This window comes from Pteronotus mesoamericanus, unplaced genomic scaffold (genome assembly GCF_021234165.1).
Source record: "Pteronotus mesoamericanus isolate MK-2021 breed Mesoamerican mustached bat unplaced genomic scaffold, CSHL_Meso_final contig_221, whole genome shotgun sequence".
In the NCBI taxonomy this organism is placed as follows: domain Eukaryota; kingdom Metazoa; phylum Chordata; class Mammalia; order Chiroptera; family Mormoopidae; genus Pteronotus; species Pteronotus mesoamericanus.
In genome coordinates this window covers 2682435-2926227 of record NW_026555092.1, presented here as the reverse complement: position 1 = coordinate 2926227, position 243793 = coordinate 2682435, and the positions used below count along the sequence as shown (strand labels likewise).

General features: G+C 53.3%; 4 protein-coding genes across 9 annotated transcripts; all 4 read right to left on the bottom strand.

Annotated features, from left to right (window-relative positions):
• Positions 1–5523: 5523 nt before the first annotated feature.
• EPHB2 (EPH receptor B2) lies at positions 5524–175350 on the bottom strand. Its single transcript, XM_054571462.1, has 16 exons — positions 175299–175350; positions 114125–114189; positions 110449–111133; positions 41981–42136; positions 40527–40862; positions 28750–28874; positions 20940–21102; positions 18807–18915; positions 17819–17883; positions 12377–12499; positions 11563–11810; positions 10397–10612; positions 9349–9498; positions 7941–8134; positions 6428–6583; positions 5524–5903 (listed from the first exon to the last, which is right to left on the bottom strand). The coding sequence occupies exons 2-16, from the start codon at positions 114179–114181 to the stop codon at positions 5795–5797; spliced, it is 2892 nt and encodes a 963-aa protein (XP_054427437.1). The 5' UTR covers positions 114182–114189; positions 175299–175350; the 3' UTR covers positions 5524–5794.
• Positions 175351–214423: 39073 nt separating this feature from the next.
• C1QB (complement C1q B chain) lies at positions 214424–221039 on the bottom strand. Its single transcript, XM_054571699.1, has 3 exons — positions 220865–221039; positions 216320–216517; positions 214424–215145 (listed from the first exon to the last, which is right to left on the bottom strand). The coding sequence occupies exons 2-3, from the start codon at positions 216492–216494 to the stop codon at positions 214571–214573; spliced, it is 750 nt and encodes a 249-aa protein (XP_054427674.1). The 5' UTR covers positions 216495–216517; positions 220865–221039; the 3' UTR covers positions 214424–214570.
• A 3765-nt stretch (positions 221040–224804) lies between these two features.
• C1QC (complement C1q C chain) lies at positions 224805–229324 on the bottom strand. Of its 6 annotated transcripts, none has more exons than XM_054571456.1 (3): positions 229192–229324; positions 228683–228882; positions 224805–225649 (listed from the first exon to the last, which is right to left on the bottom strand). In XM_054571456.1, the coding sequence occupies exons 2-3, from the start codon at positions 228867–228869 to the stop codon at positions 225093–225095; spliced, it is 744 nt and encodes a 247-aa protein (XP_054427431.1). In that variant the 5' UTR covers positions 228870–228882; positions 229192–229324; the 3' UTR covers positions 224805–225092. The 6 variants fall into 6 exon arrangements, with proteins under 6 accessions (XP_054427431.1, XP_054427435.1, XP_054427433.1 ...); XM_054571460.1 differs by having other exon boundaries at positions 228683–228896; positions 229169–229302; XM_054571458.1 differs by having other exon boundaries at positions 228683–228870; positions 229192–229301.
• Positions 229325–232589: 3265 nt separating this feature from the next.
• Positions 232590–235413, bottom strand: C1QA (complement C1q A chain). Its single transcript, XM_054571455.1, has 3 exons — positions 235326–235413; positions 234358–234527; positions 232590–233363 (listed from the first exon to the last, which is right to left on the bottom strand). The coding sequence occupies exons 2-3, from the start codon at positions 234518–234520 to the stop codon at positions 232789–232791; spliced, it is 738 nt and encodes a 245-aa protein (XP_054427430.1). The 5' UTR covers positions 234521–234527; positions 235326–235413; the 3' UTR covers positions 232590–232788.
• Positions 235414–243793: the final 8380 nt, after the last annotated feature.

Sequence of the window (243793 nt, the reverse complement as noted above, 5' to 3'; positions counted from 1 at the left end):
TATCAGTTTTCCTGAGGCAGCCTTCATGCTGGGAAGCTACACTCAGACAGACTCAGGGTCTGGGGGTCTTTCTAATTTTCCTGAAAGCTTAGCTCCATCTGAACACATTCCTGACATTCAGCCCCACCCCTGCTTTGTGGTCCTAATCCATGTCTGAGTTTGGGCATCTTATCTGACGATGTCCTGCTTTTCCCTAATCCCTGTCTACACCAGCCCCTCTCTCTGCAGACATCAGGGCACAGGTCATCGTGGGGAAACTGAAGAGAGGATTTCAGTCTGGAGAAATCTCCTGGAAGAGCTTTTTAAAAACAGAGGCCCCTGGGCCTGACCTTGGGGACTCTGATTTAGGGGGCTGGGCAGGAGACTGCGAGTCTGGGGGCTGAACAAGAACAGGAGATTCTGCCACAGGTGGGCAATGGCAAAAATTCTGAGAAATCCCGGGAGGTGGGAAAGAGATTGGATCCCTCGGGCACCACCTCTGGGGCTCTGTTTCCTCCCCTGCAGAGCGGGGCAGGCAGCGTCCATAAGATCCCTACACATGGGGCCTGACACATGGTAAGTGTTCAGTGATTAGTGAGATCCCTACGGCCTTGGCCTCCTGCAACACGCCTCCAGTGGGGTGCCCCTGAGCTTTCCTGTGCCACAGAACAGAGGCCAAGTCACTTCCTGGGACCAGCAGTCAGACCTTGGTTTCTGTGAAGGGAAGACGGCCCGCTTTGAGGCTGTTGGCCGTGCTGTTTTATGGCACGACCGATTTCCTGGGAGGCTGGGTCAAGGCCGGCAGGTGGTGTGTGCGCGTGCGCAGAGCGGCTCCCTAGCTTCCCTCTGGGTTTCCCCAGCCGCACAGGCTGTTGTAAAAAAAAAAAACACCCCAAAAAACCCCCAACCCTTCCCAAGCTGGCTGGGTGATCCCACCAGGGCCAGGGTGACCAAGGCAGAGATGGCATTCCTAAGTGGCTTGTATGCCACCACCCAACCTCCAGCTCCTACTGGCACCAGCGCTCGGCTCGGTCCCCTGGGGACTCTGCCATGTCCGCTGCCTGCCTGCCCAGGCCAGTACTGCCACCCACATCTTACTCAGCTCTGGTCAGTGTCCGGCCGCTCTGAGAGGCCTGGAGGAATGGGGACGGTATCAGTCAAACACAGCCGAATTAAGAACCCGGTAGCACCAAATCCAACCCTGCTGTTCCGAGCAGCTGAAGTGACGCTTTGCATTATCTGCGTCAGTGAGTGAGGATGGATAACGGAACAGCAGGCCTGATTCTCCTGGAATACATGAGGATTTCTCCAGGGGGCTGTTCTTCCCCGGACAGGGGGAAGCTGTGAGGCATCCTGCCCCCACCCAGTGGCTGAACTGACTCCTAGCACCGGACGCTCACTCAGCTACTCTCCTGCTCAAGAACCTGCTGTGGCTGGACTGTGTGTCACGTCCAAACTGCCTCACCTTCTTAGTACATCAGCCTCACCCCACCCTACTCTCTCTGGCCCGTGCCCACCCAGCTCCTCACTTTGCGAGCATTCCAACCTCTGCATCTTTGGTTTTACTCTGCCTCCCACCTGGAATGACCTTGCTCTCAGCTGCTGTCATTTTCAAGACAGCCTCCCCGCTGAAGCCCTCCCTGACAACCCCAGCCCATTTGAGCTTTCCCTTCTCTTACCAGCCAGCATCAGACACCAAGTGCTGTATGTCCTCTGATTGAGTGTGTGGAGTGGGCACTGGAAGCAGATAAACATGACCTTGCTCCGTCCCTTCCTGGCTGGGTAATCCTGAGAGAGCTACTTCCCCTCTCTGAGCCTCAGTTTCTCCCCATCTATGGGAGGAAATAGTCGCTTTCACAGGACTGTGGTGTATAAAATACTTTTCACTCCCAGCTCACCCGGTCCAGTCCTCTCTTTTTACAGATGGGAGACTGAGGTTCAGTGAAATGCCCAGATCCATGTCTTCAGTTAATGACAAAAGCAAGGCTGCCACTCTGGAATCAGGGGCTCATCTGGTGGCAGGGTGCATCTTCCCTAGCAACAGGTGGCATCCTGTCCTTTGAATGCGGTTACATTACTTTCCCTGGCAAGAGTCTTCCATCCTTTGGTACCGTCTTGGAACTACAGGCGCCCAGGAGAGAGCCAGGAGTGGCCAAGGGCCCGGCACTGTCGGGGAGGGTTGAGGGGCAGGGTGGCCTGGGGCCCGGGCCCCTTCTGTGCCTCAGCCAGGTGTGAGGAAGAGCCGGGCAGAGGAGGGGGCTCCCGGTCTTCTGGAGATGAGCCCGATTCCAGAGGGGCGCAAGGCTAGTGACTGTACACCAGGGGGTGACAGAGAGCTCCCTGAGCAGCGGCAGTGTGGGGACCAACTAGAAAAGTGGGCAAAGTCCAGTTGATGCCATCTGAGCAGGAGGCACCACTGGTTAGTAAACAGCCACTGCCCCGAGTCCCTGAAGTGTTCCCTACGCTGCCATCATTTATTCTGATGGGCCTGACTACATCTTACCAGTTGATAGACAATATCGCCCCCCCAAAGGAGAAGGCTGCTGATTGTCAACAGTAGCTCATTTTGGGGGCTTCTGGAGCAGTTGGAGCGGAGGTGATGGCACGGCTCTGTCACCCAGCCTGGCCCTCTGAAGATCTGCTTGTCACACCCTCTTTAGAGCAGCTGGTCCCATTTCCACGGTGCCCTGGCCCGTGTTCACAAGGCAGCTTTCTCTCCTCAAGTACCAACTGTGTGCAGAGCAGCCGGAAACCTCTCTCACACTGCTGGGCAGGTGGGGCTGGCACTTGGGACGTTGGAGCCAGGAAAGGATTAGTAACCAGGCAGCGGGCGGTGGCTCAGAGCCGCCTGGGTGAGCAGCGAGGCCGGCCACTCCCTGCCGAGAAGCAAGCAAGAGGTGGTAGGGGGAGCTGCTCCAGCAGCAAGAGGCAGACGTCCACGTGCACCCCAAATGGTCACAGTGACATCTGTTGCCCTGAAATGGAGACCCACAGGGTCGGGGTAGCACCCTTACTGTTGAGAAGCGGGCACGTGGGCGCCCAGGACCACGGAGGACTCGGGGCCCTGGAGGGCGGATGGGCACACGTGCTGGCTAGCAGACACCAGCCTAGCGGCTTAGGACAGGAAGCCATCTGACAGGAAGCACTGAGTGCCAGATCCCTGTGGGGCCCCCAGAGCAGTTGTGGGGAGGGGTGCAGGTGGACGAGACAGAGTTAATCTGAAGAGCATCAGGGCAGCTCCCTCCAGAAGGTGACCTTGTGTACTCGGACAGCTGTCACCCGTGCTGGGCATCTTTGGGGCACAAAGGGCGGCCGGCTGGGCCAAGGCCGGTCAGTTCTGGGGAAACCGGCCAAGGCCTTCCCTGTGGCTTGCTCTGCTCCCCCACCCCCTTCCTGGGGAGGCATGCTCTCTCCTCTAATCCCTTCCCTTTGCATCTCAGGCTCTGGAGAACAGGTGAGTGATAGGCTGGCCCACGCTGGATGCTCTCTCAGACTACCGAGGAGCCTTAGCTGGCCACCTGCGACCCTCATCTTCCCCACTGGTCAGTCTCCCATGGACAAAGGGATAGGTCCTGAGATGAGATATCCCTGCTTTCCCCTCTTCAGATTCCCTGCCTCTTCCTTCTATATAAAGAATCCTGACTGGATGTGAGTAGGAGCCCATTTGCATGGAGATTAGTTGATCAGGATAAGGTCATCGTTCCTGAGGCTTTAACTGGGGGTCCATGAGCACTCCGGAACCCCCACACTCCCACTGTCACAGCCCACCGAATGCCCGGACCCCCTTCCCCTGGCCCAGGTGAGCTGAGTGCACCGGCCAAATCCCTGCTCCTGACGCCTCCTGCAGAGGCACCGAATGCCAAGTTCTGAGCCACTTCCAAATCACTTCTGTCATTGCCCGTGCTTCTGATAAGCCAGAGCTGGAAAGGCCACATGGACTTTAGTGTTCTCCATGTGTTTCCTTAGCTCTGGGCCTTCTATGACCCTGAAGGGGGTCCCTTAGAAGAGCATCACAGGTCACTTGACAAGTTCCAAGGGTGCCAATGTCTCTCTCTTGGAACTTACAGAGAACAAGGGTCATTTTATAACTAAAGTGTTTATTTCCATTCAATTCACTAACCAATTGGTCCACTCAGGTGCCTGCGTTTGCTCATAGGAGGGAGACTGGCCAGACCCCTTGGCGGATGGGTTTTCCTATGGCCAAGACCCTTCCAATCTGGGCAGCGGTCCGGAGGAGGGAAGCGGGTGGGAGAGCAACCACGCACTTTCTCCTTGGGAGGAAAGGCGCATGCCTGGACGTCTCTGAGGGTGATGCTCTGGAGGCTGGGATATCACAGTGAAAGAGCCTGGGCCTCCGATGCAGCCGGGTTTAGGCTCCCAGAGGGGTAACTGGGCTCTGGCCATCGGAGGGCATTCAGGAACCTCAAAGGGGCCTATTTGCCTGGAAAGTACTGGATATACTAGGGCAGGAGAGTGGACAAGTGGGTGGAGGATTCTGGCTCTGCAGCCTCAGAGCCTGTACTTCCTGCTCAAACTGTTGCTTTCAAAAACAGTCCTGGGGGAGGGGATGCTGCTCCACCTTGGCCCCCACCTCTGCCCAAATCTCAGTCTGTGAATGGCCCAGATGGCCCTGTGGCAGTTGGCTTTGGTGAGGCCTGGCAGCGGGTGGGAACTCTATTCAGGGAGAGGAGGGAAGGGTGTCAATGAAAACCATATAAAAATCCAGAAATGTGCATATAAAATCTCGCCCTTGGTGTATTGCCTAAGTCAGTAAGCAGAAAGCACCTTCTTCCTGGAGAAGGATCAAGTCCTCAAAAGGTAGGAAATGTCAAAGTGTCACTTCATTGTCATTAAAAAAAAAACCCCAACAAACAAACCCCCAAACCAAATTCACCCCTGACCAAAATACCCCCAGTCCACGGATCGCTGTAAACAAACCCAGATGCAGGATCCACCCTCCTCAGTGGCAGTCGTAGCTGATGGCAGTCACTGCAGCGTCAGTCCTCCAGGTGGGGGCTGTCGGGAGTGGGCACTCAGCGGGCCGGGCCACCGGCTGTGGGCGTGACGCGGACGTGGAGCCGCCGACCTGGGGGGTGGCCAGCCTCAGGAAGGCTGGCCTTTCTGGTGTCCCTGTGTGCTCCCTGACCCAGGAAGACAGGAGTCCCTTTTCAGCCCCATGAGCCAACAGGAGAAGCAAGTCTCTTTCACTGGAGTTTCTAAAATATTCTCCAAAGATGAGAAAATTCTTCTGTTTGCCCAGTGGCAGCAGGAGTGGATGTTCCCAGAGTGGTGCCCAGTGGCTGCCCGTCTGTCTGCCGGGCACATGGCTGTTGAGCAAAGCTTGAAGGAGCAGCCTGGGGACAGGAGAGGAGGGTGGCCCTGGTCTCTCCCCTTCACATTTATTTTCCTGAAAGTGTTCCTTGGCTCCGGCCAGGTCGCCTCCCCAGAGGGAGCTGGAGAGAAACTGCTTCTGGTCTCCAACTGGACAAATCGCACGACTCTCCCGAGCCCTTTTCCCCCCCCAAGAACAATGATCGCTTTCCTTAAGAGAATCCTCTTTAAAAAATATTCCTTGTATTTCCCCGCCCCCTCCCAGGATCTATTTTCTTTTGCCCCCATTCCCATTTTTTTTCCATCATCTGAGTTCCACGTGTTCTTGGTGACGTCTGGTGGCTGGCACGCTGCTTGGTTCTTCCTGTTGCTGTGGCCTCCTGGCAGGTGGCTGACCCTTCAGTGGTCAGAGAACCAGGGGGGCCAGCGTGTGGGGGGGAGGGGGCAGGGCCTGGAGGAAGAGGTGAGCCGAGGTTGGTGAACGTCAAACCTCCACAGACTGGATCTGGTTCATCTGTGCCCGCATCACTTGGATACTGTTCAGGATTTTTTTCTGGTGGCCAGCCAAGGTGACCCCAACCCGGAGAATGTCCCTTTGGGAGAGAAGCATGTGTGTTAGGGAAATGTGGGGGTGGAGGGGACTTCGGGCCAGGTGGAGAGCTGTCTGGGCCTCTCCTGGGGTTTCCTGCCAAAGAGGGTAAGGGAAGGGGGGAGGGGCGTGGGGGAGTGGGCAGGCTTCCCGAGCTGAAGTGAGGGACTATGTGAGGTAGAAGGGGCCCGTGGCTAGAGTCAGGGCACCTAGATGCGCTTGTCCCCTCTGCTTTGGGGAAGGGGAAGGGAACCTGCATTTACTCCTTTGGCCTGTATCTCCTCTGGTCTTCCTACAAACCCCCAGTTTTACAGAGGAAAAAACTGGGGCTGAGGGAGGTTCTGTGATTTGCCCAAGATCACACAGCCAGTAGGTGGAAGGCAGGCCTGGGTGTTGATGGGAATGTGACTCCAAAGTTGGCCGGTGTGATCACTCCTTGGTCCCCATATTCCTGCTGGGACTTTGTCTATTTTTCATTTTCTGGGGCCCCCCACTTGGTAGGGTGAGTGCAGGCAGCTAGGCACTTACTCCATCATCATCTGTGAGACGACATCGAAGGAGGTGAAGCCAGCGTTGGCGAAGCTCTCCTTGTACTGCCCCATCTTGATGGCCTCCAGCCACTCGTCCACTGTGTTAAAGCTGGTGTAGTCCGGGATCGTGCGGTCGAGCAGCGGCAGGTTGATCCTAGGGTGGGGTGGGCAACAGAGACGGTGGGTCAGGGCACATGCGGGGACGGGGGTAAGGAAAAGGATGGGCTGCCGCTGTACCTGCACGTGTGCATCCATCAGCGTGAACACAGGTGAGTGTGTATGCATGTACTTCTGTGTGGGTAGGTGTGCATTTGAACCCGTGCAAATGTGCACACATGTATGTGTATGAGAAAGCTGGGCGACCTGGAAAGTCTGGGGAAGTCTCTGTAGGGACTGCTGAGAGGCTGGCCCATGGGTGAGGCGGGACACCCCCTTTACACTTCTGGTTTCAGCAGGAGGGAGCTCAGCTGGACTAAGTGCTGGTTGTTCCCTGTCTCTGCCTCCAATGCCATTCTCCAACCTTGTGCACCCTGGTTGTGCCATAGGAAGCTGTCTTGTGGACCACATCTCCAAAGTTCAGACAAAGCTAGTCCATTAATGGGAACGACTTCCTGGCTGGCTCTGAGTGAAATGACCCTCATTAGACTAAAAGCTCACAGTACTTGTATCTGGAGAGTCCGGAGCCGCTGACTCAGGGTCAAGGTGAGAAGCGACAGGTAGAGGCGGACACAAAGATCTGTTGGCCACAAGAACTTGGCAGGTGAAGGGCTTGGGCCCAAAAAGTCTCTGGACACAGCCAGCCCTGGACCCTGAGGACATCTGACTGGACACCTGCCCCTCAGAATCCCTGTGTGAGTGAGGGACCCGGAAAGTGGAGGATCATGGGTGGGGCCTGTGGCAGCGCCCAAGCAAGGCAGTGGTGGCTACAGGCCAGTGTGGGGGGTGAGTACACACTGTGCGCTCAGGTCCCTATGGATGTGTGTAAGTGTGGGTCTGAGAATGGGTGTGTGTCCCTGTGTTAGAGTGTGTGTGTGTGTGTGTGTGTGTGTGTGTGAACATAAGCATGAGCATTTGGGCCCATGTTCATGGATATGATTAGAACTATGTTCTTGTGTGTGTGCATATGTGTAGGACTATGTTCTTGTGTGTGCGTGGCTGTGTCAAAGAGGACCCAAACGCAAGTCGGAGAGTACAGGTTTGAGTGTGTGGGTAGTTAGGGAGGAAACTTGGTGATGAGTAAACCTATTCACCAACGAAGATTCTGCTAATTTTATCAATGGTGTCCCATCTGACCATGCTTTAAAAGTGCTTCCCCGACCACCCAGCAGGCACTGTGTCCTGCACTCCTCTGCACTCAAGGGAGTATGGACGCCCAGCAAACTATCCTTCCCCGCCTCACTTAGGCAGAGCATCTGCCTGCAGCAGGGGGAGCTGGGGTGGGAGGGTATTTGCAGAGGCTAAGGGCCAGCTGCAGCAGGGCCATACAGAGAGAGGGCAGGGCCAGGCCATACCCGGAGGAGAGGGGCGCCATGGCTTTGAGGCTGTTGGGGTTGCGGATCATCTTGTCCAGCGTGTTGACGATCTGACCGAACTTGGGCCGGTGGTTGCGGTCCTTCTGCCAGCAGTCCAGCATGAGCTGGTGCAGGGCGCTTGGGCAGTCCATGGGCGGTGGCAGCCGGTAGTCCTGCTCTATGGCATTGATTACCTGGGGACAACACAAGCGCTGAGTGGGGCTGGGCGGGTGGGTAAGAGCATCTGCCCTCCGGCCTGGCCTATCTTGCCCCCAGTGCGCTTCAGAACACGCCTCTTTGGTTGCCCTCCACCTCTTCCAGGCAGCCCCAGGGATGCACCTCACCTGGGTGGCCACCAGGGATAGATAGCATCAATCTGACCCGGCGGCTGGGGGCTTGCCTCCCCCTGCCCCAATATTGGGACATGAGAGCTCCAGAACCCTGCACTAGCTTCCCAGGACCTACCCTCCCTCCTGCCTCTGAGCCCTCTCCTGGCTTTGATGGTACTGAGGACTCCTCCTGCTGACGCTTGACCCCAGAGTGACCACACTCTTGATTTTAGTGCCATTTACAACTCCAAGTGAGAGACACCTTCCTTGTCAGGCCTCATAGCACAGCCTTGTACCCCCTTCCCATTTCCCCCAACTGGCTCCTCTGTCAGGGAAAAAGGAGCTCCAACGCCCCCTCCGATCTGTCCCCCCATCAGGGCCAGACTCATCTTCCCAGCTTGACGGTGGGGGGGCAGGGGGTCACCCTCCCTATTCAAGAAGCTTCTTCAAGTACTCCTTACTCTGCATTGTTGTAAATTGGAATGCCTCAAGTTGACTTTCAAACACCCCATTGCTGAACCTCACCAACATTTCCAACCAGCTTTCCTCTCCACTGCTCCCCAACCCAACCCCCCCTCACCCCACTGCTGGGCCACGGCTCAGGCTGCTTCTTCCACTGGGATCCCTCACGCCTGCAAGTCCCGCACTGTGTGAGTGCCCTGTCCCATGAAGGCTTCCTGGCTGATCTTGCCCACGCTGCTCTTGCCTCTACACCTGCCTTCTCCAGTTTAGCACCTGATTATAACAGTTCCTGATAACTCCATCTGGTTCCTGGTATAATCATATTGCCCCCAAATTAAACACCTAAGTGGCAGACATAGTCTCATTCAGGGCTGGCCACGAGGTGAATACATCCTAAAGATCTGCTGATTTGTTGATGGACTTTTCCTACTCCTGACCCCTGGAAAGTCCTGTGCAGACAGGACCCGTGCAGGGCCTGAATCAGATCTGGGCCCTGCCCTGGCCTGGGATCTCAGAGCCCTTGCTCCCACTCTCCCGGAGATGACCGAAAGACCAGGAATGCTAGATCCTCCCCTCCATGATTGGCTGGTCAGAGAGGTGCTTTCTCGGTGACTTACATCCTGGTTGGTCATGTCCCAGTACGGCCGCTCCCCGTAGGACATCACCTCCCACATGACGATACCGTAGCTCCACACGTCGCTGGCTGAGGTGAACTTCCGGTACTGAATGGCTTCTGGGGCCGTCCAGCGGATGGGGATCTTCCCACCCTGTGCAACAGAACGAGGAGGGTTGAGAGGTGGGAGGCTGACCAGTCTGGCTTCTGCTCTCAATACACGTGCTTCTACCACGTTCCCTGCGCGGCACGACTCATGTGAAGCATCTCAGTTCCCCAAACTCTTCTCACTGCTTCCGACCTCCAGGCATTTGCATGTGCTATTCCTCTAAAAGCATGAAGGGCCTTTTCCCACTCTGCCTTCTGGAAACCTCCTTCTCATCTTTTAAGTCCCTCTGAAGTCTTTCCTTAAGTCCCAAAGAGGTGCTCGCTCTGTTTAATCCTACAGCTGGGCCCTATATCTCTCCATCAAGGAGGCGCTTCTCACGCAGAGCAGTGCTTGGGTCCTTTGCTCCTCGCCTTGCTCCGACTGCACTACCTCCGAGCTCTTTGAGGGCAGAGACTGCGTCCTATTCCTTTCTGTTTAAAACCCTTCAACACCTCTAACTGCTTTCAGGAGAGGGTTGTGAGCGTGGGCATTCAGGATCTCTGAGATCTGGCCCTGCCTATCCTCCCACGTTCTTGCTCACCACCTTTCCTCTCACAGCCTGTATTCCAGTGTCACTTTGCCATGAGAACATGACCTCTGACAAGCTTTTACTGGCCCTTCAGTTTTCAGCTTGGGCATCATCATCCCTTCTAGGAAGCCTTTCTCTGCCTCCAAAAGCTGGTGTCCTGGTCAACCACAGCCCTGCCACTTCATGTTGCTCTGTACATGTGTCCCCAGCACCCGGTGAGCTTCAAGAGGTCAGGAATCATGTTTATGTCCCTGTATCTGCAGGCCCAGCACAGCGTCAGCAGGAGCAGGTGTCCATGAAAACGCATGGCAGGGAGAGATGGATATGTACGCCCTTTTTCCTGACAGTTTCTAATGTTTCCCACCTCCATCTTACCAGGGCACTGGTGTAGGTGGGGTCCGAGGTATCATCCTCCAGAAAGCGCGAGAGGCCAAAGTCAGACACCTTGCAGACCAGGTTGCTGTTGACGAGGATGTTGCGGGCGGCCAGGTCGCGGTGGACGTAGTTCATGTCTGCCAGGTACTTCATGCCAGCTGCGATGCCCCGCAGCATGCCCACCAGCTGGATGACCGTGAACTGCCCATCGTTTTGCTTCAGGAAGGGTGGAGAAAGTGCAGAATAAATGGAAGGGCATGAATTGGACTCTGGATCACCTTCACAATGGTCAACGAGGACCCTGCCACCCTGGTCTAGGCTCCATGTGGGAAGGGCTCAGGTGCTTGGAGACCATGGGTACAGGAGAGAACAGACTCAGGGTGGTGGAGAGATCACAGACTGTGCAGCAGACACAGCTGGTTTCAATCTGCCTCTACCCCTTGCTAGCTATGCGACCTTGGACAAGTGACCTAGTCTCTCTGAGTCTCAGGTTCCTCATCTGTGTGTTAAATGGGGATAAGTGACATCCACCTCCCAGTGGAATCTGAGTTAAAAGAGAGGGTGCATGGAAGGGGCCTGGTACATACTAGGCGCTTGAAAAATATTTGCTAAACGGCAATGGGTCCAATGGCGTGCTTCTGACTCCTGGTCAGCGTTCTTAGTCTGTCTGGTTGACTGCGACCTCCTAGGGGGCCTGAAACATTCCTGTTGGCCCTGTGCTCTGAACTCCTCCCTCTGGCCTATACTGCTTTGGAGGAATTCAAAATCCAGTGAAAATTCTGGACCAGAGGTCAAGAGACCTGGCCCTCTGGACGACCCTGGGCAAACTCCTTCTTTGAACCTCATTTTTCTCTTGTGCATAATGAGAAGGCTGTCTGAGAGCAGAGATGGCAACAGCGTTCAGGTTCCATGCCAGCTCTGATCAACTGGTTGTGGTTTCCTGGATTGAGAAGGATTCTGAGATTTGCTTTGTGTGTGGTTGGAAAGACTTCTGGGGTTTATTAGCAATGCCTGCTGTGGGTAAGGGAATGGAAAGTGGCAACATGCCAGCCATTCCTGATCTAGATGTTTTCGCAGACCCTTTCAGGTTCTGACAGTATGAAGCTATGTCCACCACTCCTTTTCCTGCCCCAGTCATGGTCCCTGACACTCTTGGCTTCCCCTACCCGGAGGAAGGAGTCCAGAGAGCCATTCTCCATGAATTCAGTGATGATCATCACTGGTGTGCTCTTGGTGACAACACCCTCCAGGTGAATGACGTTGGGGTGGTCGAACTGGCCCATGATGGAGGCCTCACTCAGGAAGTCCCGGCGCTGCTTCTCAGTATAGCCCGACTTGAGCGTCTTGATGGCTACAAAGATCTCTCTCTTGCCTGGCAGTTTCAGGTGGCCACTGCATACCTCACCAAACTCCCCTGGACAGACACACCAAGAGAAGCAAAATGTCACTTGCCAGGTGAAATGTCACCCCCCTGTTCCCTGTAAGTTCCACTCCTATGGCCTATTTAATGGCCAACTCATCCTCTTGCACACAGAACCCCTTTGTAGAATATGGGGGCCCAAGAAAGTCCCAGCCATCTTAAAGAGTGAGAGTAAAGTCTTCATGGCTGTCCATGGTATTTGGGTGGGCATCGGGCGAGGGGGCAGGGGAGCCTGGAGAGAGGGAGGGAGGGACAGGGGATGAATGGTGTGAAGGACAAAGCACTGGACTGACTGAGTCTGGAGACCTGGTTCCAGGCTCAGCTCAGTCTCTGATGTGATGTGCAAGCTCCTCCCCAGTCCCGTGCCTCAGTTTCCCTATCTGTTGATGGGGTACTTTTACTGGATGACTGTTGAGGACCTTTTCCACCTTAGGCATTCTGAACTTCCAGGCCCTGGAGTGTTCTCTGCGGCTCCTGCCCCACATCTACCCTCTGTCCGAGAAGCACACATTGGGGTGTTCACCCTGCCCATGGCTGAGGCCACAGCACCAGCCGCCTACCTGCTCCGATCACCTGCTCAATTTTGACACAGGAGATGTCAATTTCCTTGGCAAACTCCCGCACCGCGTCATTGGGGTCCTCGTAGGTGAAAGGGTCGATGTAGATCTTCATGCCTGGGGTCACTGGGGGATAAGACCAGGCCTGGTCACATGCACAGACTCAAGATGTAGACAAATGGAAAGGCAAGAGCCAGTCCATCCCCCTATATATAGAGGGAAATATACTCCCATGTGGCCCCCCTAAGCACTGGGCAACCCCATGCAGGTCACTCGACCTCTCTGGGCCTTAGTGAGCAGATGGACACTGAGAAGAAGGGTGAGGGGAACAGATTGCTCAGCAAGGATAGCAATTAGGTTCTAGCTCTTGTTCGAACTCTGACTGACTTGTAATGAATTCCTGGAGCTGCTGAAAGACTATTAGGATTGATTAGCAATGTCTGTGGGCATAAAAGGAAGAAAAGGATGGAAAAGTTTGTCACTCTCCTGACAGAGAAGCAGGGGGTCCAGAGTAAAGGAAAAGGAAATCAAGAAGGAAGGGAGAGAACTGTAACAAAAGAGCAGGCAACAGACCACGTTCTTGGGCTTCTGCCAAGGAGGTCTCCCTATATTTCAAGGCCTAATTCAAGCCTCCGCTCCCCTCAGGAGACTTTGGCTACCTCAGCCCTCCTCAGCAGCCCCAGAGCCTGGAGGGCTGCCTCACCAGGGTCTGAGTACCCATGGCTCCTGGGACCACCTCCTGGGTCCCCCCAATTAGTCAAGTCTTAAGCCTTCCTGGATCTCCAGTTCCCCGATGATCAGCTTTAGGCAGGACATGGATATATGAATTCTTGATCTGCTGTGAATTTTTATTTTTTGAGGCAGAGGAAGGAAGGAGGTGACTTGGATATTAAAGACTCAATTTTGACCTCAGCGCGGAGTCCACAAAAGCTTTGAAAGAAGGGAAAGAGGATCCATCCTTCATGCGCCTCCGAGATAACTGGCCTTCTGCCGCCCAGGCCATCTGGCCCTCCCCCAGCCCAGACCTCCCTCTGGTTTCCCCAGCTCCCTGCCCACACTCTCCTGCTGCTCCCGGAGCTGTGACTTTTTGACAGCAGCTCTAGGAGTTGGGAGCCAGAGTCCTTGGGGCATAGTAAAGCTTGGCTGGTTGGTGAGTGGGGCCATCAACCCTGTTCAGCTGTGTGACCTTGGACATATTAGTTGACCACTCTCAGCCTCTGTTTCAGTCATTCCAGGAATTTAGGAGGCAGAACCTCTAAAGGGGGATTGACAAACTGGCCCATTATCTGTTTCGTAATAAGGTTTTATAAATAAAGTTTTATTGGGACACAGCCAGACACATCCCTTTGCCTGTGGCTGCTTTCATATTACAGTGACTGAGTTAAGTAGTTAAAACAGAGACCATATGGCTTGAAAACCTGAAGTATTTACTATCTGGCCCTTTATGGAAAAGTTTGCCAACTGCTGCTTTTACACACGCGAGCTTTATTTTGGATTATTTGTCTGTCTAGCCCTTTAAATCAGGGTTTCTTAATTTGAGTCTGTGAACTACCTGGAAGTCCCAGGGTAGGTTTTGGGATGGGACAGGGGTTAGAGTCTGGTAACCTCTTAAAACAGAATGCATTTATTATTATTGCCTTTTTGAATTAGAAAAGTAATTAATATTCCTGATAGCCCGAACACTCTGGAAATAAATATTGCTGAGAGTAAAAGTTTTCCAAAATCTATCCCTGAGTATAGATTTTTCTAGATTTTCCTATCTTGTAATTTTATATATACACATACCCCAACTTTTGATTCTCTGGCCATAGTATCCAAAACATTTAGCAGCCTCAGAGGAGCCTAAGACCACACCACCTCAAAGAGGTTAAGAACCACCATCCTAGACCGTGGGAGCCTGGGAGGAGGGGTGGGCATGTGATCTTTCCCCATGCCTCCCTCCCCTGGCGCACCGCAAAAAGCTGTGCACACAATAGACACACAATGTCTGTAGCGCTGAGCAGACTCCAGATGACAGAGATAGAATAGCAGCTGCCACTTACTGAGCCCTTTGTCTGTGCCCAACACTGTGCCAGCCTCTTGATATGCATTATCCCATCTCCTCTGCCCGACAACTCTGGGAGGAAGGGATCATTATTCTCATTACACGCATGAGGAAACTGCAGCTCTGAGAGGCAAGTTGTATGCCCAAGGCCACAGAGCTAGCAAAGGGCACAGCCAGGATTTGAACCCAGGTCTGCCAGACTTGAGCCAAGGGCTTGTACTCTTAATCACCATGCTCTCTGCCTTCTGGTGGAAATCCAACTCAATCTGCTCCACGCGTCCTCCTCCTGGAGTATTCCGCCATGACTCTTCCTTCCCCGAGTCAGCCCCGCTCAGAGCAGGGACACGAGCTCTCTGGAGGTGCTGCTTTTTTCTTTTTTCTTTTTGCTTGCTCAGACTCAGTGACCAGCCTGTGGGTCTTGGGGACTAACTTTTAGCCTCCTTCCTACCAGAACTGGGGGAAGCCTTTTCTGCCAGGGCAGCTCAGGAAGCTAAGGAGAAGCACAGTAGGAGCTGCCAACCGATCAGACGCTCTCCCCAAGCCTTGGCCGGGAGTGTTGATAAGGAGGGCTCTCTAGTGCTCATAGGACAGAGGCCAGTGCCTTCACCTGGCATTCCAAGCCCTCAGTGATGGGCCTCACCAACAGCTCCTGGTCTCCTACATGCCAGCAAAAAGGAATCATTCACCCAGAGGCCCCGGACACACCTCATAATTCCTTGCCTCCATGCTTTTGTTCAGGTAGTTCCCTTCACCTGGAACACCCTTCTCTTCCTCTGTGTCCAGATCAAACGCCGCCTCCTCTGTGAAGCCTGCCTGCATCCCTCCAGAGGAGACTCATACTTTCTCCTCAGGCTCCCGCAGCTCTGCCTCCATACCTACTCCTACGGTCCTGATGTCTGTATGGTTTTTTTTTTTGTTTTTTTTTTTTACCTCGTATCAGGGCTTCCAGATATGCATGCCCAGAACCCACACCCCCTTCTGTTCCAGTGCTTTGAAAAAAAAAACAGAGTCCTGCTCAGATGCAGGGAGTGAGCTTGAGCTTTAGAATGTGTTGCTCTATGGACAAATCCTGGGGTCTATTTTTAAAACAAGTCCCTGCTGTCATCTTTTTTCTTGTTACGACTCAAGCTCTAAATAGTGATGCTCCCAAATGGCTCCAGGTGACAGCGTGTGCGAGCCTATCTAATTCTAGCTCAGTCAGGTGTAGACAGCGCAGTGTGGCTACGAGTGGGCCCTCTGGGGTTAGACACCCTGGGTTCACACCCCAGCTCCCGCCCTGAGCAGCTGGGTGATCTCTATGTGCCTGTCTACTCATACTCACAGTGGGAAGCTACAAGGATTAAATGAGTCAATACATGAAAAGCATTAAAATAATTCTCGGCTCATAGAGCACAGTCAATATGTTTAGCCACATCTACGATCATGATTTTGTTACTTGGGGAATAGGAGGGCGTAATGTCATTTATGACTTTTAATGTACAGGTGATTTTTATTTCTGTGTAGTTAAATTTTTCTGCCTTTTCCATGTGATCCTTCCATTGCTTTTATGCCTAGAAGGCCCTTTTCCATCCACGTATCAGTTTAAATAGTTACCTAAATTGTCTTCTGGAAATTTTAACGGTTTAATCATTTTTATATTTATGTCTACAGCGATTGTGAAGCCCAGGAATTTAACTTCAAACTGAGTTTTGCCCAGAGGCTTAATATCTAGAATCCCTTGACTCTGCCCTTTCTTGTACACCCCACATCGAACCCTGCGGCAAAGTCAGGGGCTCTACCTTCAAAATAGGTCAAATCCAACCACTTCCCATCTTCTCCCCGCTGCCACCCTGGTCTAGCCACTGCCGTGTCATCCCTGGGTTATACTATCGGCCGCCTCCTGGGTCTCCCTGCTTCTGTCCTTGCCTGGAACACCTCAGCCTCTCCAGAGCATTTTCTTCATGGCAGCCAGGGAAGTCCTGTTGAAACTGTAACTCAGAGCTGGCAGTCTTTTGCTCAGACCCTTCTAGAAGCTTCTCATTTCACCCTGAATAAAAACCCTACTATAACTGACAAGAATCTGCCTGCTGTGGCCTCTCATACTTCCCCCTCCTGCCCCCTCACTCTGCTCCAGTGACACCGGCCCCATGGCTGTTCTGGAACCTTCCAGACACCCCAGCTTCAGGGGCTTTGCACTGGCTGTGCCCTCTGCCTGGGACGCTCTTTCCTGTGTCATTGCTACACAGCTTACTCCCCCGCCACCTGCTCCTTACGCAACACTGACTCCACCCCTCTCAATCCTGTTACCCTGTTTGCCTTTTTTTCAACAGCACTTTCATCTTCTAATGTACCATATGCTTTACACATTAATTACATGTACTTTTTTGTCCTCTGTCTCTGATACAGGGATATAATTTCCATGAAGAATTCACAGCATTTGCTGTGTGTCCCCGGCACCTATAACAGTGCCTGGCGTACATAGCAGGCCACAACAAATACGTGACAAATGAGTGGATATGCTGATGGTCCCCCTTACCCAGTGGCCATTGAAGGAAGCGTAGGGTCCCCCACTGAGTACAGTTTGAAAAACTATATTAGACCCACTTGGAATTCCTGTTCGCTGAGTGAGGTCTTAAGACACACCTTCTCCCCACCTCCACACCACCCTCCACACAGACTGCCTGTTCTGTCAGGGTCAAATGGGGAGGTATCTACACTCTGCTTTTGTCTCTGCTGGGCCTCTTGGGAGGGGCCATAGCTCTGGGTGTCTGAGGCCCGTGTGCTCTCAACCCTGGCCAAAGGTAGGATGGGGTAGCGGGGGAATGGAGGCACTGGGTGGGGATGAGTAGTCACCAGAGGAGTTACCAGGAAGGAATGATAGGGGGCCTCCCACCTCTCTTCTCTCTTACCTCCCAGGCCAGAGGCTAGGGTCCTCATCAGCTCACTCGGGTCCTGTGCTTATTCTACAAACATGTGTCTAGTGACTGCTATGTGTGGGAAGCGTGCTGGGGCTGGGAGGCCATAGTGAGTGTCAGACACGATTCCAGGTCTCCGGCACCCCCATTATAATGTCGGAGAGACAAGGGAATGGCCACGGCAGTGCGGCCAGGCAAGGGGCGCTGTGCAAACACAGACCCCGGCTCTAAGGCCCGGGTGGGTGGGGGTCAGGGAAGCCTTCTCAGAGGGGTTTGTATGTGATGAGGCCTGAGAGAGAGTAAGAGACACTCAGGTAAAAAGAAGCAGGGAGAATGCTCAGAGAGAGGGAACAGCATGTGCAAAGGCTGAGAGGTGACAGCGAGCTTGGCATGTTCAGGGGATAGCTTGACATTTGGTCTGATTGCAGCAAGGAAGAAGGCTGGAGGCGTTGCCAGGGAACTGACAGTGAAGGGCCCGAGGGTGCCAGCGCCGCTGGGAATACATACTGTGGCCACTGGTGTAGTGCTGCAGCTTGTCCGTGTACTCCGAGTCGGCACGCTCAAACCCCCGTCTTCTGGAACAAGAGCAAAGGGCTGGAGCCACCTGGAGGCGCCCGGGGAGCTGGCAGCCACGGTAGGTGACAGGGAGAGGGTGGGCAGGCCCTTGAAACCACATCCCTGTCTGAGGCCTCCCTGCCTGCCCCTCGCCTAGCAGCCTCACCTGTCCCGGCCCTGCCCACCCCTTTCCACCTGTCCCACTTCAAGTCCAGGCTCACTATTTCCCCTGATCCCTCTCCAGCCAAGCCCCTTTCAAAGAGCAAAGCCATCTCTGGCTGTGGCCCCTGGCCCCAGAAACCTTGGGGCTTCTGTGCATCTGACCTTATGACCCAGTCCATTCTAAAGTGCGGAACTCTAAGGAAGAAGGGAGTCTCTCTCTGCATGTGCCCAGCAGAAGTCAGGGACCCAGGCCCACCTCCTGCCTTTGCACAGGCTGTGCCAGCCACATGGGGTGCTCTTCCCCCATCTCCTCCTGTCTGCGTCCCCTCCATCTTTCCAGCCGCCTCAGTCAGGGGGCCTTACCTGAGCTCCACAAGCTCCCATCTGACACTCTGCTTATGGCCCTATTCATGAAGGCGCCTCAACTCGTGCAACAGTAGGGCGACCTGCACTTCCTCTCCACCGCCCCCTCAGCTCCTAGCTTCCTGCAGCCCTCCTGCCCACCGTTCTGAGACATTCCTTACACTGAAGTGTTAGTGTCTCAGTGTGTCACCTCCTTGGATAGGGGACTTGTCAAGGGCAACGCCTAACCCAAAGGGATGGGCTGCTAGTGCTGGCCACTTAGGTGGTGGGAGGCCACTTGAGGGTACCCAGGCTGACCTGAGCCTCTCCTGCCCCTGTACGGATGGAAATGCCTCCTCCATCCACAAACACTGTTCAGGAGAGGCTGAACAGACGTGCAGCCAGGCCTGGAGCGGTGGGGGGGACGCCGACCCACCTGTTACACACAATGGCGATGACAACCACGGCAATGAGAAAGACCAGGGCAGCCGCCGAGGAGCCGATGATGAGAGGCAGCTTCTCCTGGATGCTTGTCTGGTACTCGGCTGGGGAGAAAGCACAGCACGGTGTTCTTGCCTGGCCCTGGGAGTCGTACCATTCCATCACCCTGCGGGGCCTCCTGGGATTCCAGGTTCTATTTCTGTTGCTCAGAGTACCTGTCACATGCTCAGGTGGGTAACTGGCTGTCATTTGCTCACAAGTAACCTTGAACAAGTCTATGAACTGCTCCAGCCCTCAATTTCTCATCTATAAAATGAACGTAATACCTGCATCTCAACATTGATATGGAAATCAACAACATATCAATTCTGTCAATAAACATATGGAGAGGCAGCTATAAGCACAGATTCTGTGGCCAGACTCCCTGGGTTTGAGTCCCAACAGCGCCATTTACTGTCTGTGTGATCTCTGGTAAAGCGGCTTACCAGTACTTCTCTGTGGCTCAGTTTTCTCATCTGTAAAGTGGGGAGAATCATACTGTCCATTTCACAGGGCTGTTGTATAAAGCACTTAGAACAACACGTGGCAGAAGTAAGCACTCAGTACTATTGTCACTGAGTGTTTTAAGGGTCGGTCACTGTGCTAAGTATGTTACGCACCTTGTTTGATTCCCAGTGATGCACTGCTTATATTACCCCATCTTACAGATGGGAAAGCTGAGACTTAGTGAGGTCACGATTTGCTTGAGGACACATAGTTAGAAAGTGCCCAAAGCCAGCACTTGAACACAGGCCTGTGCGACCCAAGGCTGTGGGTTTAAATGAGATAATGAGTAAAATGCACTCGGCCTCGTCCTGCCTCTTGGAAACCACTTAGAACATTCTCAGTGCCACCAATACCATCGTTGTATTTCATTTTATTATTATTCTCAGTTGTGTTCGAGACCAGACAGGGGATTGGCGAAGTCAGGGACAAGGTCAGTTCTGGGTCCTTAGTGCCGGCACACACTGGTTGAACCACTACAGAAAGGATGCTGGGGCAGTCCTCCAGCACCCACGGCACTAACACTCATCCGGCATGCAAGAGGGCTTAGCGAGGTGAAGACGCTGGCCGTGAGGAAGGGGGATTTTACAGAGAGGGTGATGCTGGAAGAGAGGGTGGCGTTGTGAGGGAGTGAAGCTGAAGCCAAGAAGGCACGCTGGAGCCTGGTCATAAGTGAAGCTGTCCTAGAGCTTGGCTGGTTGGTGGAAGGACCCCAGTCCCACAGAAATGACAACTCTAACTTTACCTGCTCTTTGGTGAGCACTGTGCATGCAGGGGACCTAGGGCCAACCCTGTGCCAGGTTCTGTACACTTAGCCCCATACTTATACTAGTTTGATGGTGATGACGACAAGGGGATCGTTGTTATCATCCCTATGTATAGATGAGAAAACAGTCTCAGGGAGGTAAAGTAAGTTGCTCAATTAGGGCTGAATCTCCACTGTAATTTCATTCTGTCAGGCATCAGAGCACACGCTCTTTAACTATGTTGCTCCTCAAAGATTATTAGAGCAGGAAGGGTACTTAGAAACCATGTGGTCCCAGGCTGAGAGGCACACGACACATGGGCTGCAACCTCCCATTCTCCTGCCCAAGGTGTACATGACTAATCCATCCCAGCACTTCTTCCTGTTGAACTCAGATGTGGCTTCAGAATTCTTCTCAGTCCAACTGCAAGTCATTGAAGTTGTGTATGGAAAGAATAGTTTTGCACTCTCAGGTTGAATACTATGCTTTCATTTTATAGATGAGAAAAATCTGGACCAGGGAATGGGTGTGATTTGCTTAGGCAACTCTGCAAGCGAGGGCTGAGCTCCCAGCAGTCATGGGGAAGGAAGTGCCCTGGCTGACGTGATGGTAACAGAGCATCATAATCCTTCCCAGCCCCAGAAACAGTGCCTCTATACATGGCTGTGCAGTTTGTCCAGGGCACAAAGGTTCCCAGCCAGGGGGAAAGGAGGGTGGACATTAAGTAGCAGGGGTGCATCTTCTAATTCACACAAAGGCACTTTGTAAGAATGGTGGCCCTAGAGTCTATTCTGTCTGTGGAGTCAGTGCCCTCCTCCTGCCCTCTAGACGCTTCTTACCTTCTGTCATGGTCTGGAAGTACATCTTGCCGCTGTAGCGCCCGTAGCCCGCCACGGTGCGTGCCCGCACCTGGAAGACATAGATGGCGCCGGCTTTGAGGCCCTGCACTGTGACCGTGTTGGTGGGGCTTTTTATGGCTGTGGCGTTGTACTCACTGAGCTCCTGCCGAGGAACAGAGAAGACAGTTAGCGAGATTGTTGCCCACTGTGGGTCCAGAGCCCACTGACCACTTCTGCCACACGAGGTGAGTCTGGCCACCCCAATCCTTCACTCCCTCCCTCCCAGTAACAGATTCACACAACCGCAGCTTTTGCATGTGATTTTGCAATGCTTCCCACAAAAGAAGGCAGAGTATATTTCTCCTCATGGATGCTGAGTTTGTCCACATGGCTTGCTTTGGCCATTGGAATATTCTAGAAGAGATGATGCACGCAGGGGTTTTACATGTGTCTGTTATTTTGCCTTGGCCTCTTTCATTCTGCCATCTGCCATGAGGGGGGCTTAACCTGGGTAACAGTTGGTTCCAGAGTAAGAAACGTAGAAAAGGCCTTGACCTAACTCCTAGAATGAAACAGGGCCACCTTGGCTGAGCCACAGACACAAACCTATGAAGAAGAACACCCACTTGTAGGTCACTGGGTTTTGGGGGCTGCATCACCTTAACAACAGTAATACACATACACTGAGTGGTCCCTGTGTGCAGTCCCTGGGGTCTAGACTGCGAGTTCTTGCCGACTGCAGGGAGGAGGCCCACATCATTCACTTCTGCATCCCTCTCGCTGCCCTGTGCTTTGCAGGATTAAGTGGAAGGACCCCGTCCAGCCGTAGCACGCTTGAGTCAGGCAAGAAAAGGGAAAATTATGCTCAAGGTCAGCTGAGCTCTTTAGGACTCAAAATCGTGCAGGAGCCGCCTCTCATGTTCATGTATTTGGGTGCCCAGGGCCTAATGTTCCCTCCTTTCAGAGATGCAGAACGTGGGTTCTGACTTCCTGAGCCCTGCCGGGGTGACCTGAGGAGCCTGGGACAGGACAAAGAGCCAGCTGCTGCAGTGGGGGTGGAGATGTGGCTGAACTGGATGCAAATGATTACCAGCCTAGTTGATGTTTGTTCAGGCATCTGTCAGCTGCCCAGCTAACCTTCCCCAGATATCCTCTCTGCATTAGGCTCCGGTCTGGGCACTGGGGACCAACAGAGGCTAAGCACAGGTCCTGGGAGAACCCAGTGCAGAAAAGCAAACAGTGTGGAGATCTTAACTCTTTGAGGATCCAGAGCCCCTCTGAGAAGCTAATGAAAAGCTATGAACCTTTAAGCAGAAAAACGCACACCTGATTGTACATGCCAATCATGTACATGTCAGGGATGCATAGAGCCCTTGAACACTCTCCTGAAACAATGAAATTCAATGTAAGCAATGTGATTACAGACAGTGATTGTAACTACTGTGCTATTATAGTGTGGAGGCTAAGATCAGGAACTGGAGCCAGACTTCCTGGGTTCAGATCCTCATTCTACTGCTTATTACCTTTGTGACCTTGGGTTAAGTTCCTTAATTTCTCTAGGCCCCCTTTTCTTCCTCTGCAAAATGGGGATAATAATAATAATAGCTACCTTGAGTTGTTTAGGGGATGGAATGAATTAATATGTATAGAATGTTCCCAGGGGTAGGGCAAGCACAATGAGGTGAGCGGGGCGTGTGACCTGGCCTGGGTGGGGGACATCAGGTGAGGTCAAGGAATGTTCCCCGGACAGTGGGGACAAATGGAGCGGAATTTTAGGCAACAAACAGAAGCCCCCCAGGCAAAGAAGGGGATGGGCATTCTGGGCAAGGAGCAGCAGGTGCAAAGGTCAGGAAGTGAGGAAGAGCCCGGGATGTGGGGGCTGGGGGGAGCTGACCTGTGAGTGCTCCCTCCCCTGCCCCATACCTGGAGGCGGCAGGCAGGGAGCCTCTTCTCCTTTGCCAGGTCCCCTGCCCCCTCCTCCAGGAAGCCTCCTTGACCTCCAAGCCAGATATGTCCCCTCCCTCTGAGCCCTGGAGCACTTGCTGTGGGTGCAGGGCGGTGGGGGGATCTGCTACGTCCCCTTGCCCTGGCCCCAGGCTCCTCTCATTCCCTTGACTGTCAGCTCCTGAGGGATGGCGTTGCGTTTTGTTCCCCTGCCCCAAGCACAGTGTCCGGCATGCAGGGGCCTTCCGTAACACCCACGGGATGGAGGCTGTCCTCCTCGGCCTGGCATGCCAGACCCTCCCTGACCCGCCCTCTGTCCGTCTCTCCTGCCACATCCCCAGTGTCCTCTGGGCTCTGGTTATGTGCAACCTTTACTTCCCCTTTCCCTGGTAGAGTCACCAGAGTTAGCCAATAAGAGTATAGGATGCTCAGTTAAATTTGAGTTTCAGATGAATAATTTTTAGTATAAGTATGTCCTATGCAATCTTTGATATACACTTAGAGTAAAACTTACTAAAAAAAATTCAAATGTAACCCTGATGTCCTATATTTTATTTTGCAACCCTACCTTCCCTGGATGCTCTGAGCCTTTGCAAGTGCTGCTGCCCTGTCTTTCCTCCTCTCCCTGGCAGCTCCCCGCTCATTGCTCTGGCTGGGGCAGACTTCCCAGCTACCCCAGCCAGAGGTTGCAGGTCTACTGTCTCCTCTCCCACCTATTGTGCTGAGATAAGGAATGAGAGTTCCTGAGGGCAGAGACCTTATCTCATTCATCTCTGGGACCCCCAGGCTCCCCACACTGTAGGTCATTGCTCATGTAGGTGCTCGCTAACTACTTGACCTAACGAATGAGGTAAGACTTTTCACAATCTATGAACCCAGGATGCACTACCAAGCTTGGCCACTAAGTGCCGCCGTCTAACATGGGATCTGCTCCAGCTTGGGAAAGGGATGGATTCTGCAGACTGGGTGGGTGCCCACTTAGGCTGCAAGTTTTAAGTTCCTTATTATACAAGGGAGATGGGAGATAGCTGCCAGAGGCATAGGTGCCTTGGGAGAAAGAAGAACAATCTGAGTGGATCCCTTCTCCAATGTGGGCCAAAGGACCCAGCAGGGGATTGGAAGTTATTTCAAAGGCCGGTTCTTCCACTGGCTTGCATTGTGACTTGGGGAAGATTCTTCATTTCCTTGAGCCCTGTTTTCTATTCCAGAAAATGAAACCATAAATTCCAACTGCTCAGGGCTGTTGTGAAAATAAAATGTGATCAGTTAGTCCCTGGCACAAAGGAGCTGATGTAGAGCCATCAATTTCCTTCTCGCCCCACCCTCCAAACCCCTCACTCCCACCAAGAGTACCCTTATGTGACTAAGGATTAAGCACCAAGGGGCTAGAGGAAGGAATTTAGTATGAAATTCTAATCCTTTGCTAATCTTTCGTTTGAGTCCTTACCCAGACACTAAGGGCCAAAGAAACAGTGGGTGCGTTGCTTAAGCCTGATGAGCCTCAGTTTTCTCATCTCTAAAGTGGGATAACACCACCATATACCACACACAGTGGTTGTAGAGATTTAGTAGGAAATAACGGGTAAAGCTTTTAGCACAGTTCCTAGCCCTAATAACTTTTGGCTGTCACCATTGTTGTTATCACCAACGTTCCTTACATGGATGAATGAATGCAAGAGTGAATGAATGAGTGAACAAACCTCCCTGTGTAGATACTGCTCCCTGTACACCGAGCCACACCCGGAGTGCAGCCTGGATGTTCGTTCAACAACCCCTCCCCCCAGCCCCCACCGCCCTGCTGAAGCTTTGCTCCCTCTGCCTGGAATGTCCTTTCCATTCACTTCTGCCAAGTAGAAATGTCTGTTGAATAAATGCATAAATTGAGGTGGCCTACAAGGGCCTATCTGCCATAGGTGGCCACACAAATGACTCTTCTTCTTGAGCTCTTAGGGAGCCAAAGGGGACATGAACCCATGCTTGGAGCAGCTGCCAAAGGAGGCCACCTCCTCCAGGCTGCTGGAACCGGTGGAAAAGGCCAGCCCTGGTCTAGCTGACACCGTTCATCAGCAGCCTCTTGAAGACTTCCAGCAAAGTGGCTGTCAGCTCTGGGCTCCGGCAAGGCTGGGAAATCCCAGTGAAGCTGGGGAGAGGCCAAATGGAGAGCCCGCTCCAAAAGAGCCCTTTCTAAAGAAGGAAAGGCAAAGTAGGAAAGGAGGTAGGGGTGGGGCCCACACGGGGCTGCAGTGCTCAGCAGCTAACTTCCCTACTTGCGAAGATCTAGAGCATTCATTAAATAAATCAATTGCAGGCACCAGGGGGATTCTGAAGTGTTAGGTGAGAGGGCTGCGGACTTGTGGGAAATAAATCTCGCCACTTGCAGCCTGGCTGTCCCTCCCTGAAGGTTGGGGCTGACTCAGGAACACAGAGGTGGTGGCTGGGATGTCAGAGCCTCACCTGAGAGGTCAGGGACAGAAACTACTCCTGCTTCTCCTCCTACCCCTTTGCTGGCATCTCCTCTGACACTTTGACCAACTCTTTTTCTTCCGCGCCTTAAATCTTGCCATTCTCCTGGATCCTGTCCTTCCACCCTGTTCTTTCTCCACACACTCTCCTGTCTGTTCTTGGCTACATTTCCCCACTCCTGGCAAGCACCACACCTACACCTGCAAATCACAGTCCCGTATCTGCCCCGGGAAAAGACATCACCATCTACTGGGAGTTGGCTACCACCTTTCCCTGGTCCTCTGAGTTTCAGAATAATTGTCTGAATCTGTCAGTTTCTCACCATCTCTGCTGCCAACTTTGCCACTCCATGCCACCATTATTTCTCACTTGGTGCCCCATGAGAGCCCTGCCCAGGGTCTACCTGTGTTCCTGGGATCCCTTGTAGTCTACTCTCCACAAAGCAAGCCACAGGAATCTTTAAAGTAATCTGAGTCAGATCGCATCATTCCAAAACCTTCTGATGGCTTCCTATGGTACTTTAAATTGAATCCAGACTCCAAAGGCCTAGAAGGTCCACTACAACCAGCCTGGCCTCCCTCTCCAAACTCCACCCCTACCGATCTCTCCCTTGTTCATGTTGTCCCTGCCACACTTGCCTTCTCTGTTCCCCAAGTGCAGCCAGCACATTCATGCCCCCGGGCTTTTGTACATGCTGTCCTTGCCACTTGGAATGACCCTGTTCCCATCACCTGTCTGTCTGGTGAACTCCTAGAATCTTTCAAGGCTCAGCACAAATATCATCTGAACGAAGATTTCCTTTCACTTACGCCAGGATTATGGGCTCCTCCTTAGTGCCCCCATGGGACCTCTGCTGGCCTTTCTGTGGCTTGTATCACATCTTGTCTAATGGTTATTTGTGTCTGAATCTGATTTTTCCCCTGGACTGTGAAGGGAAGGCCTCCAGGCATGTCTGATTACTCCTGGTATTCCAGGTACCCAGTCCAAAGTTGGCGACAGTGAATGTTGAATCAACCAGTGTCCATCTCCCCACTGGCAGGCACCAGGCTGCCTCTTTCTGCACCCAGGCCCTGGGAGGAGGGACTGATAGAAGCAGAGCCATATCTCTCACAGCCATATCTCAGGCCTGTCCATCTCTCGTCATTTATGCTGAAAATACTTCATCAGAGCCTGGTCCTATCCATCTCTTAAAGGTTATCCAGAAGCATCTCTGGGAGAAAACTGGGAGGCAGGAGAGCCAAATGAAGAGTAAGAACAAGGGTCCAAATCCCTGCTCTGCCACTTAGCAGCTGGGTGCTCTTGGACAAGTTACACAGTTGCTCTGTGCCTCGATTAACCTTCCTGCCCAATGGGGTGAATAGCAACGCTAAGAGAATGAATGAGATAATGGAAGCGATGTGCTTCGCACATAGTGAGCACTGAGGAAACGTGAGCAGGTGACAACTGTAGCTGCTGCAAGGCCCGCTGGTCCTCCACTTCTGGCATGGGCCTGGGGATGCCCAGGCAGTGGCTGAAAGTAGGGCAGAGCTGCCTCCTGGTTCACACCTCCATCAGCCACCCCACTCCCTCCCGTCTCCGTAGGAAATGGGTCGTGGGCAGGACCTGGGCCGGGATTCCTCATTTCCGATCCTGTCTTTGGGGACAAACACTTTCGGTTTCATTTAATCATAAAGCTTCTTAATTAGCTTTTTTTTTCCTTTTTGAATTCTGAGCTGCTAAGCTATCCCCGCCAGAGGAAGTGGACATGATTGCTCCTGCAGGGCGTGGGACTTCCTGGGCCTGGCCGCTGCTGGTCCCGCTACCTGGGATGCCCGGCCCCTTCAAGGCCCTCCTCGGCCCAGCAAGGGGTGGATCAGCGTCCCTCACATCATCCCCTGGGGACACAGCAGACAAAAGGCAAGGTCTCCACCCTTGAGGAACACGCCAGGGAAGGGATTCATCACTTACTCATTCAACCAACATTTATCAAGTTTCTCCTCGGTGCCAGGCCCAGGGTGCTGGGAGAGTGTGGTGAAAGGGATAGATGTGGTCCCTGGCTGCTAGGAATGCATTCCCAAGAGAAGGGAAGGAGCAAGGAAACAATCATAAACCAGCTGAGTGAGGCTGAAGAGGCATGTAATGGACCCCTGAGACTTGCCAGGGTTTGGGCGATGCAGCAGCTACTGGGGGTGGGGTGGGGTGGAGGAAGGGCCTGGCTGGGCCACAGAAGGCAGAGCTCCAGCGGGGCTGGCTGGTCCTATCTCCACCTCATTTCCTCTCAGCCTTAGGGAGAGCCTTTCCATCCCTTTCCAGTTCCTGGTGGACTTGGCTTCAACTAAAGCACTTTTTATAGTCATTTACACCTTAGTCTGAAAGGGATTTCAGGGGCCCCTGCAGCCTCTGTGGCTGTTTGTGCTCAGGGAGCAGGTAAGAAAAGCCACCAGTCAAAGGAGAGACTTCTGGGCCTCCGATGTCCAGCTGCTCTGTCCTGGCCCCCGTGCTGTGCAGGCCTCACATTCAGGTGTGCTCAGCTCCCCGGGCCTCGTGTTGTGTAGCCCCTGGCCACTGTGTGGCAGGCAGGGCAGAAGAGGGAGGGAGGGAAAGCACGCTCCACTTTGTTGAGGGCCAGGTGTCCTACTGGACACTATTCCTGCTTTTTCTCTTTGACCCGCACAGCCCCCTTGTAAGAGAGGTGGTCTCATTGACCCTTGACACAGGAGGAAACTGAGGTTCAGAGAAGAAAGATGCCTGCCCAAGGTCACAGAGCTCGCTATGGATGGAGCTAGAATTTGCCCCTTTGGCTTCTCACTTCCAGTCCAGGGCCCCTTCTACTATACCAGCGGCTTCCAGCGTTGTGCCCCTGGCTCCTAGAGGTTCTTGCAGGGAGTCACGAGGGTCTGTTTTAAAAGCTCAGAGGGAAAGCACTCTGTGTCCATATGAAGAACACTCAGGCAAATGGAAACAAGGGTTTTCAGCTGGAATCAGAGCAACACCGGAGGATGCGCCACTCTCTGAGCAGAAACTCTCTTGAGCAGTTTCAACTCTCTGCTTTGGAATGGGTGAATGGCCAAATATTGCTTAGTAGATGCAGCTTTTTGGAAATCCAGTTCTTTTAGAACTTCAGGACACCTGAAGTCAAGATGCAGGGATCCTGGTGGGGAAAGGGCGGTGGCCACTGCATTTTAGAGATTGCTGGCCTGGTCCCCCAGACCGGAAACGCAAGACTCAGAGAGGTCAAGGCTCCCGCCTGAGGTCTCACAGCCACGGAGGAGTGAAGCTAGAATTAGGAGGCCTTACTCTGAGGCCAGTGCTCTTTCTGCTTCACGGGTGTGTCTCGTCTTGCAGGAGAGTAGGACCCTAGGCCCCAGCCTGGGAGGGGCCATCAGAGAGGTGGGGGTGGGGAGAGCTCCAGGAGCCTAGGTACCTTCTCATAGTACTGCAGCTCATAGTCCAGGATGACGCCGTTGGGCTGGTCGGGCTGGGACCACGACAGGGTGATGCTGTCCACTGTGCGGCTCACCTGGTGCATGATGGACACAGCCGATGGAGCTAGAAGAGAGGTCAGAGGTCAGGGTTTGGGGCGGGCATGACAGGGTGCCCAGAGGGAGCTGTGGGGCCAGGCAGAGGAAACACCTAGTGGGGGCCACACACCCTGGGGAGCCGACAGGGTGCAGACGGACCCATGCAGGGCCACAGGTGTGTTCACTGTGGGACTCGGCCAAGGCGATCCAGTCCCAAGAAGGGACGCTGTTCCTTCGCCCCTTTCCCTGTGATTTCACCTTCCAACAATGAAGAAAAGTGGTCGGATGTATCCCCAAAGATTACTGCCCTTTTCAAACTTGAGGGACATAAGCAGATTTGTGGAAACACACACTGCTGGGCACCACCCCCTGCCCAGAGATTCTGACTCCACAGGTCTGTGGTGGGGCCTGAGAGCCTGCAGTTGCAACAAGCCCCAGGTGCTGCTCATGTTGCTGGCCGGTGGACCCCACTGGGAACAGCAGATTAAGAGCCAGAGAAGGGAAGCGACTTTTCCAAGGTCACCTAGCAGGTAGTGATGGGGCCAGGGCCAGAGCCCAGAGCAGCTAGTCTCGTCTGTTTTCTACCCACTATGCTGCCTCTCACAGCCTGGCCTTGGCCCTGAGATTGCCCCTCTAACTGCTCAGCCTAACCTGTTCCTGGGGCTCTGAGGCTCAGGTAGCCTTGAAAGAGGGGTTCAAGTAGTTCCAAGAGGCTCAGGGCTGAGGCGGCCGAGCAGGTGGCCCAGGCCTCCAGGCCGAGGAGCTCGCCTGGTTGGGAGGCACCGGAGAGCCACGGAAGGACGGCGGTAGGGATGGAAACCTCTCCTCCAAAACACAAGCTGTCGTCAAGCTTGTCATCTTGACAACCCCGGTTGTCCGGTGATGCTCAGCATACACGTGCGTGCGTGCGCACACAAGCACATGAAGCCCCCACAGCTAACACCTAACACTTCCTTGTTCACTCTACGCCGGGTTCTTTTCCAAATGTTTTATGTTAGTTAACTCATTTAACCATTACATCAACCCCATGAGGCTGCTGTTATTATTATACCCATTTTATGGACGAGGAAAGGGAGGCACTGAAGTATGAACTACTTTGACCAAAGCCACCCTCTTAGAAAGCAATGGAGCTGGGATTTGAGTCCAGGGCCACCTGGGTCCCACATATCCTTTCCCGCCAGCAGCTGTGGCTGATGCTGGCTGACCGGGGAGGTCTGTGAAGCAGTGGACCCCAGAGGGCTCCGAGGACACCCTGGTCCACATCCCATCCTGTTGCTGCAAAGCTAACTTCAACAGGCTCCTGCTGACTCACCTCACCCACCACCCACCCGGCCCCGGCCCTGGCTCCAGCTCAGCTGTTTGCGGGGGCAGGCCCCACGCGGCCATGGGGGTCTGGGCCCGGTGGGCTTAGCTGACAGACTTGGGTTACAGGCAGCTAACCCGGCTCTGATCCTGTAAGCTCCGTGTCCCTGGGTGTGGCAAGGAGGCGGCATTACTGGGAAGATGATCAAGGCGGGCGTAGGGTGGCCAAGCAGGGCTGGTCTTTCTCCCGGAATCCAGGAGGATTAAGAGCAGAGAAAAGGGAACAGCTGGATGTTCTCCTGTCCCTCCTGCCGCCTGCTGCCCACCCTGGGGTGTCGGGTTTCCCTGTAAGTTGGTCTTCAGGGAATTCTGGTATTTTCAATTACCAGCCGGGCATGCCGGCAGGGCGATGGGGTCAGCGATGTCCTGTGACCCCTGCGAGGAGATGGAGCCCCAGGGAGCAAGCACAAAAGAGGCTTGTGGCGAGAGGGGAAGGGGGAGGCCAGCCAGGCGGGGCCTGCTTGGTTGGAGCAGGTGGTCAGGGGCCCTGCTGCCTCCAGCGAGCCCTGGGGGAGCATCCTGTCCCTTCATTAGCTGAGACTTCTGAGGGTGCCTCCGTTTCCCCCTCAGGGCATGGTCTCTAAGGGCCTTCTGGGATCAGGATCCCTTCACAGGCAGGAAGTCTGAATGCCTATGACCTTCACCCTGCTCAGCTTTGCCTTCAAAGCCCGAGAGCCCTGGGCTCTGAGGAATGAAGGAGACCCCTACACTCAGCCTTTACTCTTTCACCAGTCAGAAGACCCCATGAGCTTAGAGAGAGCAGGAGGTCGCTGGGCATTGGGCAGTCTGGGACTTCAGACTCTCAGATCCTGCAGCCTCTCTGTCATCTTCACTCCCGCTGAGAGTCCTCAGCGGCTTCCTGCTGCACCTGGGTAACACACAGCTGCTCCACATGGCCCACAAGGCCCACCTGCCTGGGGCCTGTCACCTCCTGCCACGCACCCCCTCGCTCCCAAGCATCATCCACAGTGGCCGCCTTTCTGTTCCGAATCATACCAAAGGCATTCCTTTCTCAGGGTCTTGGCCTCAAGGTGATTCTACTTGGTAACCTCTTCCCCTGAATCTTCCAGGGCCAGCTCCTCCTCTTCATTCAGCTCTCAGCTAAACCGCTGCCTCCCCCAGGAGGCCCTCCCTGACTTCCCCTCCACCTGACTACCTGCCACAGTCACTCACCACCTCACACCTTCTTTCTTTTCTTTGTAGTGCTAACATTATGTGAGGGGAGGGACCTGGTCTTTTATTCAGTCCTTTATTCCTAGGCCTGGAACAGTGTGTGGTTTAGAGTAGGTGCGTGGTGGTTGATATTTACTGAAGGAAGGAAGGAAAAGCAGGCTCTCACCTTTTTTAGTACCTTGAGGTTTAGTACCATTGACCTTGGAGCCAGACCCTGGAGCAAAGGCTTCTGGTCATAGCCAGGGGAAGAGTGTGTGGCTTGTATGACAGTCACTAACAATTCGCTCCCCCTCAGACCCTTGTGTCTACCTGAGACCTGACCCGCTGCCGTGACATGGGGCTTCTTGCGGACCAGCCATCCTGCAATACCACATCCCACGTCCATCACTGTCCAGGGTCTGCAGCAGGAATACTTGGCCCCGCACAGGACTCCTAGAGCTTCTGGTTGGTAACAGGATAGCTGTTTGGAGTGTTTGTCTCTTAAACCTGGAGCAATGCTGTTAACTCTCAATGATCTGACTGCAGTTCTGGGTGACGGGACCATAATTTACACAAATGAAACTTTCAAAAATGGGCCTCGGCTTCTTTCTGATTGGACCAAAGTTCTTGGAGAGTTGTATGGGACACAATAAAGGAAAAGCTGAGAACTAGTGTGAGGGTGGCGCTTTTCTGTGAAGAAAAGATGTTCTGTGGCCAAGAAAGTGTGAGATACACAGAGTTCCGGACCCCAGCTTGTGAGTCTCACGCTGCACACTCTCTCGTAAAGGCGCTGAGACGTCCTGCAGGGGAGAGAGCTGGCTTAACCTGGAGGCCTAAGTGCCATTTGGCTTCAAAACCCTTTTTTCACATCCTAGTTATGAATGTCTTTTAGAACCAGTGATCTGTGGAACACATTTTGGGAGAAAAAACAAAACAAAATCAACAACAAAAATGGGTCCAGGAGATTTTGTATTTCTTTCTTGAACCTGGGCAAAGCTCCTGTCTAAGGTGGCAATCGGCTATTCCTCCACTTGTTCATTCTTCCCTTAATTCGGTGTAGATTTACCGGCGGCCACAAAAGCAGATGGAGGAGGGGTCAACCACCTCATTTTACAGATGAGGAAACGAGAGTCGGATCGAGTCCCTTGCCCAGAGTGCCTCAGCTCACAGGCGGCAGTGCTGCGGTCGGGACCAGGTGGGGACTGGGCTGGCTTTTCCTCCCCCTGATTGCCTGGCCCTGCCTGCAGGTGGGACTTGAGCGGGCAGACGCCCGGCCCTGGGCTGGGTGCTGTGGACACATCTAATCGCCCACCTTCTGGTGGGCTGCTGAACGGCCTCAATCCCACCTGTGGCTGCCGGGGGAACCCAGTCCCACTCAGCACTGGGATTAGCAAGATGGCAAGAGCCTGGGCCTCAAATCAGGATGCCCAGACAACCTACCTCACCCTTTGTGCCTCAGTTTCTCCTCTGTAGAATGAGGACATTGGCAGGGATGTTGGGAGGTTAAATGAAGACCTGAATATAATGAACTTGGCCCAGAGCAAGGGGTCAGGGGATGTCAGCCACAGGTAGCTGTCTGGGCCACCAGACCCTCAAAGAGCAGTGTGAGCGGCTGAATGTTCAGCGGAGGCTCTTGAGAGGGGGTGGTAATGGTGGTGCTGGGGAGAGGAGGCAGCATTCAGGGTTTGGATCCCATGTCTCTTATGGACAGGTGATTGTGCGGCCTCAGGCACGTTACTTCTCTCTTTGAGCCCAAGTTCCTCAGCTGTAAAATGGGATATGGCAGAGACTACTCACTGCCGATCAAATACCCATTCTGTCTTTCTCAAATTAACAAAACCCTGGTAGGCACCTTGTGCCCAAATAAAAAACTACATTTTCCCCAAACTCTGGCAGCTAGAAGTGGGAGTATTACAAGCTAGAAGTGCTTGTCTATAATATAAGCTGAAGTGTGTGACTTCTAGGAAGTCTTCTTCAAAGGGAGGAGTCCTACCCTTCTCACTCTCCTTCCATTCTGCTGCCCAGGACATTGGAAGTGATAGCTGGAGCTCTTGCAGCCATTTTGGCCCACAAGGATAAAAAAAGCTGTGCACTGAGAAGCCTGGATTCCTGATGACTCCATGGAGTTGCCCCAACTCCTATCTCGTGACATCCTTTACACATAAGAAAAACTAACCTCCATTTTGTCTAAGCCACTAGGGTAGATTGGTTGTGTTAGTTACCTCCCTATATCTACGCCCTTTGCTCTGTAACTCGTGTAGTCCCTAGTGGCTCTGCTCTGGGCCTGGCCATGTGACTTGCTTTGGCCAATGGGATATAAGCAAATACGCTATAAGCAGAGGCTTGAGAAAGCCCTTTGCATGTATCTGCCACTGTCTTGGTTTCCTGTGATTGCCCAAGCAAGAACATGCCCAGGCTGAGCTGCTGGAGGCCGAGACACATGGAGCAGAGTTGTTGTCCCAGTTGTCTCGGCCAGGGCCACTCCTAACCAGCTGACAGCAGTCAACCCCAAACATGCAATAAAGCCCGAACAGAATGCAAACATGTGAATGCTCCCTGCCAAGACCCATCCAGCCCACCCAGAGACTCTTGAGCTAAATAAGTGCTTCTTGTTTTTACACCATTGGTTTTATGGTTGATTGTTAAACAACATTACTGTGGCAGCGGCTATCTGTTATTCTTCTTCCTGTTACACGCAGCCAAACCCAATCTTAACTGACACTCTAGGTCGGCAATGCCTTCCCTGCAGAACGCTTGGGAGGATCAAAGAGGACGACGCCTTCAGAGGGCTCGGCCCAGGGAGGGAGGTGCTCTCTCCCTCTCTCTTCCCTTCCCCAGGCATGGGTCTCGCCAGGGGCTTTTTTGGCCCCATTCTCTCTGATCCCTCGCCCCCAGGGAGAGAAGTAAGTGAGTACATGCTCATGCCAGTTCCAGAGACTGAGCCACTGTGTGCCCGCCCCCCAGGAGGGCGGGAGGATCAGAGGAGAACACGGTTGGCACACAGGGCTTTGGAAAGTTGAAAGTCTTTCAACGAGAAAGCCATGTGGAGCGGTGTTACCTGGCCAGGCTGCTGGAGGCCAGCGCTGCCAAGGAGCTTCTGTGGGGTCTTGGGCAGCCACGTATAGGAACCTCTCTGGGCATCAGTTTCCCCCTCTATAAAAGAAGGTGTTTGCACTGGCTGAACTGCAAAGCCCCTGCCAATGCTGATGGGACAGGCAGAATAACGGCCCCCAAACATGTCCACGTCCTAATTCTGGAATCTGTGGATATGTTACCTTACATGGCAAAAAGGACTCTGCAGATGTGATTAAGGTTACGGCTCTGGAGATGGAAGATTATCCTGGATTACCTAGGTGGACGCAGTCTAATCACTGGAGTCTTTCGAAGAGGGGAAACTTTCCCAGCTATGGGTCAGAGAGCAGAGGGCTGAAGTGTAAGGAGCGCTTGATGCCCTGCTGCCGCTTCTGAGAGGCAGGGGGTCATGGGCAAGGACCGGAGAGAGGTCAGCTTTCAGCTGACAGTCAGGAAATGGAGACCTCCCTCCTACAACCACATGGAACTGAATTCTGCTACCACCAAAACGAGCCAGGAAATGGGTCCTTCCATGAGTCTCAGAAAGGAACCCAGCCTGCTGACACCTTGCTTTTAAGCCCGATGAGATCTGGACTGGATTCCAGACCTACGGAACTCTAGGATAACAACTGTGTGTCATTTTAAGTTGCTAAATTTGCAGGATTTTGTTACAGCAGCAATAGGAAATTAACACACCATCTGATTTCATTTTAAGCCTAGCTGTCACATAATTGTTCACCCACTACGTCCTAGGGGCTTCATGGCGTTATTGCTAATCCGGAAGCCATCTGGCAAAGCTGGAAGGATAGAGAAGTGCCCATTTTGAAGGCGAGGGCACCGAGGCTCAGAGAAGTGGGGTCTCTTGGTAGAGACTGGCCACACAGCTTGGAAGGGGCTGTGCTGGACGAGGGCCGAGTGTGCCAAGCCCAGAACTGATGCCTCTTCTCCCACATGACCCGCTAGCACATGACAACAGGGGGGTTTCCTAACTGGTCGATCTACTGTTCAGTACAAGTGGCCCCAAAGGCTGCAGCCCCCCAGCCAGGCTGCGGTGGGGACGGGCCCTTCCGCACAGCCTGCCTGACCTCCGCAGAGCGCTTGCGTCTGGCTAACACTGAACCCTGAGGAGGCAATGGCATAATTATTTAGGCTCTGTCGCTGACTGCCTGGCGACCACAGGCAAGTCCCTTCACTCTCCATGCCTTGTTTTCCTTACCTAAAAGAAAGGATAATGACAGGACCTACCTCATAACATTGTTGTGAAGGGTCATCATTGAGGACATGGAATGGTGTCTGGCACATAGTAAGCCCTTGGTAAACGTGAGCTGTCATTATAACGAGAGTGACTGTAGGACGCTCTCTGCTTTTTGAGAGCCTGCCTGTACCCAGCAGCCTACGAGGCACCTTGGGAACAGGGGCTCAAAGCCTCACAGCAGTCCTGCAAGGCGGGGTGCCGAAACCCACGGGGAAGATGCAGGCTAAGTAACGTGTCCACGGCTACGTGCTGGTGGGCAGCCAGGCTTGATTCAAAGCCAGGTTGGCTGGCCTCATGCCAGCGCCCAGACTCTTCCCACCCGCTCTGAAACCGGGGCCGAGGTGCGGCTGCTCAGAGCTTGCTGAGGGGAAAATCGTGTCCCGTGCAGCCCTGGAGGGCAGCCAAGGACAGGATGCAGCCTCGAGGACGAGCCCCACGTGACTGACATGCTGTACACACCCAGTCTGCACGGTGGTCTCTGCTTTCTCCTTCAGCTCTCAGCTTACATGCCACCTCCGCAGAGAGTCTCCTCTGACACCCGCCCTGAGGCTCGTCCTCCCTTCCCGTCCCTTTCTGGTCTTGGCCGTGTGAGTCGAGGAGCCACAGACCCTGGAGAGCCAGGCTGAATTCTGGGTCTGCCCCTTCCCAGCTGAGTGAACCTGGGAATCTGTTCGACTTCTCCAAAGCTCTGGCCCGAGTCTCCTTCCTCGGGGGGCCCCTGAGAAGACCCGTGAATATGGGGCAGAAAGGCCTTCGGGAATGGCAGGGTACGGTTCAGAGACGGTATGACAGCTTCGTGAAGTCAGAAGGTAGCTCTGACCCTGGTGAAGGTCAGGGATTGCAAGCAAGGCCCAGTCATTTGCCCCAAAGAAATAACTTTTTCCTTTTAAGGCAATGAGCAAGGTATTTATATATTGAATTTTAGGGTCTGACTAAATCCTACCACTGAATGCATTTGTCTGGAATCGAGTCCCCAGTCTTGCTTCCCAGCCTTATCGTACTTCTCCCCACCCCACCTCACTCCATGCTTCCCTGGGCCCTGCTGCCGATGGCCACTGAACATTCACTGGAGTGCACCCCTGTCTAAGTGCCAGGAAAACCATGGTGGGGAAAAGCAGACCCACCGTGTACTACTGAGTGGTGACGGTGAGGGAGACAGACAGGAAGGAAATGACCGAAGACATAAGGCAAAAACTCAGCCACAGGAACTTGAGGGCCATGGTGCTGGGGCATGTGATCAGGTCAGGAAGGTCCATGAAGATGAATTAGGTCTGAAGGAAGGTTTGAGGTTGGCACGGAGCCATCCAGGCAGAGGGAACAGCATGTGCAAAGGCCCTGTGGCAGAGGAGTCTGATGCTTAGGAGGAACAGAAAGGAGAACTCTCCCTCCCTCCTCCCTCCCGTACTTCCCCTTCCTGGGACGTATCCTTCCCTGCTTGTTAGTAGCCTCTTCCTTCTTCAAAATCAAGCTCAAATGCCTCCTCCTCCCAGAAGTCTTCCATGGCTTGCCTTTCTCCTCTTCCCCAGGAAGACATGATTTCTCCTGCCTGTGATCTCCCTCACCTCCCTGACCCCTCCTTGGGCCTTTACTCATGCCAACTTGTATGCAGACTTGGTCTATGTCTCATCTTCCCAACCAGGACATAAATCTGCAAGGACAGGAACTGTGTCTTCTCCAGTGTAGACTTAGAGTTACATGATCCTGGGTTTAAATCCTAGTTGAGGCCATTTAGTACTGGGACTTAGTATAAATGACTCTGCTTCCCTGGGAAGGGCTTGCACTTCCTCATCTGGCAACGGGGGATCATGTGGCGAGGACACGTGTGGCTGCACAGTCCCCCGTGGGCTCTGTGCATCCATGAGAGTGGGGCTTGTCAAGGGGCATGAAGGGCTTACAGGGGCTTAGAATCCCTTAGACCTGAGTTTCCCAAATTTGTCCGATGGTAAGAAACACTTGCGGCACTTGGTAAAAATGCAGATTCTTAGCTTACTCCTGGGGCTCTGATTCAGCAGGTCTGGGGCAGAGCCTATAACCTGTATCCTGAAAAGCTCTTGTATAGTGCTGATGCACAATTTGGTGGGGAAAGTGAGGCCCAGGGAGAGGGAGTGATTTTCAGGAGAGGGATGGGCTGGATCAGTTATCTTAGTTCTTTCTCCCTGTGACAGGATTATGCACCCACGCCCTTTGCGGAGTAACTCTGCAGGGCTCATTTACTGTGGGTGACTGCACCACAAGCAGAGACAGGCGTCTCTGTGGCATGGCTTCGCCTGGCCACTTGTGTTCCCACCGTTTACCATGGGGGGTGGGGGGGAATAAGACTGAGCGGCTGCTGGTCCAACGAGAACGAGGGGACACATGGAAGACTGAATTCAGTCCACGTTCTGGAGTCCTGCCCAGCATATCCTGTGCAGATTAGCTAAACCCTAGTCAACCCACAGACCAGTGAGTGAGAAAAATAAATGTTTATTGTTGTAAACCACTGAGTTTTGGGGTGGCTTTGTTATGCAGCGTTATGGCAGCAATAACTGACTAATACACTGAGATCATCCAGTAAATGAATGGCAAAGCTGGGATTCAGACGCAGGCCCCCTGTTCCTAACCCAGTGCTTGTTTCTCATGGCTTCTGCCCCTCAATCCTGGGGGCTACCCTGGCACCTCCTCTCTGAAAGCCCCTCATATCCACTCAGCGCCATCGCTTTTCTCTGGGAGCCTCCAGCTGCAGACAAGAAGGCTCCATGCCACAGCCCAGACCCCATCCTTGCTGCTGATGTGCTGCGGCTTCTGGAGCAGGCAGCCCCACCCCAGGGCTCTCAAGCGGATGCTGGGAAGGGCCCCCCCGCCCCCAGCCAGGGAAAGAAACTCAGGGGCTCTGGGGAATTCTAGCTTCTCCCCATTGAAAAGAGTTCCCACCCCTCCACTCCCGTTGGGAGCCCGACTTCCTTACCTCAGGGCTTTGTCAATCTGAGAGGCTCGCAGCTGCGGCTCCACAGTCTGTTAGGTGCCTCTGCCAACAGCTGCTGTCTTTTGAGGTTCTCTCAGATTGCCCACCTTGAGTCAGCTCCATCCGCACCCCAATCTGAGCGGGACTTAAGTGCATCCATGGTGCCTTTAAGAACTGCAGGCACACGCTCAAAAACATGCCCTCTCAGCCACAGCAACACCACAAACATTCACAAACAAAACCACACTCCTCCTCAGACACAAACACACAGACAGGCAGACCACATTCAGGCAAACAAACTCATGCTCATGAATGCATGTATCAGTGAGAAGCCACACACCAAGGTCATATACAATCACAAACACATGGTCACCGAAACAACGACATAGCCACACGTTCCCCAAATATACTCACTCACACGCACAGTCAGGCCCACAGTCACACTCACGGTCCCTTGGACGTGCCCTGGATTTAGCCCAAGCACTGGAGTCTGTCAGACCTAGGGAATCCCTGCCTCTTCTCCTTCCTGCTTTATGACTCCGCTTTTCTGAGCACCGTCTGTGAAATGGGGACAGAGAGGCCTCCTTCTCAAGGACACCAGGGGATGCAGCGAAGTCAAGCGCGCAGAGCACCCCTCGGCCACGCCCCACCTGGTGGCCCTCTCTCCTGTGCACGCCCTCCCCGCCTCTTGAATTCCATGTCTTCCCCTCACTCCCTTCGCATTTCTGCTGGGCCTTTACACTTGCGTCCTCCAGCAAGCCTCCCTGCACCCGGACACTCCGTCCGTTTCCTGGAGCCCGGCCTCCCTTGGCCCCTCCTTGGACAGGGTCACGTCACAGCCGGGGCTGGGCAAGGATTGCTGCGTGAGTAACTGAGGGGCATATCCACAGGGCCAGCCGCGAAGGTTTCTACCCATGGGTACCATGAGGTCCTTGAAAATCTCCCATGGCCCTGGTTTGGGGGATGAGGCTGCCATTGTCTCCCGGACCAGGCCACACAGAGGTCTCAGGTGACCCTGAGGACAGTGGTCTTTGAGGGGAAAAGGGGCTGGACACCTATGTGAAATGGACTGAAGAAGGGCTAGGGGATGGAGGTGAAACTGCATTCTTTGGCAACTTTCTTTGCTGTGGAGAAAAGCAGGGCGGAAGGTGGAGGGCGACGCGGGGTCGCAGGAAGGATGAGGAAAGGTGAGCGCAGGGAGAGGAGTTTTGGTGGAGTTAGACTGGAGTGGCTGAACGTTCAAAGAGAGCACCTGTGGGAACTGCTAGATGTCCACTGGAGTCTGTCTCCCCCCTTTCACCGTGACGGATTTAAGTCAGGCTGCGAGAGATTACACTTCCCAGCCTCCTATGAGGCTCGGTGACACCCCAGGGCCAAGTTCCTTCCGGTGGAAGGTGCACAGAAGTGATGGGGGCCACGTTCAGCTTTCGTGCTTAACACACTGTCACTGCCCGGGTCTTCTCTCCCTGCCCTTCCTGCAGGCTGGGGCACAGTCATGTCTGCGACCCTGCCTTGGCCACGAGGGCGCAGAGACCACAAGACGGAAGAAGCCCACCTGGAGAATAGGTCAGAGCCACACTGCTACCCTGGGCTGCTCACCCCTGGACTCCTACGTGAGAGAGAAATGCAGTTCTGTGTTCTCTAAGCCCCCCAACACCGCGCCATTTTGTTACAGCAGCTTCACTTTCGCCTTCAATAATACACGTTCAACAAGTGACAGCAATTATGATAAATACCACTACAATGCTAACACTCTCCCAGGTGGCTGGATCACACGCACAGCCTTTGAAAAGAGGAAACCACAGGTGTGAGGGCGTCTTTAACGAGGGCTGGCAGGAAACCCATTTGGCACAGCGCGGCGCAGCGCTGCCCCCGGAGCCTGCCTTGAAAGCGCTTACCTGCTTGGTTGGTGGTGATGTTCACAGAGGCGAACTGAGGCGAGAAGGGGCTCTGGTCGGTGACGCCATTCACGGCCTGGATCTCGAAGGTGTACTGGGTGTGGGCCAGCAGGTCACTGATGTAGATGCGTGGCTCAGTCAGGCCCAGCTGGCGGGGCGCATACTGCACGTTGTCCCCGCAGCGGGTGCAGGCGCCCCGGCCCGAGCCGCAGCTCTTACAGATGATGTTGTAGACGAGATCCTCACGGCCTCCCAAGTCGCGGGGCGGGGTCCACTCGAGCATGAGTGAGGTCTCGTTGACGCTGGAGATCACGGCCTGGGGTGCAGAGGGGATGGCTGGGGAGGGGGAGGGGCGCCAGTCAATGGGGGCTGTGGGGCTTTGCTTCTGCCCTGGTTCCAGCCCACACCTCCCAAAAGGCTTCCCCAACATACTTTCTCCTCTCCACCCACCAGAGAGACGTCTCTAAAATATAACTCTCATTCTGCTGCACATGTGCTTAAACCTTTCTCCCTGGATGCCAACCTCCTTGGTGTTTGTTACTAGGGACAGTCTTTTTGCAATGAGGGTTATACCCACCCAATAGCTATTTTCTTTGCTTCCTTAGAGCAGAAGCTGATTTCATTTGGGTGGCAATAAGTCCAACTAAGAGACTATATTTCCTAGCCTCCTGCAATGAACTGCTGGCTACTGATTATAGCGGAAGTTATAGGTTAGGATTTTTTATTAAAAGGAGACAGCTATAGAGCATCCCTTTATCCCTCTCCTTTCTGCTGCCTAGGACATGTGCGATGGCTGGAGCTTCACAGCAATGTTGGACTATGAAGTGACCTGACAGATAGAAACCATATGCCATGAGTGGCAGAGCAGAGAGAAAAAGCAGGTTCCAGAGAGCTTCATGGATCTATTGTACTATCCCAGGACTGCTATCTTTGGGCTTCTGTTCCGTGAGAGAGTTACGTCCCTATGGTTCATGCCACTGGAGTCGGCTCTCTGGTACTTGCGACTGAATGCCATTCCTGTCTGATACAGCAGCTGTGACAATGCCCTCGTAGTCACCCTTTCTTAGAGGACCTTGGCCTGTGACTCGGGCAGCCGCTGCCAGGTCAGAACACTGGGCAGCCTTTTCTGCCACAGACACCACCTGCGTAGGTTCTTCCTCTGCCAATCCTGCCATTCTCTGTTCCTTTGCGAATCAAGACCTTGACTTCATCCTCCATGTGACTTAGCAGAAGGAGGTAGGGAACCGGACGCCAGCTCTGTGATATCTGCACGTTGGCAGCACAACCGCCCCGGGGACAACCCCAGGATGGTTCTTTCGCAAGAAATGTTCCATTTCTCCCCCCAGATACTGGCTACTCCTCGCTCAGGAAAGACAGCAGCCCAGCCTTCGCTCTGGGCTTTTCTGCAGGTGACTATGGACTCAAACATCGCCTTTGAGGGGCCCCCGACATACTTGTACAGGGCATGTCCAGCGGGTCCAGGTCTGCTCGGTAGTACCCAATGCGGCAGACGCAGTTGGTGGCCCCTTCGGAAGTGGTCCGGCTGTTGATGGGACAATGGGTGCAGGCCTCGTCCCCTTGGTTAGCCTTAAAGGTTCCCGATGGACAAGCTAGGAGAGAAGACAGAGAAAGTCACTGAGTAAGCCAGGAGGCACAGAGAGGACCATGCAGTCTCACAGAGGGGACACGCAGCATCACGGGAGGCCACGTAGCCTCGTGGAAGGCCACACAGCATCACTGCTGAGAAACACCACCTCCTGAAGTTCTTGGGGAGCCTCCACTCTCCAATGAGGCAATCCTAGCTGTCCCCAGGAGGTTCCAGGCTACCTGCTTTCTTGTCTCTAACGCTGTCTATGCATTCAGCAGGGGCCCCTGGCAGGCCTTCCTTCCTTACTCCGGGGGACGCTGTACTGCAGCTTCTAGGACCAACCCTGACTTAGTCTGAGCACTCTGAAGAGGTTTGCCGCAGGGCCTGTGGCCCAGCCTTGCTTACCGATGGCTGGTTGGGCCCTGACTCCTGGAACTGGAGTCCTGGGTTCTAGACGGTTGAGATGAGGACGTTATAGTAGAAAAGCCCTAGCACAGTGCAGGGCATGTAGAGAGGCGATGTGGCAGAGCAGGCAAGAACTCTGCCTTTGGAAGCAGACAGGCCTGGGTTTGAGTCCTGGCTTGGCTTTTTACTAGTTGTGCGACCCTAGACAAGCAGCTTAACCATACTGAGACTGTTTCCTTATTTGTAAATTAGGATTTTAAAGCCCATTTCTGCAGGCCATGGTGAGCATTTGGCATAAGTGTGTAAAGCACATGACATGGAGCTTTGCACAGTATAGATGCACAATGAATAGTAGCTAGTGTAACAGTAGGTGTTTGATCAATTTAAAATAAAGGGGTATGCAGTACTAGGGACCGCCGGAGGAGGGCAGTGTTTACGCTTGGTGGGCAGTCAGCCATCTGCGCTCTCCCAGGGTCTTTGGCTTTCTTTCTTGCTCTGGGGGATGCTCAGGATTTGGGTTCAGGCCCTGCAGCTCAGGGCTTAGGTTCTACAAGAGGTGGCCACTCCTGTGTGGGCCCATGTGCCAATCCACCCTACTCTTCCTCCTGGCCCTGGGCTGGGAATCAGGGGGCCTGGACTCTAGGCCCCGCCCCTGTCCTGGCTTGTTTCTTCTTCACTTACTGGGTTCCTAATCCCAGCTCTGCTGTGGTGCCTCGGGGGAGATCATAGAAGGTGTAAGTGAGAAGGTGGACAAGGGAAGAGCTTTGCAAGGGGTAAGTTCCTCTTCGGGACGAGGTGTGGCTACGCTGTCCATGGGCCAGGGGCTGTCACGTGGACCACAGCCTGTGCCAGGGTACTGCGCGACCTTTGGTAAGCAACCCCACCTCTCGGGGCGTCACTTTCCTCATGTATAAATGGCTCACGTACAAATCGTTTTTCCAGTCCCAGGCATCAAGCTTATCTTTCAAGTCCCAGTCTTAGCAACACCCCTCCCCAGCCCTTCAACAGCTCCAGCTCGGAGAACCCATTCTCCTTGGTACCAAGATATTTTGAGTTCAGAGAGCTTTACTCCCTGGCCACAATCATTCACCAAGGGGTCTCCTGTCCATCCTCTCGGCTCCCTGAGGACTGGGGCCGTGTCTAAGTCACAGTGTGTTCCCCGGTGCCTAGCTCAGAGCCCAGCCCTCAGCAGACACTCCATAGAAACACTTCTAGAAACTGCCTGCTACTTGCGAAGAGCTTGGGCTTTGGAGGTCATGCAGTGAAGAGTGGCGGTGAGCCTGCAGGCTGCCTGGCAAATGCCAGCACCACCTGGGCCAGCAGGGTTGACCTTGGGCAAGCCACCTAAGCTGTTCCCTCATCTATAAAATGGGAACAATAATCTCTATCTCCTGCAGTCATGGTGAGGATGATATTTGGTTAATTTAGGGAAAAATGCCTAGAACAATTCCAGCATTATTAAACTGTTGGGCTCAACTACCAAATCTGCTGTTTCGCCTCCTGCTGTTTTCTTACTGGTAAGAGGAGCTACCTCCTAAAGTGGCCATGGGGATTGCAACCGATGACCAGTACTGGCCTAGGGTTGGGAGGGGACAGGGGCTGCTGTTACAATCTTAAGGCCTGTCGCTAGAAAAATGGCACCCCCACCCTGGGGGCCCTACTTTGCCAGCCTTTGGAGGAAGCTTCCAGAAGGTGGAAACCATCCTAATCAACAACCACTTACCGATGCCACCCTGACTAGGCCCTGTGGGGATCTGGGAGGAGAACCGGCTCCAGCCTAGCCCTTAAGGAGCTGTCACGTGAGGGGAAGACAGGACTTCAACACACTCACCAGGCCAGTGACACCGGCAAGGATGGCGGTGAGTGCCTCCAGGGAGTTACTAGGGCTTCCACGCACCGACGGGGAGACAGCGCTCCAGCGCATAAATAGGAAACGGCCGACATTTATTGAGTACTTAGGAAATGCTGGCACTGTTCTAAGGACTTAACTCGTAATAACTCATCCAAGCCTCACCCAGGGCGGTGACGGAGGTGATGTTATCGCCCCCATTTTCAGATGGGGGAACGAAAGCTCCAAGGTGAAGCAACTTTCCGAGGATGTGGGCTTACAGGGCAGAGCCAGGATTCGATCCCAGGTGGTCCGACTCCAGGGGCCACTTCCCTAACCACCACACTACACCACCTTTATGGTTTTTGCATTGCGTCAACGGCCCATGAGTGCTGACCAGGGATTGGCAGCCTCTGCTCTGGGCACCTGTCCAGGGCTTTCTCCACTTTGCTGCACTGCCTCTGGGGCCCCTGAGCCTCTTGCCCTCCCCGGTCTCGCCTCTCCCCTCTCCCTGTCAGCTGGATAAAGGGATAGCCCTGGCTCTAGCCGGGCAGTTGACTGCTCTGAGCCTCAGTTTTCTCTGCTGTAGAATGGGGCACAGGGCTCCGGTGAGGGTCTAGGACCATCCTGAGAGATGCCAAAGGGCTTTGGCTCCAAGGCCAGGATCCCCCTGGCTCCCCCTCAGGTGAGAGCCTGCCCGGCTTAGCATGCCTCTTCCATCTGTTGGCGATTCCTGGGCCCGGCTGGTGGGCGGCTGCCCACTCTCCCTGTGTGCTGTGCCAGCCCCTCCATCTGGACCGCTTTCCCGGCTGTCCTCTCCCATCACCGTGTCCTGGCCCCCTCTGAGACTCCCTAGGCTGCCTCCTCCAGGAGCTTCCCCTTGTTGGGTGTGCTACCCAGCCACCCCTTGGCCCTCCCCTGGGCTTTCTGTATCTGTTGGCGACCTGAAACCCTTTCTTCTGTCGTCCCGCCCTCTCCTTCCTGCAGCCAATCAATCACTGCGTCTTCCCTCCTCAGCAGTGTCCTGTCCTGGCTCTTCTTTGCTGCCCTCCTGCCCACTCCTTAGCTTCTTCTGGCCATCTGGCCACCTCCTGCCCACCCTCCACGCCAGCTTTCCAAAGCGCAAACCTTGCTGTGTCGCGTAAAAATCCACAATGGCTTACAATGGAATATTATTTGGCCGTAAAAAGGAACGAAGGACTGATCCATGTTACAACACGCCGAACCTTGAAAACATTGTGCTTTGTGAAAGAAGGCAGCCACAATGGGCCACATCTGGACTTACATGAAATTATCCCGAATAAGCACATCCATAGAGACAGAAAGTAGATTAGTGGTTGCCAGGAGCTGCGGAGAGCAGAGAATGGGGAGCAACGCTTGTGGGTAATGGGGTATCTTTTCGAGGTGATGAGAATGTTCTCAAATTGACTGTGGTGAGAATTGCACACTTATGAATACACTAAAAATCACTGAATTGTACCATTTAAATAGGGGAATTGTATGGTATGTGAATTATATCACAATAAAACTGCTATTTAAAATAAATTCACAATAGTCCCCCCCCCCAAACTCCTCAAGATCCCCCAGGACACCAGGACTGGCACATGCCCGTCTCTCAGTGCCAACCACCCCAAGCTTTGTGCCTGATGGTCTACACGTTAACGGCATACGGTGCCCACCCCCAGACCCCCCCATACCTCTGGCCTTTGGCGATCCTGCCCTCGTTACCTGGAACGCCCTCCCTTTATCATAAGGCAAAAAAGACTCAGTGCAGGTATCACCTCTTCTGGGAAGTCTGCCTTAAGGCCGCATGCAGGTTTGAGGTGACTGTTTTAATTACTTACTTAATGAACTTATAACTACCTGGCTGGACAGTAACCTTCCGATATGAAGCCAGGTACTCCGTGGGTGATGGCTGGATGAAGTGATGGCTGGAAAAGCATCCGGCTCAACCACCTCATTTGATATTTGAGGAAACCGAGGCCCAGAGAGGGGCAGAAACACATGGCTCTTTCCTGGTCTCAGCTGTACCGCGTGACTGCGGGCTGTGCTGGGGCCTCAGCTTCCACCAGCCACTTCCCCTCTCACAGAGGCCTGGGGCGGCGGCCATCCACAGAGCCTGGTGCCCTACGGGCCACGCTGCTCCTAGCTTCTCCGCTGGGAAGGCGCCCATCCTGCCAACATCTGAGTCTCGCACAGAAGTGGGAAGAGAACAATGAGACCCGAAGACACAGACCTGGGCAGCCGCACCTCCGACAGGTGTGTGGGCTCGGGCAGGTGCCTGCTGTCTCTGGGACTCAATCTACTCCAGAAAGGGAGCTGATGGTACCTGGATGGTACGGACGCAGTGAGAGCCTCTGAATGGATCTCCCCGCACACCGATCCTCCGTGATCCGATGAGAATGAGTCAGACCCTCCACACCCCGCTTACACTCAGCAGCAGCTCCCCACAAGGCACCAGAATTATCTACACACCTAGTCCTGGCCCATAAGACCTGCCAGGTCAGCTCTGCTGTCTTCCTGCCACTTCCTGCCACTCCCCTCACTGCGCCCCAGCCCACCGGTCATCGAGAGTGTTCTCACCCTCTGCTTGGACTGCTGTTCCTGCTCTTCCCATGGCTGATGCTTTTCATCCTTCAGGGCCCAGCTAAATGTCACCTCCAGGAGAGGCCCTCCCTGACCACCTGGACTAAAGCAATTCTTTCACTATAATGCCTGTCTTTGTTTGTTTCCTTCATTGCCCCTCATCACAATTTGTAATTATGGGTGACCATTGAACAACATGGGTTTGAACTGCACGAGTTCACTTATACTTGGATTTAAAAAAATAAACACAGGAGGCCTTTCATATCCGCGGGTCTCATTCATATTTGTGAATTCAACCAACCATGGATTAAGAACAGTTTTTCACATTCTCAATGCGATCAAAAATCCATCAGAGATTGGTTGAATCCACAGAACTCAAGGGATGTCTGTAGGGTCAAAAGGCATAGGCAGGTTATCGACTGCGTGAGGGGTTGGTGCCCCTAATCCTTGCACCTTGAAGGGTCAACTGTATACTAGAAAACAGCCTGTAGACGTGTGTGCTGTCTTCTCCCTGCGCTGAAGGACGTGGAAAGCAGCAGAGGGAACCAGGTTTGTCTGGTCTTATTGCACCCCTAGCTTGTGACAGAATGGTAGGAAGACAGTACATGCTCAATATGTTTTTGTTGAATGAACAAACACACCCCTTATAGGATGTTGTGCGACTCGGATAAGAAAGTGGATGAGGAAGTACTTAGCCGAGTAAATGCCAGGTTTGCTGCCACCATTATCATCTCAACCTCATCAGGCCGCATGGATGCTCAGATCCCCCCCGACATCTCCTGTGTTCTCCCCATGGGTCTTCCCAGGGGCCTGTCCACTGCGGTGACCCACTCATCCTGGTTTTCAAACTGGAAGCCCCATCTCCTGGAAACACCCTTAGTCGCAGGCAACCGTCCTGTACACCTCTCCAGCCCCATCTGTCACCTCTCTCATCTGTTTGCAGGTTCCTGGCTGCCCTGGCTGCACACACACGGGTCCCTTTGCCTGAATGCCCTTCCGCCTGGTCATCCTGTCCCCTGGGATTGGTGAACCTTGACATGTGCACCTCTGGGAGGCCTGCCCCCAACTCTGTGCAGCAGATAGCTCAGACCTCTGCTGCAGCAGCCCAGACGCACGCTCCATGGGCTGCGGTGTGCCGGTAAATGGCCGACGCGGGGCACGGGGTGCGGGGAGCCCTGTTTTGTTGTGTCTGCTGTTTTCTGTGGTGTAAGTGCTCCCAACTACCAACTTCAGATAACTGAGTTGGGAAGAAATGCCCACAGTTGGCTCCTGTAAGCCAGGCTGGCGCACACCAGCTCCATCCTGCCACTGGACCTAACCCTGTGTGACTTCTCTGTGTTCTGCCCACTGGACGGTGAACTGTGGTTGGTGTAGGGGCTGGGTCCTTAATCTCCACACGTCTATCACCTAATATAGGATCTAGCAAATAGTAGATGCTTGGTTAATTCAGCTTTCTGAACGAAGGCAGGTCTGTCTCACCAACTGGACAGTGAGCGACTTGAGGGCAGGGGCTGTGGGTTTTAGGTGCACATACCTCAAGCACTTAGAACACCTAGCAAGTTTCTTTATAAATATTAGCTATGATTACTCATCCAGAATGCAAGGACCATAATAATTCCCATTTATGTGCCTTCCAGGTGTTGGGCCCAGTACAAGTAATTTACATGGATTTTCTTACTAAATTCACATGACCATCCACTGAAGTAACATGATCACCCCTCCCTCCATTTTACAGATGAGGAAACTGAGGCTCAGAGGGGGTGAGGGACCACGCCAAGGTGCCATAGCTTCTAAAATGGCAGAGCTGAAGTCGGACTGCAGGTTATTGTGTTTCCAAAGACCTTGTGCCCAGGTGCTGCCAGACACAGAAATTATCGAGTGGCTGAATGTCAGGACTGGAGGCCACCTTGTCAGCCTCCTGAAGGGATGGGGCCTGAGGGGGTCACTTAGAAAGGGAGAAGCAAAGCCTGGGCCCCAAACACAGCACTTGCGGCCAAAGGAGCCGGCCAGCACCCGCCTCCTGCTGATGCTCAGAGCCCTTGGCCAGGCAACCCCAGGCAGGGACGGATGGCAGCCGGCCGCGGAGGGGGAGGAGGATTACAGGGAAACAGATTTTCTCCAGCCTGCCCCCTGGGCTCTGGGGATAGGTGATAATTGACCGAATGAGCCCTGAGTCAGGCCAAGGCAGGGCTCCATCTGGGCCTGGCACGGAGGGGCTGCTAATTGGCACTGGGTGATCCTCAGAGCGTCCCTGGTTGGTTTGCTGCTCGGCTCCCTCCTCTCCTCCCAGAGATTCTGGCTTACTCCCCAAAATGACTGACGCTACAATGAACTCAAAAGCTTGCCGGCCCAAGGCGGTAGGCCTAGGGGCAGGGCGGGGAAGAGCTTCTCTGTCTTCTGGGTGTCCAGTGGTCCTAGCCGAGGAGGGCTCACCCCAGTTTAGCTCCAGCTACTGAGAACCTGAGCAGGAGGTCTGATGACATTGAACCTGGGCCTGAACTGTGGAGCCGGCTGCCAATACTAAGTCCCAGGCCCGCCTCCTGCTAACTGTGTGCCCACAGACAAGTTACTTAACTGTGTGCCTCAGTTTCCTTGTCTGTATAATGATAACACTGACCTTGTATTTGTTGCAGAGATTACATGAAATAGTATAGTGAGAGCATTTGTCACAGTGCCTGCCTGGTTCACATTAAATGCTATACGCGTTTGCTGTTGTTATCGTCATTTGTTCTTGGCCCGCCACTTGCCAAGAATGAGACAAAGATGTAGCCCTCAGGACTGCTGGTCCAACTGGGGAGATGGTGAGTGATGAGTTTATGCAATAGGCATTTAATAAGCCCCTCTTATGTGCCAAGCACTGGGCCATTGAGACAAAGGGCCCAGGCTCTGCCTGCAAGAGGGGGCTGGATGGTACCCCCTGGAGGGCTGGAACACCCTCCCTTAACCAGGCCTGAGAGCTGGCCACTGGGCGGGGCGGGGGCGGGGGCGGGGGTAGTGGCGGCCACAGACCGAGTTCTGGGCTCTGCAGTGCCAGGTATGAAGGGCAGATGACATACGTTCCTGCCTTGGGACCTCCAAGAGGTTCTGGGTTTGGGTCAGGAGAAGAATGTTGACTGAACAGAGCGAAGAGTCCTGGCCCTGGAGCAGGGAGGCCCGGGCTCAGCTGCTGTGGTGGCCCCTTGCACTGTGAGCCCACTCCGCGCTTGGGCAGGACCATCTCTATGGCCCTTTGAATGGTGGGACTCTGGCTGTGGACAGGCGCAGTCAGAGACTATGTCCCTGGGCCCTGCGTTGCCCTGAACTGTGCAAAAGCAGATCTGTGTATTTTCTGGGGCTTGTGCTGTGCGTATGTCAGGGCTGAACTTGTGTTGTTCTTGTGGTTGTGTGGGTGGGGTTTGGGGGTCTCCCACATGCAAAGTGGCTTTTGCATTTTGCATGCTTCTGGTTTTTGCTGCTGAGGTTGGGCCAGCGGAGTCAGCCCCCCTGGGCTGGGCTGGGCAGGGTGCCCAATCCTCTGTGCCATGGGCAAAGCCACACTGGAAGCAGGCGGCAAGCTCCTGGGAGAGAAGGAGCTGCTAATCCCTGTGGCCACCATGCGCCTGCTGGGGCCGGGCCTGGAGCTTCCCCAGCCCATACCTTGTCCCAAGTCACTCAGGGAGTAAGGGGCAGGGCCTGTGCCCCCATAGTCCGTGTGCTTTCTAAGACCTCCAAAGCCTCTCAGGGTTCGAGCCTGATGAAAGTACTTCTCCCGGCCCTTGCCCTGCCCTCCCCTCCCCTGGAAAGGGGGGCCCTGCCTGGCCAGGTTATGCCCAAGGAGCACCTCAGGGTCATTCCCCTGTGGTGGTAGCTCCTACTGGGACCACCCAGGGGGTGTCAGTCATCTTGCCCCCCCCGCCACATGCCCAGGTACCCCTGGCCTGCCCCTGCTGGGACCCGGGCTCTGTGGTTCCCTGCCAGTGGCTGGCAGGACTACAGAAGTCAGAAGGCAGCGGCAGGAACTGTGTTAACATGCCTCCCCTTTGCCTGAAGGGGGAAATCCAGGGCCTCCCCAGGCTGGCCTCTACACCGGCCATCTACCCAGTCCCTCTTCTGCTCAAGGACCTTCAGTGGCCCCCCTGTGCTTGTGGAGAGTCCAGCCTCAGCTCCCAACAGCTTCTGGCTGCGCCCTGAGATCCTGTCACAGAAGGCGGTGTCCAGCTCCTCAACACTCTGTGCTCAGTCTCACCTCTGGGCCATAGCTCAGACAGTTCCCTCTGTCCCAGCTCCAGCCAGGCTAGCTCCTTTTTATCGTTCAAATCTCAGCTCCAGCCCAAATCACCGTTCGGTCCTTCTCCTAGGACCAGGGTTTGGGGCCCCTCTCCTGGGCTCCTGAGGCCGCGCCACTTCGCGTCGGGCACTGCGTGATCATACGGCCGTGATTCTCCGCCTCCCACACCAGGCTGTAAGCCCGGTGAGAGCAGGAACCCACAATGGCTGTGGGAGGCTGGACAGGAGGTCTCTGGAAGTGCTGTTGACTGACTGAGGCTCATAAAGGTGGGGTCTTGTGCTTAAGGTCACTCAGCTTGCGTGTGGATGGAGATTTTGTTCTAGGTCTCTGGGGCCCCCCAGATCATGTCAGAGCCCCAGAGCTCCTCCCTGGGCCCCCAGGAAGGGCTCTCAGTGTCTTCCACCTTTGTCCTTCTTGGCATTTGGTTAACATTCATCCCTCTATGTCCCCCCTCCCCACCCGCCCAACCGTGAGCTCCATGAGGACAGACACCACGCCGGCCCTGTTCACTGCCTGGCACAGAGGAGGCCTGTAGGTCCTTTGGCCCCAAGGCCGGAGTTACCAGAACTTTCATGACCACTGTGTCTCTTGGCAGCTCCTCCCCTGCTGTAGGTGGCTGTGTGGGGGTGGTAGAGCTCAGTTTCCTGGAGGAGTCAGACCCTGCACCCGACAACCTGCAAAGGCAGGTGAGAGTGTTTCACGCCCAGCCCTTCCAGCCCTGGGTCCTGCGTTAGGCCCCGGGCCGGCTCTGGCCTGCCTCCCTTCATGCTACCCCCACAGAGGGGCTGGGAGCTCCCGCCCGCCCAGCAGGCAGCCCCATTCCTCCAATTTCCTCCCAATTAATCAAGCTCTGAACTTTTTAATTATCTGCCTGCAGGGTGACTCCCCACTCTGGTGAAGCAATTAAGGACATTTCCAAGTGCTGTGTGGCTGCCGGCAGGCAGCTTTGACCAGGTCTTGATGGAAGAGGTGAGCAGAGGGAGGGGCTGGTGACAAGACGGGTGGACAGGAATCCCCCTGGGCCACGGTGCTGCTGGGAGGTTGTCCTGGGGTCCTGGCCAGGGCCACTCAAGTGATCTGGGGCCACATTGTTCACTCAACCCTTTCTCTGCAGCTAGAATCTGGCTTCACAGATCCCAGATAGTTACCCAGCCGCTGGGTTAGGTGCTTTACAAGCTTACCGCACCATGACCTTGACCCTGGGAGCAGGGAAGAGAATTATCTCTATTTTACAGATGAGGAAACAGAGGCTCAGAAACATTGGGCAACTCCAGAGATGCCGCTGGGATTTGAAGCCAGCTCCGAGTCGCCACATCCACTTCATTCTATTGTCTCTTAAAGATCAATGGGGACTGTCCACGTGTCCAGGAGCACTGAGGAAGGGCATGGGTCAGGGAAGCCTCTGGAGGAGAGGCCACCCAGACCCGATGGAAGATCACAGGCTCTCCACGTGCAGGGCCACGGGAGGGCAAGGGTGTCGCAGGCATGGGGACAGCCTGTGCAAAGGCACAGAGGCGTGGAAAGCACAGTGTGCGCCTGGGGAACTACAAACAGTTCAGTGTCACTGAAGCTTGAAGTTCGAGGCTGAAAGAGCGGGAGATGAGGTTAGAGGAGCAGGTGGGGTCTGGGTCATTGGAAGTTGAGAATATTCATGATCTTCGGGTTGAAGCTTCTCATTTTACGACCACAGAATAGATGAGCCACACACAGACAGTGACTTGTACAAGGTCACACAGCCCATTAGAGCTGGGGCTGTAGCCCGGGAGTCCTGATGCCCAGCCTGGCAGGGGAGGCAGAGGGGAAGAGAAGTGGAAGCTGTCATATCACGGCAGTGGCCTCCGACTGGCGTCTTGGCTTTTGCCCCAGCCCCCCAACCTCCCACTTTCCTCTGGTGGCAGCCTGCTCTCAAGGTATCAGCCAGAGGGGTCCTGCAGGTACTGCAGGATAAGCTGAGCTGTGGGTTGATCCTCTGCTCAAAGCCCTCCAATAGCTCCCATCTCACTTGGAATACAAACACCCCTTTTACTTCTCTGGGTAAATTCACTGGTAGGCATTTTGTTCTTTTTTTGTAATCGTATCTCCTTTGCCTCTCTGAACTTACCTGCTACTATTCCCTCCCTTTTGTCTACTCCATTGCAGCCACACTGGCCTCCTGGCTGTCCTGGGGCACAGCACACCACCTCTAGCCCCAGGGACTTTGCATGGCAATTTCCTTTGCCTGGTTCAAGCCCCAGCTCAGCTACTTCTTCACTATGTCCCTTTCTGAGCCTCTCTTCTACAATTGAGGTTAATGCCGCACACTCTGTCTTCCTCCCCAGGCTAACATGGGATCCTAGTAAGAAAATGGGGAACAAATAGGGCTTCACAAAAGCCCTCCTCCCAGTTCGAGGTTATCACTGCAACAGGGCTTATAAAGGTCCTTCAGGGGGATGGAGCCTCCCAGCCTGTAATCCTTTGGCCTCACAGATGCTGGAAAAGCGAGTGTTAAATAATAATCACAATGTGCCTGAGGGGAAGCCGGATGTGTTGAGAAAGCTCAACACATCTGGCAGGGCCAGACCAAGTCCCCTAGCACATCTGGCTCCTGTATTGACAGGTGGTGCAGTGGGTCACTGAGGAAGGGCCTGGAGGGTCCAGTCCTGGTGCCATAAGGGGGTGGTGGCCGGATGGAGCTGGGGAGCATCTCCCAAGCTGCCACGGGCCACTGCCCCGCTGTGGGTCCTCCCCACAGGCCATCCATCGGACTTTGGTGGCTGTGTTCTGAGAGATCAACGGAGGACCCAGAACCTGGGCTGCCAGATTCCCAAATCCCTGCCTGATTTTATCAGCACCAGCCACTCCTGCTGAGGCTTGGGGAGCCTGGGAAAGCCCCTCCTCCTCTCTCCAGCTGGGGGGTACATTTTTGGGGTCACCTCATGTAGCACTTCCCCTTCTATGGGATCCAGAAATGTGGTCATCAGCTCCACCTGAGGGAGGCCCCTAGGCTGAGACTGGCCCCCTCCCTCCTCCCACCTGCCCCAAGAAAGCCATGGCCATTAATAAAGGACACAATTAGCTGTCAGCAGAGAACATGTCTGGAATTTTTTACCTGCTCATGAGCTCGGTTAAGGCAACAAACCCCCGGACCCCCCGGGGAAGCAGCTGCCACACACCTTTCAGGCGCCCCGACGCGCGGCCCAGGGCAGGAGGGGTCTGTGACTTTTTCAGTGTGGGTTACGCAGGCCCAGGCCTGCGCGGGGCAGTTTTTTCCAGGCCAGTGGAGAAAGTGACAGAGTAAGAGAGATTTCCTGGCAGAAGTTGTTTTTTTCAACTCAACAGGCAATACAAATTCAATACAATTTTCTCCCCCTCCCTGTGCCGACTTAGAGTGTTTTAGAGCCAGAAGGACTTCAGAGAAGAGTTTGTTCAGTCTCTCACTTTACACCTCATTTTACAGCTGGGAACCTTGAGGGCCAGGGTGGGGGAGTGGCCTTGTTTGTGGCAGAGGGAACTAAATAGGCTTCTCTTTTTGCTCCTCTGTGGATCTCTAGCTCACCTAAAACAATTAGAATTTGTAGCCCAAGTCCGAAGGACTGGTGATGTAGTCCCTAATGGTCGTTCTGCACACAGTGCTGAGTTCTGGCTCTGCGCTGGGTCTGGGCAGGGTGGGTGGTAGGGGACAGTGGCGAACGGGGAAACATGGTCCCTGCCCTCATGGAGCTAAGGGTTTAGTGAAAGTGACAAGATGGAAAGAAGCAATGGACCACACAAATACTTCAACACAATCTGGGATTGCCTTTACGGAGTGTGGTGAGGGAAGGCCTTTCTGAAAAGGTTGCATTAAAAATCCAATCCCTGGGGAGAAGAATGTTTGGATGAGCAGCAACAATATTTGCAAAGGTGGTACAAGCCTTTGCCCTAACAATGCCATGAGGTTGGGATTTGTCACCTCTATTCTGCAGACGAGAAACTGAGGCTCACGGCAATGAAGTGCCTTCCCCAGGGCACATGGACACCAGGCCCAGGAGCCTGGGCCTCCAGTACCTGCCTGTCTCTCCTTGTCCTTCTGGGCCACTTCCAGAAGCTCTGCTTCCCCCGGGAACCTGAAAGGTTGGTCTGCTTTGGCCCTGGTAACCTGTGACTTGAATGCTAATGAAAATCTCATTCAAGAGGTCCTGGCATTTGGCGCCTCAAAGAGAAGGGACTAGGAAACACACACACAGAGAAGGGGAGCTTGCCCACATTCTCTCTGAGGCTTGGGGGGCCTGCAATCACTCTTCCTCCTAGGGGTACAGAAACCGTTGCCCTCCTCCAGTTGGCTTCTGGGGAGCAGGCACAGGCCTCAGCGAACCCGAGCCATAAATCAAACGTGCAAGATGTGGCTTTGGCAGACATCCCAGTGAAAAAGATCTGGGGGTTTGAGTTGACCACAAGCCAAAAGCTGCTGAAAAAGCCAATGTGGTCTCAGACCGTCAGAGTGGAAGTGGAGTGACAGCCCAGCATCCTCCCTGCTGCTCAGGCAAGGTCAGTTTGAGCTCCACATTAACAGAAGGTGCGAGGAGTGAGAGCGGGCAGCGCACCTCAGGCCCCCAGCCTGCTTCCCATCTGCAGCCATCTCCGGGGGGTGATGGGGGGGGGCTTGGAGTGCACTCTCAGGTACGAATTGTCCCAGGGAGCCCTTTCAGGACACACAGCGGAGTTCCGGAGCCCCCCTTCCCCTGGGGCATCCTTTCGTCCGGATCTATGGGATGGACCAGTTCTCTCCTTAAAATGTGGAGCTTCTGCCTCCACAGCCCGGCCCTTCTAGACACTGTGGATTTGAGACCATGTGTGTGGTCTCACTTGGGCCTGCCCTTCATTCGAGGACAGGCTTACTGAACACACAAACAAATAAACAAAAAAGCCCAACAAGGTTTTCCTAAGGAATAGCGTTATGCCCAGCTCTGTGCTGGGCAATTGGGCAGAGAGTGGATGAGAGCACAGTCCCTGGCCTTGAGGACCACAGCTTAGAAGGGTCCTCAAAGAAGGTTTTCCAGAGGATCCACTTGAACTGGGTATTGAAGGATGAGTAGGAGTCTGTCAGAGCCACTGGAGACGAAGGACCTTTCAGGGAGATGAACAGTGTGTACAAAGGAGGGTTGAAGGGCGTGGCAGGTGCTGGGGCACAGGATGTGGGAGGGAAAGAGTAGGACACAAGAAAAGACCAGGGACCTGAGGTTCCGTCACAATGGGCTTTGTGTGCTCAGTGGCGGAGTCTGGGGTTTTATTCTCTAACTGCAGGGGAGCCAGTGGTGGTCCTAGGCTGGTGTTCAGACGGCCGCCCCGGTGCCCCCGACTCTTTCTCCCGAGTAGCCTGCCCAGGACCTGGCCTCCTCACGCGGCAGCCCCCTATTCTGGCCTCTGCTGGCCCACGCGCGGTGACCAGGGTAAGGGATGACTGAGGGAGGAGATGCCTGGCCTCCGAGCCCAGAGAAAGGGGCCAAAACATTGCTCTTTCTAGAGCTGATAACACTCAAGCTGTTTTGAAAGACAAAGGAAGACAAGACAAAAGAATGAAAGGAGGGGCGTTCTGGGCAGAGGAAGAGCCTGGGTAGAGGTGTGGAGAGTTGAAGCTGCACAGCAAGGCCCAGGACCTGCAGCTGGAGCCCCGAGTCTGTGAGTGCGGGGGTGCAGGACGTGAGGCTGGACAGGCAGACAGGGCTAGGGGTGGACAACAACAAGCCTCCCGCCCAGCACTGGACGATGCGTTGATGCCTCTCTGCCTGCTGCCGGCAGATGACGTAGCTCTGCCAATGGCATGAGGGTTTGTGAATCCACAGAGAATTGGAATGAGCCTGCCCCGCCCCTGGACCGGAATATTCTTGGGTCATAGAGTCCCCCATGGCAGCGCAGGGACCTGGGGATCGCAGCCTCCTCTGCAGGGTCCTCTGGGTCTCACTGACATGAAACATCCCCAGGGATAGAGGGCTTCTTAAAAAGTTACTTTAAAAATACTTGGATCCCCAAATCTCACAAAAATCCCACACCTTCTCAGTTTGAAAGGGCCAAAAGTTGAAAACCATGAGCTGACAGCAAGATCTGCAGAACAAGGGATCTTTGGCCAACAGCTGGGATACTTCATGACAAATTGCCCAGACACGGTCATTTTAGAGCAATCACCTTTAAATGGTGCTTCAACCTGGCCCTAAATGTCTCCTTTATTTGAACAGTGTGTTTGTGGGGCCTAGGCTGCTGTTCCCAGTTTGAGCATTGGTTTTATAAAAAGAGGAAGTGAGAGAGAGAGAGGGAGAGGGATGGAGGGAGAGAGAGAGAGAGAGAGAGAGAGAAAGATCAAAGCAGAGGCTGCTGACAAACCTCTAATCTCATAAACTCTTTCCTTATCTCTGTCTTTATAAAAATGGGGAGGCCTGGTTGTCGCGGAAAGTGGCTCTGAAAGCTCATAAACTTGACAAACACTTAGCTCTAGCACCCACAGGGAAGGGCTCTGATCCCGGAGAAAAACAGAAAAACGAAGATGAAGAGGGGAGGGAGGCAGCTTCTGGTGAGGGGCTGCCTGCCGAGAAAGCCCACGCTGTCACCAAGTGAGGGCTTGAGAGCACAGCTTCCTGGTTTACATTCTCTGACCTCATGGCAACCTTGTTTGAGAGAGTCTTCCCAGTTGCAAGAGAGGCCAAAACTAATATTTTAACATTTGTAATCTTCTGATAAATAACAGCTCACATTTAGGGCTTACTCTGGGCTAGGTACTGTTTTAAGTGCCTTATGTGGATTAATTACTGTAATCTCAAATTATACTATAATTATCCTCCTTTACACAGGATGCAGGCACACAGAGGTAAGTCATTTGCCCAACATCGCCAGTTCCCCGAGTGGCAGAGCAGGGGTTTGTGCTGAGATGGCAGTGTGTGCTCTCTGTCATTCACTGCAGCTCATCGTGCAAGGGGTGGGGCGTCTCTCAGCGCCATCTGCCCCCCCTCTTCTCACTACAGCCTCCCGATGAACTCCTGGCCCTGTTTCACAGCCGAGGACACTGAGGCTCAGTGCGAATGGCCTGGCCGAGAGCATACAGTGCGGGGTGGCAAAGCTGGGACCTACCCCGGTCACCTGGTGGCACCAGCCTCTACATCTGACCACACTGAGAGTCCCCAAGGGGCTGGGATCAGTTAGCATCCCGAGGGTCAGACTCTGGTGGCCCTGGGCGGCAGGTTTTGTTTACTCTTCTGGACTCAGAGTCCTTTTCTGAACCTGAGAGCTCTCAGCCGAGTTGCCTCAGAGCAGCAGTCCAGTTAGTGCTTGCGGTTAGTGCTTGGGCTTAGTCCAGCCTCATCGCTTCCTAGCTGGGCGACCTTGCATAAGTCATATAAACTCTCTGTGCCTTAGTTCTGCCATCTGCAAAATGAGGATAGTACTGCTGTCTCCCTCCTAAAGTTGTCGAAAAGATGGTTAATACACATGAAGCACTTAGAACAGCGGTCCCCAACCTTTTTGGCACCAGGGACGGGTTTCGTGGAAAACAATTTTTCCACGGACTGGGTTGGGGGGATGGTTTTAGAATGATTCAAGCGCATTACATTTGAGCTCACCTCCTGCTGTGTGGCCCGGTTCCTAACAGGCCAGGGACGGTCTGTGGCCTGGGGGTTGGGGACCCTGGACTCAGAACACTGCAAAATGTGCAGCGATAAATGTTAGATGTTAATATGACTGTGGTCTCCTGCCGTTGCGTCTGCCCTGTACCCTGGACCAGGCAGCCAAACCGGACAGCCTCCTGACTGGCTCTAAAGCCCCTCACTTTACAGATGGCTGCCTGGCCGGGCCAGCCTCTTAGATGCCTGGCCTCCTACATCTCAAAGAGAACGCAGCACTCTGGGTTCAAATGCCAGCCCCAGCTCTTCCTGGCTGAGGCCTTTAGACCATTGGACGCACGTCTTTGTGACTCTGTTCTCTTGTCTGTAAAACAAGGATGCTATACCTGTGTTAATAACACAGGAGTGAGAGTGGGGACTAGGCTCAGACAGACCGGGTCTCTGCTTCTTGCTCTCTGTGTGACCTTGGGGCAGTTGCCTGAACCCCTGGGGCCTCGGTTTCCTCAGCTGTAAAATGGGGACAGTTCCTTGTAGGGTTTTATACTGAGGACCAAATGAAGTTATAGCTCCATGATGCCATGTCCTGCCCTTTAGAGGCTCATTAAGTGGCTGTTAGGATCACCCATTTCTCCTGGTAGAGATCATTCATTCAACAGACATGAAGCCTTGCTACATGCCAGGTGCTGTTCTAGCTGCTGGGGACACAGCAGCAAATAAGACAAGTGAGGAAGATGAACAATAGACAGATAGCAAATAAATACAAAGTGAGGTGCCAGAGGGGCCTGAGGGAGAGGGGGAGCTACTCTAACGGGGGTGGGTAGGGAGGCCTTTTCTGGGGAGGTGGAGAAGGAGCTAATTGTGGGGGGAGCATGGGAAAGAGGATTCCAGGTGGAGGGAGCAACTTATGCAAAGAAAGACCCTTCCTCAGGAGGAAATAAACATGCCCAGAGTGTTCGAGGAGCGGCAAAGGGGTCCGAGTGGCTGGAAATGGGCGGACAGGTCAGGAGAGTGGCAGACGGGGCAGAGCAGGTGGAAGGGGTCCGAGCCAGGCCTCGAGGGCCCAGGGAGGAGATGCAGACGGGCTCCAAGCTGATGGGAGCCGCTGGTGCGTTCTGGGCAGGGCTGTTCAGAGACCTGATGTTTGACCAGGTCCCCCTGTCTGCTGAGTGAGGCGCGGACTAGAGGGGAGGCTGTGCTGTGGTCCAGGCAGAAATGACAGTGGATGGACAGGGTGGTGACAGTGAGGGTGGGGAGAGGTGGTCGGATTTAATGAGGACCCACGAGTGGCTTCTTCTGCCCACGGTAACACCCCACTCGAACGTGGGGGTTGAGAGGTGGCATCCCACCTCTCACCTCTTCTGCTTGTGTGAAGGAGTAAAAGTGTTCCCTTCAGAGCATTTCATGATTTCAGCAGTGCCTTCTCCCCAAGGACTCTCAATCAGCGAGCCGACTGCCCACTGAGAGCTGGTAATTAGGCTTCTGGGATAGGTGCCCGGGGGCTGGCAGAGTCTCCCCTCTGGGCTGTGCGGAGCCTGTGGCCACGCTGCTCGTTGGCAGAAAGTTCAAAGGGAAGAAAGCTGCTCCAGGCAGCTCTCTGCTTCATTTTTAGGGTCCTCCTGTTGCTCCTCACCCAATCCCAGGCATGTGGCTTCCCGAACTGCCCTGAGGCCCCATGGGACGTCTGCCCAAGGTCTTGGCTGTTGCGCAGCTCCTGGTGTGTGTCCGCCCTCCGTCCCCAGGCATGTCTCATGCCCTCTGAACTAAGCTCATGCTGGCAGAGGCCAAGGACACGTCTTTGCCAGGGACTCAAATGTCACACTGTCCGTACCTTGCGTGCATTAAAACAGGATCCTTCCCAAGACACCAAGCCTTCATGCCGGGAATTAATCATATGGTGGACATTTCAGGCATTGTGACAGGTAGGGGAGAAGTGACTTTGGGGCTGACAGGGCACAGGGCTGCCATTCATATTTCTTATGGCCTCCTGCTGTTCCCACCTCCATGACTGAGCCATCTGCTCCTGGAACCAGCCTGTAAATCACAACTTTCCAGAACAACCACACCTCCTGCTTCTGTTTCCTGAGCAGTAAGTTTCCTGGTCATGAGTGCACCTCACAACAGGAAGGTATTACTATTATTCCCCTCATGCTGATGGGAACAGTGGGGCTCAGAGAAGGAAGTGACTGCCCCAGGACACGTGGGTGTCGGTGGCAGGAGGGGGCCACAATCGCCACACCTCCAGCTTTGAGTTGAACGCGGTCTCCTTGGCACCAGGTCCACGTGCTGCCCAGTTCCCTCCTGCTCTACAAGGACCAGAATGACAGCAGGAGGCTCTGGTTAAGATCAGGGAGATAACTGACCGGGCCACTTGTGGGTAGTGACAGCAGGAATGGACAGCAAAGCAGGTGTCCTAAGAGACTGACCGTGGCACTCCCTTGGATATGACACAGTCATCCTGGATGATTTAGGCACTAACCCCTGCCCTTTGTCTCCTAAGATCATTATCAAAGCCTGTCACCCTGCTCAAAGGGTTGCTGGGGTGCAGATTCACTCCCTCATTTGTTTGTTCATTTGTTTATTCTATAGGCACTGATTGAGAGCCTGCTATGTGGCAGGTACCTTGCTAGGGACAGAAAGACATCCGATGCAATCCCTGCCCTTGGTAGGACTGCTCTGTCTCTGTGAGCTTCTCACATGGTGAAGAGAGCGGCCTTGGGAGTCAGGTCACATCCTGGCTGTAAGACCTTGGGCGACTTACTTCACCTCTCCATGCCTCAGTTTCCCCATATAAGCAATGGGGCTAATAACAATGCATGCTATATAAGGTCATTGTGGGGGTTAAATGAGTTAACATGTGTAAAGTGCTTAGAACAGTGGTTCCGCACAAAGTAAGTGCTTAGCTCTGTCCCTTGTTCTGAAGAACTTACAGGATTTCCCAACCAAGGTCTTACTGTCTTACTGGCTACTGCTGGGTTTTATTTCTAACAATTGTGTCCCAGGCTCCCTCCTCTTTTAAGCATGCTGGCAGAGAATATGCAAAATTCATTTGTCAGGATCTATCTATCAAGAGTGCCTTTACACTTGTGCTTAAACAGTCATCATTTCTCCTTCAATAAATATTTTTTTGAACGCTAGGCACTATTCTAGGGGCTTTAGCCACATCTTCATATTTAATCCTTACAATGCCCTTGGGAGGTTGCTATTATTTCCCCCATTTTGCACAGGAGAATGTAGGCTTAAAGAGGCTGCATGACCATCCACCCATCCACCCATCCATCCAGGATTTACTAAGTCCTTATAAGCCAGGAGGCACTGTGCCAGGGCCAGGTCCAAGTCCAGCTAGTAACAAAGAGACCCAGCACCGGCTCAGCCAGGGCTTCCAGTCGAGCCAGGAAAGACCGGCCTACATTTAATACCACGCAGGACGATGAGGGCCACAAATGAAGAGGTGCAGTACACGACGGGTGAGCTCAATAGGGCCAGACAGAGTATGTCACTGGGCTTCAGCCCAACTAAAAAGCCACCCTAGAAACTTCTCCTTCTACTCCCAAGCTACTCCTTTCAAATCCCATCTTCGCTCCTTGTCAACATGGCCAACTTCTGTTTACGAGGGTTGGTGGCCCCCCTCCTGTGACATGTCTCGTCGTCTCACAGGCTGCAGATGCCACTCATTGCCAGAGAAGACCGGTGTATTTGCATCCTGTACTGGACCTCATGTTTGACATTTGTTTGTTGGCTGAGTGCTGACCGCAACGTTCCCCTGCTTTAGGAAGTCTTCCTTAACAGCCTCCCAGCCCCCCAACCCTGCGTGTGAGCAGTCAGTCCTGAACTCTTCTCTGAGTTCCCGCAGGCACCTGGGTACATCTCCAATAAACCCCCATATCGTTTTCCCTTTGACTCTCTTCCCCACCAGCCGTGAGCCTGTAAGCAGCTCTTACTCGGCTCTGAACCTCATTTGAAGATGAACACGTGGTAGGTACTCACTGAAAGTTAGTTTCAGGAGTAAGTGGAGAGGCAGAATAGCTGAGAAAACCAAGGTTTGTGTCCCATCACTGATAATTCTGGCCAAATGATCTTGAACAAGTCTAAGGTTAGGATTTTGGGTTGGTAGGCAAATAGTTCCATCTTACTGTCCACTTTTAATCAGTTGGTAGCTACCTGGAATGTTGTGTTGAGAAGGATCCTGAAGTACCACTGGGTTTAGTGGGAAGAGGGTTGTAGTCAATTAATAACGTCTGCCTTGGATTCGGGAGGAGTGGCAACGGGTGCTGCTCATTTCCCGTACCCTGGGAAAGCCATTTTCCTTTGCTTTTTCCCATCTGCAAAACGAGGAAACTAGGCTCAATTATATCTGACACTCTAGGATTCTGAGCCCCACATCCTCCTCTAATATAATTTCTCTTTGGGGACAAGAGCCACATGCCAGCCTAGCCCAGGGCCTCGTGCACAGCAGGTGCTCAGTAAATGCTGGAAGGATGAATAATCTTCCTTGGTCATCATGAGGCTCTGTGGAAAGAACAGGATTTATTACCCTGGTTTAATATGAGGAAAGTGGGGCTATGGAGAAATGAAGATTTGTGCCCAGAGGCACACAGAGCCGACACCCAGAGCTGTCCCCAGGTCTTCTGACTCCTCGGCCAGTGCTCCTGCCCCTGGTTAGTCGGATGTACCTATCTGAACCAGTATTTCCTCTTACATCAATCAAATAGTGGTCCCAATTTCCATCCATTTGCATTTGATTTCACAAAGCATTTTTACACTTATTATTGTACTTGAGTTTCACAAAGACTCTGGCGGGAGAGGGGCGACCACTGCCCTCAGTCAGCAGATTGGCACACGGATGCTCGGAGTAGGCATGTGGTTTGCTATAGGGTCCCACAGAGCTGGGACTTCTGGTTCCAAACACCATGCTCCATCCACCTGCCCTTACCAGCTTCTGTGTCCCTTGGCCCTTCCTCTTTCCTTACAGCCACCTCTGCTTTTTCAGGAAAGATGAAAGACCAGAGACATAAAGGGATGTAACAGGAGCCAACCTCCCCTCTCCCAAGAGGTCAAGCCCCACCTTGGGCCACCTCTTTGAGGGAGGGGCCTCCAAGGGGAGAGAAGGGGTCATAAGACCTGAGCAGTGGGGCGCCAGCTGGACGACAGGCTTCAAGGTCTTCCCTGCGACCCTGGCCTGGGCTCATAGCAGCTGGGTAAACAGGAGCCTGCCCCATCCAAGGGCGGGGGGTGGGGCATTCCTGCCCCTGTCAGACTCCCTGTCTGTTGCTAAGGACCCTGGGAAGGAGGTGGGGAAAGTCAAGGTGAGAAGCTAACCTAAGCAGCTACACAGAAGGACTGGTCTGGGACTGTCTCCGGGAAGACCGGGATGACCGGAAACAGACGGGAAAGTGGCTGGACCTGGTCTGGCATCCATCCGCCCCTGTCTCCCCAGCTCCACACAGGCCTGGTTTCATCTCATTCAAAACACTCTGCAGCTCTGGGTATGTTACTTGGTCTCCTGTGTCTCAACTATACCACCTATACAATGAGCGTAGGGACAAATGCTTCAGGACCAAAGAAACTCTTTTTTTCTCCTATCTGGAGGGACCAGAGACCCCGTCCCTCCACAAGGAGCAGCTCCTAAAGACGTGGCTCTGTAAACATCACATCGTCCCCACCCCACACCACAGAGCAGGGAAAGCAGGTGCCTGTGTAGGATGGGTGAGTTCGAGAGGGGCCAGACAGTGTACATCACTGGGCTTCAGCCCGACTCGGAAAGCCAACCTAGAAACTTCCCCTTCTACTCCCAAGCTACTCCTTTCAAATCCCATCTTTGGCCTTGTCAACACTGCCAGCTTCTGTTCACCAGGGTTGGCGGCCCGCTCCTCACACCTGTCTGGGGAAGTGGTCGTGGGCAGGGATGCGGGGCACAGGGGCCGCTGCGACAGTGGGAAATCCACTTCCTCTCTTCAGGCCTTGGTTGCTTTCTTCGCAACACTTGGCAGTTGAGGATAATTCACCCCTTCTGGCTGGGACATCTTTCAAATGACTCTGTGCTTCCCTACCCTCTGGGCCTTTGCGTACCCAGTGTCCTCCATCTCTGCACGTTCAAATCGAGCTCAGAGGTGCCCTCCTTGTAATTCTTCCCTTGGTCTTACCGCAGCCCTCCAGAACTGCCAGGTCTTACTTCCCACTTTCTGTACCCCCACAGGACTTTGTCTGCATCTTTCTGCTTTTCTTTCTTTCTTTTTAAAAAGATTTTATTTTTAGAGAGAGGAGAAGGGAGGGCCAGAAACATCCATGTGTGGTTGCCTCTTGCACATCCCCAACTGGGGGCCTGGCCTGCAATCCAGGCACGTGCCCTGACTGGGAATCAAACTGGCGATGCTTTGGTTAACAGGGCGGCACTCAATCCACTGAGCCCCACCAGTTAGGGCATCTTTCTGCCTTTCTTATCAACACCCTAGTTGCTCACCTCTTGGGACTGCTGGCTCTTAAAGGCAGGACTCTCTCTTGTCCTTCTCAGACTCCTTAGGGGCCAGCACAGGACCTAGAGTACAGCAGGCACCCATATAGGTTTGTCCCCTGGACAGAAGACATAAGCAAGAGGGCCAGCCTCACCCTGCGCTGGCCCTGGGTGCAGGCTACAGAAGGCCAGTGGGCCCTGCAGCTCTGGAACCACGCTTTTTCTTCATACATACAGAAAAGGTGAGACAAAGTGTGAGCCCAGGCGGAGAGGGCTCAGATTTACAACCATCGATGGGATCTGATGCTGCAGGGTGCACGAGGGCCCCCAGAAGGTCAAGTTGGATTAACAGCTGGTTGTAAGACCTTGGCTGGTTTGATCCCTGACCCAGCAGCAGCCATCCTGCATTCCTTCCTGTTTGCAAGGATTAAAAACTTGCAATGCAGAATATTCCACGGATCAATGTACCATGGAGGCACCTCTCGTAAAACCACAATAGCGTTCTTCCTCTGTGGTGTTTTCAAATAAGGGGAAAATCGGGACAAGCAAGGTCCCCTTGTCTGGGTCATCTTTGCACCCGGAGTGCCTAGTGCAGGGCAGGACTCAGCTGAGCCTGGGGAATGAGTGGCTGACATCACCCCCACACACGAGCTGAGCTCTCAGCACACCTCCCCTCAGACACACATGCTCTATGGAGTGTAGACATCAGAAGGCTTCGGGGAAATCAAAAGCAACTACTCAGGAAAGGCCGGGGCCCTGCTGGAGAGGCGGCTCTGCGGGGCTGCTGGGCCCCTGGGCCGGTGATTCATGTCTCGCTTGCTCAGGGTGGGAGCTCAGGCCGAGTATGAGCTGAATTCATAAGACCTTCTCTGTTTTATCTCACAGATGTTTCTGGGATGGATGTGTCAAGGAAAAAAAAAAAAGGCTGAAGTTGAAAAATTCCAACTCAACACATGTCCTCCAGCCCTAGGAGACGTGACAAGGGATTAAAACGCCTTTTCTTCTCATTTGCCCAGCATCTCAGGAGAAAGCTAAATTGCATCCCTGTCAGGGCTATTCCGGGCACCTGCTGGCTACGAAGATGACCTCCTCATTAGCCCGGCTTTCCTTGGGAACAAGCTCACAGAAATCGCATTATGGGTACATGTGTGAATGTGTGTGGTGTCTTATACCCCTCGCTGTGTCTCCAGAAGCTGTCCCCACATATAAGGAAAGCTAAGTGTGCCTACTGTGTGCTAGGCAGTGCACCAAGCATTATCTCACCTAATCCTCAACTCAATGAGGTTCATGCTCTTCTTATTCCATTTTATACATTGTTTACATGCATGAACACATGCTCATACATGTGCAAGTCTCCTTGTGTGCATAAAATTTCCCTATATGTGCACCTAAATCTTTCTCTGTATAAACATAGGCAAACAGATCTACATGTCTGCATGCCTTTGTACATCCATGTACATTTATATGTATACATGCCCTCATGCTACGTTCTTATTCACAATAGGGACCATTTATCAAGCTAATTCTGTGTAACATGCTTTATTTAGATTACTATTCTTTATGCTACCACTAATCCTGACAAGGAAAATAGTACTGTCTATATCATGGTCGGCAAACTATGGTCAATGGGCCAAATTCAGTCTGTCACCTGTTTTTGAAAATACAGCTTTATTGGAACACAGCCATGCCTGTTTGGTAATGTATTGTCTATGGATGCTTTTATGCTACAATGGCAGATTTGAGTTGTATATTAATTCTTTGGATCTTTACAGTTTGCTGACTGTTAATCTACAATTTTCTCATGTGGAAACTAAGACTTAGATAGGGTCTGTGATTGTCCAAGGTCAGGCACTAGGTGTGCTAAGTTAGTTCATTGATATCCCCATCTACCTCCCAATCTTAGCATGTTTTAATTCCAATCTTCCTATTTTCCATTTTATGGTTATATTTTTGTTTCACGTAATATTTGAAAAAAATTTCCTAAATTAAAAAAAGTCACATGCAAAAAAATGAAACCAGACTACTATCTTACACCATACATAAAAATTCACTCAAAATGGGCCAAATTTGGCTTGCCACCTGTTTTTGTAAGAGGCTGTTTTATACAAAGACTTGAATGACTTACATAAAGCTCCTAGAAGAAAACATTAGCAGTAAGCTCCTTGACATTGATCTTAACAATGATTTTTTGGATTTGACACCAAAAGCAAAAATAAACAAGTGGGATTGCATCAAGCTAAAAAGTTTCTGCACAGCAAAGAAAACCATCAACAAAATGAAAAGGAAACCTACTGAATGGGAGAGAATATTAGAATATTTGCAGTTCATATACCTGATAAGCGGTTAATATCCAAAATATATAAAAAACTCATACAACTCAATACCCAAAAAACAAATAATCTAATTAAAAAATGGGCAGAGGACCTAAATGGATAATTCTCCAAGGAAGATATAAGGTAGGTGGCCAACAGATATATTAAAAGATGCTCAATATCACTAGCTACAAGGGAAATGCAAAGCAAGACCATGATAAGCTATCACCTCACAGCTGTTAGAATGGATATTATCAAAAAGACAAGAAATAACTGTTGAGAATGCATAGAAAAGAGAGTCCTTGTACACTCTTGATAGAAACATAAATTGGTACAGCCACTACGGAAAACAATACAGAGGTGTCTCAAAAAATTAAATTACCATATAATCCAGCAATTCTACTTCTGGTATTTATTTGCCCAAAGGAAGTGGAAATGCTAACTTGAAAAGATATATGTACCCCTACGTTCATCACACCATTATTTACAATATCCAAGATATGAAGACGATCTTAAGTGTCCATTGATAGATGAATGGGTAAAGAAAATGTGAGAGAGAGATATATAAAACGGAATATTATTCAATCATAAAAAGAATGAAATCTTGCCATTTGTGACAATATGAATGGACTTCAAGGGCATTACGCTAAGTAAATTAAGTCACAGAAAGACAAATGCTGTGTGATCTCACTTAACATGTAGAATCTTAAAATAAAAAAAAGGCAAAAACAGGAAACCAAGCTCATAGATACAGAGAACAGATTGGTGGTTGCCAGAGGCAGGGGGTGGGGGCGGGAGAAATGGATGAAGGGAGTCAAAAGGTACAAACTCCCTGTTACAAAATAGCTCAGTCAAGGGGATGTAACATGAAGCACGGGGACTATGGTGAATAATGCTGCCCTGCATTTTGAAAGTTGACAAAAGAGGAGATCTTAAAATTTCTCAACCCAAGACAAAAATATTTTTGGGGGGTAACTACGTAGGGTGATGGATGTTAACCAGACTTACTGTGATAATCATTTCACAATGTATACAAATATCAAACCATGTTGTACACCTGACACTAATATAATGCTGTATGTCAAATACACCACAATAAAAAAAGAAGTCACCCATGGATTTTCCTTTCTTCCAAGCTTGTGTCAGCATCGTCTCTAGTATTTTTGTGTGTTTGCATGGGTGTGGGGAGGTGGGGCATCCATGTCACCTCAATCTGCCATGTTCCCCAAAGTACACCCTCTTATCTGTGTACATGTGTACTCACCCACCCACATGTGCACACCCATGTACATGCATGACTGTGGACTCCTATGTGAGTCTGTGTGCACCTGCACGCCACCCTGTGTGGGAGCAGCTGCGGTAATTAACAAACACTTACTGTGCCCCCTCCCTTCCTATAGAAAGCACAGGCTGGGCCCTCAGAGTCTTGGGCAGGGATACCTAATAACTGTGACAATCTCTGATAAATGCACTGACAGAGGAAGTTCAGCAGGCTATGAGAAAACAGAGGAAGACTCCTTCACCAGGCTGTGTGGTCAAGGAAGGCTTCCTGGAGGAAGGGCACCTCATCTGAACCCTGACTGAGGAGGAGACTGAAGAGGAGTGGCCTGGCTGGGGTGGCCCACTGAGGGAGGAAGGGTGGGGGGGATGGAAGAAATGGATGTGAACGTGTCCAGCAATCTGAGAAGGGTCCAGATTTTGCCATCATCGCGATGGTAACAGCCTCCAGTTCTTGAGGACCTACTGTGTGTCTGGCACAGTATTGCTAACCTGCCCAGCAACAAGAAGAGGCAGCACTGGTTTGCTCTTCCTCCTGAGGAGGACCCTAAAAATCAAAGGTGATGTGACTTATCCAAGGTCACACAAGGGTGGGACAGGCACAGTGACTCACGGCTCTGTGTTCTGATGCCTCCTACCCTGCTCCTGCTGCTGCCCCCAGCCTGGATTCTCTTGTCCGTACTTTCTGGCTCTCCATCCATCTCCCCACTCGCTGCCTGAAGAGCCAGGGGCCTCAAAAGGAAACTGTACCATTGACTGCTCCATTGGGGGCCTGGGGAAGCCCAACTCTTCCCTCCCCAGCCTCCCTCCCTCCCGGGGCCCCCTCTGCAGGCTTATGTGGGGCAGATAATCAGGTTAATGGAATCCTGGCTGCCTCTGGCTAGGGGGTGGGTAGCCCCCCTCTGGAAACCATCATGGTCAGCCTCCTGTCTCCAGTCCAGCCTCACGCAGCTCCTCCTGAGCCTGGGGGGCAGGGAGGAATGCCAACATTCACACCTTCCTGAGGGAGCCCCAGGTCAGCATCTCTCCCCAAGAGCCACGATGGGATTTGATTTCAGTATTCATTTTGGACTTTCCCTTTTAAATATCTCAGTCAGCAACTCTTGGTATCTATGGAGCGTGGTGTGGTATAGGGTTTAAGTTCTGGATTTGAAAAGCCCTGAATTCTTGTTCTGCTCTGTCGGACCTTAGGCAAAACACTCCCTGAGCCTCAGTTTCTTCATCTGTAAAATGGAAATAATAGTGGACTTGCTCGTAAAGGGTGTTGGGTTAAAATGAGTTGTTTAATGCAAAGAGCCTTGCAGGTTGCCTGGCACATAGTAGGAACACAATAAATATTTGTTGAATTGATAAATGTTATTCTAAGGAGGGTGCATAGTGCTTACAGCAGAGTTTTTGTGCAAAATGGAGTCACTTTGTGGGCGTAGGTCAGCCGGGATGGGTCATTCCCGTCCCGGTTTTGGGTTTGTATCCAGTACTCACTCACCCTGATCATAATCTCTCGCTGGGCCTGAACACCTACTATGTGCAAGACACTCTGCAAGGCACTTTACAGAGGCCTCTTTGAATACCCATCCCCAGGCCTGCAGCCTCTCCTCACCCTCGGTAGCACTATTTCTCTGCCCCTCGACAAAGTGGCCAGGCTGCCAGTGTGGACATGCACGGTGAGCACCTGCTGAACTTAATTGGAAGCCCTTGGGTTAACGGCCCAGCCAGTCATCCCAGATTCAGACTTGGGGCTTCACATTCTGCAGGCAGCACTGAGCTCTACCCCTCTTCCCTCACCCAGCTCCCAGCCTGCCGGCAACCATATGATTGGCCCTTGTCTCTGAGATGCCTGCTGTCGCTTTCAGGCCTCTGTTTGCCTAGCTCTGAAATGGGGAGGTTAGACTAAACGTTTCTTGTTCACTCTAAAAGTGTTGTCATAAAGGGAACAAGCATGACCTGCAAGCCTCTTGGGGCCAGGCATCCATTCCCTCCTGGATGCAGGAGGCAGCCCTGAGGAAAGGGAGGCTCTGCTATTCGCCACATGTTACAGATGGGGAAACGGAGGCTTGGGGAGATAATGTCACTTGCTCAACTAACTCAGCAATACCAGGCCAGTCCAGGGTTTGCGCGCAGGCCTGTCTGACCCTCTTTCTGGTGTGATGTCCTGCTCTGTGTGCACAACCACAGAGACTGCGCAGCCCTGGAAGGAATCCTGTGGTCCGCTGGGGGCTGTTCAGTGCCTGGGCGCCTCCCCCGCCCCTCCCCTCAGAGCGCGTCTGCTGCCAGCCTCTGGGACAGGGGCTAACTAAGCAGCCAGCACTCCTGAGCCCAGCCCTGGAATTCCCGCTAAAGCCCTTTCTTTATGTTTCTGGAGCCCAGCCCAGGGTTGGCCCACCAGTCCTGGGAAGGAATTTGCAGTTTCTCTTTTCTAAAAGAAGGAGAGCGAACTGTAAGCTCGAGCCCTCCTTTCCCACCAGTCACCCTCAAGCATTGTCATGCATTTGCACAGCCATTTACCACTTATGAACCCAACCACCTCAGCCTGGCACTCAAACCTGCTTCTCCTGCCCCATTTCTATCACTTGGCGCCGTTCACGCAGCCCAAGCAGAAGCTCTCTGATGACTGCTGAACCATCCCACACACAGCTGTCTCTGGGCTTTGCTCCTTCTGCTCCCTTTGCCTGGAATGCCCTCACTGCCATCCCTATATAATATATCCAAATTCTGCCTACTTCTAAGACCCATCCCCTCTTCCGGGAAGGCTTCCATGATGCCCTGACCATTTCTACTCCCTCTGACCCCAGAGCCCTCTCTCTATTTCCCCAAATAGCTTCACTGTGTTATTGAGGGCAGGGGAATATCTGGATTTATATCCATCCCCCCAGTGCCCAGAAAAGGGCCCAGCCCTCGGAAGGTGATCTGAAAACGAAGGCTGACTGAATGCATGACTAATTGATGGGGGAAGGGTGTTCAGCGAAAATCAGGGCGGCCATCTGTGCGCCAGACAGGCAGGTGAGGGTCAGGGCAGGTGGGGGAAGGCCTTTGGGAATCACACACCCATGGCCCCTCACACCCTGGCTCGGAATCTGGGCGGGGCCAGACCCCGTGAGGCTGTAGGTTTCCAGCCCACACACAGGAAGCTGATCCAGCAGAGCCCAAGGCACAAGTTAACAAGAAGAGAAACACTGCCCTGTGCTTCTCTCCTCTGGGAATGTGCTGGGGGTGGGGAGGGGCCAAGTACAGGCCCAGACAACTGCTCCCACTCTCCCTGCCAGGACTTCAGGGCCTGAGGGTCTTGTGTGTGGTTCCTGCCTCCCAGCCCTCCCCAACTCTCCCCAGCCCGTCTGGGGAAGAGTAATGAGTTAGTTGAGGACAAGGGATCTGGCACAATGCATGTGAGATGCTCTCCCAGCTCTCACTTTCTGTAATTCTTGAGGGGGATGTAACATCTGAAGACTGAAATATCCTGCAATTCTTGACGATGACACTCTGCTACTAAAGCATTCTAGGATTCCTGCTTCCAAGTCCACCAGTGAACATTCTATGTGTATGTGTGTGTTTACTGTAACAGGCAACGCTCCATGCTGTAACATTCTAAAATCCCTGCTTGGAAACCTAAAATTTTAATATTCTACGGTTGTAAAAGTCTGTGATTTTATGATTATGACCTTTTCATGCCTGCGACATTCTAAAACTCGTGTGTCTTAGTCTTCTTAGTGCTTCTATGATTACACGATTGCAACACTCTATAATTCCATGATTATAACCTTTCTGGGCCTGTAACATTCTAAAATTCTTGCTTGACTGCGATTTTAACACTGCCCAGTCCTGCAACTGTAACAGGCGGTGACCGTAACATGAGGGTTGCCTGACCTCACTACAGTCCCCACTGCCAGCCCCTGGCTGTTGGACAGTAGACAGGGACTCACAGTTCCCTCAGAGAGGTCTCCTGCTCTCTTCCATGGTCTGGGCCCTCCGACCTCTCCCTGCCAGAATAAGGACTGGGTCAACTAAATGTCTTCAGTGCAGATGGAGAAGGGGCCCCGGGAGCTCCCAGGGTGGGGCGGATCATGAGGCAGCCCAGGCTCTGCTGCTGCTCTGACCCACCAGGGTCCACGGAGAGACATGCGCACTCTCTCCTGAGCCCCCACATCAGAAACAGCCGATTCACCATGCAGCCTCCCAGATCTCTGGGCAGCTGAGACCCTGGGGGTCTCTTTGTTCTGGGTGCTGCCATGGACCTAAAACAGCCATAACCTCAGGGATCTGCCTCAGCCCAGGTGGAATTGAGCAGGTGTGGGAACCCACCCAGAGAGCGGGCTGAGGGAAGCAGAGACAGGAGTTCTCTGCCCTCCCCGCTCCTGATCCCGCTGAGGAATGTCTGCCATTGCCTGGGACTCACCAACGGCGGCCTCCTCTCCCTACGTGGAGGGTGTGTGTGCATGTACATGGCCCTGCACACACTCAAGGGTGCCCGTGGGTGCCCGTGTCTGCAGCTCTGGTTTGTCTCTGAGGGTGTAGGCCTCATCACCTCTGGCTGGTTATCTTGCCATTGCCTGAGCCCCGGCCCAGCTGTCTGCTGGCGTGGGTGAGGGGGAAGAGGAGGGTTAGTAGGTCTAACATGGAGCCAGCCCCCCACGCTGGATCTGCATAAACCACTCTGTCCCTAGAGGCGGGAGTGCTAGGGCTCTGGCTTGGGGCTCTAGCGCTTCATCACCACCATCACCATCACTTCATCATCACCGACTATTTATTGAGCGCTTCCCATGCCCTGGGCACTTCCTACGGATTCCCTCAATTAAGTCCTCACAGAGACCCTACGAGGTAAATGCTGTCATTACTCATTTTCCAGATGAGAAAAGTGACTTCAAGGGATTCAGCCCCGTCACCAGCCCACTGGGGTGGAGCTGCAGCCGAAACCCAGGCTTGATGGACGGCGAAGACACCGCTGTGACTACTGGCCAGGCTGGCATCTGTGGGCCCCTCTGCCGAGGACACAGCTCAGGAACGTGTCCACCCAGCAGCCTGAGGAGGGGTAAGGCGCTTCTGCTTGTTTCTGCAGCCCCTGCTGTGAGCCAGAGAGTGTGGGGACGAGTTGGGGGCACAGATGCCCGCGATCCGGGTTCCTGTCGTGAACATGGACTACACCGATCAAGTGAGGGCTTGGGCCCAGGTAGGGGCTCCAGGGACCCCAAGGTCCAACTGACACACTCACCTGGGGACACCGAGGAAGGCTCTCTGGAGGTGGCACAGTCTGAACAGGGAGCCATGAGGCATGGGACAGGAGGGGTAGAAAAGGTGAGGTGTTTTTTTTTTCCCCTCTCTCTTCACATGAGCTCAGAGGCAGGAGCTCTGAATTCCATACTAATTTACTGCGAATTTCAGGAAAAACTGGTTTGACTCTGCTGGACTGAAAACAAGGATCAACTGGAGGTCAAAGGCAGGGGGAGGGGGTCTGTGGGGCATCCAGGGAGAGGATCCACCTCAACTTCCGAACCCTCCCTGGGTTCGGACCAGTGTCAGGCCGCGGGGACACCGAGAGGAGCCAGGAATGGACTCAGTGTTGGAAGAGCTCGCCGTCCTGGGGGAAGGCGGGCCTGATGGCGTTTCTCGGAGCGGGACAAGGCTCGGGCCCTTTGGAAAAAGAAACGTTCCCCGGAGACCTGCCTCTCCAGACCCCGGATGGCAGGCTGGGAAACCGGCAGGCCTTGCCGCGGTGAGAGGCCACTGCGGAAATTGGTGTTGCTGTAGACACGGTCGAAACAATTGTGGTTTTTTGTTTTGGATTGCGTTAAATCGAAACACAGAAATTCTAAATTCTCTTGGAATTCCTGGGCCCCTGGAAATACCTCTAGGATTTTCCCACCATGAGGTTTGCAGGCCCAGTTGGAAAGAGTGTGAGATGCAGCCTCAGAGCTGTTGCCACAAAGAAACGCTAAGGCCAAGGCCACGGGAGAAGGAGGGGCACCATGTCTTCTCTAAAGGGCACTCACTTTCCGTGCATTAGCTCACTGCTTCTGGAAGTCTCCCTCAGCCTGCTCCACCTCTGCAAGACTTCCCTGCCTTGACTAAGGCGGCAGCGCTGTCACAGCTGTTCCTGCTTCCTGTCTCCTCTCTCCACTTCACTCCCCACCCCCTGCCAGTGGCTGATCACCGGACCATGCCACACTTCTGCTCGAACCCTGCCACAGCTCCCCCGGCCCTCAGGTTACAGAGCGAGCCTCCTCTGTCCACGAGCCTCAGCCCTTGTCCCATGCTCGGAACGCCTAGCTCCCAGGTAAAACCAGGTGGACAAAGGGTCCTGGGGGCTCTCCCTACACCCCCACCTTCTGTCACCAGGCAGCTTCTCCTCAGGCGACCCTCCTAACTCTCTCGGAGGATGCTTCTCTGGCTCCTGCCATGGGGCAAGCCTATACATTTGTTTTCTACAAGGTCCTGCAGCAGAACCTTGTCTTCAAGGCAGCTACCTCCTCCCAGGTGGCACCTGCTTTGCCTGGCAAAATGCGGAGGCCTCACATGATCCCCAGGGTGGCCCTTGGGCACAGTTCCCGCTTAGACCTCCTTTTCTAGATCTGGGGTTCTCTGAGCCAGCTGCACGCTCGTTCTCTGGCTCCAGCTGGAGCATGAAGGGGCGCGAAGAGCATCCTCCCCTGCCTCTTACCCTCCCCGCCCCTCCCCTGCATCTTCCAACGTATGGATGGGAGTGGGCAGAAGCCACAGAGGTTGAGAGACTTGGGGGCAGTAGCAGAGCTGACACTGGGGCCTGGACGTCCTGACCCCCGAGTCCAGTGCTCTTCTCATTCTGATACCGGCTCCCTCCCAGTCCTCTCCACTCCTGACTGATGGGTGACTGTCGCAGTCTTTGCTCTGCCCGGACCATGAGGGAGCTGGGTGTGTAGATCACTCCTGAAAACTGCATCCTTGGTGAGAGCAGGCTGCCACACCTCGATGATCAGCCCCGTTTCGCAGGGGCTCAGAGAAGTCCAGTGCTTTTCCTAAGGACACATAGCTAGAAAGTGCCAGAACTAGGACATGAATCCAGGTCTTTCAGAACCCAGAGCTCACGTCCAGAGAGTGTGGTCAGTTTATGGGGCCTGCTTGAGACCGAGGCGTGGTCATAGGCTGTGCTCCTGACTGATGAATGTTCTGGGAGCAACTGGTGACCTGAGAACACTCCCTTGAGAGAGGGAGGAAAGTGTCCCATCCCAGGGTTTTCTGTCCCCAGGGCCCAGGAGGAACCAGGCTCTGTTACCCGCTGGGCCCAACCCCGGGATGCCTGGCAATACCCCCAGGAGCCGGGCTTTGGCCGGGCCACCGTGCCCTGGCCGCAGGCTCCCTGGGACAGAATGCTCAGAGGGCTGCCATCCTGGGCTGGAGCTGAAAATTAAATTAAAACCACGACAGGGACAGTTAATTAAAGCAGATTAGCGCGAGACTAATTAGGGACACTGACACTGGAACCATCGCACTCCAAGATGTTAATTAGCTGTTCATTAATGTCAGCTCCCTGTTCAAGAGAGAAATATGAACAGTCCTTCTCCCAGGCTTCATTCCGGAGCTGAGTAAACAGGGGTGGCTGCCCAATGGCAGTCCCAGCCCCCACCCATCTTCCCTCCCTCCTTCCCTCCCTCTGGCCCCAGTATCTGCCCACTGCCTTTGTTTTCCTCCTCCATCAGTTTCTGAGAATTGACACTGCCACTGAGACCCTGGACTCAGGGGAAGGGAGAGCTCAGCTGGGGCCCAACACATGGAGTCTTTGGAAGAAAGGTGTGGCTTCTCTGCTCTACAAGCCAGCTTTGCACACAGGGAACCCCTGCCCCTGCATCATCGCTCTCTGGCCGGGGTTAGATGGAGGCCATTTTTCTTCCCTCCCTTCCTTTCTTCCTTCTTTCGATTCATCTACCAGATGATAGATCTATGGATCCATCATATCCATCCATCCGTCTTTTAGTCCCTCCAACCAAACATCCTATATTTCCCATATGCACAAATGCACACACACGTGTTGTATACAATTTCTATCTATCCATCCAATAGTTCATCCGATCTTTAATCTATCCATCCACCTGTCCATTAGTTCATCCATCCAAATATCTGATAATCCCCTATATACACATATAAAAATTTGGCGTACAATTTTCATCCGCCCATCTACCCACACCCCCACCCTTCTTCCACCCATCCATCCATTCATCCATTCAACCATCTATCCATTCACAAATCCATCTGCGATTCATCATCATATATTCATCCTTTTTACCTACCTACTGAATCTTTTTATCAAAAACCTACCTACTTATCCACCCCCTCCCAAATATCTATCCTTTCCTTTGCTGATCCATTCATCTAGTCATTCATCCAGACACTCATCCATCTATTCACTCTATTAACCCATCCATCAACCAATCTTCCTATCCACTTATTCATCTAGTTATCCAATGAACCTACCAATACATCTATTGAATCTTCACATGCAGCAGCCACTCATCCATTCACCCACTCACCATCATTCATTTACCTGAACACTGGTTTTTCTTTCACCCACCTACCAAATCACCTGTCCATTCATTCCTCTCATAAATATCTACTGAATATGTGCTATGTGTCAGGCACTACGCTAGGAACTAGAGTAGAGGAGGAAATGAGGAAAAGCTTAGACAGTGGGATCCCTATCTCACCTCCACTTTACAAATGAGAAAACCAAGATCGAAAGAGGTGAAGTTGCTTGCCTAAGGTCATCCATCAAATTATTCATCCGACATTCATTCAATTAGCATTTATTGTATTGCCTGTCTATTACGTATCACTTGAGGATACAGTGACAGACACAGTTCCTAAGCGTAAGAGCATCACAGTCTACAGCAGTGGTTCTCAAGAGAGTCTGATGAAAGCTATTACTGCTGCTTCCCCACAATGTACATATGCACATGGAGAAACCATTTTGCAGATAATTTTAGTGAGTTTGTAAACCTCCTTAAAGCCCATCCACACTCCTCAGGTCAAGGTCCATGTGCTAGGTGGGAAGACATACAAGTAAATAGACCGCCAAACCCAGTGTTCTACACATTATAATACAGAAGGAGGAGGGGGTCAGTGAAGGCTTCCTGGAGGAGGTGATGCCCAAGTTGAGTTGTGAGGGATGGGACAGATTAGCTGAATAAAGGTTAGCTAAACTCTTTGTCTGCATGTTCTGTTGTGTGCACAAAGCTTAGAGGAATGAGGCAGCTGAGGCTGCTTTCCAGGAACTGTGTGTGTGCGTGTGCGCGTGTGTGTGCATATGTGGGGGTGGGGAGGTAGGATCTGTCTGCCCGGGGTGGGACTACATCCTACTTTGTGCAGAGCATATGGCAGAGTTTAAGACCTGGACCCAGGTCCCCTTCCCAGTTCTTCCTAGGAAACAGTGAAGACCTCTGGTCCCGCTTTTGCCCTTGCTCTGGGACTGGCTGGGGTACTCATAGGCCTCAGAGGCTTCCAGCTTGGGACTGTGTCCTGGCCACTGCCAGACTGTCCCCGGGAGGCTCCAGGCCTGCTGTCCTCTGCCAGACAGAAGGAGCTGCCTTCCAAGCATGAACTCAGCCATGTGGCTCACCCTAGCCTCCATCGCAGGGTGCGAACTGGGAAGAAGGGGTAGAGGCCTTTGTGGTTGCTGGCCTTGGAGTTCTGCTGGAACCAGCTGGCCAGAGTAGGGCCTGGCAGGCACTCTGGGAGTCGGTCTCGGCTCCAGCCCAGAGGCTGGTGCATGCCTGGCCCAGTCCCGGTCCTGGTGGGCCAACTCAGCCTGCCTTTCACCTCCACCCTCTCCAGCCTTGCTGGGTAATGGCACGCGCCTGGCCCCAGATCAGTACCCCATCAAGTCAATGTTATGACCCCGGTCAGCTTTACTGGAGGCAACTAGACATTCCCAGAGGAGCTCAAATTTAGGAGACAGAAAGACCTGGGTTCAAACCACACTTCTGCCAGTTAGGGGTGACATGACCTTAAGTGAGTCACCTGTCTGTTCTGAGCCTCAGCTGTGAAATAGGGATGGTAATAATAGTGCCACTTCTGCTTTCTTTTCCTGCCTTTATTTTTAAATTTCTTTTTAGCATTGCTCAGTAGGCCTTTTTCTATTCCTTCATTTTAGACTTCATCGTTTTGCTTTAGATGTGTCTTTTTTAAAGAGCAGGAGACTGGATTAATTTTATTTTTAATCCTATCTAAGAGTCATTGCCTATTAATAAGGAGGTATAACCTAGTCATAGTTATTGTAGTACTATAATTGGTACATAGTAAATGCCTAACAAAAATTATTCATTCCTCCCAGCATCACCCCAAGGCCTTATCCACTGCCCCTCCCACAAGCACTGCCTCTGAGCCTCAGATACAGAGGAATATACAGCTCCATTGGCACTAGGGTTACATTTACTAAGCAAAAGTTACTCTTAACTTCTGAGTATCTTGTAAATAGACTGTCAGAGTGGGAAAGACCAAGATTCTCATATGAAAATACCAAGGACCAAGATCAGACATCTACAGATGTATAGATGTACAGATGTTGGGAACAGATTCAGGTTCTCTGTTACTCAATCCAGGGACTAAAAGAAGCCCCAAAGTGCCACTAACCTGAGTCCTGGGAAAGGGAGAGGGGACAATGGGAAAGTGTGAGGAACAATCCAAGAACCAGAAGAAAGGTCCCAGATTGTTGGAGGGACAGAGGGTGTTGAGCCAATCAATAGCTGGGGTTTTATGACTAAGACAGACTTTTGAACTTGGGTCTGCCCCAATTTTTTTTTTCAACCCTGGGCAAGTTCCTTCCCTTCTCGGGCCTCAGGCTCCTCTTTGGGATACTAGGAAGCTGGGTTTGATGACTTACCAGACTACACTGTAAAATTCAGTCTAAACATAGAGTGATGCTAACGGAAGTCACTGATGGTTGTCCCGATACCTGGCCTCCTCTCATTCCTTAATAGCCGCCGATTTTTAGTTGGGCATATGGACTCCTGGAATCAAGTCTCCGTTTCCTGCCTATTTTGCAGATGGATATCATCATGTGACTTAGTTCTGGCCAATGAGAGATTAGCAAAAATGGTAGGTGTAATTTCTGGGAAGTATACTTAAAAGAAATGAGCACATCTGTCTTTATCCTTTTCTCTTCTTTGATGGCTGGAATGTTGATGGGATGGCTGGAGCTCTAGCAGCAAACTTAGATCATGAGACCAGGAAAGGAGCATCCTGGGACCTTTGTGATCATGAAGTAGCCATATCAGTCTTGGATACTTACCTGGACTTTGTGTAGTTGAGAGAGCAATAAACTCCTACCTTATTTAAGTCAATATTACTTGGTTTTCTGTCAGACACCATTCAAATGGAAAAGTCAGTTCAAAGCGCATGCCGTGGACTCAAACAAACTTAGTTTGAATTCTACTTCTACCGCTAACAATCAGAATGATCTTACACAAGTCACTTAAGCTTTCAGTCTCAGTTTCCCTATTTGTGGAATGGTTATAATAATGCATACTATCCAGCACAGTTCTAAGGAGGAAATGAAATGCAGACTGTTTCATAAATAAGGGCTCAGTAAATACAAGCTGCAATTGTTGCCATTATCATCATCCGCTAACCTTCTCACTGGGAGCTGCATGAAAACTAACTCCTGTCGCTCTCTGGCTTTTAGGGGGATCAGCATCACTTTATAGGTGCCGCTTCGGGGAGGCCCATGTAAGGCTGGGAGGGCCAAGGCCTGGATGCCAGAAAGAGCCGTGTAACTGTAGCCAAGGTTTGCCACCTTTTTGAGCCTGCCTCGTGGTTTCTCACCTTTCCTGAGGATGGCGATACAAATCACATTGTGGTTGTGGGGTTGCAACCTGGTAACCTTGAGAAGCCCTGGGGCGGGGTTACTGCCAGAGAAATGGGAGCGGTGGCTGTGGCTTCAGGACGTGTCTGCTGAATGGGGGATACGCGAGCGGTGTGGGTACGGCCAGCTCCGGTCTCAGAGCTTCCGGAGAGTAAAGCCATGCTATCCCTCATCTTTTGGCCCAACTGTCCCTGAGGGGGTAGTTAGGATGCAAGGAGGAAAACCAAAGCTCCATTTAAAAAAAAAAAAAACCCAATCAATTTGCAGCAATCCAAATAAAAGCCATTAGACGTAGCTTCCCCAATGGAGACACCCAGGGGCCTCCTCTCCACCAGGATCCCAGGAAATTGATTGGCAATTACTGACACTAATGGGGGCCAGAGAGGCCTGGTGATTTACCCATTACTCTCTGGGGACAGTGATGACACGTCAAGATCTGTCAGGCTGAGTTCGTCCTGGGACAGTTGAGACCCCAGGTCTGGCCAGAGACTGTTGGCCAGCTGGGGTCGAGCCCCCTCAGAGCCCTCACCCCTTTACTTATTTATAGCTTCATTTGACTCATGGGGAGTTAATGGCCCTACTGAGGCTGTGCAGATGGCGGGTCCCATGACAGGAGGATGGGTAGAGGGACCAGGGATGCTTCGAGGCCTGCCCTTCGACCTGGATCTAAAGATGCATAAAGGAGGCCTCAGTCCTCACAGGAAGTCTGGGGGCAGCAAAGGAGAAAAAGTGTTGCCTGAGAGGCCCAAACAGAGGTTGTGAGAGGTGGTGGGTGGAGACGGAGCCTTATGCAGAATGAAAGGGCGCTAAGGCCAGCTGCGAGTGGGACATCCACTGTGCCCCCGAGCTGTGGAAATGTAGACCTGGTAGGGCCCTGAGAAGTTGTCTAGTTCAGCCTCGCTTTCTTGTAGCTCCTTGGCAGCTAAGGCACAGGGAGGGGAAGGCACTGGCCTGAAGTCTCACAGCGCGGCCCTGGGAAAGCTGGGACTAGCTGTCCAGTGAGCTAGGGAGTAAGAGTCACCCTGGGACAGAGGGCCTGGGGTAGGGTGGGGACCCCTTTCTAGTGGGCAGGGAGAGAATGTAAAAAGACGATGACATTTCAGAGGGACAGCTGTTATGACAGCGGGTAGGGGAGCTCAGGATGGCCCACTATCCAGCCTTGGGGAGCAGGGGTGAAGGAAGGATTCCTGGAGGAGTGATGCCAAAACTGCGACTGGACGGATAAACGGGTGCTGGATGAATGCTGAGGGAGAGGGCAAAAGGGAGGAAATTCTAGGCCAGGAGAACAGCGTGCGCGGGGGCTTCGAGGTAGGACCCGGCACATCGGAGCTGTACGGTGTGTCTGGAGGCAGAGTGGTGGGAAGAGGTGGCTGGGGCCAGGTGGTGAGCCGCCTGCCTTGTAGCACGGGAACGAGCTGGAGGTTTTCCTGTGTGCAATCAGCACGTGTCACGTGTCTTAGGTAGATACTTAACATGACCAGATTTCCATGTTAGAAATATGGTTCTGGAACTGGGGACAATGAACGGATGGGGAAGGGGGAAGGCGGGAAGCAGTGAGGAGGCTGCTGCACGAATCCAGGGACAAGATGACAAGGCCTGGACCAGGGTAGGGAGGAAGTGGGGCCTGAAGGGGAGGCGACTACTCAGATCTTTAGAGGGGAAAATAGACAGAATTTGGCGTCTGACTGCATGACAGACGCAAAGGGGACGAAGGGCTGGAGGATGGCTTGGGGGTGGCCTGAGGGGGGAAGTAATGGGGGGCTGGCCAGGGGTACTGGACTCAAGGGATGGAAAGGATGAGCGCGATGACCCTGAATGCGGACAGATCACCTGATTCAGGGAAAAGTGAAAGGGAGGCGACAGACTGAGACTCAGAGACATTAAGTGTATTATCGAAGGTCACACAGCCAGGAAGGGTCCAACTGCATTGAACACCAAAGCCCACACATTTCCTATCACTTGAGCTGCCCTTTAGGGAGATGATCAAAGGGCCAGGCCCTTGACACTCAGCAGCTCCATATCTTGTGTCCTGATCACCCGTCCCACCTCCCAGCCTAACCCCAGGAAGCTTGAGAGTGGGTTTTTCCTGCTTCTCCTGTGAGGTATGGGGGTAGCAAACCCCAGGCCGGCCCACCCGTGGCTATGGGTATACTGTGGCTTTGACAGATGGGCAGTGAGGCTGACACCATTCCAGTCCAGGGCTTGGGCCCCTGAGGATTCATGCCAGCCAGGAGTGGGGAGGTGTCCCACGCCCGGAGTGGCTGTGGGGGCCAGGCCCACCTTTACCCTGCCCGCTCTGAGCTCTAGCAGGACAAGGATGAGCAGGGGCATGTGCTAGGGAGTTGCCTCCCCCTCCTCTCACGGAGCACATGGCCAAACCACATTCTCTGCCCTGAAGAGGCAGCCCAGGGGCCAAGGGACAGAGAGGGCTGGAGACGAGGCCCGCGGGGGCACCCTGAGCAGGAAGGCACCCATGGCTGTGTGAGAGTGGGTGGCCACAGAGTCTTCTGCGTGAAAAAAAAGCGGCAGAATATTCTGCAAGAGCAACAGCATGGGCTTTGAGCCAGGCAGGTGTATGTTCTGATCCTAGCTGGGACACTTTCTAGCTTTGTGACCCTGGGTGAGTCACTACACCTCTGTGTTACATTTCACCTGTAAAATAGGGGCTATATCAATACCTGCCTCCCAGGGCGGTTGTGAGGATCCAATGTGTTAACATATGTTAAAAACAAATGAACGACAAACTGAGAACAGCGTGTGGCACAGTAACATTCCTTGGTACGACGATAATGATGGTGATGCCACAGGTGGCCACATCAAATCCATATCATTCCAGCCTGGCCTGGACTGACCCTGAGTGGGGAGCAGGCCCGGCTGTATTTATTCTTGGCTCATTCTCACCCTTGGGGGCTGGCTGTGGCATCAAGCGAAGCTGCCCGCCCTCCACCATATCGATCTTCCTGTCTCCCGGGAAGGCGTGATGCATTTAGCGCATCAGTCAGCTGCTGGCGGGTCGCCCCGGCTGGGAGCCTGCCTGCCTGCCTGCAGCCCTGCAAGTGGGTCAGGGAGTTGCAGGAAAGTAAAACTTCTCAGGGGCCCCAGGATGGGCTAGGTCTCCATGGGCAGAAGCCTTCATCAATGCCCTTGTGGAAGCCCTGGACTCAGGTGCTGGTTTGGCACCAACTCCCCAGGATGACCTTAGGCAAATCACTCAACCACCATCAGCCTCATCACTTTGGAGTTTATACACCTTGCGCCTATCCATCCTCTCATTTGACCCTCATAACAATCTGAAAATTGGGCAGAGTATGACATCATTCCCACCTTATATAAAGAGGGGGAAGCTGCGACTAAGTGGAGGCTTAACCATGAGCCTGCTCAAGGTCACACAGCAGGTAAGAGTCTGTCTGACTCCACACCCAGGCCCATCCCATATAGGTGCTCTGGAAGTCACTGGGCAGCAAGGGTTTTACCCCAGGAGCTCACAGACCTGGAGAGTGGACTATACCATCCCAGTCGGCCCAGGAGAGAGGCATGGGGGCTGGAGGCGGAGGGCGCCCAGGAGGGCCACAGTGTGTGTGCACGCACATGCGCATCGTGCACATGCGCATGTGCACAAGTGTCAGAGTGGGAACAGGCATTTTGGCAGATGGAGTGGTGAATTCGAGCCAAAAGGCACGGGTTGGTGTGGATAGGGTAGCTGGGCCAAGGATAAGGTTGCAGGGAGGAATACTGGAGATGGCAGTGGGGAGTGGAGAGGGCAAAAGGCAGGACTGGGACTTGGACCACAGAGAACCTTCCATGGGGGCAGGGACAGCTACGGCCTTCCTGGCCAACCAGGGCCTTCAGCCCAGCCTATGGCTCCTCCTCCATGACAGGACATGGCAGGGCCGGGCCTCAGGGTCAGGCTGAGGGCTGGCAGACCAGATTCTGCAGGTCAGCTTCCACCCTGGATAGGGACCCCCAAATTCACACCTAGGAGCAGTTGGAAAGTGCTAACCAGCCGTGGAGGGGGGTGTTTTCTATTTTCTAACTAATCCCACAAACGCCTGAGATGAGGTGGGAGGCGGACAGTCAGATCGGCAGAAATCGTGGTACCGCCTCCATTTTACATGTGGGGAAGCGGAGCCCAAGGAGGGTAAGTGATTGGCCTCAGGTCGCACAGCCTGGACGTGGAAAAGCTGAGTTTCAGAGTCTGTCCTCCTGCCGCCAACACCCACACGCCTCCTGCTCCTCGGAACAGCAGGTGCCCTCCCTGCTGGGCTCGAGCTCCCAGGCTGAGTCCCGGGAGAGAAAGCGGGGCGCTCTTGCTGCCAGGAGCCCCACCTCCAGTGTCACCTGGGGCTGTCAGCGCGCTCTGGCCCCAGACCCTCACACCTCCCTGGGGATCTCTGCCCAGGACCTCAAGCTACTCTGGAAACCATGAACAACAGCCTTTGCAAATGCAACAGATTCTGGAACATTTATATCGTTTTTGGAGCCTCCAAACAGCTTCCAGGACTGACAAATTGCTTCCAAAGTGTTCATATGCCTCTGGAATCTTTGAACAGCCCCTGAGACCTGGACCAAAATTGAGAGCCAAGGAGGGCTGGGGGCCAACGTGGGGCTCAGGCCATCTTCCCAGCCAGCAAGCCCTCCTCCAAATATGGGCTGCCTGCCCCCCGGTCATGGCCTGAAGGGGGGCCCAGCCACACCTCGGGTCTGACTGAGCAGCTTCATGGTGACCAGAACAAGCCCTGGACTCAGAGTAGGAGGCAACAGGCTTTATGTGGCTTCCACTTTGAAGGGTGGCCTTGGGCAAATCACTTCTCCCTAGGCCTTGGCTTCCCCATTTACAAAATGGGATTTCAGGGCAAGAGTAATAGGATGGGTGGGTGTGCAGCCAACATCCAGGATTCAAACCCAGCCCCCCCGCTGCACAGCTTTAGCCTGTCCAGGTCCACGGGCGGCGGGCTGGGGGAAGACATAGCTGCCAGCAAAGAGGGCTCTACCTTTTCACTTTTCGTGAAAGCTGGATTTAATCCCTCACCTCCTGGCCCTCAACAAGTGTCTCAGGAAAGGCCTCTGTGGCTGCCCCTCCCAGCATGGCATTGGCCCCAGCACCTGGCAGCCTTCACGCGTGGCCACAGAGGGCGGTCGGTTTCAGCCACCCAGAGCCGTCTCCATGGTGACGGGCACGGAGCCGAGCTAGGCTTTTGAAGAACACTCATAAAGGCGCAAACTCACCCCAGATGAGCCGGCGTGCATTTGTGAAGCAAAACATCTCAGGCCAGCCCTGAGCCTTGTAAACCCAGCTGCCAGTGGCCTCAGCTGGCCTGGTGACGACTTGGTTTCTGGGCTGCCAGGCTTGGAGTGTCTGCTTCCTTCCACTCTCCTTGAGCTCTACCTCGGCCCACCTGCCCCACCTTGGTAGCTTTGAAAGTAGATGCACCTCAGCTGGACTTGGCTTCTGGGCTGTATGGCTTTGAGCAAGTTTGTTCACCTCTCTGAGCCTCAGTGTCCACATCTGTAAAGTGGGCATGAGGCCACAATAACACATGGCAAGAAGTGCCTGACAGAGAAATGGACAGGAAGGACAGCATGGCACAAAGGAGGTGCTGGTTCCTCTCCATTTACCCTCCTTTACAGCATCACCCCTGCAGGGGTGCACAGAGCCGCCACCTCCTGGCAGCGTCAGGGGCCCTTTCTCCTGCTCCCACTGTGCCCGGGCTGTCTACCTGCACTAGAGCACTCAGCGCATTGAACTGTGATAATCTATTTACTTGTTTCCCAGGTAAGTGTGAGTAATTGACACAGTGCCCAACTATGTTCATTAAGCCAAGCTCAAGGTTAGCACTCCATAGGTCCTCAGTAAATAAACAAGAGCAAACAAATAAGCATGACGACTATTGTTTCTGAACCTCAGATCTGGGGGGATGGTCTGGGCAGTGCCAGTGGGTGTATTTCGGGGGAAGGGGGCAGGCAGTGCAAGTGGAATAGAATACTGGTAACTGACAAGGAGCCCAGCCACGGGACCTGAGTGCTTCTGTGCCAAGGGCTCCGGAGGTGAAGGCTCCCTGACTTGTTCTACTGCAGCTTCCATTTTGCAGAGGAAGAAACCAAGTTTCAGAGAAGTGAAGCCACTTGCTGTGTTCACGTGGCTGGTGGACCGTGAGGCCAGCACCCATGCACTTCATCCAGGAACATCGGGCCATGGCCACCCACATCCTGAGGCCTGTGGTGCCTGCCGCTGACCCAGCCTTCTAGGCAACCCTCGTACCACCAGCCCTTGACTCAGACACCAGTCTCAAGGTCAAGGTCAACCTCCTGTGGCACAAGCTCCTCACGTCCCCACAAGGAGCTAGACCGCACCCTTGGATAGGCATTGAGCTGCCCCCATCCTCAGCCTCTGATCTCTGATGCCCACTTTTCTTGCTCCCACCCCCAATGTCTCCCTCCTTTCCTTTATACCTTCATGTCAGGCTCCACTTTTCCAGAAATGTTCCACCCAGAAGGACCCAATCCAGTGGGCAGTGTCCCACAAAGACAGTAGACCCAGGGTTTGAATTCTGGCCCTGCCACTTTTGAGCTGTGTGACCCCTGACAAGTTACTAAACCTCTCTGAGTCTGGATTGCCTCACCTGGAAAATAGGAGGATAAGAGGACCTGCCTGACAAGTTGTGAGGATGAGGCAAGTTGGTGGGTATGGATGTGCTTTGTAAACAGGAAAGTACTAGGTGGGTGGTGGACTTTAAAGAACTATAACAGATACAATATTGTACCATAAGTACATAATACATTGAGGATAATATGCCTAATTATAATAAATCACAAATAATCAATTAAAAAAGGTACTAGATGTCAGCTGCTGGCTTATGGGTAACAGAAGAAAATCATACAAAGCAGATTTAAGCGCTTGTGCCCAGGACGTGTGGTCTGTTGTCATTCATTCATCCCTTTGTCGATCTAGTCTATCCATCCACCTGTGTGCCCATCCAACAAGCCATCAATGTGGCCATTCTACCAACATTCAGCAAATTCCTGCTGGTGCACGCCCATTTCACAGATGAGGACACTGAGGCCCAGAGAGGCTGAGGCCAGGATGCAGGGCGGGGTTTGGAAGCCCCTTTCTAACCGGTGCCACACCCCCCACCCCTGCTGGCTGGTGGCCCTGGAGTCCCCCACTCCCTTGGCAGTCATCTCCCTCTCCACGGTCCCACTGCCAACTTCCTTTGTTCTAAAAGATCCCTCCCCCAACTCAATCAGGTGGGTCTGGCACCTCCGAGTACCAACCCTGCAACCCTCCCTCTCTGGTTTCCAAGGGCTCATAATTTCCATCTCAATCCGTTCCTTATTAATTTTCTAACAAAATGTGTTCCATGATTTCTCTGACATCACTGCTGCCCACTATAAATGGAAACCTAGTGGAAAATCCCCAGGTGGCCCCAAGAGGCTCTGGGCACCCCCCCTCCCCCCTCCCCCAGCAGGACTGCGGATTCGCAACCTTCTCTCCCGGGCCAGGCAGGACATCTGGGCCAAGGTGGCACTGATTGGTGGCGCCTGAATTCACTATTATTTTGTACTCCTCCAATGTCCGGAGAGGTTGATGCCACGTCTACATTTTACAACAAATGTCCAGGGCCACAGAGAAGTTAACCGACTTGCCTGGGGCCACACAGCTAAGCGGGGTTGAGGCTGAGATTTTAGGTCCAGCTCACCGAGCAGGCTCATTCCCCTTGGACTCCTGTACCTGGTCGTTGCCTGCCATTCCCAGTGCCCAGGCGGGGTTATTTTTAGCCCCTCATCTCACCCAGGCCACCCACGAGGACAGACTGGCTCAGGGAAAGCCACACTGACAGTGAAAGTGGCGGTGGGGGTGGGGGGTGACATTTTGGCCTGGACATTCCAAGTGTGGCGGGCTGACGGGGCCGATGCTGAAGGGCTCTGTGGTCCTGCTCATCAGGGCGTGAGGGGTCAAACCGGGGTCAAAGGAGAAGTGGTGTTCACAAGTGTTGGAGCTGAACATGGCCCTCGGGGATCTCCTAGGTGAGCAGTGCTCCAGGCACAGGATGGCTGGGCTCTTACTCAGACCAACAGCATGTGGGCCTGTGATTCTCAGACACACACTTGGGGCCAAAAACCATTCATTTATTTAACCTCTCTCATTGTACAGATGAGAAAATTGGAGACTCAGAGAGGGTAAGGAGCTTACCCAGAGTCACACAGCAAGTTGGTTGTCAAGTCGAGACCAGACCCTATTTCTTCTGACAACCCTTCCCACCTCACCTGAAAAGCAGGGAATAGGGCATTTTAACAAGGGGCCACTCTGAGGCTGCCCATGGGCTGGGTGGGGTTGGGGAGTGGGACTTGGAGTGTGCACACCTCTGCACCCTAGCTTGCACAAATATGGACCCTCCTCAGTGTGTCAGGATGTCTGAAAGCCCCCCATGGGAGCTTTCCCAGCCACGGGGTGGAATGACAGGCACCAAGTGACACCTCAGGGGAGATTCGGTGACAGGGAATAAGATGAGGTCTGGATGCGGGTGGGACGAGGAGGCAGAAAGGTTGAAAAATAAACTTCCTGCCTTGACATCTCTGCTGGAGGTGGTTGCCACGGGAAGTCCCCCAGCTCCCCGCTCCCATCTCTACCCGCTGGGAAACTCCCGAGGGGCAGAGCTTCCTCGCTCACTTTCTCAGAGAACCCTGGGAGGCACCGGCTAAAGGCCAAGGGAGACCTCTAGTTGAGTTCCTGCTTTGACTTTTGGGGAGACTGAGAGTCAGAGAGAAGTGACTTGCCCCAGGTCACCGAGTAAGTTAGTAATGGCCCAATTTGGTTGGGGGAAGACAGGTGGATCTAATGGCCCTGGAAGGCAGCCAGAAGGAGGTGGCTCAATGGCCAAGCAACCAGCTTGCTCCCCTCCCTTCCCTCCTTACTACCAGGAGGCCCCGGGGACAGGAGAAAGGGCCAGAGGCTAGGGAAGCCCTGCTGTGTGACACTGAGCTGGGTGGCCTCCTGCTGCAGGATGGCCTTGGCAGCACCTGGCTCCCTCTCCCATCTCCTATGTCTCTTCCTTTGGCTAGTGCCCAGGTCTCTGGCCTAAGAGCCACCCAGTCCAACCTGCTTAGCCAGGCCTTCAAGGCCCCTTTCCATCTGTCCCAACTCTGCTCTGCCCTCTCTGCGTCTCCTATCCCACCCCCATGATCTCACCGAGCACCATACTAAATGCTGGGCTGCTTTCCTAGCACACAGATCACTGTAGTGTCCGTGCTGAATTTCCCCCCTGGAATGCCCTTTGGCCTATCTTCACCTGGCAGACTCCTATTCAGCCTTCAAAGCCCCAAACAAGGTTTGTTTCCTCCACCTTCAGAACTGACTCGAGCGAGCCAGACCTTCTTGGGATCAACGCATGGCCCAGCATATACCTCTCATTTGGCACTTTCTAGGGCAGGAAGGGGGTCTCATTCTCTTATTCTTCTCTGCCTGGCGTAGAGTAGGTGCGCAACTCTCTTGCTACTGGCTCAGCCTTGGTGTTTAATGCAGTGTTATATACCCTCAAAGACCAGGAGGGAAACTTGTTCTATGGCAAGAAGCAGAAGATTGGAGTCAAAGAGACCTGCAAGCAAATCCCGGCTCCCTTGTGTGATCTAAGAGACATCGCCTAACCTTGCTGGGCCTCAGTTTACTCATCTATAAAATGGGAATAACTATGTAAACCTTGCAGAGAAAAGGTAAGAAGTCAATGAGATAACCCAGGTAAGGAGCCTGGCACATAGTAAATGCTAAATAAAAGAATATACATATATGTTACATGTATTAATGTGTCATATATTAAGAAGGATGACTAAAGACCACGGTTCCCTGGAAACTTGTTCACAGGCACTGATCCCTTGGAAAAACATCTTTGGAGGGTTTCCGTCTGACCTGTAGCCATCTCTGCACCCTAGCCTAAGCTCAACTTCATTGTCTTGCTCTGAGGGTGCCGAGTAAATACTCCAGGCCAGCTGGTGCCTGGAAACCGCCAATTGCCAGGGAGCAGCTCGTTAATTTTCCCGTCTCCGCACACAGACCCTGCAGCTTCTGCAACTCATCTTGAGAAATTGAGTGGAGCGGGTCAGACCCGGGCCAGGGGTCGCAGGAAGTGGGGCTGGGAGTGCCAGGGGACTTGAAAGGGCCTGCAGAGGCACCACTGGGAAGCTGTCCAGGCTGAAGGAAGTGGGCCTGGAGCTGCCGAAAGGCAGATGGATCCCAGGCCCAGCTTGGCCCTGCCGGATCTAACTCAGCTTTCAGGTCTCCACTGTGGGGAGGAAGCCCAGTGCTGTATAGCAAGGCTGGGTGCACACCCATCCTTAGGGTGGCCAGCTCTGGGGGCCAAGGGGTCCCACACCAATGGAGGAGAGATGGTGTGACATAGTGGTCAACAGCATGACGCTAGAGCAAGGCTCCTTGGGTTTGAACCCTGGCCCCACAAGCTAGTGATGCGTATGCCTCAGCTTACCCTTCTGTAAAACGAGAAGAATACCCATGTCATAGGGGAGATGGGGGAATTAAATATCCTTAGACGTGTGCCTGGTACATGGAAATCACTCAGTGAATGTTAAGCTGTTGTTATCATTATCCCTTCCTCCTCATTTGGAAGCATTCTACTTGGAAGTCCTCATTTGCAAACTGTGTCCCTGGGCTTGATTCTGCAGGGACATACATTTCGCCACACATGCCAGCTCCAGGCAGTCTGCCTGTGGCCCTTGTGGACTGGGCGGAAGAGTGTGGTGATGGATTTGTGGTGTCTGTCTGGGCCCAAGAGGCAGCTGACAGACCTATCACATGCCTTCACTGGGACATTTCATTCACTCGGCAGATCCTTACTCAGCTCCCCCTCCGTGCCAGAACAGGGCTGGGCGCTGGGATACAAAGGTGAACAAAACCAGACGTGGTTTCCCTCTGGCGTCAAGAGTCCAGGGGGAAAGGCCCTCATCAACCGATTGCAGGCGATGCCAATTCAGAACCGTGCTGAGGTGGCGCGGTGGGCGCAGTGTTGCAGTCAGAGGACAGCCAGGCTCCCCTTCCCGGGCTCTTTGCTGTGTGACCTTAGATAGTCACTCAGCCCACCTGGGCCTCTGTCCCCTCACCCCCAATGGGCACAGCGACACCCTTCCTGCCTGAACTGCTCACCTTTCGTGGAATTTGCTTTTCTTTCATGCCCCGGGCCTTCATCTAGAATGCTCTTACCCACTTCCTCTTTTGGGGGAATAACTATTCATCCCTGGGCACCAGCTCAAATGTGCCAGCTTCTCCCTGCCTCTCACATCGCTCCTGCCTCTGTGCTGCCAGAGACTTCTCCAGAGCACTCCGCTATTGCAGGGTGCTGTCCCTTCAGCAGGAGTTCCTGAGGGCACGGCTATACCTGTGCCCTCGTCAACACCCAGAGGTACCAGACACTGCCCGGCCCAGGTCACAGACTCAGTCCACGGGGGCCGAGGCAGGCAGGGAGCTGGCGCAGATGGCCTTTTGACCTCTGAGAGGTTGGGCTCTTACTGTGCTTAGCTCCAACTAGCATGCTCACGTCTGAAGGGCGGGCTTTGCACGCTGTTCCGGCTCCTTCCTATTCATGCTAGACCAAGGTGCTGAGCCATCCTGAGCCTTGGTGTCTCTGTCTGTGAAATGGCAATGCCTCAGAACCAAGCCGTGCAGAGCCAGAGTCCTAGCAAACAACAGGTGGTCAGTGAAAGCCATTTCTTCCCTTCCCTTCCTTCTTAAGGTGACACTCGAGGCCGGCATCTATGCCCTGCACTGCCCAGATCAGGCAGAAGGTTCTTGAAGAAAATACACAGGCAGCTCAAATCCTAAGCAGGGCCCAGATGATCAAGGCTGGGGGAAGTAAGGAAGGTGGCAGGTCTCCCCAGGCTGCCCTGGCTGGACATGGTGCCCGCAGGCTGTTCTGTGAAGACGGGGAACCATGGCTCATGCGTGTCAGGCCACCCAGGGTCCCTGGCTCCTGGCGCTCCCCCGCCTCACTGGGAAGCACTCCCTTGAGCTGAGGCGCCCGCCTCTTGGTGCTGCAGCCTGAGTGCTGATAATAAAGGCACCTCTGTGTGTCTCTGGGGAAGCGGGGCTGGGGGCGGCGGTGAGGGGGGGCCCACAAAGCTCCCGCAGCTGTGTGTTTGCAAACAGGAGAGCTGAGCTGTGCAGAGGGGCTGAAAGCACTAATTGTCTTTAATTAAAGGAGGTTGGAGGCAGCGCAGGCTTTGACAAAAGAGATTTCCAGCCTGTTAGCAGCTTCAGCCTGCACTGGGGCTGGGCCGCCCAGGCGCGGCCCTGGCTTTGTCCCCGTGGAGCCTGGCCCCGTGGAGGGCATGGCCAACACCTGCCTGGTGGGGGTGGGGACGGGGGCCAAGCGCTAACAGTAGGACTGTACTGAGAGAGCCGGACTCCCGGAGCCTGGGAAGACGTCCTCTGGTGGAGCCCCTCTCTCCCTCATTCATTCATACGCTCACTCAGCAAGCGTCGCTGAGCACTTGCTATGTGTCAGTGCTCAGAACCAGAGGAACAGAGATGTGACAGTCCCTGAGAACTTCGCGTTCTAAGAGGCTGCATGGTACAGTGACTGTGAGTGCTGACCAGCACCAGCTGGCCTGGGTTTGAATGCTGTCTCTGCCTCTGACTAGCTGTATAACCTTGAGCAAGTTGCTTCACCTCTCTGTGCCTCACTTTTCCCGCCTACAAATGAGGAATGATAAAAAAGGCACATACTTGTAGGTTGCATGAGGATTTCCAAGCTATCATACAATGTCTGCCTCGAGCACTTTGCAAACATCCAGCGGTCATTCCTTCCTTCCCTCCTTTACCCAACTCTCCCCCTGGTTGGAGTCCCGGAGGGACTTCAGTGGTGGGAAGAACCTGGGTCTATAGGGCCGGCTGGGTTCCAGTGCCAGCTCTGCCATGCACTGGCTGGGTGGCTTCGCAGCCTCAATTTCCCCACTTGTACAATGAGGGCTGGGCAGCGTGGTATGAGGGAGGGCTCTGCAGGCATGGCGTCCAAGCGCTCCCTCCAGTGCCCTGGGAAAGGAGCCGCCTCTGAAGAGCCCCTTGCTGGGCTCCTGCTCCTTCTGCATACAAATGGGCTCAGCCCCCCACCCGCGGCTTCTTCAGCTCACTCCCTTCTTTTGTCTCTCTCTCTCTCACCAGGCTCACCCTCCCAGATCCTCAGACACATCTGCAGCCCCCTAGCAGGGACATACGCACTGACGATCTCTCCCTCTCACACACACGCAAACACCTGCCTCATTCTCGCCCTGCACCCATCCCCCCCTCCCCGCCCCGCAACAGAATCTCAGTCTCTGTCTCCCTCCCACGCTGGAAGGCTTGCTGACCCCTGGGCCCAGGGTGGGCGGGAGGGAGACTGCTGCTCACAGCTGGCTGGGCTGGGTGGTCGCAGGACGGTGGAGGGAGGGGGCAGAGGGCGAAAGCATCCTGGGGCCAGACTTCTCAGGCAGTGGGAGGGGAGGTCAGCTCCTGAAACAGAGGGCCCAAGTAGTTGGGCCACGGGGGGAGGGGCAGGTCTGGAATTCCCACTGTGGGGGGCATCGCAGGAGGTTTGGGGACGTTTACCCAATGCTCACTCTGGGCTACAGCCCCTCTTGTTTAATCTATTCGAGGCACCTACTGAGGAAACTGAGGCTCAGAGACCATGCGTGTGGCTCAAGGTCACAGAAATGGGTCATGCCAAACCGGGGGACCACTCTGGCCCTTCAGAACTCATATTCTGAAGTCCCCTCAGAATTAACAGACTAGGTCCCCTGTGGCCAGCACAGGACAGAGATGACAGGAGAATAATGCGGACTCCAGGGGCGGGGGTAGCTCATCCTATACCTGCAGGGGGCGCCGATTCAAACCTGATGCTTCTATCCTTGGCGGAAAGGAGGGTGGTTGACCATGAGCGCTCGAGACTGTCAAGACTGACAGACAAACTCTAAACCAACCAGGCCTTAGGCTGAATCCCCAGCTATGGCTCCCGCTGAGGCCTAGCCCCCGCTCAGGCCCTCCAAAGCTCCCCTAGGCTGACCTCTTTCCCGTGACCCCTGACCCCCAGCCCTTTCGTCTGCCCTCACTCACTGACCTCAGTGGTAAGTGCGCTCTGATCCTGGCTCTACCAGCTCCCCAGAGGCTGAGTGGGTGAATTCCTCCCATCGATGTGCCTTCCACTGGGCTGTGAGTCCTCTGAGGGCGAGCCCGGATCTTCTGTCTCCCGCAGCCACCTCTGAGCACCTACTGCGTGTCAGGCAGAGCACGGGTACTCCTCCTGCGTTAGATCATCTGAGCCTCACGTGGCCCTTGCAAGCTATCTCTCCTGTCCCCATTTCACAGATGAGAAAATGGAGACTCAGAGGTGGCGGCACCTGCTCAGGGCACGGCGGGAATCTGAACTAGGGCTCTGGGAACCCGGCACCCATGCCGGCCTTGAGCCAGGCCTCACCTGGGCTGGGCGGGGAGACGGGCTGCTCAGTAAATGTGTGCACAGCAAATACACGGACAACTAAGGAGACTGTCTCAGCCTGGGTGATGATTCCGCAGGCTGGACAGTGAGGAGGCTGAGGCAGTCGCCGCAGAGTGTGTGCTCCCGTGCCCCTCCCTCAGGAGGGCGTGGGGGCTGCTTTCGAACTCCAGCTTGACCCCTGGGTATCTGGGTTGAGGGGCCCACAGCTCATTCAGGGCTCCTGATGTGCCCAGGTACCAGCCAGTTGTCCCTTAGGGCCTGAGAGAAGAAGGTGGTGGGGAAGGGGGCAGGTAAGGGGTAAGAGGGAGAGAGAAACGCAGAGAGAACTCAGGGCGGAGGGCCTGAGACAGTCAGCTGGCGCAGCGCGGAGGGCAACAGAGAGGAGGAGACTGGAAGCCGATTAAGGTAGAGACACGAAGAGACAGGAAGAAAAAGAGAACACAGGAGGAGGAGGGGAGGGAGACAAAAGGAAGGAGGAGGGGAGAGGAAGGCGGGAAGGCGAGGAGGAGTCAAGTTCAGAGGGAGCAGAGGGGCAGGAAGGGCTGTGCATGCAGGGGTGGGGAGAGCAGGCAGGGCCGGGGCTGAGCCCAGAGAGGCCTCCACCTACAAGGGGCCAACTGGGAGTAGGGGGAGCCGAGGTGGGGGGGGGGGCAAATGGGGGGGTAGGGTGGGGGTGATGGCAAGGTCCCTACAGAGGGCTGTCACATGAACTCTGGCCTAGCCTGAGGCACCAGCTGTGAGGGAGGGTGTGAGCGTGAGTGGGTCTGTTTGATTGTGTGTGTTTGTGTGTATGTGTGTGTCAGAGTGTGAATATGTGTTTTTGGGCCCAGGCAGACGTGGGAAGCAAACTGGGGTGTCTTTTCTTGCTCTCTTGGGTACACACACCCTTCCCATTTGTATGCCAAGAACTGAGCTGAAAGATTAATTCATATGTAATGTGGCCTTCACTGGCAGAATGGGGGTTGGTGATGATTTGCTTTAAAAAAAAAATATTATTTATTTATTTTTAGAGAGAGGGGAAGGGAGGGAGGGAGAGAGGGAGAGAAAGCTCGATGGGAGAGACAAACACTGATCAGTTACCTCTTGTTTGCATCCCGACTGGGGACCAAACCCAAAACACAGGCATGTGCCCTGACTGGGACTTGAACCAGTGACCCCTTGCTTTGCAGGACGATGCCCAAAAAACTGACTGGTCAGGGCAGGTTTTTTTTAAAGGAACGAGGTAAGGAAGCGTAGGTCAATTGGTTGGTTTTCTCCATCCACTCACCCACCCATCCACTCACCACTCACCCACTGAGCACCTACTGTGTGCCAGGCAGCCTGCTAGGACAGGAGTACCAAACAAACACACATCAGGCACTGGCTGTGGTAGCCCGGAGTGGTGGCCAAGGTCTATGGGCTCCTGCGTTTAAATGCTGGTTCCAGAAATGAATGTTCTCTGTGAGTCCGGGTAAGCCCCTTTGCCTCTCTAAGTTAAATGGGGTAGCAGGTCCTGTTCCCCAGGCTTGATGCAGGATTGAAGGAGGCAGTGTACATGCCAGAGAAATGCTGGGTCTCCAGTGTGCATGCTCGGGTGCTGTGGCTTCCTAACCACCATGATTGGCCAGGGACAGCCAGGGACTCCCATGGCTCTCCAATCCCGCCCTGTGGTGATTTTTACAGCAGATGCTGAGCCTCCAAAGGCTGTCAGCTCCGCCAGGCCTGGGAGGTGGCCACGGCCGCGCAGCCGTGCTGAGGCTCCGCGGTGGGAGGTGGGTCAGCCCTGCCCAGCCCAGGCAGCTCTGGAATGAGGATGGGGTTGGGGGGCAGGTGCCCTACGCCTAGAAGCCCCATACTACCCTGCCTCTCAGGCCTGAATATCTGGGGCTTTCTCAAGCTCTTTCTGCTTGTCTTCCAGGTCTCAGCCCAGGTGAGCCTTTCTCCAGAAGTCCTTTCGGACTCCCAGGCTGGGTGTGGTGCCCTCCCTACCTCCCAGTCCCCCTTGTGGGTCCTCACAGTCAGTCTTCAGCTCGCTCTTCACACTCCCTGCCTCTGTGCATCAGGGTCTCCTTGTCTCTCTCCACTGTGAGCTTCCAGAGGCAGAGGACACTTCGGATCTGCCCCTGGCTCACGCCCAGCCAGAGGCCCTAGAGCAGGCTCCAGCTACGTGCAGAGGGCCTGGGGTATTTGCTGGTCCATGGACTGAGAGTCAGACCCTGTTCTACCTTGTGCTCCTGGGAATGGGAAGAGGCTGCTGCTCTTTCCTAGGGGGCCCGAAATCCACTTCCTCAGCTCCTGTACCCCACCTTGGGGAGGGGGCTTCAGGGTGTCTCCTCACTTAAGCGGTCAGGAGTAGGATCAGGGTGATCTGGGGGTAGGGGAAGGCCGTGAGCCATCCCAGCTCTGCTGGAAACCGTTTTTGGGAGCCTCAGTTTCCTGAGCTGTAAACCTCCGTGGTGGTGGGTGAGGGAGGGCGTGGTCTTGGTCTTAGTGTGCTGGCCATGCCAAGGAGTGGCTAGTGGTGGCTGGTTCTTTGGACACTCTCTTAGGGGCTGCCCCCTCCCCATTCTTTAGTGTCCCTAGCCCACCATATGTAAAGCGTTTTGCAAATGAAGTTTCAAGACAATAGCCCAAGCCTGCAATCAGCTCAACCCCTTGGAGCCCCTGCTCAGTGGAAATCCTGGTACTCTCCCCACAGCAGGCAGACAATAGTCTGGCTGTGACCTCTACTTCAGTCTAGCTTTGGGCCTTGACCCTCCAAGCCTCAAATGGGGAACCAAATCACACAACTGGGCCGCCATTTCCCAAGCACCCTTAGGAGGCCAGGGTGAGGCCCAGTACTTGCCGAAGGCAGTGTGTCTCCCTCCCTCCTTCCCTTTTCCCCAAACAGGGTTCTGGGGGGGGGTGCAGGGTTCTACTCTCTCCTGGGATGTGACATTCTCACCAGCATCACTTCTGGTCCCATCTGCAGCGTGCCTCCCCACCCCCCATCCCAGGCAGCTAATCCCCATAAAGCCCAGCGCAGGGCCCGGCATGACAAGCAGGCCCGTGCTGCCTGCAGCTCCGCCAGGCGTGCTTGGAGGGGCTGAGGCGGGATTCAGAGCGCCTGTCATTCTCTCTGTCCGCTCCTCTAATTGGATTCCCAACACGCAGGGGTCAGCAGAAACGCTGGGGAGAGGAGAATCAAAGGGAAGGGGCATCCAGTAGATAAAGAGAGGCATTCTTCCTGGGCCACAAAGACTGCAGCGTGAGGGGTGGGAGGGGACCCTGCCGAGGGGCTGCCCATCTGGAGGGGGAAGGGGCAGGGAGAGCCCGAGCAGGCAGCAGAGGCTGAAGGGCCTGCTTTCCTCAGGCCTGGTGCTTCCCCGTCTCTGCCCACACAGTGCCTTGGGCTTGTATGCCATCCTGCCCCCTGTGGGGCCCGGGCACCCCTCAAGGCCTGGCCTCTCCCTCCTGCCTGCTCCAGGAAGCATTCTTGAAAGGGGCAGGAAGGCTCAGCAGTCAGCCGGGCCTGGGTCCGGATCCTGGCTTGCCACTGGCTGCCCCCTGTGAGGTTCAGGCACGTCCCCGCAGTACTCTGGCCTCAGTTTCCTCATCTGTGGGATGAGGACAATATCAGCCGCTACAGAGGGCAATGGCTGGGATGAAATGGGGTGACGTTAGCCACGTGCTTGGAGCACAGGCCCGGCGCACAGTAGGGATGCACAGCCCATGTGTGCCCCATCCCTTCCTTCTAGAAACACCGCGGCCCTTCTGCGGGCCTGTCGAGGCCACCTGGGCTCTGGGGTATTGTGTAGACTCAAGCCCCTCTCCCCAGGAAGAAGGCAAAGTGCTGCGTAAACCTAACACCTGGACAGATGTGAGAGATGACAATCCCCAGCCTGGGCGGGGCTTTGCCGTCACATCTTCACCACCCTGTCCTCAAGAAACAAGCTCCTTGGAGAGTGAAGGGAAAAGCCCAGGGCCACGTGAAGAGAAAACAGTGGAGCTGAACGAACTTGACCACAGCCCAGTGCTCCCCAACCCCATACCCCATGAGGGCCCCCCATGCTTTCCTGTGAATGATACACAGATTCTGTGTGTACAACCACCAGGGGAGGTGGGTGGGCCAGATTGTAAAGTGGGCCCAGTCTGCCTGCAGGACACTGGAACCACTGACTTTGGTTCATGACAGAGACGTGAAGAGATCCTCAAAAGGAATTTCTAAGAGACAGAAAATCAATGGCCCTGACGTCCTGCCCCCCAGAAAGTGTTTATCCCACATGCATACACACACTCCACCAGTTGATCCAGTACATGTATGTGCACACACATGCTCATAAATATCCATTTTCAAGTGCATGTAAATATGCCTTGATACAATATACACTTGTACCCACAAACACATACACTCTGGCTCGATTGCTTTGTGGGTGGGTGTGCACACAAGCCCACACACACAGCTACTGGACCCAGGACACATGCACCCAAGGACACAAACAGGGAACAGGGAACCTCCCCGCCTCCCACTGCCCCCCCCACCCCCCGGGTAGATGCACTTGTTTGGTATGGGACACGTGTTCCTTTACAGGTACTGATTTGACTGATCCACCACACGCATTAGTATGCTCCTCCCTGCATACATGTGTGCTGGGGCATGTCAGAGAAACACAGGAACACACGAATATAGGGACAGTAATGACTTGCAGCAGGCTCCAGGGTGACCTGCACGGGCCAGGGCGTGTGCACGCCCGACCCCTGAAATGCACGTGCATGCTCACACATCCAGGAATATCTCAACTGCACTCTCGGTGCTGGGTCAGAGGGCACCCTGTGCACACACAGGCACGCAAACACACTCCCAGAAGGCCCAGTTCACTCTCTCACACTCTGAATGAGGCCAGTGCACACACACACATGCGTGCTGGGGATGCTCTGCACTGAACCAGCACACGCGTGCATGCACATCCCTCCTGGGCCTCCAGGGAGCTCCCACAGACAGACAGCTCTGACAGCAGGGTGTTGGGGGAGGGCAGCCCAGGGCCCGGGTTGCCAGGGATACGGATGTGGGGCTCCCAAAGCTGCACAGCCCGCCCAGGCAGCGCGAAAAGGCCAGCGACCACTCTTAGGTCTTTAAAATGTTGCTAATCAGATGGTGATGCCTTTAAGGGAGGAAACTTGAGTCTGGTTTCCTGGAAAGAGCCAGGGTAACAGGAGGCCCTGGGGCCAGAATTTGTGGGGGACATAGGAACAGAGGTGGGAAACAGCTCTGACTGGCTCCCAAGCCCAACCTGGCCCTCTGCTCATGCCCTACCAGATAGCAGGGGTTCTGTGGCCTTACTTGCTGTGTGGCCTCAGGCAAGTCACTTGCTCTGTCTGAACCTGTTTCCTCATCTGCAAAAGGGGATGGAGGGTAACAACTCTGAGCATCCAACCTCCACGGGGCTCCGTGGAAAGACTGGGAAGGCCTGGAGCAGGAGCAAAGGGCCTGAGATACCAGAGAGGGTAGGCGGCCCGAGGCCAGCCCATTCCCCAGGGGTCCCTGTCTCACCCTCACCCCCAGCCACCCGTCAGTTCATCCCTATGGTTGTCAGGGGCTGGTTCACACCCCACCAAACCCACCCACACATCATTCCTTTTCACAGAAACCCTGCATTCTCTGGGCCGTGAAGAACTCTTTCCAGAGGGAGCCCATCCCTTCCCACCCAGGATGGAGACTCAAGGGGTCCATGGAGCCTCAACCTTGCAGAGGTGGAGGCAGAGAGGGGGTGGAGAGCTGTCATCCTAGAGATGACAAGGGGTTCCAGAGAGAGCCCAGGCCTCAGAGGCCAGAGCACTGGGCTCCAGTCCCAGCTCTGTCCCTGAAGTCCACGTGACCCTAGGAAAACCAGGTCCTCTAAAGCGGCGATAATAACCTTTGCCTTGCTTCTCTTGTGCGGGTATCTTTCAGATCAAACTGTCTCGTAGGGTGAGCCCAAAGCTACACAAATGCAGCCTCTAAGCTCTTCTGGAACAAGGCAGGGTGTAAGTAAATAAATACTGTACATATGTAAGACATTATAATTACAAACGGCATTTCCACCCCAAGCTATGAGAAAAAAACACACAAAACAAAACAGTTTGGTATAGTGTGATGAATTCTCATTAGACCCTAGGGAGGCCTGAGGTCTGATGTCAGCTCTGTACCTGACAAGGTGAGTGAACCCGGGCAAGTCACTCGACCCTTCCCTCCCCCAAAGCCTTGTTAGGGATCAGATGTTGGTTTTAGAGAGGATTTGTAAATTCTGCAATGAAAAATTAACAATATAATGTCCTTCCTCCCTCCCCCCTGCCCCCACCCTCCCCAAGAAAGGCAGCCTGGGTTGGGGGACTCAGCCTTTGCCAGGTAGGTCTCAGTACAATCCTCTGGCCTGCTGTGTGGCCTTGGGCCACCCCCTTCCCGCTCTGGGCCTCAGTTCCTGCTCTTAGGTCAAAGTTCATACCTGGAGGCTTGAGTAGGGGGGACAGAGAGAAGCAGCCCAAGGGGGGCAGAGGACAAAGGGCCCCAGGAAGGAGGTGCTTGGCAGGGTCGGGGGGAGCCCAGAGCGGGGCCTGTGAAGACCTGGCCAGCTGCCGCAGAGCAATGAAAATCTCTTAACCACACAGAATTGTTAACGGCTCCCAAATCCTGTTGTACCACAGGCTTAGAAAGGCTTAAACTGTTAAATGCATAAACTTCCTCATTAAACGGGCCTCTCTGCCAGATCCCGAAGCCCAGCCAGATGAAAAGGCAGCAGCTGGAGGGAGGGGAACTTCCCCAGCTGTTTATGGTCCTGCTGGAATGTTCTGGAGGCAACCTGCGACCCTCAACCTGATGCGTTCCGGGGTCTGAGGCCAGCCTGGGGTTGAGAGAGGATGGTGCTGGGGCCGCTAAGTCTGATGGTCTCCGTTCAAATCCCACTCTTTCCTGTGTCACCTTGGACAAGCTTCTTACTCTCCCTGAGCCTCGACTTCCTCTTTTGTAGAGCGGGGATGACGGTACTTAACCCCGAGGGTGACTGAGAGTCACTGAGACCCGGAGTGAGAAGATGTCTGGGCCATGTGTCCTGAGTTCCTGCTACAAAGCTGTTCTGACACCTCCAAGCAGCAGGAGAAGTCAGAAGTGGGGGGCATGAGACCACACACCAGCCTCTGATACCTGCAAAGGGTGTCACCATTGTCCCTGGCCTGTTTCCTAACCTGGTGGGGACTTCAACAAGGTTACTGTGCAGAAAGGGAGCATGAACTGAGCATCCAGTAAACGCTGTGTGGGGGACCAGGGACTCTTTTCTCTGGCCAGAGGTTAGCCAGGGTGACATGGGCCTCCTTCCCCAAGGCCTGTGTCCCCTCAGCACAAGGAGGAACTTCCCACTGCCAAGCCTTTGCCTGGGACCCTGCTCCATCCTGCCTACCTTCCCTTGATACGAAAACCACTCATTCTTCAAGGCTCAGCTGCAGGCCTCTCTGCTCTCCCGGGACACCCCTGTGGTGGCGGGACATCCCTCCTTCCTCACAGTCCCGCCAGTGAGCTCCTCTGCTGGTGACTTGTCAGACTCCTTTCTTTTCCACCAGCTCACCTTGCTGTCCAGGAGGTGGGCGGGACAGAGCTCACGGAGGCCTTGGCCCACGCCTGGTTAGCCGGTTGTGGCAGCAAGCTGGAGAAACCCAGCCTCACACTGCCTCGGCTACTTACTGGCTGTGTGGCCTTGGGCAACTTGCTGACTGTCTCTGGACCTCAGTCTCATCAGTGTCAAATGCAGCTAATCCTCTATCAGTAGGTGATTCAATGAGCTAATGGAGCATCCATAGTGGAAGCACAGGAGGTCCCCTTCCCCGCCAGCCCTGCCTGGCTTCCTGTCAGCCTCTGCCTCACTGGCCCTTTGGCAGCATGGAGCTGAACCCTAGCTGCCCCTCTGTCCCCTTCCAAGAGCCAAGAACCCCTCCTTCCACCCCCTGCCCCTATTTTGTCTGAGGGTCAGCAGGAGGCCAGAGTTAAAACAAAAAATCAATATCATTCATGGTCATCTTTTTCTGAACTAATTCCTGCTCTCAGTTTCTCCTGCTCTCTGAAGCCCCGGGACAATGGCTCCTCCCCTAGGAAGCCCAGCCCCCCTCCAGTCCCTCCTCGGGGCCCAAGGCTGTGGCTGTTGATGTGGATGGAGCTGTCTCCCCGGCCCCAGGCTGGGAGCTCCTGAAAGGCAAGAAGGGCCTTCCTCGTCTCTGCAGTTCTCACACCTGGTCCAGGGACCGGTGCCCAGTAGGTGCCTGGGAGTGTTATTTGAGTAAAACACGAAGGAGCTGTTAGAGGATCTGGAGCCAGTTACCCCCTATCTCTTGCCTAGACCCCTGAGGGAATATGAAGACCAGAGAGGAAGATTCACCCCAAGTCCTGATATCCAGATCTTTCCAATCAGCTGACGCCGAGGAGAGGGAGGGCTAAGGAAACCCTCCTAGCCCTCCCAGGAGTGCCCACTCTGGCTGCCTCTGGGCCTTTGCACCTTCTCCTCTCCTGGATACCTCCTCACTCAGCTTCCCCTTGAACAGCCCCTTTCCCTGGAAGCCTGCAAGTGACCACTGCGGCCCTGGCTGGCACTCCCCTGGATGGGTTGGGGGCCCCTGTCCACCTTCACTGTCTGCAGAGACATTTGTTAACACCTCTAGATGGGGTCGTCCTTCAGGGCAGAGGCCATACCTGATCTTTCCCAGGACCTGACTGCGGGTACATGGTAGGTGCTCGATGTGTGTTAGTTTCCTGGTCCTCCTTGAAGATGTCACTCCAAAACCAAAAAAACCAGGAGCTGCTGTTCAGTGGATGTCTGATAGCTTGGATGGCTGGGAGAACGGACAAGAGGCCCAGTGGATGGACGGATGGATAGAGAGTTGTGAACAAGAACAGATTCTTTGAGAGAATGTAGGAAAGGGGACATAGAGGAGGAGATACTTGCAATTTTTAAGAGCAAAGACTGGAATAGCCTGAGTGCACTGGCCAAGGTCCCCCTCTGATGCCCTCCCCCAAAGGCTGACCTGTGTGGTCTCAGTCCTGGCCTGAGCCTGGGGGTCTGGAGGGAGAGTCTATAACCCCTCCTCCCCGCCCCCAGCAGGGCCTCTCCACCCTGCCTTTGAAGAGAAGCTGCAGAACTTTCTGTGGGGGGGTCTGGGCCTCTCCTCCCATCCAGCATTCCAACCTTCACACCCTTTCCCCAGCCAGTACGGGCTCTGCCAGCTGGCGGGCTCCTTCCTCCTCACTCCGAGGCCGGCTGCACCCCACCCCCACGGACACATCTGGGCCACTGGTCCAGCCTCCGTGGGAAGGGCTGAAGCTGAGAACAGAGTTGGAAGAAGGCTACCCGGAGGGCCCAGAGTGCACCCCTGACCCCTCCCTCCCTTGGCTGGGGAAGCACAGGATTCTGGGAGAAAAAGAGAAAATAAAGCCATTGGCATAGTATCCCACGCTGGCGAGCATGTGGGGATACAGGCACTCTGGAAAACCGCTGTCGGCGGGGCGAGGCAGCCCAGACTTTCTGGAGGCTATGTGTGTCAAGAGCTCTAAAACAAGTATATACCCTTTCCCCCCACAATTCCACACCTGGAGGCGCATCCTACGCAAATACCAGCAGCAGTACAAAAAGACAGAGGGACAATGACACCTATCCCAGAGAGTTAAGGTGGAAAAAACAGCAAGCAATGAACGTGTCGATCACAGAGGGTGGGCAGATAAATTACGGTGTACGACACTACCGAATTTTAAGGGCCTCCCCAAATGATATTGTAGATCTAACATGACATGGAAAGATGTCCAGAAAGTATTAGTAAGTCGAAAATCCTTATGTATTTTTGGCAGGAATCCATTTTTCTTCTTACAAAAAGGTCAATATGTACACATACACATAATACACCTAGCTCTACACCAGTCCACTAACTGGTTATCCGACTTTAATTTTAATGTAACTTAAATTTTCTCTTTTTTGCTTACCGGTAACTTCGAAAGATTCAACAAACTGTATCACTTTTGTGATAAGGAAAAGTTATTTTTTTCCTCAAAATAAAAAGCTCACCAGGAAAGAAAAAACATTCACAGGCAAAAGACAGTGTTCATAGAAGTCCTTATTCTTATTTTTGTAACTCTTTTCTAGGTATTTTCTCACTTTTCTAGGAATTTTCTCATTTACTCTGCACCGCAGCCCTTCTGTTTATCCTGTTTAACAGGTGAGAAAACAGAGGCTTGTGCAAGAGGGTCAGCGCCTGCCCACGGTCACATAGCTAGTAAAAGGCAGAGCTGGGGGGCTTCAAATCAGGTTTGCAAGGCCAAGGTCAAGGAGAGGCCATGGGTGGGAGAGAGAGTAAGGCTGTGGGCTGCCAAGAAGGGCAGGGAGGAGGAGAGGGAGAGGCTGGGAGGAGAAGCCCAACAGCTGGGAACTGGGAAGCCTGAGTTGGAGCCAGAAGATCAACATGTGCCTTCACCTTCCCTCCTCCATCCCCCCCGCCCCCACCCCACTCTACTGGCTCACTGCCCCTCTCCCAGGCCAAGCTAACTATTAAAAATCCCTAGGCCCCCATAGTATCCCAGCCATGGTGCTCACAGTGGGACTGCTCCTGGATTCATTATAGATGTGTCTGCCATTGGGAGAGAGGAGGGCAGGGCCCCCAACAGTGGCCAGGCGGGGGCTCGCAATGGACAGGAGTGGGAAGAGGTGCAGGTAGGAGAAGCGAGACCAAGGGAAATAAGGATACAGACAGCAACTTGGAGAAACTGAGGGGGTCCCAGTTTCGCAATCAAACCCCTACGTATCCGGAAAGAGTCAGGGAAACGGGTTTGGGTGGGCGCAGGTGCTGCAGAGAAGGATTGGAGGGCTAAGCTCCTGCCAGTCCCAGCAGATCCACTGGTGGCAAGCCCCATCGGGGACTGCGAACCTGAGGAGACTGGGGACTGAAGTAGGGGGAGGGGGCAGAGTTCTTCTGAAGGAAGTCGCAGGAATCCCCACCTGGCAGCTGCATGGCTGGTGCAGGCCCAGACTGAACACTCAGGGAACAGTGAACAGGTGGATGAATGAGGGGAAGTCATGCCTTAGCCCCTGCATGCAGTGAACCATGTGACACCCACCACGCATGCCACCTCAGGGCCTTTATACATTCGGTCCCTTGACCAACAGTTCTCTCCCTCCCTTCACCCATCCAACTCCTACTTAGTCTTCGAGGCCCAATTCAAATGCCACCTCCTCCATGAAACCATGCTAGATACCCTGCCAGAAAAGATGCCTTCTTCCTCATATTCTCTAAGAGCGTTGCCTGGATGGAGCGCGTTTCCAAAAGGATCATGCCCTGCCTTGTTCCCCCTGTGTCTGAGTCCCCTGCTCGTCCAGCAGTCACTGGAGGCCAAACCCTGCGTCTCGGCCACTCTCCTCCAGCTTTCCCAGGGTGGCCCATCAGCTCAATGACATGACGTCCAAGGAGCCTTCCGGAATCATCTGGCTGAAGCAGATCTTCCTTTGGATCTCTACGGTGGCACCCTAATTTTTTCCCCATTTCATGCATCACAGTCTGTACCTGTTTTATTTGTTCATTAACATTTTCCTCTCTAGCTCCCCCCACCCCTCCCCCGACCCAGACTAAAAACTCTGGGAGGGCAACGAATGTGTCCGTCTTGTTCACGCCTATGTTTTGCAGCGCTGGCGTGTGCCTGGCTCACAGAAGGTACTTGGTAAGTATATATGAAAGGGCTAAATGGCTCGCAGAGTATACTCAATTCATGCTCGTTGGATGGTTGACCGGCTTCTCCAGGCCCCTTTCCTTCCCACTGTGCCCTGCACATAGTAGGCACCGAGGAAGCGGGGCCGACTGACTCAGTTTAACCATTAGATCTGTAACCCACTCAGCCCACTGGGAGGTCCCACCTTCATTAGCCGCCACGGCCCTCCCCTGGGATGGCGGCCACTCCCCAGGAGGACTCCTACCCCCATCTGCCAAGAAGACTTTATCCCGCCTTATTTTCTCTAATTCACATTAACGAAGCAATGGATTTTTTCCTAACAAATTATGTTTCAATAGTAAATGGATCTTTCCAAGCCGTACCCTCCCAGAGGTTCTGCTACTGTCCCCTCTCACCGTTTAGGGTGGATGCCCCCCGGGGGTGGGGGGCTGGGCCTGTGGTCTTCATCTGGCCAAGGATGTGTTACAGGCACACATATGGCCGTGTGCCTGAGCTAAGGGTCGTTCGTTACAGAAGCATCGGGGCTGCTTGCTTTATAATGCTGATTCCTGGACCCACCTCAGAGCCCCAGAACCAGACCTGGGGGAGGGGTTTGCTCCAGACCTAGGAATCTGCATTTTAACACATTTCCTGATGAATTCTGAAGCACAGTGAAGGCTGAGAATCCCTGCACTAGAGGATGAGACAGCTCTTTGCCAATGTCTGAGATGTGAGCTGTGATCACCATTCCTACACGTCCTGGGCCAGCAGGGCACATGCCTGTGGGACTTGGTTTGCAGCAGCCCCACATCTGGGTGGCTGTAGCGCAGGCCACTGCAGCAGCTGGGGTCCTTCTGGCTCCCTGAGCTCATTAATCATACTCTGACTGGCCTCTGCTCATACCCAGAGGCTGGTGGGGCCTGGGCCTTGGGCAGGCTACGAGTCCCGGAGGAAGAGGCGGGGGAAGAAGAGGGGAACCAGGGCTGGGTGCACACCCCGCCCCAGCAGTACCTCAAACCCCTACTACTTGCAAGAAGCTCAGATTCAGAGAAGCTGCTTGTAACAGGCATCCTCTATGATGGCCCCCAGTGAGTGACCAGGGAGATTCAGTTCCCTGGAGCGTGAGCTGAATTTGGTGACTCACTTTTAATGAAGTGGATATTGCAGAAGTAATGTTACTTCTGACATGAGGTTATGAAAAGGCTGTGGCTTCTGTCTTGGGTACTCTCACACTCTCTTGGATCCCTCGTTCTGGGGTATGCCACTGCACATACGCAAGGACCGTGCGGTGGCGAACGAGGCCAGCAAGCAACCATGTGAGTGAACACGGAAACAGACCCCAAACACCTCCCCTCTGGGCATCCTTCCAGTGAGCGACAGTTCTTCCTACCTCCTTCCTTGAGCCCTTGGCCACAGCCATACCAAACAGTCTACCTGTCCCCTTAACGGCCCATGTGATTCATGTTCCCAGGTCTTTTTGTCACGCAGATCCATCCTCCAGATTGGCTGGGCCACCCAGTCAACATCTTTCGCTCCCAAGATTCCCAGCTCCAACGTCACCTCCTCTCTGAAGCTTCCCCTCCTTTTTTTATTCCCACTGCAGCCTGAGCAGTTTCTATGAGCGCAAGTCTAACATCACCTCCCTTGTTCATTCATAGTCTGTCTCGACTGGGAGCTCCTGGAGGACAGGGCCGCAGTCAGATTCTTCTCCATCACATCTGATGCTTCGCACAAGGCCTGACACAGAGCAGGTGTAAGGAAACTTTGAGGAGTGAATAAAGAGCAAGCAGTGGCTGATTCTATCGCCCCTCGTCCCCCTCCCCCGCCCCCGCAGGCCCTTCCATCTCCCACGGCTGCACAATTTCACACTCATGTATAGAAACCCAGATCTGTTATCTGCCCCAAGAAACCACCTTTCTCCCAACTTCCCCATTTTTTTTTCCAGGACCTTCACCTCCCTGGAATTCCCTTTGATTCCTCTCCCTCCCCCTTTCCTGCATGTGTCCACGTGACATCCTGACTGACGGTCAAACATCCCTTGATCCCGCTTCTCCTCCTCCCCAGCACTGTGGGTGCCCAGCCGCTGCAGCCGCTTCCCCAGAAGCCACTGCTTCTGTCTCCGGTACCTCCATTTACCCTCCCAGGGACCTTTAAAATGCCCAGAGGGTGAACGTGGGGGCACCGTGGGGATGGTGGGCGTGACAGCATTTTATAAACATGAGAATCATTGCAACCACCCCAGGCCAAACTTTCGCTGGCTCTTCGGGGCCCCTGGAAGAGGGTCCGAACTCTTGGTCTGTCATTTGGAGCACTTCCAGGGTCTGATTCCAGTGGGACGTCAAGAGGAAGAGGCGCAATTAGGCTTCAAATCTGTATCACCACCATCGCCGCCACGGCTCACCCAGGGGAGTACCTGGGCCAAGCTGGGTTTTGTATACATCATTTCATTTATTTAACATTTATTAAGCCCTCACTGTGTACTAGAGGCCATAGTAAGTGCTTTTCAGGTCTTAAACTGTTGAAGCCTCACAACCACCACATGAAAGAGCGTTTCGACCCAGGACAAAGAGCCAAGAACTGGCAGAGCTTTGAACCCATCTATCTTCACAACCTTCTTAGCACCATGCAGGACCTCTTACAACCTTCTTATGTTTGCAACCTATCTTTGTGATTCTTTGCCATAATCAAACACCATCTGTACTATTGTTTATTTAATGTTATTCTTCAAATTAACTTAAGTGGCATAGTAGTTTGGGGGAGGGGGAGCTTGGAATCCCACTACGTAGGTGTAAGACTCCTGGTTCTTCCATTTCTATATGAGAATAAGGCTCCCTGGACCTCCATGTCTTTCTTAAATGATTTTTAATTTTATTTGTTTTATTTATCAATTTCTTAAAATGCATTTTCCCTCCCAGGGTTCCTGTGAGGATTAAGCGAGTTAGATGTATCAAGGTGCCCAGCACCCAGTGAAAGTGGTGACCAGGAGGCTGGGCTCACAGGGGGACCGTACTTCCCCATCTCTACATGGGAAGCAACCACATGTCTTGCTCTGTGGCCACTGAAATGTGCATGGAGCAATGTGGGGGCCATTCCAGGCAGAAGCTTTTGAGCCAGTGTACAATCTGCCACACTCGCTCCTTCCTTCTGTCTGGTGATCATGACATTCCAAACGGTGGCTCCTCCATCTAGTCAGCTCCCAGAGGGAGGACTCATCCCAAGCTGACCTCTAATGGACATGTAGCAGTGAGAAATAAACGTCTATTGTTTTGTCATTTCAGCATAGCCTGGCCTATACTGACTGATAGAGAAAACGCTAAATAAATGTTAACTTATCAATGTGATGACCTATACATTTTCTTAAGAAGGAAACTGTATCACTTTTGTACATGAAGAAATAAAGCACCCCTTAGCATCGGTTAATATTCATATAATAATTAAAATGAGAAACATTTTTCCTCATACGACCAAAATCATCTTGCAACCCCCTGCAGTACCTCCAAGCACCACCATCAAGAAGTGCTGTTCAAATGCCTCCCTCTGAGAAGCTGAACCATGTCTGTGCATTGGGAAAGCCTTGCCAGAGTGCCCCACGGTCACCTCCGGGCCACTACCCTTGCCAGTCTGACCTCCCAGCTGCCAGGCCCCATACCCACTCCAGGCATCTGCAGGAACACCTGCCCCCTGTGGCCCTTACCTCGGCAGACGGTGCCATTCTCCACGGCCTCGAAGCCTGCTTTGCACATGCAGCGCCCGATGGGCACCAGCCACTCGCCGTCCCCGTTACAGTACAGCTTGATGGGCACGTCCACCTCCTCAGCATTGGCAATGCAGCTGCCCCGGGCAGCCACCAGCGACGTGCTCTCGGCCCCTGACAACGTCTCCTGGAAGATGGCGCCGTTCTGGATGATGCGGGGGCACTTGCGGTAGAAGACGCGCACAGCGATGAGAGACATGCAGCCGCCATAGTCCTGGAACGCCAGGTAGAAGCCACTGCGGGACACGGGCCCGAAGCTCCTCACCTCGGTGTTGATCTTCATGACCCGGCCACCCAGGTCCACCTGAGAGAAGCTCTCATCGGCTGCGATGGTGTCCACCTTCACCCATGGATTCTCCATCCACTTGGGAAAGGTCTTGGTGGCCACCTCAGAGTCAGCCTCGTAGTAATAGAGGTTGAAGGTCTCCTTGCAGGAGCCGGGCACACTGGGGATGCTGCTGCAGTCACGCACCGAGAACTTCATCTCCACGTGGATGCGGTGGGCGCCGCGGCGCCGGATGAACTTGGTCCGTAGCCAGTTGTTCTGGCTTGATTCAAACACATTGCATACCTGGTACGTGCGGATCGTGTTCATGTTCTCATCGTAGCCACTCACCTCTTCCCACTGTGGGTGAAATGCTAGTCAGGTGGGGGAGGTAGGGGCTTAGCCCCAGGGGACGCCCAAAAAGGAAAGATGCAGACCCCACCTTGGGGAATCCCCCAGTCTGACTGGGGGTAGACAGGACTCCCAGCGTCAGGGGCCTCCTAGTCTGAGGGAGGAGGCACAGACTCTACCTTAGGGACTGTCCATTTTGACAATGGAGACACGGTCCCTCCCATGACAGAACTGCCAAACTGAGACGGAGACGTGGCCTTGGCCTTGAGGAATTCCTCAGGCTACGAGGGAGACATGCCCATGTGATGGGAAGGGCACATACCCTGCTCCTCGTATTGTCCTGGTCGGTGTGGCAGAGGTGGTCCTTACCCCAAGGGGTTCACTGAGAACAGACAGAGCTTTGTGCTTGAGGATCTACCAGTCTGATGGGGGAGACAGAACTCCTGCCAGTTGGAAGTTCCCTGTCTGACCAGGGAAACACAGTCTGTGCCCTTGGGGACTCCCATCCAATGGGAGAGGAGCCCTTACCCCTGTCACTGAGAAGACAGGGCCGTTCCCTATAACAGCAGCCCTGCTCTGGAGCAGTAAGTGGCTAAGATGGTGCCTGGAGGGAGACCTCCCACCCTTCCTGCCCAGGCCGGAGCATCAGCATCCGCACGAGCCCCAGCCTGGGCGCTCATGCAGCCAGCTGAGCGTTCGCAAGCCTCCTGGCTAGTGGGGGCCAAGCTGGGCCACGGAAGGTAGGGACTGGAAGGGCACAGGACCCCTATTCTCTCCTCACAGACACTCGAGGCCCAAGCCCACTTGCACGGCTGAGCCTTTATTCACACTGCTGTGCCCTCCTCAAGCACCCCATCATCTTCTCTGTCCATCCTTCTGGAACCTCTTGCAGCAGGCTCTCCCTGCGGCTGCGTGTTTGCGTTCACCGGGGACAATCTGCCTGGGCGAACGCCAGGCACCTCTCCGCCCTCTTGGTCTGGTCTCCCCCGCGGAGTGGAGAGCTTGCTGAGGGTAGCTACTGTTCCCCTCCTTCTCTTGTGCCCCTTTTGGTGGTTGCTGGCTTCACCCAGAGCAGATAGACCCAGAAAGGGGAGACCCAAAAGAACTCCAACAGCAGAGCACCCCTTCACACCTGCATCAGCCCATGGGCTGGGGGCTGATAGGATTTCATTTATTTTGTCACATTTATCACACGTGGTGCGTATGGTTATCCCCATTATACAGGTGAGGGAGTAGAGACCACAGAAGTGAGGTCACTTGACCCAGGTCACACAGCCCCAGACTCGTTCAGGTGTTTGCCCACGTGGCCCCAAACCCCAAGGACCCAAGAGTCCTTGGGTCTTGTCCCAGCTCTGCAAATGAGGTATGGCCTTGGGCAAGTCACGCCCCCTCTCTGGGCCTCTTTTTCCCTAACTGCCAAATATGACTATGGTGGGGGTGGGAGAATTGTCACCCTCAAGTGGGCGTTCTTTGTCCTTTTGTCCCCCTCCAGTTCTCTGGGCCAAGTCTGCACAGGGTGGAGCGGGAGCAGCTGGCCTGCGGAGGGACGATGCTGTGAAGGGTGGGTGTGCGTGGGGAAGGCTGAGCTGGGGCCTTCTGGCCCAGTCTCTACTTCAATGGCGGCTCCGAAGCTCCTTATATTGCATTTAATTTTTTTTTTTATGGTACCATGTGACAAAGTCAGCCCCTTGTTACTACCACTGCTCTTCTTCAGAACTTAATTAGAGCACTTAATTAGAGCACTCTGCCTTTCTCCCCTCTCTCTAATTAACATGCGGAGGCCCTGCAGCCTAAACACCCCAAATAATTGCGTCCGGGGGCCCTGCAGCCCAGCCTGGCCTCATTACTGGCAGGGTGGGGCCGTGGGCCCTGCCGCCTTCACAGATGGAAAATTGGTGACAAGAAAGAGCTACAGAAAGAAGCCTGACCCTGGGCCCTGCCTATTGAGAGCACAGGCCTTGGGGGGTGGGGTGGGGAGGTGGGTTATGCAGCTCCATGGGGCAGCAGCTGAGTCCCAGCACAGATGCTGGGGTGGGGGGAAGGGAACGGATAGGCTGTGGGAGCCCAGTACCCTCCCTAGAGACCAGGGGGGTGAGGAAGGAATGATATTAAAACTGATGACGGTGACAATGACGATGGCAATAGTTATTATAGCTCCTCATTATTGGGAGCCCACTCTGAGCCAGGCACTGTGCTAGATGCTCCGCAGGGAAACCTCACGAGTCCTCTGAGGAGGACATTATGAGTACCATGCTATAGATCAGGAAACTAAAGTTCAAAGAGGTTGAAGAACTGGCCCCAAATCACACAATTGGTGAGCGGCAGAACCGGGAGAGAATTCCAGGGGTCTTACCCCACAGCCTGTATGCAAGTGCTAGGCTCGCTGGAGCAGGGAGAGAGAGGAATCTGAAACTGGGCCTGATCTTGCCCTTGGGGAGCCTGCAGATTACACGGGCTCAGATCACTGCATGCAAGGAGGTGTGAAGAGCTCAGGGACGGGGAGCCTTGCGTCACAGGGACCCAGCAAGGGGGCCCAGAGGACTCGGTCACAGCCCTGGCTACAAACCTGAGCCCTGTCCCTTACTAGCTGTCGGGCCCCTGGCAAGTGGCTACAACTCTCTGAGCCTCAGTTTCCTCACCTATACAGTGGAGGTGATTCCTCCCCTTTGGAGTGGAGGTGATGTGTAGAAAGGTGCTTGAGACAGTATCTGACATACCATGGGTGCTCAGGAAATGACAGTTCATTTTCCTCATCTTTAAAAGGGGACAGTGCAAGTATATACTTTTGAGCCTCACCCTGAGGATTCCACGGGGCAGCTGAATGCATCCAGCATGTTGTCATGGTAACTGGCACTCCACCAATGGCAGGGGGCCAGGTGGGTGGGGAAGTGAGAGGCTTGGCCCTGGGCTCTGAAGGAGGGGAAGGGGCTGGAATGTGAGGGGGCATCCAGGCCCTACAGCAGAACCCACGGTATGTATCCTGGGGGACCACCGACTCACCCCTGAGGGAGGATGCACGATCCAGCCGAGCTCCGCCGTCGCTGTGGTTGAGTCCATCAGCGTTTCTGTGGGGAGAGCAAAGAGTCACCACCGGATGCACTGAGCAGATTTAAACTGGCCCCTTTCAAGCATTCATTCAATAGATACTGATATATCCTGATGCCTGTTCTGTACAAGGCCCTGTGCCTGGTACCCTGAAGAGAAAACAATGACTAGGAAGACCCTACTGTGAAACAGATCAGTCTGGTAGCAGAAATGAGGTGTGACTACAACTAGCTATGAGAGAGCAGGTGGAGGGACCTAGAAGGTCCCAGTGGGCCCTCCCACGCCACCCAGCTCAGTTAGAGGGGGCGAGAGGCGTGTTTGCTGCCACTCTCCCCTTCTGGGCCCGGGGCAGGCAGCACCACTCAATCCCCACGCACCGCGGCTGCATGACGTGTCTCACCACAGTGCTCTGGGAAACCGACGCCCACCATTTCAGACCCCACCCCACCGGGCCCAACTGCCCGGTTCTGTACGCAGGACAACTGAGGTACAGAGAAGGGGAAGAGACTTCCTAAGGATCACATAGGAGCTGGTGGCCGAGTGGCAGTTGCAGGTTCCCTGCCTCCAACCCTGTCAACTTCTAGATTCTTAGTTTGAGAGTCTGGATGATCTAGAGCAAGGAGAGTAGGGGTGAGGTGCTCAATGGCCGGGCCGCTCTGAAGATTGAAATGAGAGCAACAAAGTCTTGAACCAGGGCTGAGGTGGTGGGGATGGAGGGTGGGGATGAGAGGAAGCATTTAGCCAGAGTGTCCCCAGTCAGACCAGCAAACTGACAAGAGAGGATGCAGCAGTGTCCCCATGACCGTCCGTGGCTTGTGCTTTTGGTCATTGTGTCTCTTTGCACTGGGGGCTGGCGATGGGGGAGGGAAGGTACCAGGGACAGTGGAGTCCAGTGCCAAGGACGTCTTTTTGATGGCAAATTGGAGGGAAGCTCTATTGTGCTGCTTTGGAGCTGAAAAAAGGTTCCTTTTCACACTCGGAATGCTACAGATTTTTCTTCCTGGAGAGAACAAGGGCTGAACTTTTAACCTGTTTTCTCTCATTGGCTTCAACCAGAGACGCGCCAAGCCGGGCTCTCTGCCTGGGCCTGAGGAACAGCTGCTAGGAGCTGCGTCGAATGAGGGAGAGGAGCGACTCTGCTGGGATGAGAAAGGGGTCGGGTGCAAGCCCGCCAAGCAGGTGGCCCCACCCCTTGGCTGGATTCCTGGGCTGACCCAGAGGCCAAGCCCTAGAGGATTCCACAGCCCAGAGGGACTGCGAACTGACATCCTCATTGTATGGGTGGAAACTTCAGCCCAGGGAGGGCAAATGACTTGCCAAAAGTCATACACTAATAGCTGGTGCTCAGTCCTTGGACTCTGGGCGAGCTTAGGCCAGGGGCTCCCACTGCCCCTCTCTGTGTCCCACATCTGGAACAAGCAAGGGGAGGATCTCAGAAGGACCGGAAGTCAAGGGCTGCCTGGTTCACAGCCAGGAATGGACTGAGGAGTGTGAAGTCTGCAGGCCCCTCAAAGGATGTGAAAGGAAGGCGCCTCCTATCCTCCCTTCTCACCGTGCCAGTTCTGGGCTTTGCCTGGGAACCCACCTCTGTGAAAGCTGTTCCCCGCGGGGCTGTGGCAGGAAGGGAGACATGGGCGTGCACCCTGCAACTTTGCTTGGTCTTTTGCTTTTCAATATTGACACCTCCCTCCACCTTCTGAAAAAAGGGCAGGTAAGCAAAGCGGATAAACTAGGGGTGTTGGGAGATCAGAGAGACTTCGATTCCAATGAACCTGTTCTGCCGCCTACTTGCTTTGTAAACTTGGACCCGTGATCTTTCTAAGCCTCAGTTTCCTCACCTGGAGAACAGCCATGATACCTTCTGAGTGTGGACAGGAGGACTAAATGTGACGGGAAGTGTATTAGCTTGGGGCCCAGCACAAAGCTGGTCCTCAGTGAGTGGTGGCTCTCCTTTCATGGATTGAGTGTGGTGCTTTTTGGCGGACCCAGGGCCTGCACACACGCCATTTCCTTTGAGCTCATTAGGTGGCCCCTGAAAGCGCAGTCGGGTCCAGGAGCCTTCATCTTCGGCTTCCTCCCCATGGCCCCGCCCCAGGCTGTGCCTGCCAACATCTGACAAACATCAGCCTCTTGCCTGATGGCCACAGCCTCTGGGGAGCCAGCCCTTCCCAGTCTGTCTGATGTTACCTTCCTGGGATGTCAGGAGTTTCCTTTGTTCCTCTCAAACCAAGCACAGAAGTCAAACTCAGTCCCCCAGGGAACGGAATTAGTAATTCTTGTCTCAGGAACCTGGGCGGGGTGGGGGTGGGGTGGGGGGCGGTGTTCCAGGAAGTCAAGCCCTGTTTTCACCACCAGCACTTCTTTCCTTTTCCCCCAAACTCCTCAGGCATCTGCCCTCTAATCCCAAAAACCTACAAAGGGAAAAAATTCATCTCCTCAAAGGTTTTATTTGCAGCCAGAGACCCTCACGAACATTCTCACTACTTTGTAAAGAGATAGTTGATGCTGTCCCATTTCACAGATGGAAAAACTGACGTTTCCAAAGGCTCAGGATTTGCCCAAGGTTACACATCTATTCCATTCATGAGCTATGCCCCAGCTGCACAGCAAGGGTGGTGCTCTCTCTTACCCCTGTACCTCACAACTCACATGTACCGTTCCTTCTGATCTTCCCCCCTCCACCCTTCTTTGTCCAGTCTAATTCTCCCCATCCCTGAAGTCTCCACTCAGGTCGCCTCCTCTGGGAAGTCCTCCAGAATCTATAACACCTCACAGCTCTGCCCCAGCCCTTGCAGATACCCTGGGTGGGAACTGCCCCTGCCTGCCAGGTTCTTCCAATGGTCTGTGGTTCTCCCAAGGGTGGGTGCGGGGTCCTGGTTCTGGGGTCCCTGAGACCCAGCACAGGGCCTGACACATAGTAGCTCTCCCCTCACTATGTAGGAAGTCAGTGCCCCTCAAACTGCAGGATTTGAACACATGCTCATGTTCTGCTTCATCAGGACAACATTCATGACTTCAGCCATTTCCACCTACACCCTGTACTTATTTACTCTCTTTCTTCCACTTGACTCTTTTTTCTTAAGTGCATTTTAAGGAGGAAAAAGTAATCATTATTATAAATGGAAAACCAGTATCATTTGCCATAAAAAAGACAGTAAACACAAGATTATTATAATTAAAAATGCCTGCAAACTACCTAACATCATTTCACTTCCCAGGCTTTGGGGACCACTAGGCTCCATCAAACTGCCTCCGAAGTGCTGGCAATGTCCCCAACCCCATCCTCACTGTGACAATGGCAATCCCTCATGCAAGGGATGCTGTTTTCACCGTATACAGATAATTAATCACCACACTCTGTGACAAAGACGGCAATGTGGATGTGCACGGGGTACTATGGGTTATAGGAACTGGGTGTGGAAAGCAAGGAAGACCATAACCCATTTAGGGACGGATGGCTTTCCTGGAGGAGGTGACTCTGAATGGAGGCTTGATGACTAAGTTAGAAGGAAGTCAGGAGAGGCTGAGTGGGCAAGAGCAGAGGCAAAGACAAGGCGAGCAATAGCATGGTTCGTCAGAGTTAACGGTGGGTGAAGGGTGGGGCAGGGCGTGCTAAGAGCTGAGGGTGGAGCCTGGAGAGGCGGAGCTGGGGCTGCCCAGGAAAGGCCAGCAGTTCTCCAAGGCCCCCTTGCTGCACCTGGCCCTGCCCCGCCCTGCCTAACTCTGCCCCTTCACTTGCCTCTGGGCACTCCCACCTGGTCTAGCCCCATGGCAATGTCCAGCTCCCAAGCCCTGGGTACTCTGACGGATAGATGAGAAAACAGGCTGTGTGCACGGATTCTTAGCATACAGGCGAAAGCTGGAACCAGGGCCTCCAGCCACCAGCCCAGAATGCTTTCCTCAGTGGGAAGCAGGGTTCGGGCCATGGGAGCCGCTTTGGCCCTGGCCCCACTGCGCCCGCACCCCCTCTCCTTCCTGGAGACTGCACAGAAGAAAGCAATCAGGAGGCCCTGATTGCACAGGCTGGGGAGGCCCCCGGGCCCCTCCGGCTATGTGTGAACGAGCAGTGTGCATTTCAGAAATATTTGAGCTAAAAGGGGAGACACACTGAAGTCGTTAGCGTTGGGCCCAACAGGAGGGTGGCTGTGCGGGGCCCTGGCGGCCGCTACCACAACCCTGCTTTCAGGCCAGGGTGGCTGGTCGCCCTCTGCTCCCTGCTCCACCACATGTCAGCTCTGTCTGACCTCCTTCTTGGGCTATAATTCTCTAGGACCACAGACCCTGTTCGTCTGCACTAGAGACAGTACAGCAGAGTTACAAAGGAGTAAGGACGAGCTTTCACTTAGGACCCGTTGTGTGCCAGGCATTGAGCTGAGCTCTCTAAATACCATCAGGCTTATGACAACCTGGAAGGGGCGGGGTATGCGTTATTAACCCCATTTTACAGATGAGGAAACTGAGGTCAGAGAGGTGAAGAACCTGTACCAGGGCACACAGGCAGGGCTAGAATTTGAACCCACATCTATCTCATTCCACATCTGTGTTATTTTTAAGATGCGGCAGCTATACAGCCTTAAAAAAAAACAAACACAAAGCAAACAAACAAAAAAAATCACCGGGGCCTGCTGTGTGTGTTTCTTCTCTCCCTGTGTGGCCTGTGTGAGGACAGGAAGGGAAAGAGGGAAGGACAGCAGGGCAGTAGGGCACAGACTGTCCAGGCCAGAGCCTTGGCTGCGAGACCCTCTGCTGTCTGACTGCAGGCAAACCGGTGCGCTTCTCTGGGCCTCAGTTTCCCCATCTGTAAACTGGGCCGTGTAAGAATGAAGGGGCATCCTGCTGAGGCAACGTCTCCCAGGGTCCTCACTGGGGGTTGGGGTGGGAGGCTGTGTGCTTGACTCCTCCACTGCTGTCTCCATCCCCGGCATGGCCCGAGAGCTGGTCTGGGACACAGAAGAGGTGCTGGAGCTGGCGAATGTTTCCAAAGCCCATGTCTGATCATGGCTTCACTGAGCTCGAGGCCCTTCAGAGCTTCCCTGACAGCAGGATACAGTCCCAGCACCTCAACAATGCAACAAGGCTGCTGCTGACGGGGCCAGCTAACGACATTTCAGCCGCACTTGCTTGTGTTGCTACTGTCCAGAGCTCCTAAATTTCCTTCTACTCGCAGAAGGCACGATGTTTCCTCGGGCGCTGGCGACTTGACCATTCCTGACTGTTCTCTGTGGAATGCATGGCCCTTCCAGCTTTGTTAGCCTGGCTGACTTCTCTTCCAAAGCTTTGCTCAAAGGCTCCTTCTAGCTGGCAGCTGTCCCTGAATTCTCCTGGGTTCAGTAACAAGACCATGGTCACTCAAAGAATGTCTGCTCCATCCGGGGAGTGCCAGGCCCTGTGCCGGGCACCGGGGACATAGAAATAGATCAGCAGGTCTCTCCCTCAAGGACCTTCCAAGCAAGTGCCTGACACGTGGACTTTCTACAGGGAGAGGCAAAATGGAAGGCAGGTCCCGTCTGGCAGCCAGGAAACCCCGAGGAAGAAGGGATGAGCTTTGACCGGGGAATTAGCAAAGGTGCCTCAGAGGAGGTGGCATTTGGGCTGAGAGAAGAGAAGGGTACCCTGCGGAGGCACAGCCGAATCACAGGCACAGAGGGATGGACTTCTGGGGCACTTTGGGTAACAATACAAACCTGATGGCTGGAGGAAGTGACTGAATGGAGGCTTGAAGACTGAGTTAGATAGAAGGAAGTCAGGAGAGGCCAAGTGGGCAAGGCAGGCTGGGTAGGGTGGACAGTGCAGGGGTTTCAGGGGTGGCCTCTGGACAAGGGTTTAGCATTGGTTATCACATTTCATTGAGACTATTTGTAAATTAGGTGCTTTATGATCTCCCCTTACAGATGGAAAACTAAAGTTGGGAGAGGTTGTTCAAGGTTTCATGGCCGAAGTGGTGGAGGGGCATCCGCCTCACCCGTCACCACTGCGCCGCTGCTCTGGAATTTCTGTCCCGCGGGGCGGGAGCAAAACGTGGCTAGAAGGATATAGCAGCTCAGCATGGGGCCAGAACATGTAGTACCTTGGATGTGGGGCCGAGGACTTTGGGCCCCGTCCTCTAGGTAATGCAGAGCCACGGGGGATTCCTCAAGGGCGCAGTGATGTGGCCCTTCCTGAGGACATGGACACGAGAACGTTGCCTCCGTAGCTATTCCCCAGTGTCTTTGCCCAAGACTGACCAGCAGCCCGCAGCTCAGGGAGCAAATCAGCCTGGCGTGTAACCCAAGCAGCAGATGCCACTCTGGACCCTTCCCAGCAGCTCCAGTTGCTCCCTGTCTGGGGCTGAAGGGGCTGAGGTAACTCAAACACAGGCCCGTCTACAGCACCATAGCCTGGGGAGAAGCGAGCCATAGCCCGGAGGCCTGACCCAGGCTACCGCTGGCTGGGAGTCGGAGCGTTCTTCCCAAGGTTCAACTTGGAAGTGCCAAGGCGAGGCAACAGTCAGGAATCAGGAGATAAAGTTCAAGGCCATCAACACGCCGCCGGGTGACTTGAAAAAGTCACCTCTCTGAGCTTCAGTTTCCTTGTCTGTAAAAAGGGGATCACAGCCCCATGTGCCTTACAGGTTTGCTTGAGGATCCACAGAGGCGTTGGACACAAGGGGGTTTTATAATGTGCAAAAGGCTGAAGATAACAGTGAAAATCGCTAACACCCGTGGGGGCCAATGGTGGGCCGGCGCTTCACCAACTCTGTCTCACTGACATTCCAGAGCAACCTCACAGGGAAACCAAGGCTCAGAGAGACCAAGGACTTCTTCAAGGCTGCATGGCCAGGAAGGGGCAGGGCAGGATCTGCCCTCTTTGGTCTGACCCCAGGAACCCCCGGGGCTATGCTGCTTCACCAAAGGAAGGAGGACATACCCCAGCTTCCATGGACCATGCTCTCAGTGCCAGGCCCTGGGTTAATCACTCCGCACGCTCTGCAAGGCTGGCACACAATCCCCGCTGCACAGATGAGGAAACCGAGACCGGGCAGGCTAAGAGGCCTGCCCAAAGCCACGCAGCCATAAAGAGCTGACATTTGAACCTGTCTCAGCCTGGCTGGGTTTGGGGAAGCCTCTCTTCTAAAAACCAAGTGAGGATCAGCGCCTGAGAGCGCTTCAGGGTCACTGGCCCCAAAGTGGGGCGCGGCACTGCCAGAGAAGTCCCCGGCAGCTCTGGGAAGGCTACGGATTTTCTAAGGTAACAGGCAGCACGTTGTTTTTCCAGCTTGGCCCCCTGCTCCGTCCTCGGGCTCATGGAAGGGGGACCCAGCTAATGTAAAATCCTTCTGCCCAGAACTCTTGCACACATACCCCTCCTTGTCCTCCTGCCGCCGGAGGCCCTTTTCTGCCTCGGTTGCCTGCCTGGAGCCGGCTCTTGTTTTCTCAGGCTGGGGCGGAGGAGTCCCGCGACGCCGGCTCCTCCACTCTGTCCCCCGCCTGCCCGCCGCTGGCCTGGGCATCCGCCAGCGCCGACCGCCTGGCTGAAACCCAATCCTCCGGGCCAGCCGGGCTGCTTGCTAACAGCGGGCCGCATTGTGAGGCCAGGACTTCGGGAGAGTTTGGATTCGCTGCTTGGGGACCCACTTAACCTCCGCAAAGGACAGGATGATGGATGGGGGTCTGGGAAGGGGTTGCTGGGGGTGGGGGGTGGGCGGTAAATGAACACCAGGGCTTCCTGGGGAAGGAAAGGAAGGGAGGCAGGGCCGGGAACAGCCCTCTATACATAAGAGCTCCGTTAGTCCTCAGGACAGCCCTGAGGGACGCCTGTTACTGGTCCCATTTTATGTATAAATAAACTGAAGCTCCGAGAGGTTAGGTGACTCGGCCAAGGTCACACAACCAGTCAGAAATTGAACCCAGGCCTCTGGCCCTCGAGCCTCCCTGACGCACCAGGCTGCCTTTTGCAGCCAGCATCTGCCTGGTGATTTTCAATCTTTAAAGTCTTTTTATTTCAACAAACGTGCCACAGACCCTTCCCTTCTATTAAGGAAGTAATAAAAATATAACGATGCCAGTCAGTGTTACGGAACCCCTACTGGGCGCCAGGCGCTGTGCTGAGCACGTTTTGACTTCATCTTGTGAGATCCTAACCGTGACCCAGTGAGGTGGGGACAATCGGCACGGCCGTTTTACAGAAGACGAGAGGACGCTCCGGCGGTCACTGGCAAGATGTGGCCGAGGCAGCAACTGCCTCGGGCTGGCTAACGGAGGCCGGGGGCCTGGCCCCCCAGTTGCTTGCAGTCAGCATCTCTTCTGAGCAGCGGCTAAGTATTTTGCATGCCCTCTCTGCCCACTGGACAGAGCTCCCGCTCTGCAGTCCGGCCCTTGAGGGGTTGTTTCTTCTCCCTGCAACGCCGCTCCCCCTCCTGACCAGCCTGGGACACTCACACACATCCTTCGAGACCCATCTCAAATGTCGCCTCCTCTGAGAAGCCTTTCCTGATGACCCCAGCACTGGGGCTTCCATAGTCCCATGTTATCTCCCGTCATCGCCCCTGCCACCTGGCCCTGTGACGTGTGTTAATCCTCAGCCTCTCGACTGGACTGTGAGTGTCGAGTGGGCAGGCTGAGTTGGGTTCCCTGTGGTGACCCTTAGCCTCTGTTATAACCACTTTACTCCCCACTTTACTCCCCACCCCCAGCCTACCCAGACAGGAGAAGCTCTTTCCTGCTTACACCATCAGCCCCGGGGCCTGGATTTTTCCTCCATGAACTATGGCCATAGTGAGATGGCTCTATACACTATATAATTCAAAGCACGTAGTGCCAATCACTGAGCTGTCACATATATTGTATCCTTTGATGCTCACAACACACTATGAGCTAGAATTATTATTGTCCACATCTACCCATCCACCCATCATGTGTCTACCATTCCACTTGCCCAATAACCCACCATCCATTCATCCACCCCACCGTACGTCTAACATCCCACTTAGGCATCGTTCATCATTCATGCATTTTCCCAGGAAACCAACTTCTCTTTCTTCCCTCATCTCCTCCTCCCTTTTGTTCTACAGATAGGGGAAAATGAGCCTCAGAGAGGTTAAGCAACCTCCCCCATGTCACACAGCTAGTAAGCAGCAGATCCAGGTGAACCAGGTATAATTTTAACCGCTCTGCCATGTGGCCTCTTGCTTTCTCCCTTTATTTTTAACTGTCCAGTGGCGTGCAGGTTTAGTATTATAAGTCACCTCAAATCCTTTTGGATGTGTGTGGGTGTAAATGACAAATCGATAGGACACAGGCCACTGTAAGTCCAAGCCGGGGTCTGTCAGGTTGGAGTCAATTAGCAAGCCTGCTCAAGGACCTGCTGGGACTGGGTCTATTTGCCTAATTGGCACTGGTTTCTCCCAGTGAAGGACAATTAACTCAAATCCCAGAATCCAGACCACCCCTCTGCTTCTGGGCAAGATGTCAGGCATTTAGCCACATGAGATTTTACTGTTCATTCATTCACCATTGACCCACAGACCCACTCATCCATCTACCTTTCCAATTATCCAGTCCTTGCAATCATCCATAAACTATCCTGCCACCTACTCACGCACCCACTTACCTATTTGCCCACCTGCATACCTATCCTTCCTTGCTTCCATCCACCCACCCATCATCCACCCACTTACTCAACAATCCACCCACCCCTCCATCTATCTCCCTACCCATTCTCACACCCACTCGTCCATTGAACCACCCAATCCAAGCAACTATTTATGAAATTGTTCAGCCTGCTTGCCATATATTCATTCACCCATTGCTCATTCACCCATTTGCCCGCCCACCCATCTCTCTATCCATCCATCTACCCTATCAGTTACCCCATCCGTCAGTCATTCCACTCACCATCCCACACATCTACCATCCCACTTAGGTGTCCACTCATCCATCCATCTACCCATCTTCCCACTGAAACAACCTCTCTCCCCTTTCTTTCTTTCTTTTCATTTGTCTACCCACCTGATCCTTCGCTTACCTGACCATCCATTCACACCACTCACTTATTCATCTAGAAATCTGTTGCCTACCTAACTACTCCTATGCAGTCAGCCTGCATTTATTGAATAGCTACTATATGCCAGGCCTTCTAGGTCCCAGAGAATAAAAAATAGACATTGTGGCTGACCTAAAAAATAAAAGTACTGACCTGGGGCAAACTCTAAACCCTTAATTTCTCCGACCCCCCATTCCCAAGGACTTTGGATTTGGCCCTTTGCTCAGGCTGGCATCCCGGGGTCTCTTCTGCTGTCACTGGATCTGCTTTCTCTGTCTCCAGGTAACTTGTTTCATGGGGTCCCCCTTGGCCTATAGACTTGGCTTCCCCATCCTTGCCTGCGTGGATATGACTGAGGCCATTCCTCCCCACAAAAGGCCCCGTGAGTGAGAACGTGAGCTCAGATTCAGCCTCACTGCCACTGTGATCCCATTGCACAGCCTGAAAGGGGGAACTCAGGCGCACACAGACGTAACTCCCCTTGGCAGCGTGGGTGCGGTGACAGAACCACCAGGGCACATCTCTGCTCAGCGTGCCTCCACCTGCTCCCACTCACTCCCTGGGCTTGCTTGCCAACCATGCCTAGTGCCTCAGGCGGTCAAACAGACACAGCTCTGCTGGGGTGTTTTCTCACGTGTCAATGGTTTACTAGAGAGCTGCCCAGCAATTTCCCATCGTTGTTTCCATGATCAGAACCTCCATGTCTTCCTCATCAGTGACTGTTCATTCCCCACCAACCCCGATACCTGGGGAGGCGACGCCAGACAAAGAGCCAGGCCCGAGAGCCTCCGACATGAGCTGCTGGGGCTCGTTACGTGGCTGAGAAGAAACAGGACACAAATGAGGGGGCCCTAAGGTGGCAAAGACGCCAGGGGGATGGGCCCCATGAACCAGATGCAGGCAGGAGAAGGCCGGCCAGGAGGTGAGGGAATACCACCCACTACCCCTTGTATCTCCATCAAACTGGGGACCGTTTACAGAGCGCCTCCTCTATGCCTTTACAGGCGCTGTGCCAGGCAACACACATCCGGGATCACATCTAAGTTCATCTAAGCCTCCCAAAACCCTTCAAGGGATGTATCCCTGTTCCCATTTTGCAGATAAGTAAAGTGAGGCTCAGTAAGGACAAGTTAGTGGGCCAAGATCCCCTGCAAGGAGGTGGGGAAGGCAGACTTCAATTTCTGGGCTTTGTGACCCAAATTCCTTCATGATCCCAAAAGGATTTTTGGGAATTCACAATCTCAGGTAAGGGCTGGAGCAGGTGGTGGGGTCAGGAAAGGGGGAGGGGCTTCCAGGCCCGAGGGTGGCGGCACAGCTCAGGAACTGGGCATGACCTGATCCCAGAGGTGGGGGTCATCACCAGGAAGGAGGAATGGGCAGGGAGCAAGGCCGCCTGACTGCGAGTCCACCCAACCTGTGGGTGACTTTGCAGCCTGAGAAGTGTCAGGAGGAGGACAGGAGGTGCACCAGGTGAGCCATGACAGTCACTTCACCGGCAATGGGCTTTTCTGGGCTTCAAGTGGGAGACGGTGACAGAGGAGACATCTTGCCTGTACAAGATACCAATCCATGAAGTCATGGAAGGCTTCTGAGGGAGGTCAGCCACCATCCTCAGAGGGCAAAGCCCCTCTTCCTCACCTGGGATTTTACAGGCCCCAGGCCAGCGCTGTCCAGGAAACTGACCAGGTATGGACGGGCCAGGCAGAGATGTGTCCATCACCATCCAGACCAGTCTGACATTCAAGGCCTTCCGTGGGCTGACGCTGATCTCTGACCCCGACCGCATCTCCCTCCACCCCACGGGGCCAGTTGGCTCACCGTCAGCCTGCACCTTCTCGTCTCCCGCTGCCGGGCCTTCGCTCTTGGCCATCCCCTTGTTCGGAACGCCTTCTCGGAAAAGAGGGGAGCCTGGCAAGCAGGCAGAGCAGCAGGAGCTGAGCCCGGGGCAGAGAAGTTCCTTAAAGGTGCCAGACACCCCTGTTGCTTCCTTCTCCTACCCAAGCTGCCTCCTCTGCCCAGGATGCCCACCTTCTCACCTAGAAAATTCCTCTTTACCCTTTAAGATTTAGCTCTGGCATCTCTTCTTCCAGGAAGCCTTCCATGACTGCCAGCTCCCTTCTCCAGCTTGGGTTAGATGCCCTTTGGCTGGACCACTCTTCTCCAGTGTGTCTGACGCCCTTTTCTTGACTGGTATTTGGATGGGGGCAGGGGTCCTACAATGCTGGCTGCTGAGTAGAATGTGGTGACCTGGTGCCAAGTGTGACCAGGAGACAGTTCACCCCAGGAACAGGCAGGGGCCACGTCAGAGGGTGAGCAGGTAGCCTGTGCCATGCCCACAAACACCCTGGCCGGGCCTGCCTTAGAGCTTAGCTATGAGCGGCCTTCCCAAGCGGCTGGCTGTGCCACTAGGCGGGTCCACCTAGGGGACCACAGGACCACTGGCCACAGTCAGGCCCGGCTCCCTGCCCTGATCAGCCCTCAGCTCCCCAGGACCACACTGGAGCTCCTCCTCACCAGGAATTCTGTGGCAGCAGCGGTAGCAGTGGTGGTGGCGGCAGCCCGGAGTGGCCCCAGCCGACCCGCTGACTCTGGGAACAGGCTCAGGAATTCCTGCTCTAATGGAGAAATTGGATCCGGAACCTCGAGTGTCTCACCATGCTGGCCTGCACCCCCCTGGGATGCGCAGCTTCCTTGATAGGGTAAAGGTGTTTGGTGGGGGGTCCTGCCCCCTCATGCTAACTAGCACTCCTGATGTCCTCCTTGATGGACCTCTCTCCTCCCCACACCCAGCCCAGGCCTGCAGCCTCAGGGACCTCATCTGGGAAATGGGACACTAAACAGGCCTTCCTCCAGCTATGAATACAAAGCTCTTAACACGAGGTCTTGCACAGTCAGCTTGGCTCAGGCGAGGGTAGTACCACAATTTGTATCCAATCTCATTATCCAAGACCAACGGTATTGAGACCAGCTCTCCGAGAATCCTCTGGGATGGGGCGGGACGGCCAGCTGCATTTGAACAGGTATGATGATCCTAACCCTGACTTCCAGCTACTATGTACTTCCTATGTGCCAGGAACTGCGTCAGCTACTTTTCACAGGTGATACCGTTAGGTCCCCTTTTAACGGATAAGGACAAGGAGGCTCAGAGAGGGGCAGTGACTTGCCTGGGGTCACCAGGGAGCTGGTGGCAGCCCTGGGATTCCGAGTACCATCTGGGGTTTCCCGCTGCCTCCCACTGACGCTCAGCAAGTCCCTTGTGCTGGGCCTGGCAGGGAGCATTAACTTGGCCTTATTTAAAGTTGCAATTATCTGTCCCATTTCCCGTTGGTTACAACTGAGCTCTCTGGGGAGGTGGGAAGACCCTGATGGAGGCTGCCAGGAATAGGGAGTTGCTAAGGAAGGAATCGTCCCTGAGCCAGGGACTGAATCAGCGTGGAAGATGTGTGCTCCCTTGCCAGCCCTGGGCCTCTCGCCCCTTTGCCCCTGCCCCGTGGAGCTGACCAGGCTCACCCGGGGCCTGGGAGGGGATTCCCCACCATGGGCAGGCTCCTTGTCAGGCCTGCAGAAGCCGTGAAGGGGACACACCAGGGGCTGAGGCATAAAAATAGCCCCCAATGTAGAGATGGGAAGACTGAGGCCACCTGGGGGTTGGTCCAAGACCCCATGGCGAGGCAGCTGTGTGTGGGGCCTAAAACTCAGTGACACGGACCTGGAGAAGGGCCCCAGGAAGCTCTTTAAGGTGGAAAGATGGAACTGGGCAAGGGCCCCGGGGACTGGGCCAAGAGTAACCATGTACACAGGCATGGACTCGGGGTTTCCATGGGCCAGTGCCTCCTGAAGACATTGGGAGAGGGCAGACTGCAATGGAAGCCCTGTTTGACAGGCAAAAACCTCTGAAAGCAAGGTTTGGGCCAAGGCCGTGTGTTGGCTACTCAGTGGCATGGCCAGTATTAGTAGCCAGATTGTCTGGCTCCCGGTCCTGCACTTCCCAGGGGGGAGGGGAATTCTTCAGGTGTACACCCTCTCCCCGTCTCAGCCCTCTACACCGTGCCCACTGCCTCCCTTCCAAATTCAACACACTCCCTCACTGAGCACCTGCCGTGCGCCCCGCATGGCCCCAGCTTCTGCCTGGAGGAACCCACAGATGGGAGAGGGTAACGCCCGACCAAGCAGCTCTGGTTCTCGCCGTCAGAGCGAGGGGCAGCGCTGGACGGTGGGACAAGAGGAACAGGACAGCGGGAGCCTGGTGGTGGAACCCAGGTGTAGGGTCTACACGCCAGGGAACCAGCGGACACGGCGGGAGCTGGGAGTGTGGGCTCAGCAGTCAGATCTACATTTGAACCCCACTTCCTAATCCAGTGACCTCAGGCAAGCCACTTCCTTTCCTTCCTGAGCTGTGGAATGGGAATAACATCAGTGCTCCCCTTGCAGGTGGTTGTGACAATGAGGTCATGCATGGAAAGAGCTTAGCCCAAGGCCTGGCTCCAGTAAATGCTTGGTAAAATATTGGCTGTCATTACTATTACTCAAATTTCTACACAACTTGGCACAAAGCAGTCACTCAATAAGTGGAAGTCATGGTATTGTTATCATCCACATTAGCCAGGCCCTTCTGGGCGAGGAGAAGGCAGACTCCAGCTTTCTTGCCTGCCAGAAAAGTGTCCCCGTCCCCACAGAGGGCTACATCCTAACCCCCAGAACCTGCGACTAGTACCTTACTTAGCAAAAGGGACTTTGCAAATGAGATTAAGTTAAGGATTCTGAGATGGGAAGATTAGCCAGGCTTATCCAAGTGGGTTCCCTGTAATCACAACGATCCTTAGGAGACAGAGGCAGGAGGGGACTTACCTAGAAGCGAGGACGGGAGCACAGGTGCAGTGATGGGCTCTGAGGACAGAGGGGGTGGGGCTACAAGCCCCAAACGCAGGCAGCCACTAGACGCTGGAGAAAGGCAAGGGACCGGATGCTTCCCTAGGGCCTCTGGAGAGCACGGGGGCCCACTGGCACCCTGACTTCAGCCCAGGGAAACCCAGTTCAGGCTTCTGACTCCCAGGACTGTACGGGGACAAATGTGTGTTGTTTTAAGCCACTAAAATGTGGTAATTTGTTACAGCAGCAATAAGAAACTGACATACCATCCTTAACAGAGAAAGCGGTCATCTCCTGCACACCAGCAACGGCTCCCTCCTCAAGGACCTCACCCGCTCACTTCTGCCACTGAGGGCAAGCCCAGCCCCTCTGCCGACAGAGGGCAGTGGTGGGGGTCGCAGCCTCCGTTGAGGAGCATTTCCTCCCAGCACTTCCAGTCCTGCTCGCCCCTGTGTATGTCCCGGGGAGGCTTGGGGCTGTGGCAGGGCAGAGGCTGATCCCGTGTGACGGGGCACTGGTGGCCCACCAACGGATGGAGGGGAGAGCAGGGTGGGGGTGGGCTCTTCTTGGGCTACTGTCTATCTAGTGTTTAGCATGTGCCAAGCCCTGCCCAGGACCCAATCTGCCCAAAGCCTGGGAACTATTAGCAGCCCCATTTTACAGATGCAGAAACTAAGGCTTAGAAAAGTGATGTAACTTGCCCAAGGCCATCCAGCAGGGTGTGGCCTGGCTTCCACTTGCACAGGCCCAGACACGAGGAGCTCCGGCCCTCCCTGGGTGCCAGGCGGCCCTCTGCTGCAGGCCAGGCTGTGGGACCTGGGGCTCCTCCTGGCCCAGCTGTCTCTGGGCCTCGGGGATACAAACCCTGCTCCCTCGTCTGCCTCACAGAGGTCCACACGGCAGCTGACGTCACAGGTGCAGGAGGACCCTGCAGAGGGCTGGACCCCCAGGGGAGGAAGAGACGCTTGGAAACTCCCAGCACCAGCACCCCTAGCTGATGCCAGCCCTTCCTCACGGTGAGCAGCTGTAGCTTGTGCAAAGTGGTCCCCAGCACGACCTCACCCAGGCTTCCTACCGCTCACCTCCACACCCCCATGCCACAGAAGATAACCGTAAGGAGAGCGAGTGTGCTCGTGGCCCCTCGTGGAGCCCCGTCCGTGCCAGGCACCGAGCTGAGCGCTCGCCGATGTCCTCGCGCTCTGTCGTCTCTCACGTCTCCTAGGAGGAAACGCCTAAATCAGCCTCCTTTCCAGCTGGCGCACTGGGGCTCAGAGCCCACTCGTGCGCCACTCCTGCGGCCTCCCTTAGTGTCCTTGCTGTACAGAGGAGGCCAGGGGCAGGAGAGGGGTCTGCCTTGCCCGAGGCCCAGCGAGTCACGCAGGGGTGCCCTTCCTCTTGGCCACAGGGCATCGCTTGTGTGACATCCTTGAGAGGCAGGAGCTCTAGCTAAAGGCCCCGGCGACCTGGGGGCAAATGGGTCCAGAGTCCACCCAGTGGGGTGGCATATGGTTCTAAATCTTATCATCTTGTGCCCCTAAGGAACCCCAAGACCCTGGACACCAGCACTTGGGAGCTGGAAAGTCAGAACTAGGGCTCCCCAGTGCTCCCCCCACCCACCAGTGGGTGTTATCAGGGACCCTGCCTGCACCCTGGCCCCTCCCAAGAGGCGTTGGCCTCAGATGACTTCCTGGAGGTGCTGGTGCCAGGCTGGGAGGAGGGAAGAGGCGGGCTGGGCGTCTCTGTCACAGCAGGCTTCAGAGCCCTGCGAGGAATCCCAATTGAGCTATTTTTAATGTGCTTCAATTTTCATTTTCTTTTATTGGAAAACACAGATGGTGACTTGCTGCCCCTCACACACACTGAGCAAGGCGCCGACAGGGAGAGCGATGTGCGGCAAACACACGTCCGCCCCTCCCGTGCCTGCGGAACCGGAGCCAGCGACCCAGCCTTGTGGCTGCCCTGGGCCTCAGTTTCCCCAGCTGTGATATGGCTGGCAGAGATGGCCCCCAAAGCCCCCACTGGCTCCAGTCTATGAAGGTCTGGGCTAGAGCAGGGGAGGGGGCACCAACTGGACACTGGCCACAAAGGGCGTCCTGTGAATGAGCAGTTACCAGGAAAGAAAGATATGGGCAGGGGAGGGACAATTGTGGGCCCTGGGGAATTATCTTAGTGACACGTCCAGCCACACTCTGAGGTTTTCCCATTTTACAGATGAGGACACTGAGGCTCAGGAGGTCGGGTACCCTGCCTAAGAGCCCAGTGGCTGCGGGGGGTGGGGAGGGCAGGGCAGAGCTGGGCACTGACCCAGGTCTGTTTAAACACATCTCCAATTCTCATTCTCACCCTTCTCCACATCGCTCCCTTCCAGATCCTCTGTTATTTATTTTTCTCATTATAAAAGCAATACATGCTCATTAAAGACAATTTGGAAAATGTAGAAAAGTCAGAAGGAAATAAAATAATAATCATCTGCCCCCTATTGGCCCTCCACCCCTCCAGGATCACTGCCAACATCTTGGCGTGTTCTTTCCACTCTTCGTTTTTTTTTCTTCACTTAATTTGCGATGCTGTTAACATCGTGTGGCGGTAGTGCAGGGCAGCAGCTGCCTGTGCATCTCAACGGACTCGGGTGCCTTCTGAAAATACCGGCCCTGGCTGTCCCTTATCCCATAAAATGAAAAGACTTAGAATCTTTGGAGCAAGGTGACAATGCAACTGAGCATCTGTGTCTTCAACAAGCTGCCCAGGTGATGCTGAGGCAGCCAGCCTGGGTCAGCTCACGGACCTGCAACTGGCAAGACCACCAGCTCCAGAGACAGCTGAAGCCACCTGGCTTGACCGTGGTCTGAGCTGTGTGCCTTGGGTGAGGGCATGCACCTCTCTGAGCTGCTGTTTCCTCATCTGGCAAAATGGGACCTGCCTTGCAGGGCTGTGGAGAGGATGAGAAAAAAAGGCTAAACAGGATCTCACGCCCACTCAAGACATTGCCACCCTCCCAAGGCTGTCATTGTAACTGTCCCAAAGCCACCATCAGGAGGGCCCTAAGGCCACTTTGCTAGGGTGTGGCTGGCATGGCGGAAAGGCCCCAGGAGGAGAGAAAAATGGGTTGTAACAGGGGGAAGCGACCACACAGGCCCTGGGGTTCGCTCCGCTAGCAGGGTCTCCCTCTGTCTCATCTGCCCCAGTTTCGTCGGCCCTCTCAAACACGGGGGCACGTGTGTGCCACGCGCATGTGCTGTCCTTCCTGTGGCCAGAGAGACAGGAGGCAGATGGTTGAGAGCAAGGGCCTTGGGCAAGGTGGGAAGCTGCTACCTGAGGTCAGGGGTGGAGCCATCTGGAGTCAGAGAAGGGGGGGGGGGCCGCCGAGGGGAGGAGGAGCTGTGAGAAGCAAAAGCATCACAGATGTGGGGGAAGACCCTGCCTGTGCCTCCCCAGTGTCCCCTCCCACCTCACAACTCAGACCCGGTCACCCAGGGATTGTTGGTGGTTTCCCAATACCCACCCACAGGAAAGGTCCAAATGAGACCGGAGGTCATGTCCACCAACACTCACTAAGAACCTGCTAGGTGCCGGGCTTCTGGAATGAATCTCCTGCCGTCCCCTGCCCGCCCCCCTGACTCCATTCTCCAGCCACCCCCGTCATTAAAAAGCAGGCCCCCCACTGCGAAGGCTGGGATTGCTCTTAGCCAAAAATCTCCTCCAGCCCACCCTACCCACCAGAATTCTGCTCCACCCTCAGGGCAGGCTCAAAGGTCACCTGCTGGGCTCCCTCTGCCCCCTTTTCTGGTGTCCCCACCCCTCCACTCACACTGGGGTATAATTATTTCTCTGTACCCCCCCCTACAGACAGTGGGGGTCCAAGAGGGCAGGGCTAAATCAGATTACGCTGTATCTGAATGAACAAAGCAGGAACTTCTCTAGGTCTCGGTTTTCCTAGCTGTAAAATGGGTCGGTTGTGTTATCTGACTCTCAGCAGTTTGGCATCTGCAGAGCATTAGAGGATGTGGGTGCATTTTGAAAACTAAAGCGCGTAAGCCATAAGTTGAAGAGCAGAGAGTGTTGCAAGGGTGGGACCTGGGGCAGGCCCTTGAGGGCTGTCCTGTCCCCAGACACCCAAGCCTCCTGTCAGCTGGGCCCCCCGTCTGATTCTGCAGCCTGTGCCACAAGCTGCAGGAGCCACCAGAGAAGTGTGACTGTGGAGAGTAGGCCCCTACAGAAGGCGCCACTGTCGTCAAGGGCGGTGCAGTGCTAACTGCCTCCTCCCCCACCCCATGAGAACATGGCCTGCGCCTCCTCCAAAGTGTGTCACGAAACACATTAGGACAAGGGGATGAAAACTGCTTTGAATTCTCTGCCCAAAGGCTCAGAGACACAGAGAAGGGTAACCCAGAGGCATGGGTCATGTGATCAGCATGGCCACAGGCCAAGACCCCTTAAAAATGACAGAGCATGCTTCAGTTTGCAAGGAGCAGCTCCCCTTCACCGTCTCATGCTTTACTTATACCAGCTCTGCCACGTGGACTTTCATTCATTCATCAGACCTTCACTGAGCATCTCTATGCTGCCTCAGGCTGGAAGAATAAGTACCAGCCCCGGGGCAATGCAGATAAAGGGGTGAGGGGGCAGGAAAGACGGGGCAGACAGATCACCCTTACGCGCAATAAAGGGTAACACGCCCCACCACCAAGGGTACATGGGGGCACACACAGAAATAGGCAAGCCTCCGAGTCCTCACATTACAGGTGACTTAACTGGGGTCCAGGGAGACGGTTCTACCGGAGGCTGGTGGTGGCGAGTGGCTGTGCGAGCTCTTTCAGGATGCCTCAGGGCAGCCGAGGAAGACAGCCAGGAACGCAGCTGGGGAAAACCGGTTCCAAGCAGAAGAAAGAGCAAGTGCAAAGCCCCTGAGGAGGAAATGTTCCTGATCTGATTCCGTTTCCTGGTGTGCTCATTAGCTAACTACTGGGCGGGCACCACGGTGTCCTGCATCGCGGTTGTCCCGGAGCCCACGCAAGAGGCAGCACACACGCCAATCAGTGCTAGTCGCCCGGCCTCGATGCGGAGACTGCTTGGTGCCCTGACCAGGCGCTGCCAGTCTTCCTGTCCTCGTTCAGCCGCGAGGAAGTGCCTCCAAGAAGGAACTGCCTCCCTTCTGCGTGGCCTCACACCATCCTCCCCGACCCTCTGCCATTCCAGGTTGGGGGCCTGGACATCGGGCAGGGTGCTTTAATGCTCCCTGGGGCCATCTCCTAGCTTTTGGGACCCTCACACCTAAAAAGTAACAACCTACACCTAGTGACCACAGTCTGGTTTTTAGTAACATCAGGATCCCCATTACACGGATGGGAAAACCAAGGCTCAGAGACATGACATTTGCTCAGGTCCCGCGGCGCGAAGTAAAAGAGCAAAGATTTGGATTCACACTCAAATTAAGTCTGCTCACAGCTTCCCTTCAGTCCCTAGAGCCTGTCTGCATGTGGGTCAGCAGGGTCTCCCCGGCGAGGCCGGCGTCTCGTTGGGGGCAGGGCTCTGAGCAGAGGGAGTGTGACCCAGGCCCTGAGCATCGTCAGGTCCCACAGAGCAGCCCACCCATCGCCCCCCAGCATGGAGAAGGCCTTCCTTTCTCTCTCCACGGTCACCCCCTGCCATTATTTTGAATTCTAAAAACATAGCTTTTAAAGTGAAAAAAGTATATGCTTCTTGTAAGGCCTTATAGAAGAGTAAAAAGTGGAAAGTCGAAGCTCCTTCTCCAGAAGTAGTGACAATTAGGTATCGTTTAGACTTTTCACGGTGCAGTAAACGTGTAGAAGGAGGTATGAGTGCATATTTATCCCTCTGAAAGTCACAAAAGGAATCACACTCGACTTCCTGTTTGTAACCTGCTCCTGACGCCTCCTAGGCATCTCTGACCCTGGTACAGAATGTTCTGATGTGCCCTCCCTACTGGTGGCAGCCTCCTCCTGTCTCAGACTCTTGTACGAGGCCCCTCTCTCCTCATCCCTCAGGGTGTCTGTGAGGAGAAACTGAGGCAACAGGTGCCAGGCTCCCAGAAACGAGGAGTGGTGGCACGGGGCTGTGCCATCCCGGAGCCAGCCGGGTTCCCAGGTGGAAGTGGGGTCGGAGCATGTCTGTGGGCTGGGGAACATCCTCCCGCTCCCCTCTTCTTACAGGCATGTCTCGTGGGCCCACCACCCCGCCTGTCTGCCCGGCTGATTCCCCTGCACCTCATAAATCTGCAGGCGGCCAGCCTGACACCCTCCAGAGACTCCCAGATAAAGCAGAAAACTGGCAAAGGGAAGGAGGCTGGGGGCCTTTGGAGCCCATTCAGCACTTCAGGCCCTGGGACCTGACCCTACTGGGCCTTGCCCCGGGGTCCTAGGAGGTCAGTCTGACCAAAGGCTCCCTGTGCCTGTCTCAGGGGACGCTTCCCGTCCAGCCGCTCAGCTGAGCTTCCTGCCTCCCCTGCGGACCCCTCCGCTGCCCATCCATCCCGAAACCGCAGCCGCGCAGACCTTTCCTGAACACCCCTTTTATCATGTCACTCCCTGCTTGTGGCCTGCTGGTGGCTCCCCAGTGCCTGTGGGAGAAAGCACAAACTTCTTCCCCCGGAATTCCTGAGCCAGCCCCAGCCGCCCCTTCCAGCCTGATGTCTCCCCACCCCCTCCCCAGAGCCCTCTGCTGCGCTGGTTTGGATCCTTCCACTGCACGTCCCCCACCTCCCCACCTTGCCTGAGTCCACGTAGCGGACAGCCATATGTCCAGAATGCGGGCTGCAACCCTGCAATGGTGTGACCCTGGGCGCATCACTTACGCTCTTGAAACACCACCTTCTTCTCTGATAAAGAACTACCTTTTTAGAGTTGTCCTGAGGATCGTATGAGATGACTGCAAAATGCAAGGACAGCGCTTGGCACTTTGCAAGAAGTGAATAAATGTGAGTCTCCTTCCTTTCTTCCCTGTGCATAGCGATGATAATAATAATACCAGCAAACATAGTGCTTGTGCCAGGCTTACGTAGAAGCAGTTACACATATTACTTTATTTAATCTTCTGAACACTCCTTTGAGATAGGCACTGTATTATCCCCATTTTACAGATGAGGAAACTGAGGCCACAGCAGTAATTGTCCAAGGTCATGTGACCAGCAGGGGGCAGAACTGAGATTTAAACTCGATATATCCAGCTTGCCTGTGAAGCCTTCTCAAAGCTAGTGAGATGGCTCTCCTCTCTGCCCTGTGTCATTCCTCTAACAACAAGGACTCAGAGATTCACCCTGGGGCCCTGGACCTGGGACGGGTGGAGGACGGGAGATCGCCGGGACAGGGGGGCCTTTCTGAGGCTCTCGCCCTTCCCACGGACAATAGCTTGGCTGAAGGTAGCCTCCCGCCCGTTCAACTTGGGGAGCCCCTTTCCCGCATCCATCTAAAAACATTAAAAACTGTAGAAGTGAGTGAAAATGAATTTGGGGACAGCAGTTCAGGGCAGTGAAAGGAGAACCAGGCTTTGTAGCTTCCATGCGCCTTGGACAAGTCCCTTCCCTGCGCTGGACCTATTTTCTCACTGGGATTGCGAGAGGAGCTGGTGGGGCTAGACACTGCATTCTAGACTCTGATACAGTGAGAATGTTCTCCCTGTTTTAATTCTCTTCAGTCCCTGGATCCCTCAAAGGGGAACTCTTCACCGGGGACTTCAGCGCCACTCTGAAACACCACGCAGCCGCAGCAGCCGCTGCCGGGCCTCAGGCTCGGGGCCGGTGCAGCGTTGCCTCCTCACCTCGCCTGCCCATTTTACCCACCTCTCACTTCCCCCTTAGTTCCTGCAGAGCCTCCGTGCCTCACAAACAGCAAACAGGACAGTGCAAGGGAAGTGACTCCCCATGAGCCACTGCAGCTGGCGGGGCAGAGGCGATGCTGAGGTCCGTCTCCACGGTCCCATACAAGGTCCTGGTGAGATCAAGCCCCAGGTGCCCACAGCAGTGACCAGCTCTGTAACCTGTTCTGGCATCGCCTCTGCCCCCACCTCTCTGGTCCCCTGCACCCTGTCACAGGCTCCCCTTCCTTCTGCGGGAGACAAGCTGAGAGAGCAAGCCTCAGGCTCCAGGTGGACCATTATCACCCTGTCCTGTTTCTGCTGTCTCAATACTTCTAGGTACCTTCTATTTGTGTCAAGAGATACTGGGGCTTTATTTATGGCAAGGATATGGATTTCCCTTAATACATTTACTGTCATCCTTCTTTAATTCATCGCTTCACTTTCTGCCGTTTCAGTTACCTGTGGTCGACCACAGTCCGAAAATATTAAATGGAAAATTCCAGAAATAAACAGGAAATAAGTTTAACATTGCGCCCCATTCTGTGCAGAGTGATGAAATCTCAGCCCCACCCCATCCAGGACGTGAAGCATCCCTTCGTCCAGCATACCCGCGCTGTGTATTGTCACCTGGTGGCCAGCTCGGTTATCAGGTCGACTGTTGTGGTACCACGGTGCTTGTGTTCAAGTGACCCTTACTTTACTTAATGGTGGTCCCAAAGCCATTCACATAACTTTCATTATAGCATATTGTTATAACGGTTCCATTTTATTATTAGTTGTTGTTGATCTCTTGCTGTCCCTAATTTATAAATGAAAGATTTTCATAGGTATGTATAGGAAAAAACAGTATATTTAGGGCTTGTTACTATCTGTGGTTTCGGGCATCCACTGTGGGCCTTGGAACATGTCCCCCAAAGATAACAGGGACTACTGTACTCCAGTAAATCGAAAAGTGAGCCATTTCAAGAACAACAGTGAAACACGGCTCGAGACAACAGAAATTGGAACTGACAACTGGAAACCACAGGACAAAAGGTTTCTGAGCCCCTTCAAGCCCTAACATTCTGGTTTGGTTTGGGGATCTTTCTGCTATCTTTGTGGGTTGAAAGAGCTTCCTGGCTGGCCCGTCTCTCTCCTGGGGTGGCCACAGTGGGTTCGGGATCTGTGGGGTATGCCCATGAGAAGCCCACAGATGTCCTGTCCGCAGAGCGCTCAGGCCTAGGATTAGGGTCTTGTAGTGGCCTGGGACCCCCAGGGACACAGCACCCTCCCTAATCTGCATCTTAGGCCTGTGTAAAGGTGGAGCCAGGGTTGGGGAGCAGGCTCTAAGTCTTCCCCTTCATCCCCCCAATCCCAGCACCCTCTGGGCTGGAGGCAGAGGTTTTGGGAAGGCCCCCTCGCCACATCTGGAGCTCATTACGCCGAGAAGCTGGAGAGGCTGAGGATATAAATGGGTCCAGCAAGGGTTTAGATAAATACAGGGATGATAGATCCACACCAGGTTATTGAGGGGAAGTGAAAGGATGTTCGGGGAAGATCCTTAACCTTGTCAAGCTCCTCCGACAAACGGTCCTCAGGGGGCCTGTCTACTCAGCAGCCTCATCTCCTGCCTCTCCCCCACACACAGCCCAAGTGAAGCCAAAGGCAGAGACAGTTCCCTCTCCGGACGCCAAGCCTTTGCCTGGGCTGATCCCTCTGCCGCGTATGCCCTTTCCTTCCCTGGTACCCAGCTCAGGGAAGCCTTCCCTAACCACCCAAGCTGGGTGTGGTGCCTGGGCTCCTTCACCAGGATGTGGGACTAATCGATTCGTACGTCTGCTGAGTCTACCTGAATCAGCCACGGGAACCTAGAGGAGCGCCCAGGGTGTGGTAGTTAGACAAACAAAGTAGCGACCAGGATGAGTGCCAGGTATTTCACATGCACCTACTCACTTAATCCCCACAAAACCTTGGTGAGGCAGGTCCTCTAATCATGCCCATTTTAGAGATGAGGAACCCAAAGCTCAGAGAGGTGAAGCGACTTGCCCAAGATCACACAGCCAGAAGGTGGGAGAAGCTGGGATGCAAATCCAGGGCGGCCAGGCTTTGGAGCTAATGCTCTCTCTTACACACCATGATGCTTCACTGAGTGGTGGGTAAAAACAAGATTGTTGACTGGAAGAATGAATAAGAAATGAAATGTCAGGCCAGATCCAACTCCATCAGGCCCTTTTCAGAGGCTCTGACTGGAAAGAGGGCTTATTTCCCCTGTATGTCCCATCTACATGGTAGGAATGTTGCACAGTGATTTTTCTGTCTACAGAAGGCACACAGACAGTCATAAATAACATCTGCAGAGTGCTTCAGACATGACAAAGAACATTCATCAAGCATAAGCCTCCCGGTAATCCTGCCTGCTAGGTTGCATTTGACAGATGAGGAAACTGAGGCCAAGACAGGAGAAATGACCCGCCCAGGGCCCCGGGAGCTAGTGATCAGCCAGGATCCAGAGCCTGTGAGTAGAACTGCAGACCAGGGCCTGATGTGGGGAGAAGCTGGCCTTGATTTTCTCATCTCTATGATGGGGACACTGACCCCAACTTATTCTCCTCTTCACTGGAGCCTGATGTTCCTTCAGGACAAGGAGGTGACCCTGAAGACCAGTGACTCAGAAAGGAGCTGAGCAGTGGCATGCGCTCTTGCCTTTCTGGGCAGCAGACATACCTCACTTCATGTCCCTCCAGCCAACTGACCTCGACCTTGTTCCTCCTCACTTTATACATGGGGACAGCACAGCTCAGTGGGGCTAACTAAGTATCCTGCTGAGGCTGGGGACATGGCAGAATCAGGATTTAAACCCAGCTCATGTCTCTCTGCAAGGAAGGGGCATGGAACCTTCTAGAAAGGTATGAAGGTGGGCACTGATAAGCAGGCTGAGGACAACTCCCTGCTCAGGCTGCACCTGGGAGACCTGGGAGAGAATGTGGAGAATGTAGTGAAAGTCAGCTCAGCTGGTGGCCGAAATGCTGATGTGGGCTTGGACCTGGGATCGTGGCCTGCCTGTGCAGGGAGTAACGGGATTGTGTTACAGACACGGAACTTCCAGGCAGGTGAGCGCACCTTGGCACTCCTCCTTCTGGGCACCCCATTAGCCCAGAGCGCAGGAAGCAGACAGGGAGTGGGCTGAAGGTGAGACCTCAGCCCCTTCTGCTTTTGCAGACTATAGGCTCACTTGCTGTGTGACCTGCCCTCTCTGAGCTTCAGCCTTTCCATTGGCAAATGAAGGGCTTGGATTAGACCTGAGTTCCTCAAACTTCAGTTATTCCTGAACTATTTTTAGGACTGGAACACATAACCACTGGAACTACACTCTTAAAGTGACTCACCCATTTTTTCCTGAAACAAGTTCATTAGTAAAGGAAAAAATCAGTTACTTCTATAACTACAAAAAAGCCAATACTGATACCTGTAACCAGAAGTAGTTTGGTGAGGTGGTTAAGAACGTGGTCCACAGAGCTGGCTGCCTGTGTTCATCATCCTTGCTCTGACACTCGCTGTGTGACCTTAGGCAAGTTACTTAACTTCTCTGGGCCCCAGCTAACTCCTCTGTAAGATGAAAGTCATAATAGTGCCTAGATCATAAAGTTGTGGTAAGGATAAAAGGAGTTAATATTTGCAAAGTAGTGGCACGTACTAAGTGCTGTCTATGTGTTTGCTAAATAAAAATAAAAACATATAAATTATGCACAATGAAAGCAAGATGGTGCTCTGGCATTCCAGCTCCCTAGTAGGGTCTGAGCTTGAGGCCTGCTTTTCCTTATTGAAAAGGGAGATTAGGGGCTGTCAGCAAGGTGTTAGAGACATGTTGGCAGGAAACAGAGACTTTCTCCGTGAGTAATCAGCAGGGGTGGAGGAGAAGGCAAGGGGAACTTTCTTACCGTGTGATTCAGTGTCATTTAATGCCATTTCCGTGTTCCCCCCAGTCTGCTCTGCTGGATGCCCTGGTAAACACGGGACTAAAGCACATCTAAAGTCTGGCTCTGATGACCTAGGACTCCGGGAAGAGACGAGAGCAAGCCTCTGATGCCATGGAACGGTCTGGACCGCAGCTCCCGCTCCACCCCACGCCCCTTCCTTCTGCTGCCCCCTGGCTTGCTGAAGACCCGGTACTGCGGCAACCGCGCCAGCCCTGGGTTTTCTTGATCAGCCCTGACTTAAACTCTCCCACTCCATGTCTTCTCATAGGGAAGTGGACTTTAAATGCCATTTCTGACCTGCTTTGGGCACGCCACCTCCTTGTTCTGCTCCATTTCCGCATCTGCCAACGAAGGATAACCTACCCACCTCAGAGGGAGGCTGGGTGGCAGGGGTGTCAACACGACAATGCAAATTACGGGCTTAGCACGGCTCTGGGCACAGAGCTAGCACTCGGTGCACAACAGTTGCTATAAATAAACTCAATTTGAGAAAAACATCTTTTGTCAAACCATATGTCCCGATGACAGTAATTGTAGCACTTCACGCACTCTCTCCTCAGACACATCCTTCTGTCTGTCTTTCTGAGCGTCCCACTCATCTCACACCCTTGGCGCCTGGTCACGGGCCGGAAGCCATGGGGGCCCAGCTGAGCGTGTTGGATGAATGGGCGAAGTAACGGCTCAGGCGGACCTGAGCTACCCAGGGGGAGGCGGGGTGAGAGGGAGCAGTATCCTCAGCTTCTGCTTCGCTTCCCTCCAAGGGGAACAGGGAGGGACAGCTTTCCTTAGTGGAAACTGATGTCATGCTGACATGTGTGACATCAGACAGGCAAAAACACTTTCTGCTGTGACTGTGGAACTGACACCTTGGCCTGAACTCTCGGTTCACTCCCAGGTCTCTGCGGCGTGATAACCATGTGCCCAGCCCTGTGCTCGGCCGGGTGAGAGGACAGGACCCCACGGCGCATGACATCTCAGTCCCTGCCCCCGTTCCTTTTCCTAGGGCACCAACATGTGCTGGGACCCACCAAAGTCACAACTACAAAGGAATGGGACAGCCCTTGATGACAAGGAGCCCAAAGACAAAAGGCTCCATGACATGTGTAGTCTGCCCTTAGTATTTTCATAAAATACTATGTGCTCTGCTATTTCTAGAAAGAATTGGAGAAATGCTTATTATGTAAATATATGTGATATTTAAATTCCATTTACATTAAAAAAAAACATCCAGAAAGCCCTTGGAGGTAAGGGGAAGAGAATCGTTCTGTGGATCTGGGATGAGATAATGACTGTAATCAGGAAACAATGTTTGCTCTAAGTTTCCCAGTAGCCGAAGTGGGAAAAGCAGCAGGTTGAGAGGGGAAGTGGAAGGGGAGGAAGAACAACAGTCACAGCTGACTGAGCACTTACTCTGTGCCAGGCATTATGACCCTAATATGTAAAAGCATGTTGAGTGTTCCCAGTGATCAGTGAAACAAAGATTTATTTTCCCATTTTACAGAGAGGGAAACTGAGGCAAGAGTGGATGAGTAACTTGATCAGGCGGCTAGCAGGATCTCAGCTGGGAAGCTAAGCGTGGCCCCAGAGTCAAACTAACAACTCTTCTGCTGTGCCCTTCTGCCAGCTCCTCCACATATGCTTTGTCATTGGACTTGCACAACTCTACCAGGTGGGCGTTATTACCTTCATTTGCCAAATGATGTCACAGGCACAGAGAGATGAAGTGACTTGCCTGAAGGTAGACAGTATGTCAGTAGCAGAGCAGGGCCTGCCAACATCCCTGTCCTTCCCCTCTAGCAGACCAGCTCAGCTCCACGGCACGACCGGTTCTAGAGCGCATGGCGCTGACAAAAGGAAACAAAGTTCGTCCCAGGTGACGAGACAGGTCACGCCTGAGTGGCAGTGGAATCCGGACAGCTCTCCCACATGCTGACAGAGGTCCCAATGACTGGGGGTCTGGCAATGCCAGCTCACAGGCCACAGGCCACTCCACGGTGTTTGCTTTGCCCCTCTAGGTGGGTGAGTCACCTCAGAGCCCTGCCCCTGTCCCCTGGCAGGTGGGGTTGGGAGGAGCTCGGTTTGCCCTACCAGCACGACAGAGAATCCCTGGGAGAGCCTGGTGGTCCTGCGCTCACAGCCCATGTTGGAGTCTGACCTCAGGCAAGTCCCCTCATTACCCAGGGAACAATGTCAAGGACTGAATAATTTAATTGAGCAAAAGCACTTAGCACAGAGTCTGGCACATAGAAAGTACTTAATACATTTTAGCTACTTATTAATACAATTAACCTGGCTTGGGCCTATCTGTGGCCTACTCAGGATGGACAGACACGGCCTGCCTCACTGGGGCCCCAGCCCCGTGACCAAGGTTGAAGCAAAAGGCAGTTAGTTCTGTCCTGTCCAGGACTCTCCCTAAGGTTCTGGTACGAAGCAGCTGGTGCGGAGGCCCGAGTTTCAGTCCGAGCCCTGCCTCTAACTGGCTGTGTGATCGGGGGCCAGCCAACCCTCGTCCCTGGGCCTCAGTTCCCCCTTCTATAAACCGAGAGACTTGGACCTGGACCGAGGGGCTTACCCACTCTGACTGGCTATCGTGCCATCCCCTATTTCATCTCACTTGGCAACAGCCCCTACGAGGGAGGCCAGGAAGGTCCCAGCCCACTTCCAGAAAAGAGGGAAGCAATGCTGAGAAGGAAAAGGATTTACACCCCGAGGCGGGTGTAGATCAAAAGAGCGCAGTGGGACGTGTGTGGACGTGGCCTCAGACAGAGCTGCGTTTGGATCCCAGCTCCTCCACTCCCTCGCTGGAAGGCCATGAAGGAAGCACTTAACACCTTCCTGACCTGACTTCTCCATCTTGAAAAGTGGGAGTGAGACCCCCTTGCAGGAGGGGTCAGGAAGAGGAATACGGCCTGGCATGGTCCACCCGGTCAGTCAGGGGGCTTTGTGACTCTTCACCAATTTCACCATCTCATCTCCTTCCCTGGAATGGCTGGCTTTCTACTGCTCCAGGTGTGAGGACATGCAGGGTGGGGCTGGACGAGAAGCTCACAGACCTCTCAGCCTCGTCCCATCCCACTCCCTCCCAGTCTCTCAGTTCCAGTCACTCTAAGTCCTTTCAGCCACCAGGAATCCATACTCTTGCCGAGTTTTTGCCTAAGCTCTTCCCCCATGTTGGCGCACACTCCCTTCCCCTTGAGCCAGCTCAGCTTCCAACTCATCTTCTAGGCTGCCCATGCGCGCCACTTCCTGCAGGAAGACTTCCCTGGCCTCCCTACCAGATCCACCCATCCCTAACAACTTCTGAAGTGGTTGTCTAAGACGCAGACGTCCCATGTCTGAGGGGTTCTTTGACGACCGTCTGTTCTGCTACCAGGCTCGAAGTTCCTCGAGGGCAGGCATCTCACATGCCTCGCTGGTCATTACTGGATTTTGACCAGAACAGAGGTGGGCACTATGTGGCCGGTGGTCTTTCTCACCAAGCCTTGTGGCATATAGAGAAGTTAAACCAGCCCTGCTGTTTCCCCACTCTGCCAGCTGGTTGTGGGATGCGGAAGGGCATAGGGACATGCTTTGAAAAATAAGCTGGAGATTGTCACAGAACCCAGATGAGCGCCAGCTGGACGCACCAGTCACAGCCATGGGCAGACACCAGGCCCCCCCCCCGGGCTTCTGATCTGTCCGAGGCCCAGCCCGGGCCCTGCTGGGCAACATCAGCATAGGCCCCCACTGCCGAGCACCCGCAGTGTACCAGGCTCCCGCGCCGACTGTAATTATCTCATTAAATTCTTACAGCCCCATGACGTAGGGTTTGCCACCCCCTTTTAGAGAGAAAGGAAGTTAAAACTCCAAGAGGTGAAGTCACTGGCCCAAAGTCACATTATTAGAAAGCAGACAGGGGTGTGGTTTAAATTCTTTATTTTTTAACTGAGGTAAGAGGTATATACAGTAAAGGGCACAGACCTTCATTGTTCAGATCCATAAATTTCCCAAATGTATCTCCCCATGTGACCACCCCCCAGGAAGTCCCTCGCATCCTTCCCTGCCTTGCGTGCACTTGCCATCCTGACTTCCCTCACCATGGATTCGCTTTGCCTGCCTTTGAAGTTCCTAGAAATGGAATCACCCAGTGATCTTTGGTGCCTGGCCTCCAGTGCTCAGCATAATGATTCTGAGATTTACCCATGAGGCTTTCTGTTACCAGCAGTTTGTTCTTTTTTACTGCTGTGTGGTATTCCACTCTGTGAGTCCACCAATTTATTTACTTTATCTCTGTGCATTTGGGTCTCTTCCAGTTTGAGGCTATTATGAACAAAGCTTCTATGAACATTCTGTTCTAGTCTAGTACCTGCCTTGGTGAACATGTGCACTCACTGCATTTAAGTAAATACTAACCAGGGAATGGAACTGCTGGGCCATGGGGTAGGCATACATTTAGCTTTATTAGAAACTGCAAAACTGTTTTCCAAAGGAGTTATATGACTGGTTTTATTCACATTATCATCCCAATCTGTTTCTTAGGGGAATCATGACGTGAGGTGATTTTATTATTTTGGATCAAAGTGATTTATTGTGTTAGTAATAAAATGTGATCTGAATCTTTTTAATACTGTTGGGTGATTTCCATTAGAAAAAAACTTCACAAGTCAATGACAGACCCTTTGTCAGACCTCCTATGTGCCATTTGGGGGTTCAGATAAATGTGGCTCCATTAATGGCTGTCCCGGACACCAGGTCAGGCTCCCTGACGCAGGGCCTGGCGACTCCAGTGCAGAAGCAGGCGGGACACCATTTGTGGTCGTGTAGCAAGAGGCCTACTACACGCCAGGCACTGCACTCAGAGCTTTTCTTCATCCCCACTAACCCTCCCAAATGCGTTATGAAGCTGTAATGACTACCCCATTTTACAGAGGAGGAAACTGAGGCTCAGAGAAAAGTGCCTTGGTCCAGGTCTCTCCGAAAGCAAGTGAATGGAAAGCGTGTGTCCTGGTACTGGAGGTCAGCTGCCTATCAGGACACTGGGGATGCCGTGGGCATTGTTCAGCCCTGGGCTGACGTGATGATTAATAGCCAGTGCATCCCCAAGAGTCCGATGTCTAGCACAGATGTCTGCTAATAGAGGCATGTTGGCAACTGAGTGACCAAATGAGGGTAGCTAATGTGAAAGGGCGAATGTTAAAGGCCAGGACTCCTGGGCAAATCTGGGGGTTGCACTTCTTTGCCCAGAAAAGCAACATCAAAGCACATGGCACAGAGTTGAGGAACTCCGTTCTGATCTGGGTGAGGCCGAGGCGCGGGGAACACTGTACGGAGCTCCAGCTCCCCGCTTAACCCCCCGCTCTGTCCACTGACTTTCCCTCCATTACCCCTGGCTAGTTCTACGCCTACCCTGCGAGCAGAAGGCGCTGTCTGTCTCCAGCCTGTCCTGTTCTGGGCCTCTTCCTGGATCAGAGGGGCAGTCCTGACGTTAGCGACTCTGCGGCTGGACCACACCGCCAGCCAAGCTGTCAAGGACACAAGAGCCCCCGGCTGACATGGGCCGGGAGGGTGATGCATAGGAGCCCCGAGAGCAGGGGGCCTGGGTCTGGCCCGGGTGTGGCCCCCCTCCCTGCCGGCACTTACCCGGGGGCTTTGGGCAAGTCCTTCTCTCTCATCCTCAGCTTTCCATCTGCAATAGGACACGTTTGCGAGGAAAATAAAATGGTGCAGAGGTGTGGGGTGGCGATGATATGCCTGGCCTTGGAGGCCCAGGCCAGGTTCAGATCCCAACTGTACCACTCCCCCGCTGGGAGCAGCTGCCTTAACCACGCGGAGCTTCAGCTTTCTCACCTCTAAACCAGGGAGCAAAACAGAGCCCATCACTAGGATGAGCACGGAACGTATGGCACGTTTTATACTCTCATGCAGGTTAACTGTCCTTGTTGTTCTTGTTGTGACTATTACTACACTGAGCAGGAGCCAAATTGAGAACCTGATAGTTTTCTTGCTGGGGAGAAATCCAGGCTGTTAGGGCAAATGCATCCTACCTTCCCTGAGGCTTCTCACTCCAATTTCTAAACAGGAGGCACAGATGGGCCGCAGTCCATTCACTCACTCAGCATGTATTTAAGTACCTACTATGTGCCAGGAGTTGTCCTAAGTGTCAGGCAAAGGGCATCTAACAGGGAACTACGGTATCGGCTGGGGGCGCGGGGTGGGGGGCGGAGGATGGGGAATCCCCTTATCTCCCACCGAGAGACAAGACGCCTTGGGATTTAGATAAGAGGGAGACTGGGGGGCGGCGGGTTGGGGGGAGAGCCGCCAGGTGTCAGGAGGGGAGGGAAAACAGACAGCTCCAGGAACGCAGTTTTTAGAAGTTTTACTTAGAAGGAGGATAAAGTGGAGGGAATGGACTCTTGAGATGTCAGGTTAGGGAGACAAGTCCCAGCAGCCCCAGGGTGAGAAAGGAGATGTCTCCCAAGGCTGCTGCTGGAGGGAGAGCCTCCGGCGGCAATCAGATGGAATGACAGGATGGGGGGAGGGGGGGGTCCTCAAAGCCAACGCCATCCCCGCTGTCCACCTTTAGCTCGCACCCACGGATCCACATGGCACCCTCCTTGCCAACGTAGCCAGGCCCGTGTTGCTGGGTAGGTAGGGGGAGCCCATGGTGGGTGGGACTGTCCCTTCCACCACTGCAGCGGGGGCCCGGGGCACGGGGAGCAGAGGTGGGAGGAGGGGAGCAGGGCGGACCCGCCGCGGTGCCAATCCTCGCCTTTAGCAACGGAAGGCGTGGCCAGGCAGGGGTGCCTCACACTGACGTGTTCACTCCACTGGCACCAAGTTAAGAGATTTACAGGTACAGCCCACAACCGGGGAGGAAGGCTCTGTTCGGCTCCCCATCTTACAATGAGGAAAATGAGCTCAGAGAGCTGAAGGGCCGAGTCCAGGCCACACATCAGTAAGCGTGGAGGAGCTGGCACGTGCTGCTGAGCTCTACATGGAAGGCTTCCTGGGCTGGAAGGAGTGGGGCTGTGGGGGACGATGGAGCTGCGGGGAAGGACATTCCAGGCCAAGGGAAGGGTGGGTGGTACGAAAGCATAGGGTGAGTGCAGGGAAGGGCAAGATGTCGGTGGTGGCAGGACACAAGGCTGTGGTGAGATCAGGGGGTCTCAGTTAGGCACAGGGCCTCACGCCACTCCCTCACCGCTGGTGTTGACAGAAGTACAGAGGATGTCCTGGTCATCATAATGACAGCCTAGACTCACAACCATGCTTGCTCAACACTGATGCCAAAGCAGTGCCACCTGCAACCCGCTAGACTGCAGGACCCCAAGGCCACGGGCCCAACCTTGGGAGGACCGTCAGGGAGTCGTGACCATGGGAGGTACTGCTGGCATTTCACAGCCTAGAGCCTGGCCCGCTAAACATCCTGCCATGGGCAGGCCAATCCCACAAAGGGAAGAACTGTCCTGACCAAAATATGAGTATCAACCTTGTTTTTTAAAAACAGTATATTAGACTAATCATGCCGCCTACTCCCCCAAAGAGGAAAACTACTTCAATGATCGTGTTGAAGAGAATTCCAGTGAGACCAAATGATGGGACATCACCCAGTTGGAAGGGGCCTGGATGCACTGGTACCACTGAAAAAGATCTCAGGGTCATTGGGGACCTCAAGCTGAGTGCAAGGAAGCAACAAAAGGCTCAGGCAAATCGTTTGGACCTGAAGCTTCAAAAACGGGGTTTATTTAGATAATCCCTCCCCAGGCCTCCCTGCCTCAGCGCCTGGTTTCTCCAAGGATTTATTTTGTGAAAATGTCTCTCTCAACAAGTAAGTTATCCTACCCTGAGCCGATGAGGGAATTCTTCTCTGCATTCAAAACCACAAGCCCTGGGCAGCCCTTCTGCGGCCCGGCACAACTTTCTGCAGCGTCAAGTTATGAATCACTCATCAAATCTGAGTCTGACTCCAGGCCAGGCTGGGGCGTGGGGGAGGGCGCCTGCCTTCCACTCCCAGCTCGGGGCTGCCGGGCCCTGTGGGCTCAGGCTCAGACCAGTTTCTCCTGACTCTGACTAGCCGAGGGTCATCTCTCTCTCCATGGGATGCCAGAAATGCCCAGACTGGGTTAGGTCTGGTCTACTATGCCAGGCCCTCCACCCAGATGAGCATTTTGAGGCCTCAGAATAGCCAGGTAAGCTAAGTCTGGTTAGCCCATTTCAGAAATGAGGCTCAGGCAGGGGGTGATGTGGTTAAAAAAAAAAAGTGGAAGGACTAAGAGAGGCTATAGGGGTTTGGCTGCTAAGCCCTGAGCATGCTTCAGTATGCCCACCCAGACTCCTGAGTGTGCTGCTCACAGCTGATGCCCCAACGGTCCCCCAACCTGCCAGGCTGCAGGACCCCAAGGTCTGACCTTTTGAGGAACATGGGGGCACCTGGGCCCTAGCGGTTCCTCCATCACAGCTTGAGCACCCCCCCTCCCTCTCTGCCAACCTCAAGGCCCAGCTCATATCTCATCTCCTCTGGAAACCTCTACGGCAGAGCCCTGGCACACAGTAAGTGCTCAGTAGCCATTTATTGAATGCAAAGAATGAATAAATGATCAAAATGACTAAAAACAACATGCGCTCTGTAAATGGCTACTGAGTGAATAAATGACCAGATCGATGGGTGTGGTGTAGTCCTAGAACAGGAAAGCACGAGGAACTCATAGGTAGATTTGAATCCTGACTCTGTCACTTACTCGCTGGGTGACTTCAGGGAAATTACTTTGCTTCTGTGAGCCTTGGTTTTCTCACCTGCCATATGAGGATAATGGCAGCACCTACCATAAGGGTTGTTATGAAGATGCAGTGGAATAAGGGACCAGCAGAGCTTGGCACAGCACCTGGCACGTGGGCACGCTCAGAGATAAACACTGTTACTCTCACGGCCATCGTTATTATTTATAATGGATGTTTGAGGGCTTGGGACCAAGAACCTCTGAGGTTTCCTTGCTTTGAAATGATTGACACAGACATGGACAGAGCAGGTATATTTAGAAACAAGAAAGTGATAAAGGAAAGAGAGGAAGGGAAGCTAAGACCAGACTCCCAAGTGAAAAAACCATTTGTGTTTCTCTGTAAAGCATTTCCAAAGTGGGGTCAGGGCCAGGCTGAGTCCCCCAAGAACCCTCCAGCCCCTAACAGGGGATCTCTCAGCTCTGAGATGAGTTGGTGTTTTTTCACTTCAAATGGCATCCTTAGGTCCTGCCTCAAGAAAGCCATGAATTCAAAGACCTTCTCAAGGCCAGCTGATAAAAGAGCTACCTCGTCCTGGTGCAAACTCATCCTAGGGTTTACCTACCTAGTTTTAGATGCATCGGAAAGCCTGTGCATTGTCATCACTTCCTCCTACTTCCAAGGCTTTGTGGGGCTATGATGTTGAGTTATAAAAGCTTCTAGGATTGAGGAAGATGTTCCTTTTATGGGCAATGTATTCATTCATTCCTTCATTCATAAAACATTGGTTTGAGAGCATGCTGGTAACAGGCTCTGTGCTAGGCACTAGTGGCCCAGTGATGACTAAGATAAGAAAATCTCAGGACTTTTGGTCAAGATGAAGGTGTAGGTAAACATGCTTCGCTTCCTCACACAACCACAGAATTACAACTAGATCTCAAAATGAATAACACGCAGAACCGTCAGAAAATTGAGCTGTACAGGAGTCTGACAACCAAGGATTCAAAGAAGCCACATGCATCCAGATGGGCAGGAAGGGCAGAGACATGGAGATGGGCGGAGAGGCACAGAAGAGGTGGATCCCACCCCACATTCACATCTGATGGGTAAAAATCCGGGGGGGATACCCTGGGCGTAAGCAATCCCAGCCCCAGGCCAGACCACACAACCCAGGATTCCAGCACCAGGAAGATAAATCCCCATAATTTCTGGCTGTAAAAACCAGTGGGGATTGGGGTGGCAGAAGAAACTGCCGGATTTTCAGAAGTCTCTGCTTATGGGGCCCACAGAGACTTAGAACGTTCGCAGACCCCACCCCTCTGGGATTCAGCACCAGGGCAACAGCCGGAAGGGCACCCATCGCATGGGGGGAGTAAGCGAAGTGACTGGAAACTGGGTGGGTACCGGGCAAAGCTCCAGAAGTCAGGCAGTGGCATTGTCCCCTCTTTGAACTCTCCCCCCACACAGAGCCACAAAGCAGTGAAGCAGGTTGCCCTGCCCAGGTGATTACCTAAGGCTCCATCCCACATAATTTACAGGTGCCTTTTCTACAATAGGTCACAACACTAAGACAGGGAGTCAACACACAGAAACAAACACAGGAAGGCTGCCAAATTGAGGAGACAAATAAACATGGCCCAAATGAAAGAACAGAACAAAACTCCAGAAAAAGGACTAAATGAAATGTAGCTAACCAACCTATCAGATGCAGAGTTCAAAACCGGTGATCAAGATGCTCAAAGAACTCACTGAATATGGCAACAACATAAAAAAGACCTAGGAAGAAATGAAGCTTACAGAAGTGAAATAAAGAAAAATCTACGGGGAGCTAACAGTGGAGGGGAAGAAGCCAGGATTCAAATCAACAAGTTGGAACTTAAGGAAGAAATGAGCATTCAACCAGAGTACAAAAAGAATAAAAAACAATGAGGATAGTATAAGAAGCCTCTGGGATATCTCCAAATGCACCAATTTCTGAATCATAGGGGTGCCAGAAGGAGAAGAAGAGCAAGAAATTGAAAACTTATTGAAAAAATAATGAAAGAAAACTTCCCTAATTTAGTGAAGGAAATAGACATACAAGTCCAGGAAGCACGGAGTCCCAAACAAGTTGGACCCAAAGAAGACCACACTAAGACCCATTATAATTAAAATGCCAAAGATTAAAGATAAATAGAGAATCTTAAAAGCAGCAAGAGAAAAACAGAGAGTTACCTACAAAGGAGTTCCCATAAGACTGTAAGCTGATTTCTCAAAAGAAACTTTGCAGGCTAGAAGGGGCTGGCAAGAAGTATTCAAAGTGATGAAAAGCAAGGACCTACACCCTAGATTACTCTATCCAGCAAAGCTATCATTTAGAATGGAAGGGCAGATAAAGTGCTTCCCAGACAAGATAAAGCTAAAGGAGGTCATCATCACCAAGCCATTATAATATGAAATGTTAAAGGGACTTATTTAAGAAAAAGAAGAAGATCAAAACTATGAACATTAAAATGGTAAAAAAAATTCATGACTATTAACAACTGAATCTAAAAAAACAAACTAAGCAAACAGCCAGAACAGTAACAGAATCATAAATATGGAGATCACTTGGAGAGTTATCAGCTGGGATGGGAAGGGGGATAAGGAGTAGGGGAGGTACAGGGATTAAGAAGCATAATTGTTACGTACGAAATAGAAAGGGAGGGGGTTAGAATAGTATAGGAAATGGAGAAGCCAAAGAACTTATATGCATGACCCATGGACGTTAACTAAGGAGGGGGATTGCTGAAGGAAATGGGGGTACCAGGAGGAGGGGGGCAAAAGAGAGGAAATTGGGACAACTGTAATAGCGTAACCAATAAAATATATACATATATATTTTTTTTAAAAGAAAGTTTCTACATTCCAGTCTAGTAAGGGAGGCCAATGTGGACAAACTTAGCCATTCCTTAGTGTTACTAGGTCACCTACACAAGAGCTGTGAATAACGGCTGCGGGTGGGTACAGAGCAGGATATATTGGGTTGGCCAAAAAGTTTGTTTGGCTTTTTTCCCTAAAATGGCTCTAGTAGCACTTAGTTGTCTTTAACTTCATTCAAAACAATTCTGTTAGACTGTTAGACAGCTGTCATGTCAGCATACGTTTAAAAAAAAAAAAAACCTTATCAAAATTGGTACATTTTTGTGTAGCCATTTTAATATTGAAGATGGAAAAAAAAATAGGAAACATTTTCAGCATATTGTGCTTTATTATTTCAAGAAAGGTAAAAACACAGCTGAAATGCAAAAAAAGATTTGTGCAGCATAGGGAGAAGGTGCTGTGATTGATCGAACATGTCAAAAATGATTTGGGAAGTTTCGTGCTGGAGATTTCTCCCTGGACGATGCTCTGCAGTCGGGCAGACCAGTTGAAGTTGACAGAGACCAAATCGAGACATTAATTGAGAACAATCAATGTTATACCATGCAGGAGATAGCTGACATACTCAAAACATTCAAATCAATAAAGTTATTGGTGGAAATGAAAACTATGTCTTCTATTTTATGGAAAACATAAACAGACTTTTTGACCAACTCAATACTAAGGAGGAAACGTTTGAATTGGGCCTCAGAGGATGCCTAGGAGTTCACTAGACAGAGAAGAGAAAGGCAATCCTTCCAGGCAGCAGCTAAGGCCTGACAAAGGTCTGGGGGGATAGGAGTTTCTGATGTGTATGTATAACACCTAGAGCTTATGGATGAAAATGAAAGGCAAGGATGTCAGGAGGGGCCAGGTCGCAAGACAGCTGGGTTAATAAAACAAGGCAAGTCTTTGACTTTTTACACAGCAAGGAGCCCAAGGTCTGAGCAGGGCAGTAACACGGGCTGAGCTGCAGTTTTGAGGACTCAGTGGTGATGCTCCGTGGGTCCTGAAGAACTGAGATGGTCCAGGGGAGGAAAGGTAAGGCCTGGCGACTGTTGGGATGGAGAGGCAGGGAGTAGTTGGAATGGCCAGGGAGAAAGGGAGGCACAGGCGAAAAGGGCCATGCTGGCTCTGGCCCGGGTACTCTCTCCTGAGATCCATAAAGCAGCCAGGTCAGGAAACCGAGGCACTGGATGACTGTCCACGATTCCTAGGCAGGCCAATGGTTGGGTTCACAGATGCCCAGAGGCCTCTGGGGGGAGTCCCAACTTCTTGGTTGTGCTTCCCCTTCAGAATCCACTCACAGAGCCATTGCCAAGGTGGCAGCAGACATTTCTGAGCCAACCAGCAGCCCCCAGCCTCCCCCTTCCCCCTGCTCTGATCGGGGGCGAAGCGGGGACAGGCTCGTTTCTGTGTCTCTATCAGCGAAGTTCCATTATCCTCTGAGGCCGGGTGACCCCCTGCTGCCGCCCCACAGTGCACTGGGAAGAAAAGCTCCTCTCTGACAAGAAAGCCCCATTCCCGGCTGGGCCCGGGGTCTGGGCAGCGCCTTTATCCGCGGTGACCCTGCCACAGTGTCAGCGGCACAAACGAGTCGGGCTGCAGAGGCTGCCCCCACCCTCAAAGGGCCTTGTGCTGAAGCGGTGAAGGGGCCTCCTCCTGGGGCCTATGGGAACCAGACTGCGGCCTGCAGGCCCCATTGATGCTCCCAGGCCCCTTCCCACCCCCACCCCCCGCGCCGAGGAATCATGCTCTGGCCAGCATGGTGACCAAGGAGGGCTTGTAGGGAGGGGGACAGCTAAACGGAGCCCCCGCTCATGCACGGGGGAAAGGAGGCCCAAGGAACTCTTTGTCCAGCCTCTAGAATTATTTGGGAGGAAAAAATGGAAGGGTAGAGGCTTTTGTGCCCCTGGGCCTCATTCCCCACACCAAGCCAGCAAGAGGGGCCTCCTTGTCCCCAGCCTTCCCCTAGACCTGCCTGCTCGCCCCTCGCCCAATCCCCCTCCACGTACAGTCAAGCCAAGGAGGAAAGAAAGGCCTAACTCTGACCGGCCTTCTGCAGACACCCACCTGCACGCACTTTCAGAGGCTAGGCGACGCGCTTCCTTCCGCCCCCACTTACAGCAACAATGATGGCCAACTACTGTTATCTTTATTACCTACTTTCTCTGTGCCAGGCATGGTGCTATGTGCCTCTTTGTATTATTATGACCGTTGTCATTTTACTGGGAGATGGAGACCTGAGGCTCAGAGAGGGAAGGCGGCCTATCTAAGGCCACAGAGTACATAAGTGGCTGAGGAGGACTTGAACTCAGGTCCAATGGACTTCAGAGCCCACACTCTTGACCACCACACAAGACTCCTGAGGCTGCTAATGAGGGACGAACAGGCAGAGGCCTGTTCTGGTCTTGTGCTGAAGATGTGAGGGGCCTCCTCCTGGGGCTTGTGGGAACCAGACTGTGACCTGCAGGCCCCACTGATACTCCCAGACCAAAGCCCAGCTCTGGGTCTGTCAACCCTCCGTCCTAGGGGCAGACTTGTTTCCAAAGGGTTCTGAGTGTCTTCCAAGAATTATGACGCTATCCTAGGGTGGAAGGCAATTTCGGGGAAGGTAGCCTCCCATAATTTAAGCCAAACAGTCCAGATTAAGCTGCAGATTTTCCAGTCATACAGAACTTTCTAGGCAAATTCCTTGGAGAGAAGGGCTCTCTCCAAGGCCCTCAAATCAGACTCGTAGGAGGTGGAAGAAAGGCTGCCGCGCTGGGGGTCCCTGGGAGCTGGACCAGCCTAGTTCTTGGCGCTCTCCCTGCTCAGGCTCCAGGGGAAGGGAGTCAGCACAGGTTCTTCCACAGGCAGAAACTAACGATGCCCTCAGAACTTGCTCAGAGCCCCTCGTTCTCCAGGGCAACCTCTGGAGGATGCTGCCATACTGTGCCCCTCCCCGGGACGGGGGCCAAACAGCACAGCCTTCGGAGCTGGGCAGAGCTGGTTGAATCCCCGCTGTGCAAGCGTAGTGAGTGTTAGCCTCTCTGAGCCTCACATTCTCCACCTTGCAAGGCCTCTATGAGGATTAAATGAAATAATATATGTAAAGCATCAAACACCCTGCCTGCCACACAGTAGGTGCTCAATAAAATGATGCTGTCATCATCATCATCATCATCATCATCATCATCATCGGCACCATAGAGTAAAAAAACACAAGTGTTTACCGTAGTCTGTGAGTCTCTCAAAATTGTATGCAAAAGCATGTGTGCCCACGTCTCTTTTTTCTGGGAGGAGAATTTGTAGTGTTTGTCAGCTTTTCATGACTGAGAAGAACCACAGCCACGGCCAAAGAATAGTGACATTCCTGTAGCACTTTTGGGGGGTGCGTACATCTCCAGGCCTCAGTTTCCCCATTTGAAGACTGGGGATCCCTGCACTGCTTGTCTCACAAGGGTGTTTCAAGGCTCATTTGAGCCTGTGGGAGCAAAAGGACCCAGTAAACTGTACAGGAGTGTGTGTGTGGGGGGTTTACTTTATCCAGAAGAGCCACAGCAGTGGCTGCCCCGAGCCCCCACGCAGAGGGCTTATAAGACGTACCGGCCCTCCGCCTCACCCCAGGCTGGTCTCCGAGTGGGGCCCCTCCCCTCCTCAGGAGCTCCCAATGAGGGCAGCTTCTTGCCTGTGCTTCTGTTTTTAGAAGTTAGGAGGCCAAAAGTCGGAGTCCAGATTCAGCTCCTGGCTCTGTCCCCACCAATTCCAGCCAGCCTGATGTAATAGCTATGAGCATGGGCTTTGGAGTTAGAAGGTCACGGGTTCAAATCCCAGCTCTGGTACTTGCTGGCTGTGTGGCCTTGGGCAAGTTCCCGAACCTCTCAGATTCAGTTTCTTATCTCAAAAACAGAGATAATAGTTCTGTCTCGCAGTGGTAGATTCAACAGGGCAATATAACTAGAGTAGGCTGCACTGTATGCTCATTGCTATTAATGTGAACCTACTTTGTAAAGTCCACGTTGTGCTAATAATTTTTGTCATTCCATCCTTACTCATCACCCCGTAACCTCGCACAAGTCCTTTGTCCTCTTTGCTCTCCCATCTGAAGGGGCTACCTAGAAAGGAGTAGACACAGAGAGAATTTGAAGAGTCCTGGGTTTGAATCTGGGGAAAAACCCACTTGGGCAAATCCTCTCATCTCTTTGAGCCTCAGCTTCCTCGTTTGTACTATGGGCCTCGTTCTTCATCTGTATTCAACTGACACTGAGTTTGAATGTGTAACGTGTCAGGTCCCGGGCCAGATGCTGCTGGTAAAAAGAGGAAGGCGTGTGGTCCCACCTCCAGGGGTGAATCACAGAGACCCACCCTCCCCTGCAGCACCGCGGGGGGAGCCACCGTGTAGTGCCGTGAGTGTGCCTCGTGAACTGCAGAGAGCTGCAGTGTCAGCTGTTGCTAAAGGTCCCCAAAGGGCCTCTGATTGCAAGTCAGAAAGTAAAGGGGAATCCCTAAATATTTACCTGCTATGCAAAAAAAAAAAAGAAAAAAAGAGAAAAAGAAAATCCCACAAGCCTCTAGCAGAAGCACAAAAGACAGCTTTAAAATCTTGTCCTGCGTATGTATGTGTGTATGTGTGTGTTGGGAGTGTTGAATGAAATGAGGTCATATGAAAATGGACTATTTTTGTTTCAACACGGCATTTAAAGAAATAATCTTAATTATATGAATATGGGAAAAGGTTTTCTCAAAATTAAAAAGAACGCTTAGAGCCACCCTCTGCCCCCCTTCTTCCAAGCCCTTCCCCGAATCGCCCTGCTTTCCACCTCCAGGCATCTGCCCACCACCTTCTTCATGCCCCTCTCACCTTTCCCAGGCCCCTGTGGCTCTTAGCTCCCATTCCTGGGAGGCAGCTGGCCCACACATCTGGACAGAAGGGAGCCAGAATTCGCTGAGCCCCACCCTCTTAGCCCTTTCCAAACGGGTTCTCATTTCATCCCTAGAGCAACCCTGAGAGGCAGGGCTTCTTATTATCCCCTCTGCACAAATAGGGAATGAAGTTCATCACCCCTAAGGCTCAGAGAGGCTGTGTCCCAAGTCTGAGGTCACACAGGCTAAAAATGATCTACCCGGCGCTGAAGCAGAGTCCTTTCCTCTAGAGGGCGCTGTCTCCCAGAGCCACTGCTGCTGGGTTCTGCATGCAAACCAAGGGGAAAACCTAGGGCTGCTTGAACCAAGGATCAGGCAAATTCCAGCCGAACGTGGGTCAGGGGCAAAGGCTGGACACAGGCGTTCCCAGCTCTGGCTTCTGTGCCCTGCTTTCTACACAATGATGCTGATCATTTATTAAGTGCTTACTGTGCGTCACAACCTAATAAGGTAGGGACTATTATTACCCCCATTTCACTGATAAGGAAACTGGGACTCCACGAGGTGAAGCAACTTGTCCATGGTCTCACCCAGGACGAGTTGGCACCAGGACTCGAACCCATCTGGTGTGGGGGCAGAGCCCGTCGGTCAGCCGCCTGCACTGTGGGCCCAGCTCTGCTTTCTTTAAGCATCTTGGGCCCAACACTTGTCTTTTGTTTAACTCACTTTTCTTACTGAGACTGACAAAAAGGCTCCGTCCTCTCCCTATTACTCTAAGCATCCCAGCATACAGCAGATACTTAATGTGTGCAGGTCCAAGGATGCTGGCCATGAGGTTGTGCAGGCCAGGGCAGAAGCCTCGTCCTCACATTCTACAGAGATGAGCCATGGCCCACAGAGGGAAAGACACTTGTTCAAAGGCACCCAGCAAGTCCGACCCAAGCTGGACCTGGACCCAGCCCAGGCCCTCCCTGCTCGTCTGCCCTCCAGCCCCCGGACGGTCTAGCGCATGCAGGCATCACCGATGCAGCTGCCAGGAGATCAGGTTATTAATAAAGTATTAATTTATGTTAGAAACAAAAAGATAGGTGCTTCTACATCACAAACCCCAACAGCGCCTCCTGGGGTGGGTGGAGGGGTGAAGGGTCAGAATGAGAAGAAATCAGGGCGCTCCCCCTCGCTCCCCCACCCGCCCCCTCCAACCGGATGAAGGAGATCAGGGAGCAAAGCCAGGGCCATCTATCAACAGGTCTGTGCCCCCGCCCCCATCATCCCTCATCTTCCCACCCCCTACCCCTCGCTGCCACCCCAGTCCCACTACCACCATCTCCTGCCTGGACTCTGTCGAGGCTCCTTCCTGTCCCCTGCTGCGCCCGTGTCCCCAGAGTAGTTAAGAATGGCGCATTCTAAACACAAGTCAGATCCTGTCGCCTCCTCACAACCCTCCACCACTCCCATCTCACTCCGGGCAGAAGCCAAGCCCTGACCGTGGTCCCCTCCCCTCTGAGGTCATTTCCCATTCTTTCCTCACCTTCTGCTCCACTAGCCTCAGGGCCTTTGTCCTGTCTGTCACCTCTGCCTGGGAACACTCTCCCTCAGGGCTCTCTCTCTTGCTTCATTCAGGCCTCTGCTCAAAGGTCCCCTCTGCTGAAATGCCGGTCGTGATTGGTCCACCGGATCTAAGGGTACATCCGATCACCCTTAGCCACCGTGTGGCCCCACCAGGCCACATCCCCTGAATGTCAGGGTGTCAGAACCCCAACTGGTCCACCTAGAAGAGCAATCCCCGGGGGCTACGCACATCGTCTAGTGTGTGAGCGCCCAAAGGCAAGGCCCGTGATGCCTGACTCTTTTCGGATCCCCCACCCCCACCCTGGGGCCTGGCCCCGTGCCAAACCCCTGCAGACTTCAATACCAGTCTGTTCAATTAAAGGGAAATGACGGATGTCACAGCACTCTGCCAACTGTCACAAAAAAGAACAAACAGAAGCGTATCTGCCTTTTGCGTATCCCAAGAGCCGTCCATTCACTCATTCATTTAGTCTTCCAACCAATACATACTTACTGAGCACCTACTATGGGCCGGGCACTATGCTAGGCCCAGGGAACTTAGTGATGGAGCAATTCACTCATGGTCCCTGCTCTTGTGAAGTTTACCGTTTGGGAGAAGAGAGAGAGAAACAATCAAGGAAACACTAATTATTTTCGAATTATGACTTTGACAAATGCTGCAAAAGATTGGCCTGTGGAGCTAATCTTTTAGTGGATCGGCAGCTCACGGGAAACATCCCTGAAAAATTGGAGAATGGGGGAGAGTTAACTGGGTGATGAGTGAGGGGGGACCAGCCCATGCAAAGTCCCTGCGGTGGGAGGAAGCATAGGGAGTGTGAGGGATTAAAGGGCCAGAGAGGCTGGAGCTGCCAGACCAAGTGGGTGGTGGAGGCGAGCCACAGAGTGGGCTGCAGCCAGACCAAGAAGGGCTTTTGGGCCGCGGGAAGGGTGGGTCTCTATCCTGAAAGCAATAGGAAATCATGGAAACGTCTTAGAAAAACAGCATGATTGTATTCAAAATCCAATCCCAAGTGAAGTTCTAATACAGGTTTCCGTGTCTCTGTCCCCGTGTGGCCAGTGTTGGGGACTGTCAGGCTCCAATCTCCCGGTGTGGAGAGTTCAAGGCAAAAAAGGGCCTCTCCTGCCAGTGTCTCATGCCCAGGTGAGAGTACCAACCAGGCTGGAAACTGAGCATCTCCAAAGGTCTAGGTGCCCTCTGACTGAGGTCTACTCGCTGGCCAAGGTCTGCTTAAGAGCACAGTTGTCTCAGGGAATGAAAACCCATCCAGGAATTCAGGAGACTCGGTGTGGCTCCCCCTGTGATCCTAACTGGGAGGCATTACCCCGAGTGAGCAGATTATCAGGATGTGTAATTTCTGGAATAAACACAGCTGTGTTTGTTTCTCTGCGCCGCGCTCCAGACAGAGTGGCAGCCCGGCCCGCCGCGTGCAGCTGGAGCCTCGCACCTTGGGACAGACGCCATCAGGGTGCGGAGAAAACGCCCCTCCCAATAGCCACCGGGTGCTGCCATCCAGGCAGATCTGTCTGGAGGCCAACCTGGAGCCCCTCGGGAAGCCGGCGGGAGACCACAGAGGTGCAGGTGCTCCAGGCCCAAGACGGGGAGCGAGTGCCAAGCAACCCCTGGGCCTTTTCCCTTGGGAAATGGGGTTGGTCACAATCAGCCAGACAATCTAGAGTTGTTAGGCATGGGAAGTCCATGTGCAAGGACTCCAACGAGGTCAGAGTCTAGCCTTAGAGCTTTCCAGAGGGAAAACTAGGGTCCAGGGAAGGGGACTGAAGAGGATAAGGTGGCCAACAGGGTCACACAGAGCAGGGTTTCAATCCCAGCTCCGCCGCCCAGAAACCTTTTAATCATGGGCAAGTCATGTGTTACCTTTCTGAGCCTCAGTTTCTTCATCTGTTAAGTGGGGAAAATCCTTATTCCACAGGGTCATTCTGATGATTAGGCAAGATTTTACAGGTAAAGGGGTTTGTGCAGTGCCAGGCATATTGTAAGAAGCTCTTAAATGATTGCTACTCCTCAGTCATTCATTCCCTCACTCACTGATTATCCCAGGCACCACGCTGGACGCTTGTAAACAAGTACCTTTATGAAGCATACATTCTTACAGGGAGAAAAACAGTGACGAGATGTGTTAGTTTTATCATTAGTATTCCCACTTAACACAAGAGTAAACTGTAATTCAGAATGGTTAAGCCATTTTTTTATATGCTCATTATTTATTTTTATCCCACCTCATTCTCAAAAGGGCTAAAAGGCAGATGTTAAACACTTCATCCAAGTCTCTAAGGCTAGAAAAGGGGGCCACTGATTTTGAAGGTTTTATCTCCCATGGGAAGAGTTTTAGTAGTTATGAACCTAGCTCCAGGTTCCAGGCCTGCAACTGGTTTTGTGTGACCTCAGGCAGTGGCTGTTCCTTTCAGGACCTATGTTTCTCCACATGTCCCACTCTGGTATTTTTGTGTTCAAGGGTGACTCCTGGAGCGCTGCCTGGGCTGTTCAGGCTCTATGGGGGCGCTGACCCCCAGCAGAGAGCCCACCCTGGCACCAAGGGGTGAAGTGGCCGGGGCTGGGACAGGGTCCCAAGACGCTCTCTGGGGGCTGGAAGACATCAGGGGAGAAGGGGTCTAGGCAGCTGCCCTCCCCTGACATGTTCACGGTGCCATGGGCCCCACCACTCTGACCCACCCTCCCGGTACAGCTGCTACATCCTGGCCCCTGCTGTGGCCAGAGTAGCTGGCTGGGTAGGACCGGCTTATACCCAGGGTCTGGCTTAATCGAGGCCAGATCTGTGCAGCCCCGCCCAACCTCCAGCCTGCCTCTCCCTCTTCTTGATGTTTCCCCCAATGCCCATCCATGGCCATCGTCCTAAACTCTTCCTGGCTTTTGATTTCTTTCAGTGGCTCCTGACTACTTCCAGCATCAAGTCCAAACACTGTAGCTTGCCCCTCAAAGCCTCCCTTACCTGGCTCAAACCTCCTCAGTCAGCCTCCTCTCTCGTTTACCTCATTCTGTCACTGTGGCTTCCACAAACCGGCTCCTTTCCAGCCTCCAGGCCTTTGCTCAGGCTATTTCCTCTGCTAAGAATGCCCTTCATTCCATCCACTGTGTGTCAAAGATCCTACCTGGCCAATGTGCCTTCCCCACCAGCCTTTGGCACTCAACAGATTCCATCTTACACACAAGTATGTATTCGTCATATCACCAAACATTTCTGAACCTGCTTTTTTTTTTTATCTGCAAAACAAGTGTTAATAACTATTCTGCAGGGTTGCTGAAGGGAATAAATGAGGTAATGTTAGAAAGGCAGCTAGCAGGGTGCCCCACGTTTAATAGGAACTCCGTGGTGGAAGGCTGCTGTGATGATGTTGATGGTGTTGATGACAGAAGAGGAAGGAAAGAAAGAGAAAAGAAGAAGAGAAGGAAGAGCTGGAGAAGGAGGAAGAGGAAAGAGAATGTGCCTGTCCCTCTACTGGTATATAACGTTTTCACATCAGAATGTCAGTTCTGTGTAACTCCTCTCCATGTTCCCCAGCATCCTGGATGCTTTCATAAATTATTATCGGATGGATGGGTGGGTGGATGGATGGGAGGAGGAGAGTGGGATCATGGGAGGGAGGTAAGGATGTATGGGCGAGTGAATGGCAACAGATAAGTCTGGAGGAGACTGAGCGTGCTACCCCAGAAGCCTAGCAGCATAGCATCCCACTGGCAGCTGAGGCTTCTGGGACCAGATGCCAAATCTGTTCCCCTTGGCTCCAAGCTCCCGTGTTTGGCCAGCATCAACCCACTCTCAAGGTTGAGTGAGCGGAGGCTCAGGGCAGCTGATGCCCAGGGGAGTTTCAGCTCTTCCCCCACCTGTCACCAGCCTCCAAGAGCACCAGCCCCTGACAGCAGGAACATATCTCCCAAAGTGTAAGCCAAGCCAATGGAAAATAGGATTTACTTCACAGAAATTCACTTTGGGGGCCCATTTCTCCAGAACGCCCCAACACAGAATCTTTGGCAAATCCACAGTCAACGGCTCAGAAAGTTTCTCCAAACCGGGGGAGTACACTGTTTGCTAACCTTATCTGAGTCCAGAAACTGGAGAATAAAGAAATAACCACAGTTCACATAGCAAAGGGAATCTGAGGGAGAGCAATGCATTCAGATTCTGGTGTTTGTTTATTCTTCCATCCATTTATCAACCCATCTATCTAAAACATGTAACCGTCCTGCCATTATTCATCCATCCATCCACCCAGCCATCCAATCCATGCTGTCTCCATGAAACCATTCTATCTATCATCTATCTATCTATCTATCTATCTATCTATCTATCCATCCATCCACCCGCCCACTCATCAATCCAACTAGCAATCACTCAAATCATTCAAGTACTCAGCTGCTACCCACCTATCTAACAGGATCACCCAGTATGGTTGCAGGGAAACCAGACATGTTGACACAGTGCACAGCATGGTCTAACCTGGGAAACATGAAATAAATAAATACAAGGTGCCACCAAGAACACGGAGGCCACCGAGGACAAAAGGTTTAACACTGCACATATAAGGCGTAGGACCAGAGCTAGAGGTCAGGGCAGGATTCAAACAGGAGAAGATGCTCAAGCTTAGTCTTAATAAGCAGCAAGCAGGAATTAGCCAGAGAGAGAAAGTGGGAAGGGTACCCAGGCAAAAGGCAACAGGAAACAGCATGATGGAGTCTAGAAATCCAATAACCACTTGGTTAACTGAGGACCTTGGGCCAATCCCCAGGTTTTACAAGTCCACCAGCTTCTATAACTGCCCCCTGATTTAAAGAAAGAAAGGGCAATGTCCTACTACAGCGGGGAGTGAGGCTGCCACCTGCCACCCTGGGTTGTGCTCTGGTGGCTACAATAGGGGTAAACCTGGCGGGGAGGGAAGCGGGTCCCCAGCATTTTGGAGGAGAGCCTTGCTGTCACGCAGACACATGTGTAAGTCCCAAGCTCACATTTTGTTGCAAGTTACTAAACATTTCAGTCTTTCTTCCCTCTTCTGAAAATGAAGATGCCATTGATAGTTCCCTCCTAGGCCTCGGCGACGACTGAATGAGGTAACAGGGGCAGTGCTTGGTGGGCCGTGGGTAATGCTTGCTATTCTTCCTAATTGTCGCCAATATTCAAGTCTTACTGTGTGCCAGGCAGAGTGATGTAAAATAGTGCTTGGGAAAGTGGGCCTTAGACATCCATGGATCCCGATAAACATTAATTCTTTGTCCATGTCTATGACCTATGTTCAAATGGTTCAGAAAAATACATGCATATATATACACACACACCATACGAAGAGAGAACAAATGTGGCAGGGCTGTTCATAATTGTTGAATCTGGGTGAAGGATATGTGGATATTTATCTAACTATACTTGCAATCTTCTGTATGTTTGAAATATTTCTTTAAAAGAACGAAAAGAAAAGATAGATCTTTTCTTTGTAGATCTATCTTGAAGTCAGGCTGCCTGAGTTTAGATTCCAGCTCCACCATTACTGGCTGAATGTGAGCAAATTATTTCACTTCTCTAAGGCTTAATGTTTTAATCTAGAGGAAGCAGGTAACGACCCCTAAATGGAGTTCCTGCTCTCCAGCAGGCCCTCAATAAATGCTAGTTGCTGCCGTTGTTATTGCTACTATTACGATTCTCATTGAAAAGCTGAGAAACACGACAGGAGAGGTTTGGTAAACACTTGCTTTTCATACATTATCTCTTTTAATTTCCCAAACAACAGATTAGGAGACATAATTCTCATTTCACAGATGAGAAGCCAAGGCTGAGGAGGGGAAAATGACTTACCCAGGGTGGCGCCACTGGCCAGTGGAGAAGTCAGGATTTTAACAGTCTGCCTATCTCCAAAGTCCAGGATCTTCCCCCAGTGTCTCCTGCCTTTTCTGTGTCCCCAGACCCAGGCCAAGGAGATGCTGGAACCTTTCCACTCCACAAACGGCCAGTCAGAAGGGAGTCCCGAGCTTAGCAGGCATGGCTGGGCTTCCGGGCCTGCTCGGGGACACCCAGCATCAGGGCCTCCTTGGTAGCTCAGGAGCCCTTCCGACTATTCTCCTGAGAGCCATGGGAGCTGCCATCTGAGGCCGTGGGGAGCGACAGCTGACACTGATGGGGACAGGCAAGAGGACATACAGGCTGGGGCCCTGACTCGAACAGACTCCCTGGGCCACAGCCTTTCGTGGGTTCCAGAAAGGCCCCACGCGCTCTGGCTGAGGCTGTTCCCAGGCTTTGCCTCCCCGTGAGAGGCGGAGAAGCCCCATTCAGGCAGGACGCATCCCACTGTGCGCTAAGCCGCTTTCTCCCCACTTACACGTTTCAGATGCTTTTTGTCCTTCCGGCTTCCCATGGACTCAGGCCAAGTGACAAGTTGGTGCTGTGGACATATGTCGTCGCCATAATGGGAATGTTGACCCCACGCTCTCTCCCTGCTGGGGCCAGGCAGCTTGCACCCCGCCCCAGAGCTTGGCATGCCCCGTTCTCAGCCACACAGCGCTCTGTCCAGTTCCCCCAATCCACTGCACCCTCACAGGCCTCCCATCTGGGTCTTTGCAGACGCTGTCCCGTTGCCTGGAATGCCGGCCTTGTGGCTTCTTCGCCTGGCTATTCCTTAACATTCACCTTGAGTGGCCGCCTCTTCCAGGAAGCCTTTCCTAACCCCATTTTATGGTGGAAGAAACTGAGGCTCAAAGAGGTAAGTTAAAAGGGCCAAGGCCAGGTTGTATGTAAGCGTCAGAGCCAGAGGTCCAACCCGAGGTCCAGGTTCAACTCTAGGACCCTGTGCCTTCCATTCCCCCAACTCTGTCCTCAAAGCAGAAACAGAAAGAAGACAGGCTATCTGCCTGCAAACATGACAGATGCCTCCAAGGAAGAGCTTCTGTTCCTGGATTGTTCTGGAAGGTGGGAAGCAGAAACTGGGGAGGGAAGTTACAGGAAAAGAGACTCTCCAATTCAAGGTTAGGAGGCATTTTTAACACCTTCACTGCCTACCAGCTGTGTGACCTTCGGTAAGTCACTTCAGCTCTCTGAACAACTTCTCCATCCGTAAAACCTGTCTCCCCCAAAACACCTACAAGAGAGGTGGTAAGCTGCTAGCCAGTGAGCCAAGTCCAGCTGGCAAACAGGGTTTGGTGTGGCCCGACTGTATTTTAGAGTAAGTTGAATAAAAATATAAAAACCAGTTTTCCCATAAGTATCAGAATTTTGCAAATGGGAAGATCTGGCAAAACTGAACCCTGGTCCCAGCATGAAAAGGAGTGGGTAGCACCTGCTTCTTTAGGCAGGATGTGTGTGCTCTCCCAGGGCCACTGCTGCCTAGCACCCAGCTCCCCCCCGCCCATCCACAGTCCAGGCCTGCTTGGGAGTCTGGGATCTCCACCCAGGACTCTTGTGACTTCTTATCTGTATTGGGGTTGGCAAAGAGAAGCCCCAACTCTTGCTCAACGGTTTAACACATAAAATTTGACTATGCATTGCCGCTCGTCTTCCCCACGCCTTTGAAGGTGATCCTCCACCCGCCCCCTTCGCCAGGTGCACATGTTTCCATGTGCTCTGAACCACCCTGTGGTCCAAAGGTAGATATGATAGCAATTGGCCAATGTTTTTAGACTTTTTAGAGTTCCTCCACTGTCTTCCTACTCCTACAGCGGCTCCGGGCCAAGGAGGGAGTGGCAAACCCCAGGCACACCGTTACAGGTTCTTTCCTAGTTGAGAGAAGGACACAGTAGCTCCTTGGCACAGCCTTCTGAGGTGGCTGAAATCATGACCCCCCCAATTTACTGATGAGAAAACTGAGGCCCAGAGGGGTGATGGGGCCTCCCCCCATGCCTCAAAATTCAATCCCGCCAGCCCAGGGCCTCCTCCGCTGGCCTCAAGCCTCATGCCAGGTCCTGAGTATCTATGGTCCGGGCTACGGTTTTAATTAATTTGTAGCTTCCTTTATCACGCAAACATCTATTTAGTGCCTATCATGAGTCAGGCCTTGTGCCAGGCATGTGATCAGGAGAGAGGGAGGGTCCCTGCTCTTTTGGAGGAGGCAGATAACACTGGAAGCCGATGCTGCAGTGCAGTGGGAGGGGACAGAAGGTAGGGAGTGAGGTTTCTGGCTTCCTGTTACTTCACTCCAAGAGGCCATGGGGCAGGAAGCCTCCAGGTAAGAGCCACAGACAATGCCTCCCATCACTAAGCACAAAGCCACCCCTCCCACTACGCGGGGGAGGGGCTAAACCTGAGTTTGGACCACAGGTTGGCCCAGAGGTGTGCAAATGGTGAGGGGGACAGGGAGGGACAATGAGCTCTGGGCATCACCTGGAGACTCCGGGCAATCCATAGTCAAATTGTGTGTGTCAAACCACTGAACATGAGATGAGGTGTTCTCTTGCCTCTAATGACTGAAGACCACATCAAGCCCAGCACATTTTCCCTTCTCCCTGAACCTGGGAGGAAGCCTGGGATGGACCTGAGACAGCTGTGCCGCGCTCTCACAGCGGGGGTGATGTTTGGTGACATTACAGTCTGGACCTCAAGAAAACTCTTGCAGCTTCTGCTTTACCCTCTTGGGAGACAGCAGCCATGGAAGACAGTTCAGTCTAGACGACCGACAGGTGAAGGAACGTGAGGAGTGAGAGAGGGGGTCCGCCTTTCAGCCACCCCTACCAGGCCTCCACGTGGTGTGTGACACCATGACGGACCTTCCAGCACAACCCAGCTGAGGGCAGTCTCGGGAGTGACCCCAGCTAACACCTTGCAGCAGCAGAATAATGAACACAGCCAACCCACTGAGTCACTGATGCTTTAAGTCAATACATTTTGGGTCAGCCTGTTACGCAGCAATAGATAACTGATACACTTTCCAGGGACAGAACCCTGTACTTTGTATAGCTCTCTCCTCCCTGCGTGAAGCCTGGCACTGGGCACTGGGCACTGAATCCCGGAGCTGGAAGAGGCGTCCAAAACTACTGAGTCCCACCCCCTCATTTCGGAGAGGAGGCATCTGAGGTCCAGGGAGCAGGAGTAATTTACTCAGGTCACCCAGAGAGATGGGGCGGACCTAGAAGGCAAACTCGAACCCTACAGGGGCCAGACAAGTAACACAAATGTGCAGCTCAGGTTGGTGGTGAATTACCCCCAGTGCTCACAAGTTCTGTCTAAAGAGCCAGCCACTATTCAGCTCCAGCCAACTGTGGCCATGTGGGAATGTGGGCCCAGTGAAGCCAGATTGTCTGACTTTTCAGAGAAGCCAGAAACAGAATTTTTCTGTAAAATCTCTTGATTTTTAAATGTTGGCTAAGAATTCGAAATGGATTGATGATCTCTGGGCCACTGAGACTGGCCTCTGGCCTCAAGCCAGGTCTGGCCACTGACCTTGGGCGAATCACGTTACTCCCCAGGCCTCAGTTTCCACATCTCTAAAATGGGTCCCATGGCTCCCACCCGCTTCCCGAGTTGCCAGGAAAACCCAATGAGCTAATGTATTTGGAAGTAGAAGCTGTGGATGGCCCTGCGAGGGGCTGTTCCACCGTCTCAGTTCTCTGTGGAGACGCCCCTTACAATGAAATGAGTTAACACCCGATTTGTCTAAGTTAGAACAACATTATTCTGACCATTATGACAGAGATTGCATTTTTATGGCAGGTTTGTGAGTTCCAGAACCCTCCCGCTTGCATTATCTCAGGATGTTGATGGAGTCAGAGGCTGGACGGCTGCCTTGGAGACCCTCGCCAGAGCCAAGCCCTTCCTCTGAGCGGGGAGGCACATTCCAGAAGCTGTCTGAATGGCAGTAAAGAGAATGAGTTTTGGGGTCACCCAGACCTGGGTTCAAATCCCTACCTCCTCCCCCTGCTTATGTGTCCTCGGGCCACTCACTCTCTGAGCTTTGGTTTCCTAATCTGTAAAATGGACATAATAATAAAATCACCTGGTGGGGCTGGTGGGGCAATTTCATGAGATCACAACGCCCTTAGTAGAATGTTTGGCACAAGAACTGATGGCTGTTATTATTATCATGGCATGGAAGTTGGCCCTGGCAGGCACACGGCCAGGAAGAAAGGCACGGCCACAGAGGAACCTAGGATTAGGGAGGACACACTGGGGTAAGGATGGGGCCTTTGAGGAAAACCTGGATGAAACCCAGAGAGGCAGGCTGGAGGGGCCTCTCAACCACCGAGGAGTCACAGAGGCTCAGAACATAACTCTGCAGCTCTGGTTTTCCTGCGGCTGAGTGAAGAGGAGGTGGGGGAGAGTGGGAGACAGGATCCCCCTTGTGAAATGGCACCCACGTTCCCCTACTCTGAATCCAGTTCCCTACTGGTATCCGTACCAGCAACAGCTAATATTTACTGCGTGCCTGTCACACTTGAAGCTCACACTCAACTTAGTCTTTAGTGGGTTAACACATTTCATTCCCCACAAACATCTCAAGAGCAAGAAACGATTATTGAGCCTTATGAGCCAAGGCTCAGAGAGGTTAAGAAACTGGCCAGAGGACACCCAGTTAAGTCTGACTCCAAACACCCTTCTTTACAACCCCCAGGCTCTGCTGCTTATTGAGAGGGTGAAAGGGGTCAGGGCTGAGGCATTTCAGAGAAAGGAACAGGGATTGAGGGTGCTGACATTTCCTAAGGATGACAGTGAATGAATACTGGGTACAGCCATGTTGTGTTAGTCACTGTACCCAGGATCTCATTTAGTCCTCGCCCGGAGCCTCCGACAGGCCAGCTTACAGATGAGGAGCCTGAGGCTAAGAGAGCACATGACTTGTTCAAGGCCACAGAGCAGGCGAGGCCTCCCTGGAACACCCCCGGCCGCAGGGGCTGCAGCAGCACGACAGATGGCTCCAGGGAGCTTACCTGGCAAGGCACAGGGAGAGGTAGCCTAGGTAAGCCCCCAGGGGACACCAAGGCGCCAAGAAGACAGGTGTCCCCTCGACCACCCTTTGGAAGGCAGCTGCTTTAAAAGGCCCTAAAACACTTTCAAGGAAGCTTATCAGACTGAGCCAATCCCAACCCAATCAGGAAGCTTCTAGGTGCTGTCACCATCAACGGCCGCCCCACCCCTGCGTGCTGTGCAAACATTCTTCCCGCCCTGCCCTCCCAGCGGAACCTCTCTGTACGTCTCTCTGTATGCGCCACCCAGCAGGCAGCCCAGGCCAGTGGGCACTAACTGATTGGGTTCACTTCAGCCTCTTCCAGTTTCCTGCTGAGGTTTCTCTTTCTCTTTCCCAGGAGTCCAGTATTTTATCTTAGGCCCCTAGGGGGCAAATTCGCTTGCCCAATGGAAAAACCTGGGGAGTGTGTTAAAAACAGACCACCAACCCCCAACCCCCAACTTCTGCAACCCTGGCCTCATCACCGATCCACCAAACCCCCAGCTAAGTCAGGCAAGTGGGTCAGGCCACTGGACGGGACAGCGTCGCGGCTGAGGCCTGGCCCCCCTCAGCCTGGAGGCCACCCCAGTCTCACCCCTCCACCCTCCCAAGGGGCACAGCTCCCCTGCCTTGCCCGGCCCAGGCCTCCTGCCACTGGCCACTCCATCTACCCCTTCCCGCGAGGGCGTCTCTGTGAGCAGGGGCCCGGCCTTCGGCCTAAACAAATAGGTGAGCTCAGCACCCTGCTGCTGAGGCTGATGCAAAGCCTTGAGGAAGGGGGGCCAAATGTGCCAGGAAGGACAGCCTCACGGGACAGGCTTGGGGAGACAGGGAGGGCTGATTTGTGGCCTGGAGAATCCAGATGCCAAAAAGGAGGCCGAATCGGGAGGCAGCTGTCACCGACCACACCCAAGGGAGCGGTGCTCAAGGGGCCCAGGACCACCTCTGCTGTACACGGTCATGTGCCTGACACTTTACGTGGTATCCTCGGGAATCCCTGAGGAACTGGAGGTGCAGGACTCTGAGCTCCTTGTTCAGGGCACACGGCGGTCAGCGCTGGGACTGGAACCCAGGTCTAACTGTCCTCATTGGCTGTGCCTTTTCTACCCTACACTGTCTATGATGTCAACTGGGCCTGCTCCCCACCAAAGCCAGAACCCCTTCTCCCACCCAGCACCTGATATGGAATAGGTGCCCAGTGACTCTTTTAAAATATATGGTTGGAGGGAGAAATGAATGAATAAGTCAACTTACCTTTAAATTCTATAGCACTTGGGTTTTAAATCTAAGCCCTGATTTCCTGGTTAAGATGAATATATGAAAGCAGCCTCCTTCAAAAAAGGGAAGCAGAAGAAACAAACATAAAAGGGAAGCCAATTTCAAATTAATCTCACTGAAGGTCGCTGGGTCTTAGATAGAGGGCTGGGACGGGGGTAGGAGAGGTAGGGGGCGGCGGGCAGGCTCCCTCAACACCGCCCCCCCCATAAGGGAGCGATTTGTCCAGCACATAACAGCTGCTGGTCCATTTGAATCCTTAACTTTGGCTGAATGGGTCTATCCATCATCCCTAACACTTTCCTGCAAACCATCCCCTCAACTTCTCCCTCCAGGAAGACTTCCTTCATCTCCCCAGCCAGACGGACTCTGTCCTCCATCTCTGGATTGCTCTCCTGCTACTTACCGCGTAACACAGTATAACGCATGCACTCACTCATTCACCCAGCACCCATCCATTCAACATTCCTTACCCGACTACGTCACTCAGTTACCGGGCACTCAGGTGAATGCACATAGTTCTAGGTACTGGGAATGCTGTACCAAATACGGCAGGTAAAAACCTCTTCCCTCCTGGAGTGTACAGTCCAGTGGGCAAGACAGGCACAAAATGAGGAGACTAACAAATCTCTGATACATTTCAGGTGGTGATGGGTGTTATGAAGCAAAACAAAGCAGGTAGGATAAAAAATGGCAGAGCAGGTCCGTTTCAGATAAGATATCCAGGAAGGCCTCTGGGGAGAGGCATTTGAACTGAGCTCTTCCTACCACCCTATGGACAGAAAAATGAACCAGCTGATGTTCCTCAGGGAGCTCACAGTCTAGCAGGGAACAGAAGAGCTGGTCTTTCCTGGATAGTGCAGGAGCGGGTCTGGCTCCTCACACACTGGAAGTCAGTGATCTTTTCAAACACAAATCTGGCCAGGTCCCTCCATGACTCAAGAAGCTTCAAACACTCCCCACTACCCTTGGCATCAAGTCCAAACTCCTTAGCCTTACGTCCTAGAGCTTCAGGACCTGCCCTGCCCTCCTTTCTCAACCTCATCACCCACTGCTGTGGCGCTCAACACCTGTCTTCCTCAGATACACCCAAGTAGGTATCCGATTACCATGCCTCCACGTCTTTACACACACTGTTCCTTTTTCTAGGCAAAATTGTCATCCTTCTCTGGTCCTAAAGTTGACCTCCTTAACTTAGAGAACACTGTTTGTTAGGGTGACAGGTGGCTGAGAAGGTTTCATTGCAGGGAGAATGGGAAGTGGGAATATAAAGGAGAAAGCCATAAAAGATGAAAACAACCCTCTTCCCTCCCAAACTGCCTCTGCTGCCCCAGGTGGTTCAAAAACTTCTTCCTGGTGGCACTCTGGGACACGCGTGCCACATTACGCCTTGCCAACTGCTTTCCCTGTCTGCCTTTCCCCTACCTTCCTGCTGGGCCTGGGGTCCAGTACCCCACCAGCCAGAGAGGAAGCTCCAAAACTGTTTGGAGATCAAACGAACAAATGCACAGAGGAGACCCGATTTTCTCTCAACGTCAACCTTTGGATTCCATCTAGTGGCTCGTCTGTCACTGGCCTCTTCCCTTGTTGGATGTGTCCCCAGGGCACTTCCATTCCCCTCTGAGCCCTCACTTTAGATGCTCCAGGCTTGTGCTTCCCATGGGGGTCTCATGATTTGGGGGAGATACTAAGCTCACCATCCTAACCTAGGAGTCCTCCCCCCAACACACACACACACACACACACACACACACACACACACCCCACTCTCCTCTCACATTCCAAAGGCTGGGGATTTCCTAGGACCTTAATGCTCAGGACAGCCCTGTTACTACAGGGTATGAGGAAGGGCAAGGGCACAGGAGTGGTGGCCACATGTCTCCGGGCCCTGGGAGGCCCGGGGCTGCCCCCCCTACCACCCTGAGCTCCAGCTCTGCTTCCATAGGCTGCGCTGCTCCCAGGAGGACCCGGAGTCTCTGGGGATGAGCCACAGGCAGCACTGTCCATCCCTGCCTTCCAGCCCCCACACAGTTCTTCGGGGCGGACTTTTCCCACTCACTGTCTGGTTGGGATCTCTCAAGCACCCCAATGAGGCAGGTAGGATGGGCACCATGATCATCCTCATTTGACAGATGAGGAAACAGGCTCAGAGAAGGGAAGTAGGGTGCATACACTCTCTGCATCCATTTGGTCAGCTCCCGGTGAACCCCTCATAGACTACATAGACTAGACTCCTTGGTGTCCGGGGGGAGACGGAAGAGCCTGAAATGAGGTTTGGGGTGCCCGCTGCAGGCCTCCTCCCACCCTGTCCCCAAGTGGCAGCCTGAGAAGCCACCCCTCCTGTTGTGTCAGCAGCCGACCAGCCCTGTGTCCAGGGCCCAGGGTCCAGCCTGGGTGCAGCCTACCAGAGACCAACGCCCCCTACCACAGCCATGGCTGGACAGACGTGGCCCTTCCTTCTAGCCCACGGTAATTAAAAACACGCCCAGGCTTCTTCCAATGAAAGAGGGGCCAATTTTCTTCCCCTCCAGCACCGCTGACTGCAACCTACATAGCAATATTTATGCCAAGCTCCCCATAATACTGTAAACATCCCAATGTATAGTGGGCCAACACATGAGTCATTTCCCCAAAGCCAGAGTTAATAAGTGGTACCTCAACCATATTCCAGGGAGCTCCTGCCCGCACCCAGGGCCGCGTGGCTCCCTCAGAGCCCCCGGGGCCTGACACCAAGAACCTCAGGCAGCCTCTAAAACCTCCAGGAGCCTGAGGACGGTGGCTTCCGTGCCAGCAACTGTGGCTGCCATCCAGGATCACCCCCTCGTCCTCTGAACCCTGTTCACTAAAGCACTCATTGCTGAGAAAGAAACTAAAGTTATAGCATGCTCCCCATTGTGCCATCCTCAGAGGCTGCAGCCCGCAGGCCTGGTCGGATCTGTTTTGGGGTTTGGGGGTTTTGGTCGTTTGTTTTTGATTTGCAAGAAGGGAAAGGAGCTTCGCGCTACTCTGCAGTGGCCTGAGATAGGCGCGCACGTTTCACCTCTCTGCGCCTGGCGGCAGAGCCCTGGAAGAGGTTTAGGAACAAGGAGACCTAGCAAAGAGGGGAGAGCCCAGGTTTCAGAGACCTCAGACCTGGGCTGTATTTTTGTCACTTGCTGAATTCTTAGCCTTGGGTTCCCCATCTATTACAAGGGAGCAAGAGTCACAGTCACCTGGCTTCCCAGGAAGACTTATTTTGGGAAATCCAACAACATTGTGGGTGGGAAAGCACTTTGTAAATGTAAAGTACCCTGTCAACTGTGCAGCACGTTGTAAACCACAGAGAGCTGCACAGAGTGTAAAGTACTTCATAAACTGTAAAGCGGTGTGAAAACTGTAAAGTGCCGTACACACGAGAACCATTATTCATATTCATTTCTCGCCCTACAAGCTCGGCCATTTCTAGTGGGCACACCCAGACCCCACTAACTTTCCCTCCAGAGGAAGCTGGCTCAGGAAACCTGGCAGCCCGCCTGTCCCTCTGGGGGTCCGTGGTACCATGGGGAGACGGCCCAGCGACCCTGGCCAAGGCCAACACATGGCAAGAGCATCTGGTCCGGCCCTGACGGCAGCTGGAAAGTTCCCGGGGCTCCAGCGGCCACGCTGAGCTCGGCCGCCAGCGGGGCGGTGGCCGGCAGGGGTGCTCGGAGACCCCGCGCAGCGGAGAGATGCCCACGAACCCATCCCCCCGTAGTCCTTTCGGGGAGGGGACCCCATTGTACGCCGCGGGCGATGGGCAGGCACGGACGCGAGGGGCTGGCGCGCTCACTTCCACTGTCAGTCCCAGCTCTTTGGGGCGCCGATCCTATCCCGGGGGCGCGGACTCGGAGCCCCCACCTTGGCCAGCCGCGGTGCCTCCCTCCTACTGCTCCCTGCCAAACTTTCCAGCCCCGACTGCGTGCCGGGTCCCCCGGCCGGCGCCCCTCAACCCCGTGCCGAGCAAGGCCAGGCCGGCGCGAAGGGGGTGACCGGGCCAGGGGCGGCGAGCGCGCGTGGGCAGCCCCCGGCCCTGGGCGGCGCTTGCCCGGCTGGCTACAAAGCCTCGGCAAGATGGTCCCTTCGCCTCCTCCTGGCACAGTCAATCAGCGCCCGCGGCTCCCCGGGCGCCCGCGGGGCCCGCACCTCCAGGCGCGGCCGGACACACCTCCCCGCGGCCACCTGCGCCCGGTGCGAGCCCCGGGGCAAACTTTGCGGGCCGCGGGGCGGAGGTGGGCGCCGGCGGCCGCCCGTGCCCGGCCGCTCCCCACCCCCATCGCCCGCCCGCCCGCCCGCCCGCTCACCTTCCACCGCGGCGAGCAGCGGCAACAGCAGCAGCGCGGCCCCCAGCCTCTGCAGGGCCATGGCTGCGCTTCCCGGGGCCTCGGGCCGCGGCTCCGCGGGGCCCGGGCGGCCCGGGCGAGAGCGCGCGCCCCGGGCTCGGGGGGCCGGGGGGAGCGGCGAGGCGCGGCGCACACACAGCCGCCGCCACCGCGCAGCCAGCAGAATGAGCCATCCAGCCCGGGCAGAACGGGGACCCGGGCTCCGCCAGTGCTGGGCACAGCCCACCTGAGCCGCGGGCGCGGGGGAAGCCCGGCCGGACCGCCGCCCCCCACGCTCGCCCTGGACCCCAGCTTGTCGCGTGGGCCCTCCAATCCCCGGTCTCCCGCGTCCCCCGGGTCACCCGGGGGCAGGGCGGGCGCTGGAGCGTGGAAACCTTTCGCGCTCCTGCGGCGGAGACACCGGGCTCCCCCCGCGCAGCAGTGGTCTCTCCCGGCGCTGTGGCTCCTCCAGATAAAGCAGCGATTTCAGCCCAAATGTTTCTGAATTTTTATTGAATGCTGCAAAGCCGGAGAGCGTCTGGCGCGGCTGACAGGGGCAGGGAGAGGGGACCCGGGGGGAGGGCGGAAGAAGGGGCTGCCCAAAGCAGACTCTGGCCCTACCTGTCAGGGCCGGGAGTGCCACCCTCTCGCCTCAGCCCTGCCACCCCGTCCCTGCGGCTCCGAAAGGGGCCGAATTGCAATGAATGAAAAAGAGAGAGAGAGAAAGGTGTGGGGGGGGGGGGGAATGGGAACAAAACAGGCGGCTTTCCCAGGCGCTGGGACTGGGCTGGGGCCTCCGCCTGGGAGAGTGGGCCTTGGCGCTAACAGGAGGGCCGGGAGGGGGGGCGGGGGGGTCACTCCCGCAGTGGTGGGCCGGGCCCTGGCAGGCAGACCCCAGGCCTACCCTCCCCGCCTTGTTCTGAGCCAGAGCAGGAGCCCCTCCCTGCAGACCCTTCTATCTATCTGCACATTGGATTTCTCCTCTGTTCACCTCTTCCCAACGCAGTTTGGGGGTGAAGGAGGACGATTGGGGGCATTTGGGGAGGCCCCCTCCCTGCGCCCCCCCCATATGGAATGGACCTGTCTGCAGCCACAGTTTGTGCATGGCTGTCCCTTCAGGGAGGACACAACCCCTTGTTCCATCCCTGTGGGCCCGGCCCTGCTCTGACAGCCTTCATCACCATCATCATTAACAGGCTTTGCTGAGGCCGGATGGTGGGCGGGCTGCAGAGGGCCTTCGGGGATCATCCAGGCAGGGCTCCCGGCCTTTGGGAGAATCGCTCCTGACACACAAGACTTAACCAGGAGCTTCCCCCTCTGTGGAGTGGGTGTAAGAGCCCAGTGGAGGCACAGACAGTTTAAATTTAGTCTGTGCCACCCAGACCACTCCTGCCCCTTTGTCCCACAAAGTATCAAAATATCCCTGCCATCCCCTCCCTTCAGGGCTTACCCTACAGTTCATACCAAGAAAAGGGCACCACAGACTTTGAGACTCCATTTAAGGTTTGGGAAACTGGGTCATCTTTTGAAGCTTCAAGAGTCCAACTGAAATGGGCCCCATCCTGGAAGGCCACCAGGAGGAAGTGAGCCTCAAAGGCTGGGACAGACAGCCTGGGAAGGAGAAGTGAGCCACGAGAAGGGACATGGGGAGTGGGGGAATTTCCCCCACTTAAGCCTGCAGACTCCTCTCTGACTAGGGTCAAGATCCACTGGGGTGGGACTGTCTTTATTTTTAGTTCCTGCTTCTCAGACTTTCCAGGGGACCCTGTGCTTGACCCATCCTAGGGCAAGACCCCCTTTCCTGAGCACAGTGGCTCCAAGCTATCAGGTTCCCCAGTGCCAACAACCAGTGCCCGACCCCTTCCCCATTCAAGAAATATTTCTTGAGCACCTATTATGTGCTAGGTGGATTCAGCTCTTCTGCTGTTTCTATCCCCCAGGCCCCTGTTACCACCCACCCATCCCCAGTGGTATACCACCCTCCTTGACTCAAACTAGGAACACCAGTGGCATTCACTAAGGAGCCGGTACGTGGCACTAGGCTAAGCTTTGTTTATACATTGTTCTCCTTAACATTCAACCCTATAAGGGAGGTGCTGACCTTTTCAGATGATGGAACTGAGGACCGGATAAGTAATTTGTCCAAGGTCACACAGCAAGTCAGAGCTAGAGTTCACACCAGGCCTGCCCTACCCCAGTGCTGCTGCCCTGTGCCTTTCATGAATGAACGAATGATGAATAGAACTCGGGGAGTCATCTCATCTTCTTTCAACATCCCCATTTCACAGATAAGAAAACTGAGGCCTAAAGAGGGAACTCACTCACTCAGCGTTGTAGAATCAAATAGACATCAGTCCAGGGCCTCTAGCTGACTAAAAAGGAAAATGGTGGTAATAGTAAAATGCAGCCCCTCTTTGCTCCCAATTTTTTCTCCCTAAGCATTTTATTCCCCATTCCAGGTCCTATAGGGCACCTCGGTTTTGCAGTCTGGCCAGACGCCTCCTCACTGGTCTCTGTGGCAACTTCCTTCAGCTCTGCCTTTGTCCCAGCTGTGCCCTCTCCTCTCTTCGGGCTTGGATCTGGCCCCACCCTACCCCCTACCAGGAGCTTTAATTGACATTGGCCTCACCCCCTCTCAGACCATTTGCACTTATTATCTGTTTCCTGAAGGACAGTCCATTGCTGGTGTCTCCGATTGTTTATGTCGATTCGCATCTTATTTCTATCACCCCTGCAGACTGTGAGCTACCTGCAGGCAGTGCCCAACTCAGAACAATCCACTGCCAGGGTGGGAGGCCCCCACAGAGCCTCTGACCCAGTCCCCTCCTCTGCTGAGGAAGAGGCGGCTTGAGCTTCATTTGTCTAATGACAACAGCTACTCACATTTGCAATCACGCTTTAACAGTTTACAAAGCAGTGTTCACACCCATCAACCATACTGATGCTAATTCAACCAGCCTACCCTGCCAGCCTGGCTCGCAGTCGTGGGAGCTCCATTTTTCAGAAGGGGAAATTGGGGCCCAGAGAGGAGAAAAAGAACTTGCCTAAGGACACAGCAGGTCATAGAGTCGGGGGTGAAGGGGCTGGAACTAGGCTTCAGTGACCTGATTTGTCCACTTCTCTTCCAATCAAATTTGATTCAATAAACATTAATCGGGTACTTCCTACTTGCTGGATACCGAGGACGCTGGGACACAGCCATGAATCTCTCCGACCAGGCCTGCTCCTCTAGAACCTACATTCTGTTGTGGGGAGACCTATACATGTATAAGATAATTAAGATAATGCTAAATGCTCCCTGGCCAGGTAGCTCGGTTGGTTAGAACATTGTCCTGATGCCCCAAGACTGCGGGTTTGATCTCCGGTTAGGGCACAGAGAAGAAGCAATCAATGAATGCATCCATAAGTGGAACAACAAATTGATGTTTCTCTCTCTCTTTTCCTTCCTCTCTCTCTAAAAATCAGTAAATAAAAATTTTTCAGAAGATAATGATAACTGCTGGAAGACAATAAAACACTAACAGTGAGTGACGATGGGAAGGAGCTACTCTAGCCAGGGGGGAATCACTGAAAGCCTCTTTGAAGAGGAAACATGACAGATGGAAGCTGGATGATGAGGCGTCCACCATGCGAAAGTATGGAAAATGAGTTCCGGGGGAAGGAACTGCAAATGCAAAGGCCCTGAGGTGGGAGTATGCTGGGTACCTTCTAGGAAGAGCAGCGGAAGTGTGGCAAGCAACTGGAGCATGGAGATTACGTCCAGGAGGGGGATATGGATTGTATTTTCAGCATAGCGGGGAGGCCTTGGTAGAGAATGAATTGATCCGACGTAGGGGAAGCAGCATGAGCTTGGTTTAGCAGGGCCTGGAAGCAGCCTGGGTAGCCACGTGTGCCACTGTCCTCCTTGACTATGGGACTGGCCTGACCTCTATAGCCCGAGACTGAGATTCCAGGGTATGTCCCAGCCCTCCCCAACTCGCTGTGTGGCCTTGGGAGGGACACTAACCCTTTCAGGGCCCCACTTGCCACAAACGCAAAGTGAGGGTATGGGCCAAGATGATTTATCTGAGGCCACTTTCAGCCTTGACTTTCTCAGTGTTGTGAACTCACTGGGGACTGTAGGACCTGGGTCCTCCTCACCAGCCAGGAGATGCCAATGAGCTCTCTGTCCCCTCTGCTTTATTCCTGACAGGGAAGGTGGAGGGGGTTCTGAAAGCGAAATGTGTTATGCTGACAGACGGAGTCTGCAGAAAATGTAGAGGTCACCTCTCAGTGTCCCTGGGTCACTCCCACCCAGTGTCCTTCCTCTGCCCAGGTGCGGGGCGGGTGGGGGCACACGGTCAGTTATGGGTCAGACCACGCCTGGAGCCAGTGCCAGGCCAGGAGGAGCTCCTTAACAGATACCTGGCTCAAGTTCTATTCTACCATTCACTTGCTGTGTGTCCTCACATAAGTCTCTTGCCCTCTCTGAGCCTGAGCTGGCAGAGTTACAGATCTACCCTCAGGAAGCTCATGGACCAGCGCTGTACACAAGCCCCATACACAAGCCCCCTATATAATGTTTTATTTTCTCGTAATACAGGGCTCATATGTAATTTTTGGCTTTCTAATAGCCACATTAAAAAGTAAAAAGAAACAGTTAAAGTTAATTTGAATATATTTATTTAACCCAATATATCCAAAATATTGTTTCAACACCTAATTAATAAACTATTTTATATTCTCTTTTTCATATTAAGTCTTTGAACCCTGGTGTGTATTTTATATTTCTGCATCTGTAAGTTCCCTCTAGCCACATTTCAAGTGCTCAGTAGCCACATGTGGCTAGTAACTAGTGGTTAGCAAATTGAATAGCATAGATTTAGACACTGACAGCAATAACTACCCCATGGAGTAAAAACTGCTCTTTAATTGAGGCTGTGCACACCCTCCAGGGACACAGAGGAGAAGGAGGGAAGGCTTCCTGGAGGAGTTGGGAAAAAAACATCTTCATGGCTAATATTCTTTCTCCCTCTTTTCAGAAAATCATTTTCTACTTCATGATAACAGTAGCTCACACTTATTGCTAAAAATAAAGAAGATATAGAAGAATTAAGAAGGAAAACAAAAAGCACCCATAATGCTCCTAGCCTGAGAGTCTGTGTTAGTGCTGTGATCCACTTCTTCCAGGCATTTTTCCAGGCACACGTATTTTGCACACAGCTATAATCTTGTTGTATGCCCGGTGCTGTGTCCTCTTTCTCCCCACCTGGCACCGTGGAGTGAGCATTTCCCTGGGTTGTTAAGAACTCCCAGGTAACAGTATTGCTGTGAGCTAGCTGTGTACTATCCCAGAGAAGGGATGGCCATAAAGCTGGCAACTCTCTCACGTCTTCCTGTGTCACCAGAAGGTACCTGCGAACACAGCTCTGCTTTGGATGCCACTCTGAGCACAGAGGCTGCAGGGATTGTGGAGAGGGGCAACCAGGAGGGGAGAATCCCCTGAAAGCCACCCTGTTCCTCACTCCTCGAAGCCAGCCCTGCGTCTTTGTCACTTGGAGCTGGAGGAGGCTGGGCTGCGCTGGGCTGGGCTGGGCTGGGCTGGGCTGGGCTGCGGCTCTGAGCGACCAGTCTCCCCACTGCCACCTGGCGGCTCTACAAGTGAATGCACCTTTAAGAGCATCAGCAGGGTGGCGGTTGCTGCCCCTGACAGGAGGGGCTGGGGTCCTGGGTTTCCATTTTTGACCCCTGGTCTCCACCCCATTTTAGGACTAGCATTCAGGGGTGAACGTCATCTGAGTTTTTATCCCGTAAAAGGCCTTCTGTCCTGCTCCCATTCTGAAAGATTATAGCGTTGGGAGATGGAATGCCTGCCTTCACATCCAGCTCCTCCTCCTGTGAGCGCGGTGACCCTGGGGTAGCCATTCCCATTTTCTGTGCCTTGGTTTCCTCATCTGTAACAGAGGCTAATAATAGTGCTGATCTCCGAGAGTTGGGAGGCTGAACCAAGATAACAGATGAAACGTTTAGAACTGATCCTGGTCCACAGTTAGTGTTCAGTGTTTCTCATTATTTGATGTCAGAGGGAAACTAAATGCAAAGTGTAGGGGATGGACCTTATTTAGTCTCATCCTCTTTTCATCACTCTCCACTCTTAACCCGCCAGCCCCTGGAGGGCTTTTCTGACACTTCCCACCTCCAGTTGAGGCTCTTTCTTGCTCAGAAGTCTTCAATGGCTCCCCAGTGCTCCCTGCGATAAAGCAAACTGCCTCGCTTGGCATGCAAAGCCCCTCAGGGATAGGACCCAGCCCACCTTCCCTGTCTCATCTCCCACCCTGCACCTCCTAGTCTCCCCTGCTCCAGCCAAACCCTTTTCCTCAGAGCCCCAGCAGCATCCTGCATTCCCTCCTCCAAGCCCTTCTCATACTCAGCCTCGCTCCGGACCATGTTCTCCCTATCTTGTCTTCCAGAATATTGCTCACCCTCCAAACACCTACCACGTACCCCCTCCTCTAGGAGGCCTGCTGCAGGCTGACGGCCCGTCTCTCACTCCCCGGCAGGCTGACATCACACACCTCAATTCCCTCCATCGTGTATTCTTGCAAAGCAGCCTCCGAGAGTGGAAGGAGTCTGGGCTTTGCAGGAAAGGGAGGTATGTGTTCAAGTCCTGTGTGATCTTGAGCCTCAGTTTTTTTATTTGTGAAGTGGGCTTAATGCTTACAGGCATGTTAGGAATATAGAATGAGAAGACACACACAAAACACCTGGCGCAAGCAGATACCTGTGAGGTATTAGTTTCCTTTCCCTGCTAACTCATGGCCCCCTCTAGATGGGAAGCCCCACAGGGCAGATTGCATCCTGCTCACCTCTGAACCCCAGAGGGCCTGGCTCATGAGTACTGAGTAATTGCTTGCTATAGTGAACCAAAACTTCTCTCCCACCATCGCAAAGAACCTTCACAGTATCAGAGGCAGGTAGTAAAGTGCTGCCCACTGTCTGTGAGCCATGGACATTACCACAGAGAGCCACAGAGTCACTTCCCTCTGGGAGTTAGGAGAGCCTGGTTTGTCCAGCTTATACCTGAGGGTCCTGATAGGGGTGAGTGGGTATCTGGTTTGCAGTGGGTAGCCTGTCTCTACAGGCTGTTCCCACCTGTCAGCTGCTTTGATCCTCACAACAATCTCATGAGCTGAGCAGCCCTTACAGTGGAAGCAGCAGCCAGGAGAGGAAGTGACATAGCTAAGGTCACTCAACAGACTAATGAACGCTTGGCTGGGAGCCAGGTCCCCCAACCCCCACGTTAAAGCCTTTCTGAAGCTGTAATGTGGTTGAAAAGGCACTGGATTAAATATTAGGAGACCTGAGTTCAAATCTCAATGCCACCATTTACTTTTTGTATGGCCGTGGGTGATTGTATCACTTTGTGAGCCTCAGTTTCCTTGTGGCAGAGGGCCCTGCTGGGAGATGGAAGGAGCCAGGAGACGGGACACACCCCTGTAAACTGTGGAGCGCCAAATCCAGGTAAAAGGTTGCTATTGTTGCCCATGCAGCCGATACAGGGTGCTTTGATCTTTGCGTCACATAGGAGTAAAGAAGGTTTTTATGGCTGCCTGTTTCGCAGTTTGCCTCTCTTCTGGAGCTTGAAAGAGCTGCTTTGATGGCTGCCTGGTAACTAGAGGTGCAGGGTGAGGTTGCTGGGCTGGTGAGCTGGGCGTGGAGGCACTGAAGGCCAGGGGAGCTGCCCGCCTCTAGGCACAATCAGAGAAGACCCAGACTGGGGTGGGCGCAGGCGCTGGGGACACACTGCAGGAGGAAGTCAGAACCAGGTGCGGCTGAGCTCTCCAGAAAGGTTCTGGGATAAGAGTGAGCTCCAGTAGGCAATGATTACATTGGGTCACATTTAAACAGGACCAAGTTGGTGTTCTAGAAGTAGCTACCAAATGGGCGAGTGAATGAATGGATGGACAGAGGATGGGTGGAGAGAAGGAAAGATGACAGGTAGGCAGGCTTCCAGGAGGCGGTGGCATATGAACTGTGATTATTCTCCGGATTGTAAGAAATTGACTCAGGAGTTTTTTGGAAGGACACATCTGGCAATTAAATATCAGGAATCTCTGCTCTGTGATCAGAACTTAATGAAACCCAGCAAAAGCCTTGGAGGGCCTGCCCACAATTTCCTATTACTTGGAATCTAGGGTGTCTCTAACCATTGAATTCATCAGAACAGCAGCTGCCAGGGGCTGGGCTGAGCAGTTAGTTTACAGGTGTCATCTCCTTCACCCGTCAGATATTCTCAGGATGCCTGCTGGAGGCTTCTGCGACATTTCTTCTCTGGGCACTTTCCCCCTTTTCACACACCTTGAGTGCCTGACCCTGTGCCTCTCGGGAGACACTGAGAGTGGCCCAGCCAGCACGTCAGCCTAGTGTGGGCAGAGCATTCATGCCACCACGTGGGCCCCCGGCCAGTCCGAAGTCCCGCTGCCCTGTGTCTCGTGGCGGGGAGGGAATGGCCCTGCCCAGGGTCAGGATTGGAACTCAGACCTCCAGGTGCTCTCCTACAGCATCTCTGTGATCACTGGGAACAGGCTGCTGGGGTCCAGGAGAGATTCTAAGGAGAGGGAGGGAGAAGGGGCTGTGGGGGGTGGACCCGCACTCCTCGGCCTGTCCAGATTTCCCTTGGACAGCTCTGCTCCTGACGAGGGGGCCCCCGAGGTGCTGAGCCTCATATAAGCGCTCGATATTGATGATGACAGAAGCCTAGAATTTTTAAATTTGGAAAAGCCTCCCATCAGCTTCTTTACCCCTTTCATTTTATAAATGAAAAAACTGAGTCTCAGAGAAGGAAAGCAACTGACTCAAGGTCACGCTGAGAGGTAGTGGGCAACAGCGGCGAGCTGTTCTCCGGGCTCTCAGGCAGGACTGGCGATGGGCCTCAGGCTTCCCCCTAACGGGCTGGGACAGGGAGCTCCAGGGGAGTCTGGGGGGACCAGGTGGGTGGTTCTCATCTTTCTAGGACCATCTCGAAGGCGGGGCAGAGTTCAGCCTGGCAACTGCCTGAGATGACCTTGGAAAGCAGCCAGCTTGTCTATTCCAATTATTAACTAATTGTCTATTATTTTCCTCTGGGATTAATTTTTAAGTGTGAACGGTACATTTTATCACACATCTGAACATTTAACCTTCACCGTGTCTGATCTCTGAGCAGGGGCCAGGCCTCCCTTCCTCCAGTGGTTTGAGAGGCCCAGGCCGCCCCAGGGGGCCCAGGAATGGGGGACCCATGGGACCAGTTCGAACCCCTTGTTCCTGAATTCTACTTCTGCACCACCTCCAGGATATATTGGGGAGGGACGAGCAGTAGGAGTGACATAAGGGAACAGTGATTGACAATCAGGAGCCTGTTCTCCTTCCCCAGGACATTTTTCTGCGCTTAATTAATATCACAAAGGAAAGCTGAGTCTGCTTTGGATTGTGGGGATTATGCAAATGAGGCCATGGAAAGGGAGATTCTGAGCTCCAGGTTGTTCTGGCTGCAGTAAAGGCCTGTCAGGAAACACCCAATAAGGCCGCAGCTGGGACTGAGACCATGGGGGGAGGCAGTCGTGGGGACCCTGGCTTTGAAGGGCCCAACAGGGAGCCAGAACTTCTAGAGGGACTGGGGCGGGCGGGGGGAGTAGGCTTTCCTTGCAGAAAGGAGCTCGGACTGGTTGCTTCTAGAAAACTCAGCCATGGAACCCAGAGCTTAGTTCTTCTCCACGAGGCCACAGACAGGGGAGAAAGGGTGAGGCCTGCGGAGTCAGAGCTCTGTTTGAATCTCTGCTCTGCCACCGGTGGGCTATGGGACCCTGGGTGAGTTGTCTCACTCCCCTAAACCTCGGTCTCCTTGTCTGTGAAGTGGGGGACCGTGATAGCACCCGCATTGAGAAGCAGTGAGGACTGAAAAAGGTAAAGTCCACCAAATGCCCGGGATGCCTCAATGGCGCCAATGTTCCCTCCGTTTCCATCTGCTTCATGTGAAATAAATACAACGATAATCCACGTACTATCATAGTATTAGTACTGCAAATAATGTAATAATATAACATCAAGCTATATGTACATACACATATAACAGTGAAAAATAATGTAACGGCTGAACAGCACCTGCAAGGGCTAAAGACTGTTCTGCGTGCTTTGCCTGCATTAGCTTATTGAAAGCTCACAACAGCCCTATGATGTAAGAACTAAAACACCCATTTCATGGATGAGGAAATTGAGGTAGGTTAAGAAACATGCTAAAAGTCACATAGCTGGGAGTGGAAGCGCTGAGATGACAAGCTGGTTTCTCTCACCCTCCTCAGTGGAGGGAGGGAGGTGGCAGGTCCCTTGGGGTCAGAAGCCCTGGGGTTCGGGCCTGGTTTTCCCTCAGAGAACAGGAACGGCGTGTTCTAATAGGGCACCCCGCGAACTGTGTGTGTGAGGAGGGGTTCATGCGTTGTGCGCCCTCCTCTGAGCAGAGTCTGGCTGGCTAGGGGCCTCATTACCAGCTGTGCACAGACAGGCCTCGATCTGCCCATTTCCATCTGGGGAAGCGAGGCCCGGAAAGGGGAAGTAACCCACCCAAGGCAGCCGAGGGAGTCATTGGCAGGTCTCCTGTCCCTGGCCCCCGAGCTTTCTTCCCTCCTGGCCTCCACTCGCCACAGGGGAATTGATTTCTGAACCAGCTGCCTCATGGGCTAAAAATGTTTGCTGAGCTTGAGTCATGAGCTCTGAGTAGACACTGCGGTGGGGACAGGCACGAAAGCTGAGCAACCTTCACACCTGTCCGACCACAGAGAAAGGCCCAGACAGAGAGGGGAGTTCAGGGTCAGGGGCTGGGGGCCGGGGGTAGGATGGGGCGGGGGAGGGGGACAGAGATAAACAGATCCTGATCTTTGTCCTCCAGGAGCTCAGCCTGATGGGTGGCCTGTAATAGTAACAGCCACCACCACAAGTGGCATTGATGAAGAGCTTACTGTGTAGCATGCAAGGTGCTACAGGCTTTATACTCATTCTTGTCATTAATCTTTGCAACAATCACTGCCTGGTATAATAATATGTAAGTTAATGATATAATAATAATAATAATATAATGATATCACATACAGAATATAACAGTGTCACCAATATAATAATGTCACATATAGGATATCATAGCCATTTTACAGATAAGGGCATTAAAGCTCAGAGAAAATAACTTCCCAAAGTCACACAACACTGCAGCAGGTGAAGAGGGAGAATTCACACCCAGGCTGTAGGTCCCCAGGCCTGCACTCTGCTACCACTCTGTTCAGCTCAGTAGCCACTGGCCAGCAGCATGTAGCTATTGAGTACTCGGAGGTGTCTAGCGAGAACTGAGATGTACCGTAAATGGAAACTGCACACCAGATTTTAAAGGCTTAGTAACCAAAAAAAAAAAAAAAAGTAAGATGTCTCATGATAGTTTTTAAAAAGAAAATCAGTGAGTATACCTGCAACTAATATAATATTTTAGCCCCATTATACTTACATGAAAACGCACACACACAAATAGTGGCGACATGTTGAAATAATGTTTGGGATATATTGGGTTAAGTAAAATGGCATTAGAATTAATCTCACCTGTTTATCTTTACGTCTTTAACCTGGCTCCTAGAAAACCTAACCTTCCACATGCGGCTTGGATGATCTCTACCGGACGGTGCGGCGCAACCCAGCGCTGCCCAGCAGAGCATTCTGCAACAATGAAAATGTTCCACTCTGAGCGGTCCAATGATGGAGCCACCAAGTTGTACATGGCTATTAAGGATGTAAAATACGACTTGCAACCGAGAAAATAATTTTTATGATGTTTCATTTTAATTAATTCGTATTTGGATCTAAGTGGCCACGTGAGAGGCTTGTGGCTACTGTACTGGACAGCGTGGCTCCAGGCCTTTGCGCTTTCTGCCCTGTGAAGGTGCGTGAGCAGCACAGTGCATTAAAGGCTTCCTGATAGATGAGTCTACTCTGGGCATAAGGGGCACAAAGACGAGTTCAGTGGATATTACCTTCCCCACTGTAGTTGCAGAAATGTGGCTCAGAGAGGTTTAGAGATTGTGTAAGGGCACACAGCCTGGAGGTGGTGGAGTCAGGGTTTGACCCCAGGGGAGCCTTGCTCTAAGCTCCAGTATGTCCTCAAGGTTTGCCTTCTCCTCTGCTGCAGGGACTGTCTCCAAGGAGCCCCTCCAAGGCTAAAACTGGCCTGCACCACCCCACCCCAGAGCCCACCCAACCTTTCAGCGCCCTGCGGGAAACCCTCAGATGCATGTAGTCACTTGTGCCATCAGTCTGTCCTCGGGTACTGCTGATGCTTGCCCCAGGTCCCTATTACCCCTTCCCTGCCCTAAGCCCTCAGCACTTCCTGCTCAAACGGTATCTTCTCTGCACCTGACACACTCTGTCTTGTCCAGTCCCTCCTGCTCACTCGCCAGACTCCTTCCATCCTGCCCCACCCTCTGCTCCTAAGAGGGCAGCTGCCCTTGCCCATAGCCTGTTAGGTAGATCTCTATACTTCTCCGACTTCCACAGGGACTTTAGAAGGCAATCCCAGAAGCAGCCTGGCTTGCTGCTGTCCTACAAGGCTGACAATGGGCTGCGTTCCAGCCCCAGCTCTCTCATGCATGTCTCTGTGACTCTAGGTAAGTCACTTCTCTCTGAGTCTCAGTTTCCTCCTCTGTAAAATGGAAGTAATGCTACCAATGGATTCTTAGGAACATTAAATGTAGCCAGGGATGCAAAGAACCCTGTTAACTGTCCAGCGAAATACAAACATGGGAAATAATTATGGCACTCACCATGAGCACTTACTCACCAGATGCTCTGCTAAGCGTTTTCATACTGTAGTGGTTTTAAAATATGTCCCCCAATTCTTTGATCCTCCTCCCTATAGGAGGTGGAGCCTAATTCCTTCCCCTGAAGGGTGGTCTGGACTTAGTGACTTGCTTCTAAACTAATAGAATAAAGCAGAAGTGGCGATGATGTTGACTTTGAAGATTAGGTCATAAAAACCTACTGTGGCTCACTCCTCTCGCCTGGATCACTCCTTTTGGGGGAAGTTAGCTGCTATGTCTTGAGGACACTCAGGCACATGTTGTGAAGCCCAGGTGGTGAGGGATGAAGTCCTCCTGCAAGAAGCCATTGAGGGACTGGGGCTCCTGCAACAGCCATGGGAAGGAGCCACCTGGGAAGCGGATCCTCCGGCCCCAGCCAAATTTTTGTATGACACAGCCCCTGCTGACATTCTGACCATAACCTGGTGGGAAACCCTGAGCCAGGGCACCGAGCGAAGCCTCTCCTGAATTCCTGACCCAGAGAAACTTGAAACAATAACCACAGGTTGTTTTAAGCCATGAAGTTTGGGGGATAATTTGTTATACGGTCATAGATAACTAAAATACACATTTAATCTCATTGAACCGTCGTAACATAATGATGTTGGTATTGTTATTATCCCCATTTTACAGATGAGAAGACTGAGGCTCAGAGAGGAGGAGACCCTTGCCTTGGGCCCCTCAGCGAGAACCTGGTGGATTCAAGACCTCAGCACTGGTTAAAAGCTGGTGCGTGTGGAATCATGTGCCACATGCCTCCTAGAGGTGCGTTGTGACCAGATACAGGCCTGTCTGGCCTCCACTATGAGCGGACGCCCTCCCAAGAATAGGGACTGTGAACGACACCTCTTGGCCTAATCCCCCTGCCTTGTGACCAGTAGGTGCTCATTAAATACACGTCTGAATGAGAGACAGGGCATTTGGGTCATGCAGGGCCCCGGGCGGGTCCCTCGGCCAAACCCATCCAAACATCGGTGGTTCCAGAGCAACATACAAATGGAGTTCCACATACCAGAGAGCTAAACATTTAAAAGGTATAAATCAGGCTAATCAACAGTAAATCGGTTATGACAAAGATACCCTTATTATACAAAATATAAAATACGTGTAAAGCTATGGTTTTTTATATGACTGAAAGTCAGCGAAGTGTCAAAAATGGCCGAATCTAACTATTCCTGCACAAGCCCGGTTGTTCCTTGGTGAGCTGATAATGTTTAAATGAGAGATACAATAAAAACATACATGATTCATAAGTTATTATATATTTATTCTATCAGTGTTGTTTTTCTTGGCTTTATTTCAACAAAATCAGTAATTGTGGTGTTACAATCAAGATTTTCCCATAATTTCTGCTCTGTTGAAAGTAATGTGAAATTAGACAACCTTTCTCAAATCATTGTATTTCTTAGATAGTTTTTAATTAATTTCAATTGGGAAACACTTGGTCTGTTGAGGATGCAGCAAGAAATTGTCAATAATATTCTTAAAGGAATCAATTTAGGTGAGGAAATGAGCCATGGATTTTACCCAGCAAGCGCCAGCGTTGTATTGGGGGCGGTGTGTGATAAATTATGCTTATTGTGCAAAATATTACAAACTGTTTAATTCTTCCTGCAAAGCCTAGCATGGATACCTTGAGTTTTACTGTCTCTCACAGCAACATCCAGATCCAGCACTCATGTGTCTGGTGTCGTGCTTGAAGCAAGTCACATCTAGACCTACATATACACAAACTTAAGAGTACTGTGAATTATTTAACATTGCAGATGTTCCTCAGCTGCCCTGTGCAACTCGCACAGATCCATGCCCTTTTCGAGTACCTCTGGAACCACAAATGGGAACATGGAGAGAAGCAAAGACATGCTTGGCGCTGCTGGGGGCTTATTGCTCTGCGCTAGCTAAGAGGAAGGATCTAATAAGTAAATGAATTTGTCTCTTCTCTTAACGGAGAGCAAAGGCTTTTCTTACACTGCTCAAAGCCTCTCCATGCTCCAGACCGGCGTCCATCTGCAATGTCAGCCGCCGCACAGCCTGCATGCCGCGGTAGCTCTGGATTCAGCCATCCTTCGTGTGGAGGACACAGAGCAGGAGAGGAGTGGCAGTGTTCCTCTCCCCCTCCCTGGGGCCTGAATGGTGTCTGTCAGGAGAGCGGATGATGATGGTGGTTGCGTGTACTGTGCCAGGTGGCCGAGGCTCCACACGTTCCTTAATAAATTGTGTTTGTGTTTGTGACATGTGGGTCTCTGTGCTACTCACGTGTGGTCTGGTGGGATGTGGCTGGTGCATGAGCTGTGTAGAAACTGAGAGTGTTTAAAAACTTCCCTAGCATGCTCTGACCAGGTAGCTCAGTTGTTAGAGCATTGTCCTCCTACACCAAGGCTGTGGGTTCAATCCCCGGTCCGGGCACATACAAGAATCAACCAATGACTGTATCAATACGTGGAGCAGCAAATTGATGTCTCTCTCTCTCTATCCCCCTTTTTCTCTCTAAAATCGATCAATCAATCAATTAATGATTAAAAATAAATAATAATAGTAATAAACACTTTCATAGCAAAGTAGCATTGCTGCTACAGCCAAGCTCATTTTTTCTAGTAATTCATCTTTTCATAATTATTTTATAAAATGTCTCAAGACAAATATAATATGTTTCATTTCCTGCACAATTTTCCTACTAATGTTTTATGAAGCATTGACTGTCATTTCAAAATAGCATTTTATATATTTTTATATAATTATGATTACAAAAGTTACCAGTCTGTAGCAAATTGGAAGTTTAAAAAGCAAAACAGTCCTTTGCGATAGATGGTTTGAGAAACACTGCTCACAAAGTTCAGGGCTGAGGACAGGGCCCCCCTCGCCCAGGAAGGTCAAAAGGCATTTTTGCTTCGCTTTGCTGGACCTGCAGTTTCCGAGTGCAAAAAGGGGACTGAGCAGCAATGCTCTGAAGGCTTGGCAGGCAAGTCACCCCAGGATGCTCTGGTCACTGGAATTCCCCCAGCCAGGGCTGGCTGTCTGGCCGGGCAGCCACCCTCTGTCCCCTCCTGGTGGGCCCTGCTCCAAGTCCCATTTCACACGCCAAGGACTCCTTTGTCTCCACTGACCCCTGGTTTCCTGCCCCTGCAGTCACAGAAGGGCCTTCTCCTGGATGACACACCCGGGAGCAGCCGCCACTGCTCACGTCCTGGCCAGGGGTTCCTGGCATTTCCCCCATCAAATCCCCATTCCTTTCTGGTCAGCTGTTTTCCATGATTCACACTACAGCTGAAAAGGATGAGTTGACCTTAATGAGGAAACAACCAAGGTGGGGTCCTACCTTCTAGAATTTCAGAGCTAAAAGGGACTTGATTTTGGGTTTTTTCCCCTCTTACGTCACAAGTAATACACTGCAAAACCACCTGAAAAGACAGTATACTTATATATTTTTAAAAATCACCCATAATCCCAGCACCCAGTGATAATCACCTTTAATATTTTGGTAAATATATGCCTGTTTTCTTACATATATTTTAAAGCAATAACAACAATATTAATACAAGGTCTTACTTGTACCCGCTTTTTGCATTCAGTAATTTTTATTCTTCTATAAATGCGCCGCTACAGCATTAGTTTGGGCAGCCGCAGATTATTCCATTGTTCATGTTTGGCAATTGACAGGACCAATGTTTTTTGGACACTTTCTCTCTGTCTCTTGTTCCCTTGTTATTATAAACAAACAACATTCCTGTAGTTAACTTTTTCCATTATTTTCTTAGAATAAAATCCCAGAAGTGGAGTTTCTAGGCCAAAGGATATACGTACCATATTTAAAAGACTGTGACTACAGGAGTTGGCAGTATTGACGCTGCCATCGTAAGCACCGAGTGCTCATTTCGGCTCATGCCTGCCAACACTGGCTATCCTCACTTGTTATTTCACTGTTTTTGTTTTCTTTATCCTCATCCGAGGACATTTTCCCCTTCTTTTAGACAGAGAGGGAAAAGGGGGGAGGGAGAGAGAGAGAGAAACATCAATAAAGTTGCCTTCTTGTACATGCCCTGACCAAGGATTGAACCTGCAACCTGGATATATGCCCTGACTGGGAATCGAACTGGCGACCTTTTGGTGGATGATGCTCCAACCAACTGAGCCACACTGGCCAGGTCTCGCTCTTGTTTTAGTTTACATTTCTTTGTAGGATGTTGGACCTTTCTTCCTTATGCTTACTTGCCAATTATATTCAAACAGATTTTTGAGCTTATCCATCTGAGGCAGAATAGTGAGAAGCTAGGAAAATTCCTGGGCAAATAGAATGGGGAAACTGAGACAAGATAATTAAACAAGGCCAAACAATTTGACCAATTTACAGCTGGCTAGTGAATCAGAAGACCTTGTTTTCCCTAACCAAGGACGCTTGAGAACAAATGGTTTACATCTCTCCTCCCTGACCAGAGAATAAATAGCTTAAATCATACTGGTCAGGAGGCTAGAGGACAAAGACCCAGTTAATGCCATTTGTGCCAGCCAAACTCAGGGACTGATGAAGCAGGGGAACAAATAACAAAAACACAATCAGAGACAGACAGACCCAAGATAAAAGTAATACAGTAAAGCTGACCAAAAAATAACCCCAAACTCTCTTATACATTCATTTTGATCCATCAGTGTATTAAAAATGCACCTGGAAGGCTGAGGAATATTCTGCTGCAACCCTCCTTCAGGGTGCCAGAGCGGGCTCTCTCCGGAGCAAGCCCGTGCCCCCGCTGGGGCATGACATTTTGATGTCCTTTCTCCTAAACTCTAAGGGTCCCCTGGAGACTTGCAGCCAGAGGAGCAATGGGCAGCAGCAGGTTGTCCTGGGTGAACCCTCTGATCCTATCTCCAAGGACCCCCTTTCCTCCGACTTTCCAACGAGCTAAAAGCAGCCCTGCCTTGCTTGGCTCACTTCTGTCGCTGTGACTTTTATTTCCCGGTGAGCTAACAGCAGCCCAGCCTTGGCACACTTCCTTCCTATAACATTTCTAAGGAGCCAAAGCAGGGCTCCATCCAGGCTCTCTCCTCTTGCTTCTTCTACGCTAAGACCTTCCCTTGTTTCACTGTCCCCAGCTTTAATAAACATACTCTCAAAATCACCTGGACTCGTATTGTGACATCTTTCCTGCACGAAGTTTAGAGCCCACATACTACGGGCCGGCCCAAGGCAGACCCGCTCCGGGCCTGGTCCCCGTCGATGACGCACCTAGCCATGAAAACAGGCACGGAGGTGAGGAGCTTCTTTCCCAAGCCAGGTAGACGCAGACTAGAATAGGAACCAGGTTTTCTGAGGTCAGGTGTGGAGGTTTCCCCTGATTCTGGGGCCCATTGAGGTACCAGAGAGTTACAGGGTATGAATCGAGAATGGAAAACGCCCCTCCCATGTTCCATGTCACTGTGTGACAGTAGACAAATAATCCCTCCTGTTTGAGCCTCCGTTTCTCACCTGTGAAATGAAGAAGTTGGCTGAGTCAGTTGCTCAGCTCTTTCTCAGCACTGACATTAAGGCTATCCTGCCATTTCCAAGTCCTTTCCCAGTTCTAATAGTTATAATAAAAATCTTGCCTGTGCACAACCCTTTATGGTTTACAAAACACTTCTGAGAAATAGAGAGGAGAGGTATTATTATTAATGCCATCTCCCGAATAAGCAAATGGAGGGTCAGAGAGTTAAATGCCTTAGCCTGTATTAACCACTACATCTTCAGGCAGATCCCTCAACCATCCTCTCAAGCACCTTCTCACGAGACAGCTGCCTGGAAGGTCCTCCTGTACAGAAGCTCTGGGGCCATCAATATCTATCCCTGGCACAGGCTATTCATTCAGTTACAAAATTCACTGGGCACCTACTCTGTCCCAGGGGTGGAGGATGCAGGGCTGAGCATGGAGCTTGCGGTCCGGTGGGCAGACATGCCAAAACATTTCAACAGAGGGGGATAAGTACTTGGAAAGGGGGCAGTGTGAGAGTGGTAGGAGCAAGGGGGCTGGCGTCTGGCCAGATGGGAGGAATCAGGGGAGGCTTCCTGGAGGAAGTGGTACCTGACTCTTATCTTGAAGAGGGATTAAGTGATAGCCAAGGGAAGAAGGACAGAGGGGTTTTGGCGGGGCAGAGAAAATAGCCTGGAGAGAGATCTGGAGACAAAAATAAAAAATAAAAGGAGGGAACAGCACCTTCTGAGAACTTTAAAAGAGGCCACGGGGCTTGGACTCAATCCAATAGATGAAGAAAACTTAAACATATTTATTTATGAGTTTGTTTCAAAGTAACAACCATAAGCCCATTACATGTTAAAATAAATGTCTTTTCATGAGACATAACTGTATTTTCCAAAATAAAAGTATTTACTGGGGGAGTGGAGTTATTTTACATTTTTTGCTGATTTCTTTTTTACGTTTGGTGTTTAATCTATCACAAAAAAACTTTGTCCTTGCAGTGTCTTGAGGATCTCCAGAGCACATGCTGAAGAGGATGCATTGGATGAGGGGATCTGGGGAACAGAAAGGCCAGTGAGGAGGCAGCCTTCGCTCCCATCCCCTCCAGGGAGTGGGGTCAGCGAGGGCCGGAGAGGAGGGGCAGGCCGAGTGATGGCGGTGTGCAGGGAGGTGGAACCTGGGGCAGGTTTGACCGCAGGACTGGGAAGCCGGCCCAGGACTGGGAAGCTGGCCTGGGGCTTCGACTTGGGTCTCCGGCTGCTGGCTGCTGAGCCAGGGTTCTGCTCGAGGAGCAGGTTTGGGAAAGAGTTGATAAATCATGTTTAGAACTTGTGGGGTTTAAAGTGTCTGTGGACCCCTGAGTGCAGGGCCCAGTGACTGGCGCCTGGGCCACGAGGAGATCCATTGGCGCGGGACAGAGAGTGCCGCTGAGGACAGAGCTTCCAGGATGGGGTGCACTCACCACTGTTGAGAGACCATCGTGGGGAGGGGGGATGGTCAGGGGGGTGTGGCCTGGATGCTGCATGCCAGCCTAGCAGGAGGAAGGGTTGGGGGTCTGTCCCTTCCCAGACTTGCTGAGCAAACACTGAGTAATCCATGCCAGCTCCCAGGGGGAGGCTTAGCAAGTGCTCAGCCCAGAGGAGAGCTGGGGCCATGGGCGGAGCTGGGTCTGGAGTCCCAGGATCTGGGTGAAGGTTCTGGGTTGGGGCGGGGGCGGGGGGCAGTGAATGTAGTGGCTAGCCACGGGTGGGGAAATTCAGGGGAATAACTTGTCCAGAGGCTTCAGTGAGAAGGGACCAGAGGGACTTTCCCTTATCTTTGCATCCCTGCTGTGTTTTGAAAATTTGGACATCTTGCCAGATGCTAGGTCAGATGACTCCAATGTGGGCCCTTCCAGCATTAAGCTAGCAGCCTGACCTCAGCCCTCTGCTCCTGTACTGTTTTGTGTGGTCTCTTGTGGTTGATTTGGGCTGTAAAAATGCCAATTCAGGGCTGCCCTGGGCCTTCCTCAGGCAACTGGGTGAGCCCTGCTGATGTTCCAGCCCCACGCCAGCGTGGCTGGATCTGGGCCCTCAGATGATGTCATCGGTCACCTACCTCTTGCCTCTGTTTTCCTCTCCCAGGGCTCTGTTCCCAAGCATTCTGTTCCCATGTGTTGGCGTGATGGCTTCCTGCATAGCAAATCCAGTAAAAAGAGGACTCCCTTTTCTCAGTATTCGCCCACAAAATTCCTGGATGGACTTTCGTTGGTCTGACATGAGTCACATGCCCATTTTTGAACCAGTCGCCACGGCCAGAGGAGAAAGGGCCATGCCAATCGGCCAGGTCTGGGATGTGTGCACACAATTGAAGCTGCAGGTGGGATGAGTCAGGGTAGCAGTATCAGCGACCTCTCCAAATTACATAGATAGCAGGTGAGGACAGGAGGTCCCCAAAGGAAAACCAGGAGGCTACCACCAGGAGAAAGGGCTGGACCTTAGGTTCCATAGGTCACAGCCCTTCCCTCCAGGCTGATGACACCCTCGGCGCTGGGGGCCTTCCCTGCCTGGAAGTAATGATTGCCCAGTCCCCCGCCCCCCACCTTGCATGTGGTGTAGAGCCGGGGAGCCCATACCCGCCCAGCACTCAGGCAGCAGCCAGACTTCGCTCCCCACCCTCCTGCTGTGTGACTTTGAGTCCACCATTTCTCCTCTCTGAGCTTCAGTTTCCTCCTCTGTAAAATGGGGTGATTCTCAATAAGAAGAGGAGCAGACACAGAGAAGAGGCCGTATGAAGACAGAGGCAGGGATCAGAGAGATGTTGCCACCAGCCAAGAGACGCCAGGAGCCACTGGAAGTTGGAGGAAGCAAGGAAGAATTCTTCCGGCGTGGCCCCGCCACATTTCGATTTTAGACTTCTGGCCTCCAGAACTGCGAGACCATAAATTTCTGTTGTGTTAAGTCGGCCGGTTTGTGGTATTTTGTTGCGGCTGCCCTAGGAGGCAAATATACCATCTAAAATGATTTTATTGATTTATGTGTTTATTCTCCCTCCTTCTCCCCAAGGGATCAGCTCTATGAGGCCGGGCACCATCTGTTTTGGTCACTGCTGTGTCCTCAATGTTTGGAACAGTGCCTGTGGCATTGTAGATGCTCATGAAATATTTGGTCCATTAAAGGACGAGCGCATGAAGGAACCCCTCAACCCAGCGTGCTTGCAGGGCCTTTCCTCGGACGGGCCCCAGCCTGTGGTTCCAGCCAAGTCTTCCTCAGACCCTTCCACCGCACTCCTCAGCCACTTGGATTTTGACAAACTGCTCCGGTGACAGAGCATGTTCCCATCCCCTCTGACCCTTAGAGACACACTCTCCCTACAGAGGCAGTGCAGCCAGATGGTGACACACTTAGAGAGGTGACCCCAGACCTGGTTTAAATCTTGGGCCTGGTGTGTCCTATGGCATCACTCAAACAAGTCCCTTATTTCTTAGTTTTCTCCCAAGAACAATGGCAATAGGATCCCCATCATTTCAGTGCCTGGGACACAGTAGGCGCTCAATAAATGGTGGCTAGAGTCAACTCTCCTCGGACGTCCTATCTTCCCCTAGAGGCTTGCCTGCATCCCTTCCTCCTGCAGGAAGCCCTCCCAGACCACCCCATGACCTGGCCCCACTCGCCCCAGCTTAGACCCACTGACCGGCTCTCTTGCCGCTCGGCAGAGTCTGCCTGGGATCATTAATTCTTCTATTGTGCAGACGCGGCCCATCTCCCCGTCTGCCTCAGCCGTTGGCCATGTTTTAATGAGAATTTCTCTTTGTGAATAAAGAAGCAGGCCTTTGATCTCCCTTCTGGAATTGGCTGTCTTTGATAGTCTGCACTGAGCAACTGCTGAGAGCCAGGCCAGGATTCAAGTCTGAGCCCTGCTGCTGCTGGCTGTCAGACCCTTGACAGGTGGTCCCTCTTCTCCCAGCCTCAGTTTCCCTTAAGTATAAAGAACCCATGCAGAACAGACATTCTGTTGTATGTTAATTAGCCAGTCCATGAATTCAGCAAAATGTCACCTTAGCCCCAGTTTCTTTTATAATGTTTCCTTCTTAAATTTCAACTACAAATCAGCAATTATCCCCAGCTCACTGATGAGGAGTAACAAGGCCAGGAGATGTAAAGTTGCTTGTCCAAGGTATGAGTCAGAGGCAGGATTTGAACCCCGGTTGCCTGGCTTCATTGCCGGCAAGGCCAAGGTTAACTGGGGATGCTCTGGTCTGCTGGTGACACCTTGGGGTGAATCAGAGTCAGACCCACAGGCTCACTGTGTTCTGGGAGGGGGCAGCCTGAGAGCTTTGGGTGATTGAGATTGGGGTCCCTGGGGGCACAGGGCGTGGGAGGTTTGTCGGGGGAGGAGTGGAAGAGACCCTAGGATTTGGAGGAGGGACCATTTTCAAGGCCGAATAAGTTCTTATATAATTCCTCAAATCACTCAGTGGCCTGGTTCTTGGGGGCGGGAACGTTTGAGGGACCGTGCCCTTGGTGTGCCCTGGACACATGCACAGAGGAAGAGGGAGGCTAGACAGGAGAAAAGAGTGGTCTGGGGCTGGTGACAGCGCTGGAACTGGTCCCAAACCATGACCTTGCATCCCTGTACCTCAGAGGGCCATGATTGGTAGGGGAAGCTCCCAGGAGAGGCCCCGGTACCTGGAGGGGGACAAAAGCCAGGTTCCCTGGGGAGAGTGTGTCATACATGGGCAGGGGTGGGGCGGGGAGAACAACAGAGAGATGAGCGACAGAGTGTGAGAGACCTTGAAAGAGACATTAAGAGAGAAAAGGAGACAGAGAAACAGAGAGAGCAGGGAAAAGAAGATTCGAAGGAAGGAGGGAAGGGGCAGGAGAGAGAGAGAGGGAGGGAGGAGGGAATCATGGATTCGGTTCCCTTTTCTGAATAGAGCCCATCCAGAGGGAAAGAGGGGCAGACGGCTTACTCAGCCAGTTTTGACAAGACCGTGAAAACATGGACCACCTTACCCCTTGTCTGTCTCCTTGGTGGGCAGGGCATGGAGGGAGGCTGGTGGGATTCAGGGCCAGATCATCTCAAGGGACAGGAGGGGGGACTGCAGGTCTGGGCTGTGCTCAGGAGCCGCTGATCTGCAGGGAGTCACAGCCCTTTTCCTGCGCTTCAGTTAAGGCATCTGTGAAATGGTTGGAGTTGACACCGAGCGCCCCTGCCCCGCCCTGTGTGTGTGTGTGTGTGTGTGTGTGTGTGTGTGTGTGAGTGTGTGTCGGCATCTGGGCTCTGATATTCTGGATTCCACTACTTCAGAGCTCTGGGCCTTCCCCAGGTGGGGGTAGGGACAGCTGGACCACAGCTCTCTCCCTGGAAGGGATTCAGCCTGGGCCCCAGTTTCTGCCTCTCCCTGCTCATCCCAGCGCCTCCTCCCTCGGTCCCAGCTCCTTCCTCACTCAGCCAGGCAAACCCCAGCTACGGAAAGAATGAGTGTTCAGGGCCAGCCAGTCATGGACAGGAAGTCGTTTCCTCTTCTTCCTGTTCTGGGATTCCTCCTGCTCTGGGCCATTTAATACCAACAGTGGGGCACCTACTGTGTGCCAGGCCCAGGGCTAAAGTCTTTAACAGGTCATCTCATCAGACCCTCCTTACAGATGCCCCCCCTTACATATGAGAAAAGTGAGGCCAACCTGCATATAAACCAGAAGATGGCAGGGCTGGGTCTGGGACCGAGTCTTGCTGAGTCTAAAGCCGGAGCCCCTCGCCTGCATCACCCCAACTCTGGGGCTGCAGGGGTGCTGGACAAGCAGGCAGAGAGGTGAGCCCAGGCCCCAGGTCTCCTGCTACCCTTAATAAGTCGCCTCCCCACTCTGAACCTCAGCTTTTTGTCAGTGAAATGGGACAAATAGTATTATCTGTCCATTCCCCCCAAGACTGCTGGGAACAGTTCCAGCACTAATAATAGCTAACATTTTGGGGCATTTAAACATGACCTGGGCACCAACTTAAGTGACTACAACTAATGATTTACTGAATTTAATGCTTGCAACAACCCAACAAGGTGATTAATTCTCCCCCTTACTTTACAGGTGAGGATCCTTAGGCTCCTAGATGCTAACTTGCCCAAGGTTCCACATGGAGTTATGGGGGCTGGGACCAGGATTCAGGGTAGACTTGGGACTTTGCCAGGTCTGTGACCTTGGGCAAATCACCTTCTGCCCCTGGACCTCAAGTTCCTTATCTGATGAAGGTTGCAGGAAGAAACAGAGATAGTAGAGCCCTGGCCCAGTGAACCTCAATTCCACTGGGTGGCTTTGGGCAAGTGGCTTAGCCTTGCTAGGCCCATTTGTAAAATGGGGTGCAGCTAGGGAAATGTAAGGGATGCATGTAAAGGGCCCACTGAGACATTTGAGGGAGGACCCTGGATCCCAGCCTCGCCCTCACCATCCCCCACCTCCTTGCCCCAGCCGGGCCCAGGGGTGTGGGAAGGGAAGGCGAGGGGCAGGCGGGATTAGCCCCGGGTCCCCCTCCTGGGGCGGCGCTTTTAACCGTATTCTCCCTCGGATCAGCCCTGCCCCCTCCCAGGCCCTGGGCCAGGCCCGTGTTTGCCGTGGGGATCTGGGCTGGCCTGGCTGCCTTTCATTCCGGGGGCAGCTTTGCTTGCTTTCCCGCCACCTTGAAGCTGGGCGGCTGCTCTGCCGGGCTCCCGGCTCCCAGGGAGCAGATGGGCCGCAGTGGGAAAGCGCGGCCGGTCCTAAGAGGATTGGCGCCTTTCTTCCCACCCTTTGTGCCGCTCCCTGGGGCCGCCTGTGCCCAGACCACAAAGGCCACTTGTTTGGCCGCCTCTGGGGGCGCACGGGTCACAGCTGACAGCGGCACCCTTGGAGACGGCAGCACCCTGTGTGAGCAGGAGGATCCAGAGCACCCAGGCTCCCAATGGCCCTGAAGTCCTGGGCAACACCCCCAGGGGCTTGCTGGAAGCCCTCTCTTGTGTGGGAGCTTGGTACAAAGGTAGGGGAGACACCTAGGGTCGCAGTCTGTCAGAGGGGCAGGCTCAGATCGGGTCTGTACCCCTTCCTATCTGACACCTTGCTGCGAGCCTGAGGTCGAGAGAGAGGTAGGACTTAGCTGAGTCACATCGCAAGTTAATGGTCAACCTGGACTTGATCCCAACAATCAGCGAAAGGCTCCAACACCCAGCACAGCTCCCTACGGTCTTGGAAGTGTGGTCTCCCTTTCCCGTCCTCTTCTCTCTCCTGACTCTGGGGACCAGGAGAAAAAGAAGGTTGAGGGCAGCAGAAACTGGAGGGGCTTGGCAGGCGGAAGCCTCGAGACCCAGGAATAGCCCCAGAAGGAGCGTCTGACGACACCGTTTGAGGCCACACTCCAAGTGAGAGGAGGCAGCTGGGGAGAGGAAAAGGACAGGAATTATCTCACCAGTGAGTTTATTTTTAAAAATTGCTGATTGAGTGCCTGCTCTTCAGTGGGTGCCAAGGAAACAGAGATGTAAGATCAGGTTCCACCCTCGAGGGTCCTCATTGTGCTAGGGGGACAGATTTATATGTCATGCGCTCTAGGCCAGGGTTTCTCAGCCTCGTGTCTATTGACATTTGAGGCCAAATAATTCTTGTCGTGAGGCCCTGCACATTGTAGGATGTCTAAGAGCATCCTTGGCCTCTCCCCACTGGATCCCAGTATCACACTCCCCACCCCCAGCTGTGACAAACAAAAATGTCTCCAGACATTCCCAAATGTCTGGAGGGAAGGGGGAGGGCAAAATCACCTCAGTTGAGAACCACCGATCTAGACTATAATCCTGATCATCGGTCTGTTCATTCATTCCACACATGTTTCTTGAGCTCTGAGTGTTTGCTGGGCTCTGTTCTAGGGCTGAGGGTGCAGCTGCAGAGTTACAGGTGCTGAGTTCATGCTGCTGAGTGAGTTCACACTTGGAGCAGAAAGAGAACTATTCCATGCAGGGATGAAGTGGGGGCCAGGGTTACCAAAAGGCCCCTGGAGGAGGTGACACGGAGCCAGGCCTGGAAGGATGAGTAGCTACTGGGACAGAGAAAGTGAGTGAGAGAACATTCCAGGTTGAACAGGGCAGAATGGCCACCCTGGGTTTGTTCCCCAGAGGTTCTCAAGGGGCCTGGTGCATGCTGAGGGCATCTCTGGGGACACAGATGGATGAAGACAGGCTGCTGCCAGCACACAGAGTTTGAGGCATGCAAAGAAAGGTTCCCACCCTCTCTGGAGGCTGCAGAGGGATCAGCAAAGGCTTCGCGGGGACGAGGAGACAGGAGTCAAATCTTGAGGCTGAGCAGGCAGGAGCCAGGCAGGCAGAGGAGAGAAGCGGAGCTGCGGGCAGAGGGCATGGCCCCTGCACAGGCCGCGGAGCGTGAGAGGGCCTGGGGCTTTGGAACAGCTGAAGAGGCTGCTGGGTCAGGGACACAGCATTCGGACAGCAGAGGGAAGGGGATGAGGCTGGAGAGGTGGGTGGGGGTGAGGGACTCAACAAAAGAGACCAGACTTTATCTTGGAGGTGCTGGGAGCCACGGCGGGCTTTAAACAGGGAAGTATTTTTCTTTTAGAAAAATTGCCGTGGCTATTATGAGGAGACTGTGTCTGACGGGCTCAAGACAAGAGGCAGGAAACAGCTGCTGAGGTTCAGGAGTGAGCACAGGGTGGCGGTGAGCCTGGAGTGGAAGGGACAGACCCCACAGGCACTTAGGAGGTGAAGGTGTGGGGTGGACGCTGGGCAGATTATGGGTGCCTGGCAGCACAGCCCCGAAATGGACCGCCAGATTAGGAACGCCAGGTAGAAGATGGGGTAGAGGAAGATATGCCTGTGAATCTCAGAATACAAATTATTTTTGCAACTTTGCTTTCCTGCATTATCTTTAAATATTAACAACCAACAAATTTTAAGAGCTTAATGTGCCAGGCGCTCTTCTAAGCACTTCATGTGCATTTGCTCATGAAGTCCTCACGACAACCCATTGAAGGAGGTACCTTTTATCAACTCCATTTCACAGAGAAAGAAACAAAAGTGCAGAGAGGCAAAGTAGCTTGCCAAGTTTACACAGCTCGCAAGCGGCTGGGTTGGGATTTGAACTCAGGCAGTCTGGTTCCAGAGGCTGTGCTACCTTCTGTTACACCGACAAATTGTGCAGCTTGTGTAAAGCCTTCTGAACACCATCTATTTATAAAGTCCTGTGAAAATGTAAAAGTAAAAAAGGAACAGTATTATATCGTATAGGTTGTGGTAGAAGGATATAAACTGAAAAATCACCTTCTGGAATCTCAGGGAAACCCTACAGGGCCACCTGGTGGCTGTGTACCCCAAGTGGGGGAAACTGGGGGCAGAGGCAAGCCCAGCTTCTTTGGCCGTTGGATTTACGAAGCCCCCGGCCAGGATGGTGAGAGCTTGCTAATACGGGCACTGCTGTTAAGAAGATGTACCCTCCATGGGACAGGAAGAAGGAGGCGAGGCTCTCAATGTCCAGGCTGCAGGTCACGCGCTCCGAGGGACTGTGGTTGTGGGTGGGCCCTTGGGAGGGAGTTGCCAGCCCTGTCCACGCTCCTTTCCCAGTTCCCTAGACGACCAGCATTAGGCATTTTTGAAACAGCTGGTGGGAGCTCGGGTTGGGGTGGGGTGTTATTCTGCAAACATGGGCTATATCCATGACCCCGACCTTCTAATCCCAGGGCTTAACTGACTTCATTAACTCCAGGGGGCTCAAGAGAGACTCCCCCGCCCAATCATTCTTTGTCAAACCACATTCATGAAAGTCCCATCCCTGAGACCTGTACAGGAAAACCTCCCCGCCAGAAGGCAGGAGACTGGAGGTGGTGGCTCTTGGATAGGAACTCTCTGCTGGCTGGCGATGGGGCAGGATCACCGTGGCCCTCCCCCCTCCCCGCCAATGCCCCGCCTGCCCAAAGGGTAGTGAGGGAGAAACTGGGTGAAAGCAGAGCATGCTGGGTAGCCTGGCCATGAGCTGATAGGTCCAGCCTCCTACCCCCCACTGTGGTTGTCATGGCAACTGAGTGGGGAGAAGGAGGAGGAGAGGGGACACCACTTACCCCTCAGACAATGGGAACTTATCCCAGGTCACCCTTGGCCTTGTCCTGAGGGACTTGGTGTGGTCAAGAGTTCTGGGCTCTCCATTCTTGCAGTATAGGGATCTGGGGGGTAGTCCTCAGTCCAGGCCAGGCCTGGGGACCCCAGAATGGGGGTCACAGACAGAATCTTCTCTACTGGAAAATCCCAACCCTACCAGAGCCTCCACTTCTTCTCTGTGCTCCCTGTGTCCCCCCCGCCTAGTGCAGGCTAATTCCAGATGAAGTTCAGTTCATATCCTGAGCTCCTCCTTCCATTGAAGAACTTGACCTTGTAGTGGGAGGTGAACAGTGGGTGCGGGGAGGAGGCAGCAGCCGCTTTGGGGACAAGCCAAATATTTTATGAGTAATTTAATATGTGGAGCGCGAACCACTGAGCGGAGAACCCGTCAGCTGCCCGGAGCAAGAAGCTGGTCTTGTCCTCATAATGTAAGGGAGAGGATGGGGGACTGACAGGGACGACCAGGGCCACGGGAAGTTAACTCTTTCAGGGCCCTGGGAGGGGCCAGAAGCGGACAGGGAGGGTTTCCACTGACGGCGTACCTGCTGTGCAGCAGATTCCGTGCTGTGCATGGTCCACGGGTTGAGCCCTCGAATTTGGGACGGGGGAAGTGTGGCCCTTTGGAAGAGGTACTGGCTTTGAGACACGCACACCTGAGTCTGGCTCCTGCTGAGTGTGTGACCCTGGACCAGGGAGCCTCAGTTTCCTTATGTATAAAATGGTGATGAGAATAATGGTACCTACATCACAAGTAAGAATCTAGTGCAATAAATACAAAGAATTTAGTGTGGTCACCTGGAGCACAGCTCAGTAAAACGAACTGACCTCGTGAGAACTTCATGACAGCCCTCCAAAGCCCCTGAACATCCTTTGTGGGGGTCTCTCCACCACCTGGATATGTCCTGGACCCCTCCACTCCGGCCCTGGAGTGGAGCTTGAATGGCTTTTGTCACATTCTACACTGGCCATGGTTCTGCCTCTTCCTGGCACCTGCTCTAGCATCCCCTCAAGGTTTCTGGGGAGGGGCCCTGTTCAGCCTGGTGACATAAAAGGGACATGGGCCCTGGACTGAGCCCAACCACGTCTTAGCTGTGTGACACGGGCAGGCACTCCATCCCTTTGGGCCTCATTTCCTCATCTGCAAAATGTGATTGAATGAAACTCCTTCCTCATAAGGATGCTGTGGTAATTAATGAAGATCATGCTGTAAAGAAGGTATACAGTAGGTGCTCATAAATGATTCTCTGTCATTGATACTTTGAGAGAGCAGTAGTGGAGGGGTCACATTGTCTTAGTACATGTCCCAGCTTAGCCATATACCAGCTGTGAGAGCTTGGCCATGTTACAATGTCCCTGTACCTCAGTTTCCATATCTGTGAAATGGGTATCATAGTAGTACCCACCTCATGAGAATTAGACAAGACATATAAAGTGTTTGGAACAGAGCCTGGAACAAAGGAGGAGTCAACGTTAACTGCTATTATTCTCTTCCGAGTTTAACGAGCAATTTACGAAGAGGAATCTCCCCTGCTCTCGCCCTGCCGTTTCTCTGTCTGGAAGCAGGTCTCCCCATGACACCTTATCTGGGGCTCAGGTTTGTAGCAAGGTGAGCTCACTACCTGCATCTTTCACCCTTGCTGGGCTTCTCCTGACCGGTGGTTCTGCCCTTTGTTAATCATTAAGCCACCCTTTTTTGTCCACAGCCCAACCATCTTTACAGTTTCTGAAAGAAAAATCAATGTGCCTGAGCTGAGGTGACCAGGGACCATCTGGTCTAGTCTTCTCCTTTTACAGATACGGGAACTGAGGTTCAAGAGGGGAAGGGTGGTTCCCAAAGCCATACAACAAGTGGACGCTCAGGTCCGAACTCGAACCCAGGTCTCCCGGCTCCTAGCCCAGCGCTCCCCCTCTACACCAGCCTGCCTCTGGGAGCCGGGCCATGCCTAATGCCCAACTCCATTGATGAACCAACGGAGGCCCGGAGATGTGAGGGGACAGGCCCACAGTCCTGCAGCTGGTGGCAGGGGCACCAGGGTCTGCGCGAGCTCCATGCCGTGTCCAGCAGTGTCAGACTTTGGCCTCCTCTCCACGTCCCAGAAGGAAGGGCCTGTCCGGGGTAAGCCTTCCATTTTACAGGTGAGGACACTGAGTTCCAGAGAGAGGAGAGTCACGTACCTGAGTCCACACTGAGTCAGTGACTCTGGGACCAGTGCTCTTGCCCCTTACTCTGCCCATTACCTATTTTTAATGTCCTTGCACTGAGGATCTCAAAGTCCCTACTGGCGTGGCTCCAATGAAAGGGACATTATCGAGCACCTATGTACACAGAGCGTGCAGCTCAATTCCCCACAGTGTCTGCATTGTTTTCCTGGTGGCAGCGAACGCCTGCTCCGTGTAGGGTACCACCCTGGGCGCCTTACAAATGTCCTTTATCACCTTAATAGCTGTGGTACATAGATCACTGCCCCTACTTTTTAGATGAGGAAACAGGCTCGAAGGGGCTAGATGACTCCAGATCACACAATTATCCGCCAGGTGGAGGGCAGACTGTCCCGCTCGCCCCCCCTCACCGGCCCTATGGGAGTTCCCAGGCCGGTGAACTCGCCGTGCTCAGGCTGTGGACATCCTGAGCCATAACACAGACGGAGTGAAGGCAAATTGTTCAGCTCTCCTTCCCCGGAAACCAGCTGGGGAGGGTTACAGACAGGCGGACATTTATGCACTGTCTTTAATCACATTAGCTGACGTGTTCCAAACAAGGTCTGCAGACACGTTTTTAACGAGGGCCCAGCTGATACCTGTGTCCTTAGGGAGAGCCGCCCCCGGAGGTGCTAACTCAGGAACTAGAGCCCAGAGACAGGTCCACACCATGGCGCCACCGCAAACCCACGCTGGAGGGAGAAGAGGAAATTTTCCCCCAAATGGGCACAGGACTCACTGGTTTGCAAAGCTTTTTTCCCTCTCATAGCTCAGAGGACAAATCCACAGCAACCAATAGTCTTATTTCACAGATGAGATGCTAACACTGTTGGGGGCCTCCTATGTGTCAGGTGTGGCGTGTGGGCCTTTATAATAACCACTCTTGCTTGCGTGCCTACTATGCCCCAGGCAGGCACTTTACATACGCCACTCATTTAGTGCTCACACCAGTATCAGCCAATATCGCTTCATTTCCCAGCCAAGGAAGTAACAGCTCAGAGTGGAGGTGACTCCTTTGCCAACGTCAGCCAGCTAGAAGGTGGTAAAACTGGATTTGAACCTGGTGGGGATCTTGTGAGAAACCAATGAGGGAACGCGCACCCGCGCGTCGTGCACCCCGCCTGACACATAGTAGGTGCCGTGTATGCCATACTTTACCTCTTTTGCCCTCTTTCTGCTGTTGGCTTGTTTACATTCTCCCTGTTCCCCAGATGCTGCAAGAGCTTATAGGGACAAATATGTGACAAAATGGCACAGAGGAGAATCTGTGAAAGGCAATGGGAAAACGAGGTGGGGGAGGCAGGAAGTGAGGCAGGAGGCTTCCAAGCACATATGTGCCATGCAGATTGCATACCCATGCTTCTCTCTGGAGTCCTGGGGCCTCATTCTCCGTTGCGTCCTTGGGGAATAAGCCTCAGTCTCCTCGCGTCTGCGTGAGGCGACAATGCCCCTGTGTGTGTGCGTGCGTGCGTTTTTGTGGTGGTGGGGGGGGGGCGGTGTCTGGGGAGGGCTTGTCGTGAGGATTAAATGGATGAATGTCTGGATGGCCGGCACATTCTTGATCTCAGTTAAGTTTCTGTCTGCCTGCCTGCCTTTGTCTCTCTTAGGAATGCCAAACCGTCCCATGGAAATTGTCCCAAGGGCCCATGGAAGGTTACTACATTCCCTCTTTCATGGCAGAACATAATTTTGACATTCCTTCCACCTCTCCTCTCTTCCTTCCATTTACAACTATTTACGGAGCATATATTATGTATATCCATCTCTAGGCCCTAACTCTCCGGAGTAAGAGACATTCATCAACCAGTGAATGGACTAACATCCATGTTTTCATTCATTCACTTGATAAACACGAATCGTTGTGTTCTCTGGGCCATCGCATGTCCATTTCTGGCCTCCTTAGGTCCCTTCTGGGTCCTGGTTGTGTTCTGTATAGGTGAGGAGGCTGGATACCTGCAATGTGATGGGGATTTGGCCCTAGCTTCCTCCCCGGTCATAGCCATGTAATAACTCTTCCCCCTTCTCCCATGGGTGTCTTAATCAGTAGGCTTGGGGGCAGGCCTGAGCATCTGCTTCTGGAACAGGTGAGTCTAACGTAGCCAACTAGTTCAACCCCCTCCTCCTGTAGGGAAGTCTGAGGCTCAGAGAGCGGTAACAACTTCTCTGAGGTCACACAGGAAGCCAGGCTCCAAGACCAGCCTAGAACTGGGGGCTCTTGACTTTCCACCCAGGGGGCATCCTGCTCTACCAGGTCCCCCCACTGCTGTGGGTGTCCCTCCGTGGGTGGCCCTGCTGGGTTTCTTGAACAAACACCCCCTTTCCTCCTGCATCTGGTCCACCAGGTTGTCTATGAGAATGCCTCCTGGCTATGTGTAAAAATAAACACAGCTCACAGCTTGCTGTGAAAGGAGGGCATGTGTTCTGTGTGTGCTGCGTAGGGGGTGGTTTAAGGCAGGGCACCTGGTGCCCCATTGTCAGCAGGAGACCAGGAAGATGGGGGTGTGGAGGAGAAAGGGGAGTGGGACCCGCGGTTTTCAGAGCAAGGGGTGCTCAGTGTTGGGGAAACGGACGACCCACCCATCGCCCTTTCCTCTGTCTGCTGCAAACTCCCTCACCATCACCATCACCGTCACCATCAGAACGTAGTCACAATGACCACAGCAGCAGTTAATCACCGAGCGCCCGCCCTCACCATCCCCTATGCTACTGCCGCCCCCGGATGGGAGAATTCAAGTTCATAACAGATCAACTATTGAACCGGTGTTCCCAACCCTGGCTACTTGACGTGTGGTCCCAGCTCAGTAGCACCAGCTCCTCCTCACCCCCAGCTTGTTAAAAAACAACTCCCAAGCCACACACACCCCCATGAATTAGAACGTGCGTCCTACCAAGACCCCAGGTGGTTTTTGTGCACGTGAAAGTTTGAGGAGCCCCGCATCATCACCTCGCCCCAATTCCAATAAGAGCCCACCACGGGTAACAACACTAATGCTTGTGGGGACTGCCTGTGTGCCGGGGCCTTTGCACATATATCCCCATTTTAGCTTCATCGGCTTTCTGGTGTGGGCATGATTATTACTGCCATGTTACAGGTGAGGAAACTGTAACCCAGAGAGGTTAAGTAATTAGTCCGAAGACATACAGCCTGTAAGGGGTAGAGGTGAGGTTTAATATAGCCTCTCTGAGATCACTGTCCTTTCAGTTCCTGGGCCCCCAGCATTTTCTCCGTTGATGCATTTCTCATCTTGCGTAGGTTTCAACAGACAAGAAGTCTATTTCCCCTTCTTCCTTCAATCCCATGAGCCAATGGACGCTTGGGGGCAGAGGCTGGGCTACTAGTAGCAGTCACCACTTTTATGTCCATTAACTCAGCCCCCTCACTTGGGAGCTGGGGGGTGCCGAGGACCACCTGCGTTGTTTGAAAAAAATACAGATTCTTCGGCCCTTCCAGGTCCTATGGAGCCAGAACCTCTGGGATGGGACCTAGACACCAGCAACTTCCCAGGGGTTTTCCTTATGCACTAAAATCGGAGGCCAGGTGCCCGGGGTTGCAATGCCTACCTTACAGCCAAGGGCAATGAGGCTCAGACACTTGGGACTGTTCCTGTCCCAAGGCTGGGGCCTGGCTGGCTGGCACACTGGCTTGGCAGTCAGGCCATTTGGGGTTCCGGGCCCTGCTCCTCTCCTTCCGAGCCCAGAGCCATACTTGGGTCTGGAGTAGGTTGGCAAATGCAGCTGACAGACTGTGTGCAGCTTGCTAGGTATGAATGGTTTTTATGTTTTTAAATGGCTGGGGGGAAAATCAGAAGAAAAATATCTCGTGTTATATGAAAATTACGTACAGTTCAAATTCCAGGGTCCATAAATGTTTATTGGAACATAGCCATGCTCGTTTATTTACACATTGTTGTGGCTGTTTTCCTGCTGCAGAAGCAGAGTGGAGGAGTCACAAGAGAGGCTGCATGGCCCACAAAGCCTAAAACAGTTCCTATCTGGCTCTTTACAGGGAAGGTTTGGCAAGCTCTGGTCCAGAGCAGTGATTCTGACTTGAGCTGCATCAAAATCATTGCCCGGAGGGCTTGTTAAAACACAGGCGGCAGGGCCTCATCTTCAGGTTTCCTGACTCAGCCAGTCTAGTGCGGGGCCTGAGAACCTGCTTTTCCGACAAGCTCCCAGGTGGTGCTGGTGCCTGAACCGCACCTAGAGGACCTTGGTTTAGAGGAACTTGGGTCTTCAAAGCTGATGCTCAGCCCTGCCCTGGAAGCTCACAGCCCACCCAGGGAGTGGAATGGAACTCGGGGAGAAGAGAGGGAGGGCCAATGAGCTGCCACCATCCAGGCCGCATCCCCGCCACCGTCCAGCGGCCCCTCCTCCACCTGTCCTTCCCCTGGTGTCTGCTCCCCCCTGGTGGCGGCAGGCCTGGGCCTTGCCTGGCAGCTCTGCTTTCATTGCCCAGCCCTCCATTTGGAAGCACATTTCAAAGCCTTCAAGCTTTGCACATCCTTTCCCCTAGGGAGTCCACTTCTAGGCATTTAATTCAAGAAAAGAATCAAGGATGTGCAGCAGGATGTTCACAGCTGCGCTGTTTGTTTGTTGGAGGGTAAAGTAGGGGCAGCCACTTGACATGGTCACACAGCTAGTAAGAAGTCCAGGCAGGACTTGAAGTGGAGCCTGTCTGACACAAGAGTCAGTGACTCAACTGCTACACAACACAGCCCCGCAGGGCGCCCCCTGCCTGCCACAGGGAGCAGCGACTGAGAGCATGGACTCCAGGGCTGAGCTGATTTGTGTGGAATCCCTGTCTTGTTACTTACCAGTTGTGTAACATCAGGCAAGTCACATAACTGCTCTGCCTCAGTGTTCCCACCTATAAAAGGGGAACACAATTGTAAAGTCTATATGAGTTAACATGAATGTGGAGCCCTGGGCCCTGGGTGAGCTGTGATTATTATTACGTAAGCCCTCACCTTCCTCCTTCTTTGCCCTTTGCCCTCGTTTCCTTTTTGTCAGTGGCTCAAAGCATTGTGGGTCACTGGGAGGGCACGATGGTCAGGACTGACTGGGGCAGAGGTGAGGAGGCTCACGTGGGGCACCGTAGACAGGGGGTGGCTGACATTTAGTAGGGCCCACCCACGCTGCTCCGAAAACCGCCCCACCCCATGGGGCTGGCTGGGTCCCTGTAGTCTGGGCAATAGGTCACAGAGCTTAACACTGGGTTAAATAGACCTGGATCTGAATCCTAGGTCTTCTGTGTGACATGGGCAAGTAACATCTCTACGCTGAGCCTCATTATTCCTATCTGTAGTGTGGGAGCAATAACAATTAGAGGAGTGTTTCTTAAAGTGTGGTCCCCAGGGGGCAGCAGCAGCATCGCCTGCGAGCTCAAGAAACGCACATTCCAGCACACCCTCCTGGGGGCTGCGGGGCTCGCTGAGTCCAAGGACACTGGATAGAGCACCTTCTCCTCAGGCTTGTAGTGACTGTTCCTGGAGAAAACAGTTGCCAGACATTTAGCTTAATAATCGTGAGCTGCTATTACTGTTACCGGCTCTCGGCTTCCTGGCCTCCGCTGATTGTGCCAGGAGTATCCTTGCTCCAGAGAGGACCAATCAGATCTCCTCTCCTGGGTTCTGGAGACTGGATGTCACTTCTATGAGAGGTAGGAGCTGACCCAGTGGTCAAGGATGTCATTGGAGGGAGGAAGGCAATCCATTTTTCCCCACTTGCCATAACAATTGAGAGGGACAATCTATAGTGACAGACTCAGAGCCCAGAGGTCTCAGAGGGAGACACGGCCACCCTGACTGCATCCGTGTCTGGATCCCATGTCTACTGAGACTGGGCCATCCCGCCTGCTCCTGGGTCCTGTAGGACACCTCTAGGTTCACCCTGCTTTTCTCCTAAGTTAGTTCAAGATGGTTTCTGTCACTTGGAATGAAAAGGGCTCTGTCATGTTGCGAGCTGGGAGTCAGGGTCAAGGTGAGTTTATGAAGGTCAAGGGTCACAAGCCTGATGGGACCCTCTTCCCTTCCTTCTTCTGCCCAACTGCCAGCTCAGCCAGAAGATCTGAGGTTCAACCCCATCCCATTGAGTATTAGAAGGGGGCAAAGGAGAAAGGAGGTGTCTGGGCAGCAATAGAAGAGGCAAGGTCCTGAGGCCTGTCTGACTTCATCACCTCTGGGTTTCCTTGTTTTTCTTTGTCCCAGTTCCTGTGATGGACTCTCAGCCACCTCCCCAGAGAGCTGTAGAGGTGGACCCTCCCCACAGGCTGGGGAAGAAAAGGTGAAGGATTTAGATACATTAATGTCCGTGTAGAGCAAGGCGTGTTTGACTCTGATGGGTGTGGCTGAACCTGCAGCGGGAGCCCTGGGTTTCTGGCAGACCCAGCAGCTGGTGGGAAGACACAGATGGGCACTGTTAAGTATCCTGCCGGGGAGAGGGGGGTAGATCTGGCAGAGGAAAGGCTGCGGGGTCAGAGTTTACAGGTCAGGAGTCAAGAGTGTTGGTCCTGCAGGAGAGCCAGCTGCTTGAAGCAGCACTGGAGACAAACTTTGACTTTTTGACTCTGGCCAGCGTTGCTTGGGTCCTTGTGGTGAGACAGGGTGCCCTGCGTGTGCTCAGCACCAGATCTGCCCCTGGGGCCAAGTGTGGCCACATATAGACAGGCCCAACCACAGAGGCTCAGTGATGTGGACTCCTGAGGTCTAATGGGATCAGATGGGTGTGGGGGGGTTGGGGGGGGCTGCTGGAGGGGATTCTAACAGGTGAGGGTTGCAAGGAGGTGGTAGGTATGTCTCCAGGTTTAGCAAGGGCTTTGAGAACAACAGAAGCAGGCACCAGTCCCTGCTGTGCACCTGCCAGCTGTGTGGCCCTGGGCAGATCACTTGCCCCCTCTGAGCCTCAGATTCTTATCTGTAAAATGGAGATAATACTATGTATCTCCTAGGGCTCCTGGTGGGAACTGAATGGGCTAATGTGCATAAAGCACTAGGTGCACAGTAACTCAGTTGTGATGTGGTTACTATTGTAACTTTTCCTACTAGATTCAAAGACCAGGCAACCAATTTGTATTGAAAAGGTTGAGCAGCAAAAAGAAGCCTCAGTCCCTGGAGGAAAGGCTCCAGGTCTCTGTTGAAGAGTCTGAGGTTGGGACAGGTCACCTAGGCCAGAGGTGAGGCCAGGAGAAGGGCCAGAAGCCATGCCCAATGAATGGGAGCCTGAGAAACAGACCAGCCACACAGGAGGCTGGACTGGTGCCATGACCCTACGTGATAGGCCAGAGTACTTTAAACCCCTCCTACTTTAGGTCAGGATTGGTCGACAGTCTTTGTGGAGTAAGGCTTAGTAGGAGGGTTTGCAGAGAGAAGGTGCAGGTCTGGGACTCTGGGTGGGTCTTATGCTAGTGGTCTTGAGTCTTGACTGAGTGGCTGCTGTGCATCTTGGGCTCTAAGGGGGGAGGGGGGTGGGGTGGCGGTGGTTCAAAGGTGGGTGGGAGAAAGTGCTCACAGCCTAGCTGGAGAGATGGGGTGGGAATGAGTGAGAAGCCAGATGCAGGCTGTACGTGCTCACACTTGAGTGAGTGGAAATGGGGTTAGAAGAGGTCAGAGGAGTGAGAGATGTGAGGCGGGGGGTGGGGGGGGTGGGGAGGTGTGGCTTGAATCAGCTTTTCAGGAATGGTTAGATAGGCAGGGTGGGAGGGGAGCAGCGCAAGTGAGGCCACCGAGGCAGGAACCACAGGGTTTGCCTAGAAGACAGAAAGGGCTCAGTTGGTCTGGTGTGGATATTTTCTTTGTTCAAAAGAGGGGGGAGTGAGACTGGAAGGCCAACCCATAGAGACCTTGAAGGTCAGCCTTGTGGGCTGGCACTGTACCCAGCTGGCAGTAGAGTGACATTTGTTCTCGTTGGATGGCTGAGCTTGTGCCAACCTAGGAAGATAGGAGTGGGGGCACATGGGGAGAATCAAAATGGGGAGGGTGTGGGCTTCAAGTCAGCTAAGGCTTGGGAGGACGGCCCCTTGCTCCCTTGGCTGGCGATATGTGACATTATAAGCAGAAAACCCCTTTAGTCGTTGGCCTAGACATGCCGCCTTGAAAGAGGTCTCAGGTCATCAGCGGGCAGGCCTGCCTTTGAACCTAGACCTTCTGTGGGATTGAGGACAACCTCTTCTTCCCCCCAGTCCTCAGTTTCCTCCTCTGTAAACTGGGCACAATGCAATATGTCTCCCAGGATGAATGTGAGGATTAAGTGAGAGAAAAAGGAAAGTGTCTAGCTCAATGCTTGGAGCATAGTAGGTGCTCCATAGATGGTGTTCCCTTCCCCACCTTCTACTGTGTGGCTGTCACAGAGCTGGACACAGAGTCTGGCCCTCCAGTCACCTTCACTTAGATAGCGTTCCTGTTGTCAGAGGTCATTCATCCATCCATCCATCCATTCCTTCATTCATTGTTCAGTCATTCAAGCTTCATTTCTGAGCATGTACCATGTGCCAAGTGCTGGGACAGAGTTGAATTAGACCACTGGTCCTTGGTCTAGAAGTTTATTTACTCATTCATTCAGCACATCCATGGAGACTGACTGTGTGCTTTGGCTGGGCAGAGGTGGGTGTTGGGGGTAAAGTGAGCATGGCTGGTGGGCAAGGGGGTGGGGAGGGGGAAGAATCAGCCCCATAGATCACACCTCTGGGTTCGGGAAGAGCAGGAACCCAGAGAAGACGCTGTTGGCGCCTTCAATGCCCAGCAGGGAGTTCTTTTCGGTGGCCTGCAGAAAGACGTTCTCCCCCTCCGCCAGCTTGAGGACGATGCCGCCCGTGGTGACTTGGAAGGTGTTCTGGACATAGTCACAGAACGTGACCACCTTCTGCATGCGGTCACGGCCCCGCATGAGGTTCACACACAGGTTCCCTCGAGAGCTGGCATGGTAGGTGAAGTAGTAGAGGCCAGGCACCCTGCAGACGAACTTGCCACTACGAGGTTCATAATTGTTGTTCGTGTTGGTGATCACGTGCTCAAAGCGGATGGCCTGGTCCTTCCGCAGGGGTGTGTTGATGGTCCGTGTGGCAGAGAAGGCAACTTTCTGTGTAGCCTTGTAGTCTCCCGATTCACCCTTGGGGCCACGGGCTCCAGGAGGCCCTGGGGTGCCTTTGGGGCCCACAGGGCCCTTGGGACCGACTTTTCCTGGTTTCCCTGGAATCCCTGGGTCCCCCTTCTCTCCAAACTCGCCATGGTCTCCAGCCAGCCCTGGTATCCCTGGAAAATCAGAGACAAGGGATCACCAAAAACTAAAGGAAGGGGCCCTGGGCTAAGAGGCAGGGAGCTTGGCTCAGTGACCTTGGACAGGCCCTGCTCCTCTCCGGGCCTCCGCTTCTCATGTGTGAAAAAGGGGGGTTCGTCACAGGGCCTCCAAGTCCTCTTCCAGCCCAGCTTTCCGAGCATGTGATGTGCTTGGCTGCAACAGGGACTGAGGCCCGTGGGGTGGAAGCAGGGTTTCCCTAAGGAAGGTGCTGGGCCAGCCCTCCTCACTAGCCCATACACCACCCTTGCTCAGGCTTAAGCCTGGAGGCCAGATAATTATTGGCACCCACGCTGTCCCTCTCTGTTCCCTCCCCCGTGGCTGACATCCCTAACCAGTCACTCAGTCTTTCTCGTTGAACTTGGAAGGGGAGCTTAGAATCCTCCCATTCCACCACTCCAAGCAGCCACTGCCCTCTGCCGCCCCCCCCCCCCCATTTGGCACACACAAGATAAAACCTCTTTCCCATAGACTGGCAGAGGTTAGGGGCTGAGAACATGGGTTCAGGGGACAGAGAGATGCGCTTTTCACATCACATCTGTCATTATGAGTTGTGCCACCTTGTCTGAGTCAGATTCTCTGAGGCTCCGCTTCCTCATCTGTAAAATGGGGATGATGAGATTTTGTGGGTTTGTGAGGATTAGATGCGATTATTTGGGGAGAGTGGTTGGTTGGCTATGGGTAAATGAATGTATGTACTAAATTTCACAGGGGCCACTTCATGGCAGGAAGTCTCCTTAGAACCCTGGGACAACCCCACAAAAGTATCACTGTCCGCATTTTCCTGGTGAGGAAAGAGCAATTCCAAGAGGTGACGTCACTTACCCTGGAAGTAACCCAGGACCGTGTGACTGAGGTGGGACCCTCTCTCTACCTGGATTTAGTGGGCTCGTCTCAGCCTCAGCATTTACTGGGCTCTTTTGGGCAAGTCAATAGCCTTTCTGGAGATCAGCTTTCCCATCTGTAAAACCGGAATCCAAATTCCCTCCTTGCAAACTTATTGCAAGGGCTCCACCAGCTGATGGATTTACAAGTGTTTTTGCAATCTCTAAAGTGGGCAACTGTGACTTGAGAGGCAGGAGGCGCGGCCTCAGTCTGTGACGCCACATGTATCCCCAAAGTACACAGCACCTTTCTCTCCTTTTACCCCTGGTGTCCCAGGTGTGCCATCAGTTCCTGGTACCCCAGGAATGCCCGGGATCCCAGGAATGGCCGGGTGCCCGGTGCAGCTCTGGGCCTGGGAGACATCTAGGGGACCCAGGAGCAGCAGCAGGAGCACCAGGGGGCCGCCGCGCGAGGTCTTCATCACCGTGCTGTCGTGGCTGCTTCCTGGGGGAGGGGCAGGAAGAAGATGCGGTAGGTTACTACTGTGGGGACTTCTCACTTTCTTTAAAAAATGTATCCATTTAGTCATTCATTCATTGGTTTGTTTGCTCGTTCATTTTTTCAGTCGCTTGTGTGTTCGCTGAGTGGGTCCTGTCCTCCAGACCCTGCTCTGAGGGCTGCGGGTGCCATGGTGAGCACACAGACACGGCACCTGCCTTTGTGGAGCCGACAGTCCAGGGTAAGATAAACGATAAGCAGGTCAACATACAAGTGAACAGAACTAGTTGGAGGCGGTGAGTCCACAGGGAGCTGGGGTGGGAGCAGCTGCTTTTGTGAGGGAAAGTTTTCTAGACGGGGAGGCATCTCTGAAAAGTGAAGGTGCAGAAAGGGCCGGGGTGAGAATGTTGGCGGGGGGTGGGGGAAGGACAGCAGGGGCAGAGCAGGGGGAGGGGTCAGGGCCTGGCGGTGTGGTCTGCAGGTTCTGGATTGTATGCTAAGCGTTCTCATTCATTAGAGCTTCTAAATTTAGGGCGCCTGCGCTGCTTTCACGGAGAACCACTTCACATCCTCAGCGCAGCCCCGCGAAGAAGGAGCTGTTGTTGCTACACCAAAGAGGACCCTGGTGGAAGCTCGGGGTACCAGGTCACTTGCTTGGAGTCACATGGGAAGGATGGCAGCCAGGACTCAAACCCAAGCCCGTCTGTCACTAATGCCGGTGTCCCTGCCAGCTTACCAGCCCACGTCTTATGGCAGGATATTCTTGGGTCCCTCCAAAGGCTGTGGGCCCTGGCGGGAGGGTGGCACTGGTCCCTCCTTAACCCCAGAGAACAAGGAGAAGCCGTGGGCCATCTTGAGCCGGTGGGCCCAGCCGGCGCCGCATGGCATTAATCCTCAGGTTGGACCCAACCTTAAACCTCATCTAGTCCGACCCTTAGCTTATTATTTTTTAAAATCAAGCTGACCTTCACTAACATAAATCTGATCGTTTTAAAGGGAACATTTTGGTGTCATTTAGCGCATTCACAATGTTGTGCACCCACCATCACTATTTAGTTCCAAAACATTTCACCGCCCCAGATGAAACTCTGTACTCAGTTACCCACCCCCCACTCCCATGTCCCCTGCTGCCCCCGACAGCTGCTAAGCTGCTCTCTAACTCTGTGGATTTACCTATGCTGGATATTTAATATAAATTGAATCATACAATATGTGACCTTTTGTGTCTGGCTTATTTCACTCAGCATAATGTTCTTAAGGTTCATCTGTGCTGTAGTCTGTATCAGTACTTTATTTCTTTTTATGGCTGAATAACATTCTGTTGTATGGGCATATTACAACTTGTTTATCCTGTCATTACTAATGGGCATTTGGGAAATTTACACCTTTTGGCTACTGTGAATAGTGCTGCTATGAACATCCATGTACAAGATTTGTTTGAATACCTCTTTTTAATTCTTTTTAATTCTACCTAGCAATGGAATTACTAGAATTACTGCCTGGGGTTTTCTGGTTAATTCTGTGTTTAACTTTTTGAGGAACTGTTAGCCTACTGTTTAGCCTCCTCAATAACATCTCTGCCGAGGGCTCTTCCATCCATAACTTGCACCGCCTCAGTAACAGGTAGCTCACTACTTCACCAGAGCAGCCCATTCTACCTTTGCCCAGATCCAGTCTTCCCATCCTTCAAACCTTGGGTCAAAACCTTTCTCCCTCAGAAAGTCTTCTCATTACCCCTCCGTCCACAGAGTCTGGCCGTTTCCTGCGTTTAAGATGGGAGCGTGGCGCGGTCCCCGCACACCTCCCAGGACAACTGTGGGGACTCGGGTGGGGCTGCGGCTGGGGAGGAATCCCAGGGTTCCCTGCTCCCGTTCAGACCTGCTGCCCCTGCTGCTGCTGCCAGATCCTCACAGCCCTCTGGGGAAAGAGGTTGTGATTATTTTCCCATGTTGCAAGTGGGGAAACTGAGGCTTCAACATTAGAAAGCAACCTGCCCACAGTTACCAGGGAGTTTGTATTGGCCAAACTCCTCTCATCTCTGCCTCACGCTGGCTGGGCCGACCCAGAATTTGGTGCGTGGAGGCCTTCATGGGACCAGAACAACCTGCCAGGTTTTGGCTCAGGTGCTCAGAAAACCAGCCCCACCGCTTCCGTCTGGTTCTCATCGATCCGTTGCCCAAAGCACTGCGTTATGCCAGGCTCTGGGCTGGCAGGCTGCACAGGGGGCTGTGACCAGGACGGAGAGTGGCTGGCTTGGGCTCGGCCATGCTCCGGAGAGAGAGTGATTCAGGGGACTCTGCTTATTTTTGAATGACCATCAGTTCCCACTGTAGCTGAAGGTTTCACAAAATGACAGTTTGACAATGTTAATAATCCACGTGTTGAGCACTTAGCAGGTACCAGGCTCTGTGCCAAACACTCAACACACCATGATCTCATTGAATACGGTCCCTACAACAGCCTCTTGAGAAAGGCACTCCTGATTTCTCATTTGACAGATGAGGAAACTGGGCACAGAAACAACAAGAACCTCGATCAAGTTCTCGCAGCCCCGTGGGGCTGGGATTCAAACCCACGCCCATTGGGCCGTAACACTCACAGGGTGTTAGGTTAGGAGGCTGCGGTACTTGGTGGTTGCAAACATGGGTCTTGCAGCCAGAAGGCCCGACAGGAGGTGCTACTGTGCGGGCTGCACTTGGAGCCGTGCTGCGTCCCAGGCCAGTGCCCGGTGAAGGAGGCTGTTGTCATTGCTGTTGCTGTTAGGCAGCAAATGCACACCAGTGGTGAGGGGCCTGGGGTGTCATAAGGAAATCAACTGCCAGGGTCCCCATCAGGCCTCTGCTACTTCTTAGCTAAGGGCCTCAGGCCGGTCACTTCTCCTCTCTGGCCACGGTTGCTCCTATAAAATGGGCTAATACTACTCTCTACCTCATAGGGTTGGTGGGAGCACAGGTGCATTAGGGCTTACGACAGGGTCAGGCATACCAGAAACGCTTACTGAATATTAGTTACTTTTAAAATTATCCCCATCAGCCCTGGCTGGTGTGGCTCAGTGGATTGAGTGCTGGTCTGCGAAACAAAGGGTCGCTAGTTCGATTCCCAGGCAGGACGCATGCCTGGGTTGCGGGCCAGGTCCCCAGTGGGAGACATGCAAGAGGCAACCACATATTGTTATTTCTCTCCCTCTCTTTCTCCTTCCCTTCCCCTCTCTCTAAATCTCTCTAAAAATAAATAAATAAAATAATAAAATAAATAAAATAAAAATATTCAAAAAAAATTGTTCCCATCATCTAAGAATCCCATCCTCTATGAAAGAGGATCGGTCCCTTTGAGAGGTTGGGCTCAGGGAAAGGGGGCATCTCAGGGGTAGAGAGAGTCCACCAGGGAGGTGGGGGTGTCGGGGAGCCGGGTCCTGACCTTTGATGAGACTCAGGCTTCTTGGGGAAGTGGGAGGAAGGGGAGTAGGTTGTTGGAAGATCTGGGTTCTGGTTCATTGTAGGGGCTGCTGAGTCTCATCTGGTGTGGCCCCCCACTGCCTTTTCCAGGCGTGACCGCCATCAGCCTTGCCCCTTCCTCATGCCTTTCCCTGCATCGCTGGCCCTTCTGTCTCCTTCCAGCCCCAACAATTCCTTTATCCCTGACGTGGAGCCAGGCCAACTTGACCTTGAACCTTCCACCCTTTCTGCTGCTACCTCCCTGTGTGACCTCAGGCAAGAGCCCGAACCGCTCTGAGCCTCTTTGGAAAAGCTAATTTCTACCTGACAGGGCTGCCAGAGGATGAAATGAGATGGGACCTAAAAAAATAAAAATAAAAAAGAGGCCCCTGGTGTGGTACAAGTCAAACGTTTCCTTTGAAAGAGCCATGCTAAGCTTTCTCAGCAGAATGCGAGGAAGTAAGAGAAGGCAGGTGATGGAGAAATGCTGTGCTGAGTGGAGGGGGACCTGGGTTCTGACATCCCTCTGCCTTTGATGTCTTGACCCAGATGGTTTGCTAAACACTGGGTGATCTTGACCTCCTTTAGGGCACATAGACCCCTGAAAGTTTCTGTTATCCCCAGCGAGGGTCTCAGGCGAGAGGTTGTAGGACTTGCCCCCGATCACCAGCACTTAAGAGGTAGAAGCAGGACTCAGCCTGAGTCCTGGTGACCACAAAGCCCTTACACAGGTGGCTCCCATTTTAGGCTGCCTCCCCATCACCTGGGCCCTAGGTAGCTGCCGATCCCCAAGTTCACTTCCAGAGAATGTGATTCCCCAGGTCTAGGCCCAGGCAGGAGTCCGCACTGTGGGAATCACCACCCTCCGCCCTGCTGCTCCTGCCAGCCAGTGCCCCCACGTACTGAGCCCCATACTCACCTGGAAACCTGGTGTCCAGTGATGCCGTTTGGCTGCACAGCAGTGGGACCAGGAGCCGCGAGCCCAGTGCTCTCAGTCCAAAGCGGAAGTTCCATTCCCCAGAGACGGAAGGGCTTTCCCTTGACAGCCCCCTCCCATGGGCTCAGCAGGCTGTTCCCCCTCCTGGTCAGCCGATGCTCACCCTGTCCTGCTGCCTTCAGGCAGTTTCAGGTCCTGTTTCTACAATGTGGAGGGACTTACTGTAAACAGGGCGGACCGGTGGTGAGCTTGGTTTCGCCAGCTCAGCAGCCCTGGAGGGAACAGGCTGTCCTGGTAGAATGCCCACAGCTGGTGGTTCGGCCCCAGGGCCCCTGACCTCACGATCTTCCAAGGGAACAGGGGTGTTCCTCCGTGAAATGAAAACATGGCCGGCCTGGCACCTGGGCGCTGGATTTGGAGTCAGAAACCTTGATTCATAACCTGGTTCTGCCACTTACCAGCTGAACATTCTCAGCCAGAGGAGCCCAAGGGAGTTCCATTTCCTCTGTTACATGATGGGACCATAATTACACCTGCTCTAGGAATCACACGGGGCGCTGAGGGGCTCAGATGGGCCAGCGGAGGAGAAGGGAGGGCAAGCTGTGAGGTGCATGTCCCTGTTCATTGTCACTAGCATGCCACGTCCCAGGCTTTCTCTTTCAGGGCATCTCTTCTCTGCTCTCTTCCCATTCTGCACCCTTGCTCTTTCCCTGTTCTCAGAAAAATAATCCAATAATGAAGAATGAATTTTAAATGTGGTCATTATTTATTTATACCAGCAGGACTTGAAGCTGGTGACAACAATAAGCACAGGCAGGGGCCTGTTTCTTGTGGATCTTGGAAGCACACCAAGTTAGAGCTGGAGAGGGGCTTGGAGGCCACCCAGACCACCCCCCTCATTTCAAAGATGGGGAAACTGAGGCCCGGAGGGTGCCCTGCACGGGAAGAAAGAGCCACGAGCAGGTCAGCCCTGGTTCCTGCGCCGTCCACGGAGCACCTCTCCTACTGGGAGAGACCCGTGTGAACCCAGTGACACATGGTTTCATTGTTGCTGTGATAAATGTCACTGAAGAAAGGAGTAAATGCTGGAGCCCAGAACTCATGTAAGTGGCAGATGCAGGACCCGGAGCCAGGCATCTGGCACCAGATTCCAGCCCCTTTCTGGGGCTGCATCTCAGGCGACATGATACCCTGTTCGGGGTTGGTCACCCAGCAAGCACTGGAGCTGGTGCAGGTCACGTGGCCCGTCATGATGTCTATTCTCGGAGATGGAAAATCGTTGGGCCTGTGGACGCTGCCTGATGGGACTTGTTAACTGCAGTGTGTGATAGGAAAATGGAAGAGTAGTTTGATAAAACCGAAAGGACTCAGGCCTGGGTGAGCATGGGTTGGTGGTGGGTGCAGGGAAGGGAGAGGGGGATGAGTCGGTTGCAGGTCCAGGAGTCCGTCTGAGGGTTCCTGAGGCCATTTGGGCCTGGCCTCTAATTCTGTGGTGGCCGATGGCAATGGGAAAGAATGGGACTGAGCCTGGGGTACAAGCAGCGCAGAGGAGGTAGAGGCATGGCTCTGGAGTCGATCTCTCCCAAATTTGAATTCCAGCCCTGCCTTTTTCTGCTACGTGGCCTCAGGTACATTTACCGACCTCCTGAGTTTGGTGTGGGCGGGGGACAGTAAGGGGCCCAGCTGAGTGCTCGGCCCTTGGTGGGCACAATGCAAACCTGGGAAAAGTATGATTTATGTGAAGGGCCAGAATTCTTGGAGCCTGGGAACGTAGGAGATATGCCTGGATCAGGGGGAGGATTAGACCAGGGATAAGGAACAAGGGGTCTCTGGGTTTTAGCCCCGGAGTGGGAATCAGCTGAGGTCCGTGCCCATAGAATTGCTGACTCACATCCATTCTTGAAGAAAGAAATCAAGATCCTCTCAATCTCCAGTGGCGTGAGAGATTCCTTCCAGCTTGGGTGTCTCATTCTGGCTCCTGTCCTACTCCCACATCCCCCTCGCCTGCCCCCCGTAAAAGTGCTCCCCCATTCCTCTCAGCCCAGCGGAGAAGCTGGTGTTTTCAGAGACCTGTCTCTCCTGACAAAGAGACAACCACAGGGAAACAATTACGGAAAATAAAAACGGCACTGAAACTGCCATTTCCAAAGTACAGGTTTCTGATCTGACACGGAGGCCTACATAAATGGCATATTGATTTTTTTAAGCAGAAGAGAACTGAGAAGAAAGACAGATCACCGTGGGCACTGCTAAGTGGCTGATGGAGGGGCGCTGAGAACAGAGCGGCCCGTGACCCCGGCTGTGTCCCTGTCAGACGCACCCGGGCTCCGTCAACCAGGCAGGGCTCTGTTCTTGCTTTGTGTGCGTGTCCTTATCTGTCCCTTCTTCCCTACCACGTACAGGCACGTGTCAAAGCGGCCCTGCCCTCGAGGAGGCTTATGCTTCAGCGGGGGAGGCCGATCTGTAAGTGAATGAATGCATGGAAGCCAGTTGGCGTACCACGAGAAATTGGCTTCACCTGGACCCACAGTTCTGTCCTCCCTGAACCTTTATTTAAAAAGAAAAAAACCCTTGGGTCCAGAAATATGTGTTTGTTTGTTTGTTTGTTTTGTAAATAAGGCTACAGGTAGTTATGTTGCAACATCAGGTTTGGGAGGCTGGACTCTAAAGGGTCACGATTTTGTGGTCCAAGTCTGTGACGGGCACTGTGGGAACACGAAGGAGAGTATCAGAGAAGGCTTCGTGGAGGAGGTGATCTTTGTGTTGAATCCTGATCTTTGAGTGTATAGTGTATCCAGGTGGATGGAGGAGTTGTATGAGTGAGGCGGGGACTGTCAGGACGAAGGGAACACCACAGGCAAAGGCTCGGAGGCGTGAAAGAGCCCGTCTCAGGAACAAAGGTGCAAAAGTGGATGGAGGTGGTTGTAGGGCGGGACTCAAGCCACTTCTCTTACGGCCCGCCGCCACTGGCCAGGGCCTCCGCGAGCTCTGTGAAGACTCGTGGAACCGAGCTCAGATCCCAGCCAGGCTGGGCAGGTTGTTGCAGATCTGAGTGAGTCTCCCTGGGCTCCAAGGCCAGGCCTGCAGTCTGCACAGGAAGGTCAAACTTTTTCTTTTCCAACCTGAACTGTCAATTCCTTTTCCACAGGGAAAGTATTGCGGCTGATGGCCTCCTAGTCCTGCAACAGGGATCGTGGTGGCTGGGCCCCTCCGGCAGGACCCTCACAGTCAAGTCCTGACAGCTTGCAGGCAGCGGTGGTTTTAGGTGGTCTCTTGGGGGCTCCCAGAGTCTGTTGGATGTCCGGGAGGTAGACTCTCTCTTTCTCTCTCTCTAACCTGTGCATGCCCACCACAGAGCTTGGCTATGACTACTAAATAATTTAATAGATTGGTTAGCATAATGCCTAGTGCATAGTAAGAATTCAATAATCTTAGCTCTTAGGATGTTTTTATTCACTTATTCATTTACTTTCTTAGTCATTTATTTACCCACTTACACATTCATTCATTCACCCCAATTCACTCATTCATTTCAACACAAATTCATTGTACATCTCTTTGTCTATGCCGGGCTTCCCTGAGCCCAAACCCCTCCTGTGACAGGGGCTCCTGAAATTCAGCATAGGTCAACATAAGTCTGGGAATTCAAACACACTCCCATTTACCGGTGAGCACAGATACTTCTAATGACAGCAGTGCCTCTCACAAGTGACAGCAGATGGCCCCTTGGGGACCCCTTATAGTCTTCAGCCACACTTGACCATCTCGCTCCCAAATGGCCTAATGTCTCACCATTGGCACCAACTTTTACTGAGCCCTGACGAGATGCCCTGTGTGAGCCTAGAGCCGACAGACAGCTGTGGCAGGTGCATCTCTGAAGGTGGAGAGACCTGCTTCTTCAAGGTGGCAGAGAGGAATCAGAGCCATACGTATTCATTGATTTAATCATTTATTTGTATGTCTCCCTGAGTCTTTCAACACTTAAAAAAAGGAACGAGAGTACCAGAGGTGTTGGTTAAGTGTCAAAGCAGTGGATCCTGCAGGAACTCAGAGAAGGGAGGGCGCTCAGGGGGTGGGTGTCAGGGAGGGCTTTCTGGAGGAGGAGTCCATCAGGTGGGGAGAGTGGCCTGAGCAAGGGCGTGGCACAGCGGGTCCACGCAAGAAAGCTGAGGGAGGTGGGGTGGCCGGGGGCAGGAGTGGACGCACCCCCCTAGTCAGGGAAGAGCAGGAAGCCGGAGAAGACGCTGTCAGAGCCCTCTGTGCCCACCATGCCGTTGTAGTCGTTGACCGCCAGCCACACCTGGTCTCCCACCAGCAAACGCAGCAGCACACCGCCGGAGCTGACCTGCTTGGTGTTGGACATGTGGTCACAGAAGGTGATCACCTTGATGTTGTTGCGGTACAGCAGCACGCACAGGTTGGCCGTCTGTGATGTGTGGTAGACGAAATAGTAAAGGCCGGGGACTTTGCAGGTGAACTTGCCCGAGCTTGTGTCATAATCCCCCTGTGGGTTAGTGATGACCGTGTTGAACTTGACCACGCTGTTCTCTGTTGGGTACTGGACTGTCTGCCGTGTGACCGTGAACACTGACTGGTGCTTCTGCTTGTATCTGCCTTCCTCTCCTGGCTCCCCGGGGGCGCCCATGAGTCCAGGGATCCCTGGCAGCCCGGGGGCTCCCATGGGGCCATTTTTCCCAGGAATGCCAGGTGTGCCGGCTTCTCCCTTCTGACCCTTGGGTCCTCGTGTCCCAGGAATAGCTGGGATTCCTGGGGAGAAAGCAGGCAGGAAGGAAGTGATGGGGCAGGGGACAGGGGAGGGGGATGCTGGGTCTGGCCTCCGGGGCACCCGCCACTGGGGTTTGGTCTCTGGAATCTCTTTCCACCAGACGCACTATCCACCTGGGAGCAGTGTGCAGGGAACAGCCTATAAGCTGGTCAGAGGGTTCATGGCCTGCCCCCTGCCCCCACCGCATACAGACTTGCCTTCTGACCTTGGCAAAGACACCTGTCTCTTGGCCTCAGTCTCCGCATTTGTGATGAAGAGGGTAGGACTAGCCAGCTCAGGGGTCGTCAACGGTGGGATCTCACTGTGTCAGACTGTCAGCCACGGGCAGCATGCTGCCTCAGAGCCCTTCTATTCAGCCTATTTAGAGCCTAACATTAAAAAATTCAGACCTCACCTAAAAGTCTAGTTTTTCTTGACAAAAACCAGAAGGTTGGTCAGACGCAAACTTCCCGGGAAGCTCATGAAACTTGTTCCAATTTCTATTACTGGCATTGGCCCCTTCAAGAGCCTTTGCCTAGTTTTATATATATAAAGTTTTTAAAATTTTTATGTTAAAATAATTACATATTCACAGAAAGTTGGGGGGAAAAAAAGGCAAGAAGGTCCCATGGGTTTTTCACTGATTTCCCCAGCGGCCCGTCTTGCCTACCTACAGCACCAAGTCAAACCCAGACGTGGGCCTTCGCGTGATTCCCAGAGCTCTGCTTTCGCACGCTGTGTGTGTGTGTGTGTGTGTGTGTGTGTAGTTCTAATGCAATTTTGTGGCATGCGTAGATTTGTGTAATACCCCCTTCATGCAATCAAATGTGTCCCTAATTTTGTATTCTTTTTCATAAAGAGGGCCTTCAAATTTCACAAGTTTCCGAGCCCTACAAACCCTCTCTCTGTTCCCCAGGCCAGCTTAGTATGAGGGGACCACCGGATGGGGACAAAGCAAAGCTGCCCCTTGAAGGGGGCTGCTCTCTCCGGCTCCCCCAACCCAACTCAGCCCACTTCAGCCCCTTATGACAGCCAGCCTGGTTCAACTTGACTCACTTTGAAGATGGGACAATGAAGGCCAGAGACTTGGCCAAGGCTATGTAGCTGGTAAGAGGTGGAGTCAGGACTCAAAGTCAAGTCAGAATGTCTGATTCTTGTTACCACCCCGATCATCTGCGCCTCTGTGAGATTTTTCTGCCCTTGTTGAAACCATACTCATCTTTTAGGGCCTGATGTGTTTCCTCTGCCAGGAAGCCCTCTCTGACCACCCCTGCCTGCCCTCCTGGCTGCTTCCTCCTCTAGCTTCCTTAGGGGCGGATGTCTGTGCAAACCCATTTGTGACAGATTCTCTACATGTTTTGTGGGACCTTTTAGGTCCCAAGGTTAGGAGTCGGAGCTCAGGACCCAACAGACCTAGGTATCAGGCTGTGTGACCATGGGCAGGTGATTTCCCCTCTCTGAGCCTCTTTTGCCCAGTTGAGATAAGGGCATAAGGGACCGGACCCTGCAGAGCCACTGGAGAGTGGGATGGGAGAATGCCCGTGCCGGACACCTCACAGGAAGTACTCAGTAAATGGCTGTCAGCGATGCTGAGCAGGGCCTCGTCTCATCCTTCGAGATGCCATCCAGCATCTGATTGGGAGGGGCAGGACTCAGCAGTGGGGAGGGGGCCTGAGAGGCAGTGGACGGTAGTGGTTAAGGCAACAGCCTTTGGAGTTGGATAGGATTCTACTGTGTGACTTCAGACAGGTTACTCAATCTCCCTGAACCTCAGCTTTGACATTCATCAAAGGGGAGTAAATCACTTCTTCAAAGGATTTTGGCCACAGTTTTGCTCACTTGCAAAAGAGTTAACAACTTTATCAGCCCCACTTGGAACCATGCCTGGCACAAGGAGGAGCTCCAGAATCGGTGGCCCTCTGCCACCCCGGGCAGTGAGATGGCCAGAGGCAGCCGGAAGACAGGGTCTCCCCATAATGGCACACCTGGGGGTCCTCATTCAGCTCACCCTGAATTGGAGAATTTCTTCTGGAATGTCAGTAAAATTCCATTCCATTGCCAAGAGGGAAGATGACAGGAGGCAAAATTCCTAAGGACATTCCTCTCCACTGGCTCCCCACCCCCGCACCCCCTGCCTCCCCCATCACCCCTGCCCAACCCCACCCCAGTCGCACACATGCCACCTCCAAACACACTCTACCTCCCAGATGTGCACCTACTTTCCAATGAGGCACCAAAGACTCCAGTCTCTCCCAGCACCAGCCCCGATCACGGCCTCAGCCCCCTTTACCTGGGCGGGAGCTTGCCCGTGAATCTCCGGTAGAAGGTCCTATGGCTGTGATCCCGACTTCTCACCCCCACCCTCCAACTGCCCAGATCTTAGGGAGAAGGTGAGCACAGATTTCTGGTGAAAACAATGATCGCAGCAGGAATAACCACCATGGCCTACGCTTCCCAATGCCTACCATGTGTTCAGTACTGTTTTTATAACTTAATCATCATAGCTCCCCTGTGCAGTAGGCACTACGACCTCCCCATTTGACAGCCGAGGAAATGGAGGCACCAGATGGTAAGTAAGTGCCTGGCACAAGTTCACACAGTGGGAAGTGGTGGGGCTGGTATTTGAACCCTGCTCGTCTGTGCATTGTTTACATTCCATGTGTGGGTTCCATCTTCCCCAGGGGTCCATGTTGCAAGGTGAGTAGTAGAGAGGTTGTAACAAAACAATAGCTTAGTGTTTTGGAGTTTGCCAGAGGTTTCCCCGTGGATCCTGTCCTGTGATCCTCTCTGCTGCCTTGTGGGCGGGTGCCTGTCTTCCCTCCCTAAGCTCAGATGAGGAACCCCTGGGGGGCCTCGGGCCTGGGCTCCGAGAACAGGGGCGCTACACCTGTCGTGGGAGCTGGACTCTGCCCTGGGAGCGGGTGTGGCAGGAGGGACCAGGCTCCTTGCCATCAGGTTGCTGTCCTCCTTTCCCCAGGTCTGCCCCTGCGGCCGGGCCCCGGGTGGCCCCCCCGCCACGAGGCCAGCCGGCTCACCTGGTTCACCCTTGGGCCCTTGCAGTCCGTCGTGCCCATCCTTCCCTGGGGCCCCGGGCAGGCCCGGCATGCCGGGGATCCCGTAGCATTGTGTGCTGGCCTGGCTCTCGGGTGGCAGTGCCGCCAGCAGCAGCAGCAGCAGCAGGTTTAGTCCAAGGTGGGGCCAGGAGCTGGAGCCCCTGTCCATCCTGGGGAAGGAGCTGGATGGGGAGAGCTGGGTCGGCCCACCCAGCCCCTCACTCACCCTCCTAACCCTCTCGCTCCTCAGGGCTCCTCCTTCTCCGCCCTCAGGAACCTACCTCCCTTCCCTGGGCCCCCCACCCCTCAGGGACCGCACCATGGATGGAAGGGCAGTGGGGTGATGTCTTTGAGCTCAGGCCCCCAGCTTAGCGGGGGTGGGGACCCCCCTTTCTCTCACAAATCAGGCAGTCCCTGGGGCCGTGCTGGGGGAAGGTGGTGGGGGAAGTATCTACCCTTTGCCCTCACCTGGACAGGGGTCCTGGCCTCACCTGGGGGTAGGAGGTTTCTGGTCTGGTCACTGAGACGTCTTCCGACCTGCTTCCCTCTCCAAGGCAGGAGGACACGTCTCAGAGTGGGCGCAGCAGGGAGGGCCCCGCGCGGAATGCACGGCCCCCGCCTCTCACCCCCACCCCGTCCCACATCCCCTTTCCCACATTTTCTCCTGACTCAATACTTTCTTTGGGTGCTGAGCCAGGCTGACCACAGGGACACTCCTGGGTCCCCCCACTCGGGGTCATGAGTGTCTGAAATGAGGAAACGTCCACCGCCCCGGATCTGGCGGAGGGCGTGTGCGCGCCTGTGCCTGGTAAACACCAGCCTGCTGGGCAGACTTCCCCTGGAGACAAGCTCGGCCCATCTGATGTCCACCCCCGCTTGTTGCCATTTGCAGTGCTCAGACTCAGTTGTTTCACAACATCCCCCGGAGGAAGTTATAACCTCCTGTTACAGATGAGGAAACTGAGGCTCAGGGAGGTGAAAGTGTTTGCCCAAAGTCACGCTGTGTGTGTTTTCTTGGGGTCCAAAGCCTTGCTCTGACCCCTCTGCTTAGCTGCCCACAGAAACAAGCTTCATATGCACTTGTCAAGTGGCAGGCCTTCTTCTAGAAACTTCCATATGCCCCCCCACCCCGGCCCCATATCACAGTTGGGGGTGGACGCCCAGGATGGGTAAGCTTTGATGGCGGGCAGCCGGCGGCATTGTTCAGACTCCCCTGGCTACTGTCAGTGGCCTCGGGGGTTTATTTCCGCCCCCTTTCCCTGAGGCCTCCAGCAAACCGCTGACCCTACCCAGGTCTGTCTCCCATCCATTCACTGGATGGTGGAGAAGGCCGACCAGGGCTTTGCACACTGGTGCCTCTCCCTTTGCCAGGGCCCCGATGAGCTCACCTTCCCTGCCAGTGCCGCCTCCCTCACCTGCATCCCCGGCACCCCTGCCTCTGGTCTGGGGGCCTCCTGGGGCCGGTGAGGGGTTGCCAGTCAGGGTCGGGCTGGCCAAGCTGAGAGAGGCGCCCTCCTCTCTTCCTCTTCTCCTTATACAAGATTCCAGGGAGGAAGGAGGTGTCAGGCAGTAGAGGGTCCCGACCCTGCCCCCATTCCTGCCACCTATGTCATTCAGCGTCGGTTCTTGCTCTGCGAATGGGGGGTCCCACTGGCTCTCAAGCAGGGCTGTCGTGAGGACTCCATGTGATAGATACACACGATACTTAGTCCTGTGCTGGGCATGCGCAGGAGTTCAGATTCCTGCCCCAGCCTCCCCAAGTGACCCTCAGGGCCTCAGCCTCCCTACCGGCTCCTCCGCGCTCTGGCACGAGGCTGCAGAGTGTGGGACCAGAGCAAAGGTGTGAGTGCGCTTGGCCCTGGGAGTCTGGGGTGGGGGGAATGCATGGATTTCACCCGAGCTCCCATCTTCCTCCCCTCATGTGCGCCTGGGTCTGCTTTTTCCAGCAGATGGCAGCCTCTGCCTGTGCTCGGCACTTCCCTGCCCCGCCCGCTGGTCCAGCTGGGTCCCTTCCTTCCAGAGGGGGCAGTGACTTGCCTGGCAGAGGTGTGTACATATGGGTGGAATTCAGGGTGAGGCAGAGCCAGCAACCGCTATTTCTATAGCCTGGTCTCTCCTGCCCCCTTGGGGCTCCACCGCTGACATTTTCTTTGTCTCACTGCAATGAGAGAAGCCCTCCACTCCAGGGTCAGGCAGAGCTGGTTCAAATCTAGGCCCTGCCACTTCCTGGCAGCGTGACCTTGAATCAATGTCTTCCTTCTCTGAGCTTCAGTGTCCTCATCGATTTTTCTGGGGTTAAACGCATCGGTGACCGTGAATAGTCCAGCATAGAGCAGATGCTTGAAGACTTGTTTCTCTTCCCAGTCCAGGGGTGGGTGTGTTCTGGGGGGCAGGAGCATCCTTAGGGCAAAGCGGGGACCCAGTGGGGGCTGAGGGCCCTGTAGAGTCCAGCCCTGCCCCAGGGCTCCAGGGGGTGCCTCCCTTCTTCCTGACTCCAAAGGCTTTTGGCTGGGCTGCCCCAGGAGAGGGTCCTGGCTGTGTGTTGGAGGCAGGGGTGGTGCGTTTTGTGTACTTGAGACTCCGAGGCTGCTTGTGTGTCAGCTAGTGGTTGGGGAAGACAGTTCTTGTAGGGTGACAGCAGTGCGTGGGCAAACATGGGCATTTCTAAGGCACGTACGTGTTGGAGGGAGTAGAGGACATATACGCCTATGTGCCAGGGGTGTATCTGGGGCACCTGTCTCAAGGTGTGTTTGTAAGAGCACTTCGGATGGTTTACAGGGGGCCCTCAGGTGTGTAGGTGTGTGAGGCAGGGGTGTGTAGGTGGGACAGCACATGTCCTTCCAGGTAGCTCTGTGGGTTTGTTGGCATAACCCATGTGGATGTCCAGGGGGTGTGCACGGGTGTGTCTAAGAAAGTGGGTTTGTGCTGAGGGGGAGATCGTGTGGCCGTGTTCTAGTGAGGAGTGGACAAGTCTTGGTCCAGGAATGTGGGGAGGCGTGCATTTGTGGTGAGTGTGTGTGTGCATGTGCGTAGGCGTAGCATAAAGACAAAACCGGCTCCCTCTGGGAAAATGCACAGGGCATTGGACACGTTCAGGACTGAATTCTGCTCTCCTTATTTTTCTCACATACGAAGGACGTACTGGACCAGCTGCTCGCTCCTGAGCAGCTCCTGGATGGGCTGAGTGGGACCTTGGGAATGAGCCATGAACACTCCAGACCCGCCATGCCAAGCCCTGTCTCAGGCACTAAGCCCAGCAGGCCAGCAGCCCCAGCCTCCATGCTGGCCAGGTTTGAAGCGCAGGGTTGGACTCCGGAAGCTGCCTTTGGAGAGGACTGCTGGATGCCCTTGGGCCAATTGCTCCCCCTCTCTGAGCCCTGCCCCTGCCTTTCCGGTCATTTGTCACATGTGTGGCTGTGAAGGCTGACAAGGGTAGCAGGTCAACACCCAGGCTCAGGCACTAGGGAGACTTGGAGTTAAATCCTGACTCCTCCCCTCAAACACTGAGCTGGGCTTGATGTCTGCGCCAATGCTCAGCCTCTGTTTTATTACCTGTAAAATAGGGTCATAAAACCCACTCCAGAGCTCGACTAAAGATTATACAAAATGTAATAATGGCCAAAACTCATGGAGCCCTTACAATGAAGCAGGTACTGCACTGCTCTTTTCACATATTAAGTCATTTAATCCTCCCTCAAGCCTCTGAGGTAGCTGCTATTATTATTCCCACTTTAAAAACTGGAGAATTGAGGTTCACTGAAGTCACATAACCTGTGCACAATTGGACCACTAGTAAGTGGCAGCCTTGGGACTTGAACCCAAGCTGATGAGGCTCCCAAGACCTGTCAAATTGTCATTCTTATGCCTCCCTCCCAATGCTCAGGGTAGCAACTGAATCTCAAGCCAGCAGACATGGACACAGGTATTTATTCCAGGAAGCACTCCAGGAAATGATTTTTCTTCAGCTAAAGCCACAGCACTCCACTTGACAGAGCAGAGCAGAGACACCAGGGAGGCTGAGCGAGTGGGCCCGGGTCACACAGCAGGAAGCAGATGAGGCCAGGGGTGAAGACGGGTCCTGCTCTTGTTCAGGTGGATGGGAAGATGAGGAAGCCGCTGAAGACGCTGTCCGCCTCGGAACCCTGATAGATACGGCCCTTTACAGGGTCTTTTTCGATCCAGACCTGGTCTCCTCTCTGAAGCTGGAGCACCGTGCCCCCAGACACCACCTGGAAGGTTCCCTTGCTGTTGGCATCACAGAAGCCCAAGGTGCGGATGCTCTGGCCCCTCTTGGAGGACACGATGTACAGGCAGATGTCCCATTTGGACACCACCTGGAAGGTGAAGTAGTAGTAGCCTGGCACAGCGCAGACGAATCGGCCCGAGTGGCTCTCGTACCGATCTTCCTCGTTGGTGATGACGGTGTCAAAGATGACCACGTTGCCGCCCGTTGGGGGGTTCCGCCTCACGGCCGAGAAGGCTGGTCGTGGCTGGTCATTGATATTCCCCGGGCTGCCCTTGTTGCCCTTCCGTCCTGGGATGCCAGGGGCACCAATGGGACCACTGGGTCCTGGGTAGCCCATTTTGCCAGGGCTTCCGGGGGGCCCAGGGTCCCCCTGGTCTCCTTTAAGACCTCGGATGCCTGTCCGGATGCCAGAGGCCCCTGTGGGGAGGAAGACCAGATTGGGAGTGAGAGTCTAGTGTCTGCTCGTCCTTGGGAAGATGGCTGGGACCCTGGATGCTGTGGGTGGGATAGTGGATAGGGATGTGCCTGGGCCTTCAAGACATTGGTTCTGGCTGGCTTTGTGACCTTGGGCAAGTATCTCAACCTCTCTGAGCCTGATTCTTTATCGATAAAATGGATAGAAGCGTGAACAAGCATGAGGGGAAGTGTCACATTCTGTGAAAAGCAGGACACAGGCTTCACTGCTGTGCTTCTGCCCATGGACCTGCACTCCGCACGCAGTTTTGCGGTGCCTACATACAAATCGTTACAGACATCTCTGCAGATCTTCCTGGTCTGCTACGGACCGCGAGGTCAGCAGGGTTACACAAGACTTTCCTTGCCCACTTTGGTCATGTCCTCCCCTCTTTCCCTTCACCCCCAGGCTTTTCATGCAAATTCACGCCTGAACAGGCTGGAAAGGAGGAGGAGGGAGAGAATGGGGGGGGGGTAGATGAAAAGAAGCAAAAAGGATAGTTTCCATTAAGTGATACCTCTCTATATGCCAAGTGGGGTTATTTCTCTATTTTACAGATGAGGAAACTGAGTCTCAGAGAGGGTCACACAGCAAGACAAGGGCTCCAAGTCTAAAACCTGAGGCATTAATCATTCTGGCAAAAACGACCAAGGACAGGGTACTGCGTGAGGACCAATCTTTATTGCTTGCCGTGACCCATTCCCCAGAGGAGGGAGACAAGGCCAGGGAAAGAGGGCCCAAGCAGTTAGGAGGATATGGAGAGGCCTGGGGGTCTGGGGACACAGCCCAGGGAGAAGGCTGCCCCATCCCTCAGATTATGGGACCAGGTGAGACTGGAGGGGCTTTACGTGGGGGTTCAGGTGGGCTCCTGCTCTTTGGTGCCGCCCCCAAGCGTCCATCCTGGAGCCCAGGCCAGGTAAAGCGATGAAGGGCTGGGGTCTAGAGGGAGGTACTCACCTGGCTCCCCTCGCTCCCCCTTGAGGCCTGGCCGCCCGGGTCGGCCTGGTCTTCCTGCAACCCCGTTCTCCCCATTCGGTGCTCGGCAAACGTCCTGGGTCACCGTAGAGGCCAGGGACATGGCCAGCACACCAACCACCAGCCAGCCCCACGGGGCTTCCATGATGCCACTGTAGAGACACGGCAGGGTCTGGGAAGCCGGACGTCACACACTCGGGAACACCCAGTTCACATACTTGAATCCCCCCTCACAATGATACATCCACACCCCCTTCCAGCTCCAGGGAACGCAAACTTTTATATAGAACCACAAACTCACACAGATGCACACACGCAACTGAGCATACCCATATAATCACACACTCAGACACACAAACAGCCTCTCGCTCACACTCTGCTGGACATGCAGGCCGACACCCAGAGAGACTCCATCCCTCACTCACCTGGACACACACGTTCATATACTCCTACGGATGATCAATTCCATTGAACAAACATTTATTGAGAGGCTGCTCCCTATTTAATTAACACTCTCTCACCCAGATGGCAGAACTGCACATACGCACAGGAATTCACAAACACCCGACGATTCATCTGCTCGCTCCCCTCCACACTCGTCCTCTTTCAGGCTGACTGTCACCCACTGTCCCTCCCTGTGGGACCCCTCTGCTGGGCTCTGAACCTCTCAGCCTTTTCCAGCTTCTTGTGTTTTGGGGGATCAGGACCCAGAAACTCTGGTTAGAGCTGATGGGTCTGTGTCACCACCTCCCACCGTCCCCAAGTCCAAGGAGTTAAGGCCTCCCCCACTCAATGATTCTGGGTCCTGAATAAGTGTCCCACCCCACCCTATCCCGGTGCAGACCAGCTAGACGTGCTCTCCCACCCTGCCAGCCTCAGTGGCCCAGCCCCTGGGCCTGCTCCCCAGCTCTGGTCTGCACAGCCCCCTCCCTCTTGGGCCCTGGCCTCACCTGCCTTGGGTGGTCAACTCAACTGGATGATCCTGCTGTCTACCCAGGGACCTCTGTGGGACACCCAGCAGGGTGATGCCGGCCAGTGGCCAAGTTTCACATCCCTTCCCACTTCCCCTTCTCCTTCTCTGGACCTGCCCCTGGCATTGCCTCAGGGGCCTGAGGCTGACTGGGGACATTTTGAGCAGACTTCAGCAAGACTGGGACATTGAACGTCCTACCCCAAGCCACAGTGGGTGTGGGGGCAGGGACAGCAGGCAGGAGTCTGTGAGGACGGAGGGCTGTGGAGGGTATCCTGGGCAGGACTGGTAGAATCAGTCACTTGTAAGACATCCTTAGGATTTGAAAGCAACCACGTGTATGCACCATCCAGAGTTTGTAAATACTGAAAAGCGCAAAGAAAGAACAGTGCAGTAGTAATGAATAGCTTAGTAGTCAGCTTTCTAGACATGTTTCTTCCTACTTGCACATCCTTGGAAAGGCACTTAACCTCCTGAGGCCTTGTTTTTCTTATTGGTAAATTGGGAACAACATATTCTCTACCTCATTGGATTACTATAAAGTTCTAATGATTTAATACACCTACGACACACTCGGCACATGGTAAATGCTTACTAATGAGATTTTATCAACATTTAAAAAATAGTGACAGACCTGGCTGGTGTGGCTTAGTTGTTTGGAGCATCGTCCTATAACCGAAAGGTTGCGGGTTTGATTCCTGGTCAGGGCACATACCTAGGTTGCGTGTCTGATCCCCATTCTGGGTGCAGGCACGGGCGCATACAATCCAGGGTATGGGTGCCAATCGCTGGTCCAGGTATGTATGGGAGGCAACCAATCAATGAACATCTCTCTCTGTTTCTCTCTAAAAAAAGCAATAAAAAAAGATGTACTAGGGTGAGGATAAAAAAATTTAAAAAACAACGACAAAGCCCATAAATTCTGCCACATAGAGAATTGCTATTAGCATTTGGATGCCTTGTCTAGCCTTGCTTGCTCTCACTGATGGGGTGCTCACTACCTGCCAGCACAGCTCATGTCATCATTGCCAGCTTGGACCCTGAGGACACCTCCCTTTAGAGTGAGCGGTCTGTCTCTCCCAGACTGGAGACCAGTGTGTTCAGGCCTGGCTGACCATGTGTTTCTATTTCTTCCTATGACCATGTTTTTTCCCTGAGAAATTTGCCAGAGGGAGGAGGAGAAAAGGGAGGACTGTTATGCACAGGCAGATAAAGATGTTCTGGCCTGGGGTTTTCAAGCTTTCGGTACTCTTTTTTCCCTTGCTGTCTTGTGTGGCACATAATATCTATCCAACAGATACAAACAGGGATGTTTTGGTTTAAAGGGAGGGCCCAGAGCTCCTCCTGCCAGCCCCTCGCTTGCTCCCCCAGATTCAGGATGTTAGGAGAATCTCCGTGGGACCTTGAGTAAGCCACATCATTTCTCTGGGCCTCAGTTTCTTTATCTGTAAAATGGGGATAATACAACCTCCTCGCTGGGCTACTGAGGGGTTATGTAAACTTGCTAGGAAGTTTATACTGTTGAACACCACATTAAAATAAGTCATGTTGAATAGTACCTGTGTGACTTTGGGCAAGTTACCTAACCTCTCTGAGCCTCACTTTATCCACCTATCAAGATGAGGGAGTGGGTTGGAAGCAAAAGGGATTGCCCCAAATGGTCTGCACAACATCCCTTCCAGCATTCGTTTTCTTCTATTGCATTGTTTCAGTTTTGCTTCCCTGTGGAAGGAATTAGAAAAAAATCACATGTCAGAATCAGAACAAACAGCCTGATTGTTCCCATTTTATAGAATAAGAAACTAAAGACCAAAGACAGGAAGACTTGCTCTCATAGAAAGTGGCAGAGTTGGCAGGAGGAAAAGTCAAATACTGTGAAAGGCCTCTTGAAGTTTAGTTTTCAAGGTATTAAATACATACTTCAGCCCTGGCTGGTGTGGCTCAGTGGACTGAGTGCTGGCCTATGACCCAAAAGGTTGCTGGTTCTATTCCCAGTCAGGGCACATGCCTGGGTTACAGGCCAGTTACAGGCCAGGTCCCCAGATGGGGGCGTGAGAGAGATAGCCGATTGATGTTGCTCTCTCCTTTCCCCTCTCTCTAAAACTAAATAAATAAAATATTTAAAAAATTAAAAAGATATTAAATACAAAATTCTTATAGAAACGTCTAGTGAGTACATGCCAATGTTTTTGTAGCTTACTAACGAAGGAACCAGCAAGATGACAAAGCTAGTTCAAATGAAGACTCTGAGAAAAAACATGTATAGACCTCCATTATGGAGAGAAAGGAGTCAGTGAAAACAAAAACAATAGAAATAAGAATTCTAGAATATTCACAAGGTTGCTAAGTTAGTAGAAAACTGGATAATGTCCTATAGGGCAATAAAATCATAATGTTGGGGTTTTCTTCTCTATTAAAAAGAAATCATTTGCATCTCTACCAGACAAAAATAATTTGCAACTTATCAGTTTTCTGCCAGCTAACAGCTATCTTTACAGAGCCTAGGCCTGGATCAATAGTAAACAATAAGTCAAGCAAAGTGACATTCCCCTAGAGTGTCAGACGACCCTTAGGAGGGCTTGTCAGACACTGTGCTAATTTGACTTTGAAAGGACACCAGTTATCTATCTGCCTTATTGCAAAGCATGGGATGATTTTACTTATCAGGCTGTTGCAAGAGCCTAAACACTTCCTTCCGAGGAATAAGAGGCATCGATAGTAATGAACATGTCATTAGCGACAGAAGTAAATGGGTCGGTGATGGCCCGTGAATGTCACCACAGGGCATGTCCAGTCAGAGGGGATAGGCCGTTTCTCCAGGGCTCAGTCTGGTGGAGGGAAGGCAGGGGATGGAAGGGGGTGTAATAAGGAGGAAACCCCTCGTTATTACAGCCTGCACACCTGTGAGGCAAGAGGTCCAGTCCCCGGGTGCAGTCAGGGGCCTAAGGAATAACCAAAAAAATAATCTCTAAATTACTCTCATTGTCTATGGTGGAGTCATGACTTGCTCAAGGGTTGGGTTCCAAAATCAGCCTATTAGGCAAAAATTGGAAATGGTCAATGTTACTGCTAGGAAAGAAAATCTTAGGAAAGCCCCACGCTGGAGACCGTGTTTCATTTTCACAGTAGTTCTTCTATGCTGTCTCTTTTGGCCCTGACATTAGAACAGATATTTCTATTCTTTTAGTTGAGTATCCATTGGCTAATATATGTGTCCTCTTTCAGAAAAAAGAAATTGAATCCTTAAAGATTGGAGTTCTACTCAGTGCTGAGGCACTCACAGGACCTGCGACAGGCTTGGGGACAGCAAGTCCAGTCAGGTCTCCTCCTTTGTGCTCACCCCAGAAATGGGCTCCTTGAGGGTCCGGAGCAATGGCAGCATCCGCTACCTTATTTAAACCAGTCTCTTCAGCTCTCTCTCTCTCTCTGAATCTCAGTAGGCAAAAGGCAGATAGTCAAATGTGTATAGGATATAACTGAATTTCTTGTTTTAATTAAAAAATTGAGGTTTAATTTACATACAGTAAAATGCACAGGTCTGGAGGGATTGCTCAGTGGCTTTTCGTGTGTGTGAATATACTGTTTGCCACCAGCCGGGTCACCCAGATACAGAACCGTTCCATCACCCCAGCAGGTTGCCTCGTGCCCCTTACGTTACCCCCACAGCCCCAGAGTGACCAGTGTGTTCCAACTTCTGTCACCATCGGTTACTTCTGGCTGTTCTTGAACTTCCTGCAAATAGCGTAACTCAACCTGTGCCTTTCGCATCCAGCTTCTCTTGCTTCGCGTGCTTCTGAGGTTCAGCTGCCTCATCGCGCGACCGGCTCAGTTTTCATTGCTGACCAGTGTTCTGTCGTGGGCACATAGAACCCTTTGTTCAGCCCTTCTCCCGGGCACGTTCTGGGTCATGATGAATAAAGCTACTGAGCGCGTTCCTGCACGAGTCCTCCCCGGTGCCCTCTGTGAACATAGACGCTCGGGCCTCTGCTGTCACGTGTGAACGCCAAGGAGAGGCGCAGGCTTTACACCGGTGCTCCCCCCTCTCCCCTCCACTGCCCCACACCTCTCTCTTCAACAGCCTCTTTCTAAAAAAACAAAACAAAACAAAACAAGAACAAAAGCCCTCATGCACCCTCTGCCTGAACCACTTTTTCTCCTTCTCACTTGCTCTTCCCCTTCTCCCTGTTCTTTTCCAGGAAGATTGTCTTCATTTTGTCCTTGTGGCTCAGTCTTTCCCCCCAACCCTAGTGGCCTTCTGGGCCTCTCCTTCTATTCTCCATCCCTCCCCCCAGTAAGACCAGGGTTCTTCTGGGAGTGGGCTGTTTGGGAAAAGCGTGGGGGTGGGGGGTGGGGAGCTGTCCCAGCCTGCTACACATCTTTGGTGCACAGTCTTTATTCTTTGCATCTCTCTTGGCAGACAAAAGCTGTTTTGGGGACCATTTTATGAAAAATGGAGGGAATTGTAGACAACAAATACAATATTAAGGAGATGGAGGCAGCATGGATTCACGCTTGGCGGCTGCCTCCCATTTGCCCTGTTTGGGGCTGACAACGACCCTTCAGTTTGTGGCCAGGCTTCAGATCCATGTGGTTTGTCCCTGACATGTGGCGGGCACTTAGCCAAAGCCCCATCTATCCTTCCTCCCGCTCCTGCCACTCAGGGGGCCAGGGCATGGGGACCAGGTGAGAAGGCCTCCACCCTCCACCCGAGGCCCCAGCTGGAGACCAGCATCCGGGCTGCCCAGAGGGACAGGGAGGCAGCCAAGCCTGTTGGGCAGGTGGAGCAGCTCTGGGAGAAGTTCCCAGCACCAGATCCATCAGGAAAGGTGCTAATGGAAGCCACCAGGGGTGCAGGCAGGTGAGATGTAAAAAGATTAAGAGGATTAGGAGAGAGTTTGGAAAACAAACAGGCTGTGAGAGTCAGCAAGCACACATTGCCTCTGCCTTGTGGGGGCCAGGTCCTGGGTCCTGGGGGCTGTCAGGCCCCCCAGTTAGGGACGGTGGCACCCAGAGGCCAGGATAATACTAGCTCACACAGATCCGAGGGTCCATTGTAGGCATGGGCGAGTGGCCAGGGTAAGCTCCCCATGCAGAAATAATCTCCTCCATCTGCCCATCACCTGCCTGAAGTTCCACCTCTACCCATTGTTTCCATGGGGTAAGCATGGTCTTCTCTAGGATGTTTTAAAATTGAAGATGTGTCTTGGTGCATTTGCAAGATGTGGCTGAGCGCTACTTAGTGAGCCCTACTGCTAGGCTTAGTACTAGCGCTTAATACACTATCTCGTCCCATCTTCACAAAAGAAGGGAGTGCGGTGACTGATCAACTCCTTTTCCAAGGGCCGCTGAGGCAACTTAGAGGCAGCTGAGGCCCAGACAGGGTAATTGATTTATGTAAGGCCACACAGCCAGTAAATAGTAGCATTATTTCTAACACATCAGGTACCTTTCTGAAGACGTTCACTGTCATCCTGCAAATATGGGGGGGAGGTGCCTACAACGGGAACTCTGAAAGGGAGAGGAGAATGGAGAGGATGAACGTATTGGGTGTTGGACTCTGAAGGCAAGATTTGCCAGCGCCACACATTTAACTCCCCTGTGCCAGCCATTTTACATGCATCATGTCACTTAATTTACATAGTATCCTTACAGGGTAGTATTTTGGTTTATTTTCAAAGATGAAGGAAGGAGCTGAGTCTCAAAAAAATGAAGTGACTTGCTCATGGGTTTGGAGTTGCCAGATTAAACAAATAAAAATATAAAATGCTCAGTTCAATTTGAATTTCAGGTCAACAAGGGTATGCATGGGATATGTTTATATTTAAAAAAAGTATCCATTCTACATTTTATCTGGCAACCTACAGAGATCACACAGCCTGTAAACAAGGGGCTATTTCCCATCTCTCTGGCTCATGGGAAAGCTTATCTTGGTAGGAAGAGGGGAGCCGAAGGGGACGCGCCTCGCGGCTTCCCGGGGGAAGGTGGTCAAGGTCACTGCTCCTGTGGGCTAGCCATGAACCCCAGCCAGCTTCCCCTACCATGACCTTCACATCATTGCCACGGCAGGCTGCCCTCTCAGTGTCTCTCAGAATGTCATCAGAAGAGGCCACTGTGGGCTGGAGGCAGGGGACTTGGGTTCTTTTCTCAACTATGCTGAGTGTCCTTGGACATCCCTCCCCCTGGCATCCCCATCTGTAAAAAAGAGGGGAGGAGATGAAACGGAGCGGTGGTCAGAGTCACCTGGGGGAGCTGGTTTAGAATGCCATCGCCTTTGGCCCTGGCAGGATAGCTCAGTTGGCTAGAACATCGTCCCCATGTACCATTGTTGCAGGTTTGAACCCTGGTCAGGGCACATACAAGAAGCAACCAATGAATGCATAAATAAGCAGAATAACAAATCAATGTTTCTCTCTCATCTCTCTCTCTCTCTCTCTCTCTCTCTCAAATTGATAAGGTTAAGAAAAAAAGAGTACCATAGCCTGACCGGCACTCCTACCTACTGCGTCAGAATCTCTGGGGCGGGGCTTCTGCATTTCTCACCGGGCTGAGGCAGGCAGCCTGGTAGCTCTATGGAGCTCTGACAGCAACGGAGGGTCTTTCCAGCCTTGACACATTGGCTGAGGCTGCTCTGGACCTTTGGATGTGACCTTGTAGCATCTGACAGCTGGGGAGCAGGTTGCTGAAGGGTTTACATGCCTTGATGGAGGAGGACAGGGGGCAAGTCCAGTTTTGTTGGGCAGGGGTAGCAGGGAAGGATGGTCAAAATCTCCCCTGGGGCTGAGACCATTTCCAACCCAGGAATTCAGAAATATTTCTTCCACCTGAATAGAGGTTATGTTTTTCACAACCCCTTCCTGGCTCCTGTGATTCCCCGCCAGGAGACTGGTGAGGCTCTTGTTGTCATCATCCCCAGTGAGCTGACAGGAAGACTGAGCCTCAGAGGGGGCAGTCGGTTCCAACATCACACAGCAGAGCTGGTCCAGTCCTCAGTCGGGGGCCAGGACTCTGCCCACCAGCCCCGCCCTAGGGTAGTTAGTCCTGGAAGGTGTCAGGATAGACAACAGACAAAAACGTCCTGTCCCAGGCTCCTGGGTTCTGGGACTGCCTTTCTTTATTGTGAACCTCTGAGCCTCCATTTCTGTCCAGCCCTGCCAGCAGCTCGCTGCGGGCAATGGTCCCACACTCCCCTGACCTCTGTCCAGTCTCCCCTTCTCCGGTCTCTGAGCTGGGCGTGCCCAGGCTCTCACGGCGAGCCGGCGCCCAGCCAGGGTTTGGGCCGAGTCTGAAGTGCTCCAGCTCACACTCATTTTCCACCCGCCGAGCTACTCCAGGATTTGGCGAAGGACAGCTGCTCCTGCCCGCTTTCCTCCCCTCCTCTCAGCCCTCTGCTGATTACAAATAAACACCCGGTCTACGCGGGAGAGTAATTAACTCTCCGAAGTGGGGAGAAGTAATCAGCCTGGAGTTTGCTGCAGGTGGGAAAAGCAAAGACTCTCCTAAGTAGTATGCAAATGACACTGTAGTATGCAAATCAACCCCTGGCGGGCTCCTGGAAAAGGCTGTCAGAGCTGCAACGCCGGCTGCTGAGGAGGGACAAGCTCTGGGAACGGTGGCCCTGACTGCAGGGGTCTGTCCTTCAAGATTAGGGGGCTGGAGGAGTCAGCGTAGGAGCGGGGAGCTCACCTTCTCGGCTTCCCAGAACACCTGCTGTCCTTGGGTCCAGAGCACTGGGGGAGGCAGAGAAATAGGCTGGGCGTGCAGGGAGGACTGGCTTTGAATCTGAACTCCACCGGTCCTTACTGCTAGGACCTTGGTGAGTCACTTCCGGAGTCTCAGTTTTCTCATGGTAAGATGGCGGTAACGCATCCTCTTCAGGCTGTACCGAGAGCTGGACAGTACAGAAGGTGTCTAACATGATCTGGCAACGAGCGAGGTGTTCAGTAACTAGGAACTCGGATCAGAAAGCATCAAGATATGCCTATAGCAGCCACTGTGGGCCGCGTGCTGCCCAGTCAAAACCCAACCCCCTGGGGCTCATCCTCACCAACCTGCCTTTCTGGGGTCTGGTTGGCCTTGTGATTGGTGATTGAGAGGCCTTCCTGCTGCCAGGTGTCTTCTCCTCCTGCCTTGCCTGAAATTCTGGAGCGAGGCGCACGCCCTCCGGACCGCGCAAGTGCAGTCAAGCCCGGGAGTGAGCGCCCTCCTGTCAAAGCTTGCAGGCCCTGGGCACCTCACTCACTTCATCCTTGTCCAGGCCCTACTCCCAAAATATCAGAGATTGTTTATTCAAGAACTATATAGTCCTTGCTCAGAGAATCTTGGCCAAATTAACGGGAAGGATAAGCCTAAAGAGGGAGAATTCAGAGTCAGCAGGTGCCTCTGAGGGCTCGGAGGGAAGGCACAGGGAAAACAGAGCGAACGGCCTCTGGCTCAGCTATTTCCTCCCCT

Bases quoted from the DNA above. Each gene is read 5' to 3' on its own strand.
- C1QA (XM_054571455.1), bottom strand. From the start codon at position 234,520: ATGGAAGCCCCGTGGGGCTGGCTGGTGGTTGGTGTGCTGGCCATGTCC. The intron at 233,364-234,357 runs GTGAGTACCTCC...TCCTCCCCACAG, and splicing joins GGGGGAGCGAGGGGAGCCAG to GGGCCTCTGGCATCCGGACA.
- C1QB (XM_054571699.1), bottom strand. From the start codon at position 216,494: ATGAAGACCTCGCGCGGCGGCCCCCTGGTGCTCCTGCTGCTGCTCCTG. The intron at 215,146-216,319 runs GTGCTGTGTACT...CTGATTTTCCAG, and splicing joins AGGGGTAAAAGGAGAGAAAG to GGATACCAGGGCTGGCTGGA.
- C1QC (XM_054571456.1), bottom strand. From the start codon at position 228,869: ATGGACAGGGGCTCCAGCTCCTGGCCCCACCTTGGACTAAACCTGCTG. The intron at 225,650-228,682 runs GTGAGCCGGCTG...CTTTCTCCCCAG, and splicing joins AGGGCCCAAGGGTGAACCAG to GAATCCCAGCTATTCCTGGG.
- EPHB2 (XM_054571462.1), bottom strand. From the start codon at position 114,181: ATGGACTCAACCACAGCGACGGCGGAGCTCGGCTGGATCGTGCATCCT. The intron at 40,863-41,980 runs GTATGTCGGGGG...CCCCCTCCCCAG, and splicing joins GCTGGACATGCCCTGTACAA to CCATCCCCTCTGCACCCCAG. The intron at 21,103-28,749 runs GTACCTAGGCTC...GTTCCTCGGCAG, and splicing joins AGCTGCAGTACTATGAGAAG to GAGCTCAGTGAGTACAACGC.